The sequence below is a fragment of the Aquarana catesbeiana genome, linkage group LG02 (genome assembly GCF_042186555.1).
Source record: "Aquarana catesbeiana isolate 2022-GZ linkage group LG02, ASM4218655v1, whole genome shotgun sequence".
Lineage (NCBI taxonomy): Eukaryota > Metazoa > Chordata > Amphibia > Anura > Ranidae > Aquarana > Aquarana catesbeiana.
This window is the reverse complement of record NC_133325.1, coordinates 55,624,366-55,859,284: the sequence shown is the minus strand read 5'-3', so window position 1 is coordinate 55,859,284 and position 234,919 is coordinate 55,624,366. Positions and strand designations below refer to the sequence as shown.

Here is a 234,919-nt window from a genome sequence, read left to right as displayed (position 1 = left end):
TGTGGCTGCGGGGCACAGCAGGTGGTCCGGTGCGTCCCCCGTTCAGTTTTAGATTCAAACTTTTGGCTGAATTCGGACCTGAAATGGAACCAATATTGCTGTCATGCGACTTGAATGCGGAGAAACCCCGCATCCAATTCGCATTAGTGTGAACTATCACGAAGTGTGTTTTGCTGCAGTATGCAACCTCGTTGGAGAGGTTTCTCGTTAGAAAGCAATGAGGAACTTGTGGAATGGAAGCACAGGATAGAGTAAAAGCCTCACAGGGGTCCTATTTTCAAAACCCTCTTCTTCCCTCTTCTTCCCTCTTCTTCTTCCCTCTTCTTCTTCCCTCTTCTTCTTCCCTCTTCTTCTTCCCTCTTCTTCTTCCCTCTTCTTCTTCCCTCTTCTTTCTTGTTTTTCTTGGTTCTTCTCTCTTCTCCTCTCTTCTCCTCTCCTCTCCTCTCCTCTCCTCTCCTCTCCTCTCTTCTCCTCTCCTCTCCTCTCCTCTCCTCTCCTCTCTTCTCCTCTCTTCTCTTCTCTTCTCTTCTCTTCTCTCTCTTCTCTTCTCTTCTCTTCTCTTCTCTTCTCTTCTCTTCTCTTCTCTTCTCTTCTCTTCTCTTCTCTTCTCTTCTCTTCTCTTCTCTTCTCTTCTCTTCTCTTCTCTTCTCTCCTCTTCTCTCCTCTCTTCGACTCCATTAGAAACCTTTAGCGTATCCTGTCTTGCTGACATAGTATTTAACAGACAGGAAGTGAAGGAAGATCTCTTCCAGCTGGGGCACAAACAGAAATAAACCTGACATGGGTTGTAGCCTTTCCATGCATTATTTTATTTAATTTTGTCCTTTTTCTATCACTGATCTTTTTTGTCTAGTAAAATGTCAGGACCAGGAGTAAGGGGACATTTCTGTGATGGAGCCCCAGGTAGCAATACATACCTGACAGTGGTTCCTATTCTTATTCTTATCCACTCTAATGGGGAAGAAAAAAAAAAAATAATTTTATAAATTTTGCTCTGGCAAGTCTGATGAGCATCTCCAGGAAATGCAGCTCTCTTGATCTTATACAGTGATCTCTTGCTGAGTGATGTTTACGTCATCTCTTCCTGTTCCTTGATGTGTGTGATGGCTGCTTAGTAACCAGAGACTCATAAGATACATATGAACTTTTTGTGTAGGGCTGCAACGAACGATTATTGTCATAATCTATTAGTTGGCCGATTTTATTGTTTCGATTAATCGGTTAATAACCATAAAAAAATGTGTGGTGTATAATTTTAGTTAAAATGTAAAGATTTTAAAAAAAGGCAATTTATCCTTAAATATCTCTATGCAGTGGTAAATATAAATAACCAACTATATGGTTCAGGAGCAAAATATCTAATCCACTCTGAGAATAACAGACAGAAGAGATATTCTGTATATACTATTAGAGGAGATATACTGTATATACTATTAGAGGGTGAATCTGGTAAATATCATTAGACTCAGTGATCTATTTTTTATTTAAAAAAAAAAAACAATGTCTTCCCCGACAAATGACAAAAAATGTCATTTTAAGAACGTTCGTTCAATTTTCTAATCGTTAGTGGGGTCAAATCGAATTGTCAAAGGATCTGCGTGAAAAGGTAGTTGAACTGTATAAAACAGGAAAGGGATATAAAAAGATATCCAAGGAATTGAGATGCCAATCAGCAGTGTTCAAACTCTAATCAAGAAGTGGAAAATGAGGGGTTCTGTTGAAACCAAACCACGGTCAGGTAGACCAACTAAATTTATTTACAGTAGAGATTATTTGCTCTTTTTGTACTATAAGGGCTCATTTTAGTTTCTTTTTTAACCCCATTATGTTACTGGCCGATTAATCGATTAGTTGTCGATTAATCGATTAGTTGTTTCAGCCCTATTTTTGTGTGCCTGGCCTCCTCCTACCATCAGGTCAAACCACCGATTTAAAGAAATCGAGATCTGTGTGCACTGAGAAACGTGCACTAAAATGTATTCATCTTAAAGCCTCGCACACGGGCGCTGAGGCCTTGTTTGTGCACTGGTAGGGTGCCCACATGTCCTGATTGCCCGGGACAGTCCCCGCATTTGCATGTCAGTCCTGGGCACCTTCATTTCGGGACAATACAGTGTTCCAGAATAAAATTGACACAGCCAGCCTACCAGCTGCATTGTCCAAACTGGTTGCTAGGGCCGCCTGGCGTCTAGCAACCAGTGTCCTCACGCACACAGTCACACTCAAAGTGAGGCTGTGCCGAGTGCTGCTTAGCTCCACCTCCTCCTTCTCCAGACTGGCACCTGACGGCATGCAGAGGGAGGGAGTGACTTGCAGCAGGGACTGGCTGGTGTGGTGATTATCTTCTCATCTTCTGTGTGCTGCTGTAACACTGCTGGCTCAGATCAGCTGCCCTACTTCTCCTCCCACCCGGAGGGACCTGTCGCCTGGGAGGGTTCATCGTCCAACTCGGAGGCTCGGACATCATTGGGGTGTCGGTGTCCTATGCCCATCTCTACAGTCTTCTGTTCTGTAGATACAGTCAGCAAACTAACTGTTAAGAATAAGTCAGAGGGTCTGCCTTCAACCCCCTTCATTATCAGTCTCCAATCTTTTGGTGGGGGTGGTGGTGTTGGTGTGGGGGGGGGGGGGGGGGGTGCCAAACCAACAACATAGGTGTCCATGAACATCCCTATTGTCACTTCTTGCTGAGATTCTTCTTCTCACTCACATAATGGGTCTCTGTCCCCACACTTAGCACCTTGAGGGTGCTTGTCAGCTGGGTTTAGGTAACGTATCTAGGTTTTGTGTCTGCGGTTCATACGGTATCATCTGGGTGGGGGGGGGGCACTTGTCAGCTAGGAAGTGCTGTGTGTATGTGTGGGTAACACCTATCATCTGGGGGGGTGCTGTGAGTGGGGTAAATGATTTGGAGCACTTTCTGGGGGTTCTCATATATGTGTGTGTGTGTGTGTGTGTGGGGTGCTTGTGTTTTTTGTGTAGGTCATTTATCTGGGGTGTGAGATGTGTAAGGAGCTTTTCAGCTCTTTTGGGGTTCACCTATCATCTGGGGGTTGCTTTGTGTAGAGTGCTTGTCATCTGAAGTGTGCTGTTTGTGGGGAACACTTATTATCTGAGGGGTGCTGTTGCTTCCAAGCTGTGTGTGGGGTACTTATCATTTGGGATGCACTTTTTATTTTTTTTTTTGGGCGGGGATGTCCCTCAATGGCAGTTTGGAAAAGTGGTCAACCTAGTACTCAGTCCTGTTTGAACAGGAAAGGTCATCCCCAAACTGTTCTTACAAAGTTGGGGTCATGAAATTGTCCAAAATGTCTTGGTATGCTGGTGTCTTAAGAGTTCCCTTCACTGGAACTTGGGGGCCAAGCCCAACCCCTGAAACACAATCCCACACCATAATTCCCCCCCCCTCCACCAAATGATGTGGACCAGTGCATAAAGCAAGGTCCATAAAGACATGATTGAGCGAGTTTGGGGTGGAGGAACTTGACTGGCCTGCAGAGTCCTGACCTCAACCTGATAGAACACCTTTGGGATGAATTAAACTGGAGACTGCAAGCCAGGCCTTCTCATCCAACATCAGTGCCTGACCTCACAAATGCGCTTCTGGAAGAATGGTCAAACATTCCCATAGACACACTCCTAAACCTTGTGGACGGCCTTCCCAGAAGAGTTGAAGCTGTTATAGCTGCAAAGGGTGGGCCAACTCAATAGTGAACCCTATGGGCTAAGACTGGGATGTCACTAAAATTCATGTGCGTGTACAGGCAGGCGCCCCAATACTTTGGGTAATATTTTATGTATGTTACAAAAATGCTTAGCGCATTGCTTTTAATGAATCGATGGGAAAAGACAGTCTTATCAAGGAGTGTTTTCTGCAGCATTATGCAGAGAACTGTCGACCCCACAGGTTCAAAGCGGCTGCCTGCATTTCATGCGCATGGCCTCCATGTGCACACACGCTTTCAAAGCATCCAGTGTGAATTGCGGGCGTATTTCTGCACTTACAAAAGACAGCGGCAGTGCATAGCTGCCCTTAGTGATGAATGGTTGGGTGCAAGAAGTACGCTTGCCCATTTATGCAAGCATGGCATATATCTGCGTACAGACATGTATTACTATGGGCAGCTGTACACCGCATTGGTCTTTCCTGGACGACTGCAATTGACATTAGATGTTGTGTTTTTTGTTTTTTTTTGTTTACAAACTATTATTGGGTACAAAAAGGTGGTACAAAAAAGCATTGCCATATGCCAAAAGAAGTACAATACAAGTAGTTTACACATAAGGAAGATCAAAGTATATTATGTTGATACAATCATACACATTATATGAGACATCTTAAGGTCTCCATGAGTATGCAACTTTACTCATAAAATACAAGGAGTAAACCGAGCGGTATACATAGGCACCTAATACACATCTGTAATCTAGACTTCCACGTCATACCCCAGACTAGAGAATATTAGCCGCAGTCATGAACTGTTTTTTCATTTTGTGGTTTCTCTCAGCCTACACAAGACATACTCTGCAATTATTTTGTCATTAGGCAATATTTACCCCCATGGCTATGTACAGCTCTGTGCCGATTACTGAATGCGTATCAGTGTTTGACAATATTGTTGTGCATACACCATTGTCTCTCACGGATTTGTACACAGGAATTTGGGGAAATTTTATTGCCAGGTTTTGAATGCTATTAAAATAAATATGTTTGTTTTTATTTTACCTATCTTGGCTCCCCCCTTTTTTACATTTTTCTGAGGGGGGGAAAAAAAAAAGTGGTTTTGCGTGGCCCTTTTCGTCATTCACAAGTTCTGTCTACCACTAATGGCAAAGGGACTTTTAGGTCACAAGTGTGGTTGCACTTGGAGTCTATTGCAACCTAAGGTTCTGTATTCCCGTGCAAGTTTACCTGTAAAGAAGAAAGTAAATATCTTTTGATTGCTCATGCCACCGAATGTTGGTCCATTGCAGAGATGTCCCTAAACCCCCCCCCCCCTTCCTTTCATAGGTTCTTCAGAAACTCCAATTTCATGGCATGTCGACTTCCTCCTTTAGTCTCCTCTGCACTCAGTGGTTCCTCCTGCTAGTCTTCACGTCACTGCAGGACATGATGGTAATGTAGAAGTTGGTGAAAGGAACCACTAAGCGCTGTGGGGCACCAAGGAAGTTGACACTTTCAGATGTCCGTTTTCAGAAGAGCTTCATTGGGCAACTTGAGTTTTGGAGTATCAGCATGTTGTCCACTCCAGTTGTATTAAAGTACATTTTTCGCTGCATGAGTTTTGGCGGTGGGGGGGATTGGAGTGCTTTGGCAAAACATGATCATATTTTCTCTGCATTGGCACAAGTTCATGCTTTTTATTCCTACTTGACATTACATGTTTGTTTACATTGCTGAGACTCTTCCGCAGCACTTTAGAGAGTATTGAGATGTTCACATTAGGCCCCACTTTCACTTCAAGAATAGTAAAATCCAATGTGATGCAACAGTTAATTACACAGAGGGGCCAGTTTAGATGAAAGCAGAGCTGAATTTACCATTTGGCACAGTAGGCCTTTCCTTGTAGGCGGCAGAGTCAAAACAATATATAATTCATAGGACCACAGTCATCTTGAACGTTATTTATAGATTGTTACAAAATTGTAATCCAGGTTGGGACCAGAAAGGCAAGAAAATGTTGGTTGTAATAGTGGTCTGACTCCAGTAATGGAAATCTTGCCCTGAATGGACAACCTTTTAAAGCCCCACTCCAGGAAAAATGATGTCCCTGCTACCCCTTCTTTCACTGTTTTCTAACCCATCCTGCCAAGCTTGGTGGTAAGGTTATCTTGCCAGCTATACTTTCCTAGGTCCTCCATCCTGGGCCCCACACCAAGACCTATAACTGCTACTGAACTGCAGCCTTGAGCTTGGTATCCCCCCACACCCCACCCCGCCACCTCCTTATTTCCTTCTTCCCCCTTTTTTTTTTTTTTTTTTTTTTTCCCCCTCCCACTGTCCACAACACAGTAGCGTTTTAAGTCCTCCCCACTGTTGGTGCAACTATGTCACAACCACCATTTTCCATACCGCTATTATTGAACACTCACCTCTGTCCCAACCCATTGTTCCACCCAAGAAAAAAAGGTCCAGAACTGCTGGTCTAGATGGCCACTATACCCATTCTAAGGGCTAAAACGTGTATCAAACCTGCAGTAAATCTGATTACCCTTAAAAATGGCTGCTCATGTGTTTTGGGACCTTTCATTATTTGGTCAATAGGAGAATTGTATAAAAAGGTAGTGCTTAGTGTGGGGCCCTGTATAACGACATGGCTCAGTGCAGGTCATATATGTTACTCGCAGGACAGGGTGGGGTACATTTCTGAGAGGTTAAAGTTTGCCCGAGGCTGAGAACAGCCCTCCTGCTGTAAACTGTTTGTTTATGGAATGTGTAGAACAATGTTTGAATTGTTGACCACATTCCTAAGCAATATATTTTCATGCTAGTTTTCATATATTCATAACTATCCTTTCGATGACTGCTCATGCTTGTTGTCGGGAGTTTATATAAAAGGACTCAGATGCAAAATCTGAAGTGAGGTCTCTGCGACGGCCATTTTTTACCTTCTTGTGTTACTGATATGTGTTTGGTTCAAAGTGCTGGCCATACACACGGTACTTAAATGGTCATTACAACATAAAGGCTCAATTTGTTGACTCTTAATTTTTCTACTTAGGTGAACATGAGTTCATTGATTGCACTAGCCATTTGGCTCTCCTGTGTGTCTGATTCCCCCACTCCCTGCCTTCTGGATCTAAGAAACCCTAAGAAAGGGTTAGAACCACCGTTGGGAATTTTTTTTTTTTTTTGCTATCCCAAATAGGGAGATTTCCCTTCTATTTCCTGTCCCATAGTCACGACAGGGAGTAAGAGGGAATCCCTCCATTGGAAGGTTTCCTCTATTCTTGTTCTGGCGAGAGCCCAAAATTAGTTTTTTTTTTTTTTTTTTTTTTTTTTGTTTTTTTTTTTGTTTTTTCCTTTTGGGAAGAGTCACCCTCTCAAATCTCAAACTGCTAATTTTTTACCATTAGTTACACTTTAAAAAAATTGACACTTTAACTAAAATTTAAAGTTTTTAATGGAACCTGTTGAGATAAAAATGTGACATTGTTTATATGATGTGAATGAGTGACTCGCACCTATTGGCAATAGTAAATACTATGGAAACACAGAAGAATGGCAGCACATCTGGAAGTAAAATCAAAAGAATTTATTGAAAGTCCACCAAATCGAGCAAACTTGACCAACATCAATCCAAAAAAGGTGCGCAGTGGACGCGTTTCACACAGACGTGCTTACTCCGCTGCTCTCCCGTCCCACTGGGAGGCCCAAGCAACCAGCTGGCACATCCGCTGGCTGCCCGAAGACCTAAACAAAGCCGATGCTTTGTTCGTGTCTCGAAGCTAGTAACCCAGAAGCGATGTCAGGACATCACTTCCTGTATTACTGGCATCCTTAAGGCGCCAGTTTAAAAAAAAAAAGGAAAAAAAAAAGCCGATCATGACGATTTGAATACTTTCAAGTGCAGGGGAGGGGTTTGGGGACCCCGATCCCTCCATAAAGAGTACCTGTCGCTGCCTATTACTGTCACTGTGCCTTACATAGATTCCGCTCTGCACTATGACTGTAAACTGATAGAAGCCAGGAAGCACCAGCCTTCACCAAATTTTAATGAAAGGCCACTTGCCTGTCCAGGAAACCAGTGCTGTCCTCACCTGAGCCAGATCTTTGCTGGTTATTTAATGCCAGCCCCCCCCCCCCCAGCACCACCATCTTAAATGGGAGAAGTTGGCATCCCATTGCACTTGTGAGAGTTGCCCTGCACTTTGTGAATGGACCTGCAGGCTCATGTGACATGCTCCAGTAGATTGGGGGCAGGAGGGGGGGATCCCCTGAATATTTGCTCCAAACACCTGTGTAATTGGAATGGGTACCTGCCACCAGGAATGGGTACCTCCTTTGCCACCCTCCCTCCAAAAAAGCCTAATATTAGAGGGGAGGATTAAAGGAGAAAAAAAAAAAAGCGGAACTTCCCTTTTTTGGGGTGAAGTTTCACTTTAAGGTGTGTGTGGGGTTTTTTTTTTTTTTTTGTTTTTTTTTGTTTTTTGATAGAGCAAGGAAGCACTAGAAAGCCTGTTGGGTTTTAACTGGCAATGTGAACCTAGCCTTGGAGAGATTTTTCCTCGCTTTCTATTCTGCTGACAATGGTTTCCCCAAAAAAGCAAGGGAAAATCTGCACCAGGGACACGGAAAGAAATAAAAATATGACGAGGGCTCTAGCCTTCAGCAGGCACCATGTAGCTTGAAATCTAAGAGGAAGTGCAAGCCTCAGTTACAGTAGCTCCCCAGGCCCTCAGCACACCAGTACCCTCCAGTTTCCTTACTAAAAATGCAGTCTTGTCTACCGTGAATTTTTTTTTTTTCTGTGCTAGCTAGGGCATCAGGTGGCTTTCATTGGAACTGGCCATTGGCCTGTTAGGGCTTTGCGCTGCATTTAGCAAGGAAAACAATTAGGGGTGACGAGTAAGGGCACCAATATGGGGCTGGAGGTATGGACGTTTGTATAAGCAAAAAAATAAAAATAAAAAATTGTGAGAGGCTGGACGGGTTTGTAATGCACCTGCATTGTTCTGTTTAATGTAATATGTATCATGTGAGGGACTCTCTGTTCCCTGTGGGACTTGGTCCAAAAGCAACAGTGCTAACCACTGCACCACCCACCCGCAAAACTGATCTGCCCACTGATAACAGCAGATCTGTTTGGCAAATAAGTTGATGCAGGGGAACCTTCTAGTTCTGCGCTTGTCATCTTTAAGCTGTTTAACAGGTTTGTAAAGACAATCAGTCAGTCAGTAACCCTACCATTGTCGTGTTTTATGGAGCGCAGGGTGTTTTTTTTTTTTTTTTTTTTTTATTGGTGCTTGGCAGGCGTGTCCTCCTATTGCAGTCGCAGGCAACCTGCAGCCATCCAACTGCTGAACAACAAATGTCAGCAGGTGGGACATGGAGGGACTTGCAGCTTTTGGCATTGGCTATGTACTAGAGATTACCTTGATTTTGTTTTAATTACTTTTTTTAATTTTCTTGCCTTGTGCCCATATTTTAGACCAGCCACTACTGCTCCTTCTCCTTGTGAACTGGTCTTGTCTCCGCCCCCTCCTGTAGTCTCTGTGGGCAGCCTGTAGTTGGTGGGGCCTGCTATGTTTTCTACACTGGCTGTGCAGAACGGTGACGTTGCCACTCTTCATTCCTGGAAACAAAACATTTATTTTTTGTAATATTAATAAAGTGTATGTACCGTATATTATCAGTAAGCAGATTCCTGCTGGGGTTTTGTGTTGTGGTTTTTTTTTTTTTTTTTTCTTTATTCTGAAATGAGAAATTTTAGGCATGTGACCAACCAACGCTGTGGAGTCAGGAATTATGGCAGGGGGATTTTGGTTCTGGGGTATTTCAGACCCATAAGTAACCAGAATATGACTTTGTCCACCATATTCTCCGTACAGATAAAATGTCAGGTTGGATTTTAACGCCCCCCGGGTGTATATTCTTGTGTGAATGAGGCCTAATGTGGCTTTGCAGTGTTTGACATCTCTCCGGAAGTATGAGTCACAGATGATTACATAGGGTGTTAACACTTGGGTAAATAAAACCACCCGCTGTGTCCATTGAACGCAAGTGTTCTAGGAGCAGAAATATGAATTTGTCACATGGCTTAGGAGCGATAAGGAGATTCTTGGTACTCCTTATCACGGCTTTTGTGCATCTTTGCTTCGTATAAGACTCTTGCATGCGTTGCAGTACTAGAAAGGCATATTAAATGCCTATTTTACAGCTGATTATGTATATACATGGCTGCTAGACATACATTTTTAAGTTTTTTTTTTTTTTGTTTTTTGTTTTTTGTTTTGTTTTTTTCTCCCTTTTTGATGTTGAATTGATGTCCACTTTGTGGAGAGGTGTGGGTTTTTTTTTTTTTTGTTTTTTGTTCTCATTCCACTCCCAAAAGGAGCTCTGTGTCAGAGTATGTAAACCTAACATTGCATATTCCTGCTGTATACCATGTACTGGTATGAGAGTATCCTGTTGTCTTCTCTCTGTATTGCTTCCTATGTGTGACATCCTTGATGTTCCTGACAGTCCCTCTGCTTTACTAATAAAAACTGGACCAAACTTGGCATTAGAGCACAACATGGTCAGTCCTCTAGCTGTTCTGGGAACTCGGCCTGCTCTACTCCAATGATCAGACTTGTCCTGACATGCACAACCTTCCACTGGGAAGCTCAGTGTGCTGTTGCTTCTCCTCCCCCCCAGCCCTTATGCAGCTGAGAACAGATAATGTGATCACAAAAAAAAGGGGGGGGGGGAGCGAAGTGCGTGTGTGGCATTTTTTTTTTTTTTTAATCTATACAGTACACAAATGTTTTGCCTTTCATTTCAGGGGACTGTGCGTTGAAGGAAAAATTGCTTGAATCCCCTATCAAAACATTCAGTGTTGATGGGGGGGAAATGCCTCCCGCTGCGCTTCTGTATTTTGAATAGTGGGTCAGTAGAATACAATGATCACTGCTGGCAGCAGTGACCAAACAAAAAGACAGGCTGGTTTTAACTGGATTAGATAGATGGAATTTAGTACAATCAGCCTGCCCATAGATGCTTCATAATTTAGCGGGTTTCTGTTGAATTTTGATCAGTCTATGGCCAGCTTAAGCCAAGGGAAAATTCCCTTTGAAATGTGAGATGCACTCATGCAAAGTCAACAGTCCGCCTGGGTTCACACATATGAGAACACAGATATCGCATGTAAATAGCACCCGCATTGCTGTGCCAATCGCATGCGATGTCTGTGCTATGCGAGATCACCCATACAGTATTGTGTTAGAGTATGTAACCCCTGCACTGGATCCGATTTCCCCTGCACTGGAAACGGATCACATGTGATCCGATTCTTCTCCGAATCCACAGTTTGCACTGCGATCTGTGAACCGATCTGGGGGTGTCATTAACTTTGTGTTGACACCCGCAGCGATTTGCAGAGGGCAGTGTGAACTGACTGTGTGGGGAAATGTGATGTGGGAACCCGCACTAGTTCCCGCATCACAAGAGTGAGAACCCAGGCTCCTATGTTCCTTCTGTGTGAACAGGGGGGTGGGTGGGTGGAGAAACCGGGACACTGGCTATAACACCAGGTTTAATTTTTAAATGATATAATTGAGAATACCACGCTAACTGTCAGCACAGGTATAGCTGCCAGATCAACAATCGAGTCTTCACTTGGAAATGCGATAGTTCTAACTACCAAGACCTGAGGTGTGCCTTGGCCTAGCTGGTCAGTATGCCTAAAAGAGGGCAAAAAGAGACACAAAGTAGGTGTGATATAGCTAAAGCCAAGATAAAGCTTCAATGAAGGGTCAGCAACAGCCATCCGTCCAAAAAATAGCGAAAACCTGGATGACTACAAAGGGGGTTTACGTATGTAGCTGCTAAAACGGAGGATCTTCAGCACCCCATGTACCTGATGATGAAGGAACCCATTGTTCAGGACCTATGAAAGTTACCTCCGATCCAGAAAAGGGGGTTTGGATTAGAGCCTGGTTTGGCAACTAACCTGGACATGAGAACTGTTGTAGTGAGAGGATGCATGGGGAGAGGGAGAAAGAGAGAGCAGAGGAGGACAAATACTTGATCAGACACCGTAACTGTGGTACCGTAATGAACCATGAACCTCTGGCTTATCCATCTAGACTAATGATAGGGAAGTTGTAAGCGTAGTAAGAGAACTGCCTGTAGCACTAACTGGGAACTGAGCCGAGGGTAGGCGACAGGAAGTCTGAAACACCACGAACCTGGTCGGTAACTGGTGGCCGTGCCAAAGAGAACATCCCTGACTTCCCTGAATACCCTTGACGGCTTAGAGAGGGTGAGCTGCAAAAAATGGACAGACTGACAGGAGTTGTATTGGCCTGAAATGCTGGTCACCTGATGGATACTAGATAGCGATTGGCAGATGAGGCCAAATTGCTGAGGCAATATGCAGTGAAAGCCGGAGACATGAACCTGTGAAACCTTCCCACCCTTGGTAGAAGCCCTTGTAATACTCTGGATAAAGAACCATTGGCCAGATCGAACACCTGTGACCAAGCTTGCCCCCAGTTCTACATGCCACTGTAAAGAAATTCCAACATCACCTGCAGGCGTACTGAGAAGAGCAGGAGCCACAGCTGACACCTCTGCGCAAGCCGAGCGGGCTATGATCCCCTCCAACCTGTCTAACAATTGTAGCATGGACGTAAGATCGCATTAAGTACCGCATGAACTGGGTTGAAGAATCGTGCATAGCAACATGTGCTGTGCTGGTGGATGGAAGAGGTTGGGACGGAGTTCGGAATAACCACTTAAAATACTGGGAAAGGGGTACCCCAGCGATAAAACTCAGCTGTGAGTTTGGTATGGTCCCACCCCTTATGCTGGGGTGCTACCATGCACTGAAACCCCCATGCGGTGGTGGAGGGATGCATGTGAATTGGCTGCTTCCGAAATGCACGACATACCCTGATCTACTAGATACAAACTAGAGAAATGAGAACAGACAACCAACTCACGAAAAAAACCCCCACCCCTATGTACCTAACAAGTATGGGGATGTAGGTGCAGAAATGACAAGACCAACAGTGCGTGAATGTGAACCTAATGAGGACATGCTCCTAGTGTATGTAGTGAGCGAGCCCGAGCAATCTGCAGCGCCAATACAGGTAATTTAAAAGACGAATACTCAGGGCTGATGTACCCACAGACCGTGGTGGGTAGTAGTAATGGTGAACGTGCACGTATGACGTATGTTATACAGGCTAGAAGATTGCGGGACGACAATCAATTAAAAACGAAACCTCAGCCCGTATGGGTCCGTAGACGTGACAGACCCTGGATGTGAGCCCTAGCTAACAGAAATGCTACCAATGAAATGCTACGACACAACAACAGAGACAGGTAAAACAAGCCTTCAGGGCTAGTGTACCCGCAAACCGTGGTGCGTAGGCGTACAAGTGTAATAAAATGAGCGCGCATTGTATGACGTATGTTATATGGGCGAGAAGATTGTGGGACGACAATCAATTAAGAATTAAGAGACCCATATGGATCCGTAGACGTGACAGATCCTAGATGTGAGCACTAGCTAACAGTAATGCTACGACAGGGAAAAGCTAAGAATGAAATGCTACGAGTGGAAATTGCTACGAACGAAAAGCTATGACGACAGAAGTGCTACGACAGGAAAAAGCTTACGACAGGAAAATGCTACGAATGAAATTGCTGACGACAAAACATGCTGACGACAAAACACGCTGATGACGACAATTTTTTTTTTTTTTTTTTTTTTTTTTTTTTGTAACTTAGAGGTGGGACTTTAGATTTTATCATCACAAAAATTCCAGGAGTGGCCAAATCATCATACCAGATAAAACGGAACTCCTATCAATCATGAAAACTATTTGTAGCCGGCCACGGCAGTGGAGCTAACCCACCAACCAGCCCCCATCCTGGAACTGCCCTCAGTGACCCCCCCCCCCCCCCCCTCCTCTGCAGCTTGAAAGAGGGGCCGACAGAAGAACGACTGTATTTCTTGGGGAGAGCATGAGGAGCTGTGGTGCAGAGGACTGGAGGGGCGGAGACTAGGAGGAGCTGGAATGCAGCCGGCTGGAGGGGCGGAGCTCCACCCCCAGGGGACACCGCCTCCCCTGTGAAACCGAGCCCAGCAAACCCTGGGAGAAATGGGTGGATGGGCGGACGCCCCCCCCCCCAACACCCCCCTGACGCTGGCGTGACTAGGGAGAAGTGGGTGGACAAATGCCCCCCACATCCCCCTGGTGTGAGCACCGGGGAAAGCAGGCGGCGCCTCCCTGCAGATGCCGGATACAGCATGTACATGTGGGCAGGCGGTCCCCCATGGTACCCGGCGTGAGCACCGGGAGAGCGGCCCCCTCGATGGTGCTGGATTGCGCACTGGATGCGTGGGTGGACGGTCCCCCGATGGTACCCGGCATGAGCCCGGGAGAGGAACCGCCACCACTGCTGCCGCCGAACACTGCACTGAACCAGAAGTGGTGTGCATCGGCCGGAAGCGATCCGACGAAGGATCTGATGGAGGAGGGATATATAGCCCACAGGCTAGCCTGTGGCCAGCCTTCAACATTATAGATCTATATCCCTCTGCCTCTCTCTCCATAATAAAATCAAATATGAGTCAGCAAAGTGCCCAAACAATATGAATGTGTTGATAAATAAGTAAAAAAATTGTAAATTCCATAAAGTCCAAGTAATGGGTAAGAGCGCAGCTGAGAAGATCCCACATCACCGCCTCATGATGGTATAGCATTGCCACTCATGGAATGCTATAACAGCCAAGCATGAAAACTTCAGGCAACGGGTTTGGAAGGATCCCACATCACCGCCTAATGATGGTACCCGATTGCCACTTATTCGGATGTATTGAAGTTCCAATGGGTCAAAAGCTAAACCGAGTCTCCACATAGTGTAAAACTAAATTGGGTATGTTTATTAAAAAAAAAAAAAAAAAAAAGCAGAACATTTACATCAAATCCATAGAAAATTAAGCTCCTCATAAAAGCCAACACGAGCAGCATGTAGAACGCAATGGCCTGGAATAGTGTGGATCCAATGCGTTTCGTCTACTAAGACGTCATCTAGGGCAGTGTTTCTCAACTCCAGTCCTCAGGGCACACCAACAGGTCATGTTTTCAGGATTTCCACTATTTTGCACAGGTGATTTGATCAGTATTACTGCCTTAGTAATTGCCACAGCTGTTTCATCTGAGGGAAATCCTGAAAACATGACCTGTTGGTGCGCCTTGAGGACTGGAGTTGAGAAACACTGATCTAGGGTATCTAAGTATTTTTTGTTAGTAATCGATTGGTGATATCACTCACCAGCATTACATACCATTAAAACATTCCTAGTAATATGGCGCCGTGGCTTGCGTCCCACTCCTTTTTCCCACCAATACATAGCCGCCTCACATCTCGCCCCCGGTCAGAGGTGCAGCACATGCGTGTTTTTGCGCATGTACCAGTACAAATACGGCGCTGTACGTCTCCGGAATACACATGAATGGGAGGAGGAAGAGCACGCCTGACTCTCGGTATGGTCAGTTAGTGCGTGTCGAAGCCTCCTAGCAACACCCCCGTGAGCACCACATGACTGGTCCGTCCACTCCGACATTCCGCTTCATAAATTTTAAATTCAATTTTTACCCTGCTCAACGGATGTTATTCCCCGTGTCTTTTAACCCTGAAGCTTTCCACCGGGTAGTGAATGCCTATCGGTGTAGATGGCCATCAAACTGGTTTGGAAGCATTCTAAAGGGTGTGAAATGCAATCAAACATCTCTATCAGCAGAGATAATCTCCAGGAAATATTTGCTTGTTTCAAAACCACTTTCTTTATGGGTGAGAGAGGTGTAGCTGCATTGTGTCATTGCTCATTTCAGACTGTCACAACACAGGCCTTCTCCAATGGTCTGAAGGAACCTCTTCATTTGTTGTACATGGCGGCTAGGTTATTCACCCTGTGCTGTATAGGAGACTGATGGACAGAATCCAGTTTGGTTGCTTTTAGGATGTTCTTATAAAATAAGACCACGAAAAGTTGGCATTAAAGCGGTATTAAACCCAAAACCAAAAATGTAATCTATTGCAGCTTACCAATATTTTTTAGATGTGGTGGCTGCGTTTGTTTTTTTTAGGCTTTTCCACCTGGTGATCCAGCTAGTACCACACCACCTGTATTACTCTAAGTTCACTTTCAGACATTCACACATTTCAGATGGGTGTCCTTAAGCATGAATGGCAGCACTACCCGTCTCTAAAGAGCAGCGTGTTTTTGGTTGTGGGAACGGCTTTGATACCCACAACCACCCCGCATAATGTGAACCCAGAGTGCCAACCCCCCCACCCTGGATGTGAATGAGCACAGGGGGTACCTTTTTGGACTGCAGCATTGTCAGTCTGGGGGGAGGGTAGCATTAGATGTGCTAGCAGATTTAAATATACTAACAATTTGAAGTCAAACTCCAGCGAACACTGGAGTTTGAACAAAAAAAATAAATATAAGCTAGTTATTTTAACCTCCCTGGCGGTATGATTATTTCGGATTTTAGGTGCTGAAAGCGGTACAATTATTTTGCATGGAAATTTGGCGTTTTATATTGTAGGTCTGTAAATCTTAACAATAACGCACTTAAATCTGTCCAAACCAGAGTCTAGTAGATATCCCGGGTATGATAAAGTTTGAAACACTAAAACATAAATTATAATATAATAAATAATTTAAAAAAAAATAAAAATAAATAGTAATAAAATAGATTTCCCCACGATTCACTATCGCTCAATTCTGCAAGTGTTCTAATTTACTATCGCTGTTTTCTAGCTGGTCTAAAGCCACTTTTGACGTAAAGGGACACTTTTTGGTTGCTATGGACAATCTCCAGTTTCCAGGCAGAAAGAACAGTGTATATCATGTAAAACTGCATGCAGGGCATGGGCCAGAGCACTGGGTCAAAAGGGATGTGAAATCATTTCATACAGTACTGTAATCTGTAAGATTACAGTACTGTATGTGTTATGATTTTTACTTTTTTTTTTTTTTAATTTGCCGCCAGGCTCCGCCCCCGTGCGTCGCGACGCTCGCAGGGAACGGAGCCTGGCAAGGAGAGTCTTCGGAGGAGGACGGAGCCCACGGACACTGCGGGGGACATCGCAGGATCCCGGGGACAAGGTAAGTAAGGAGGCACCAGGATCCTGCGACGTAATCCCGAGTGTGGCTCGGGGTTACCGCTGATGGTCCTGAATTTTAACCCCGAGCCACACTCGGGAAAACCGCCAGGGAGGCTACGAAACCCTGTCAGTGGTAAGTGGTTTATCTCAACACTTTTTGATTGCTACATTTGCAGGAGAGCTTGTTCTGCTGAAAAACATACTTACTGGTAGGATCACCAGGTCTAAAGAAGACACTGCAGCTTACCAATTCTTATGCCGCGTACACACGGGCAGACTTTACGGCAGACTTTGCCCGGTGGACTTTTCGACGTACTTTACGACGGACTTTCTGAATGAACGGACTTGCCTACACACAATCCACCAAAGTCTGTCGAATTCGTACGTGATGACGTACGACCGGACTAAAACAAGGAAGTTCATAGCCTGTAGCCAATAGCTGCCCTAGCATGGCTTTTTGTCCGTCGAACTAGCCTACAGACGAGCGGACTTTTCGACCGGACTCGAGTTCGACGGATAGATTTAAAACATGTTTCAAATCTAAGTCCGTCCAACTTTTAAGCAAACAAAGTCCGCTGGAGCCCACACACGATCAAATTGTCCGACGAAATCCCGTCCGCCGGGCAAAGGCTGTCGTAAAGTCCGCTCGTGTGTACACGGCATTAGATGTGGTGGCTTTGTTTGCTTTAATACTGCTGTAAATTTATATGTAAACCCAAACCATCAAACGGTATAAAGTTTTCACATGCTGATCTTATTTCAAAGGTTATTTTGAATATTGTTGAGTATTGTAGCTCTTTTTTGTAATAGCTGGTGGTCCTGCCATGAATGTCCTTTTTCTGCAGGCACTTCCTGTGGTGGGGTGTTCCGTTCCTTGTCTTCCAATATTGTTGTATTGTCGCCCTGTGACACGGGGTTCCCGATGGAGACTACAAGTGGCTGCTTTTAATACACATTATACAGAACTGGCATAGTGTCACTTTTTTGGTAAACGGCCTTCCCATTTTGTGCGTTGTACAGCTAAATCTCCTGTAGCACCCTCTAGTGTGTGCTAGAAGTAGAGTAGGAAAATTTTGATTTCGCTCAGGGCTAAGCCTGAGCTATGGAATCTGGGTCAGGGTTTACTAAGATTCATGGCTGGGTGACTCATCCTGGCTGCGCTTTGCCTCCCCCTGTTCTAGAAGGTTGGAGAATTTTCTAGAATTGGTGGGTGGAGTTTGGGAGGAGCTGCCTTTTGAATAGCCAATGCTCAGTGGTAGGCTGGGATGTGGCTGAGACCACTCCATAAATAGACATGGGCCTTGCCAGCAGGGCAGTCAGGTGGAAGATGGAGATACAGTGTTGAGGAGGCTGTCGTGGCCCTCAGGGGTATCCCCTAGTATGCAGGGGGGGGGGGGACCTGCCTAGGGCCAGGGCTTGGGTGCTGGAAGAATACTACTAAAACATAAGAGGGATATCTTCCAGGAGGCACGGGAACAAGAGGACAGAGTGGGTAGTGCAACATTGTTGGGGACTGCCACATGTAGCCAATCTATCTGAAGACCGTGTTGTGCTTAAGTCTTCCTTTCCTGAGAGTCAGCAGGTCAGTCTGGAGGACTGGTGTGGAGGGCTAGTGAAAGGGGCAGCTGCAGCCAGGTGGGTTGGCAGTGCCTGAAGAGGTGTTACTGGAATCAGTGGCCACAGAGGAAGAGTTACAAGCTGTTTCACTACGCTGTGCTACACAAAATAGGGCTACGAGTTCCTGCCTGTAAAGGGCCATTGCTAATCTGACTGGGAGCCTGTCTGATAAATCAAAGTGATTCAGCTGGAGAGAGTGCTGTGAAGGAGACTGTATATAGGAAGAGTTGTCCCTAAAGGTTTTTTGCTAAACTCAGGTGGGCATCCCATAACCTCCCATCCCTATCCAAGTTATTAACCCTCAAAAACCAAAAAAGTCACGGACTGTTCTGACTCTGGGTGCTTGTGAAAATTCGGTGTGCCTGGCTGTGAAGGAGTGGGGGATCCAAGTTCGTCAGCAGTCCCTATGGGGGGGGGGGGGGTGCTACACTCCTAAGAGAGGCAGCAGCATGTAAGTCTTAGCCCAGGTTCATTGCTGCGGGTTAGAAATCGTACGAGTTAAACCCGACAATGCGGTCCGACTTCGGGGGGCGTAATTGACAGAAATCTGTGTGGGTTTATGCCCTGACGTCTATACAAATCGCCCCACGCGAAGTCACCAAAAGTAGTACAGGAACTACTTTTGGGAATCGGTGCAGCGCTGCAAAGTAGTCCGCGTCGCTTCGGACTGTGCCGTTGCTGACAATAGCCGCCGATTTTGGCATGCGATTTGACATGTCAAAGTGAACCAACGTCAACCAAGGCTAAGGGCTTGTTCACGCCATGTCCCATCTGCGTTTAATAAATGCAAGCTCAACACAGGGACACGCGAAGGCTGACGTAGAGGTTAAACATTTTGATTAACAATAGATTTGGCTTGAAGTTACCCTAAAGTCCTTTTTCCTTTAGAACACAAATTTGTCATTAATGACGCATTTCCTCTTTTAATTTGTGATTTCTAAGTGGGACAGGACTAAACACACTCCCGTTTTGCAAGCCTGTAATTGTTGTGATAATTTTTTTTTTTTTTTTTTTGGCTCTTTCTAGCAGTTTGAGGTGTTGCTCGTACAAATGAACAGCGCAGGTTGCAGCATGCTTGCTGGGCAGATTTTGTACCATCTGTTGGCTCTCATTTTGCTGACTTGGAATGACTCAGTACGGATGGGGTATACAGCAGGGGTTTATTAGTAATGTGTTAATGATGATTAACGCTGATCTTCAGATGTCCTCATTTTGGAGCAGTAGAATTGTGGATTATACAACCCTATCAAACAATCCTATTGTTACACTATATGGCGACGTTGTAATGCTACAGCATGCAAACACATTGAGGGCTCATTTATGTGGACGCTATGGCCTTTACAACATAACACACAGCCGCTCTCCTCCCCTTCTTGGTACTGACACCAATACGACGTGTATGACATCACTTCCAGGTCGCCGTTGACAGTTTCCGGGCCAGCATACCCAGGAAACAATGTGATCTGCATTTCATTACATTCAGTAGTGCATACAGGGAGACGTTCAGGATATTTTAAGCCTCGTTACACACGATCAGATTTTCGGACAACCGAACGTGTGTGGTTTTTTTTTTTTTTTTTTTTTTTTTTGTGGCATGCTAGTCTCATGTCGCAAGTGAAGAGGTTACTCACAGCACGCAAATTTTCGTACGATAGAATACGTCAGAAGTAATGTAATGCAGTCTTGCTCGTACGAAAACCGTACTAATGAAATGCAAATCCGACGTTGAGTTCACATCTGACAAATTTTTATAGTCTGCACATCCAGCTTTTGTCTGTCGAAAGCACCGTACGAACTATCTGAAAATCGGCAGACCGCTGGTCCTTCCATTTTTCCATTTGATTTTCGTATCGTGTGTACGGGCCTTTTAGACTGAAAAAAAAAAAAAAAAAAAAAGTATCTGTGTAGCCAGGTCCTAGATAAATTGCCTGCATCATTGAGGTGACTCTCTGCAACATCAGTCATAGTGAGGCTGTTCCCTCTAGTGCTTAGTTTGGACACTGTATTGCCACATCCTAAATGCAGAGTGAGTGATATCTGAGAGAAGAGCAAAGGATCTTTGAACATGTAGTCCGAAGAGCCAAGTTTACACTGGGGATGGACCGTTGTGGACTACAAGTTCCAGCCAGCTGGAGGGAGAGAACAGAATGCTGGGAGAGGTAATTGTATAGTCTGTGCAGGGGAGGAGTCGCTCTCATGGGAGCAGGGACCTGCACGCTCAGAGGGTTGCGGCCTAGTTTGTGTGGAGAGCCGTTAGCCAGCTTCCTTTCGGCCAAGTGACTGTTGGGTTAACCTCGTCATTCATCCTGCTGAACTCAAGCGTTGCAAGGAGTGCAGACAGGCGCCCGTCTCTGGTGACTGATTTCTGTAGGGGCCTATCCTGGGACTTCCTGTTCCCTCGAGCTTTGGTATTGTCAGGATTGGTGAGCGAGCAACAGCCCACCCTCTGTACACCCTTAGACACTGCATGCAGACACCTTTTTATTCCACTTCTTTGCACTAAAAGCCTTAACAAGGAGACCCTTTGCACATGCTATTTGCAGTATTGGATACCATTACCCAGATTCTCTCTGGGCCTTTGTTAAAGTGGTTCTAAAGGCAGGAGGTTTGTCTTTTTTTTTTTTTTTTTCTCAATTCATTAAGATAAAAAAACTAAAATCCCCCCTAATACTTACTTGAGCCCCATCTCAAACCATCCATGTTGCACGAGAGACTCGGCTGTTCGGGATTCTCCCTCCTTGTTGGCTGAGACAGCATTGAAACACTATAGGCTCCTGCTGCTGTTAATAAAAGTCAGTGAGCCAATGTGCTCAATCCCATCTGAAATTGCCAAAACTCTTCGTCTTGTTGCTCTCATAGACCAGTGTTGTCTGCGTTTCCCAGGCAGAGAGCGAAACGCAGACAAAGAGTTTTGGCAATTTTAGATGGGATTGAGCATATTGGAGACCTCCGATGGGAATTAGCACTTTGTCTTCTCGCTGCTTGGACTGTTTGCTATTTCTGCATTTGGAAAGGAACAAAGTCTACTGGAAAGGATGTATGCAGGAGCTGTTCGACTTCCACCTGTGATCATCACTTCCTTTTGATGACCGTGGCCTGTGGGATACCATCCACTGGATATCACAGGAGATCATCCTTTATTTGACGCACTGCTATACGGTATGTGCGTCCTACGGATCCGGTAAGGGTATCCATTTATACTCATTGGCGATCTATGTGCTGTGGTATCTGCTGTCGCCTTCCCATTTGAGTGCACACATGCCTCCCAGCGTCTACTGTTACCCTCCGTTTGAAGAGGACACATTTCTTTACCTCACATGTTATGGACTTTCACCATTTACTGTCCTGGTTTTTATTTGGACACTCCAATTAAAGCAGGGCTTTTGCCTGGCTTTTCACATTTGATGGTGTCATATGTATATGTTCAATAATTATTTTATTTGTTTTTCACATATGTGTCTAGTATATGCTGGATACTCCTAGCGCTGCACTTTGGTTTTTTTGTATCTGCAAAATGAGGACTTTGCCACCTCTCCACCCACTTAAAGGGTTTTAATTATAATACCTGCCCATATGATAGGGGACCTCTTCTTAGACTAAAGTTATACTTTGGGGTAATCTGTTGGAATACTTTTGTGTTACAGATTGTTTTGGGCTTGTGGCATCAGGCTAAAGGGCGTAGTCTGACATGAAGGTCATTCACCTTACCTGTGGTCATAGATCTTACCCAAGTTGCCGGTTGCTACGATTCATTCTACTGAAAATTCTGTATGCATTGTCCTCCTTCCCTCCTTCTTCCCTTCTTTTCTTTTTTTTTTTTTTTTTTTTTTTTTTTTGGTATGTGTGCTAAGAGTTTAATACTAAAAGCACATTTGCCTAAGCTCTGTCCCTTTTTTGTAGAACTTTAAGTAAAATACTCGAGCCTGGTGTCTGTGTACAGGGAGTCCCAGAGTTACGAACATCCGACTTGCGAACGACTCATACTTACGAATGGGACGGTGGGCACATTCGACTGACCCTTTTTCGATGGAACATTGGAAAACGACATATCTGCCGTTCTGCCCATGCTGTTCCGACTTACGAACATATTCGACTTAAAAACAAACCTACAGTCCCTAGCCCGTCCGTAACTGGGGGAATGCCTGTAATTGGATTGCCATTTGAAACCTGTCTGAACCCAAGGTGTCAGGAGGCTTACAAGGTCCGGGCAACCTTTTGGGGTTCAGTCCTCTTCAAGTGGCCTTTACGGGGGTTGGCACTACATCGTCATACGGTAATGCCGCGTACACATCGGAATTTTGATCGGAAAAAGATATATGATGGCTTTTCTGACGGGATTTCGCTCAAGCTTGCCTTGCATACACACGGTCACAAGTTCGCTGAACTTTCGACCGTTAAGAGCGCGGTGACGTACAACACTACGACGAGCCAAGATAATGAAGTTCAATGCTTCCGGGCATGCGTCAAATTGTTTCCGACCATGCGTAGGAATTTTGCGCGTCAGAATTGCTACAGATAATCGCATTTTTGAATAGGAATTTTTTCCGACCGAAAAATTGAGAACATGCTCTCAATTTTTTGCTGGTGGGAATTTGGCCAGCAAAAGTCCGATAGAGCATACAGTCTCATTTTCCGACCAAAAGCTCTCATTGGTCTTTTTGCTGGCCAAATTTCCGATCGTATGTACGGGGCATTAGTCTTTAGCTATGCCGTTCTCTATGAACACTATAATTTTTCTATGCATAAAGATTGGGTATGGCTTGTCTGCAGGGCATGTCTTCATATTCATCTGGACAGTAGTGCAAGATTCTTGGCATGTGACAGTCCAATAAATCTCTCTCTGGTATCATATAACCGTCAATGTGGGAAATACAGAAGCTGTAGTAAAAGTCTGAACTTTGAAACCATTTCACAGAATCAACAACTGCCTGTGACTAAGCCTATGAAGATGTTGCTATCTGGGTGAATCCTCATTAAAGTGTTTCACCTTTTTAAAAAAAAAAAAAAAAAAACCTGCCTATGCATGGTAAATAAAAACAAAGCTCTTTTTTTTTTTTTTTTTTTTTTTTTTTTTTCTTAATAGGTGTAGACTATTGATGTACTTTCCACAGTCTGGCAGAAAAACTCCCAGAGATGGTGTCCTCCTGTCCTGCCTTAGGCTCCATTCACACTAGCGCGTTTTTTGATGCATTTTGCAGAAATGCATGGGAATTTTTTAACATGGGTTCCTATGGAACATGTTCACATCAATGCTTTTTTGTATCTCTGCGTTTTTGGAAAGGGTCGGGGACTGTTTTGCATGTAATGGATTTCAATGGACCAGCATCAAAAACGCAAGTGCACCGTTTTTGCACCGTTTTTGCACCGTTTTTGCAGTGGTTTTTTTTTTTTTTTTTTTTTTTTGTAATTTTTTTTAAGACTGTAAAAAAAAAATGAAAAAGAAAAAAAAAACAAAAAACGCAAAACGCGGCAAAAACGCTACAAAAACGCTGCTCAAAAACGTGCCAAGCATGAAAAAAAAACCTCCAAAAACGCTCAAAAGCAACATGCATAGGTGTGAATCGAGCCTAATTGCTAGGATGTTGCAAAGACACTCCCAGCCAATTTGTACGCCTGCTCATGCACTTTTTTTTTTTTTTCTTCCCAGTTGCCTTAGCTCTGAGCTCAGCGATGCTGCGACAGGTGGACCACACATGTGTAGCGTTTTTGTATTTTTTTTTTTTTTTTTTTTTTTATTTTTATTTTTTTTTTGAGCTTGCTCTTGTGATAGTGGGGATGAGCAGTAACAGCTGAAAGTGTCTGTCTTAGCAACGTCCTAGCAACAGCACAGGCAAGGAGGATGCCATCTCTGGGAGTATTTGGGCTTTGGGGGAGGGGGGGTACATAAATGACCTACACCTGAAGCAAGGGTATTACCCAGCTTTAAACCCCTTTCACACTGCCAGCGTTTTTCAGGTGCTAAAAATAGCACCTGAAAAAAGCGGCTCCTTTCACTCCAGTGTGAAAGTTTCTTTTTTCCTTTTTTTTTTTTTTTCCTTTTTTCTTTTTATGATTTATGCTTTTTGAAATAAGAGGAGTCCTCCATTGCTTTCAAATGAATTTTGCAGAGCGTCTCCATTTCATCCTGCAAGGGAAGAAAGATTCTCCATCAATGCCATATTTGGAAACAAAATGCTTTGGTTTCCATTGACTGTCTGGCATTCTTCTATTTTGAGAAGTGTCTTATTTATCTAGAACTCCAAATCTCCAAGCTTTTGCGGTATTAAACCATTTGGTAGTGTTTGATAATTGCAGGCTTCCTGCTTGGCTAATGTTACATTCTTACCGTGTGTTTTTTTTTTTTTTTTCTTTCTATCTCGGACACCCGCCTACATTGTGGTGAAAACGCAGCCCAGAATTCATTGCTGGGGGACCGATCCTGAAAACTGCTTTCAGATTTTCCCAGAGTCTGTCATTTTCCCACAGATTCATTGTCTGTAACGACATCAACTTGTGTTATTTACTTACAAAAACAGCAGTTTGGTGGGATCTACAGGATAAACATTTGTAAGGCCGCGATTTATTCCAAAGGGTCGAGATTGTGTAGAAAGGTTAGGGAATGGTTAAAGCGAATCTTCACTGCATCTGAGCACCAAAAAAACACTGTTTAATTCATTTTTGATATTCAAAGCAAACTAACTCCATCCATCCATGTCTCCATGCTTTAGTTCGCTGAGAAATCACTTTGAAAATCTAACAACAACCTCCTAGCATTTCTGGCCATGACCATCTTGAGTAAGGGAAAATTGATTCGTGTAGCATTTACTTCCTGGAATCCATCTGGCCTTAGCTCAAGCATGCATGCAGGAGGGTGTGCTTAGCTGAGAAATCCCCTCCCTTCCTGAAGAGTCCTGGGATGTATGACCTCATTTTTACCTTGGCTAGAAACCAGGAAGTAACTGAAGAAATGTAGACAATAAGTTTTAAACAAATATAGTTTCTTATCTCTTTTACTAGTGCTAGCAGCAGGAGGCTTTAAAATGATCAATGTTTGAGAGTGTGAAGTTCCACATTAACCAATTGCCCTCCGGAAGATTTACCAACCTTCTTCCTGACCAGGCCATTTTTTTGCGATACGGCACTGTTACTTTAACTGACAATTGCACGCTGTATCCAAAAAGAATTTGTCCTTTTTCCCACAAATGGCCTTTTTTTTTTTGCTAGTAATGGCGATCAACTTGTTGCAGCAGGACTGCGATATTGCGGCAGACAGTCCAGTGACCCTAATACCGTCATCAGTGCTAAAAAAATGCAATGTCACTTTACTGATGACACTGGCTTGGAAGGTGTTAAACACCAGGGGTGATTAAAGGGTTAACTGTGTGCCTAGCCAGTGTTTTTTTCTAACAGTGTGGGAGGTACTTTTACTAGGGGAAGGCATTAATCCATGTCCCCGTATTGCAGGAACACAGGATCAGTGCCTTCTCTACTGTTAGAAAGACTATCTGCCTTGTCTGTCTATCTCGCCCCGTCCCTCCCTGCTTGCGCACAGAAGCGAACGCATACGTAAACCGCGCCTGCAAATATAAACTGTATTCAAACCACACATGTGAGGTATCGCCGTGATCGGTAGAGCAATAATTAAAGCACAAGAACTCCTCTGTAACCTGTAAACTTTTCAAAGCATCGCCTATATTTCTCGCCATTCCACGAGTGTGTGCAATTTTAATGCATGACATGTTGGGTATCTATTTACTTGGCGTCTTTCACATTATACAAAAAATTGGCTAGAGGTAAGGGTTCCCCTCTAGGAAGGAATGGGGTACCATAGATGTAGAAATGGTCCCATGTTGTACATGAACTGGTAACATTTGCCTTCTGTGTGTTAGGCTAAAAGAGATAATTGGCAGCTTATACAAGTTGTGGACAAGAGGTACGAGTCTGGCGAAGGTTTCTGGTACCTTGTCCCTTGGCATGAATGGCCAATAAAAATGTATTTTATTATTATTAAAATGTATATAAATTTATTTTTATTTTTTTCTTTCTGTCCCAAAAATGTATGATCTTGCAGATTATCAGTCCTTTTGATGTGGTGACTGTATTTATTTTTCTTTTTACACCTATTTTTTTTTTTTTTATTTTAACATGGTAAATCCTGGCATTAACTCACTTCCCGGCCTATAGGAGATTTACTAAAACTGGTGCACAGTAGCCAATCGGCTTCCAAACTAGCTGAAATTCTGAAAGATGCTTTAAAAAAAATATAAAATAAAAAATCAAATGCAGCCACTGTGCCTACTGACCAACCCCCCCCCCCAACTCGCAGGGCTTGCGGCTCTGGTTTGACCCCCTCCCAACCCCCGCTGGGCTCTGACAGACCCCCGGCACTTACCGCGGCGCCAGGCAGCAGCTCCTCTCCAAGACAGTGCACCAGAGCGGTGGCGATCTCTGCTCCAGCGCGTGTCTCCTCCCCTCCTCTTCCTAAGCGCCGGGCATCCAATGGGATGACCTGGCGCTTTGGCCAAATCAGGAAACGGGTCTGACAGGGGAGGAAGGTTAGTGTGAAAATATTGAAAATTTAATTCGCTATCGTCACACAATTGGGTGGGATCAGGGCGCACTCTCTGTGCCTCGAGCCCACCCTATTTTGAAGCCTCCGGCTCTAATCGGCTCTAATCAGGTGCTTCAAAATGTACCACCCCCACCATAGGAATCCATGCGTCCGGCATCCTGAAAGGGGCCGCACACATGGATGGTGGGGGGGCGGCGCCCACAGTGCATGGGCCGCCACTGGTCTCTCCCCGTCCCCCCCCCCCCCCCCCCCTCTTTTTTTGTTTAACTTTTAAAAAAAATATAAATGTATATTTTAATTTATATGTTGTGTCTAAAGAATGCTGACCTAGCAGTTAAGCAGTGCTCTACAGAGTACATTTGAACTGCTCACTGAGCCCTTGCCCCTAAAGAAGGTTCTAGTCTAATGTCCCTACAAAACTCCAAGAATTCTGGTGTCAGTTTGAGCCAAATAATTGTTCTGGCCTTGCATTGTAGTATTAAGTAACTTCCCCCTAATTGTGGAAAAATAGAGCAGTTTATGGGGGGCCCCCTCCCCCATACCCCATACAGAGATAGAACATGCACACTTCATACTGATGGTGTCGGGTTTTAACCCGAATGCTGTAGGACAAGGGGGGGCTACCAACTTTGGAACCATATTGGCCCATTAAACTGGGAATATCCTATTCCAAACGCCAGATCCAGTTTCTAGCAGTGTGTAGAGTAACGCATTTGAGTGACTGCTTTTCTCCCTGAAGTGATATTTAAATGGAATGCCTGTGTGCTTTCTGCTTACATTCCTGTCCAGTAAAGCAAGACATTTAACACTGAGCCACTGCTGTCCAAATAAGGATTCCGCTGGTCCTGCTGGTCTGCATTCTTTACGCTGCTGTTTTCATTTGTGCTTTTTAACCAGTTCAAACTACAGAGTTTTATTTTATATTTAGATTAAGAAAAATACTTCTGGTCATGGAAACCACCTGAGTCAAGTGTGGGGTGTGTGGTGTTTGTTTTGTTTTTTTTGTTTTTTTTTGTGAACCCTTCACAATGATTGAATTTTTGCATGAATGATACCTGTTAATCTAAATTACAAAAACAGACTGGTAAATCTGAATAAAACGCCCTGCATATCACATTGCAATGTCCCGTTTAAAAAATTTATATATTTTAAATGTCATTCACAGAAGAACTTCTAGGAGGACATTGGGGTTGATTTACTAAGATTGGAGAGTGCAAAATCCTAGTGCAGCTCTGCATAGAAATCGGCTTCCAGGTTTTTTTTTTTTTGGTCAGCTTAATTTAAGCTGCAGTTAAAAGCTGATTGGCTACCAGACACAGCTGCATCAGCTTTTGCACACTCCCATTTTTTTTTTTTTTTTTTTAGTAAGGATAGGTTCACACCTGTCCAGTGCGAATTTCCAAAGCAGCTGTTCAGCTGCGATATTAAAGTTCTGGGCTCCCCAAAATTCAGACCCTTATCCGGGCATGTAGCCTGATGCCCTCAACATGGGGGGGCACGCATGCTTTGATGTTGATGGGGACAAGGGCCTCTTCCCCACAACCCTGGCCAGTGGTTGTCTGCGGGCAAGGGGCTTATCCGAAACTGGAAGCCCCCTTTAGCAGATCGGATCAGATTAATCACAGCAGAGGTGGCTTGTGTGCGCCCCCTAGGCGGAACTGCAGGATCACGTGTGTGTGTGTGTGTGTGTGTGTGTGTATATGTATTATATTTTCACACACACGGGATCCTGCACAGGAGAACCAAACCGTAGCAGTAAATATGCTATAGGGTGGTTAAAGTAGCACAATACCGAATAATTAAATTTTAAAAAATATAAAAAAAATCAAAAAGCTCTGGTCATGAAAGAGGTAAAGTCTTCTGGTGCCGAAGTGGTTAATGGAGTTTTTTTGGACATGCAGCATGGCCTAATCAAAAGGGAATTGAGAGGACCTACGAAGAAGAGTCATTCAAGCTCATAACACTGGAAAGGGTTATAAGGCAGGTTTCCAAAAGACTTGGCCCCTTATGCCGTGTACACACGGTCGGACTTTTCAGCTACAAAAGTCAGACAGCCCGTCCGACAGCCTTTCAACCGACCGGACTTGCCTACACACGATCGCACCAAAGTCTGACGGATTCGTACGTGATGACGTACACCGGACTAAAATAAGGAAGTTAATAGCCAGTAGCCAATAGCTGCCCTAGCTTTGGTTTTTGTCCGTCGGACTAGCATACAGATGAGTGGATTTCTGGGTCCGGCGGAGTTACGACGTAAAGATTTGAAGCAAGTTCCAAATCTAAAGTCCGTCAGATTTGCGACTGGAAAAGTCCGCTAAAGGTGAAGCCCACACACGATCGGATTGTCCGTCGGATTTGGTCCATCGGCGTCCGGAAAAGTCCGACCGTGTGTACGCGGCATTAGTCCACAGTAATGCCTCCATGCAAGTTTAGTTTTTGATCCATTGTGGTGGATTCAAAGGAAGAACGCTCGTCTTGCTGCAGTTGATGCATTTAAAACACCGCATGGACCCGGAAGGGTCTGAATATGCCCAAAAAAAAAAAAAAAAAAAGGAAAATGGTGATTTGAACCAAGCTATTAAAGACCTTGCCAAAATATACATAAACCAGACTAATTTTAACTATTGCACAGCTCAGTCCAGTAGTGTTGAGATTCAAATTTTACCCACGTTTTCAGAGCTTGAAAGTGTTTTTTTTGTATCTCAGATTGCATGCATTGACCGTGTATTTAATGGCCCATTTTGGTCTATTTTTGGAGGACTGCCAAATCCTTCTCTGCATAAAATACAAAACCTCAATTGGGTTAAAAAAAAAAAAAAATTAGTCACTTTGACCACCAATTTTTGTTTTGCAACTGACTTCCGTGCAGATTAATGTTTGACTAATTTTAGCAATCTACTGCTACGTAAAGGTTGGTTTAGCTGGCTGACTATGGAGTATCCTCCACTTCCTTTCCATGGTTATAACCTTGTTTGTTTGAATCCCTAAGGGTATTTTGTTCAGTAGAAGTATACATTTGGCTGTATTGGCTCAGTGGTAGCAGTCTGAAGTCCTTTCCTTGTTGCTGTTAATGACAGGCTCTGGTAAGACTGGTAATTTTTCTGGTAACCTTGTAATTACAGAACTGCAGGGCAGATATTGGACAGGTTTTCAATGCCAATGCTTCATTATCTTCCTTGTAGGGTCATGTGAAGGCGGCCAGTGCGGTTTTCATCTCTTTTTATATAATTGTATCTCATTTAGTGCTGCATCAGTGCCAGCTGTGATTGACCCAGCAGCTCTTTTGGCAGTTGATAAAGGAGCTGCCTAGTTATTGAGAGGATTCTGGGCAATGAAGCGATGTCCCAGATGTAATTGGGAATTAGAGACTGATGCGTAGTTGGCAACAGGTGTTGCTATTTGTGATATAAAAAATGTGAGCCCATAGTCCAGTGCACAGAACTTGATCTTTTCTCGGTGGTGGGTGCTGGTGACAAAATAATAGATGGAATTGCGTATGCAACAACAATTGGGAGCCCCTTTTATCACAACCACAATCTGTGGGAAGTTCAGAGGCCTCAAAGTCACATCATAAGTCTGTGACTAAATATCCCCAACTTCTAAAAACCTTTTGGTGACGCTTTTGGGTTCCCAGAGTGCTAAAAGTTTTTTGGTCATCTTAAGTCCTCCTTCATATAATGCTTACCAACAGTGGCGTCGTTAGGGGGTGGCTTTTGGGGCTATAGCCCTGAATCTGGGGCCCATAGCCCCAAGTCTCTGAAGGGGTCCCCAAGGAAGGGGAGGTTCTCTGGGGACCCTCGTGTAAGTGGGGGGGGCTCTCTGGGGACCCTGATGCAAGCGGGAGGCTCTCCAGGGACCCTGATGTAAGGAGGAGGCTCTCTGGGGATATATATATATATATATATATATATATATATATATATATATATATATATATATATATATATATATATATATATATATATATATATATATATATATATATATATACACACCTATTACTGTATATACATGTATATGCCCCCCCAAGCGTATGACTTTCTTTACTACGCTACTATGGGCTCTAGCCCCAGATCTTTTGTAGACCTAGCAAAGCCCCTGCTTACCAATATTATGGGACTTTCATGATACAAGTTAAATAACTGAAATGTATATGTTTACATTCTTGCGTTCTTTTTATTATCTTTCATAATGGAAACTTGGGCTCACATCACACACAATGTGGTCAAAAGTATACATGTATATCAACTGTTTAATTTAATTTAAAATGAAACCTTACATTAGTAGTCTCCAAATTGCAGCCCAGGGGAACAGATGTGGCTCTTTGCTTGACTTTATCTGGCACTTGTGGTACTATTCCTCCCACGGATACCAGACACTATTCTGCCGACTGACATCCACAATGAGAAACCATTTCTCTGACTGACACCAATAATTGGGCACTATTCCTCCTAATTATATATTAGAGATGGGGCGCTGTCCCCCCCTTATACCAGATGTGCTGATGTCTACTCCCACTGATGCCAGGAAAATTTCCATTCCTGCTTGCCAGTCTGGGTGCCCCCCCTGAAGTCTGAAGGACCATAAATTGGCCCTTTTATTTAGAAAGTTTGAAGACCCCTGCACCCTCAGCAGAATCCTTAAAACACTTGCACTTCAAGTTTCCACAGTTTGTCCCAATGCCTGAGAAATGGGTCTCCAACTCCCATAAGTCAGGGTACATGGGAAACCGCAATACAATTCTGAGTTACAAAACTATTAAATACTATTTTTTTTTTTTTTTTTTTTTTTTGTTAGACTTGGGCCTTAATTTGTTGACCCCGGTCTTTAACCACTTAGGGACCAAGCCTCTTTCTGAGATTTGTTGTGTACAAGTTAAAAACAGGTTTTTTTTTTTTCTCTAAAACCCTAGAGCATAAAATGGCGGTCGTTGCAATACTTTCTGTCGCACAGTATTTGCGCAGCGGTCTTACAAGTGCTTTTGGGAAAAAATACATTTTTTTTTTTTAATTAAATAAGACAACAGTAAGGTTGGCCCAAATTTATTTATTTTTTTTTAATATTGTGAAAGATAATGTTACGCCGAGTAAATTGATACCCATCGCTTCAAAATTGCGCCCGCTTGTGGAATGGCGACAAACTTTTACCCTTAAAAATCTCCATAGGCAAACTTTCAAAAATTTTACAGGTTGCATGTTTTGAGTTACAGAGGAGGTCTAGGGCTAGAATTATTGCTCTCGCTCTACTGATTGCGGCGATACCTCATATGTGTGGTTTGAACACTGTTTTCATATGCGGGAGCTACTCGCGTATGTGTTCGCTTCTGCACGTGAGCTCGTCCAGACGGGACGCGTTTTTTAAAACATTAATTTTTTTTTTTCTTATTTATTTTACCACCTTTCTTTTTCTTTTTACACTGTTTTTTAAAAACAAAAAATTGTGTCACTTTTATTCCTATTACAAGGAATGTAAACATCCCTTGTAATAGAAAAAAAGCATGACAGGTCCTCTTAAATATGAGATCAGATGTCAAAAAGACCTCATATTTACACTAAAATACAATAAAAAAAAAAAAATGATAAAAAAATGTCCCTTTTTTAAAGAGCTATGGGGGAAGTGACGTTGCTTCCGCCCTGCATTTTTTTTTTTTTTTTTATGGAGATGGGTGGCCATCTTCCCCCTCACTCGTCCCCATGCCCAGCAAGGGTGAAGATCCGATCGCCTCCGCCGCTGCCGATGGCTCCGGTAAGCGGCAGAGGGCACCGGAGCGTGGCGTCGGGGGGCCCTCTTCCGCCACTGATAAAAGTGATCTTGCGGCGAATCAAACGCAGAGACCACTTTTATCTGAAACCAGACCGATCACTGAAGAGGATACCGGGGTATTGGCAGCTAGCTGCTGCCATAACGTTATTCCTCTTCAAACAGCCAACGAATAACGACGGTGGGCGGTCCGGAAGTAGTTGAGCAATAAATGGTAACACCCTTTGCTCCCATCAGTGAGATTGAGGCTTGGTTCACACTAGTGCGAATTTGCAATAGCAGATTGTGACTGGCCCTCTATGGAGTCGGTTCACGTATCTCCGCGGTGGCTTTGGTGCAATTTGCACGGGAATGCTGTGTGCCTTTTGGTTCGTTTCCTGTCCGAATTCAGACAAAAATTTGGGGCTGAAATCGGACCTGAAACGGTGAACCGGACTCCAGCTGTGAGCCGATGTGTGCTCATATGTGAACCCAGCCTGACATTTTTTGACTAAAATTTTAGTGACAGCTCAAAACCACAAAAGGCATATTTTACATGCTTGCCTTTTTTTCTCTGGCATAACTGCTTAGATTCTAGTTTTTAATGAATGTTGCAGAACCGGAACAGGTTGAGTCAGTGTTCAGCAACTTGTTGACTAGAAACGTCTTGTCCCGACGGCCTCAGTCGAGGGTCGGGTTCCCATCATGGGACTGCTGCCTGCCTTGTGTAAGTCTGTTCCAGACACGCTTTTTAATCTCCAGATCGCTTTCGATCTTCCTTCTTCTAAATAATTTTTTTTTTTTTTTTTTTTTTTCCCCCCTACCCGCCTTCCTCTTGGTTTGAGTGTTTTCTAGATCTCCTCCTTTATTGCACTATAGAGGTGAGCCAAAATTATGCAAAGTCTCCAAGGGAATGTTTATTTACACAGGAGTATAGCTAGAATAATTCCCCTATCATTATGTAAAGTGTTGTGTGTTTTTTTTTTTTTTTTTTTTTTTTTTTTTTAACAGTCGATCAGTACTGTAGCCCATAGAGAATGTTGTGCTCCTGGATATATTTTCCAGTGTCCTCCTGACTCCTTGCTGAAAAAGTCAACTGTCGAATACTGTAGGGAATGTTCTGTAACCAAAGATGGATAAGGGGATGAATAAAATGCCTCTAGCTTCATAGCAAATGTTGGTACAGTAACACATTTTTAGTGTTGTGTGTTTTATTTTTTTTCCAGTTATGGGGTATGGTTTATAAGCGTGTGTGTACGTGTGCTTTTTTTGTTTTGTTTTAAGATATATCTATATCTCTCTCGTGTGTGTGTGTGTGTAATATATATGTATGTGTGTGTGTGTGTATGTGTATATGTATATATGTGTATATATATATATATATATATATATATATATATATATATATATATATATATATATATATATATATATATTCTCTCTATATTGGAAATAGGTGTTAATGAATATGTATGTGTGTATATATCTCTATCTGTGTATGTATATATAATATATTTGCATGTTCTCCTTGTGCCTGCGTGGGTTTCTTCTGGGTACTCCGGTTTCCTCCCACACTCCAAAGACATGCTGGTAGGTTAATTGGCTTCTGTCTAAATTGCCCCTAGTATATATGAATGTGAGTTAGGGACCTTAGATTGTAAGCTCATTGAGGGTAGGGACTGATGTGAATGTACAATGTATATGTAAAGCTCTGCGTAAATTTGACAGCGCTATATAAGTACCATAAATAATATACATACTTTTTTTATTTTTTTTATTTTTTCCCTGTGTTTTAATATTAAAAAAAAGTATTTTTAATTGCTAGGAACATGTGGGTTATTGTGACAAAGCATTCCATAACTTGCATGTTAAATTGTTTCCTAGTCCTTCTTCTTAACAATTAATCCTAACAAAAAAGCCTCATTGACTGCTGCTATTTGGTTAACATAGAGGAAAAAAGCTAAAGGGCGAAATGAGATTTAAAATCTTTATATAATGAAAGGGTTTACACAAGGCTGCACAGGGGAAGTTTGTTCTATGTAGTCTAGGAAAATGAGCACTGCCTGGGGGTAGGGGGGTCAGAATGTTGGGAGTGATTAGATTAGGGCTACAATAAGCTTAAAGCAAATTTACCTGCAGGTGTATTGTGGAAATCCTCAGACATAGTAAAACTAAGGGCAATTTATCAAACTGGTTGTGCAGTGCCCAGCATCAAGAAGACTTGTGTTGTCTTGTTCTTACCCACAGAACTCTTGGGATTTTTACTTTTTTCTTCTTTAGGGTGGCTACTGTATACTCAGCCTATTCTAGCACATTTGCCACCCTTGGTTGTCACCCTTACAGCTGATCTGCATCCTACTTGATGGCGCATGGCATGGGTGTGGCTAGCAGCGTCATAGCTCCCGATTTTGAAAATGTCAAGATAAATTGCTGGCTAAAGTGAAAAGGTCCAACTTGGTCTTTACTGGATTTTGATCACTCTGTGTTTGAGACCGTACTTTACATAATTTGATCAGCATACCTCCCAACTTTGAGAAAGGAACAAGGGACACCTATTAGAAAATGTATGTAGGCAGAGGATACACCCCTTGCCACTCCCCCTAAAGGAATACTATAGGTTAAAAAAAAAAAGTAGTTAACCCACAAGTGCTTTGTGTGTGTTTGTTATTTATTTATTTCAACTTCTACTATTCCTTTTTATACTGGTTTTGAAATTTACAAATGTAGCAATTAAGAAATTGGATAAAAGGTTTAGCACTGGGAAACACTTTTTGAAAGATAAAAAGTGCATTTTATATACAACTATATATAGATCAGCCCAAAATGAGGGACAAATGAGCCAGTGGGACATTGTTCCACATCAGGGACAGTCCCTTGAAATCAGGGACAGTTGGGAGCTATGGATCAGCCAAGGGATGACAATATGGTCAACTTCATCCAGTTTTTTTAGTGTTGTGTGTAATGTGGGGGGTTGTCTGGGGTCAGCCCATTCAACATGTAATTACTGCAACACGCTGATGTAAACAGACCCCCAACTCATCATACTACTAAAAGGGGGTTTTATATATATTTCAACTGGAGAGACCTCCTTGCATGCTTTTTATTTTTTTTTTTTTGGGACGTAAGGGGAAAATTTTAACTAAAAGACCTTCATTATTTTTGGTTGGCCCCACCTACCCTGAGGAGTATGGGCCCCATCGATGGAAATGAATGAAGCTTTGTGCAGTAGATGCAGGGTTCGATCAGGGCTGCACAGGGAAGACTTCAGGAATGGGGCTCAAAGGTATTGTGAGCTACACACAGGTTGTAGAGAGGCTATAATTGAAATTTTCCTTAACACCTTGTACTTGTCCACAAACGCCAGTGAACTTGCCTAAAAAAAAAAAAAAAACGTTGCCAGAGTTTTCAGAGCCAAAAGAGAAGTCCTACACAGAAAAATGTATATTCCAGTTCTGGAAACTGATCCACAGCCCCAGTAGCAGAGCTGTCTGGCAGTATTCGGGATTCAGCTGGGGACTAGATTAGGCTGGTGTTTTAGGTTCAGTGGTTGGAGACGTAAGGTTTAGGGTTGGTTCAAATGTTATAAATGATAGGTTAGGTGTTAGAGTTACATTGAGGGTTAGTTATCGGGTGTCTCCCATATGTGATGGTTGGGCCATAATTCTGTACCCAAAGTAAACTTTGGGGGTTTTCCATGAGGGCATCAATGCATATACTTGCCAGCACTCCACGTATCTTCAAATTGCATGCCTGACGAAGGGGTCCTGTGTGACTCCGAAAACGTTGCACTCTTGTTTTTGATGTGATCATGCTTTAATAAAAAAAAAAAAATTTGGACTCAACTTGAAGATCCGTGGTGTACTGGCAAATATATCTTTGTGGCTTTCATGATCCAGTCTCCAGCTGGTGGTTGCTACAGCACCCAGTAAAAATTAAAAAATAAAACAATGTGGCGCTTTTTTATTGGTTCACAATTGGTCTGATTGTTATGTGGCTGCTTTGTATATCTTAGTTGGCGCAGTATTATTTTTGACACTTTTTGATTCCTTACAGCACCCAGTACCCTAGAGCTCTCCCCAGAAACTTATGCAATGGGAATATGGTTTATTCCATGAGAGCATGACACCATATTATTTAAAAAAGATTCAACACTCATATTGGATATTTAGGGTGGGTTTGTTTTCTTTTATTTGCGCACCCCTCAACCCTACAGGCTGTGCACCCCTCAATGTAATCTTTCGCTGCCTGATCTGCAGTAAACAGATTTTGATTCCAGCTGCTTATTATTGTATGTCTCAGAGTGGGGGAGGGTGGGGGCCCAGGAAAATGTTTGCCCAGGGTCCAATCAATATTAAAGATGGCCCTGATTTGAATAACCCTATTACACATACTCACAAACTTCTTACCATACTGTAATATACTTTTGCGTGTTACGGTCATCTCTTAAGCTTTACAAATTATTGACTTGGTGATTAACCTTGTATATTGGCATCAAGCCCACAGCGAACGCGTGGAGAAGTAAAAATGTTACCAAATCATTTTGCTTTCTGCACCAGTAACTGCACAGCTAGTTTTTGGCATGGGGACAGGGTTCTGATTCTAGTGCAGGAAGACCTGATGCTGTTGGTGATAAGATATGTATGTATTTGAAGGTGGTAAGCTTAGAATTTTTAAGGGGTTAAGTTTAGGTGTTAAGGGTTTATATTGAGAGTTATGTTGAGTGTTTTTTTTTTTTTTTTTTTGAGTTAATTTAAGGGGAATGTATGTTGGTGTGTTGGATGAAAGACCAGGTTAGAGTGATTGGGTCATGAGAAAAGTATGGGTGGCTGACATGGTTGACCTCTCCTTGAATGTTCCCTGGCTGTCATACTAACACTTTGGCTTCAAAGCTTTCAGAATCTGACTTGGAACAAATATAGAGCTAAGGAATTCTTGCTCCTCCCCCTTCTTTTTTTTTTTTTTTTTTGTTAATGTTTTTTTATTTATTTTTGTGATTTTGATATTGAGCTTTACATTTTTATAGATGGGCAACTCCTATCCTCATTGATTAGTGGTTCCAAATTATTAACTACTGCAGTAGGGAACAGACAAAAAAGATACGCTCGGCATCTTTCCAAATAACTGTTCTGCTTTATTATGACGCAATTGAAGGTTTTTATACACATAATTACGTAGGTATCACATTAATATTACAATTGTACGTTTATGGTAACAAGGGGCATAACATAGGCGGATTAATTCTAATCAGGACTCGAAAGAATGCAAACATGTACTGAAAACATTATTAGTGCTGTGTGCACAGTGAGGGCAGTGTGCAATACATACAAAATAGAATACAATTTTTATATACAGAACTTACAAATTTCCATTACAATATGTAGCATGCATATTCTGGGTTTGTGTATCAAAGGTATTGAAACCAGGCAGAGCTTCCCAGTATTGGCAACCTTCATACTTCCTCATGACAGGGTTACTACTAACTTTGGATGTTCAAGAGCATTTTTTCACACTGAAGTGTCAGCTAAAGGTGTTTTTTTTGGAGAAAAAAAAAAAAGTTGCATCACTTTACAGTATGCGTACACCATTAAAAAAAAAAAAAAAAAATCACCTTCTCGACACAATCGTTTGCTGGAAACCTTATCTAAACACTAATTTACAACTGTAATTCCCAGTAGTTGGTATGTACAGGTTTTATATTCTTTTTGCAATAAAATAGCTCCCCCACACTATATATATATATATATATATATATATATATATATATATATATATATATATATATATATATATATATATATATATATATATATATATATATATATATATATATATATATATATATATATAGTACTGCAGGGTAGCTAGAAGGAATCCAAAACAAATTCCCAGCTCACTTACCAGCTAGCCTGCAACAAAACAAAATTGACTCTTACTGACGGTAACCTTTAAAAACAAGGGGTTTAGCTGCAAGCCTCAAGGCACCCCCAATGTACTGCGGCCCTAACTCTATAATTTTGAGTCTCCCAAATTGAAGTGTATAGATATATCGGTGAATAGAGTAAGGTTTGCCTGCAGAGAGCCCACCCTCCTTTTAAAGGTACAGGGACTCGCAGGACACCGAGAAAGGGCACAATGGCAGCTGAAGGTATCCAGTGTGTCCCCATGCACATTTGTGCAACTAAAGCCCTCGTTGCTGTTAGACACTGTCAATTTTGGTTTTGTTGCAGGCTAGCTGGTAAGTGCGCTGGGACTTTTTTTTTTTTTTTTTTTTTTTTTTGTGTGTGTGAGTGACCCTTCCATGTGCTCCTTGCTGTTAAGGCTAGTTATAGGTTGAGGTGGTTGCCATTTGTATAGCTAGAATAAGTTTGTAATATTTTTTTGCTAGATCAAGTGGTGGTCAACTGTCAACTTGGACATGACTACACTATGATTTGCATACGCAGATTACCAGGGAATGGTTGGACCTGTTGGCTATCTGGATTTGGCGCAACTTAAAGTGGTTGTAAACCTAGTTACACCACTTGTACCTACAGGTAAGACTATAATGAGGCTTACCTGTAGGTACTGTAAATATCTCCAAACCTGCATGGTTTAGGAGATATTTACCATATACCAGTGATGGCAAACCTTGGCAACCCGGAAGTTTTGGAACTACATTTCCCATGATGCTCATGCACTCTGCAGTGTAGTGAGCATCATGGGAAATGTAGTTCCAAAACATCTGGAGTGCCAAGGTTCACCATCACTGCCATATACGCTTGCGCTGACGGCACATGCGCAGTGAAGAAACGGGCCATTCATGCTGTTTCTTCAGCAGCCGTGACCAGTGGCTCCCGCGCGTGCACAGGAGTGACGTCATTGCGGCTCTGCCCAATCAGTGCTGGTGCCCGCGAACCCAGAAATCACTCTGGGAGACATGTCGCTGATCACAGTGGTGTGCGGGGACCGCTGCAACAGCTTCGATCTAAGGTAAGTATTTCATAATGAGCTAATATGCGATGCATAGCTCATTATGCCTTTTTTTTGTCTTGCAGGGTTGATGGTTTTTGTTTTGTATTTCCGGGTTTACAACCACTTTAAAAGTGTTTTTGTTACCCCAAAATTTCATATTCCTGATGTGTGTCTGCTGTACCATGAACTTGTATGGAAAAAGTATCCCGTTCTTTGTAGTGCTTTCTTTGTGTATCATGAAATCCCTGGTGTTCTTGCTTCCCTCTCCTCTCTCCCTCTCCTTCTCCCTCTCCTTCTCCCTCTCCTTCTCCCTCTCCTTCTCCCTCTCCTTCTCCCTCTCCTTCTCCCTCTCCTTCTCCCTCTCCCTATTAAAAACTGACCACACTAAGCAGAGCACATCTTGGTCAGTTCTCTAGCTATGCTGGGAATGCAGCCTGCTCTCCTCCAATGATCAGACTTGTCCTGACATTATTTTTCCCCTTTTTTATTTATTTCTTTATTTTTAATGCAAGCACCCAATTTTGGCTCTTGCAGTTCCTGCTTATCAAAGTTTAGAGAATAGGCAGGGTGCCAATCGGGCATGCTGCAGTGTAAAGAGTGTGCTGATTGGGGACTCTGTCACATTGCCCCTTTCACACCTGAGAATTTTGTAGCTGGAAGCACAAAACATTCGGGGATAACAATATTCATTATTTTCTATGGTGGTGATTGATAACTCCAAAATGCCTAAGGCGTACAATACAGCTCCTAAACTTGAGTTTAGGAGCTTCTGGCGTGTTTTTTTTTTTTTTTTTTTTTGTCAAAATTGATTTACTAAAGGGAAAAAGACTGCATTTTGCAGTTGCTTCAGAGCTTGGTAAATGAGCAGAAGCTCTGCTGACTTCCATCATCCAATCATGTGCAAGCAAAAATGATTTTTTTTTTTTTTTCTTGCACGTGATTGGGTACTCTTTTCAAAATGAATCCTTACCTTATTTGCTAATCTCTAGAGCAACTGCACTTTGCAAAGTACACAATCTATTTGCCATTAGTAAATCGACTCCTATGTGTCCATGTGCACATTAGACTTTTACCAGAGTTTAGGAGCTGCTGCAGTTAGGGGAGCTTCAACCTCCCTCTCCTGAACAAGGAAAAATCTCATTCAGGATAGGAATGTTTTGACCGCCGGCCGCAAAACGCAGCAAAATCTAGGCTATGTGTACATTTAAGTCCTAAATCTCAACGTTTTGGAGCTACTTTTATAGCTTGATTCGGGCAGATTGGTGCATTTTTGAAGCAACTGAAAGCAGAAACGCATAGCAACAAATTATGTAACACATTATTAATAAATGTTGTTACTATTTTTTTTTTTTTTTATATTGGCTAATACAAAAATGCCAAGGCTCCAAAGCGCATGCAAAGCACTGTGCAGAAATGCCCCAAAAATCACGCAAAAACACTCAGGAGTGAATGCAGCCACAAATGCAGAAATGAGCTTGGTTTGCTGCTTCTCCAGGTGGAGGTAGGGAGAGGACCTGTAAGTTAAAGTGAAACTGCATCAGAGAAAGATTGCCCATTCTGAGTTCCAAATTCCCTTTTTTCTAACATGCATGTCTGTAGTGAATTGACACTTCTGTGTCTGTCTATAAAGTAATCTAGCAACTCATAGTCTACAATGTGTGTGTGGTTTTTTTTTTTTTTTAGTTTTTTACATTTCTATTTATTTATTTTTTCCTAGGTGATGTGTCATATGTTGGCCTCTGCTTGGAAAAGTCTACCCTAAGTGACACCTGAAATGTACAGATGTGGAGCATGTGACTTTGCAAACGATAACGTGGCTGCTTCCCAAAATTCTGCTGCCTGAGAGTAATGCTCAGTGGTTCTTCAGAGACCAAGGAGTGGACTGGGCTAGATTCTTGCACTTCAACCGGCCTCCTTTGAGACTGTCTGCAAGAGGATCGTTCTCATATTCTACGTACACTGCTATTGATTTCTGGAACGCAAAATGATTGATCTCAGCTTTTTAACGGAAGCCGAGCAGGAGGCGATCCTGAAAGTCCTCAACAGAGATGCTGAGCTGAAGAAGGCGGAGGATGAGCGTGTAAAGTAAGACATTTTCTTATTTGAGTTAAATTTAGACCTTAAGTTTTTAGACCTTCCCTTTTTTTTTTTTTTTTTTTTTTTTTCCAGAGCTCTGTGTTTATCTAGATGGGTTCATTGATGGCATTTATTAAATGTCATGTGAATACTCTTATCCAGAGCATAGTAGTATGTGGTGTATATATCGAGAGTCATTTGGGGGAATTTATTGCAGAGTGAAATTCAGGGACATTTGGGAAAGAGATAACGAGTGATGACCAGCCTCTTTACACATAACTGGCACTTTTATTGGTTCAACCATTTTTCACTTTGACCCTTCTGAGAAAAAAAGTGGGGGGGGGGGGAGAAATAGGTGTTAGTGTGTGTGTATGTATGTATATATATATATACCCCCCCTTCATCTAGGCTTGTCTACTCCACTGATCCAAAATAAACTTTTTTTTTTTTTTTTTTTTTTTTTTTTTTTAAAACTTTTTTTTTTTTTTCGCCTGCCTGTTGTCTATTATGCCACTGTAATCTCTTAATGCTGATTGTGGAGTAATTTTCCTTTTTGGACTTCACGATTTATTCTGTATTCCAGTCCAGTCTTTCCTTATCTCACCGAATAGATTTTCGTCTCTATTTTCTAGTTGCATTAATACCTGATTCTTTTTCTGTCCTTTTCCTACTTGACTTCAAACTTTTTTAGATTTTTTTTTTTTTTTTTTTTTTTTTCTCATTTTTATCTTTTTATCTATCAGTTCTATTTCTGTTTATTTTTTATTCTGCATGTTTTTGGGGAAAAAAACAACAAAAAAAACAAAACAAAAAGAAAGCAAGTGGACTAGCACACACATGGGCAGACCACCTGAACAGAATAAATACACAGTAACTGCAGTACAAAAAAAATAGCAAAATATTCCCTGATTCACACCAGTGAGACTTGTCATGTGACTTGACAGTTCAAAGTCACATGCAAGTTGCACCCTATTTGTGGCATGGGAACCATTTAAATTGCTGAAAATCAGAAAAAGGTTCCTTCACCATTGCAATGTCGTGCATTGACATCTATTAAATAAAGTCATACAGATATGAATTCTGCTGCTAGACTAATACACCTCACTAACCGATCCGTGACTGCTGCCCCTCTCTGCCAATCCCTTCGCTGGCTTGCCCTACCCCACCGTGTAAAATTCAAAATGCTAACCATAACATACAAGGCCATTCACAACATCGCCCCCAGCTACATCGCCAACCTCATCTGCAGATATCGCCCAAATCGCCCCCTCCGCTCCTCCCAGGACTTCCCTCTCTCTAGCTCCCTTGTTGCCTCCTCTCATGCTCGTCTTCAGGACTTCTCCAGAGCCTCTCCCATCCTCTGGAACTCCCTGCCCAGGTATGTCGATCAGCCCCTAACCTGTCCACCTTTTAGGAGATCCCTGAAAACTCATTTATTCAGGGAAGCCTATCCCACACCCACCTAATAATAACTGTCCCTGAGCCACCCCCATCAAATCATTCTCTGCAGCTATTGCCTTTTGTACCACAACCCCCTCCCTTTAGAATGTAAGCTCTATGATCCGGGCCCTCCTGTCCCTTCTGTATTGAACTGTACTGTAATTGTGTTGTCCCCCCTATACACTGTAAAGCTCTGCGTAAACTGTTGGCGCTATATAAATCTTGAATATTAATAATACAGATATCGGCAAGCTGCACATTAAATCGGACAGCTTTTTAAGTTGTGCACTTCAAAACAGCATTGGTGTGAACCAGGGCCCACACTTGCATGTATGTGTGGCTCGTGCTAGAGTTACATAGATACAAGCAAATGCAAACCCAATACAGCCCCCCCCCCCCCCCCCCCAACAAAAAAAAAACAGGATAAAGGGGGATAAAATCACTAAGCAAAACCTGCCCCCGAGCCTAAAATAAAATGAGTCTACTCTGTAGTGGTGTTTTTCAGCATCTGGCATCTTCTTTCTGTTTATCATTTCTATATATGGCTGCCTTTCCTTTTATTCTACTGTCTATTTTTCTCTGCTTTCTTTTCCTTATTGCACTTACCAGCATCAAATTATTGACTGTAGTGCTTGTGCTCCCACATCCAACACGTTTTCACCACCTACATGGCTTTATCAGGGGAAAGTATATAACCAGGTGCTTAAACTGTATGTAATGCCAAAATGTGTGTGGTTTTTTTTTTTTTTTTTTATATATATTTTTTCACACTTGTAGTTTTTCACATTTTGATTTTCATGTGGTGTTTTTTTTTTTTTTTTTTTTGTTTTTTTTTTGTCTCAATTTTTCCTGCTGGTGAGGTTACTACTTTTGTCCTCTGAAGAGAGAGCTGCTCCAGGTGACCACATTAACCATCCACAGCATAGCCAGGGTTTAGGTGAAGGTGCTAGCACCGCTCGTCTGCAGACATATAATCAAAAAAAATCCAGAATTTGCTGCAACACTTCACCTTTTTATTGATCCTTCATGCAAAAGACATCCCAGACCCTGTGGGGTAGAGTAAAAGTTGATGCGCTGTGGCTAGCGCTTACTCATAACCTTATGAATACAGTGCGAAACGCGTCAACTTTTACTGTACTCTGCACTCTGTGATGTCTTTTGCATGATCGATCAATAAAGGTGATGTCTTTTGCATGATCGATCAATAAAGGTGAAGTGTTGCAGTGAATTTTCTTTTTATTGTTACTATTTTGTCCTGATGGCCATTTTTTCTCAGTACAGACAGTGATGGAACATCAAACCTTTTTGGGTAATTACAGTAATAGGAAGTGAGAGGAAATATTCCAATGGGGACACCTGTTCTGGTGACATCTGTCTTGGAGGGGACATCCATTTTGCTTCAAAGATCTCCTCGTAAATACTTCTGTGTCTCTGGGCAGAAAGTAAAAGGGGAAATCTCTGATTTGGGACCCCTGATGGGGAGATCAACAGTTCCTGACTTTATTCAAAGAAAAAAGAAATGTATGGTCTATGTAAATCCAAAACAAGTGATTACTTGTGCAAAATTGCTAAGAAATATGGCTTGTAGACATGCCAGTTAGGTGTTTCTAAATACTGTGGTCTGTACACATATTTGGTAAGAAAAATGTATTCCAGTGTAAAAGGTGTTGCATGCTTCATATGTTTTGTGATTCTTGCTGTTCAGATTTTATCTCTCCAATGCATTTAGTTGCCCACTTCCTGAGAAGTTACTTTTGTTTTGTGGTTTTTTTTTTTTTCTCCATTTAGTTTTAGGCTCGGTTCACACTGGGGCAACACGACTTCAACGCGGCTTCAGCGCGACTTCAGCGCGACTTCAGCAAATTACAAGGCGACTTGAAGTCGCCTCCATGACAGGCGACTTCGCCTGTGGCCAATCAGCTCTCTGGGAGGGAGGGGGGGAGGGAGGGGTTTTCCCTGCAAAGTCGCTTGACTTTACAGAGAGATCCGACTTGGAGGCGACTTCCATTCTATTTCTATGGTACAGGTCGCCTACCAAGTCGGATCAAAGTAGTACAGGGAGTACGCTCTGAAGTCGGAGCGACTTCAGTAGCGTCTATTAAGACGCTAGCGTTCACTCCCATTGAAACTATTTTTGGGGCGACTTGAGGGCGTACAAGTCGGATCCCAAGTCGCCCCAGTGTGAACCGAGCCTTAAGGTGTAAGGTATTGCACAGAGTAAAGGATATATATACTTTAGACCTAATTGCCTGAAGAAACCAATCATAATCTCACTGAAAACTGATAATTGGCTAATGAGAGGGTGCTGGTGTCCACAATCCAAGCTTTGCCCTTTTAAAGCAGGGGTTTCAAACTGGAAGCCCTCCAGCTATTGCAGAACTACAAGTCCCATCATGCCTCTGCCTGTGGGAGTCATGCTTGTAACTGTCAGCCTTGCAAGGCCTCATGGGAATTGTAGTTCTGCAACAGCTGGGGGGCCACCAGTTTGAGACCCCTGCTTTTTTTTAAAGTGTTACTAAACCCCGGCGTCTGCATTCACTATATCTGGTCTCTCACAGTACACATACACACAGAACATAGAAATGCAATTATTTTAGTAAATATAAACTGCTAAATACCTTTTTCTCATCAGCATTATATAGCAGTTTTGTGACTTCTACCAGTGTCTAGTTAAAGCTTGTAGGAGGAGTTTTCATTCTCCCCTAATTGTCCTATGAGGCTGCAGGACCCCTGACCCTCTGTCCGGACAGTGCTGATTTGGCCCTGTGTGGATCACATGCACGCTCCCAAAAAAAAAAAAAACAGCAATACACACCAAACTGAGCATGTGAAGAGTGTCCCCAAGGCTTTGTTTTGGACTGTGGAAGAAGGGGAGGATCAGAAGACAGGATCAAACAGCCTTTTTACACAATTCGGGGGTTTAACCCTTATGCTTTACTGCATATAAGACTGATTTTACTGTTGTGGGTTTAGTAACACTTTAAACGTTTCACTAATTCACAGCCAGGGCCCAGTGAATTCTTCCTAAACCTTCCATTCATTAAAATAAATAAATTATCCTTCAATACAGCGAAGGAGAGATTAGCCCTCAAATCAGTGGAATTATGACACCCCCCCCCCCCCTTCCCCAGAAGAAAATAACCCCCAAACCATAGGAGTCAGTAGAATGGTGGCTACCGAGGAAGATTAGTTCTCCAAATCAATGGTGTCAGTGGGACAGTGAATTCTGGACCATTGGTATGATTAGTGAACCTCAACAAAGAAGCAGTCCTTTGAATCACTGGTGTCAGTTGAATAGTAGCCCCCAGACAAGAATAGCCCCTTATATCATTGTTGTCAGTGGTGGTACTTAAAGCGATGTTTCGGTCTCCCCTTCCAAAAATGAAAAGCTAAGTGTCCTAATATTAAAAGCCAGCTGTTACTGTATGCGTAGCTGCTGGCAGTGAATTTTGTATTTTAACACCAACTTTTTTTTTATTTCTTTTTTATTTTTTTTTTTTTTTTTATCTGAACAAAACTTAGGCTTTACATTAGTGTTTGTCACATTCACTGCTTTCCGGCCCCCCTCCCCGCTGGGAGAAGATCATGGCCCAGCAGGAGGGATTCCTTCATCAACACGGTCTGTCTGTGTTGATGGGGAGAATCGAGCGAATTTCTTTCCTGTAACCCGTGGTTGCAGGAACGAAATTTGCTCTGTATATGACCGGCCTTAGATGCGGTACTGCTTTTTTTTTTTTTTTTTTTTTTCACGCCCTCACCGGCAGTTCCTCCTCGGCTTCTTTTAGGGTCAACTTCTATCGCTGCTCAAGGTAAGCCAGCAAATGCCATCAACTTTCCAAACACAGGAGGGGTGCTCGCCCAGTGCTACACATCCACAATGAAAAATCCAGATAACTGCACCCCTTTGTTCACAGCTTTTGAATTTTATTCATCCATAAAAGCAGCTCAATGGTACAAAAGTACACATTGGGGGGAGAGTGTGTGAAGAACAAGAGTGTAGCCATCTAGACGTTTTATTTGTGGTGGCTGGTGCTCAGTATTTTTGGGCGGGGCAGCAAACAAAACTCCCCCCTCCCCCCCCCAGCACCGTAGACGGATGGGAAGGTGGCCTTGCCTTAGGAGATGATGAAGGGCAGGGCTGCTGCTCCTCACTCCAGCAGGGGGGAGGAGCGGGGCTTCTCCTCCCCGGTCAAGCAGGAAGTTGACTCTCAGGACCTGATTCCTGATTGGCCGGGAGGAGAATCAGGAAGACAATAGCGAATATTCATTTGCTATTGTCGCACAACTGGGTGGGCTCAGGGCACAGTGCTCTGCGCCCCAGGTCCACCCTTTTTGGTAGCCAATTAGAGCCTTAGGCTCTAATCGTGTGCTTCCAAAAAGAAAAACCCCCATTGAAATCCATGCGTCTGGTGCCCTGCATGTAGATTAGGGGGGAGGCGCCCCTTATGGACAGGCTGCCACTGGTGTCTTTCTTTGGCCGTCTTGATTGGCCAGTGCAGGATGACTTATCACACATGTGCAGGAGTTTAGTCATTCTGGCACACAGGCATCGTGCTGGAATGTAAACCAATCTGTCGAGAGTAAGTGTTGAGACAAACCACTTACCACTAACAGTGGTGCTTACTATGGTCACCTTTTAATTCCTTTAACCTCTCTTCCAAAAGGGGGAAAAAAACTGTTGCTAAAGTGGAGTCATGCTTTAATTTGCTAGTTAAGCCCATCTAATGCCTAGTACACACAATGAGAAACTACGGATGTGAAATAGCCCTTTTGGAGCGATCATCTGATCGTTCGTTCGTACGCGGCTTTCGAGAGCCAATCCCGACCGTTAATTTTCCGTAGGGACAAACGCGAAAAAAAAATTCTCGTACCATGCCAGCATGAATGATTTTCATTCAATCAGTACAGTATTGGTGCGACAAAAAAAAACACAAGACCAAAATCACGCATTCTCGAAATTAAAGAATACATTACCGTACAATACATTACATCACTTATGAATGTTTTATTCTGTTGTATGAGAACTTTCTTACATTTAAAGCGGAGTTCCGCTTAAAAAAAAAAAAAAAAAAAGAGATTAAAAGCCAGCAGCTGGCAAGATTTGATTGGTGAATTATGATGGCAAATATATAACCATATATTGCTCAAAATCAGCTTCCCCCAGTGTGGCAGATACATTATATTGTCAAAAGTATTGAGACACCTGCCTTTACACGCACATGAACTTTAATGGCGTCCGTAGGGTTCAATATTGAGTTGGCCCACCCTTTGCAGCTATAACAGCTTCAACTCTATACAGCTTCAACTCTTCTGGGAAGGCTGTCCACAAGGTTTAGGAGTGTGTCTGTGGGAATGTTTGACCATTCTTCCAGAAGCGCATTTGTGAGGTCAGGCACTGATGTTGGACAAGAAGGCCTGGCTCGCAGTATTCACTCTAATTAATCCCCAAGATGTACTCTGGACAGGACTCTGTGCAGGCCAGTAAGGTTCCTCCACCCCAAACTCGCTCATCCATGTCTTTATGGACCTTGCTTTGTGCACTGGTCCAAATCATTTGGTGGAGGGGGGTTTATGGTGTGGGGTTGTTTTTCAGGGGTTGGCCCCTTATTTCCAGTGAAGGGAACTTTTAAGGTGTCAGCATATCAAGACATTTTGGACAATTTCATGCTCCTAACTTTGTGGGAACAGTTTGGGGATGGCCCCTTCCTGTTCCAACATGACTGCGCACCAGTGCACAAAGCAAGTTCCATAAAGACATGGATGAGCGAGTTTGGGGTGGCAGAACTTTACTGGCCTGCACGGAGTCCTGACCTCAACCCAATAGAACATCTTGGGGACTAATTAGATCGGAGACTGCGAGCCAGGCCTTCTTGTCCAACATTAGTACCTGACCTCACAAATGCACTTCTGGAAGAATGGTCAAACCTTCCCATAGACACCCTCCTAAACCTTGTGGACGGCCTTCCCAGAAGAGTTGAAGCTGTTATAGCTGCAAAGGGTGGGCCAACTCAATATTGAACTCTACGGACTAAGACTGGGATGACATTTAAAGTTCATGCATGTGTAAAGGCAGGCGTCCCAAAACTTTTGACAATATAATGTAGCTCAAATGGGTTGTCGGCTAAAGATCAATTTGGATCAGTGGAGATCAATCGGAAAATAAATCTGCCATTTATCGAAACCTGTATGGGCACTGTAAAACAGAAAGTGTTACTTGCCAGGACATCAGTTGAAAAAAGAGAAATTGGCCTAAAAAAGAAAACAAATGCAGCCACCACATAGTGCTGGCAAGCTGAAGTATTTAAGTGTGTGGGTTTTTATTTTTTATTTTTATTTTTTTCATTTTGGGTTTAATACTGCTTTAAGGAATGGAGAGATACTTTAAAAAGATGCTGAGTGTCATTTCTAAGCATGATGCAGAATGAGTTAATGGATGAAGGTAGTTTTTGTTGTAGGGCAATATTTGCTGAGCTCATAATACTACCCAATTATAGAGACATAATAATAACTCGTTCTGTTTCCTGAAAGCCCCTAATGACATCGATAATGTCCTTCCTAACATTTCCCCATTAATGTTCAGTCTGTCCTTTATCTGCTCAAGGTCTCCTTGATTCCTGCTGCATAGACTGATCCTGACTGTACAGAATGTTTATTGATCGTATAATGAACAATCTTAGCCCTTTTTAATAGTCATTTTGTATAGTACTGCTGGTCCAGATGACTGGATGGATGATTGAGGGTAGTCCAGTGTTAAAGTAGTCTATAGAATAGCATTCTGTCCCGACATTTCATATTCCTGATATGTGGCTACTGTACTTGTATGAGAATGTACAGTCAGGTCCATAAATATTGGGACATCAACACAATTCTAATCTTTTTGGCTCTATACACCACCTCAATGGATTTGAAATGAAACAAACAAGATGTGCTTTAACTGCAGTCTTTCAGCTTTAATTTGAGGGTATTTACATCCAAATCAGGTGAACGGTGTAGGAATTACAACAGTTTGTATATGTGCCTCCCACTTTTTAAGGGACCAAAAGTAATGGGACAATTGGCTGCTCCGCTGTTCCATGGCCAGGTGTGTGTTATTCCCTCATTATCCCATTTACAAGGAGCAGATAAAATGTCCAGAGTTCACTTCAAGTGTGCTATTTGCATTTGGAATCTGTTGCTGTCAACTCTCAATATGAGATCCAAAGAGCTGTCACTATCAGTGAAGCAAGCCATCATTAGGCTGAAAAAACAAAAACCCATCAGAGAGATAGCAAAAACATTAGGTGTGGCCAAATCGACTGTTTGGAACATCCTTAAAAAGGAACACACCGGTGAGCTCAACAACACCAGAAGACAATGGAAAACAACTGTGGTGGATGACCGAAGAATTCTTTCCCTGGTTAAGAAAACACCCTTCACAACAGTTGGCCAGATCAAGAACACTCTCCAGGAGGTAGGTGTATGTGTGTTAAAATCAACACTAAAGAGAAGACTTCGCCAGAGTGAATACAGAGGGTTCTTACAAGATGTAAACCATTGATGAGCCTCAAACAGGAAGGCTAGATTAGAGTTTGCCAAACATCTAAAAAAAAAAAAAAAAAAAAAAGCCTTCACAGTTCTGGAACAACATCCTATGGATAGATGAGACCAAGATCAACTTGTACCAGAGTGATGGGAAGAGAAGAGTATGGAGAAGGAAAGGAACTGCTCATGATCCAAAGCATGCCACCTCATCAGTGAAGCATGGTGGTGGTAGTGTCATGGCGTGGGCATGTATGGCTGCCAATGGAACCTGGTTCTCTTGTATTTATTGATGATGTGACTGCTGACAAAAGCAGCAGGATGAATTCTGAAGTGTTTCGGGCAATATTATCTGTTCATATTCAGCAAAATGCTTCAGAACTAATTGGACGGCGCTTCACAGCGCAGACGGACAATGACCCGAAGCATACTGCGAAAGCAACCAAAGAGTTTTTTAAGGGAAAGAAGTGGAATGTTATGCAATGGCCAAGTCAATCACCTGACCTGAATCCGATTGAGCATGCATTTCACTTGCTGAAGACAAAACTGAAGGGAAAATGCCCCAAGAACAAGCAGGAACTGAAGACAGTTGCAGTAGAGGCCTGGCAGAGCATCACCAGGGATGAAACCCAGCGTCTGGTGATGTCTATGCGTTCCAGACTTCAGGCTGTAATTGACTGCAAAGGATTTGCAACCAAGTATTTAACAAGTGAAAGTTTGATGGATGATTGTTAATCTGTTCCATTTACTTTTGGTCCCTTAATAAGTGGGAGGCACGTATACAAACTGTTATAATTCCTACAACGTTCACCTGATTTGGATGTAAATACCCTCAAATTAAAGCTGAAAGTCTGCAGTTAAAGCACATCTTGTTTGTTTCATTTCAAATCCATTGAGGTGGAGCATAGAGCCAAAAAAATTAGAATTGTGTCGATGTCCCAATATTTATGGACCTGACTGTATCCTGTTCTTTGTATTGCTTTAAGTGAAATCCCTGGTGATCCTATTGGTCCCCCTGCTTTCTTTTAGCAAACTGAGCACGATAGGCACCACAGAGCATCAAGGTGAGGCATTTGAACACAGTCTGGTCAGTAACAATGCTACTCATGCACCATATGGATGTTTGTATATGAAACACATTATTATTCTTATATTGTAGATTATCCTTGTACCTGCTATATGAGCATCCCTGAGGAAGTCGTTAAAACCCTATTTTTGAAACACGTCAATGTCTCACTTAATTCACTGACTTTTGGTCAAGGTTTTGGCAACTATCGGTATTGAGACACCGACGTGTTTTTACAACTTCTTCAGGGATGCTCCATATAGCAGTGTAATGCTCACAAGCAGGTACAAGGATATTCCACAATATAATAGCAATGAGTTTCATATACAAACATCCATATGGTGCATGAGTAGCATGTAGCATTACTGACCAGGCTGTGTTCAAATGCCTCACACAAAAGACAGCAGAAAGCAAACATCTGTATGTTTGTACAGTATCTCACAAAAGTGAGTACACCCCTCATATTTTTTGTAAATATTTTATTATATCTTTTCATGTGACAACACTGTAGAAATGACACTTTGCTACAATGTAAAGTAGTGAGTGTACAGCTTGTATAACAGTGTAAATTTGCTGTCCCCTCAAAATAACTCAACACACAGCCCTCACATTACAAAAATGTGAGGGGTGTACTCACTTTTGTGTGATACTGTATATGAAACTCATTGCTATTAATGTAGAATAGAATATCTTTGTACCTGCTATATGAGCATCCCTAAAGAAGTCGTCACACGTCGGTATCTCAGTACTGATAGTTGCCAATAGAGTATCCTTGTACCTGCTATATGAGCATCCCTGAAGAAGTCATCACACGTCGGTGTCTCAATATTGATAGTTGCCAAAACCTTGACCAAAAGTCAGTGAATTAAGTGAGACAATGACGTATTTCAAAAATTGGGTTTTGACGACTTCTTCAGGGATGCTCATATAGCAGGTACAAGGATACTCTATTGGCAACTATCAGTACTGAGATACCGACGTGTGACGACTTCTTTAGGGATGCTCATATAGCAGGTACAAAGATATTCTATTCTACAATATAAGAATAGCAATGAGTTTCATTTACAAACATCCATATGGTGCATGCGTACCATTGTTACTGACCAGGCTGTGTTCAAATGCCTCATACAAAAAGAAAACCTATGAATGTTTGTATATTACAAACTTGTATTTGTATGTCTCTTTATAATTTTTTAAGTCCATTGTAAATTTTGCACTTTGTGTAGCATCTGGCAGCACTTCCCAAAGTCTGTGTTTCAAAGTTGCTGTGTTCCTACTATGTTATGAGGATGGCTACATTAGTTCTACTTGGTCTCACGAAGTGGGAATGTAGCCACCCTCCCCTGCTCCATCTGGAGAAGTAGTAGTACATGCCGACGCAGTCAGCGCCGCCATGTAATGGCACAAGAAAACCCCCCCCCTTTAGTGGGAGGAAAAATGGGATATGTGTGAAGTACAGTAGGAAGCCATATTGCTTCCTGGGATTTGTAGTTTTACAGAGTGGTGCAAGTGATCAAATGCACATGTACTGCTTGTACCAGGAGAGAAAGTGAGGAGGAGAAATCCACAACCAGGAGCGTGCAGTGAAAAAAAAAAAAAAAAAAAAAAAAACTTACTTGCACTTTACCCTCTAGTGTGCTACTAGTGTTAGAGTGGGCAAAACATAGTCTGGCTGAGGGCCAAGTCTAAGTCATGAAATTTGGGTCAGGGTTTACTTGAGTTCAGGGCTGGATGACTCCTGGCAGGTCTCTGGTGCCTCTTCCTGGTTCTAGAAAGTTGGAGAACGTTCTGAAAACTGTAGTGTTGACCTGCATAATCGGGGGAGCTTGGCTAATCACCAGACAGTGGGCCTGGCAGGGGGTTAAGCCAGCCCTTAAAGGGGGTCATAAACTGTCATTTTTTTTTTTTCACCTTTATGCATCCCCCCCCCCATTTTACTTACCTGAGCCCGTCAATCCCTCGGAGATGCGCTCTTCCTCTCTGCCAGGGGTTCTCGGCTCCTCATTGGATAATTGATAGCAGCTCAGCCATTGGCTCCTGCTACTGTCAATCAAATCCAATGATGCCGGGACTGGCCTGTGTTTTATGGATGCAAATGCTGGACTTGGGAGCACGCCGGCAAGGTAACCCACCAGGAGAGAGCGTCTCTTAGGGCGTTCACCGATGTGAGGAGGAGTGCGAGTGCCGCCGGTTGACCCTAGAAGAGGAGGTTCGGGGCCACGCTGTGTAAAACTAACTGCATAGTGGAGGCAAGTATGAAATGTTTAAAAAAAACAAAAAAAACAAAGGTGGTTTAGTGTCACTTTAAGTATGGATGAGTTATGCTGGCAAGGGGAGTCGGGAAGAAGATGGAGTGCTGAGTTGACTGTCAGTGGCGCTTGAGACAAACCCCCTAGTCTGGGGGAGGGGCTCTGCCTCAGTTTGGAGCTTGGGCTGGTCTGGGGGGGTTCCTGACAACAGAAGCAGTTTGGGAATCTTCCCTGAGAGGCAGAGGGAGCAATGAGGACAGTCTGAGTACTACAGCACAGTCAGGGACTTGCAAGCAAGGTGAGGGACTGCCCCATGTAGTGGCTCTTAAATTGTTTGTTACCCTAAAACTTCATATTCCTGATATGTGCCTGCTGTACCATGTACTTGTATGAGAAAGTATCCTGTTCTCTTTGTATTGCTCCCTTTATGTGAAATCCCTGGTGTTCCTGCCAGTCCCCTTGCTTCCATATACAGTGTGGTCAGTTCTCTAGCTGTGCTGGGAACTTGGTATGTGCTCCTCCAATGATCAGACTTGTCCTGACATGCCCCTGCTGCACAGCCATTCACTGGGAAGCTCAGTGTTCTGCTGCTTCTCCTCCCTCCAGCTCTTATGCAGCTGTAAACAGAGGGAATGTGATCACTTATAAAAAAAGGGGGAAAAAAAGGTATTTATAATTGTTGTATTTTTTTTAATACCTATACAAAAATGTTTTTGCATTTCCATTTCTATTAAACTGAATGGGTTGTTTTACAAGGTGATCATTTACAATCACTTTAACCTTGTCCTGGGAGATCTCAAGAGTCAGCCAGGTAGACTGGCATTTTTCCTTCAGTTGGTAGAGCTGGGACCAGTGTCTACAAGGATGTTGGAGGTACTACCAGGATGCAGCTTACAACATTTTATGCTACATTCTAAAGCAGTTGTTCTCAACCTGGGGGTCGAATGATGATTTGCCAGGGGTCACCGACTCCTGGGCTCTCCCTGAAGCCCGCACCACTCTCCCCAGCCTTTTTACGGCCGCCCAGCTGGGCTGTCCCTGGAGCCTGTAGCTGTCAGGCTAGACTATTCTTGGAGTCCGCGGCCACCCATTCACCCTCTTTGCGGCCGCCTAGTCAGTTGACGGCATGGCTGGGGGGGCAGAGACTAGAGGTCAGCTGATTGGTGAGGAATGTGAAGTGGGTGGGGCTGGAGGAGACCCCATCTCTTGATTTCAGCATAGTTGTCACTGCTGCAAGACCTCACAAAGTCGGAGACACAGTGAGTAACACTACCTGGGATTATAGTTGCCATTAAAAGTCCTCACTACAGTTCTCAGATCAGCAGATGACCTTGATCAAGAGCACCTTGGCTGATCAGAACTTCCACTCATCCCATTCCTCCCCACCAAGGAGTAAGAGAAGGAATAAAAATAGAGAATACATGAAAGGGAGAGAAAAAGAGGGGAGGAACAAAGAAAAAGGGAGAGAAAGAATAGGAGAAAGAACAAGAAAGACGGCTAGAGAGAGGGATGGGGGGGAAAAAAAACCAAGAAATTAGGATAGAGGGAAAGAAAGGAGAACGGAGTAGTACATACTAAAATGTACCATAAGGGGTTTTAATACTATGCGAGTGGAAGGGACTCGGGGAGCGCTAAATGGGTTAGGAACGCAAATTACTTGTCTTGCCTTGGGTGCTGAAAACCCACGCTACGAAAATTGTTTTACTATTAGGGGTCCCCACAACTTGGGAAATTTTATGAAGGGGTCACGGCACTAGAAAGGTTGAGAACCACTGATCTGAAGGGACTGAAAGTTCCTAGTCCTTAAGAGGCTGTTGCGTCTTTTCACTTGGAGACTGGCAGTGTCCGGGAGTGAAGAACCAAATCTGAAGTCGTAAATAAAAGTTGTCCCTGGTTTTTGTTGCTATCAAGTTGGGCACCCCATAATTCTATTCCCCATCAAAATTATTACCCCCTAATAAAACAAAACCTAAAAAAGCTGACTGTTCTTGTCTGGATACAAGCTGATTAATGCTACTTGCTTGGCTATGTAGGAGTGGGGAACCCAGCCATCTGCAACCCCTACTGGGGTAGTGCTACATTAAAGATGTGTAGGGCTCTATGCAGGCTTAGAAGAACATTGCACACTTTATGCACACTGGGTAAAGTAACTGGTTAATGCTACCATATGGCGTATACTGTACATGCTCAAGTATGAGCCAGTTTTCTAGAACAGGTATGCTTCCAGGGAAGTGCTGGGACATCTGGTTTGAACATATTTGTTCGGCGTCAATAACTCACCATGTAGTGAAACTTCCTTTTCAGGATTATAACCTAAAGGTCCTGGGTGTGCAAGTCTGCAGAAAAAAACTCTGTATGTTGTCAGTCACAATATACACTAATCAGCCATAACTTTGGCCACTGACAAAGTGAATAACATTGACTATCTTGTTACAATGGCATTTGAAAGTCGGTGGAATATATTAGGCAGCAAGTAAACATGTTGTCCCTGAAGTTGATGTGTTGAAAGAAAGCAGACAAAAAAAACCCAAAAACCTAACATCAGTCTGTTGTGTGTGGGGCTGCTTATCCACAGATCAGTCATGGTGCCCATGCTGAACCATGTCCCACTGACAAAAGCTCCTACAATAGGCATGCAAGCATCAGAACTGGACCACGGAGCAATGGAAGAATCACCGCCTGGGGAAAGCAATTTAAAATGCAAGTGGATAACCGCACACCGATAGGGTGGGAAAACCTCGTGGCAAATTTTCTCTTTAACTTTACAAGACTGAATAAAGTATCTGGCTTTCCACTACATTGGTTTGCAGTTATCCACTTGCATTTGAATTGATATAATAATTGGGGGTGTTTATTAGTAAACCCACAACAGTACTCGCTGTGGAACCTAAGGGGTTTAATCGTGTACATTGTGTAAAAGGGCTATTTCATCCTGTCTTCTCTGATCCTCCCCTTCTTCCACAACCATCTCCTGATAAAACAGAGCCTTGGAACCAGGCTGCACATGCTCAGTTTGGTGTGTATGGCTAGAATGATGGTGGTTGGGGGGGGGGTTGTTGGTTGTTGGGTGGGGGTCTTAATAGCATCATGGGCCCCTGGGCAAAGTAATGCTCTGGGGCCCCTACAATGGAGGCAGCACAGGTAAACAGACATCAAGTAGGTGGGAGGCAGACAAGAGGAGCTTCCCCATTTTGGGTGGAGCTCCGCATTAACAACGTGAACAATCATTCTGTACAGCAAAGAATCCGTGGGAACATACTACATACATAAAGTAACAAAGCTTTCCTGTGCATATAATATAATCTGCTAGATTGATGCCTCTCCAGCACTCTGACCCCTCTACACCCCAGATATCCCCCCCAGCACTCTGACCCCTCTACACCCCAGATATCCCCCCCAGCACTCTGACCCCCTCTACACCCCAGATATCCCCCCAGCACTCTGACCACTCTACACCTCAGATATCCCCCCAGCACTCTGACCCCTCTACACCCCAGATATCCCCCCAGCACTCTGACCCCCTCTACACCCCAGATATCCCCCCAGCACTCTGACCACTCTACACCTCAGATATCCCCCCAGCACTCTGACCCCTCTACACCCCAGATATCCCCCCAGCACTCTGACCACTCTACACCTCAGATATCCCCCCAGCACTCTGACCACTCTACACCTCAGATATCCCCCCAGCACTCTGACCACTCTACACCCCAGATATCCCTCCAGCACTCTGACCACTCTACACCCCAGATATCCCTCCAGGACTCTGACCCCTCTACACCCCAGCTATCCCCCCAGCACTCTGACCCCCTCTACACCCTAGATATCCCCCCAGCACTTGGACCCCTCTACACCCTAGATATCCCCCCAGAAACCTGACCCCTCTACACCCTAGATATTCCCCCCCAGCACTGTTACCATATACCAGTGATGGCAAACCTTGACACCCCAGATGTTTTGAAACTACATTTCCCATGATGCTCAACTACACTGCAGAGTGCATGAGCATCATGGGAAATGTAGTTCCAAAACATCTGGGGTGCCCAGGTTCACCATCACTGCCATATACTATAAGATACCCCTTGTATTGTGACCCCACTACATCCCTGATACCCCCTACACTGTGGCCTCTCTACATCCATGATACCTCCTAGCACTATAGCCACCCAAGCATTGCTACCCCTATACACCCCGGATTGTTTTCCCCCCATACACCCTTGATATCCCCCAGCACCATTATTCCATCCATGTAGTACCCCCATTTTCCAGTGGAGATACAGTGCATGTAAACTTTTGGCTATGTGCCCACCTCCAGCACTGGACACGCCTATACCAATCAAGCAGGCAGAAGGAGGGGTGGAGGGAGCATCCAAGCCCTTCAGTGCAAACAGTGCTGGACAGCTGGGCTCACCATGACACCATCCACAATGCTACTTCCCCAGGGGGGCTCTCAGTGCTGCCGACTCAGCAGCTCCCACTCCAGCTCCTACCCCGCGGCCTCCGAGTCCAGAGCATTCAAGCTGCATGGGGCGTGGTCAGAGCATCACTGGTGCTCCGGCCCCGCCCTGCTGGCTGTGAAATGGGAATCAATCTGCACGGTGCACCGCTGCCAGCCTGCCTCCCCTGTGTATTAATCAGTGCCATCATGGGGCCCCCAATTTTGGGGCAGCGTGGGCTCAAGGACCAGCTGCTTCGGGGAAAGTGCAGGGGCCCCCATGCAGCTGGGGGCCCCTGCACACATGATCACACTGACCAATGAGAAGCACATCTTTCTCTTGCAACACATTACCAGAAGAAGCAGCCGAAGATGTGCTTTTTCATTGGTCAGCAGGTGTGCTGACCAATAAGCGCTTGCTATTGCAAGCATTATGATAGTCATTCTGCTGTTGTGTATTGCGGCGTACAGATCACTACACTAACCACACCAGGTATCACCATTGTTTTGTGCAGAAGGGTCCGGCGGGATGGCCAGGATATTTGGAGTTAAAGCTTCAACTTTTTGAATTTTTTTGTGAAAAGTGAACACTTTATTTTTTGTCTTTTGGGAAAAAAAAGTATTTAAAGCAATTGCTGTTGACTGCTTGGTAAGCATTAAAGAGGAGGTTCAGCCCCCCCTACGAAAAAAATTTAGTCAGCAGCTACAAATACTGTAGCTGCTGACTTTTCATATTAGGACTCTTGCCTGTCCCGGAATCCAGCGATGTCGGTACCCCAGCCGATGTTTCCGTCAGCTCTTGAGTGCTGTTGCCGTGATTGCCTGTAAGGGAAGGCGGCAGTGAAGCCTTGCGGCTTCACAGCTGGTTCCCTACTGCGCATGCGTGAAGCATGCTACGCTTTCTGAATGGCTGGGAGGGGGAAAGAGGAGGAGGAGGAGGAGGAGGAGGAGGGCTGAAAGTCCGGGGGACCCCCCCCGAAAGGTGCCGAGGGGGGAGTTAGCAGATAAGCGGAGCGTCCCCTTTTGGGTGGAGCTCTGCTGTAACTAGAGTTTGGCTTTGTCTATGTCAAATTTCTGTCTGTCTGTCTGTCTGTCTGTCTTTCCCAAAGAGTAACAATGCTACTGTGTGATTTCACTTTAGAACAAACAGCGTTGACGCCCTGTAAAGGCAGTAGTCATACCAGTCTACTGGCAGGAATGGATGAACAATTTAATAAACTGTTAAAACTCATTCACCCCAGGACAATCCATTGAGTTGTATTTAAATGCACATGTTATATCGCGTGTTAACTTGCATTAGAGCAGCCAATTGATTTGTATAGGCTGATTAATGCACCACAATGAACCCCAAAATTTTTTTCTGCAGTTGCCATGTGTTATGAAGGGTCTGTTAATGTCATTTTTGACTTTACTTGCACCTGAACTTCAAATCTGTGTGGGCTCTTATAGTTGTCCGTGGTGCGCTATGCTTGCTTTGATTGAGGTGTGGCAACATCTGTGTGCGCAGTAAAGGAACAGGCAGCCGACGACGACACCTCCAGGCTGTGATTACTGTCATTTGATGGTGATTGCCTGACAAAGTGGTGCTACAGAAACACCAAATGTACTATAAACATCCGTCGTCTTCATACCCCTTAGGCTACCCTTAATGAAGGATACCCCCTATAGGAACCTGAGGAAGCGGGTGATTTTTTTTTTTTTTTTTTTTTTATCGAAATAATAAAAAAAAATGAGAAATTTTGATTTAAATCCATTTTTTTTTTTTCTTTTTTTTTAATCAAATTTATTTTAATAAAATGCTTTTTGGAGTAAAATCTATCTAAAGGTAGTTTTCTATTATTATTATTATTATTATTATTATTATTATTATTATTATTTTTATTATACAGGATTTATATAGTGCCAACAGTTTACGCAGCGCTTTACAACATTAGGGCAGACAGTACAATTACAATACAATTTAATACAGGAGGAATCATATGGCCCTGCTCGTTTAGAGCTTACAATCTAGGAGCTTAATTATGTAGCATAAGGCTGTATATTCTGCAATATTTACTTTTTACAAAAAAAAAAAAAACTTGTTCAATGAATCCAAGCAGGGATAACATGCACTGCATTGATGCATTCACACAGTTTCACAGTAACCATGAGATAAACCAAAGTTCAGGCATATTCATTTGTCCCATTGTTTTGCAAATCTATGTACACTACAAACTGTATGTTTGAAGAGCAAAGCATCTGTACCAGGCTCCAAGCGTGAAAGTCTATAAGCCAGTGGTCCCCAACCTTTTTGGCACCAAGGACCCACTGCGTGAAAGAAAATTATGCCAAGGCCCGCGGGGGGGTAGGGTGGGTGGTGGTGGTGTAAGTGACTTTTCGGGGGGGTGATTTTGAGGCAATGGCTGGTGTTTGCGCTTCAGTCATCACGGCACCATGGTTGATATGGTGTCAGGATGATTGAAGCGCATCATTTACATTACATTGTAATAAAAAAAAAAAAAATAGCTCCACTCCCCATAATGCACAATCTGTGGGAAACCCTGAGTGTTTCACTTGCCACCGTCACCTGCTACCAAATTCAGCTTGTCATCGTCGCCTGCTGACAGGTGCAGTTGTCACCTGTCAAGTGAGGGTGGAACAGCGGTGATTCGGGGCGAGCAGTGATAAACTCAGTGTAGTGTTCGAGGCCGGCTGAGGACTGGACAGTGATGGGGCGGGCGGTGAGAGATGACGTCCTCTTTGCTTGCCCACCGCCGCCAGACTTCTAAAAGTGTGGCCCGGCAGTTGACCACGGCCCGGGGGTTGAGGACCCCTGTTCTAAGCAGCTCATAAACCTTGTGATCTTTCTGCACATAGCTTAAAGTGCTTTATTTCTCCCTTGAGGAGCAAAATGGCAGCAGCCTGTAAAAGAGACCCAGTTTGGGAATATTTACAGTACTAACCTGACAACTTATTATTCTAATTGGGAAACCTTCACGTGTTACTAAACCCAGCAATATAAAAATAGTTCAACCCCCCCCCCCCCTCTTTTTACATTAAAATACTCCCACTATATACCTTTTTGGATGATCTATATACCACGGTTACATGATAAACGGCACAGTTTCTCCAGTGCTGAGAGTTCAGGAAGGAGGAGATTTCCACTGCAGCCTGTATACACGCCCACATGTGTGATGTCAATATCATGTGACCTGGCTAGCTCTGAGAACAAGAAACTGTTCTCTCCAGCATAAGACACAACTGAGCATGTGCAGGTCGGCTACCTTGCCTGTGTTAGCTGACTTTTCCCAGATATACAGTGCAGGAGGGGGAGGATCTGTGCATACAGGATCAAACAGCCTTTTTACACAATGCAGAGGATTAAAGAGGAGTTCCCATTTTTAAAAAAAAATTAAAAGTCAGCAGCTAAAAATACTGCAGCTGCTGACTTTTAATAATCGGACACTTACCTGTCCCACAGTCCAGCGATGCCTGGGATAGAAGCCCCGTTCATCTCCCCCTCCGTTCGGTGGCACCGGCATTGCAACCGTGGGCGCCGGGCTGTGGCCTCACAGCCTGGCATCCACTGCGCGAGCGGCGCGGCGATTTGCCGCTCAGTCATCTGGGACCCGTAATGTGTCCCAGATGATTGACAAGGGGGAGGGAGCAGAGCTGAGCACTTCCTGCGCCAAGGGGAAGTGATGTCACCAGCCCAGGCACTGAAAGAGGCAGACTACGAGGAACCCCCTAGCAACAGGCATTTAGAGGTAAGTTAAAAAAAAAAAAATTTCCAAATGTGTTGGTTATATTTTTTTTTTTTTTTTTTGGTTGGAACACCACTTTAACCCCTAAAGTTCCACAGTGAGTATAACAAGCATGCTATGCTGCATATACAGACTGATTTTACTGTTGTGGGTAAAGTAACACTTTCATTTTGTTTGCAAATATTAAAGATTCTAACTAATGGGAAGGAGTCCTTACATTTAAAGAGCACCTGTTATTACAGATCCATCATGGCAGCGCCTGTTAAGAGCATCCACTCACCTGCTGCCGCCACGTCCCTCACCTTGTAGTGTCACTACCGCATCACCAGCCGTCCCATTAAAGTGAATGGGACTGTCGGTGAGTCAACAGCAGGTCAGAGGAGGAGACGCTGCGGGACAGAAGTTGCTTTTTAAAAATTATGATTTAAATCGATCCTTTTTTATTAGCGATTTTAGTCGACTTGTTTTTAATCAAATCCACCCTGTAAAGGAACAGCGATTATTCACTTAGAAAAGTAGAATTTTCACTTTTTGCAATGCAAGCTTGGCAAATGAGGTGACCCTGTTTACGTCAACCAATCGTGCTCCTAAAAATCGCATGTAATTGGCTATTCAAAGAGATGACACGTTTTGCTTTACTTTATTTACGGACATTTTTTTTTGCAAAAATGAACATAGTCTTTAGCAAATCGATCTTATTGTCTTGTTTTCTGTAGATGGCCATAGGCTAACCAAATTTTGGGAAAAATTCAATTACGCCATATAACTTTGGGAAAAATTCAAGTACAATTCAAAGATTTCTAATTGCTAGAATTTATTTTTATTTATTTATTTTTTATTAAAAAGACCTAGTCCTACACCTATTTTAAAAATGTATGAAGAAAAAAATTACTCTGACCAGTCTAGTGATGTCGCACGTCTTTTTCTATTGTCCTGCATTGGTAGCATCCTTTCTGCTGCAGCGAATGGTGCGCAGGTAATGACATGTGCGTGCCGTTCAGTGTAGCATTTACTGGGAGCCCAGAGTAATGAAGGAAGCGCCATCTAGCAGAGATGTAGACTTCAGTGAGGTAAGGTGAGTATTGCAAATGCAAAATGTGTGTTTTTTTTTTTTTTTTTTATAGCAGTGTTGCTAAACCCACAGCAGTAAAATCTGTCTGTATATGCAGTAAAGCATGCTTGTTATACTCACTGTGGAACCTAAGGGGTTAATCCTCTGCATTGTGTAAAAAGGCTGTTTGACCCTGTCTTCTCTGATCCTCCCCTTCCACTGCCCCCAATCCATCTCCCTGATAGTACAGAGCCTTGGAGTCACTTTGCACATGCTCAGTTTTGTGTGTATTGCTAGATGGTTTTTTTTTTTCTTTTTTTCTTGGGAATGTGGCCCTGTGCTGATCACATGCAATCAGCGCTGTCCAGGCAGAGGGACAGGGGTCCTGCAGCCTCGTAGGACAGTCAGAATAGAATGAAAAGTCCTCTTGCAAGCTTTAACCAGATAGTGATAGAAGTCATGACTGCTATATACTCCTGATGAGAAAAGGTATTTAGCAGTTTATATTTCTTTAAAGCGGAGTCCCACCCAAAAATGGAACTTCCGCTTTTCGGAAACCTTCCCCCCCCTCCGGTGTCACATTTTGGCATCTTTCAGGGGGGAGGGGAGAGCATATACCTGTATAATCCAGGTATTTGCTCCCACTTCCGGGCATAGATAGCCGCAGTACTCGCTGATATCTATGCCATATCCAGCGCCTCCTCCGTCCCCCCTGCTGTCTTCTGGGAGACGCACAGGTCCCAGAAGACAGCAGGGACCAGTGGGATCGTGCAGCGTGACTCGCGCAGTAGGGAACCAGGCTGTGAAGATGGCGGCACCTCCACCTGAGAGCCGAGGGAGAGATCGGCTTTGGGTGCCGACATCGCGGGCGCCCTGACAGGTAAGTGTCCATATTTTACAAGTCAGCAGCTGCAGTATTTGTAGCTGCTGACTTTAAAAAATAAAAAATTTGGCGGAACTCCGCTTCAAAGCAATTGTAAAGTCTCCATGGTTTTTCACTTTAATGCATTAAGGTGAAAAACCTGATGTGCTGCAACTGCTCCCCAGAGCCCCCCCCCCCCCCCTTTTGTTTTTTGTTTATTTTTTCTTACCTGCACCCGATCGTTCAATCAATGAACATGCACTTCAGCTCCAGCCGCTGTCTCGGGTCCTCATTGGACAGATTGCCAACAGCAGGAGCCATTGGCTCCTGCTGCTGTCAATCAAATTCAGTGACACTGGGGACAGGACCGAGTCCTTCTGTCTGTGTCAATGGACGCAGCAGCAGGACTTGGGAGCGTGCCCGCACGAGTGCCCCCATGGAAAGCAGCTCTCCGTGGGGGCACTCTAAGAGGAGGAGCCAGGAGCGCTGCCGGGGGACCCCAGAAAAGTAGGATCAGGGCAGCTCTGTGCAAAACCCTTGCACAGAGCAGGTAAGTAAGACATGTTTGTTTATTTAAAGCAGATTTCCACCCAAAAGTGGAACTTCCGCTTATCTGATTCCTCCCCCTTCCGGTGCCACATTTGGCACCTTTTTGGAGGGGAGGGAGGAGCGGGTACCTGTTGTGTTTTTGGTTTTTTTTTTTTTTTTTTTTTTTTTTTGTGTTTACAGGTACCCTGTGCCCGCTTCCGGGAGACTGGGCTGTGGCGAATTACATCAGCAGCTCGACCCCCTCCTCCCCTCTCCCCTTCTGCCGGGCCAGTGAGAGCGCAGCGCGCTTCGCGCATGCACAGTAGGAACCTGGCCGTGAAGCCGAGTGGCTACACTGCCATGTTCCCTTACCCACAATGGGTAAGGGAACCTGGTGCGATCTGGAAGCCGATCCAAGGCAACCATGGTCAGCTGGGGCTGGTGCAGCAGCATATAGACAGGAGGTGGCTGGAGGGGATCAGCAGCACGAAGGTACAAAAAAGTGACCACCTTTTTGGGTTTTTACAGAAAAAAAAGCATCAAATACATTAAACATTAAGAATAAAAGCACCCTGGCATAACCAAACCCTGGTCATGTGTGTACATGCCTGCATCCTTGGGTTAATAACTCTGCAAGTATCGTCCAGGTAGCCCGATATTAGATTGTGAGCTTCCCAACGGGGGTCTCGTCTAATGGAAAGGCACGTTATTCTCTCCTATAATCACTTAATTCTCACTACTGATTAAACCTGCCAGCACATTCCTGTGTGTTTAATACATCATGTGAGCTAAGAAGTCACTTGACATGCAGATTGACTTGGCTGATCCGCTACAATCTCTTTATATCCGGTATTTGCCTTTGTGCTTATACACTTCAGTGTGCTCCATGTTACAGGTTCAGCTTTGTCATTCCCCATGATCTAACATGATTCTACTCATTAGGAAAGCTCACTGACCCATGCTTTTCACCAGACCTTTTAGGAGGAAAACTACTTCTGCTGAGTGGTATGTATAAATTGTGTGTTTAGTTGTCTGGGCTATGGAGTGGCTTCCTATTTAAAGGGCCAGTTGACTCAAAAAGCTGAAATCTCCGTTTTTTTTGCTAGATGCTGAGATCTGAAATGACCCAATGGGTTCCTGGGGACTCTGCTTTTGAGATATGTGCGCTTGCAGGTTTACACACCTTTTGTGGCTATAATGAGTTGCTCTTACCATTCCAAGTAGGGCAACTCAACTAATGAGGGGTACGGAGGACCACCGCTATGAAGATAGATTAAATTATTCCACCTTGAAGAGGCAATAAAAGGGAGATATGATCACCATTTATAAATACTTGCATGTACCATATAAACCTAAAAACTTTGATAAGTCGTACACTTTAGGGTCATTGAAAAAACAAAGGAAGCACTCTGGAGTGTCTATAAGAGGTTTAACTTCTTTACTGTAAAAATGAGTCAATAGAGTGCATTCTTTATATTTATATTATATTTTATATTCTAGTCTATTATATTTATCTGACCTAATAGAAGGTGTTGTGGGTGTGTTTTTTTTTTTTTTCTAAAAGAATGTTTACATTCACTTAGCATTGACTAACTCCATACCTCTGTTAGTCCGTTCCAGGCATTAATTAATCTTTTTGGTAAAATGGAATATTTTGTAAAGTTCACGTTGAACATTCCACCTGCTAATTTGAGGTCATGTCCCCGTGTTCTTGATCTTGGCTTCATATTGAAGATACTGCCCCCCTGAACCTTAATCGCCCTGTAGACAAAGGTTTTAGTCGTGTCCTTATTGGGTTTCTGCAGTCTCTCCTGATATGCTTTATCCCTCAGACCCATCACCAATTTTATCGCCCATCTCTGGACTTGTTTAACTTCTATATTTGTGTGTGTGTGTGTGTGTGTGTGTGTGTGTGTGTGTGTGTGTGTGTATGTGGGTTTTTATTTATTTATTTATTTTCCCCCTATTTTTGACCTGTTTTCTGACCGCAGATAGACTTCAAGCCGGCTGTAGCCTGCGGCACTGATTGAGTGAGGGGAAAACCTGACAGGGTGATTGGTTGTACATGGAATTAAATTTGGCCGGTCCCTGTTGAACTGGCTGAATTTTGATCCATGCATGGCTGGCTTAAGTGGGGTCTCTAGAAGTGACACCATATTCCAAAAGAGGTCTAACCAAAGTTCTACATGGAGGAATCGGGACGTCTTTCCTCCTGCTGGTGTAACCTCTAGTGATACCTAATAGATCTATAGTGATACCCATAGCTCTATACAGTGGCTTGCGAAAGTATTCGGCCCCCTTGAACTTTTCAACCTTTTGCCACATTTCAGGCTTCAAACATAAAGATATAAAATGTTTATTTTTTGTGAAGAATCACCAACAAGTGGGACACAATTGTGAAGTGGAACGAAATCTATTGGATATTTTAAACTTTATTAGCAATTAAAAAACTGAAAAATGGTGCGTGCAAAATTATTCGGCCCCTTTACTTTCAGTGCAGCAAACTCACTCCAGAAGTTCAGCGAGGATCTCTGAATGATCCAATGTTGTCCTAAATGACTGATGGTGATAAATAGAATCCACCTGTGTGTAATCAAGTCTCTGTATAAATGCACCTGCTCTGTGATAGTCTCAGGGTTTTGTTGAAAGCGCAGAGAGCATCATGAAGACCAAGGAACACACCAGGCAGGTCCGTAATACTGTTGTGGAGAAGTTTTAAGCCGGATTTGGATACAAAAAGATTTCCCAAGCTTTAAACATCCCAAGGAGCACTGTGCAAGTGATCATTTTGAAATGGAAGGAGTATCAGACCACTGCAAATCTACCAAGACCTGGCTGTCCTTCTAAACTTTCAGCTCAGACAAGGAGAAGACTGATCAGAGATGCAGCCAAGAGGCCCATGATCACTCTGGATGAACTGCAGAGAACTACAGCTGAGGTGGGAGAGTCTGTCCATAGGACAACAATCAGTCGTACACTGCACAAACCTGGCCTTTATGGAAGAGTGGCAAGAAAGCCATTTCTCAAAGATATCCATAAAAAGTCTTGTCTAAAGTTTGCCACAAGCCACCTGGGAGACACACCAAACATGTGGAAGAAGGTGCTCTGGTCCGATGAAACCAAAATCGAACTTTTTGGCCACAATGCAAAACGATATGTTTGGCGTAAAAGCAACACAGCTCATCACACTCAACACACCATCCCCACTGTCAAACATGGTGGTGGCAGCATCATGGTTTGGGCCTGCTTATCTTCAGCAGGGACAGGGAAGATGGTTAAAATTGAGGGGAAGATGGATGCAGCCAAATACAGGACCATTCTGGATGAAAACCTGTTGGAGTCTGCAAAAGACCTGAAACTGGGATGGAGATTTATCTTCCAACAAGACAATGATCCCAAACATACAGCAAAATCTACAAAGGAATGGTTCACAAATAAACGTATCCAGGTGTTAGAATGGCCAAGTCAAAGTCCAGACCTGAATCCAATCGAGAATCTGTGGAAAGCGCTGAAAACTGCTGTTCACAAACACTCTCCATCCAACCTCACTGAGCTCGAGCTGTTTTGCAAGGAAGAATGGGCAAGAATTTCAGTCTCTTGATGTGCAAAACTGATAGACATACCCTAAGCGACTTGCAGCTGTAATCGCAGCAAAAGGTGGCTCTACAAAGTATTAACGAATAATTTTGCACGCCCCACTTTTCATTTTTTTTATTAGTTAAAAAAGTTTCAAAAATCAAAAAGATTTCGTTCCACTTCACAATTGTGTCCCACTTGTTGGTGATTCTTCACAAAAAATAAAAATGTTATATCTTTATGTTTGAAGCCTGAAATGTGGCAAAAGGTTGAAAAGTTCAAGGGGGGCGAATACTTTCGCAAGCCACTGTATAGAGGAATCTGGACCTCCTTCCTTTTGCTAGTGATAAGTGAAGATCTGTATAGGGCAATGATGGCGAACTACACTCTTCAGTGTAGTTGAGCATCATGGGATTTGTAGTTCCAAAACATCTGGGGTGCCAAGGTTAACCACTACTGATATAGGGGAATCGCGACCTCCCTCCTTTCTCCTGCTGGTGATCCCTCTAGTGATAATTAAAGATCTACATAGGTGAATCAGAACCTCCTTCCTTCTGCTGGTAATACTTCTAGTGATGCACTGCAGAATTCTATTAACTTTTCTCACTGCTGTGTCACACAGTTTGCTCATTTTGCAGTCCTCTTAAATAAGCACCCCAAATCGGTTTTCTCTGTAGTCCAACACTATACCCCCAATATTGTACTATATATCCTGTTTCAGTGATCACCAAGGCAAGTGGAGAGGATTAACCACCCCAGTGGAGAAGCGAACAGCAAAAGTAAAAACTGGAGAGCCAAGATCTGGAGATTCATTAGTGCCATGCAAAATGAATGGCACGGCAATGCATTGCACTTTGCTTGGTTCGCTACCAAGTGATACAACAGAGCAGTGGTGCGAATGAGCTCTGTGAGGCGCATGGACTGTGGCCCACCAAGATAAAATCTAAAACGGGCAAAGCAAGCCAAGCAGTTGCTTGAGTTGTTGCTCTGCATTACTGTTATCCAAGGATCATATTTCCCTAAAGGAAGGTTTATGCAAATACACGTGAGGTGTTTTGCAACCTTTCGAAGCAGTATTGCTTTGGGTTTGTCTAGGAAATAAAATTGCAGAACATGTCTCTCCATTCAGAGTGAACTTGTTCTGGCATGCTGGGATTGAAGCTTGAATCATGTGCAAACACATTTTTTGCAAGCTAGATTTTCCCTTTTTATTTATTTTTTTTCTTAAATAGAAAAAAACTCCTGTGCTTAGCCCTGTGCACTGAAGTTCAGAAAAATCCAAGTTTGAAAGAAAGATTGTGATGGCAAAAGCAAAAATAAGAATGGCAAATCGCACTAGACACTTATAAGGCCTCAAGGAACTGGTGTCACCCTCCTGATGAGTGCACCCTGTTTTGTGTATTTTTTTTTTTGTATTTTATGGCTACCTTTTTTCCTTTTTGATTGCCTTTAATTTGTTTCCGGTGAAAGCTGCGGTTAAAGTTTACTAAACCCAGGACCCTGCATTCACTATATCTGGTCTCCCACAGTACACAGAACTTGGAAATGCAATAGTTTTAGTAAATATAAACTGCTAAATACCTTTTCTCATCAGCAGCGTATAGCAGTCTTGTGACTTCTATCAGTGTCTGGTGAAAGCTTGTAGGAGGACTTTTCATTCTCCTCGGTCAATCCCATGAGGCTGCAGGACCCCTGACCCTCTGTCTGAACAGTGCTGATTGGCCCTGTGCTAATCACATGCACTCTCTAGCAATACACAGCAAACTGAGCATGCGCAGAGTGACTCCAAAGGTTTGGTATTAGGAGATGGATTGGGGACAGTGGGAGAAGGAGGATCAGAGAAGACAGGATCATGCAGCCTTTTTACGCAATGCAGAGGATTAACCTGTTAGATTCAACAGTGAGTATAACAAGCATGCTTTACTGCATATACAGACTGATTTTACTGTTGTGGGTTTAGTAACATTTTTAATGCTGCAGCATACAAAGACATTTTTAGACAATTGTGCACTTCCAACCTTGTAAGTTTGGACAAGGCCCTTTTCTATTCCAGCATGACTGTGCCCCTGTACTCTGTTCACCTCATGCATTAAAGTCCAAATTCAGTTTTAAAGTGAGCATAGTTCACACTATTGGTAAACCAAACCTGCCCCATTCTATCCAAATCCATAAAGGGGGGGGGGCGGGAGCTTTACTGAAAATCCTGATAATTTTTTTTCCTCCAAACTGTAAAAAAAATTAAAAATAATGTACACATGTAGATTGCCTTGCTTGCTAGTGGTGCATAGCGCCTTTATTGGTCTGTTCTTTGTAGTCTGTTTACACAAATCATAAAAAAAAAAAATACCCTGACATATCCTTTTTCATCTCGGTAGTTCTGTATTCTGGTTATAGTGATTTATAGAGCGATCCACAGATTGTCTGTCTAAAGTTTTACACTGTGGTATGCGAAATATGGAACCTCCAAGAATACAAAACTGTTTTTCGAAGCTCAGCCATTAAGTGTTACTAAACCCACAACAGTAAAATCGGTCTGTATATGCAGTAAAGTGAAAAAAAAGTGTCACCTGGCGCAAAAATTATAATTAAAATTTAAAGTAAAATCTGCTGCAGTTAGAAATTCTCTACCATTGGTTAGAGAAAAATTTGATATTGTATAAAAAATGTAACTGCGCTGATCTTAAAGTGCTTATACAATATTACCACTAAAAATAGTATCGTGAAATGTGCACCAACATCAAAACTGTATAACTTTATAGTGCAAAGTTATAGTGCAAATTATTCAATTATTAAGTGCAAAGTTATCAAAACTGTAGGACACAGGTTTTTAACAATGTGACAGACTCAACCAATATTTCCCAAAGTCCGCTTCACAATTCTATCATTTAAATCACATGTGCATAGTGTGCTCAAAATCACATCCGTGCAATTTTAGAAGCCTTTTCACCACTTCGTGCGTCACCACCACCTTCTGAATCTACCAGAGCCTAGACAAAAACTTTGCCTTTGAGTCATATTGGGATAACCACTCCACTTTCCTGGCGTTTCTCCAGCTAGATTGCCACTAGTTGCTCCTCAAATCCTTGACATCTCATAAGTAATTGGCCATCATTGCGCAATATGCTTTTGTAAAATTTATTTAAACCAACAAGGTAAACATCCCCAATTCTAAAAATGTGCAATCACAATTCAGGTGCCTTTAGACCGGCACTGAATCACTCCAGCAGGGTGTTTTTTGGGTTAGTTCTGCTGCTTCGTCTCCCTGGATCGGTGTGTGTTCCAAGTCTCAATTTGGTACGGGTTGGGACAGGAACTGACGTCAGCGACTACCGAGAAGCCTCCAGCCGCTGCCGTCACTTCCTGTCCTAACCCGTCCATAACCGTTTGGCTGAAAAAAGAAGTTGAAATCCGTGAGATGGAGGACCCGGTAGCCGTGGAGAAGGGCCGCCAGGAAAAAATCCTTAAGGTGGTTCTACTGGCATGAGTTTGTCTATTCTGAGGAATACAAAGCTCTGTTCAATTAAACCCCATCACTTGGCGTGTGCTCTGGTGGGGGCTCCTAGTTCTACCAGTTTGGTGGTACGATTGGCTCCTTTTCCTACCCCAACGTCCTCCCTTTTTGGTTTTGTTTAGGTTTTGTTGTCGCTTCGGGTCTTTTTCTTATTGATTTTTTTTTCTTAAGTAATAACTGTGTTAACCGTGTAAAATGCCGCACAGGGTACAGAGACTTCCTATAGTACCTGGGATTTTGGGTCTCTATAGTGTCTCGCTCATTGATCTGGATCCAAATGTACTGGTTTGTTTTGTTATGCTGACCTTTTAAATGTACATATACCATTGTCGTTCTATCTCTTTTGAGATATCTGTACTATCCGTGTGTTCCTTTTTTAAAAAACAAAACGCATCCGCATAAGGATCAGTGCTCCTAAATCACAAAGATTGCATGGAAACTATTGGTGGAACACCTGTGCATAAGGTCTGACAAGAGATGACATAGTCCTTGTGGTACAGGCAGACAACCTTGTAGTTGTGGTATCTTCACCCTGTCCTCGAGTACCCCCAACAGGCCATGTTTTTGGAATTTCTCTTAGAATAAAATAACTGTCCAAAACACCAAGCCATTGACTCTGATTTAAAGCACCTGTGCAAAATAAAGGGAAACCTGCAAACATGGCCTGTACTTGAGGACAAGGGTTCAGAACCACTGTTGTAGTTCATTAAAAAGCTAACCTACAGCTGTAACTGTTATACGGTCTAAATGTGTACTTTACGTTATTTGTCGCTTTACAGGAACCTGCAAGATGTAGTGCACGATGAAAATGAGTTTAAATACAAAAGTGGACAATGGTTTTACGACGCAAAATCAAAACGTCATAGAGAGAAAATTCATGGTGTCGACCTGGTCAGAGCATCAATTAGGAAAAGGAAAAAACCAGCCACAATAGGTGCGTAACTCCTTGTCTTGAATTTGACGTGTGCTTTCTGACGCTTGCTTTTAATATTGGCTTCCCTCATTATTTTTTTTTTGCTTCACATAGAGGTGATGGGGCAAGCTTGTGCACAAGATGATACTTCTACTCGTTTCTCCTAGACCGCCCTGACCAAAAAGGACAAAATATAAAAGCACATGCAAACAAAATGATTCCTCTCTTTACAGGCTTGATGTGGAGTTCCTTTGTTGACCCTTTGGATAGATTCAGTCATTTAAAGCTGAATGCAAACCTAGTTTTTGAAATATTTACACCTGTGAACCTTTGTTGTTCCCAATGAACTTGTGTTCATTGTGAAGAATTCCTCCTTTTATAGATAGGTTCCCTCTGACACCATTGATCTTTTTAGCTATCTGAGAGGCGGAAATTTCCAAATTCTCAAGGAACCCCCAGCAACCTCTGGAGGAACCCTAAGGTTCCATGCAACCCTGGTTGAGAAACCCTGGAGTAGAGAATGGCTATAATCTTGGGTATTGCTGCTAAACCTGCCTCTTTCGTAGTTGCATCAGGTGTTTGGTGCATGGATGTTGGTTACAAATCACCACCAGAGAATATATATCCACTCCCTTCTTCATAGCACACTATGTCCGCTCACTACCTCTCATTGAAACACCCTTTTGTCAGCCTCTTGCACCTATATTTCCCTTACTGATGTCTAGTTCTGTAGAGATGTGCAGAACGGAAAAATTTAGTTTAGTTTCCGATAGATTCGTTATCTTACTGATAATGTTTCATTGATTAATTTCGGAATTTTGTTTTAGTTTTTTCTTTTTTAATTTTCGTTTTATTCATTTTTCTAACAAATTCCAAATTTTCTGAATGATTTGAATTGGTCAAAAAATGATCGACTCAAATTCTGTGTGAATAGCTGGTTAAGGAGTGGGCAGGGAAGACAGTCGCCGCATCCTTAACAATCGATCGCGGTATTCCCTACGCACACATTCATGGAAATGGCTGTAATGACAACAGGCTGGAAAACCTCTGACAATCTGAATGGGAAAATGTTGTCAGCGCACCAAGGATTCCTCAGAAGGGTCCAAAGCTTTATTACATGGTCACATGGTACACATACGGCAACGTTTCGGAGTCACGCGCGATCCCTTCATTGGGTACGTCACTTGCCTGATGAAGGGCCGTGCGTGGCTCTGAAACGTTGCCGTATGTGTACCGTGTGACCATGTAATAAAGCTTTGGGCCGTCTGAGGAATCCTTAACAACCGATGACTCGGCTGTCAGCGGAGTTCCCCACTTAGAATTGAAATGTAAACAAAATTTAAAATTTCAGAAAACCACGTGCCCCCTCCCCAATCCACACCAGGCCCTTCAGTTCTGGTATGGATTTTAGGGAAAACTCAAGCCAAAAAAAAGAAACTCGCATAGAGTCCCTACCAGACCCTTATTGGAGCATGCAAGCTAGGAAGGGGGGGGTGTTAACAAGAGTGTCACCCCCCCCCCCCCTTCTGCTGAACCATACAAGGCCACATTATCTCAGCATAGGGGGGGGTGCTTTGGGGGCAGGGGAGCTCTGCCTCCCCCAACCCCAAATCTCCTTGACCCCATGTTGATGGGTGGGCTTCCTGGCCTGCTCCCTAACAACCAGCTATTTTTCACAAAGAATTCGAATCTGTCAATCATTTTTCGACTGATTCAAATTAGAATCTGTCTAAAGATTTGGAGACCGTTAGAAAACGTATAAATGGAATTTAAAACTGATTTCAACTAAATTCGTTACGCTTTTGTTAGCATTGGATGGAACGTGCGCATGCACTACAGTTTGGAATGGCATTCAGTGCCCGCAGCCCAAACGCACGCACACCCACCCGCCTCAGTCTGTAGCCATACAGATTGACCCTGATTTACTGAAATTAGTAGTTTGTTCATTTTCAAAGTGAATTTGCATTCATCATAGTAAATGAGTTGAAATGCGGAAAATTTGTAGTTTTTAAATGTGCATTTTATTGGCTAACTCAAGGGGATCTTCACCCTGGAAACAAAAGGGTAAAAGTCAGCACCTACTAATGTACACTTCCTTGACCAAGGATCTAGTGCTGCCCTTACCCGGGCCGGTTCTTCGCCAGTCTTTGAGGCACCGGCATGTTAACTGTGGGCTGTGATTGCGCATGTTAAAGCCGCTCTGTGCCTTGTGAATGGTCCCGCAGCCTTCTGGGACCTGTGATGTGTCCAAATAAGGCTGCAGGCTATGAGGATGGGGGGTACGAACTTCTGCTCCAATCGCCTAGGTGGTTGGAGCAGAAGTGGCAGCAGGTACCGCTTAAAACTAGGTACACTTTATAAACCCCCCCCCCCCCTGAATAAGCTGCATAAACAAGGTGCTCATTCAGAATGAATTGCAGCTGGTGGTGTGCGTTTTTGATGACAGCAGTGCCTTTTTTTTTTTTTTAAGGTACTTTATTGAAATTTTACAGTGACATTATGGTGTACTGCGTCCAGCTGTGCTGGGAAAAAAAGTAGCGCATGCAGTGCCTTTTCTTTCAGCGCACATCACCACGATGTTGTGGTGCGAACTGCCCAGGTAGGATTTTCTTGGCTTCCCGTAGTCCAGGGTTCATTACAAGGTATGGTAGGACTGTGTTGGGCAACTATTCCACAACAAGAAGAGACCAAATGCTGTGGGGTTGATTTACTAAAACCTGGAGAGTGCAAGATCTTGATCAGCTCTGCATAGAAACTAATCGGCTTCCAGTTTTTTGGGGTTTTTTCTTTTTTTTGGACAAATTGTGCAAGCTGGAGTTTGAAGCTGATTGGCTTCTATGCACAGCTGCACCAGATTTTGCACTCTCCAGGTTTAGTAAATCAACCTCATTTTCCCTTGACTTGCTGTGGAATAGTGGTCCAACACAGTCCTACCAAACCTGACAATGAACCCTGGTCTTCTAAGCTTCCTCTAGCAGTAACACAGCAGTATGTATAGTGAAATACGGACATCACAAGGGGAGGTCTTGGAAGCTCAATCTTTACGCTTGGCGCTAGAGGGCAAATTCTGCACACAAGTAGCCTGATCAACACCACCCTCAACCCTATACATGGCATGTATTGAAGCTGGTGCATGGCATGAGAAACCCCGCCAGTAATTGAATTCCTTTTTTTTTTTTTTTTCCTTTTGTCCTCCCTCCCCTTCAATGTTTTACTTGGGGGAAAATGTTAACGGTAACTTTTTGTGTTTTAGCTGAGCAAAGTGAGCTCAATAAGGAGAGTTCAAAGAGACGCTGGGTAAACAGTGTCAACCAAGACCTTTTTATTCCTCCAGAGTTGTTTGGGGTCATGGAAGCACCAGATGAAGCCGAGGAAGATATAATGGTTAAAAAACAGGAGGGGAATCAAAGGTGAGCTTTTGTTTAATTCCGTGGAATGTTGTTTGTCAAATGTTTCTTAAACTAGACTGCGTCATCTCCCATGACTGCCTAGCTTAGACATGAGACTTAAAGTGATACTAAAGTCTTTTTACACAAACATGTTACACTTGCCTGCACTGTGTAGTGGTTTTGCACAGAGCAGCCCAGATCCTCCTTCTTCTCGGGTGACTCGATGGCGCTCCTGGCCCCTCCCTCCTGCCAAGTGCCCCCATAGCATGCAGCTTGCTATGGGGGCAGCAGAGCTGCTGCTCTGTGTCCATTCAGACATGGAGCTGTGGCTCAGGCCCTGCCCCTTCTCACTCCTCATTGGCTAAGCAAAGGGAGCTAATGGTGCCCACTACTGTGTCTCAGCCAAAAGGGAGAGTCTCGGACCGCCGAGTCTCTTGTGCAACATAGCTGGATCGAGATGGGGCTCAGGTAAGTATGAGGGCAGCTGATGCACACAGAAGATTTTTTTTTAGAATGCATCAAAATAAAAAAAAAAACACCTGCCTTTTTAGAGCCACTTTAAAGTGGAACAAATGCCTAACTAGAACTATTCTTTCCAACCCCCCCCCCCGCTCCTGAATAACCTGTATTGTATAAATCTAGTTATTTTTAATCTGCTCTGGTCCAGTTATGTGATCCTGCACACTACAATGGCTGTAAATTCCAGAAGCTGTGACGTCACCCATAGACTCCCATGGCCCAGCCAGGGTTCCCCCCTCTCCACTGCAGCAGCCACTCACTGGCACAGATGATCAGGAGCTCACATAATCGGACTGGAGTGGATTTTTAAGAATGGTTATAGTTTGCCTTTTCTTCCACTCTAAAAAGCTTATGCTGATTGAAGAACTTTAGCTTTGGCTTACCAGGAGACAGCCTCTTTTTTTTTTTTTTTTTTTTTTTAAGCAGAACTAACCTTTCTATTCAGATTCTACAGTTACCTTTTGTGCTGCACATGTGATTGGCCACTTGAAAGTTTGGTTAAGAGCAGGCATGAGCACACTGGCAACAGTCATCAGTGGCATGCCTTGACTGTAACATACACTGCACAAACTTTACTAGGTAGAATGTAAAGAAAAACACTTCAGCAAGAAATGTTGGCATGATCGTTTACTGATTTTAAAGTGGTGTTCTGGCCGACATACTTTTTAAATAAAAATACCCCTATAATACACAAGCTTTTATTCTAGTAAAGTTAGTCTGTAAACTAAGATCTGTTTTTTGTTAGTTTATAGCAGTAGTTTATTTTATAAACTTACAGCAGGCCGTGGCCATCTTAAGTGTGGGCATCTGAAGCCAGTGTAATAGGTTTCAGGTCAGGTTTCCATAGCAACGACAGTGTCAGAGGAAGTTGCCGCCCCTTCCTAGAAGGCATTGCAAACAGGAAATGATGCGATGGGCCACGGCCAGGGAGGAGGAGGTGAAAAATGAATACAGCAGATATACAGTAGGTGCTGAGAGAAAATAAACAAAAAAATATCCAATTCGTTTACAGTGCACAGTTTAGTGAGGCATGCTGAAGAGTTGTAAAAGTGGGTGGAACTCCACTTTAAGTATATTGACCATTTTTTAATTTAGAGTTTTCTTTTGGGAAACTTAAATTGGTGGGTTTAGTTCTACTTTTAACAAGTTGTGTTCGTACTCTGGTGGACATTGGGTATCCAAAATGTGCAGAGCTATATTCCGGTGCACAATGATGTCCTAATGTATATTTAAGTAACAACTCCTTCTTTTTTTTGATTTTACTTTTTTTTTTTTTTTTTTGTTTTTGTTTTTTTACACATTCTGACATTTTATATTTTTCTTTAGTTCCAAAAAAGTTGGCTTCACATCCGCAGAAAAAGAAAAAGATAACTTGAGGAATGGAACTTTTTCCCCTCCAAAGGTGAGAACACAAAATTAAACAGGTTTGAAGCAGGCATTTCTTGGTGTTCATTTCCGTTTGTGATTCGGAGGTTGGGGAAGAACACCTAGGATATGGTTTCATTGGGATTTCAAGTCTCTGTGGAACATTAGAACCACGTCTATAGGGTTTTGTTTCAAAAAGAAGAAACCTGGAGGGATCCCCTCTCCTACACCTCATTTATTACAATTAATCTGAAGTTTGAGTTTGGTTTTTGTTGATGTTGTGTGTAACCACCTTCTTCTCTAGTGTGTTTATTGCTGAGACTGCTCTCCTCGTTCTGGTCACCATAATGACTGGGGCCTAGGGGAAAAAATAAAACATTTTGGATTACTCACCAGAAAAGAAATGGAGAGAGAATCTTCCCATGCTTCTGGTGACAACTTTAAGGCCCCTTTCACACTGGGGCGGTGGGTGCGTCGGCGGTAAAGCGCCAATATTTTTAGCAGCGCTTTACCATCAATTTCATGGCGGTATTTGACCGCTAGCGGGGCGCTTTTTCCCCCTCGCTAGCAGCCGAGAAAGGGTTAAAACCACCCGCTAAGTGCTGCTGCAGCTGCACTTTGCCGGCGGTATAGCCATGCTGCCCATTGATTTCAATGGGCAGGAGGGGTGTATACACCGCTCCTTCACCGCTCCAAAGATGCTGCTAGCAGGACTTTTTTTTTTTTTCGCGTCCTGCCAGGGCACTGCTCCAGTGTGAAAGCCTTTGAAGAAGAGACCGGAGCGGCTAAAGGATTTCCCTTGCGTCTAAAGGATTTCCCTTGCGTCTAAAGGATTTCCCTTGCGTCTAAAAGATTTCCCTTGCGTCTAAAGGATTTCCCTTGCGTCTAAAGGATTTCCCTTGCGATTTCCCTTGCGATTTCCCTTGCGATTTCCCTTGCGATTTCCCTTGCGATTTCCCTTGCGATTTCCCTTGCGATTTCCCTTACGTCTAAAGGATTTCCCTTGCGATTTCCCTTACGTCTAAAGGATTTCCCTTGCGATTTCCCTTACGTCTAAAGGATTTCCCTTGCGATTTCCCTTACGTCTAAAGGATTTCCCTTGCGATTTCCCTTACGTCTAAAGGATTTCCCTTGCGATTTCCCTTACGTCTAAAGGATTTCCCTTGCGATTTCCCTTACGTCTAAAGGATTTCCCTTGCGATTTCCCTTACGTCTAAAGGATTTCCCTTGCGATTTCCCTTACGTCTAAAGGATTTCCCTTGCGATTTCCCTTACGTCTAAAGGATTACCCTTGCGATTTCCCTTACGTCTAAAGGATTTCCCTTGCGATTTCCCTTACGTCTAAAGGATTTCCCTTACTTTTGAGGTTTCCGCTTACTTTGTTAGGAATCTAGTGAAGGAGGATGTCTTAAATGGGGCACGTATAGCAAAAAAAAAACTCCAGAGGGTGTGTTACCTACTCCCTAATCTATCTAGAATGGGGAAAAAATGTTTTTGATATTATTGAATATACATGGAAAAAAAAAGTCCAGTTTATGTCCGCAGGAAAAAATTTGTACAGGTCTGTCCTCCTCCTTCTTTTTTTTTTTTTTTTGATCTAAACTGATGTGAACTGACGATGCATATGCAAACTGATATAACATGAACTGAAGACATGCATACAAAAGTTATGTAACCTGAATAGGTATTCACCAGTTTTTTATCTTGGCAAAAATGTGATTGAACTTTATGATGGCCATGAAAGGAGAATTGCAGGACAAGGACAAGAATGTGTCTCGGATATATTACAATTAAAAACAGAACAAGATATGATCAGAAGCAAACTCAAAAAGGATCACAACTCCCTAACTACCCAGTGGGATTTTTTTATTTTTTTTCTCTTTACCCATCAACAAATTCCTATTATGCAATGTGTATGTACACTATATTACCAAAAGTATTGGGACGCCTGCCTTTACACGCATGAACATTAATGGCATCCCTGTCTTAGTCCGTAGGATTTAATATTGCGTTGGCCTGCCCTTTACAGCTATAACAGCTTCAACTCTTCTGGGAAGGCTGTACACAAGGTTTAGCAGTGTGTCTATGGGAATGTTTGACCATTCTTCCAGAAGAGCATTTGTGTGGTCAGGCACTGATGTTGGATGCAGTTTCCACTCTAATTCATTCCAAAGGTGTTCTATGGGGTTGAGGTCAGGACTCTGTGCAGGCCAGTCCTCAACCCCAAACGCTCATGTCTTTATGGACCTTGCTTTGTGCACTGGTGCGCAGTCATGTTGGAACAGGAAGGGGGCCATCCTCTTGTTCCCACAAAGTTGGGAGCATGAGATTTTGTCCAAAATGTCTTGCTATGCTGAAGCCTTAAGAGTTCCCTTCACTGGAACTAAGGGGCCAAGCCCACCGCTGGAAAAAAACAATCCCACACCCTAATCCAAATCCCCCTTCACCAAATGATTTGGACCAGTGCACAAAGCAAGGGCCTTAAAGACAGTTTGGGGTGGAGGAACTTGACTGTCCTGACCTCAACCCGATAGAACACCTTTGGAATGAATTAGAGTGGAGCCTGACCTCACCAATGGTCTTCTGGAAGAATGGTCAAACATTCCCATAGACACACTCCTAAACCTTGTGGACAGCCTTCCCAGAAGAGTTGAAGCTGTTATAGCTGCAAAGGGTGGGCCAACTCAATATTGAACCCTATGGACTAAGACTGGGATGCCATTAAAGTTCATGTGCGATAAAAGGCTGGCGTCCCAATGCTTTTGGTAATATAGTGTATGCGTGCATGTATATCGTTTTTTATGAATTCCTGAAGCATCAGGTAAAATTGTACATCAAGCTTCATTGGATTAAAGAGGTGCAGTTAAATTGTATCAAAGACAAAAGTATCAGGCATACATACATAATTCAAGATCAAAATCAAGTCCCTATTTTTGTGCAAAGACCAGGCATTTTCATTTTATTCAAGGTATGGTTTAGCAGGGTTTAACAGTGTTGGATTTTAGGTTAGCATAAGGGTCAGGTTTTAATTTTGGGTCCTAAAATTAACCATTTTTTCTAACCATTAATAGTCTGCTTACTGGACAGGAAGCGAGGGGTAATTTTTTGAATGGAGATAACAAAAAACGAAAAAAAACAAAAAACCTTAAGGAATATAAACCATTTCCTACTTTATACAAAATGTGAATAGTTCTGGCTTTGGACATACCAAGTATGGGGATACAGTTAAGGTTTTCCTAAAGGTTACAGATAAAATTTAGGGGTTGTTTGGAGTCAGGTGCTGAAGGGGTTAGAGTATGTAAAGACCCTTTTTTTTTTTTTTTTTTTTTTTCTTCAGTTTTTAATAGTTTTGAACTGTTAAAACCCCTGCCAGACTATTATATTGTCTCTTCCCTGTTTGGGGGAGCTTTCACTTCACTTTTTCTCCCTGTGATTTAATAAGTGAAATTAAGTCTTTACAAAGTGAGGGGAATTTCCCTTCTAGACAACTTTTGTTACCGGAAAAGGTTCCCCCAGTGGATGATTTCCCCTGAACTCTCTGAAGGAAATTGCTTTCACTTTATAGAGATTTCTTTTCCCCTCCTGTTCCTCCTTTGGGGCAGGAAGTTCAAGTGAAATTTCCCCCAACTGGACACACTTGGCAAAAAAAAAATGCATAAAATGTATGTGCTTTAACCCTTCTCTTTTTTTTCCAAAACTTAAAAACACATGCCTATACATAACTTTTTAAAGGTATGTTTAGAGAGAGGGTTTGTCAAGTGCTAAATGTATCCTTTTTTTCTTTTTAGGCAAGACAAAATCCATTCAATTCTGAAGGCTTAGATGAGACAGACTACAAAAATGAAGCTCCAAGCCTGAATCCTGAAAATGTTCAAATGAACGGGACTGAAAAGCCTAAATCTGGTAGGAAATCTCTTTTCAGCTTAAACTAAATTTCTTCCACAGTCATTGCTTAGTTTGTCACTTGGAATATATATTTTTTTTCACAGCCCTTAAATGTCGATTGATTACAAAATAGTTGGCTGGTCAGGTATTAGTCTAGCTAGAGGCATAAAATCTTGGCTTTTTGACTTCAGTACACTTTTTGTTGCTACTTTATTCTGTCTAAAATGAAAAGTGTGCCCATTTACCATAGCCACCAATCTGATAATTATGATTTGTGAGATGGCAACAAGATGAAATATTGAATCTAGGTGCCAAACACTGAATGACCAAACTTTTGGTGACTTGAATGCTACATTTTAAAGCATACTTGTAACCTTAAGACCTCCTTCACATGGGTGCTTGGTGCCACACAACGTAATGAGGCCTACAAAGGTTTAACCACATCTCGCCCGGCCAATAGCAAAATGATGGCCAGGCTGTGGCTTTCCCGTTCTGACTGGAAGTCATACGATGTTCTTCAGAACAGGCCGCTCATGCGCACCCTGGGGAAACCGGTGGTGCGGTGTGTCGCTCGGACATGGTGCATCTCCGATCATGGTAAAGAGCCTATGGTGTAGACTCTTTACCATGTGATAAGCTGTGTCCAATCGCAGCTGATCAAAGTGTAACTAGAAAGTGCCAGTTATCGGCATTCCTCTATTCGCACTGATGGCGCATGAGTTATAGGAGAGCCGATAAGCGCCTCTCCTGACAGGGGGGATCTGCACTGATAATCAGTGCAGTGATTAACAGTGCAGCCCCATCAGTGTTGCCCACAAGTGATGCCAGTCAGTGCTGATAAAGCATGGAAAAGAAGAAAGGTAACAGTGCTCTCTGCAGGGACAACTCAATCCATACACCAGGTCCACTCACAGGTGCCGAGGTTCGATGTGTCCCAACACACTCCAATGCAACAGTAGTAAGAAGAGCCGGCAAAACTGTAATCCTTGAAGTGTCCTTTTATTGGTACATCAGAGTGACAATAAAACAAAGCTGACGCATTTCGGCAATAGCCTTAGTCGTAGCTAGTTTGAAACAGATATGGCAAAATCCCTCCTTTTTTTTTTTTTTTGATCCTCTCTTAAATTGCATCCCCCTTTTTCATTTGATCCTGCCATTAATTGCATCCCTCCTTTTTTGACCCTCCCATTAATTTAATCCCTCCCCTTTTGATCCTGCCATAAATCCCCCTTTTTTTTTAAATCCTGCCATGAATTGAATCCATCCCCCCTCTTCTTTTCTTTTTTTTTTTTTTTTTTTTTTTTGATCCTGCCATTTATCTTGACTTTACATTGTGTTGCTACAACAAAGTATGTTACTTGAACATGAGTCTGCATTTTCTCCTTCTAAGGAATACATTTCTCCATTGGAGTAATAAGGTCCTAATATCTCATGTAGCATTTTTTTCTACACACTACTTTTTGGCTCAACAAAATAACTTTTTATATTGCCTTTTTTTTTTTCCTCTCCCTCTTCTCATGCTGGCTAAAAACAGGTGTAGTCACTAACCACTTGAATAATTGGTGGTATCAATTAAATATGTTAATTTTCTGTGACACTAGCCTGATAGGCCAATTTTTGTAGAGATGGAGTTTGCATATGTGTATGTGAGTGTATAGATTTATATTTTTTGCCATGTCTGTTTTAAACTAGCTACAACCAAGGCTATTGCTGAAACGCGTCAGCTTTGTTATATTTTCACTCTGATGTACCAATAAACGACACTTCAAGGATTAGAGTTTTGCCGGCTCTTCTTACTACTAGTACCAATTAAAGGCTACGGATCGGTGCCCATCAGTGAAGGAGAAAACTTGATTATTTACAATGTTTTCAAACCAAAATTAAAACTTTTTTTTTTTTTTTTTTTCATAAGTTTAGCAAAAAATAAACCCAGTGGTGATTAAATACCACCAAAAGAACGCTCTATTTGTGTAACTAAAAACTTAGTTTGGGTAAAGTGTAGCATGAACTTTGCACAATACAAAGTTGAATAATACTCTTGCTATAGCTGTAGACCATTTACATACCACCTTAAGCCAGTTTGAAATACTGCAGAAGATTGTGTCCCTCATCCTGTCTTGTTGATAGGATGCTGCTAAGACACTCCAGCTGTTAATTTTCACCTCCACCATCAAAGGGGTGAGCTTTTTTTCTGGTTAAAACCTACTCACAGACCAAATCCTGGTGCTTATGGTATAATTGTACATTAAAAAATAAATAAATACAAATTTCCCCCAGATTTTGTTTTTTTCAATTACTGCATGGAAATATTCCACATCTTGGCAATATTGCAGAACCCCATAACAGTTGGTTATACATCTTACAGATGTAGTTGTATGCTGAGTGACCATAGAGAAAGTTCTTTTCAGGCACTTTTTGGTAAATGGGACCCCTACCGCTGCTTAATGGGAGTGTTCAATCATATTGAGCTCTACTGCCCCCTAGCTGAAAAGCAAGGCGGTAAAAGTAACAATCTCTCCTTTCTTTTTTATTAACCTCCTTCCAGACCTAGAGAAGAAAGTGTAGGTGTATTCCTGCTGTAAATATTGTAATACCTGATGTTTAGAACATGATTGTCCTCGTAATGAGGTGAGCATGTCATCTGTGATTTCTATATGGAGAACTTCATTGGGCTGCACGGTCTACTGATCAGCAATTTGCAGCTGATGGATGTTCTAACTCACTGTGTTGCTGTGCATCTTGTGCTCTGTAATGAACACAAGCTGATGCAAATTGTTGTAAAAATGTTGTGTGATGATGGTGTCCGTATATAAAGTGAGAGTTTCTGATCGAAGCCTATATTTAGATCTGTTAATGCATTTCTCTGTTTTTATAAATACATGTGGTGTGCCGAAAAGTTTTTTGGGGGGAAATTGCATTGTGAAATAGAATTTTATAAACTGTTGTAATTTTAGACACCGTTTTTAGACAAGCATACATACTGGGAAAATGGGAAAGGGAAATTTTTTTTTTTTTTTTTCACTTTTTAGAAAACAAATGCACATTTTTGCAGGTAAGTAAAAATGTGCATAAAAAATGAAAAAATATATACATATGCCTGGCACCCGCAGGTTGGCAAAAGCAGGCCCCCACAGCACGCGTGCCCCCTGTATATACGCAATTCTGCACAGGAGGGCCACCCAGTAGAAGTATATCTACAATGGGGCGCTCTTTAAGTGGTTAAACACTGCATGGGATTTCTGTGCATTTATTTTATTTATTTATTTTTCTGCTTGAAGGGGTGTAGCAGTACCCCAAACATTTTTTAATGGTAAAGAGAGGAAGCTAATCTCATGAAAAAATATTTCTCTCCGCTTGGCTTTAGCCTTGTAAGAGATGTTGCACAATGTCTTCACAAAGGGTGCAGTGGAGGCCATTTTTCCAAATCCATGCAGAACCTTTATTTTTATTTTTTTTTTAAGCTGTAACCTATAGTGAATGCAACCCCCATGCTGTGGGGTAGGTAGAGATATGTGGGCACTGCTGTATTTAGAAAAGGGTGCCACGTTGGAGTGCTGCTAAGCGGCTTGCCTTCTCCAGTGTTGGCAGACTGGAGAGGCCCAGTCTTGTCCGTTTCATGGACACACAAGACTGGGAATGAATAGGAACAAAGTCAATCCTAGTTGGCTTTTTTGAATCAGGGGGGAGAGAGAATACAGTTGTAACTGTCAGCTGTCAGTCACAAAGTATAGTGTTGTAGCTGCCATGATGTTGTGGGCTTGTGTTTTTTGTCAGTGACAGTGATGCTTTCCAGCATGACCATTCACCCCACAAGGCAACAATTACAACTGTACTTTCTTCTCCAATCCTAAATAACAGGCAGGTGGAAGGGTCTGTGCTTCAGTCACTTGCGTTTTTGTGATAATTGCAGGGGAGGCACAGGGCTTCAGTTAGATGACAGCGCTTCAGAATGAAGAGGGATGGCTTCAGTGCTGGCTGTAATTCACCTATAGGAACAGTCATAAATTGGGCTTCAGCATGGGATGGAGCTACTGGCTGTAATTCACCTATAGGAACGGTCATAAATTGGGCTTCAGCATGGGATGGAGCTATAACCAACGTTGACGGAAATAAAAATAAAAATTTTAATAAAAACCACTGCACACATTAACGATACCAAATGCTGTGGAATGCGCCGTCAGTTTTCCCTCCCCCATCCATCCCCGGAAAATTCAACAGAAGTTTAAAAATTCTGCCAATACGTCGTCTTTATACTGCCAATCAAAGGGAAGTCCTGCTTATGACTTCAGCCATGGGACTGTTTTGATGTGCTAAAGGACAATATCGAAGGTCTCTGGCCGTCGGAAGAGCACATTGCGTGAGGAGAACTCTTGACCTATTGGAAAATCTCCCTTCTAGCATAGCCAAATCTTCATTCTTCTATGGAAAATGTGGTGACTATACATTTGCCAGGAATAGATTAGGATTGTGGGAATAGCCGTTCCAACTGTGAGAACGGGAAGATTTCCCCTTACTCTGTCTTTGGGAGTCGTATTCTCTGTATCTTTACAGCAGAAGTAGCTAGCAATCTGCAATATTTATTATCTATTTTTTAAAATATATTTTTAATGCTGAACTCCAGTCAACTGCAAACGAAATGCAAAAAAAAGGATAGAAGGTTTACCTACCAAAGTATTTGTATTTCTGTCTGACCAGTCTTGACATTTACAGAAGTGCCCTATAGCACAGTCCTGTCTGGCAGGGAAGACCTGATTTTCTATGCTGCAGCTCAGTAAGATCTTGTTGGCAGCTAGCTAAATGCTCCATTTTAGTTTATGGTTGGCAGTATTTTGCATGCAGTGCGTTGACGCGTGATTCGCATTTCATTTTATCACACTGTTTTTTACTTTTATTTATTTTTTTTTTTTTACTTTATTTGACGAGACACAACATTCATGTGCCTGCACAGCAGTATTGTGCACTACAATGTCATGCTTTTTCATTTTTCTGCCATTAAAATGATGCCTATCTGCATTTTACGGTTACTGCACTGTATCTCCTATCTGCATTTCAGTGTAAAAACCAGAACAATTGTATTCTGCGTGCCTTTAGTGCCAATCCATTGCAGAAAAACACAGGTCACCGTGAGCTCCAACGCTTATAGGTCTTGTCCCTCCCCCAGCCTGTGACTGGGTTGTGAAAGGAGTAGCAGCAGAATGGTGAGATTATCACTCTGCTCCCTGCTCCTATTGGCACAACTGATTGGCTCTCTGTGCTGCTTCTTCATGTCTCTGTGATCTGCTGTACATGGACTGCAAAAGGTTGGTACCAAGTTCATTCAAATTTGAGTGCAAACATGGTTTACAGCAGTAAAAGAACAAAAAATAAAATAAAAAAAACTTTAAACATGTTAATGCTTACAGAGATGCATTAATTTAATGTTGTGTTTTGTTTTTTGTTTTTTATCTGCCCGGAGATCAGCTTAAAGTTTTATTTTTTTATTTTTTTTTGTTTTTTAACATTTTATTTTCTGAACAGCAGTAGAAAACTTACACTGGCAGGTGGCAATGTGCATTACATTATAGCTTGTGGTCTTTGCTTCACGCCCATTCTAAGTGGCCTGAACTGTTCACGCAGATAATGTATGGAATCCATGTAATGTAACCAGTAGTTGGCATGAACAGCTGTGCTCTATGCTCTAATGTCTTGGTATATCTGTTATATGTGCTTTGTGCATCCATCTGTCAGCATTTCTTTTTTTCTTTTTTTTCGACTTGTGATCATTATTGTATAATCCTAAAAAAACAAAATACAAAAATAAAAGCAAATTGCAAACATCAGTCTGTCTTTGATTATTTTATAATTAGACTTTCCTTTTTTTTTTTTTTTTTTTTTCTTTCCTTTTTTTTTTTTTTTTTTATTAATGCATTGCTGTTTAGTTATGCATGCTGCCTTTTTTCATTCTTGCCCTTATTTGCATGTCTTTTTCAGACATCATGTCATCGTTAGCTAAATACGGTGTGAAATTACCTTACCCAGAGCTATCCAAAAGCAGGCTGAACACACCAAAGGCTCAGGATGGCAATAATTCACAAAAGGAAGACATGCCAATTCCAGTGCCGAAGCCAAGAACTTTCAAAGTGAATGGTCAGCCGCAGGATCGCTCGAACTCAACGCTTAAGCGGGATGACTCTTTAAATGGTACGGGCAAACCTCGAGGAATTTTAAAACGCAGGTCAAGTTCAAGCTCTACAGATTCTGAAAGTATAAGGATAGCTCAGAGCGTTGAGCCCAACAAAATAGTTTTGCCCGGTTCCCCCATACTTGAAGCTGGGCAGAATAACTTCTTTGATGAAGAAGACGCAACCTCTGATAACACTCCAGACAGACTCAAACAAGTAAGATTCTCTGAAAAAATTCAGCAGAGGCCACCTTCTCCAATCCCAGAACCATACAGTCTCAGAGAAGTCGGTGAATATGGAATTTTGGATCCAGGTTTATCAGTCAATGGTTTAGATAATGGACTCGAGGACCACAGTGATTCGGAAGACTCCACACTAGACCGAGATTCTTCTGCTACTGAAATGTTAATTAAGATTCTTGAGCAAAATGCTATGCTAGAAAACCAAGCTTCCGCTATCGAGCAACCACCTTCTTTGGAGAATGAAAGGAATCAGGTGGCACCAAAGGAAGACTTGAGTAAAAATGATACGTTAAGGCTTGAAGCCAGTACTGACATAAGCATAGATCCCCCATCAAATAATTTTTCTGGTAAGGGATTCAGAGAATGTTTTGCATCACAGACCATTCGATCCTTGGGCGTGCATACATTCTCCAGAGTCATTTTAGAGATGGCCCATCAATGGTACATCTAAACTCAATAAATCAAACCCGCATACATGCAGCTGTTGGTAAATAATTGACATCACCAAGTATCTTTGAATTAATTTCTTGTTTACAAAACAGAAAATGTAATTTTTATATTGTAGAAAGCTATGCTACATGTGTGGGTTTTTTAATTTTTTTTTTTTTTTTTTTTTTTTTTTATCCCCCCGTCGCGTTTTTGTTTAGAAAAATTATTTTCAAAAAGGGTTTTGGTTTTTAGTTTTACCTCGACTTCTGCTCGCACGACATTTTCACGCCATGTAACATAGCCCTACAAAAATTAAAAAAAAAAAAATATCCATCCACCTCTCAATCATGAACTTAAGTCCTGTGTAAATTAACGTTGGTATAATTCTGTTTATAATCAAGCAGGAAGTACCGGTTAATCTGTTTTCTGATGAAAAATGTAGTAATTTATATTATCACTTGTGATTCATCATAATCAATACTTTTAATGTTTTTTTGTTTGTTTTTTCTCCTCCAAATCCAATGTGACGTGTGTGTGTGTGTGTGTGTGTGTGTGTGTGTGTGTGTCTCTATACTTGTATGAGTTTCAAGTTTATCAAATGATTTATTTCATTTGACAATTTTGACCTAAGAAATAAATCCTCCCAGAATAAGTTATCAGTTTTGAGTGGACTCTGGCAGGCCCAGTCACATTGTTCAACTTCTCAGTACCCAAAGGAGAAGTCCAACAAGCCCCTTTTCCGCAAAGATCTATGCCAAACCAATCTATTACCGGCATCTTCCCGAATCCTAGACATAGAATATGGTACAGGCTGGTTATGGCTACTTATGCAGCTCTGTGAACTAGATTTGGTATGCTATGTAGAGAGGAGAATTACCACCAGAAACCAAAAAAGTTATACCAAGTCAGTCCTTGATCAAGTCCTCACAAAACTGGTAAATCCTCCTTTTTTCTTTTTTTTTTTTTTTTTTTTTTTTGTGAACGTAACATTTTAAATGGTATTAAAAAAAATCCAGCATTTGTTCCCTCTCCCTAAACTGGCTAGTAAATAATTATTTTGTTTTATTTTGTAGGCAAGGAGCCTCTCTATGCAGTTGTGAATAAGCCTTCAGCAGCCGCCTCTCCAAGTCAAGCACAAGGTAAGGTGTTGTCTTTAAGTCTATTTGTGGACGTAGGGTACCACTAATTTGGCATGCGTGAATGGATATAATTTAACAAAATACTGAATCATGTGATGAGTTAGAAATTGCTTAAATTATGCATGCAAATTGACAATCCAAATGATGTTGATGCCTTCATAAGACGGTGGAGAGTGTAAAAAGACTAAAGATATTGCCAAATTTTTACCTGGCTAGCCTTCAAACTTTCAGACAGGTCCCCCTTGTTCTTAATAGAGCAGAAATAAGTTGCTGTGTTTAATTTGTGAGTCCAAAATGCTCTGAATAGCCTTTTTGGGAGGCAGAATGATCTTTAGATGGTGTGACTTTAAAGTGCACGTATGCCCAGACTATGAACCTTCAATTTACACATTCTCAACTAGAAATAAAAATTAAATAAAGCCATTCCTTGACTTGTACTATGAAGTAATTTGTTTTTAATGACCGCAACACTGACTCTAACGTCATAATTTTTTTTTTTTTTTTTTAGGGCTGGTTCAGGCCCTGTGCAGTGCGATTTGAGCTGGTTTTATTTTGAACGGGCTGAATCGCACTGTGCAGCACCAAATGTTGTGCATGCAGTACTTTAACCCCTTCCTGCCCAGGCCAATTTTTCAGCTTTCAGCACTGTCGCACTTTGAATGACAATTGAGCGGTAATGCATTGCTGTACCCAAACAATTTTTATAAATTTTTTTTTTTTTTTTTTTTTTTTTTTTGAGAGCGATAAAGCTTTCTTTTGGTGGTATTTAATCACCACTGTGTTGTTGTTGTTGTTGTTGTTGTTGTTGTTGTTGTTGTTGTTGTTGTTGTTGTGTTTTTGTTTGTTTGTTTGTTTGTTTGTTTTTAGGTTTTTTTTTTTTGCTAAACAAAAAAAAAAAAAAAACCTGGAAATTTTGAGAAAGTTGTTTGTTGTATAAAATTTTGTAAAAAGGTAACTTATCTCCTTCACTGACGGAGCGGTGCTGACGAGGAGGCACAGACCCCCTCCTTAGAAACACCAGATGATGTGTGTTCACATCGTATGGCTGGCAGGCTGCCAAGATTCTGTTGCAATAGAAAATCTATAGAACAAGAACTAAGATTTGTGCCTCTGACCATTAATTTTTACACAATGCCTATAGCTATAGGGGTGAGTGAGGGCTTGTTTTAACTGTTTTTAGGAGCAGCCGCCGCAGTTATACTGCGGCAGGTTGGCTCCCCTGCGTGAGACTCCTCCAGCGGTGCGCGCTCGCCCCTGACGCGTGTCCCCGGTGCGAGTGCCCGGCGGGCACCCGCGATTGCTCCTTACAGAACAAGAATGGGGGTGTGTGTGTAAATGCTCAAATCCCGGTTCTCTTAAGGGAGAAGAGACAGATCGTGTGTCATCCGTCTCTCTCTCGTGTCAGTCCCATCCCCCCTACAGTTAGAACACACCTAGGGAACACCGTTAACCCCTTCCCTGCCAGTGACATTTATACAGTAATCGGTGCATTTTTATCGCACTGGTCCCAAAAATTTGTCAAGTGTCCGCTTTGTCTGCCACAATATCGCAGTCCCGGTAAAAATTGCTGATCGCCGCCATTACTAGAAAAACAAAAAAATCAACATGCCATAAATCTATCCCCTATATTGTAGACGCTATAACTTTTGCGCAAACCAATCAATATACGCTTAATTCCTTATTTTAAAAAAAAAAAAAATGTAGCATACATATCGGCCTAAACTGAGGAAAAAATTTGTGGGTTTTTTTTTTTTTCTGTTTTATTTTTTAAATTTTGGGATATTATAGCAAAAAGTAAGATATTGTGTTTTTTCAAAATTGTCGCTCTTTTGTTTATAGCGCAAAAAATAAAAACCACAGAGATAATCAAATACCACCAAAAGAAAGGGGGGGGGGGGGGGGAAGGACCTTCATTTTGTTTGGGTACCAGGTCGCACGACTGCTCAAGTGTCAGTTAAAGCGACGTGGTGCTATATCGCAAAAAATGGCCTGGTCATTGAGCAGCCAAATCTTCCTGGTTAAAGTGCTTCTACTGCTTACTCAGCATATGTATTACTTTTTAGTATGCATAGCCAGGCCACAATTTCAGTTTCATGTGAAGTCTGCGGCCAGCCTATGGACATTCAAATATTCAAATATTTACATCTTAAAACCAGCCCTGACTGACCTGTGCGTTGGGCACCGCAGAGCAATTTATTGTCACACTTTTTTTTTTTTTTTTTTTTTTTTAATGAAGACCCTCTGGTTTAGTTGTTGGATTCTAGTAACATTATCTCACCCTATTCTGTTTCCCAGCAGTGACTTGACAGCCTTTTAACCTATTACAATGTAATAAAGTGAGTGTACTGTTTAACATGGGAGGCTACCAAGTCCTTGCTTGAAAGAGACCTCTATATAATGGTTATAAACTGTAGTTTCATTTCACCTCAAACTATATAATTTTTTCTATATTAAAATTTAGAAGACCTCTGGCTAAAAACCCTTGCTTGGATTGGGTAGATAAGATTTTCTCCTAAATCCGCTTTTATTTGTGAAACTTGAGCAATTTATTTTTGAGAATTTATTTAGTGTTGCATATATTTTTTTTTCTTTAACTCCGAACTAAAAAAAAATTGTGTTGAAAATGAAAAAATGAAAAATACATTGTAGCATATAAATTTATCATATAGCAGTTGAGCTGCAGGCTCATTTCCACACATTTACTTGTATGTTCATATCTGCTTTGGTAAAGAAAAGCTTGTTTACATAGCTCAAGCTTAAATTTACAAAATTACAACTCCTTCCACCTTCACTGTTCATAGGGGCATTTTAATAAGAGTCTAAAGGCAAACATCTGCTGTTGTGCTCTTTAGAAAACTTCTGTTCTGTAAATGCTATGTAATGGATGCACCCTATATTAAATGTTTGACAAAATAAATGTTTTGGTATGCGATAAAAAAATAAAATAAAAAGTCAAACTTTACATTTAAATAAAACTCACCCAAAACCAAAGTTTTTTTTTTTTTTTCCATTTAAGATTCAAGAAAGTTGGGGGTCTATTTTACCCAAAACCATTAACCACTTACGGACCGCCCACCGTCGTTTTACGTCGCTACTTTGAAGAGGAATACTGTTATGGCAGCACCTAGCTGCCATAACTCTGGTATCCTCTTCTTCAGCGGGCGGTCCGCTTCAAGATAAAAGTGGTCCCTTCGGTGGATTCGCTGCAAGATCACTTTTATCGGCGGCGGGAGAGGGCCCTGTCGCTCTCCGGTGGCCTCCGCCGCTTACCGGAGCCGGCGGCAGAGGCGATCATGTCCTGTCCCTGGCTTGGCATGGAGACGAGTGAGGGGAGGATGGCCCCCACCCATCTCCATACCACTGCAGGGCGGAAGCGACGTCAAAACGTCACTTCCGCCCATAGCTCTTAAATGGATTTTTTTTTTTATTGCATTTTAGTGTAAACATGAGGTCTTTTTGACCCCAGATCTCATATATGTAAGAGGTCCTGTCATGCCTTTTTTATATTACAAGGGATGTTTACATTCCATGTAATAGGAATAAGTGACAGATGTTTTATATTTATTTTTTTAAAGAACCGTGTAAAAAAAAAAAAAAATAAATAAATAAAAGGTAAAATAAATAATGTAAGTAAGTCTAAACGTGCAACCTGTAGAATTTTTTTAAATGTCGCCTATGGAGATTTTTAAGGGTAAAAGTTTGTCGCCATTCCATGAGCGGGCACAATTTTGAAGCGTGACATGTTTGCTATTGATTTACTCGGTATAACATTATCTTTCACAATATAAGAAAAAAATGGGTGTTAGAACCCCCAAACATATTATATTATACAAGTATACATTTTTAGTATGTAAATGTTTGTGGGTTCTAACACCCTAGAGAATCTTCTAAGTAATTTTTCTAGCAAAAAAACAGTTTTTACCTTGTAAACACCAAATCTCAGAAAGGGGCTCGGTCCTTAAGTGGTAGTTCCTTCAAGATTCAATAAAGTTGGGCGCCCTTTTTTTTTTTTTTTTTAAGCTGTTCTTCAGTTAGGTTTAAAAAAAAAAGTCAGCAGCGATTTAACCACTTCAATACCAGGCACTTTAGCCCCTTCCTGCCCAGGACAATTTTCAGCTTTTAGTGCTGTCGCACTTTTAATGACAATTGCGTGGTCACGCTACACTGTACCCAAACAAAAATTTTATAATTTTCTTCCCACAAATAGAGCTTTCTTTTGCTGGTATTTGATCACCACTGGGGTTTTTATTTTTTGCTAAACAAACTAAAAAAGACCCACATTTTTGGGAAAAAAAAAGTTTTTCTTTGTCTTGGTTATAAAATGTTGTTTTCGCCTTCACTGATGGGCTCCGACAGGCGGCACGGGCACCTTTTTGGCAGCTGTGGTGGCACATCTGATGGGGCTGTGCTGATAATCAGCACAGACACCCCCCCCCCCCCGACAGGGAGAGCTGCCGATCGGCTCTCCCTGTCAGCACAAACCGAGGCATGCCGTTTACCGGCTCTTCCTGGTTCACACGATGATCAGCTTTGATTGATCACAGCTGACTACGTGGTAAGAAGCCTCTGTCAGAGGCTTCTTACCACGATCAGAGATGCGATGTGTCTCCCTGCGGGAGAGCGCCGACGTGTTATCCTGCTGGACGTCATATGACGCCCAGTCAGGATAACAGAACCACTTCCTGACCATCAATCTGCTATAGGCCAGGCAGGAAGTGGTTAAAGGACACTTAGCTGTTAAGGGATCCAAGGCTGTCCTCACTCGAGCCGTTTCTTCGCCGGTCTTCCGGTTCCCAATGCCAACATGTTTGGCGTGGGAAGCTGGCTTTGAAGCCGCAGGGAGTCACAGCCAGCTCTGTGTGAATGGTCCCGTAGCCTCCTGGGACCCGTGATGTGTCCCAGAAGGTTGCAGGGGAGGACTTCTAGAGGAATTGCTTAGGCAATTACAGCAAAAGTGGGAGCAGGTACCTAAGAGAACTAGGTTCTCGCTCCCCACCCCCCAAAAAAAGTTCTAAATGAAGAGAAAAGGAGGTGGGGGGCGGCAGGGGAGGGTGACGCAAAGTAAAACTTCCCCTTCAGGGTAAAGTGTATCCTAATCCAACTTTTTAAAAAATTTTTTATTTATTTTTTTTTTATAATGCAGTGTGAAAAGATTAGAAGTCATGTTGGGTTTGTATTGCTGTCTGTATCCCCAATGGGGATATTTTACCCCAAACCCTTCAGTTGGGGTCCCTATCAAAGACATCGCTTAAAGTAGAAGTTTACCATAACACTAAAATCTGTAAATCTACAAGCATCCATGATCTAAGACTAACCTATCTAGCCCTGTAAAGAAGAAATTGCTATACATAACTTTATTGAAGCCGGTCCAGTCCGGTCCCACGCTGAGCTGTTAGCGTCAGCTTCGCTGTGAAGGAGGGTACGGAGGAGGCCGCCGACAACGGAAGCCCCATAGTAATGCTGTGGGTGTTGTCACTTCCCTTGTCGGCTTGTTGTCACTTCCCTTGTCGGCTGTCCCCTCTGTAGAGCTTATGCTGCTGGAGACTGCACCGGAGCCGCTTCAAAAAAGGTATGTATAGCGATTTCTTCTTTACAGGGCTAGATAGGTTGGTATTAGATCGTGGATGCCTGTAGAATTAGAGATTAGTGTTGGGATGAACTTCTACTTCAACATCAACAAGTTGTAGTTGGGGAAGCCTTTTTTAATGAGTAAATGTTCAAAGGCATCCTACAAATATTCTAGAAGGTAATCGGATGCAATAGTTATCAACACAAAATTTAGACCACCACCTCTAGATCTGCATTCCTAATGTCCCATTTTTAAGTGGATTGTTGTTTTTTTTTTTTTTTTTTTTTTTTTTTTTAATTATCCATTTACTGTCTTCAATTAATTAGTCTATGTAAAAGCTGCTATAAGTTTCAAACACGTGGCAAGGAAAATTCTTGATAAAACCTAGGTCAGGGCAACAGCCAATCGGCTAGCATTTCGGGAAGCAGTATCCACAGTGGAAGCCCCTGTATCTTGGACATGACAGCTATCCTTTTAAAGATAGGGCAGTTGATGCATAGGTATTCCAACTGATACAATCTGCCAAAGGGTTTGTATTTCTGTTCAGCCACTTGTGTGATTTAGGCAGAGAGCACAGTCAGGTTGCTGATCTATTTTTTTTTTTTCTGGCATTAACCAGTATCCCTAACTTGCTACTGGACTGTGACGGGGAGGCAGCACACTGATTATTTCTTCACTCTGCACTCTCCCTTGCAAGCATATTCTAACTGTTTGGACACCATGAGCTAATGTGAAGGCAGAACATCAATGTCTGTGTGATTCTCAATGTTTAATTGGTATAGATGCACAGAGGTGTAACTAGGATACAGCAGCAAGTATAGCTGCTCTCGGCACAGAGACGGAATAAGATGCAGTTTTACTTGAGGGACTCAAAAAATACTTTAAAATGCCTCTGAGGTGTTATAAATGAAAAATTGAATCCACCTACAATTGCTGTATTTTACCCAAAATTGCATTTTTGGGAAATCTAGCATGTTAAGATGATTGGCATGCCGAAAATGGGTTAAAAAAAATTTAGTCATGGTCTGGGTTTTTATTTTGTGGGATGGAAGGGGATTAGGGTAAACTCTGTGGCCGAGATGTATAAATCTCTAGTTGCACCTCTGTAATGGAATGCTCAGTATGCTTATTTTAGCTGTGTTGCAACTGTAGCATCTAGAAATACAGTTAATCTTGGTTTTCCCACAGACTTTGATATGGACGATGCCCTCATGGAGCCAAGGTTTCATGGCCAAAGAGGGAAGACTCAAAATATTTACCTAAATGAGAAGCCGCTGGAGTTTGGAAAAAGCTTTAGTGGAGGAGGAAAAGTAACATTTGAGTCCAACTATCCTAGTAAGAAGCACAAAGAAAGCTGCAGCCTTTCCAGTGAAGAAGATCTGACTCCAGAAAGGGACAGAATTTCCAAAACCTCACCCAGTAGCATAGTAAATAAGCCAGTGGCTATTACCCAAGACGGCGATGATCCTGTTGAATCTGTTGCACTCTGGAGACAACCTTTTAAGTTGAAGAACCAAGAACCAAGACTGCCTTCTCCTGAATTGACCGAAGAGCAGAAAAGCGACGTTAAGGCTAAAGACTCATTTGGTAAAACCTACTCAGAAAATCCACCTACTTCTAAAACTGCCTTTAAAGAAAATAGCAAGGAGACAGAATATAAGTCTATAGTTCTCCAAAATAGGTATGGTGCTGAACGTAAGCCACTTGGATTAACTGCTAACTTAGTCCAAAATGTGTCAGAACCTTCTAAAACTAGTGGTCAGCTAGATTCTTTGCTGCATAAAAATAAAGGCAGACAAGACTTGCCCAGATCATTACCTTTTAACGTGATGTCTTTGAAAGAGAGAATAAATGAAATGCCAAGGGAACAGATGTCAAACCCTTCCCAGTTTCAGAGCTTAAAGCATTTCTGGAATGTAGAGGAGAAAAATCTGCCCAGAGAAACAACAGTTACATCACCAGATAAAATCCTCATGCATGTCTCAAGCAAAAATAAGCCCACTAGATCTGATATTAGACGAAGAAGCTCAGAGATACCAGCAGATCAAGTCATACTCCCGAACACACCGGACAACCTTTCAGAAGAGGAGCAGACTTCTCAGAAAGTAGCTTCGTGGTTAGCACAAACACCGACTGTTTATGTTGATGGTCAGATGGATCAAAATGAAGATCAGTTATCTTCTGGGAAGGACATTGTAGAGCATGTCCAAAAGTCAGCAATACCTAAAAAATCTGATTTTACAAACACTCTTCAAAAAGGCAGAGAAGAGGCTTTGGAAGGACCTAAGATAACAGAAACTGAAAAATCCAAGACAGATGAAATTCAAATGGTGTCGCAGGGGGATCCTGACTTGGGGTACCGCAAGCAAACCACCATAACATTTTCTCCTATTTCACAAAATTACATGGAAAGGAGAGCTCCTACTACAGATCTTAAAATGACAGACAGAGGTTTTTATAGCCGGGTTGTACAGATGAGTAACAAACCTTCCCCTGCAAAAGAAACGCTCAGTGTGGAACCAAAGAATAAACCTTATGATGAAATTATGGGTAAAACAGTGGCTCCAGAAAGGTCACCCAGGGATTCTAGAATTGGTTTTGAGACGCTCAATAATGGTATTTCAGATAAAGAATTAAGCCTGCCCAAAGAGGAAAGTGAGACAGAGGAAATAATAGAGAAGTCAGCAGTACCCAAGAGTCTAGATCAACAGGATTTTATCTTTGCTCTGAAAAAACTAGAAATTGAAGCCTCTAAACAACCTCCTCTTCCAGATTTTGAAGTGAAAGGTCAAGGTGAGATACCTAAAGAAGAAATAACACAAAATACAGTTACTCCTGTGAAATCATCATTTAAAATGGGCTTTGAACATGTTAGCTCAGCCAATGCTACTAATGAGCTTGAGAAATCTACAGATCAGGTAGAGGAAATAATAGAGAAGTCAGCAGTACCCAAGAGTCGAGATCAACAGGATTTTATCTTTGCTCTGAAAAAACTAGAAATTGAAGCCTCTAAACAACCTCCTCTTCCAGATTTTGAAATGAAAGGTCAAGGTGAGATACCTAAAGAAGAAATAACACAAAATACAGTTACTCCTGTGAAATCATCATTTAAAATGGGCTTTGAACATGTTAGCTCAGCCAATGCTACTAATGAGCTTGAGAAATCTACAGATCAGGTAGAGGAAATAATAGAGAAGTCAGCAGTACCCAAGAGTCGAGATCAACAGGATTTTATCTTTGCTCTGAAAAAACTAGAAATTGAAGCCTCTAAACAACCTCCTCTTCCAGATTTTGAAATGAAAGATCAAGGTGAAATACCTAAAGAAGAAATAACACAAAATACAGTTACTCCTGTGAAATCATCCTTTAAAATTGGCTTTGAACATTCCAGCTCTACCAATGATGATGCGTTTGAGACACCTACAGATCACTCTGTAAAATTCCAACCTCAGCGTAGCTATGCATCTAGTAAAGAATCTAGTACTGAAGTTCCCAGTTACATGGAAGAAACTATAGAAAAGAGCACAGTACCAAGTAAAAAAGATAATGAAGATCTCAGTATTGCTTTGAGAAAGCTGGAGCTTGAGGCCATTGAACACCAGTCTGATGAATATGTTGCTGGCGTCAATCAAGGGGTTGAGTTTGAGAAGCCGGAAAGTAAACTGGCTTTGCAGACCAACTCGGGGAATCATTCTGATATAAATTATCCATACTTAAGTAATGATGGGAAAAGCGTGGATGACCTGGAGCAACCACCAAAGGTGTCCTCGTATGGGTTAAAATGGATGTCTCCAACTCGGCTAGACACATTTGATGGACAAGGAAAGCTTTCAGTTTCCGAGGAACAACCAATAGAAAAAAACCTAGTTGAATCTCAAAGCAGTGTAGACTTTCACAGCCGCTTAATGCGATTGGAGGAACAAGCCAAGATTCCTGAAGACCCTGAAGATCTCTTGGATGACACGGTTAAAGTTTCCCAGTTTCCAAACCGAGAAGTAGTAATTTCCAAAAGGGTGTACTCAAGCATCGAATCGATGCCATCAATTGAAAACTTCAGTGGGAGTGGGAAGGCTAAGGAAGTTTATTCTTCATGGAATACACCTCAAGGCATTCATGATCCTAAATCACATGACTATTCTCACTATGAAGAGCTGGCAAATTATCCCCACTCTCCTGAACTCTCTGGCTCATACACGGGAAATGGAAATCTGCCATGTGAGAATTTTTTTTTTAATTTTAATTGTTTCACATAATTTTATGCAGAACGGTAATAAATTATTATGGTTGTTTGAGATAGGCCTAAATGCATTCATTCATTAAACTATTAGACGTTTCAAGTTATCCCCTTGACAAGTTATCACTTATCTATCAGGGCTCTTTTTTTTTTTTTTTTTTTTCTTATATTCTGTGATTTGATGCATTAGTTAGCCACCTGTTGAGATGAATAGTTGCAAAACAGACTAGTTAATTACAATGGTCAGTTAAGGAATTGCTAAAGACAGTTTAGCTGAGGTTGCAAAAGACTAAAGAAATCTGAGTGTGTGTGCTAGGATGTGTGGGTGTTTTTTTAATTATTTTTTTATGCCAAAAACAAATGCTAGTTTAATTTCCCTGTAATTCAACACTTTGTAACTTTAGTTCCATGTGTTGAAAGCAAGAGAGATATAAAAGCCCAATATTCTAGGCTAATGCCACCCATCTGACCATATTTAGGGTGTAAAAGCAAGTTCAGAGTTTCTCCACCTCAAATTTTCTTTTTTTTTTTTCTTTTTTTTTCAGAAGCCTAGGGTTGTTCTCCCTCGCCAGCTCCTGTAAAATTTGAAATTGGCATGGCATAGGTGGCTGCAATTGCAGCACTGTGGCTCCTGTCTGCCACCAATGCAGAGGGACTTATTTTTTTTTTAATAGAAATCAAGTGTGGAAAAATCTCTGCCCTCATTCATTTTCTGCAGCCCTGTAACAGAAGCGTCATACCTTGGTACAGACAAATGGTTGCAGAAAGCGTCAGCAGTAGCCTTTGCATTGCATTCTGTCTATATTGATCACAGGTGCAATGCTTTAAAGCAGTTCATGTTGCACTCCTGTGACCCGTTTTCAGCAGCAAACATGTAATGCTTTAAAATTGCACACTCATGGAATGGCAACAAACTACGGTACTTAAAAATCTCCATAGACTACGCTTTAAACAGTTTTACAGGTTACCAGTTTAGAGTTAGAGGAAGTCTAGCGTTAGAATTATTGCTCTTGTTAGAACCTTTGCAGCGATGCCTCGTGTAGTGCAAACGCCGTTTACATATGCAGGCGCAACCTACGCATGCATTCGCTTCTGCGTGCAAACAGGAGGGGACAGGGCGCTTTAGAAATTTTTACTGTCCCTGTTTGTTTTTAAAATCCATTTTATTCCTATTACAAGAAATGTGATCATCCTTTGTAGTAGGAATAAGGTATGCAGGTCCTCTTTATGGAGACATCTAGGGTCAATAAGACCCCAGATATCTCCTCTACCCTGGAAAGCATGAGATCCACAAAAAATAAATAAATAAAAATTGATCTCTGCTTTCTAGAGGAAAGTGTTTACATCAGCCAGAGCCAAATGTAACGTTATGAATGATGCTACTTCCGGCCTCCTGAGATCATACAGCTGGCCGGGGGCCATACGGTCCCCGGCCAGCTCTATGGTAACCCAGGCCACTGACTGATTGGATCACCGGCTCCCGATCGCACAGGGAATGCACCGTTCGGTGGTGGGAGGGGGTGGCATCCAGCGGCTGATGAGCTGCTAGGATGGCTTGTACAAGACAGGGAATTGCTGGCTGAAGACAAAGATATCTTTAGATGATGCCTGTAGCGGCATCATCCAGATATCTCCACTTCAAGTCCAGAACTTCATATGATGTCCTACAGGCGGTAAGGGGTTAATGTAGCTTTGTATTCAATGATGCATCAATTATATTTTTATGTAAGCAGTTTATGTACCTGAATTTGACCTCATAATATAAATATATAGATAGAGATATATATATATATATATATATATATATATATATATATATATATATATATATATATATATATATATATATATATATATATATATATAAATATCTCCACTGAGGAGTACAAAAATATCACTAAAACATTATTCCAAAGCATGCTAGGGTAACATTTAAGCCCCTCCACCTTTTGTAGGAATAGTGTTTATGTGGTTTTAGGCTGTAGCTCACTGTATGTTTATCCATTTGCACCTTGGAATTGTGGGGTATTCTTAGTTTAGCCGTATTTAACTAACGCATTTTGGAGAAGTGTTGGTTTCCTTTAAAACTGTGACCCAAATTAATGAAGTCTTCTTTGCAATTCAGCATCATATGCATTTCCTCTACATCCATTTTCTATCTAGATTATCCTCGCGACCCAGGTGCACAGCTGGATTGATGGTATGAAGAAAGAGGGGAAAGATAGCAGCTCACATAGCAGGCAATCCAGAGTGTATGGTCAGGGATACAAACAGGACAGGGACAGAAATAAACGAATTTGGAACCTAACCCTTTGCTACTCAATTCAAAACTAAAAAGTTTCAGTATACGTAAACTTTAAAATGTAGAAATGGAAAATCATAAACTTTAGCATTGCGTCACTCTGTCCCTCACAAGATAAAACATTAGATTAAAAGCTTGCATTTTATCTAAAGTGGTTCTAAAGGCAGAAGGTTTTTTTTTTTATCTTAATGCATTCGATGCATTAAGATGAGCCTTCAGTGTGCAGCAGCCCCGATAATACTTAACTGAGCCTTGTCACTAGCCAGCGATGTTTAACGAGAGATTTGGCTGTCCAGGACGGTCCCTTCTCATTGGCTGAGACAGCAGCGAAGCCATTGGCTCCCTCTGCTGTCAATCAGTCAGTGAGCCAATGAGAGGGGGGCAGGGCTGAGCCTTGGCTCAGTGTTTGAATGGTCTCGGGTGCCTCCATAACAAGCTGCTTGCTGTGGGGGGCACTCGGCAGGAGGGAAGAGCCAGGAGCGCCGAAGAGGGAGCCGAAAAGAGGAGGATCTGGGCTGCTCTGTGCAAAGCCATTACACAGAGCAGGTAAGTATAACGTAACTTTTATTTATGATTTAACATTAAAAAAAAAAAAAAAAAAAAAAGCCTTTAATATCACTTTAAGTACTTAAAGTCCACTCTACAGTTCGTGCCTTTCTGTTCTTTTCTGGCGGCATTAACTACAGAAGCAAATCTGTGTTGGCCTGGTCAAGCTGCATCCTTGCTCCTTACCTTGGTATCTACAGAATGCCTTGCCCAGACATGATGTACCTGTAGCCAGCCTGAGACATAATGTGTAATTTAAAGTGTACCGCTAAGCAAAAATTGTAGGGATGTAGGGAAGGATTAGAACTTTTTTTTTTTTCAAGTATTTATTGCTGTTACCCCCTCAATTATGTACTGGTGATTGTCAAGATGTGAACAGGTGAGGTGAGGACATCTGATCTGGAGACAAATGTTTAAAGCAGTAGTAAACTGCAGGTGGTTAAAAAAATAAAAATAAAAAAAATAAATTCCTTACAAGGCAATATCTGCTAGTATGCATCGCATACTAGTAGATTAAGAGAAACTTAACTTGGAACGAAGTTGACCAGTGCCGCGATGTCACCGCTGAGAGGGCTGACCTCTTCCCCCGGTCTTCCTTCTGGGTTCGCGGCTTCCAGCTACATGAATGGCCGAGGGCTTGATGACGTCACTCTGTAAGCCGGATCTTCGGCGCGCATGCGCTGGTGATGTCATTGGCTGCATGCACTCTGAATATCTCCCAAACTGTGCAAGTTTAGGAGATATTCACAGTACCTACAGATAAGCCTTATTATAGGCTTACCTGTAGGTACAAGTGGTGTAATAACGTTAATTCTCCTCGCTGTGTGTAATTTCCTCTAACTTCTGTTAGGTCTCCGGGGCAGGAGGGGGAATTTTGCAGAGGTTTCAGAGGGCAAAAAAACTTGCATAGGTTTCAGCTTTTCTCTACTTTATCCAAAACTTTTAAAACAAAATTAACTATTCATGCACTTAAATGTGCACCAATGTTATAAAATGAACTTGGGTCACACTTTTGAATTTAGTGTTAATCCAGAGATCCCGTATTTGATCATTTTTGTTGAGGTTCCATTCAAAACAAGATTTTTTTTTTTAATGAAACAAAACTGTTTTGCTTGAGTGATGCAAGGTCTGCAGACTCCCTAGGTGGCGTCATCTTCAAGGCTTAGCATCTTCAGCCACCTTCTTTGGTCGGCGCAAGATGATCTATTGGTGTACAATAGAAGTGCTTTTCTGTAGAGATAAAAGTCCTTACCCCCCCCCCAAGTTAAAGTGAAACTCTAGGCAAAAACTTTTTTTTTTTCGTTTTGGCTAGAGCAAGGGAGGCTTTTAACACCCATCAGATTTTTTTTTTCCACCACCTGTGTCCCATTTCAGAGATTATTCCTTTCTTCCTGTCCCATAGCCGAATAGGAAGTGGGAGGAAATCCCTGCAAATTTACGGGAATCCCTTGGAGCCCCCCAGGTCACCAGGACTAGTGGCCCCATTGGAAGATTTCCCCTTTATTACTTTCTGGGGACAACCCAAAATTTGGAATTTTCTTTTGCTTTTCAATGATGACGATAAACAGGACAAACCAAGGGGGTGAATCTCCCTAACAGGGGCACAGGCAGCAATAAAAACTGACAGGTGTTCTAATCCCTTTCCAAAACCTAAAGAAAAAAGTTTTGCCTTTTTAGTTATACTTTAAGATGCACTTTTTAACATGTCGCCATATTAAGTTGTAGCTAATTTAGAGGGATAAAATGCATAGGGTTGAGATGGCTTTTTCCTGAATTAATGTCTTCCTATTGGTTGTTTATACTCTAACTGTTGTAATTCCTTTTATGAACAGGCAAACTCCCAAGAGCAAAACTGCTTTCATTTTTCTAGGAACTTTGTGGGGTTTTTGTGTTTGTGGGTTTTTTTTTTTTTTTGGGGGGGGGGGGGGGAGTTTAACTTTTGGGTCATACTGCCACGTTCTAGGGGATTGAACACTGGCAAACAAACTGTGGGCCAGCATGCCTTATTTTCTTAATAGCTTCACGTCTTTTTATCAGCTTTGCTGTGTAAAAGACCTTACCTGTTCTATTTATACTTGCACCATTTCTTTCTTTTAGGACTTTTATTTTTTTAATCAATCCTTTTTTTTTTTTTTTTTCTTTATGTATTACTGCTAGAGCTGGTCCCCTTTGAAGCAGTTATCTGGCACATCTATTCTCAACCTAGCTTTTGCAGTGGCACATCTGAACCCTACTGGACTGGATATTGCGGCACTGGTCTGGAAATAACCTGTGAACAACCTAATTTACTTTGGTTCTGGGCCCCTTTAAAATTCTGGTTTTCCACTGTGGAAGGTGTTAATGCTGTAGGACTGAGTGCTGGTATCTTCCACTGGGTTGTGTCGCATGCTCTGTGCTCTTTCCTGCCATTCAAAGTCAGAGACCCAGAAGTTTAGATCTTCAGTCCATTTCTGCTGCCTGCTGACAATGAATGTGGTGACCTCTGGCCATACAACCCTTATTGGCTACCATCTGTTTGGGTTTTGCTTGTACCCTGAGCCTTACATTGCCTAACCGCCCTGTGGTCACAACATGCCTTCAGGATACAGAAGGAAAAGTCCTGCTGTAGCGTGTGCCCCAAGCTTACACAAACTGCTCTGGTGCCCACTGATGCAGCCGACCCATCTTTGGAGCCTTTCTTCACTCTTTCAGGTGTGGCTGGTTCCTTCAATTTGGTTAATGTACTGTGGAACTTGCCTAAAAAGCGTCTGCTTTGCTTGCTCTTTGTGGGGGCAAATCTCTTCGGCTCTACTCTCAGGTACTATTCTCAAGGATGCTACTGGTGGCAAGAGCACCCATCCTTTCAGTGGATGAAGCCATAAAGATAGACTGAAAAGGCTGCACTCCTGCTGTCAGTCAGTGTCAAGAAAAGTCCTATTTGTTTTTTACACTCCTGCAGCATCCATGTCCAGACCGACCCCCCCCCCAGCAGTTCCTGGTCCATGCACAGGGTCTGGGTCTGGGGCTCAAAGTGCACCAAATTCTCACAAGCCTTACTCTGCATAGGCGTTCAAAGTGGAGGTGCGTTTTCCAACTTTTTGGACAGCTCTCATTTCAGACTTTAGTGCAGGAGGGGGTTTCCAATGGCTGTTTTTTGCCCTGTGTTTTAATTAAAACTTTCCTGTGTCACTACACTTTAGCAGATCTCCACAGAGCTTTCTTGGGACTTCTGGATCAGGTTGCTGTTGCCCAAGTTCCTATGGTGGAATGTTTTCAGGGGAGATACTCTACACTGTTCAGTTCCCAAATCCTAAGGGGCATTCATGGACATGGCAAAGGACAGAGTGTTTTACCCACAGCAGGAACTTCAGACTCTTTAAATTTCAGGTTCGAGCTCCCCAGTCCAAGAGTCCATCTGACTCACTTTTCACAAAACAGGCCTGGGTCTGATGATGGGTAAGTGAAATGTGCAGTACTAATATGCTGTCCTTAAAGTGAACTAAGACAGTATTTAGACAAGGTGCACAATCTAGATGAACACCTTGAATAAGAGAAAATGAACTTTTTAAGCGTATACAAAAGTGAATGTACACTATAAAAAAGATATAAAAAAAGGCTCATATAAATTATTGAGAGAACATGAGAAGACCTAACATTCAATGTATGTATTAAATTAACATATCTCTAACATATACAAAACAATCATGTGAAAAATAGAAAACAAATGATGCAAAAGTCCAGAAAGTGAAATGGTTCAAAGTCCATAAATGAATGAACATGGTGACATAGTGACTTGAAATATAAAATGTTTGTAGACAAGATTTGCCACCAATAGGTATGAGGCTTACCAGAAGGATTGAACCCAAACAGGCATACACCTAATGAGTCAATTGAGCTTGTGGTGTAATACACCAAGGGGAACCAGCATCAACATACACGACCTGGTTGGGGATATAAGCTCCTGTGGTCCCTCACAACAATACTTCTAACGAATGACCCTATGAAGGGGTAATGACCGGGGACTGGATGAGTGATCTCTCTCGTATGGTTTATAGAAAGAAGAGTAGAGAGACCACATAGTGTAATTCCATTTCAGCAAAAAGATATTATGTAAAAAGGAATACTCACATTTGTGAAGATAAATCGCTTGATATAAAATATGGATTGTGACGCAGTGGCAGCAGAGCCCGCGGTGGCAGCAGAGCCCGCACTGACGCATTTCATCTAATAAGACATCTTATACATTCACTTTTGTATACGCTTTAAATGTTTTCTCTTATTCAAGGTGTTCATCTACATTGTGCACCTTGTCTAAATACTCTGTGTTGGTTCACTTTAAAGACAGCATGTTGGCACTGCACATTTCACTTACCTATTTTTCACTGTGCAAACTGATCTTTTGCTGTGGCGGCTGATACCTTACAACCCAAAGAGACAGCACGGTATATCCATTTTAATTTTACACCTGGGTCTGATGATAACTTCCTTTGGAGTAGCCCTGTTTGCCCAGTTTTTACTCCAGATCTGTACAACACAACATTCTGTCAATGTTGGGCAAGTCAGTCCAGTCCCTGGACAGACCTATTCAGTTGGCACTGTAGACAAATTTGTCACTGCCTTGGTGGTCCAGGAATCAAGCTCTGGATTTGGCAAGGCCCTTCATTCTTGTCTTTTTCAAAGAGCCTCACAATGGATGCCAGCTTGTTGGGCTGAGGAGGAATACTGGGTCTGTCAGTGTAGGGGACTTTGTTGTTGAAGTCTTACCTTCTGATCAGCATCCTGGGGCAGTTTGGCTGTCTGTGCATCTCTGAACCATCTGCTGGGTGGTCATCTGATCAGGACAGAGTCAGACAGCACCATGACAGTGGCGTACATCGACAATCGGGGGGAAAAAAAGTCTTGCTGCAACAAGAGAGGGTAGATATGATCCGGTCAATGGCAGTTCTCGTCCCAGACTTGTCTGCCTTTAACATCTCAGATGTAGACAATTGGCAGACGGACTTCCTCAGCTGGCAACATCTGGACCCAGAGGTGTGGGCCCTTCACCTGGAGGTATTCCAGGACCTGTGTGGGAGGCATTGGGCTTGATGCTGTGGTGGCTCCATGGGATCAATACACTTCTGAACCTTTTTTTCCTTTTCTGCTTTGCAAGATGGAGGGCATTCCAGTGATCCTTATTATTCTGGATTGGCCCAGACAGATGTGGTACTCCAACCTGGTAAGACTGTTAGTGGATGCTCTGTAGGCTCTACCAGATTTTCTAAGTGTTCTGTCTCAATGACCTTTTACCATCTTGCTTCATGGTCACTGGCTTTAGTGGCATCACTGTTTTTTAAGTCCAGGCTCTGGGAGACGGCGGCGTCTCTGAATTGTCCATTTTTATGATGCTAAAAACTTGTCTACTTCCGGCAATGTCTACCTTGGGACTTGGAAGATATATTTTACGTGATGTGAGTTTCAGCGTTTCCACCCTAGGATCTACTCTGGGATGAATCTTCTCCTTCCTGCAGCTGGGGCTGGACTAGTGTTTTGAATTTCAGCATGTTCACGGTCAGGTTTCTGTTCTTTCTGCCTAGTTTCATAAACTATTGGTCCCATGTTCCTTTATTAAAACCCTTAAACGGGTATTCTCCTATGTAGCTCCCCCTGTTCATTTCCCTGGGAATCCATGTGTTTTGAATCCTGAAACAGCCATTTTAACACATTAGTGACATTTCTTTCTCTACAAAATGTGATATTCCTTGTCCTTACCTCTGTGGGGAAAGTTTCTGGACTGGTAGCTTATCCTGCAAAAGGATGAGGGGGGGGGGGGGGGTGTCTTTGCTCTGGAAAGACCTTACTCCTAAAGTGGTTTCCCCCTTTTGCCTCAATCAAGACATCTGTCTTTTGCCCCTCTGTCTGGCTGTAGGTCACCTAAAGAAAGCAGAGTCAGTAATGCTTCCAGAGAAGATCTTTTAAAAGGAGAGGTCTGTACTGAAAACATCTTTGTTTTTCTTATGACAAGTCTAACTAATTTTGATTTATAGCTGTCAGATTAAAGATTTTTATTCAGGCATAATGAAAGATGCTGCTGTAGGATATACTCAATTCAGAATGCCTTATTTAATTGTATCCTACTTTTGCTTAGCTAACCACTATTGCACATCACTGGCTAGTGCACATCTTTACTGTACAATCAAAGCTTTTAGTGGTCAATGCACAACATGCTTTCAATGCATGATCTATTATATAGTAGAACATCATTTATAGAAGGAATCATTTTTGTTCCAAAAATAGACATTATCAATACATTGCAAGTTTGCTTCTGATCATTGTTGCTGTCCTGTGAGAAATGCTTAGAAACATGTCCTTGGTTTACCATATGCTTCCTGTTCTGCAGACCCAATAGGACATGCTAGCGTTAGAAATGCTTTAATCACCAAGTTAGACCCCAAGTCAACACTTTAAATGTAATGTTTCCCCCATGCACAGTTATAGAAAGGAGTTTCTTTTGTTACAGATAAGAAGCCAGAGGTTGGATCTCCTGAAGTTTCAAACTCAAAGCCAGGTAAGCCAGCACTATCAGAGAGCCCAAGTGATACGTCGTCATCTAAAAATGATAAATATGAGTTTATGGTCATGAAGGCACAAGATGAATCCATAAGTAAAGTTCTAGATTGGTTTAGCAGAAGTTCTGAGATAGGGGACAACTCCCTGTCTCCTGTAGGTATGCTACAGCCATCAAAAGGGACTTCTTCAAAAATACTTATTCAGACAGGTGGGAATAAAAAGGAATCTGGACCCAATGAAAATGACTTCAAAACTTTATCTGAACCGACATCTTATCTGGAGAGTCCTAATACTGCTGGGAAACAAAAGTCAAACTTGTCCATTTTAGGTACACAAAGTGAACTCCCTGCAACAGTCAGTCTTGTAGAAGATAATGGTGTTCCATCTGGGCTAATAAAGTTCAGTTCTGAAAATGGAAGTCCTTTACAATATGGTAACAGGGGGGGTGGATCTGGCAAAATATCGAATCAAGAAGCAAATACTATGCAAGATAATGGACAATGTCAAGAAGCAAAATACCTGGATATTTCTGAAGTGGGCAAGGAGGGTCCAGGTACTGAGGTATCCAAAGTTACATTAAAGCAGAACCGAATACCTGTAGCTACTGAGTTCATGTCTAATCATCGGATACCTGAAATGGTTGAGAAACCTCATTCAAGATCATCTTTAAGCAGCACGGATACCAATAATGACCAATCCGATATAAAGAATGATGAACTCTTGACACAAGCCAACGGCATAGAAAATGCCTCCCCACCAAGAGTGAATAATTCAAATTTAGAAGCTGGAAATTGCTTGGAATTTGGTAAGAGTGGCAGTGGATCTGGCAAGACGTGCTCACCCAGTCAGGAAGTTTCTGAAATTAAGGAGCCAAGGCTGTTAAGCAGCACAGATACCAATGATGACCAGTTAGCTATAAAGGATGGTGAACCCTTGACACAAGCCAACAGCATAGAAAATGCCTTCCCACCAAGAGTGATGAATTCAAATTTAGAAGCTGATAATTGTCTGGAATTTGGTACTAGTGGAGGTGGATCTGGCAAAACCTCTTCACCCAGTCAGATTTCTAAAGTTAAGAAGCCAAGGCTATCATTAAGCAGCACAGATACTGATGATGACCAGTCTGGTATAAAGAATGATGAACTCTTGACACAAACCAGCAAGAAAAATATCTCTCCACCAAGGCTGATTAATTTAAATCTAGAAGCTGATAATTGTCTGGAATATGGTACAAGTGGAGGTGGATCTGGCAAAACCTCTTTACCCAGTCAGGAAATTTCTAAAGTTAAGAAGCCAAGGCTATCATTAAGCAGCACAGATACTGATGATGACCAGTCTGGTATAAAGAATGATGAACTCTTGACAAAAACCAGCAAGGAAAATATCTCTCCACCAAGGCTGATTAATTTAAATCCAGAATCTGATAATTGTCTGGCATATGATACGAGTGGAGGTGGATCTGGCAAACCAGTCTCCCCCAATCAAGAAATTCCTGAGGTTAGAAAGCCGAGGTTGTTGTTAAGCAGTACAGACAGCACTGATCATGATCTGTCAGAAACTGAAAATGTTGATTTGCTTACACCAGTCCATGTAATGGAAGAAGAATCTGTTCCTCCTGCAAAAATTAATCCTGTTGAAAATCCCTTGGACTTGGGGAAAAGTAAAGGTGGAGCTGACAAAATGTCTAACCAAGCAGCAGACTATATGCAAACTGATCCACAGCTTAAGGAAGTAAGAAAAGAGGTGTTTGATAAGGGTGAGGAAGAGTTAAAGGGTGAAAAGGAATCTGACTTATTGAAGGAGGAACCTCCGATTCAAAGAGTGGTTGAGGCAGAAACTCTCAATATGGATACTGAGAATAGACCACTAGATGGTTCACGGCCTGAGAACATAGAATATATAAAAATATTAGAAGTTCCTCCAAGTCATGACACTGTAAAGTTTAATGTTCATCGAAAAGTTAGTGATATAAAACAGCTTTGGGAAGGTGACAAGTCAGCCCTGCCTGGAGCTAAGACTTTTCTGAGCAGCAGCAAACAAATGCTAGGTCCAAGTGAGATATCCATTACTCCACAGAGCAGTTCAATTGAGAGTGATGATCGGAGCAGCCCAAGCCTTGTGACTTTTAAAAGGGTAACGGTGGAAGAGGAGGAAGAGAATGCATTGTTGCCTGTTGATCAACTAAAGTCATTTTGGGAAAATGAGAAAAATAAAGAAGTGCTAAATGCTAAGCAGCCAGATTGTTCTTTGGTAAAAAATGGCAGTTTGGATGCAGATGAAGTGTCGGCTCTAGCAGAATCTAGATCAAAATTCAAAAAGAGACATACGTTCCATTCTTTTTTTGAAAATGAACAGAACACCAGTACTGGTAAAAATCCTCCAGGTAGAAGTGTGTCCCTAAGTGAAAGTAGTAATGACAATCTAAAAGACAGAAAAAAATCAACCACATTTCAGAACTTAAGAAGCTTCTGGAATGTAGACCATAAGGCTAACCCAAATGATAGGGCACTCTCGGATACTAAAAACAGGCAGTTTAGGTCTAATCCTGATTTAAGCAAGGAATCATTTGTAGCCAAGATAAAATCTAAGCTAGAATCCCAAAGTTTAGAGGATATTCGAGAAGACACACCAGACACTCATCAGGTTCAGCCAGTTAAAGATGTATATAATCATAAAAATAAGACTCCTCTTTTGAGTACATTTACTAGGCAAAAAAGTAGTGATAATAGTTTAAGGAATTCTGTAGAAGTGCAGGAAAATGTTTCTGTCTTTCAAGACTGCAACCCAATAGAATTTACTTCAGTATCTGAGACTCAGACCAAGTCAAAATCCCCATTTGAAGTCTCTGACCATAAAAAAGAAGTTTCTGAAGTTGTAGTTAAATCTGCCCAAAGACCAGAAAAGGTGAATGAATTTAGTCTGAGGTTGCAAAAGTTGAGGGATGAGTTTTCTGATAAATCATTGGAAGGGACCACCTCAGGTAATTTTGAGTATAATCCGAAGAATGATGAAATGGCAAATAGGGATGTAGAAAATCAAAACCTGACAGTTAATACAAATGGGGAAGGAATGCCTCATAAAGAGAGTGAGCGAAGGCAGCCTCTTGTGAAACAAATCGGGTTAGATGATGATTCTTCTGTAGGTGCTGAGGCTTTTCATTTTCTAAAAAACTGTAATGGGAGGGATAATTTAAAAAATGACAAGGCACAAGTTGATAATGGTGAACAAGTTAATGAGACAGTTGAAAGAACTCTAATTCCACCACCAAAGCATTCTGCTGACTTTGATAGGGGACTGCAAAAACTATATAATGAATTGTTGGAGGTGTCACCTGTTTCAGAAGTTAAACTAAGCCAGAATGAATTTATGAACACACAAAGTCCTGAAGAGAACTTTAGCAAAGTTTTGACAGTTTCTTCAAACAAGATTAAAAGCAATGATCAAAGAAGTTCATCATTCCAACAGCCTATTGTAATAAATCTCTCATCAACCAAGGTGAATGTTGGTAATGAAGCCACAGGTAAACACAGTGTTAATCTTGATGAAGAAACTGGGACTTCCATCACAAGAGAGTGTGACCTTACTCCAGCAGAAAAACAAGAGTGTAAAAAAGAAATCGAAGAGAGGATTGACATGCCAAAAGTTGTGCCCAGAGCGCCATTTAATTACTTTGATGAAGGACTAAAAAAATTGTATGAGGAGTCTAGAGATTTACCTGCAACCAAACCAGTTTCAGGCTCTCTTCAGGCATTGCCAGCTAAACAAGATTTAGTGATGCGTGAAAGTGTAACCTCTGTTTCTCATGCTCTGGATATTTTAGAACAGGAAATTGGAGAAACAATTGGGAAGGCTTCGGCGCCGACAAAAATATACCATGCTAAAAGCTCAGAAAAAGATCAAAAAGAGGATGTGAATGATGAGGAAGAGCCATTCATGAAAAATGTGCCTTCTAATCATGTGACTTCAGAAGAATCGCAGCCCAGATTTAGTGAACACATTGTGGCAGAAGGCACAGTTTCTGAAATGTCCCCTAAAGGAAAAGAAACTTCAGTGGAAGAAAATGTACAATCTCTCCAATATGAAACAATCCAAGAATCTCCTTCCAAGACAGATTCACCTTTCACAGATATGCGGCAGAGTTCATCCATGAAAGAAAGGAGCAACTCTTTGCATAAAAGTACACTGGAGCTATATCTTGAAGTTCCATATCGAAGAGAAATGTCCAAAAGTATGGATTTTGAGCTTGGCGGATATGTTGCTTCTGATTTCGACAAAGATGGATGTAGGTTCTTGTCTTAATTCTTACAGCCTAGCTCTACAGTATTTATTGCATCATTAATGCTATTTTTGGAAATTTAAACTTCTTATTTATTTATTTATTTTAACAAAATGTAGTTTGCAGTTCTTTTCTGCCTTCAGACAAGTTGTTTGTTTTTGTGGGTTTTTTTGTCATTTGTGGTGGTGTGTTTTTTTTTTTTTTTAACAGGTAATTTTAAATTCTAAGGACCCTTAGTAATTCACATTGCATTAATTGTTTCCTGTATAATGTATAGCTAATGTATCTATTAGCTTTACAATTAGCCTCCACCTCCCAAAAGACTAGCGATGCAACAGGGTATATGGGTAATGCCACAAACTAGCAAATTAAAGTTGTCTGAAGGTGGAGACCTCTTTAAGTGTCTTTAATTGGTTTTGCTTCTAGCTATGGTGAGGTTTCATTTATGAAGAGTTTTTTTTCACGAAATAGTGGTGTTGTTCATTGCATGAAAGTAAATGTCTCATTTGTTTCCTACAGTTTTGAAAATTTAAAAATGTGAAAACTGCCTTCCTGCTGGGGCAAGACCACTTATTTTTTTTTTCAGTACTCTTTATAACTGGTCCTCATTGCAGATACCATGAGCATCCTGAGTGTGTTTTACCTGTTTACGTTTTTGTACGGTGCTCACCTGCTTTGTTTTATGACAGGTATGGACGAATCTAACCCCATATTGCGTGCACTGAAAAGGAGCGAAGCTAAAATGCTCAATTTCAAAGCTGTACAGGAGGTGTCCCCCACAAGTACAAGTGAGGATGTAGCATGTCTGCTACCTCTTAAGGCCATACTAAACTAGCTAACATGCTTTAAGCACCCTCTGCTCCATAACACTAACCCTCCGTAGAAGACCAGGAGTCCCCTGGATGACCTGGCACTACGTATTTTGATGGTACCAGAGGCATTTGCTCTAAGCATTTATCGTAAATCCTCAGTCACTCATCACTTTTTGGGCTGTAGATGACAAAGGCTCTGGTCCCATCCCTTATGACTAAAATAAAACATTATGCATGTTAAAATGTATTATATGAGCATAAGACATTTTCTCAGTTGTACTACAGTACATTCAATGCAAATGGCCATGTTTAAGCTTTGTCATGTGTAACTTGTGTCTGTAGTTTCTGTGGTTCCACCAAGTACTTTTTAATTGCCTTAAAAGGTTTGTTACTGGTGTGTTTAAAATGCTGACTAAAATGGAAATCTATCCAAACTGGATTCACATAAAAGAGGCGGATGTTGGTATAGCTTTGATCCCCTCTTGGGTCAAAAACCCTATTGGGAAGCAAGATCAATCTTTGCCTTTGGTCCCCAAGTGCCACCATACCCAAGATCTGGGGTTCTTAACTTTAAGTTTTACTGATCGCCAAAGGATTGTCCAGTATGTCCTTTATTTCCCCGTCAAAATCCTCATCTCTAGTCCTATTGGGTGTGAATTCAAAAGATGGCAATTGCTTGGTTTTAATTTACAAATTATTAGATCAGAAATAATCCAAAAGAAAATCCCATATCATAAATATATTTTATATAAAAACTGCACACCACAAATGGGTGAGATGGCTACAACCTGTTTTGCTGCTGTTTACTGTGCACTCAAAACAAGGAATCCAGGTCCAGTTGCTGACCCGTAGTACTCGCATGTCATTGGACTCAGCAAGTTAATGTCTCCACTCTAGTTTTAGGCTCAGCAATTTGGGAACCCATTCCCTCATCATTGAGCCCCCCCATATCGCTGCTAACAACCCCTGTCCTAGAGAATGATGTATACAACTGACTGCCACTGTAGGACTTGTAAAAGGGAGACTCTGGTTTGCACAGATGGGAAGGTTGAGTCTTAGACTGAAGGTTTTATTATGTAGAGGTCATATACACAGTCGCTGAGAAAATGTCTGTATTGCCAATTTTTGAAATGCATGGCTGTCCTAAACAACTTTTTGTCTTCTCTTGTTTCTTGTTGTGAGGTATGCGGTGTTAATGTGAAGAATTGTTTATTTACATAAGCATGCATTGCAGCTTAACTCTTCATAATGTTGTGTTACATTTCTGGATGAGTATGAGCCATAGCTGCCACTACAAACTGGGTTCAGTTAAACCACACATTGAATGTATCTTCACTATACATGAGAATTTTTCGGTTGAGTCAATCCATTTGTATTTATATTGCTTTTTGTTAAGCATTCTAAAGTATCACATATGGTTCAGTTGAACTCCGTTTGTGGTGCCAAATTCGGGCTGCAGCTGTATAACTTGACAGGGGCAGCAACTTGGCCTCGTGTCCCACTGGTCCAGCTCTAACCTGGATTACAGATATGCTTGACCTGCAATTACTTGGAAAAAGCTCAGATTTGTTATATTGCTTTAGGCATCGGTGTGTATGGCTGATTTTGTTCCTAACCAAATGTCTTTGAGATGTATCAGGTCCTGGATGTGGATAGCTGAACCCCATGTGCCAGCTCCACTGCTTCCCTTTCAACAAGGCTGATCTATGAAAAATTTAGCAAACTGAACCAAATGCAAGGCAGTTGTAGTCTTTCGGGTTTCATTCTTCAAAAGAACTAAAGGATTGTGATTGTCATTGGTAACCACTCCAGTGTTTACCCAGTTCAGAAATCCATGCCACTGATGTTGAAAGCATTTTGGTATATGAACACACATGGCTGGGAGCAATGGTTTTCGGTGCTTTGCTCTAAACACTAGCAGCCAAACAAAAATGAATCTCCTAAAATATTATAACGCCTGATTGACTGTGTCATTTATAGATTAATTAGCTGCCTAGTGTGTGCTTGGAATGGTTTTAAGTAAACAAACCTGTTGAGAGATAGATATATATAATGAAAATGTGAGATCCGTTTTCCCACAGACTGAAAATATGTGAGATCAGTTTTTCTCTGTTGGGGATGTATGTATCCTTCTATTCCTTATGGTGAAGAAGTGCAGTAAGTATATCAATTAGCATTTTGGTGCATACAATTAGGAAGGTATTTTGACCTTTGGTGGAAACTCTGGCTCTTCTAAAGCAACCCTTGTAAAGTGTACCTTGCTCATATTCTTCTACCAAGAGAAACTCCCAAAGTACAACAATTCTGTAGCTGCTAAAAATTGTTTACCTTGTAATATAACCCTTTATATCCCCGGCTTATTATTGTAGCAGTTGGCCAGGTAAGTTTGTACATCCTAATAGTTTGGATTGCACATTTGAAGAAAGCCATCTAAAGAGAAAATATGTAAGTTGTTTTTCCAGTCGCCAAGGAAAATCTATTATTGTGTCATCACGTCGTCACTTAAACATTAAGCCATTTTAATGATCACAAATATGTATGAATACATCGCCTCATGGTCAAGGGTAGACAGCATAGCCTTCCTTAAGGTCCACCAACCAGTAGCAGAGAGCAGGACACAGCCCTGACTTATAGGGTTCCTTGTAAACTTTACTCTCTCCCTGTCCTGCCAAGACGGGGATGCTAAAGGATCAGTGGTTGGTGTGTTTTTGTTTTAAATTTTGGTTATTTTTTTGTTTTATTTTCAGGCAGTTATTAACTGCATTTTTTTTTTTAATTGAAAATATACTTTTAATGTAATGCGTATACTACCTGCTTTTTAACCTGGGCCTGTGCCCTCACTGTCCAATTATAAGATGAGGGCAGGGAGGTGACCTGAAGGTATTGCTTAACTGCAGTAAAGAAAAATCAAGTCTCCAACCTGGCTTTTTCGTGCGGTAGAACCATGTACATAATCTGCCCCTATATGCGTATTTCACCTGTGCATTTATTTAGCAGTTTGCCCGGGGTTGCGTTTGGTTATAATCTTCCCTTCCCGCACAGAACTTTTAAAATTTATTTTCATGCATATTTGTGACATTTTAATGTTTCTCACCAAAGTTCACTTTTTTTTTTTTTTCTTTTTTTTCTTTTTTGTAACTCCTAATTGTATAATGTGGTAGTTGTGTCTGGTGTTAGGCTGTGGATATGTGCTAACGTGTCTATGTCCATTCCTTCTAAATTAATCCAACATTTTCTTTACATGCAGTTTTGGGTTGAAATGGAATTCTACGGAAACGGCTAAATACAGTTGAAATACACATACATTCACTCTCTTGCCTGCCAAAGGATTCTTTACAACTAGCTTTGACATTATACACCTCCTGGTACTGTGTACAGCCAGTAAGGTTACTTTACTACTTAGCGGATCTCCCTTGTGCTCATTGGACAGAAAAGATTATGCTTATTCTTTATCCTATGAGCAGCCTGAAGGGGAAGAGGTGACACGGGCAGCTGAATTTCAGACTCAGTGTTGTCACCTACCTGGCTGTGTATCATGTGAGGGTAAATCACAAGTTTGGGAGCGCAAATCCATTGGCAGAGAAAACTACATACCTGTATTTCAGTTGTATATTCAACTGTTTGCCTGGAGTTCTTCTATGATTGTGTTGTGGTTTTTGTCTTACTCCTATGCTCTTTCCTGGACAGATCAATTAAATTCAAGCAGTCCAACAGAAGATATTCCAGGTACCTAATCACTTGCATGTGTGTTTTCTGCTGTTCTTCAATGAAATATAAATTAGAGCCCTTGCACACTGGGGCGGTTTGCAGGCGCTATTGCGCTAATAATAGCGCCTGCAAACCGCCCCGAAAGTGCCGCTGCTTGTATTCCAGTGTGCAAGCCCCGAGGGCTTGCACACTGGAGCGATGCGCTGGCAGGACGGTAAAAAAAGTCCTGCCAGCAGCATCTTCGGAGCGGTGAAGGAGCGGTGTGTATACCGCTCCTTTACCGCTCCTGCCCATTGAAATCAATGGGATGGCGCGGCTATACCGCCGGCAAAGCGCCTCTGCAGAGGTGCTTTGCGGTGGTATTTAACCCTTTCTCGGCCGCTAGCGGGGGGTAAAACCGCCCCGCTAGCGGCCGCATACCGACGGTAAAACGCCGCTAATAATAGCGGCGTTTTACCGCCGACGCCGCCCCCCGCCCCAGTGTGCAAGGGCTCTTAAAATGCAATCCCAGCCAAACCTCCATCCAGGTCAGCAGGGACCGGCCAAACTTCAATCCATCTGTCTCCCGCTCTTCTATCAAATGGGCTTTTTGGAAAATTTTCATACAATCTATGGCTGCAGTGCTAATCAGTGCATTTTGACAATGGAGGACTCCCACTGTCGGAATACAATAACAAAGTGGGAGTCCTCCACTTTTTTTTTTTTCTCGATCCGCCTGCTGGCTGATCCAAAAAAAAAAAGCCCTATCTATGCACAGCCTTAGAGAAATCGCCTTGCTTTCCTAGTCTAGTGAGACACGCACTATTTTTTTTCAGTTCAAGAGAGACAGTCTAAGGCTCCATGCACACTGGAGCTCATAAAATGCCGTTTTTTTGGAGTTTGGGCGTTTATTTATTTATTTTTTTAACAGTCCATAAACTACACTCTGTTATCCTATGTGTCCATACACACATGGATGTTTTTTAGCTTTTATCAGCAGTGGAGTTCATGGACTGTTCTCTGAATGCCATAAAATCGCGTTCAAAGTGCTGTTTATCTGACCACAAAAACACGCGTTAATTAGCGTTCGGTGTTCTATTTTTTTTCAATGCATTGTGGGTGTTTGGGAATGCATTGTGGGATTTTTGGAGTGTCCTCTGTGTACTTTTATTAAAAACGCCCATAAACGCTAAAAAAAGCCCATAAACTCTAGTACGAAACGCTGCTAAAAGACCAGCGTTTTCTGCCAGCAATCTGGCATCCAGAAAAGGCTTTTTTGAGCTCCAGTGTGCATGGAGCCTAAAGGTTAAAAGCTTCTGGTGAGGAAACTCATTATGCTCTGACGCCAGTGTTTAAATGTTTGTGAAAAAAAAACAAAGTTTTATAAAAGGTTTAAAAACCTTTAAAGGAGACATGTTTCCAAAGCTCTTTTGGCCATACCTCTCCTGTGGGTCACAGGAGTGCACTCAGTTCTGCACACCTGTTATCTAGATTCAGCCAACAGCAGGCCAAAGCTCGCTGCTGGCTGACGTCAGAGCCGATCCAGACTCTACAGGGATCCCGACAATGTCGGAATTCACCCAGATACCTGACTGCAAGCTGGTTCTGCCTCAACGTGCTGCTGAGAGCCTGAGCCAGCTGCTTATAAGCCTTCTCCGTAGCCCAGTGAGCACTGGAGGGACAGTGCTCTGAGCAGACCAGAGAACTGAGCAATCGGCAGTCTTTCATTGCTCAGTTCTCATTGTAGAGTCGGCAGAGACAGCTGCAGCATTGGACCAATGCTGCATCCACCTTGGTGAGTATGAAAAAGTTGCCTTTTCCCCCCTTTTTTTTTTTCCTCCAAGAAATTGATTCCTGCCCACACATTCCAGCAGTCTATGCTAGCAGAGCTGAGTAATAGCCACACCCCCTAGCACAAGTGGTCTCTCAGAGACTTGTATTGCAGAAAATGTGAAGGGAGGAGTGTTGGACAAATTCTGTTACTGACTGCTGATTACTGAGTCTAAACTCTGGCGCCTTTTGGACTGCACAGTCGTATTTATACACCCTGGACAACTGGTGTAACCGGAAAGTAAAGAAAACACTGTTAACATGGAGATCATTAGTACAAAGTGGGTCCGACTGCATACCTGTTTCTACTACTTGATCTGGGCTTTAACAGCAAGAATGAAAAGTGCTTTTGTTCTTCTCCTGATACAAAGGGGTTGATTTACTAAAGGCAAAAAGGCATATACAGTGACGTTTCCCAGTTTTCTTTTTTTTTTTTTTTTTTGCACGTGATTGGATGGATGTCAATAGAGCTTCAAATCCATCACCAGGCTTTGGGGCAAATTCCTTTGCAAAGTGAACAGCCAACTTTGCCTTTTAGTAAAGCAACTTCAGCATGAGAGAAGACGCTGGTTGTTGTAGCCAGCAAGAACCATTCTCTTTTAGACACAGATAAATGAGGTCCAGTAAGAGAAGTCCATATGTACATTGATCACATAACATATGCAAGATCTTTTCCATGTAAAATTTCGGTCTCGTCAAGAATAACGTTCTGCATTTGGCTCCTACAGTGAACTCCTTTCCACAAAATCCTGAAAAACTAAAACGACTGAGCCAATCTGTGCCGGCTTTCATTAATGATGACGTAAGTGTGCATTGTTTTTACTTTTTTTTTTTTTTTTTTTTTCTCTTGCGCTTCCAAAATATAATTAATGCCTGTTTAAATGTGCATTACGTGCTCATTCGTGTTAAAAGCCCTTAATAATTTTCTAGTATTCAAAAGTTGTGATCCAAAACTACATTGGTGCCTGACCCCATACAACTTGAACAGTATATAATAGCACCACTAATGGTTTATCGTGTAACGGGGGCCCGAATGTCAGGCGGCATTGGCCAGTTCAATAGAGACCAGGCAACATTCGGCCTGTGTGTACTGCAGTCTGTCAAACAGAAGCTGGCTTCTGTTGATGGAGCATAACCAAAAAAGGTCTGCTGACTGGCTCTCGATCAGCGCTTTCAGCCAATGACTGAGAGCACTGACTGGAGTGTTCTGGTGGGGGAGCTGTCCCGCTGTCAGAACACAATAGTACAGCGATCTCTCCTGCTGTGCTAACATCACATGCTTATTACAGCAGCTCCTTCAGAGCTGTCCGTTTTTTGTTCGCTCAGCCCTGCTGGGTTGAACGACACTACTAGTTGGTACTAGGCTTTAGTCCAAGCATACCGATCTCTGCTTTGGCCAAGCTGCTGTTCTCCACCATTTCCACTGTGATGGATCGGACCTCTTTGCATGCATCACTATGCTTTTTAACTATTTGATCCCAGGCCTGTTAACCATGCTATTATGGACTATGTTATGTCCATTATGAAACCTGTTTGGGCTGGCATATATCTACTGTAATATCTATGACTTCCTCTTTAGGAGGACTAAAATACTTTCAGTATTGGGTACAATCCATGTGATTTTGGCTCAAGTTTGGCTGAGCACCTTCATATATTATGGCCCGGATTGAGTAGTTTGGCCTTGTAGCCATTAACCAGTCACCAGATTAAATCTTTTGTGATTTTCTATTTACGGTTTTAATTATTTTCATGGAATAAACATTTAAAGGTTTGCTGCATCTAATCAGGAAAAATATTTGACCTAAGTAGATCCTATTGCAGTGGCAGACAGTCACCAATTGGCCCCCATGCAAGATCCCCCCCCCCCGCCCTTTTTTTATTTATTAAGATGCTAGTTGTCTGGCTAGAACACTGAACTTGGCTCAGTAATGTTTAAGATGCATTTTTTATTCCAAGTCAGTAAATTTATAAAGTCAAAGTACAGTCAATTACATGCTTCTTTCAAGTAAGGGACAAAGTATGCCCAGTATCCCCATGTGAAAAGTGTGTGTATTTTTTTTTTTTTTTGTTTTGTTTTACATTACATCTATTAAAAAAACTGGATAAAAATTAATAAAGTAGAAAAAAGTGTTGCGGTACCCATAACAACAAATTTGATGATCTAACAGTTCTAGCTAATCTGTTGGGTCACTGTGAGCATGTTTATTTTTTATTTTTTCCCTTCAAGTTTTGATTTTCAAAGCAGATAGTAGTAATATCTTTGTACATGCAGATCAGTTTCACCGGAAATGGCTTGAGAGGGACTTTTTTTTTTTTTTTTTTTTTACAATTATTTTTATTGTTTGAAATACAGCAGTTCAAAAACTAAACAGATATACTTTTGCATATGTTACCTTTTGCAAACAAAAATTTAGACTTTTATGATCATTGTGGAATGAAGATGCTTATGAACTGTTATAATTTGTTTTTATAGGAGTCTGTCAAATTCATCTGTTGCCATTGTTTTTGTATCCATTTCCCTTGACAGATCTGCCATTGCACTCCTGTTCTCATTGTATGTAAATCTGTTGATGTAAGAGAATGAAGGGCTTGCTAACCACTGTTTGTAAAAACCTTCATTGTTGTATGCGCTTTACACGTCTGCATGTATTGCATGTTGCCTTGGAGTAAAACAACAATGTTTAAAACCTTAACATCCTTAACTACTGAGAAACACACTGCATTCTAATTACCAATAGATCTTATAGGATGTTTAAAGGGTCAATTCACTCAGGGCTGATATTTCAGTTTGGCAGAAATGTGATCGTAATTACCACTGGACATTTTTAGTCTGTACAGAAATAAAGCATGGGCACCTTCTGGTAAAGCTGTACATTTTGTATATTGCATACACTGCTAGTTTTCTGAAGCAATCTAACGCTACTAGGATAGGACTTTTGCTGTTGAGAATTTCACTTCAGTGCCCGTTCGATCAGTCATAACAATGTGACCACCCACCATAACCCATCGAGGCATGGACTCCACTAGACCTTTTAAGATATGCTGTGATATCTGGCACCAAGCCATCATGAGCAGATCCTTTTAAGTTCTGTAAGCTGCAAGGTGGGGCCTCCATGGATCAGACTTGTTTTTTCAGCACATCTCACAGATGCTCAATTGGTTTGAGATCTGGAGAATTTAGAGGTCAAGTCAACACCTCAAGCTGGTTGTTGTGTTCCTCAAACTATTCTTGAATTCATTAGACCAGGGCACCGCCTTCCATTGCTCCGGGGTCCAGTTCTCATGCCTGTTGTAGGTGCTTTTGGCTGTGGACACGTCAACGTGGACACCCTGATCAGTGTGTGGCTATGCAGCGACATACGCAACAAGCTGATTTTATTGTTTGTTCTGACACCGTTCCTTTGGAACCAGCGTTAACTTTTTCACCAGTTTGAGCTACAGTAGCTCTTCTATTGGATCAGACTACACTGGCCAGCCTGCTGCCCACATGCATCAGTGAGCCTTGGCTGGCCATGACCCTGTTGCCAGTTTTCCTTCTTTAGACCACTGCAGACTGGGAACATCCCATAAGAGCTGTAGTTTTGGAGTTGCTCAGACTCGGTCATCTAGCCACTACAATTTGGCCCTCATCAGTCACTCAAAGGCTTACACTTGCCCATTTTTTAGATGCCATAGTAGCGCGATAATTGATGTTTACTTTACCTGTCAGTGGTCTTGTTGTTATGACTAATCTGTATATATTAATCTGCCTTTAAAGCTGAACTTCGGGTTTTGTGTTGCTTTTAAATAGTTTGTTTTTGCCAAACAAACTATATCCATTAGCTACATACAGTATACAGCATTGTGTTTCAGCAGCAGTATGAGGACAGAACTGAGAACTACTCAGCCATTCACAGAAAGCCTTGTATTTTTATGAAAAACACAAGGCTTCCGCTGATTGATGGATGACAGCATGAGCTCTACCTCAGCCAACCTCTTCACCTCAGCCAGTTGAAGGAAGTCTTGACTATTTTGTTTTGGGAAAGGAAGTCCCCCGTACTGCTGCCGCAACATAGCGCTGTTTACTGTATTAGGCTAATGTTATAATTTATACAGGGCTGACAGCAGCTGCATTTATTCATGATAATTTTGGACCAGGTTGACACACAAATAAGGGACATTTCAAATGGGCTTTGCCACTCTGTTCAGCAGGGGATCCATGAGCAGATCCCGTGCTGAATAGAATGGATGTCTTTTTTTTTCTTACATCTGTAACCCGTTCAGTTTGTGTACTCCATTTGCACAGTGGACATGGGTGGACACATTATGGTTATATGGGATGCCAGATGTAAACCGACTTGTCTGTTTACATTAGACTTCCTCCAATCCATCACGTTTTAGGTCCAGAGGTTCTGGAGGGGAGGGTTTCCTCAGTGACTTTTTGGATTCTAGTTTTGCTAAAGGGTAAATGGAGGGATAGGAATTGGAAAATGTTGGTACCGAGCCAGGAGCCATAGAGATTGACCAAATGATTCAGAATGTCAGCGCTTCAGAAACTGAAATATCAGTGAGAGATGAAGTGATCCTTTAAAAGAAACTACTAGTTGAAAAATGCAACGTACGTAGTATAGTAATGACAGACAACAGCATTTTGGATAAAAAGTAGTCACAGTCAGTCTTTTAAAAGGGTTTTCCATTCAAAAAAAAGTAGGAAAGCCCTTTGCTTCTTGCATTGCTTATTGTACCCCCTCCAGCCTTAGCTCATCTTACCCCTTATGCCAATATAAAGTGGTCTGTAAAAATGCTCCCACATGATTCCCAAACATACCCAGCCACATCCCTGGTAATTGTACCATAATGAAGGTAAAATTTTGGTGCCAAGGATGCTGTGAGGACCATTTGGGACAAGTAACATGGCGACCATCTTATTAGGTGTTACCCATAGAGGTCATTCCTATAGACAAGATTATCGCCTTCATCATGGCCGGTCTTTCTTTATATGCCTTGATTAGTCAATTGAGTATCTGAAGCTTTTAGTTCAAGATTATTCTATCTCTTACGAAGGAGGGTGGAGCGCCACGCTTGCCTTTTTGCTTTTTATGGAGGTTTTTGTGTATTTTCCCTCCTGTCTCACTCAGCCTTGTTGCACCTCGCTATCCTAATGCAAGTTTATTAGGATGACGACTCCAATACAGAACTTGTGGGAGTTCAGTAGTGGTCTGCAATGCTAAATTAAATCTCTCTTGTGTTTTGAACTCTTCCCCAACCTAACCTGCTACTTCTGCCATGTGTTTTAAATGTTATGGATTGGTAGGATCTCCCCAAGAAGAGAATACATGGACATATGTTAGATTTTGGAAGTATGTAGTCAAAAACAAAAAACTAGTTCATCTGACAGATTTTCTGTAAACATGACACCCCCAAAATACTTCAAAGATTGGAAGAGCCAAGCACAGTGTCCACCTTACCTACCCTCCTTCACAGAATTATGTTTATATGGTACTTTATAAGTGACAGGTGCACCTCGAAAAGTAGGCAGTACACACTGTAATGCTGACATTTGTCTTGTGTTGTGATTGACTAGTGACTCTCTTTGTGTAATGTCTTCTAGACTGATGGCAGGGATACAGACTCGGCATCAGAAAGCAGTTTTCAGATTGGCAGACACAAGAAGAGCCCCAGCTCTCTAACCAATCTTAGCGGCTCCTCTGGCATGGCGTCAATGTCCTCTGTATGTAAAGTGTAATTCTCTGCTTCCACTAATCGCACCTTTTCTTTGCCTCTATGGTATTAATCACTACCATGTTGTGTCTAATAACCATTCACTTTAATACAGCTGTAATGGTAAGTTTAACAGGCTGCGTAGTCAGCACGCCTTTCAGAATAAACGTCAAAGGTAATCGGATGAAAACAAAAGGGCCTGCAAAAATCTTGGTTTGTTCTCATTTTTTGAAAGCAGCCACAGAATGAGTAGAAAAGCCTGTCCCTTGCCTGCTGCAGAGAAGGGACCCTTGCTCTCTGTAATAGCAGTAGTTTCTCTGCAGAGGGAAAAACAAAAACCCCTACTGACTTGTAGCTCTGCAGCCAGCAAAGCCCATGCTCCCTGCTGGTTAGAGACTTGTAGCTCTGACTTAGCAGGGGGTGTTTTAAACCTCTGCAGTGACTCATACGGCAAAGGTGCTTCTCTGCAGTATGCTGGAATGATACAGGATTCTCTACCTAGGATGTGGCAGGCCAAGGCACGCAGTGGCACAAGGAATGCAGGCTGACATTTCTTTCCACCCTCCGTATTCCATGTGTCTGTGCTTGCCTAAGGCAAGTGCTGGGAGCCAGAGACAGGTACTCGCAAAGCCAGTGGCGTCGCTATGGGGGAGCGGCCCGCACTCGGGTGACAACTGCCAGAGGGGTGACACCAGGCCTGCATGTCCTAACAAGAGGGAGCGTACTGACTGGTACCGCTCAGGGCATGTGCCAGCTTTTGTCAGCAAAAGCTGGCCACACTCTCCTGCCCCATAGAATGCCGATCAGTCCAGTGTCCTCCCCAGCCACAGTTCTGGGACCAACCCCCCCCGAGTCCTCCATTCTCTGTCTGACACTGGAGGGCTCTGTGCACGAACAAACTTCTAGCACACTTTTGCAGCCCTATGAGCAGGCTTCCCGGAGGGCACCCCAGTCTCCCCGCCCCTTCGTGCAGAAATCTCCTTCTGAGAGTCCATGGAGTTGAGATGCGACCTCCCATGCTGATCGTTGGCGGAGCTGAAGCGGCCATGGAAAAGTGCTTGGAGGGTAGCCAGCCATAGCAAGCACAGCCAGACCATGCCGGCCGGGATCTAATACCAGCACTACATCAACCTAACCATGCACCATGGTCACAGTGAGTGAGACAACCCCATCTCCCCCATACACATCCCATACCCTATTCTCCCTTGGGACAGGGACCGCCATCTCCCCTGATATCTGACCAGGATGGTGTCACCCCCCCCCCCCCCCCCTAATCCGTGACAGCACACGGATTTGGGATGCACACCGTGACCATGCGCTGCCGGCCCAAAACTAGCCTGCCCTACAGGGCACTGTGGCAGACTAGACAGAGAGCCCAATGCCCTAGGCTGCCCAGTGTCTACTGCTCTGTCCTGCTTTTACTCTGCAGTGGCAGGTCAGAACACTGTGGCAGGCTAAGGGGGGGGGGGGGGGGAGAACCCTAGCGACACCACTGTGCAAAGCACCTGTTTTCTTGCTATCTGCAGTGTCAGGTGGCCTCGCACCAAGGGAGGACTTCCTGCCCGACATTGAAACCAGCATTACAAGGCACCTAGGAAAACGGGACAAATTATTACATGTACTTCTGCCCATCAGGATCTGAATACTGTAAAAACAAAAAACTCATGGGTGGAAAAAGTACATTTTACTCGTACCTATTGGCTTTCATATGGTAAGATCCCAAACAAGGCTGAGGAGCCAAGTCTTGTCAAAAGAAGTCGTACTAGGCTACAGTAACCTGTTTCTTGTGGGCATGAATAACCCAGTTTGTTTTGTCTGTGATTTACTAATGACCTATTTTCCCTCCAAATAATGAAAGAAAAAATAATGAAAGTGCTTGTAAACCTCAGACATGCAATGTGACTATATCCCTCTATAGTGTGTACTTGTCTCAGTTAAGAGCACGAAGTGTCATTTCTGTCTGCTGCTTTGTTCCTCTATCAGCATGAATCACTTCTGACATGTTTTCCTGACACCAAGTGAAAAAAGGTCACGGGAGGATCTGTAGCTGATTTACAGCCTCTGTTCTGTTTCTGTGTAGAGATGGTGTGTCTCTTCCCTCTAATCAACTGAGCTCCTCGCTAAGCTCTAAAGTTTTTAATTTTGGCTCTGTGCCCCCTTCTTCTTTTTTTTTTTTTTTTTTTTTTTAAATATCAGACAAACTTTATAATTCAGCACTTTGGCTGTAGAGAAGACTGCAGATAAACAGGTACAAGGTATGTAGGAGGATGTTTCATTTCTGTGTATCACCTGAGGCCAGTCACTTCACTGGTTATATGTCCGGGTTTACAACCACTTTAAAGGAAATGATATGGGGTGGCATATTGATTACAACATCCAGTTCATGTTCAACTACAATGTAATAAGTTGTACTGTCCTTTATTTTATGACTTCCATACTTTGATACATGATTAAGGTAATGTGTACATTTTTTCTTTGAATCTTAATAAGTGTTTCCTGTAACGAATATTAAAAAAAAAAAATTCTTGATAGTATTGTTGAACTGTTAAAGCTGAAGTAAGCACATAGACTTAAAGTGGGGTTCCACCCAAAAAAACAAAAATACCTCAAAAATTCTAAAAAAAACCCCAAACATTTGGATATTATTTTTTTTTTTTTTTCACTTACCTCTAAATGCCTGTTGCTAGGTGGTCCCTCGTAGTCTGCCCCTTCCTTTGCCTGGGCTGGTGACATCACTTCCCCCTCGGCACAGGAAGGGCTCCGCTCTGCTCCCTCCCTCCTGTCAATCATCTGAGGCCCATTACAGGTCTCAGGTCGCGCATGCGCAGTGGGTGCCAGGCTGTGAAGCCACAGCCCGGCGCCCACAGTTGAAATGCCGACGAGCGGAGGAGGGGGACGAGCGGGGCTTCGATCCCCGGCATCGCTGGACCCTGGGACAGGTAAGTGTCCAATTAAAAGTCAGCAGCTGCAGTATTTGTAGCTGCTGACTTTTAATTTTTTTTTTTTTTTTTTTGACGGCCCCCCTTGTGGAACTCCTCTTTAAGTTTCAAAAAAGTTACGTTTCCGGCACATGCCAGGAATGCAACTGTCACCATGGATGTGCTCTCAACCAAACTGTCAAACATCCAATGGCTGGTGTCATAATTGATCACATGTGCAGCATCAGGGCAGGTGAAGATTAAACAGAGGCCGAGATGGCATCTTCCTTGGCTGAATACGATAGGAGGGTTTACTTCCATTTTAATCACGATTTCTATAGTGTTCTCTATTGATCGTTTGCTGCAATTCACTGAAATGTCAAGCCAAAAACTTTTTAGTTTTGTGTAAAGTTGGGCAGGATTACAATCCCATCAGGTTTCGATGGTTTTCACGGGGTCTGTTGGGGACATTTACCCTCACTTCCTATCCTACTGACAAACGTTTCACCAGACAGGAAAATTTGAAACTGACCCAGTCAGAAAAGAAATGGACAGGGGTTCCTTCCCCGACTCTACTAAAAAAATAAAAAATATATATTATTCCAGTTAGTGTTGCTGTTGGATGATTCCCCTCATTTCTGTCTGGTAAAACATTGTCAGAAGGGCAGGAAGTGACGTACATCTCCCTAAAGGAACACAAGATAGCTGTGAAAACCTAGCTTGGGTTCTAATCCTTCCCCACTTTGTACCTACACTTGAACCACTTCCAGCCCTTAAGACATACCTGTACGTCTGGTGGAAGTAGTTATACCAGGATCAAGGCTGCACCTGGCATGATTCTGGTATTAAAATTTGCAGCTGGCGATTGGCTTTCCTGTAAGGCTTCATTTACACGAGGCGGATCCGTTTAGCAGAGTCCGCCAGCTCAGCAGGGGATCGCTCTGCTGTCTACCCTTACTGAGCGAGGAGGGGCCTGTCGGAGCGCCGCTGATTCCTATCGAGAGATCGGACGAAAATGGACAGCATGTCTGTTTTCATCAGATCTCATCCGATCCGCCAAGGCGGATAGCAAATGTATGGCCATACGTCTGTTTTTAGCGGATCGCATGGCAGACGGGTGTCAGCGGACACGTTTCCGCTGACATCCGTCTCCCCATAGGAGTCAATGGATGGCCGCTCGGATCCTCCTGAAAAACGGGCAGGTGGAAACCCTAACTTGTTCAAGGGGAAAACCCTAACCATAACCCCCTAACCCTAACAGGAAACCATAACCCTTACCATAACCCTAAACTTGTTCTTCAAGGGAAAAACCCTAACCATAACCCTGTAACCGAAAACCCTAACATGTTCTTAAAGGGGAAAACCCTAACGCTAATGGGAAACCCTAACCCTTACCGGAAACCCTAACTTGTTCAAGGGGAAAACCCTAACGCTAATGGGAAACCCTAACCAGAAACCCTTACCGGAAACCCTAACCATAACCCCCTAACCCTAATGGGAAACCCTAACCGCAAACCCTAACCCTTACCATAACCCTAAACTTGTTCTTCAAGGGGATAACCATAACCCACTAACCCTAAATTTCATGCAACTATGTTTGAACAAGTCGGGGGTGAAGCTCGAAGGTTGGGGTCATCTGGTTGAAATCCAACATATAGGTTAAATTCCAATTATACTTTGGCTAACAGCAATGCTAGTGGTGTATTGGATTGGATCATGCTCATTAGGGGTATACAAAAAGTCTATGAAGCATAGCAAGCAATTACAAGTTTTTAAAAAACAATTTAGTGTTTTTTTTTCATCATTTGCTATCATTTTTAAGTTTTGTAATGTTAAAAAATAGGGCACCTGTAAAAACGCTTACAAACAAATCATGGCAAAATGCCAGTACTGTGTTTTGCGTCTGAAACGTCGGAAACTTAGGCGTCTGAACTAATTTTTTTGCCTTCAAAGAAAATTCTTTAAACACAACTGCCTAAAAACGACATTAAACGAACCTGTACACATAAGATAACATTGGATGAGTTCAGGGGCAGCTGAAAAAATCAGCCAACTGCCTCTGAACATCCTTTTACCAGCAGCAGTGTACATGAGGCCTAAAGAGTACCTATCAATGCACATGCGATCACATAAGATGTAGTTTATCCCTTGTAATAGCAATAAAGTTGATTAAAAAAAGACAGTGTAAAAAATAAAAGTAAATTAAATACATTTAAAAGAGCACCCCACCCCCATGCTCATGTGCAAATGCACACATGCATGTAGGTCCTGCACGCATATGTAAACGGTGGTTGCACCACACGTGCGGTATCCTCGAGGACATCAGAGTAAGCTATAATTCTAGTGCCAGAACTCCCAGTTTTAACCTGTAAAGGGTTTTAAAGCATCACCTATGGATAGTTTACTGTACAGTAGTTGCAGTTCCCCACGTGTACGCAGTTTTAAATCATAACATTTTGACATGGGCATAGATATACTCGGCATGATGTGTTTTTTTTTTTTTTTTTTTTTTTTTTTATATATTTGACCACAAATTGGGTATTCTCTTGTATGGACTAAAATTTAAAAAAAATAATTTTTTAAATTTTTCCTAAAATTGTGCGTTTTGATAAACTGCTGCGCAAATATCATGTGACATAAAAAAATTGCAACAACCACCATTTTGTTCTCCAGGACATTGGATTTCCGAAAATTTTTAACGTTTTAGTGGTTTCATGCAATTTTCTAGCAAAAAAAAAATTTACTGATTTTTACATGTAGGAGAGAAATGTAAGAATTGGCCCAGTAAGCAAGTTATTAAACTCAATCACTTATCCATGTTGATGCTTTGAAGCTTCAAAGCCTGGAGTAAGATTGGTCACCACAAGAGGTCTGCTGTTATCATTAATGGCCAGAGAAACTTCTTTGGTGCCCTTCTGATTTAGTTTCATTGTCAGGAGGACCAAGTTACACCAAATGCCATCCCTGGCCACTGAGGCAGTCTTTTCGGACAGTGAAAGGCCAGTTGGTACAGAAATGTACTGATTTTAACAGGAATTGGGGGAAAGGGCTGGTTCCGTCTGTGCATTCCCTTCTGTGATAATTTGTGACTTTTATTGCTAAAACAAAAATAAATAATTGGTTTTATTCTTGCAGGTAAGTGGAAGTGTCATGAGCATCTACAGCGGGGATTTCGGCAACGTTGACATTAAAGGTGGCATTGAGTTTTCAATCGACTATGTGGAGCAACTGAAGGAGTTCCTGATTTACATTTACCAGTGCAGGGAACTGGCGGTAGCCGAAGCGAAGAAACAGCGATCTGACCCGTAAGACTAATAGCTGGTCTTTACCATCACTTGAGGCATAGAAACTGTGCTAATAAGCTAAATCCTAAACCTGTTTAAGCAGCAGCTCTCCTTTGAGATATAAATGCAGTCCCATACAATATAATCCTATGCAGAGTTGCACTAATACTATGGTTCAGCTCAATAAACCAAACAAAATGCAATTTATTAAAAGTCCGAAGGTCCTGAAATGTTCTTGTCAATGTCAACACCATCCACCACCTTGAAGTGTGTGATCCTTGAAATACTGCCACTACCATAAACAAAGTGCTCGCTTACCAGCTCGCACAGGCCTCCTATTATGTAAGGTCAGTGACACTTGTGGCTATGTACCCAGCCAGGGCCTTTAAGTACCGTTCGAGGATCCTCTTACGACATGCAAACCAATCGTCCAGGAGGCATTGTCAAATGTAATCCCCAAAATATAAAAGGCCCACCATAGCATAAAATCTTTAAAACTTTATTACAAATGCTCAAATGATTGCACTTGCATCAAGGAAAGTAAATCATTGCCTTTAAAAACAATAGCGCTGGCCGGCAAAAGAGCAGCAGCCCATCCTTCCAAGGACCGCAGTGATGCCAGCACATCACTCCGCCCTTTGCGTTTCGTCATAGTGACGTCGTCCGGGGAACCATTAGCCTTGAAACATCTGAATTCAGGTGGAAACTGAAAACTTTACAGAGCTTGATGGAAAAAATCAATATATGACCTAGAATAAATTGCATATCTGAAAGGATTTGTATCTTTGTCCATCCAGTCCTGAGATCTACACAGCTGACCCCATGAGGCAGCAGAGCCAAGTTGGGGACAATATTTTCTCTGTCATTTAGGAGTATGCATTGGTCACCTTCCTGCCCCGCAACCTGTGATTGGACAGTAAAGTTAATAAAACTTTATAACTTAAATTGGAACAATGGGTAACTAAAACTTTTGTTTCTGCCAGTAGTCAAGTACGTTTATTGGACCAGCCAAAGTGGCAGTTACAGGATTGAGACAAACCATTTAACACAGACGAAAGTGCTTACAATGTTCAGCTTATTTTTTAATCCATAAAAGAAGAATGCAAAACTTCCTGTAACTGCTCAATGTAAAGGAAATAAGGGAGTAATGGTCTTAAAGAAAACAAATGTAGCCACCACATGCAAGGGTTAGTTTAGGGTCAGTTTTGGGTCTGGGGTTTAGATATGCTTTCATTATATATACTTATATCATTTATAGCCCAAGCACCCCCCCCCCTCCCCAAAAGAAGGGTCTTTGCTGTAAAATATAAAGTGAATATTGTACACCCTTCACCCTTCCCAAACCCCGCTGTGCTGACCTCCATGGGCGATAAGCTGTTGGTGCCCACACAGCCGGTGTAGTAGTCTGAGATTTGAAATCACTACTGTTCTCTTTTTTTTTTTTTTTCCCCTGCATTGCCTTGTGATGGAGCAGAGTAATATGTCCCAGCGCTGACCAGTCAGAATCACTCTGATCTGTCCCAAAAATGCTGCACAAAAAAGGGGGAGAAGAGCGGAGATTTCAAATCCTGGGACCGTTGCAGATCATCCCCCACGGGGGCAAGTACAGTGCGGATCGGTGGGGAGGAGAGTGTACAATATTCACTTTTTTTTTTTTTTTTTTCTTTTTTTCAGAATGGGTGAACTTACACCTTTTAAAGGGGAGCTCCACTCGTTTCTATGTTTATTAAAAAACAGCAGTTCAAAAAGTTGTAGCTGCTGACTTTTAAAAAAACCGCACACTTTCCTGTCCCATGGTCCAGTGATTTGCTCACCCCAGCTGTTTTGATAGTGCGAATGTCCCCTTTTGGGTGGAGCTCCACTTTAAGTACCCAGGACAAATTTATATATTTAAAAAGATCAGGCACATTTTATTAGTAAAAAGGAATGTTGGGTTTCAAAGGAATAATATTCCTGGCCTTGTTCTGTAACCTTTTTGACTTTCCACTTCCAAAGTACTTATTCCAGCATGTACATTTATCTTTTCCTATAGATATGTGAAGGCCTATTTGCTCCCAGAAAAGGCGAAGATGGGTAAAAGAAAAACCGCTGTGAAGAAGAAGACGCTGGACCCGGTTTACAATGAAATACTGAGGGCAAGTATTTATAGGTTACCAAATGTTGGAGGCTTATAGAAGATTAAACCGGAACTCCAGCCAAAGATCTTTCATTAGGCTTTAGTTAGTGTCACGTTTTTCCAGGCTTTTCCTCCAGTCTGTAACCCCACTAGAGATTTTCCATCACTTCTATCTTTGCCATAATCATACAAGAAATGGGGGAACTGTAAGAGAAAGTCATGGAAAGGACGTTGGGGGGGGGGGGGGGGGGCTCGGTGTTGGGAGAGAATCAAAGTGAAGCACATCGGCTCAGCTACAACGAAACTTGCTGTATTCTATGACTCGTATTATCAAAACATCTAGTTGGCTAAATTTTTTTTTATTTTTTGTTTTCTTTAGATTGAGGTGCTCAAAAACAAATGCCTTATTTTTTTTCCCACTAGATCGGTGGTCTTCAAACTGTGGCACAGGGGTCAGATGCAGCCCTTTGCTTGTCTTTATCCTGCCCTTAGGGGTGCCATTTTATTGGCACCAATGATGGGGCACAATTCCTCCCAATGATGGGGCACAATTCCTCCCAATGATGGGGCACAATTCCTTCCACTGACACCAGTGATGGGGGATTTTTTACTCCTGCCCCCTTAAAGTCTGAAGGACAGTAAACCGGCCCTTTGTTTAGAATGTTTGGAGACCCCTGCACTAGATGCTTCAATCATATGAAATGGTTATACAACCTAGAATGTGTGTGTCCTATGCCTACATACTTTTGCTAATAGGTGTCCCTCATTCCCATCTCATAAAGTTGGGAGGTATGCATATAGACCCCAAAGAGTCATTTAAAAATACAATAGAAGATTCTAACCAGTGCCAGAGCAAGGTGAGATTTGCACATACAGTGGCTTCAACCCTTTCTTGCTTCATCCAAAATGAAAAGATAGTTTTCTTTTATTCTTTAAAGAACGCAGAAGACATTTTGAAGTTCTGATTATTGGGGCTATAGTGCCACCTGCAGGAAAAAAATACTAGGTGCAAATCCCCCTTCTGCTAGAGGCAGTTGAGTTGGGGGGGGGGGGGGGGGGTTTAGTTTTTATTTTTTTATTTTTTTTAATCTAGCTTTCAGGTGAAACGCCTGTGACTCTAACCCACAGCCTTCCCCCACTTTATCCAAAATGAAAAAATTGACACTAGGGTTGGTGTTGCATTTCTATGTGGTGGTTTGTGTGGGTTTTTTTTATTTTTTTTATTTTACATATACATACTGAAGCCGTTCTACACTCAACTTAAACGTAGATGATATAGTGGGGATACAAAATATATTTTTCCTCAATAAAAAAACTTTATTAAACAAAAAAAAAAGTATATTCCACAGCATATACAGCATAAAAGTACATTGCAGGTTGTAACTGAGCGTATTTTCAAGGGTTGATGCAGGCAAGTCATCGGGAGTTCTTCTCCCCTCCCCATCGTGATAGGTAAACCGCAATGACATTAAAACCTATGGGTACACTCCACCATCCCCAATGATATAGGCTAGGTAAATAACCGTGTATACTGTATCTAATCAGTAGACCATTCACTACAAGGTGAGCCGGGGCTAGTAGACCTGGGGTATCCAGCCATAAGGATCATAGTTTGCAGGTGCGGCTGGAGGTATGTATGACGGCGGCAGCTTCCCCTGTGTCTCCTCCTCGACATCACAGTGGCCGTGCATCTCCTCCCTCCTAGGCCAAAAGGATCGCTTCTCCTTTCGGCCTATCAGGAAATGGGTCTTGGGACCCGCTTCCTGATTGTCCGGGAGGAGATTCAGTGTGAACATAGCGAATATTCCTTCGCTATGGTCACACAACTGGGTAGGCTCACTGCGCCCCAAGCCCACCCTTTTTTTGCAGCCTGTTCTTGCCTCTGGGTTTAATCAAAGTAAGGACGTATATTGGCGTGCGGCGAAACGGGTTAATGGCCCGTACACACGATCTAAAAATCGGGCGAAAAATACTGCTTTCGAAGCGATGGTACGATAATCGGATCTTTAGTACAGAGCTTTCGAGAGCCAATCACGACAGATAGTCCGATTTTATTATCTGATCAGACAAACTTAAAACATTTTCTCGTACGATACCAGATCATACGATTTTTATTTTTAATCAGTACAGTTGTCGTATGAAAATACAATAGAGATGCACTACAACTCCTGGTCCTCTAATAGGATCAGACCATTTTGGTCAGCAGTTGCTGCATTTATTTCGGATACCTTTTTGAGCTCCCCAACATCTGCAGCCCCAGGTGGTGTCTTCTTGGGGTGTTTGGGGACGTTGAGCTTCCTACTAAGACCAAGTTATTAAGAAAACTGTGTTTATTATGTGATTTATTATATGATAGTCTTGTATTGGACTCGGGCTGAACCCCCTACATATTGGTCTGTGGAAACGAGGTATAAACCAACATCTCCCGATGTACAAATTGACTTCTGAGGCTAGGGGCTGCCCTACCAAACTCGCCAAAATTTGGGGCCCATGGCTAGACTCACAAGACACAAGTGATACTTTGCTAAGCTTAATATCTAGCCCCCCCTCTTTAATGATGGAATGTTTGTGATGGTGACCTTGCTCAAGAGACTTCTCTTGATATGTAATTCTAATAGATAACCGTGTTGCTTGCACTCACTTTCCCTGTGCGGGAAGCAAGGGTCTCAAACTGGCGGCCCTCCAGCTGTTGCAAAACTACAAGTTCCATCATGGCTCTGCCTGTGGGAGTCATGTTTGTAACTGTCAGCCTTGCAATGCCTCATAGGACGTGTAGTTTCACAACAGCTGGAGGGCCATCAGTTTGAGACCCCTGCTAGATTTATGTTTTACTCTGGTTTTGTTTACTGTTCCTTAATAATGTGACAAACACATGGCTCCCAACTGTCCCTGATTTCGAGGAACTGTCCCTCATTTGGAACAATGTTCCTCTGTCCCTCTTTCCTCCTCATTTGTCCCTCATTGGTCTGATCTATATCAAAGAATGGGAGATAAAAAAAACTATGTTCAGTATCCCTCCCTCAGCGCACACAGAGAAAATATTGATAAAGCAATAGTCAGCAGCTGCTATACTAAAACGAGATGCATCAAATATATGTCAAAGAAAAATTTCTAAAACGTTAGCAGTGCTAGTGCAAAAATAGCAAATATTTAAAGATATCAATGAAATTGCTTAAGAGTCCACTTAAACAAAGTATCAAATGGTGATCCACTCAGTGAAAGTCCATTAAGAAAAGGCAGGTGAGTGTAAATATTAGCAGCGATCCCAAGTCTCCATCACCACACCACTTGTGCCACAGCCCTGTAGGTACCAGATCATGCTGATTAACACTTTTATCAATCAAAAGGATAATTGCTGTTCACTGGACACTTCATCTGTATTTTGCTCATTGCAAGCAATAGATTAAAAAAATTCCACATAGCGTAGTCCAGTACAACATTTATTTATTTAAAATTATCTCTCAAAAAAACACTCACAATGTTTGCATAATATAAGGGCATGTAACATCAATACTATATCAATCGTGCATTCCCCTCTAACCTCTCACTGCTCCCGCAGTGTTCCTCTGTAGATAGCTGCGTAACAACGCTCTGACGCGTTTCTGTCATCACTTTCGTTAGAGGGCATCCAGGACTACACTACACACGTGACATCCCTTCCGATTATTTTTTTTTTTTTTTTTTTTTTTCCTGTCGTACGAGAATTTCCGTCACTTAAATAACCTCCATTTTCAATATGCAACTAGCATACAAAAAAACGGACGATCTGTTGTCCAATTTTCAGATTGTGTGTACGAGTCGTTAGGCAGGCCATAGGCGGTTCAGGAAAGAAATTTGCATGATTCCCCCATCAACACAGGCATTGTTGACAAATGTGTTTCCTCGTTTGTGTGACCTTGTGTTCTCCTGCGAAGCTGCCCCCCTGGTTGAAGATTGTGATTATTGCTAGCAGTTTTAGCAGCCGCTCCCGATTGCAAGTAAAATCGGATAGGCTGGTTGTACCCACTTTGATCGATCAACTTCAGTCTTGCTCATACATTGTTCCAAAGTCAGCCAGGGCAGCAGGAGACCTAAACAGTCTATGGCCTAAAAACAATATCTTTTAGGGTTCAGTTCATTGTATAAAAAATATATTGTAGCTTACCAGGCTATAGATGTGCTGCCTGGAATTTTTTCCTAAAAATTGAAGTGTTATTCTTCTTTCATTAATATGTTCTGTTCCTCAGGGGACACAGTACATGTAGTACTTGACCGAGACATAGGATTGTATGATTTTATTTTATTTCTCCCCCCCCCCCCCCCCCCCCCTTTTTATTCCTTTTTATTGGTTGAACTAGATGGACTTCTGTTTTTCTTCTTCTTTTTTTTTTTTTTTTTCAACCAGACTCACTATATAACTTTGGGGTTGATTTACTAAAGGCAAATCCACTCTTCACTAGAAGTGCACTTGGAAGTGCAGTCGCTGTAGATCTGAGGGGAAGATCTGAAATGAGGGAAATATCTGCTGATTTAATCCAATCATGTGCAAGCTAAAATGCTGTTTTTTATTTTCCTTGCATGTCCCCCTCAGATCTGCAGCGACTGCACTTCCAAGTGCACTTGGAAGTGCACAGTGGATTTGCCTTTAGTAAATAACCCCCCATGTCTCACAAGGGGACGGGATGCAGGAGGGTGGGGCTTATCAGCTAAAATGTTCCAGTCAAGGGCTTGGAGATGAAAAATGCTGTCTCCTTGCTAGCTGCATTGTCAGTTTGTGGAGGGAGGAGCATTGTCAGGTCTGACCTCACAGCAATCCTTGGACAGCGCATAGAAAGATGGGTCAGAGCACTACAGAACACATTAATAAAAATGAAGGGTAGATTTCCCTTGAAACACACTTCCTGTCTTGGGCAACAACGCTCACTTGCTGTAATGCATCTGTGGAGGGCATTGTTACTCTAGGAAGGAAGTTTGATGTTACTACAGAATTAGTTTTTGGGGGTCCCCTTAGTCAATGTTACCCAGAACGGGGAGTGATTGGATACAGTGCGAGGTTCATAATTGGCTGAGGAAACCAATGGGAACATCTCCTCATTTGCTAGGCCCAAATCGATCCTAAAAGACCACCATGGGTTGCAGAATAACAAAAGTATTGTTTAACTGTAGGTTGCAGCATTTTCCAGGCATCCTTCAAGCCCATCTCCGCTATAAGCCTAGAAAATGCTGAAGGGCCTCTGGGCATAGGTCCCGACAGGGTAGTGACAGAAAATGTATCCAAAGTGACATCTGAAATATTAATCACACACTACAAGGTCGAGGATGTTGGGGAGATGAGCTAAAATTGAGGCCACTAACTTTAAGATAGCGTATATAAATAACCGTGCTTAGGATAAAGAAATAGGTCTGCTGCCTCCCCTAATAGGGCTTCCCTAGGGGAACTCTAAATGAAAAACCAACAGAATGGTGGGGTGCTACCTACTGGTAATCGGTGAAAAAAGGTAAGTGGGGGGGGGGGAGGCAGAAGACTGCACCAAAGATATGTTAACCCCAACAATGCTCAATGCATGTAATCCCAACCTCAGATAGTGTCAGTGCTTCAAGTATAAGTGGGTAATACACTAAACATAAGCACCCTATAGAATGTGTACCTGAACTACTGTGCAGGAAATCCCCTATGATAGCCCCAGAACACGACCTATGAATGTGTACAAAAACGTGAAAAAATTACATGTACGTCCCAATAGCTAAAAGGCCAAAAAAGTATGGGACATAATTACACAAATACAACATATAGTGAGTTCCTGGTGGTAATTGCTCCAACTACCACAATGTTACAGTGAATGAAAAATAATAAACCAGTGAAGATCAACCACAATCAAGAATATCCCATGTGTAATATCCTGGTATAGAAATATGCCAGAGTGCCAGAAGTAAAACCACACTTCAAGGGCATAAATAAATCCGTATAAGATGGGAATAAAGTCACATATAAATGAGTGAATGACCGTTCATATAGTGTGTGTCTGATGTTCCTCAGGTATATAACAGAGACCAAATGGTGACTTGAGTGCTCGCAGTATCCTCAGATGACTATTGTGCTTCCCCTGAAGGGTCCCCACTCACCAAATCCAATCACCCCAGCGGGGCAATGCACGTGTAGATGTAGTTACTGCGACCAGTCCACCACCGTAACTGTTATTGTTCCAGAAGTATACCTCTGACTTCAGGTAGATTAAGCGTGATCCTTAATGAGTCCCTCATGGGAGAAAAAGATATAGACTCCCATGGTGTAGTAAAATTGCGTTCATTTATTAAAAGCAGTAAAAAAACAAAAAAAAAGAGGTATACTTCTGGAACAACATTAACAGTTACGGTGGTGGACTGGTCGCAGTAACTACATCTACACGTGCATTGCCCCGCTGGGGTGATTGGATTTGGTGAGTGGGGACCCTTCAGGGGAAGCACAATAGTCACCTGAGGATACTGCGAGCACTCAAGTCACCATTTGGTCTCTGTTATATACCTGAGGAACATCAGACACACACTATATGAACTGTCATTCGCTCATTTATATGTGACTTTATTCCCATCTTATACGGATTTATTTATGCCCTTGAAGTGTGGTTTTACTTCTGGCACTCTGGCATATTTCTATACCAGGATATTACACATGGGATATTCTTGATTGTGGTTGATCTTCACTGGTTTATTATTTATTATATTAAATTCACTGTAACATTGTGGTAGTTGGAGCAATTACCACCAGGAACTCACTATATGTTGTATTGGGTAATTATGTCCCATACTTTTTTGGCCTTTTAGCTATTGGGATGTACATGTAATTTTTTCACGTTTTTGTCCATACACTCATAGGTCGTGTTCTGGGGCTATCTTGGGGGATTTCCTGCACGGTAGCTCAGGTACACGTTCTATAGGGTGCTTATGTTTAGTGTATTACCCACTTATACTTTACAGACACATTAATACTTGAAGCACTGACACTATCTGAGGTTGGGATTACATGCATTAAGCATTGTTGGGGTTCACATATCTTTGGTGCAGTCTTCCGCTTCCCCCCCCCACCTCCACTTACCTTTTTTCACCGATTACCAGTAGGTAGCGCCACTTACCCCATCTTTCTGTTTGGTTTTTCACTAACTTTAAGATGTCCACGGAGAAGGGCAGAGGAATATATAGGTTTATGAAAACACATTGTTGACCTTCCAAAATGCAGCGTGGGAATATGTATCTACCCTTGGTATCCATAATTTGTTGTATACATGTACACCGTATACAGTCTCTGGGAGAACGGAGGAGCACTCCCCAGGAAATAAATGCGTATCCTAGAGGCAGAGCACCGCAGACCCACAGCGCTGGACAGCCAATCACTTCACCGTGTTGTTACTACAAAACTCCTGCCCCTCTCCTCATCACCATAGCATAAGGAAGAGGCGTGTTCTGTAGCCCACAAAGAGAACTCGGGAAGGGGTGACAACACTGCTTGGGATTTCAATGAAGTGTTAAAAGTGGTTTACAGGAAATTAGGAGTTGAGATTGTTGTTCTGCAGTACTTGTACCATTTTAAATAGGTAAGGCATGGGGAACTGTGTGTATATGAGCTTTTAAAGTAAATGTATGAGAAAAAAAAAAGGAAAATAAATCTCTCTGCAATACACACAAACACGCTCTACCAACCTTTTCACTGCCTCACAAATGCAACCTATTGTATAAATTTTGCAGCACCACAATCGCAGCATTGTACTAGGATGGCCATGTTAGTTTGTGGTCAGGGACCGTAAAACGTGGCACCCACCGATTTTTTTTTTTTTTTTTTTTTTTTTTTCCACCCTTTCCCCAGTCACCCGTGTAAAAGAGGCCTTAAAGCCCACTGCAAAAAAGTTTTACTTTAGTTTTAATAGCGATTCGTGTCCCTATTGGAAAATCTGTAAATCTCAAATTGTTTGGTGCATCGATTAAGTGCTGTGTACATAAATGACCGTTTATTAAATGTGTGTTTGTTTTTTTTTTTTTTGTTTTTTTTTTTTCCCCCTCTTCAGTATAAGATTTCCAAGCAGTCTCTTCTGGCACAAACTCTGAACCTGTCGGTGTGGCATCATGATGCACTGGGCCGGAACAGCTTTTTGGGTGAAGTTAATGTAAATTTAGGGACGTGGGACTGGAGTGACACACAGAGGAAATGGTATCAGCTGGAACCACGAGTAAGTTGGGGAGCCACTACCGCACAATGCTTCTCTGATGTGTACAGGAGCAGCAACAGCCACGCTGCTTGGAGGGGGGAATCACAAAACCTAAAATGTTAAGTGCCTCTAGCGTGGACTGACGTCACCAGAATGGTTAAATGCAACTTTACTGGCCGCTGCTTTACAGTCATGTTACTGGCCTCACTTATTTTTTGGGATCCTGTATAACCTATATTCTACACAGGGCTTTTTTTCTCAGAGAAAAGGTGCAGGATCTCGACCATGCCCACCACACACACATACCTGCCAAATGGCATAAAATAGTAGCTCTTCCCTCTGCATACAACCCCCTCCCTCCACTTCCCTCATCTTTTCCCCCCTCCTGAAAAGCTCCACCATCTGTCATGTGTCTTACCTTTGTTGCAATATTAAACTGAAACACCTATCCGGCTGTAGTACCTCCTAGGCATACTATACTATACTTCAGTCACTTGCAAGGGAGAACATGCAGTAGGAGCATCAACTGGTCGCCAGGGAAAAAATTAAGACCACAGAGGGTGCAGCCTACCACGCACCCTCTCCTGCCCATGACTGCACTGAACCCTGGGCACCTGTTCTGTATCTCCCTTGTCCCTGTCCGGCACTCAGTGGGATCTGTGCAGGAGATCTAACTTGTGGGAGCTACTGGGAGATAAGCTATCACTTGTAAACACAAAAGCTGGACTTCAGTGTTACCAAGTGATAGTGGTGAGCAGGGAGCAGAAGACCTGAGCCAGAGGTGGTGGAACGAAGTTCCTGCTGAAAAAAAGCCCTGATTCTACAGCAATTTAATGTAATACGGTGGACAAAAATCAGAATTCAAGGAAGCCTGCATGTGTATTCCTAGAGGTGCATCCTCCCCAAAAACATACTCATCCATTCTATGGGTATTCTGGGGAAAGTGGCTTCTGAAGTTTGGCTTCCTCTGTCCTCTCTCCACCCCCAGCCTGTGATTGGGCAATGAAAAAGTAGGACAATGGTATGGACTTTTCCATGCTCTTTGCTCCTGTAAGCATGTATACATTGTTAGACTGACATCACGATGCAACATAATGGAGTCTGCATTGGCTTTGATGGCTGGCCACTCTCCTGGCACTTTTAAGTCACAGAATGCTAACCAAAGTTTTGGTTGCTACATTACTTTTACCTGCATTGCCACTAGTTGTATCATATGGTTACTTATTGAACGATGACCTGTGACTCAAACCCACCTTTTGAGAAAGAAAATGATGAATGCACCCATATTACAAAAAGAAGAAAATGTACAATAATCATTTTGTTTGCATTGGAGCCTGGAAAGCATTGCAACCGCAATCAGTTAATCGCTGGCTACTGCAGACTATTCCTTCAGGAGTCCCAGTGGCGGCCTGTGCATTAAGGGCGCACGGGCGTCGCCCCCTCTCTCTTGCCACCCCCTCTATCACCAATAGATAGATTCATGCATTGCATGAATCCAATCTATGGCCGCCGCTGCCACCCCCTGAATTACAGCGGCGGGGGGTGTTTTTGAAGCACCTGATTAGAGCCATAGGCTCTAAAAGGCGTAAAAAAAGTGACCTGCGAGCGCCATGCTGGGCGCTCGCAGGTCACTCAGCTGTGTTAGAAAAGCGAATATTCGCTTTCCTAATACTAAACCGCCTCACCGACAATCAGGTGCTCAGGTCTGTTACCCGTCACCTGATTGGCTGAAACGACAGGCGCCACTGTTGGATCCCTATCAGGGGGAGAGGACGGGAGATGAGGACTGCAGGAGACGTACAAAGGTCCCCGCTCGTCGCTGTCACCCACTGCCCCACCAAGACAGGGTAAGTGACAGGCAGACAGCTAGCAGGCAGGGGTCACAATGACAGCATTTGATGGGCACACTGGCTGCGATTGATTTTTTTTTTTTTTTTTTTTTTTTCTTCAAAAATTATTTGCCCCCCCCCAAAAAAAAATTTGAGCACCAGCCACCACTGCTCCAGGTCCATTAGTTGGTTGCATTGTGGCCTTGGCTGCAGTGCTGCCCAACGAACGCAGTGGAGAGGGGGGTAGGGGGGTGTTCATTTTTGCTGCTGGTGTGAAGCAAAGCATCACAGCCGCAGCATGTGTGCACCCCCCTCCACTGCCTTTGCAGCATGGGGTGGGGTAAAAACCAGGCTCAGCTGTGTAATTTTTACCAATTTCCCAACCAAAAGTTTAAACAAGCTTGGTGTCCCTCCTCCACGATGGCAGATGGGGATTTTTATCCTTTTCACAGATCCGTGTGAAATGGATGGTGGGACTGTGCAAGCCCTTTTAATCCTTCAATGTATTTGGAGGGAGAAAACGGACGCACTCCCAAGGAAGATGGACTCCCCGCAGTACTGTCTCTATTAACCACTTCAATACCACGGACGTCATATGACGTCCTGTGCTTTGAGCAGGTATATCTGAATGATGCCTGTAGTTACAAACATCAGATATTGCCGGTTTCAGCCGGCGAATCTCTACACCATAGGAACGATCATAGCGGCCGTTCCGCCGCATGATCGTTCCTATGGGAGGCGAGAGGGGACGTCCCCCCAACCCCCCCTCCCGCCGCCCTCCGGTGCTTGCTCCGACTCACGTTACGATCGGTGAGGCGGAGAGTGGATCCGCCGGCGCCGGATGTAGATCATAGAGATTTCCAGCGGACCAGATGGTCCCCGGAGTCTCTATGATTGTCGGAGGCCGGGCGCGATGTTATGACGTCACGCCCGGCCTCTCCATTTAAGAAAACAGCGCCGCTTCGGCTGGGAAGCGGCGATCGTGTTTTTTTTATTTTTTATTTCAGGCTTCCCAGCCTAGTGGTGAGATATGGGGTCTTATTGACCCCATATCTCACTATTAAGAGCACCTGACATGTCATATTGTTATTACAAGGGATGTTTACATTCCTTGTAATAGGAATAAAAGTGATCAATTTTTAATTTTTTTCAAAAAAGTGTCAAAATAAAAAAAATAAAATATAATTAACAATAAAAAAAAAAAAAAAATTTTTAAAGCGCCGCTATCCCCGTGTGCTCGCACGCAGAAGCGAACGCATACGTAAGTCCCGCCCACATACGAAAACGGTGTTCAAACCATACATGTGAGGTATCGCCGCGAACGATGGAGAGAGAGCAATAATTTTGGCCCTAGACCTCCTCTGTAACTCAAAACATGTAACCAGTAAAAAAATTTCAAGCGTCGCCTATGGGGATTTTTAAGTACCGAACATTGGCACCATTCCACGAGCGTGTGCAATTTTGAAGCGTGACATGTTTAGGTATCTATTTACTCGGTGTAACTTCATCTTTCACAAAATGCAAAAACATTGGGCTAACTTTACTGGTTTTTTTTTTTTTTTAACACAAAACAGTTTTTTTCCCAAAAAAAAGCGTTCGAAAAATTCCTGCGCAAATACTGTGTGAGATAAAAAGTTGCAACAACCGCCATTGTATTCTCTAGGGTCTTTGCTTAAAAAACATATATAATGTTTGGGGGTTCTATGTAATTTTCTAGCAAAAAAATGATGATTTTTACATGTAGGAGCGAAGTGTCAGAATTGGCCCGGTATTGAAGCGGTTAAGGGAGCTTTTTTTTTTTTTTTTGTTTTTTTTGTCCCCCCCCAAACAATGTAATCGGAGCACATGGCTTTATCTTTCAGACCCCGGCTGCTGGTATTGGGTTGGAGAACAGAGGAGAGATGAAGCTCGCTTTGAAATATGTTCCGATGTCATCCTCCGGTAAGTACAGTAAATGAAAAGATGATGGTGCCTGGCCTTGCAAAAGCTGTATTGTTCAGTCTATGCACATGCAGTAATGTTTTAATAGATTTTGCTGCTTGCATTTTGACCTGACCTCACCTGAGTTAACCACCTGCTTACCAGGCACTTTCACCTGCTTCCTGCCCAATTTTCAGCTTTCAGTGCTGTTGCAATTTGAATGACCATTGCACGGTCGTGCAACACTGTAGCCAAATGACATTTTTAGCAATTTTTCACACAAATAGACCTTTCTTTTGGTGGTATTTAAACATCACAGGAGTTTTTATTTTTTTGCTAAAAAAAAAGACCAAAAACTTTGAAGAAAAGCTTCATAGCGTGTTATAAAATTTTACAAACCAGGTACTTGAGGTGATTGTAGCCGTATTAGTGCAATTGTGACAGAGAAAATTGAGTGCTGTCCGTGATACTTTTTTATTTGCACTAACATATAGTGCAATCAGCAGTACTGATTGACACATTTTTAGCAGAATGTAAAAAAAAAAAATACAAATCAATGGTAATAAAGATAGCAGCAGAGTTAGTGAGATAAGTTATCTCACTAACTCTGTTGCTATCTTTGTTGCAATTGATTTGTATGTGTTTGTTTTTCTTTTTTCTTTTTTTTTTTTTTTTTAACATTCTGCTAAAAATTTGTGAATCAGTACTGCTTGTTAGTGCAAATAAAAAAAGTATCTCGCAAACCAGGTAATTATTCTCCATGACTGGTGGGCACTGATTGGCGGGAAATGTGGGGACCGATGTCCCTGTAACAGAAGCCGTTTACCAGCTTTATTCTTTGATAACCGGCTTCTGTTTACCACGTGATCAGCTGTCAGCCAATCACAGCTGATCACAGAAGTAAAGGGCTGCAGTGACCGGCCCTTTACCTGGTTCTGTAATGGACTTGACGATCAGAGCGTGCCGCCCGCATGCCAGCCATGTTATCACGGGAGGAAATCTATGGACGCCCTCCTGGCACTGGAAGCCTGCGCTGTAGGCGTCTACCGGCTTTAGCACGTGCAGAAAGCGGTTAAACTGTTTAGGTAACCAGAATTCTCCCCAACCCTCCCTCTCCCCATCCAGACAATGTCCCAGTGTTATTTTTTTTTCTTTTACCTTGTTTGTGTAGTGTGAAACATTGCAAAATCGCCTGCGGCTGTGAAGGGATCAGCAGGCTTCCTGATGTCAGTTCTGACTCATGTAGGCACATCCCCAATAACTACTTCCCAGGATAAACGTACGCATGGGGGGGAAAAGAAAAGGCTGAGGGGGCGATAAGTGGAGTTCTGTAGCCCAGCAGGGGAGAACTCAAGCAGGGCTGACAACACTGCTTGGGTTTTCTGTGCATTAGAAGCACTCTGTTGTCAGTTCGCTATGGGAAGTTAGGAGCCCACTGGATTTTTTATAAGGATCACAAGGTCATTTTAGTATTTTATAAAAACTAAAAAATGGGCAAATGTGCATGTGTTGCAGAAATGTACTGCGTATTCTTCTTGCCCATGTATGCATCTTAATGCATGTTTTCCTGGTGCTTTTTTGAAAGCTGCAATAAAATAAGCTGAGAGATTGAAAAAAAAAAAATCTGCTTTCACAATGCAATAGATGCACACAAATGTGTGTTAGTGTTATCATGCACTGTCTGCATACATAACCAATAGCTGTCACCAGAACAAGAGTTGAAGGTAAATAATTTTCAGTGAGGACAATGAGGATGGATGACAACGCTCACAATGGGAGTTCCCTTAAAGCGGAATTCCAGGGATGATATATTTTTCATCAAACGTACCAAGTTGGCCAAAGTGATACCTGATCTTTCCTCTGTGGAGGCTGTAAAGCACTGCAGTAACCTAAGCTACTACAGTGATGGCTACGGTCTTCCAGGTCTATGCATTTTTCTTAGTGATCGCACAGCGTCCTCTTATTCAACAAGGTGGGGATCGTGATGTCACAGCCCCTCCTCCCCACCTTATCCAATCAGAATGCTTTTCATTCATTTTGAAAAATGCTAGGCATTCTCTGAATGGTGCCATGTTGAGTGAGGTACACGCTGAGGTTGCTGTCCAGAATGGCAGATGTTTGGCACACCACAGAACGATCTGGTGTAAGAATTTGAGCTGCTACCTCCTGTGTAATCGATGAAAAGAGGGAAAAAACAGGAAGAGCCACCTAAGTGCAGTATTAAGATCACTATTTAATGGCAAGGTACTTAAAATCGCTCACATGAGAGGAGCAAAAAACAGGCTCATCTGTTCCCAGTAGTCCAGGTGGCTCCCAGTGTCTGGAATTGGCTCAATGCGTGGCTGTGTGTGTGTGTATAGAATCCTCAGCACGTCCTGTGGCCACCAGGAAGGCATCCGGAACTAGCGTGGAGCGCACGTAAATTACATCACGGACAGCGGGGATACATCCGGAGGAACAGTATAATAAAATGGACAGACAGGCTACGCACTCGGAGCATTGGCTCCTTCTACAGGCCTCGCTGTCTTAGTTGCGTTAGCTTTGCGTTTTTTATTATTATTTTATTGTTAGTTGTTGATACCTTTTACTTCCTGTGTAATGCCTGGTGAGCCTCGAGAACAAAGCACTCAGCCTGGGAAGTCTCTGTAAACCTCCATGTACAATCCGTGCAGAAAATGGAGAAAGGCTGGTGTCCTCCTCCGCCTCCTCCTCCACCTCACGATCATGAAGAAAGTGCAATATTAAAAGATTTATTGTTGCGCACCAGGGGATTAAAAACCCTTACAAGATTGTAGTAGGAACCTCAGATGATATGCAGGAGCAAGGAGACAGTGAAGGCGGCCTGGGTTTTCAAATTCTCGCTGGAATGCACACGGTCTATGTGGCGTCAGGTGACGGCGGGGGCTGGTAACGCACTTTGGAGCAGGCGTGGCTCCTTCGTCAGACCTACGCCCATATTTTCCAGGTGCGCTTAGAAGAGGTGAAGAGGAGTAGTATGGACCCGGTAATTGGATGATTGTGGAGTCGGGATTGTGTTGCCGGAGACACGCTAGGAATGCAGCCTATTGCAGCTATACACACATATACAAACACATGGATCATGTCGTTATGGTAAATAGCAATGATGCAGATCTGGGTGCCTTGAAGATGATAGTTTATTTTCATCCAGAAAAGCCCCCAACATCAAAGGGAAAATGGCACCCAGCAAATTGTGCAGTTCTGACCCAAGCCGATTGCAGCCATTTATTTATTGGCACTTTTCTCCTGCAGCCTTTTTTTTACTGGCACTTTTCTCCTGCTACGGGCATTTGCGGGCAAACCTTTTTTTATCTTGGAGCTTTGGGGTATTTTTATTCAGTATGGGATTGTATTTTGTTTTTATCATCCTTATTTATAAATAAGATATAAACTGTTTTTCTTTCCCAGGTTATGTTTTTAAGGATATAGATTAGATAGATCAATATCTCTATATCTATGTATGTACATATTTTTGTTTGTTACACTTTTGGGGTGATATTATTGTTGAAACACACATGTACTTACTGTGTGTAGAGATAGAGGATATATATATAACAGTGTAAATTTGCTGTCCCCTCAAAATAACTCCACACACAGCCAATAATGTCTAAACCGCTGGCAACAAAAGTGAGTACACCCCTAAGTGAAAATGTCCAAATTGGGCCCAAAGTGTCAATGTTTTGTGTGGCCACCATTATTTTCCAGCACTGCATTAACCCACTTGGGCATGGAGTTCACCAGAGCTTCACAGGTTGCCACTGGAGTCCTCTTCCACTCCTCCATGATGACATCACAGAGCTGGTGGATGTTGGAGACCTTGCGCTTCCATTTGAGGATGTCCCACAGATGCTCAATAGGGTTTAGGTCTGGAGACATGCTTGGCCAGTCCATCACCTTTACTCTCATCTTCTTTAGCAAGGCAGTGGTCGTCTTGGAGATGTTTGGGGTTATGTTGGAATACTGCCTTGCGGCCCAGTCTCCGAAGTAGGGGGGATCATGCTCTGCTTCAATATGTCACAGTACATGTTGGCATTCATGGTTCCCTCAATGAACTGTAGCTCCCCAGTACCGGCAGCACTCATGCAGCTGTCAGACCATGACACTCTCACCACCATGCTTGACTGTAGGTAAGACAAACTTGTCTTTGTACTCCTCACCTTGTTGCCACCACACACGCTTGACACCATCTGAACCAAATAAGTTTATCTTGGTTTCATCAGACCACAGGACATGGTTCCAGTAATCCATGTCCTTAGTCTGCTTGTCTTCAGCAAGCTGTTTGCGGGCTTTCTTGTGCATCATCTTCAGAAGAGGCTTCCTTCTGGGATGACAGCCATGCAGACAAATTTGGTGCAGTGTGCGGCGTATGGTCTGAGCACTGACAGGCTAAACCCTTCAACCTCTGCAGCAATGCTGGCAGCACTCGTACATCTATTTCCCAAAGACAATCTCTGTATATGATGCTGAGCATGTGCACTTAACTTCTTTGGTCGACCATGGCGAGGCCTGTTCTGAGAGGAACCTGTCCTGTTAAACCGCTGTATGGTTTTGGCCACGTGCTGCAGCTCAGTTTCAGTGTCTTCTTATAGCCTAGGCCATCTTTGTTTAGAGCAACAATTCTTGTTTTCAGATCTTCAGAGTTCTTTGCCATGAGGTGCCATGTTGAACTTCCAGTGACCAGTATGAGAGAGTGAGAGCGATAACAATGAAAATTCACACCACCTCCCCACCACCTGAGACCTTGTAACACTGAGTCACATGACACTGGGGAGGGAAAATGGCCAATTTGGTCATTTTCACTTAGGGGTGTACTCACTTTTGTTGCCAGCGGTTTAGACATTAATGGCTATGTGAGTTATTTTGAGGGAACAGCAAATTTACACTGTTATACAAGCTGTACACTCACTACTTTACATTGTAGCAAAGTGACATTTCTTCAGTGTTGTCACATGAAAAGGTATTCTAAAATCTTTACAAAAATGTGAGGGTGTACTCTTGTGAGATACTGTGTATATAGAGGTTGTTCTTTGTTATATATACAGATGGGTGTTTGGAGGTCTTTTTCGTTCCAACATTTTGTTTTGAAATGCGTTTATATGGATTCAAGACTCGTGTGTGTGATATAAATATCTATTTGCTGTTGCTCCTAGTGCTGTGTTCATGCATGTCTTGTCCAGGATTTTAATCTTCAATAAAACTTGGAAACTTTATGCTGGAAGTGCCCCCACTTTTTTTTGTCAGGTTGGCAACACTGCCACAGCGTCCCCTGGCATTTTGCGGAATACCACCAGAAATCTACCAATGGCCTAAAAGTATGGGTCATCAAATCCATCCCTGCTAGTTACCCCGAGGCAGAGAGATTCCAGCGTCTCTGCCAAAGGGAAACTTACTGGATATATGCCCTAGACGTGCTCTCAAAAGGGGGTATTAATGAAGAATTAGAAATAAACACTGCACTATAGAACTGGTACACCATACTATGACATCATGCATAAACGGAACTTTTTACTAACGTTTTCTTGACCGCTGCCTCCCACAGGAAACATTGCTTCATTTGTCATTCACAACCAAATAATCGACCCACAACATAGACAAGGTATCTGCGCCTGACCCCCTCACCTCTTATAAGCCCACCAGGCGAATATGGGCGTAGGTCTGACAGAGCCGCGCATGCTCAAACACATTACCGCCCTCACCTGATGCAACATTGGCCGCGTGCGTTTCAGCGTGTATTCTATTGTATTTGACCCCTTCGCAAAACATTGTTAGTACTTAGTACTTGGTGGAGAAACCCATGTTGGCAATCAGAGGTCAGACGTTTCTTGTATCTGGCCATCAGGTTTGCACACATCTCAGGAGGGATTTTGTCCCACTCCTCTTTGCAGATACTCTCCAAGTCATTGGGGTTTCGAGGCTGACATTTGGTAAATTGAACCTTCAGCTCCCACCAAATATTCTATGGGATTAAGGTCTGGAGACTGGCTAGGCTACTCCAAGACCTTAATGTGCTTCTTCTCGAGCCACTCCTTCTTCTTTTTTTTTTTCTTTTTTTTTTTTTTGTGTTGGCCGCGTGTTTCGGGTCATTGTCATGCTGGAAGACCCATCCACGACTCATTTTCAATGCCCTGGCTAAGGGAAGGAGGTTCTCACCCAAGATGTGACGGTACATGGCCCCGTCCATTGTCCCTTTTGATGCAGTGAAGGTGTCCTGTCCCCTTAGCAGAAAAAGACCCCCAAAGCATAATGTTTCCACCTCAATGTTTGATGGTAGGGATGGTGTTCTTGGGGTCATAGGCAGCATTCCTCCTCCTCCTCCAAACATGGTGAGTTGAGTTGATGCCAAATATCTTGATTTTGGTCTCCTCTGACCACAACACTTGCACCCAGTTCTCCTCTGAATCTTTCAGATGCTCATTAGCAAACTTCAGACAGGCCTGTACATGTGCTTTCTTGAGCAGGGGGACCTTGGGGGCGCTGCAGAATTGGGGTCCTTCATGGTGTATTCTGTTACCAATTGTTTTCTCGTGACTATGGTCCCAGCTGCCTTGAGATCATTGACAAGGTTCTCCCTTTTAGTTCTGGGCTGATTCCTCACCGTTCTCATGATCATTGAAACTCCACGAGGTGAGATCTTGCATGGAGCTCCAGACCGAGGGAGATTGACGATTTTTGTGTTTTTTCCATTTGCGAATAATTGCACTAACTGTTGTCACCCTCTCACCAAGCTGCTTTGTGATGGTCTTGTAGCCCATTCCAGCCTTGTGTAGCTCTACAATCTTGTCCCTGACATCCTTGGGCAGCTCTTTGGTCTTGGCCATGGTAGAGAGATTGGAATCTGATTGCTTCTGTGGACAGGTGTCTTTTTTTTTTTTCTTTTTTTTATACAGGTAACAAGCTGAGATTAGGAGCACTCCCTTTAAGAGTGCTCCTAATCTCAGCTCATTACCTGTATAGAAGACACCTGGGAGCCAGAAATTTTGCTGATTGATGGGGGATCAAATACTACTTTCACTCTTCAAAATGCAAATCAATTTAACTTTTTTGAAATGCATTTTTCTGGATATTTTTTGTTCTATCTCACTGTTAAAATCTACCATTAAAATTATAAACTGATCCCCCTTTTTTTTTTTCTTTTGTCAGTGGGCAAACATACAAAATCAGCAGGGATCAAATATATATATATTTTTTTCCCTCGCTGTATGCCTGATTCCCACTACAATCTTGTAAGTAGGGTTGCACCGATACCAGTTTTTTAAAACCGATTGCTGGTACTTTTCATCAAGAACTCGCTGATGCCAATTACCGATACCTATTTTTACATATTTTCTTTTTTTTTATTTACATTTTTATAACTTTAACTTTTTGTTGGTGGGGAGGGGGTTATTTGGGGTGGAGAGGTTGGGAGGGTGTTATTTAGGGTGGGAAAGGAGTTATTTGTATATGAAGGGAGGGGAAGGAGGGTATTTTGGGAAACCCACACACTGCCAATCACTGCACTACAACACCAAGCAGACCTGCCCTCCCCCTCCAAGAAGTTCTGCAGCAGCTGAGACACTTAGGAAAAGTCATCAGAGGTGGGGGGAAGCAAAGCCTGGCTCAGTGCCAGGCAGATCTGTCACCCGGCACCTGCCCGCAGAGAAGCCTGAGGAGGAGAAGCACATCGCTCGGAGGACACAAAAAACGGAGCTGGAGGGGGTGGGTCCACTGCGGTGAAGGGAAATCCCACTGACAGCTGAAACATCATCGGTTGTTAAGGACGCGGCGACCCCGCTCTTTAACCACTTCAATATAGGGCACTTAGACACCTTCCTGCCCAGACCAATTTTCAGCTTTCAGCGATGTCGCAGTTTGAATGACAATTGCGCGGTCATGCTACACTGTACCCAAACTAAATTTTTATCATTTTGTTCCCACAAACAGAGCTTTCTTTTGGTGGTATTTGATCACCTTTGCGGTTTTTATTTTTTGCTAAACAAATAAAAAAAAACCGAAAATTTTGAAAAAAATAAGTTTTGCTTTTGTTTCTGTTAAAAAAAAAAAAAATTAGTAAATAAGTAAGTTTTCTCTTTCACTGATGGGCACTGATAAGGCGACACTGACAGGCACTGATACTGCGGCACTGATGAGGTGGCACCAATGAGCGGGCACTGACGATGGGCACTGGTAGGCGGCATTGATGGGTGCACTGATATGCAGAACTGATGGGCATTGATGGGCGACACTGATGGGTACTTATGGGTGTCAGTGGGTGGCACTGATAGGCGACACTGATGGGCACTGAAAGGCGGCACTGCTGGGCACTGATAGGGTGGCACTGATAGGGTGGCACTGATAGGCGGCACTGATACGCGGCACTGATATGAGGCACTGATGGGCATCCCTGTTGGCAGTGGTAGGCATTGGAGTGGGCACTGATTGGCAGCTGCCTGGGCACAGATTGGCATTTCCCTGGGGGTCTAGGGGCATACCTGGTGGTCCAGTGTGGATGGCTTCCCTGGTGGTCCAGTGTGGATGGCTTCCCTGGTGGTCCTGGGTGGGATCGGAGGGGGGGGGGGGCTGTGCTGATAAACAATCAGCACAGACCCCCCTGTCAGGAGAGCAGCTGATCGGCTCTCCTCTACTCGCGTCTGTCAGACACGAGTGAGGAAAAGCCAATCACCGGCTCTTTCTATTTACATCGTGATCAGCCGTGATTGGACACGGCTGATCACGTGGTAAAGAGACTCCGTCAGAGACTCTTTACCTAGATCAGTGTTGCAGGGTGTCAGACTGATACCCCGCAACAACGATCGCCGCGATGCGCGCCCCCGGGGGCGCGCAGCGGCTCGATATTCCTGATCACGTCCTATGACCTCCGGTCAGGAATATCAAACCACTTTGCCGCCCTCATTTGGTAATAGGGCGGGCGGCAAGTGGTTAAACTATGATTGCCTGCATTCTTTTGTATACATTTCATCTGTCAGCGGGGGGAATCCCGCTGACAGATGAAAGAGCCGAACCTGAAGATATCGGTTTCAGGTATCGGCGCATTTGCACAAGTACCGATTACTCGTGCAAATGCTTAGTGTCAGCACCGATGCCAGTATCTTTGGAAAGCTTTGTACCTTTTTAGTAGAAGGACTGAAGGCTGCAGGTAACCATAGACTGGCCTCAGATTTGTATTATTGCCTAGCTGCTTCATACTTACAGACTGGTAGCCTTACTATTTTTGTATCATTTGAAAATGACATGGCATAATCTGGCACACCTCATTAATATATTTTTTTTTTCTTCTCTCCTGTATCTAGGACCAGGGACAAAGCCAAACCTAACTGGGGAGGTCCACATCTCGATCAAAGATTGTCTGCAGCTGCCTATGCTGCGGGGTAACAAAATTAACTCCTTTGTTAAATGGTAAGCCATAGTTTCCTCTGATTTTTGCTGTATCTTCATGCTCTATTTTAAGCTGAACTTTGGGTAGACATTAAGTATAATTATTGCAGCTAGGTGTCCAGTATTAAAATCAATAAATGTGTGTTTTTTATTATTTTTTAATCCGATTTTTATTTTGCGGCCTCGTTCAGATGGGAGCTGGCACCTGCACTGCATGCAGGAGGCCTTTACTTTTGCCATCTGTATCTATCCCCTAGCTGTGTACTCGCAGCCTTTGGATGCAGACCCAAGACGGGAAGATATTGTCCCACTTCCAAGACACAGGAACTGTATACTGTATGTAGCTGAGGCTACGATCAGTTTACACCGTGCACACAGCCACTGCATCTGCTAATGACGTAAATAGTTTTTGTCCAAACTATTTCAACTAAATCTTAAGCTCTACTTTAAGTAATGGTGGTAATCACCAAACCCTTAGCAGAATTCTAAAAATTGCTCTGCCCTATAAGAGATACAAGTCCTAGAGCTGAAGTGATGAGCTACATTTCCATCTAAGAACCTATTCTAAAAGACTGGAAAGAATGTATCTACAGCTTTGTTGATGCTGGCGTAATACTGCAACGTACACTCACCGACCACTTTATTAGTTACAACTTGCTAGTACCGGGTTGGACCCCGTTCTGCCTTCAGAACTGCCTTCCTTCTTCATGGCATAGATTCAACAAGGTGCTGTAAACCTTCCTCAGAGATTTTGGTCCATATTGACATAACATCATGCAGTTGCTGCACATTTGTCGGCACACCAAAGGTGCTCTATTGGATTGAGATCTGGTGACTGTGGAGGCCATTGGAGTACAGTGATCTCATTGTCCTGTTCAAGAAACCAGTGGTTAGATGATTTGATCTTTGTGACGTGGTGCATTATCCTGCTGGATGGAGCCATCAGAAGATGGGGACACTGTAGTCATAAAGGGATGGACATGCTCAACAACAATACTCAGGTTGACCATGGCGTTTAAATGATGCTCATTTGGTACTAAGGGGCCCAAAGTGTGCCAAGAAAATATCCCCCACACCATAACTTCACCAGCCTAAACTGTTGATACAAGACAGGATGGATCCATGCTTTCATGTTTAGGCCAAATTCTGACCCTACCATCTGAATGTTGCAGCTGAAATTGAGACTCATCAGACCAGGCAACGTTTTTCCAATCTTCTATTGTCCAATTTTGGTGAGCCTATGTGAATCTTGGCCTCAGTTTTCTGTTCTTAGCTGACAAGAGTGGCACCTGGTGTGGTGTTCTGCTGCTGAAGCCCATCTGCTTCAAGGTTCGGTATGTTGTGCGTTCAGAGATGATATTCTGCATACCTTGGATGTAACGAGGGGTTATTTCAGTTACTGTTGCCTTTCTATCATCTCAAACCAGTCTGCCCATTCTCCTCTGACATAAACAAGGCATTTTCCTCCACACAACTGCCACTCACTGGATATTTTCTTTTTTGGACCATTTTCTGTAAACCCAAAACATGGTTGTGCATGAAAATCCCAGTATATCAACAGTTTTTGAAATACTCAGACCAGCCCATCTGGCACCAACAAACATGCCACGTTCAAAGTCACTTAAATCCCCTTTCTTCCCCATTCTGATGCTCGTTTTGAACTTCAGCAAGTCATCGTCACCATGTCTAGATGCCTAAGTGCATTGAGTTGCTTCCATGTGATTGGCTGTTGTGTCACCAAGCAATTGAACAAGTGTACCTAATAAAGTGGCCAGTGAGTGTATATGCAATTTATTTCATCCCATAGTTACACTTGAAGTAGAAATCTAGGCTTGTTCTAACTATGCTTAAAAAAGGTTCCCCCCCCCCCCCCCCCAAACCCCTGTACTAATCTGTGTAAAAAAGATGTATATACTTGCCAATTTTCAGGTCGCTCTGTGATCAGTCACTTGGCTTCCCTGAGTCCAGCAGAAACGGCTGCAGGGGAGAGGAGGGATGGGCCATAGTAAGCCTACTAGTGACATCACCGCTTGTCATTACCAGCTGTTGTCTACCGCTTTCCCCTGCAACCTGCACTTGTAGACACAGGGAGATTCTAATTTTGCTGAATGCTGCAAAGCGCTAGGTGCGTGTAGCGCTTCAGTGTTTATTAATTTCAATGGCCAGAATAAAATAACATTTTGGATAATTGGATAAATGTCTAAACACCAAGCGCTGCTAATCTCGCCTTAACTGGTTTGAAAAAAATCAGCTTAAGTGAATTTTTAATGCCGATTTTTCCCATGTCAAGAGAAACGGCATTTACAATAAACCAGTGTGCATGAGGCCTTAGGCTGCAAAACGCAAGTAAAAGTGATCTGGAAAGCAAAAATGTTTAGATTTCTCAGATCACTTGTTCTGTATTTAACACGGGTAGTCCATATGCATGGGGCCTAAAATTCAAACTTTTTAGCTTAAACTTTTACAAGTAGCTTATAGGAACAAAGTTCCTGCTCAAAAGTAAATCTAAGGCCCCATTCACACCTCAGCGTTTTGTGGAGGAGAGAAAAAAAAAAAATCAATGATTCTCTATGGAAATGGTTCACATCTCTACTCCCAAGTCTCCTGAAGCCATACGCTAGAAGCTCAAAGTTCTGGAGTGATTTTTTTATTTATTTTTTTTTTTTTTGTCTTGTAGCTTGAATCGGGCAGATTTGAGCATTTTTGGCACATTTTTATTCTCATAGAAATTAATGGAAACGTGCGATTTTCTGCCCAGATGAAAATTTTTTTTTTATAGTAGTAATACAAATAACAAATGTAAAATACACATAACGAAAAATCATCATAAATTTAAAATGTGCAATACCTAAAAAATAAAAAAAACCCTAACCTTAAAAAAAAATTAAATACATTTATTAATGCACTCAAATCCGAACAAAAAAAAATGTATAATATATTTTGTGTTGGGGTGTATAGGTAGATAGATTGATTAGTTTTATATATATATATATATATATATATATATATATATAGTTTAGGGGGTTAATTATTTATTTAGCTTTACTATTTATGATTTTTTGTGTATTTATTTTACATCTATTTATTGTAAAAGATGTATATTGCTCCAGGTACAAATACCAAGACCTCACCTCCCCTGCACAGCCTGGGTGCTGGCTCTGTGTATAGAGCACATGCAATAGAGGAAATCCGGAAAGCCGCACTCCAGTGAAAAATGTCTTTACTGAAAAAAATCAGTCCATACAGCAATCAAGGACAGTGGATGAATCAGCTAATCTATTAATTGTAGTAGTAGTAGTACCCTAACAAAAGAATAACCTTAACTCTAAAGCCCCTTACACACGATCGGACTTTCCGACGGGAAATGTTGGCTGCCAGGCTGTTGGTGGAAAATCCAACCGTATGTTAGCCAACAAATGTTGGCTAGCATGTTTTCAAATTTTCCGCCAACAGATGTGTGTGGTCGGATTTTCCAATCGTGTGTACACAAGTCCGTTGGACAAAAGTCCAAAGTACAAATACGCATGCTCGGAAGCGGTCAGTCTTGTAAACTAGCGTTCGTAATGGAGAAGTAACATTCGTGACGCTGCAAATTATGAAATCTCCAAATGCAGAGCACAATTCTCTTCTTCTTTAATGGGATAATAATGAAGCTGCTTTGCTGGTGATGCTGATGTAGTTAATACAAACACATTTTCAAAGGCTTCCTTTTTTTTTTTTTTTTTTTTTTTTCTTTTTCTAGTGATATCAAGAATAATATTTATTAAGGTGTTTTGTTTTTCTTTTTTTTTTTCCTTTGTGCAAGTTACCACAACACAATTATCCTGTAGTTTATAAGATCAAGTTGGTGTCCCTTGTCAATTTTACATTGTATTTTTTAAAATGTAACTGCCTACTCCCAAACTGTCATTTGAAGTAAAACACATAGACAAGTATTCTACACAATTTTTTTTATTGTGCATTTAACTGCTTGCTGCCCGCCCACTGTCAAATGACGGCGGAGCGGTGCAGCTCTCGTTCTGGGACGCCGTCATATGACAGCGTCCCAGAACGGCCGCTCTCAAGGGGGCACGTAGCGAGGCTGCGCCGTGTTGCTAGGAGTCTGTGTGGCTTTTTAACCATGTGATCAGCTGTGTCCAATCACAGCCGGTCACATGTAAACAAGGTGATGCCGGTAATCGGTTCTCCTCGCTTCACACTGACAGAGTGTGAGGAGAGGAGAGCCGATCAATGGCATAGCCTCACAGGGGGACATCTAGGGATGTGATCAGGGCACTGATCATCAGTGCCCTGATTACAATATAGCCATACAGTGTCACAAAACATTTCCCACCAATGCCAGCATATAGTGCCCTCCAGTGGCAGCAATCAGTTGCCACCACTGCCCACAAGTGCCACCAATCTGCCCATTAGCGATGCCAGTCAGTGCTGACTATCAGTGCTGCCTATCAATGCCCATCACTGCTGTCGATCAGTGCCGCCTATCAGTGCCCACCAGTGCCGCCTATTAAATGGCTTGGGCAGGAAGGGGGTGTAAGTGCCTGGTAGGCAAGTGGTTAAAAAAAAGACATGCTATCTGCCAATAGAACTTAACCAAAAAGTGCATTCTATGCATCCAAAAATATAGAAAATATACCAAATCAAATCATTATTCAACCAAAAAAATTTCAGAAATAACCCCAAGGCCAATAATAAATAACATGTTATCTCCTCTAATTCCGCAACATGTCTGATTGACGAACGGCCGTTCAGAAACTAAATGAAAAGCATGAAATGAAAAGCGCAAACCGAAAAGCGCGAAATGAAAAACGCGAAAAGAAAAGCGCCAATCAACACTCGCCAAACTTCTACTAACACGAAATTAGCAGAAGGAGCCCAAAGGGTGGCGCTAAAGAGCTGAAAAACCACGTAGTACGTCACTACGTTTGTAATTGTTGGCCAACATTTGTGTGACCGTGTGTATGCAAGACAAGTTTAAGCCAACGCCCTTTGGACAAAATTCCATGATTTTGTTGGCCAACAATCCGATCGTGTGTACGAGGCATAACCCCTTACCCTAACGAAAAAGAATAATAAAAGATAAATAAAATGTGAAATGCCTAGCAACAAATGATGCAGCAGAAGGGTTATATAGTCTTCATTGGCTAATAAAAAACAGCAAAGCATAAAAACATGCAAGTTGTGTATAAAAATGCAGATGCTACACTTAGGTGTGAAAGCAGTCTAAAGGTTGTAAATCAAGCTGTGGTGCATATAAGGGATTACATTGATTAGTGTGTGGTTTTTTTAATTTTTTTTTTTCTTTTCCAGCACGGTACTTCCTGACACAAGCAGGAAAAGTCGGCAGAGAACGCGCACAGTGGATAAAACACCTAATCCATATTTCAATCACACAATGGTTTATGATGGCTTCAAGGAAGAAGATCTGAGGGAGGCTTGTGTGGAGCTCACAGTGTGGGACCATAACAGGCTATCAAATCACTTTTTGGGAGGACTAAGAATTGGCCTGGGAACAGGTAAAGGAACCCACACAAATGTATGTGGCCAAATGTTTGGGACACCTGACCATCACGCCTGTATAAACTAGTTGGCTCTCCCAAACTAAGCCAATGGGCACTGGTATAAAGATGACACCCTCCCTTTGCATTTTTACCTGACTTACCCCCCCCCCCACTTCTGGGAGATTTCCACAAGATTTTGGAGTGTTTTTGTAGGAAGTTTTGCCAGTTCAATCAAGCGCCAAAGAGAGCTTGGTACCTTATTTTACAAAAAGGGCCTACAAGGTTGGGAATGCATACTGTATACCGTAGGATTAATAGTACCCTTCACTGTAATCGCCCACTAGCAGTGGCAGCTGATGCTCAATATTTTGGGGGGCAGCGTCAAACATACCTGTCCCCTCAGTCACACTAACGCATACCCCCCCCCACCACCATCACTGGAGACGGACAGCAAGGCGGTGATACCCTTTATAAAGCACCCTGAATACTTGCATCTAGTTAATAAATTGGCCAGTATAAGGGGATCGCTGAACTCCAAACTTTCTGCACTGCAAGGTTTAATGAAAGAAAAGTTGCCGCAAATGAAAGATTTTACAGTGAGCTGTCGATGGCAAATATTTCTAGTTCTAGTATAAAGGGGGTACTAATACTGTATCCCATGGAAAGGGATGGAGAGGATTACTGCCGATTTAGCGGCTGCTGATTAGGCTCTGTCTCTGCTGCTCAGATCCCGGCCCTGGAGGGGCTGCCAGGTGGCTGGGAAGTACAAGATCGCCCCATGAACCGAAGCTCAAAAAGGGGCCACAAATCCAATCCTACCCCCCCCCCCCCCAAGGGGGACAAGTGGGAAAGCGGCGACGAGGATCTGGGGGAGGGCTGCTGCTCCTCGAGCTGGGGCCGTTGTTTCTCCTCCCGGCCGAACAGAAAGTGGGTCCTGAGACTCCCTGGCCAATTGGGTCTCGGGACCCCGCTTCCTGATTGGCAGGGAGGAGAAATTGGGAAGACAATAGCGAGTATTAATTCGCTGTTGTCTCATCTGGGTGGGCTCAGGGTGCAGTGCTCTGCGCCCCGAGCCCACCCTTTTTTGATGCCAATTGGAGCCTCAGGCTCTAATCATGTGTTTAAAAAAAATTTGAAATCAATGTGCCCTGCATGTAGATTAGGGGGTTGGTGCCCCTTATGGACGGGCCACCACTGCCCAATAGGCATCTACATAATTTGTGCCATCTAGTGTGGTAATCTGCATTTCTGGGTTGTTCCTTATCCTTTTTAGCTGTCTGTGGGGACTGATTAGAATGTGTCCATCTTTGCTGGGGAATGGGGTTTGGGGGGTTGTCTGCTATTCAGGGCTAGTGGTAAATAATAAACATTTCCCATTTACTGCTATATTCTTGAATTTTGGGGGGGGAAAAACCCAAAAAACCGAGAAAACACTAAGCTGTCCATGTTGCTGGTGACTGGCAAGTGTGCATACTTCTCAGCCACCTTTTTTTATGAATGGGAATCTTTATCAGATGGAAGTGAGAAGTAGCAGATGATGGCTGTGACCTCCAAGGCGGTGAAGCTAAAACTTTTTTAAATTTTAGTATAAAGTTGGTGTTAAAACTGAATTTACCCATTACATTGGGCTTTTTATCCTTTTAGGAAAAAGTTACGGGACACCTGTAGACTGGATGGACTCCACCCATGAAGAAGTGACAATGTGGGAGAAGATGATGGCCTCACCCGATACCTGGATCGAGGGCATGCTGCCACTGCGAATGTTCAAGATGGCCAAGCTTGCAAAATAAATCCTATAATGCCATCTACTCATCCATAATTTTCTAGCACTGCAAACACTTTCATACCTGGAAACCTCACCCGGCTTCTTGTGAACGTCGGCACACGTTGTGTCCTAAGCCACAAAATGTTTCAAGTTACAGTCACGATCTGTAGATGTCCCAAAGACTGTGGAACTTCACTGTGTTCTGGTTACAAGGTCTACTGCTATTGGTACAAGGCCCCAGGACTTTCTCTACAGAGATCCTAAACTTTCCTCTAAGAATATCTGTCTGTAAGCAGTTGAAAATGTACATTGTACCCCTGATACATATGCTGCTACCTATAGAAAATGTCTTGGTATGGTTTTGTTTTCTTTTGTGGAGGCCAATTTAATTGACAGCCCTCCTGTCTTGGGGGAAACACACAACATGGAAACCGTCTTGCGCTTTTCAGGGTTTTTTTTCTTACAGAAAATGTGGCAAAAGGTGTAAAATATGGTAAATATAGATCTCTATAAATATATTTAATTTCTATTGACAACATGATTTTTGTTTTCATATGTGGGTTAATGGGTAAGGAGCACGTTTCCTATATTATCGAATATTCATGTGTTTTTTGTTTCTGTTCTTTCAATGTTTTGGGCTATGTATATGTACCTATGGGTTTTGTACAAAAAATAAAATGTCAATACTGAAGAAGAAATGACTTTTAAAAAATAAAGATGTATATATGTAATTATCTTAATAAAATGATTGAATTTATACACCAATTAGATGTATACTTTGGTATATTTTAAAAGCAACTGATTCTCTTTATATTTAAAATATATAATTGATCACACTGAAGGAATTTCTGACATTTTCTCATAAGATTTCCAAAAATGAAGTAAGCTAGTCTGCAGTACCTGGTCATCTCTCTACCCATGGTGACTGTTTATGGCATGCCTTTTCAACCACATTAAGGTAAAGGGATGTCATTCAGGAATGGGGAGGTGCACATTTTGGACAGAGAATAACTAGTTCAAAAGTGGTAGTTTTGTATCAAACTGGAAAAACCATCCTTAGCCACTTCAGCCCCAGAAGGCTTCACCCCTTCCTGACCAGGCCATTTTTTGCGATACGGCACTGCGTTGCTTTAACTGACAATTGCGCAGTCATGTGACACTGTACACAAATGAAATGTCCTTTTTTTTTTTTTTTTTTACCACAAATAGAACTTTCTTTTGGTGGTATTTGATCACCTCTGCATTATTATTTTTTTTTTTTTTTTTGCGCTATAAACAAAAAAGACAGAGATTTAAAGACTTTTTTTTTTTTTTTTTAACTTTCTGCTATAAAACCTATTTTAGGCCAATATGTATCCTGCTACATATTTTTGGTAAAACAAAATCCCAATAAGCGTATATTGATTGGTTTGCCCAAAAGTTATCACGTCTCCAAACTATGGGATAGATTTATGGACTTATTTATTTATTTTTTATATATATATTTTTTACTAGTAATGGCGACAATCTGCAATTTTTAGCAGGACTGTGACATTGTGGTGGCCAAACCTGACACTAAGTGACATTTTTTGAGGACCGGTGATACCAATACAGTGATCAGTGCTAAAAAAAAAATGCACTATCACTGTCTAAATGACACCGGCAGGCAAGGGGTTAACATCAGGGGCGATCAAATGATTAAATGTGTGCTTAGGGGGTGCTTCCTAACTGGGGGGGGGGGTTCACTGGGGGGGGAAAGAGATTGATGTTCCTGCCTAGCAGAGGCCGGGTTGTGGGCTCCTACATGCAGCGGGCGGGGCTGCCTGCTCCTATGGGCTGCAGGCAGCGGGTCCTGTGTCCTCCATGCATCATTGCAGCTTCTGCTGTGCAGCTCCTCCCTCCTCCTCCAAGGCCTCCAATAAGATCACCTGTCCTTGCAGCCAATTGTGTGGCGGGTCTCAAAACCCGCTTCCTGATTGGCCCGGGAGGAGGATCAGTGTGGTGATAGCAAATATGCATTCGCTATTGTCACACAACTGGGTGGGATCGGAGCGCAGTGCTCTGTGCCCCGAGCCCACCCTCTTTTGAAGCCTATTGGAGCCTGTGGCTCTGATCACGTCCTTAAAAAAAAAAAAAAAAAAAAAAACACTCCCGCCATTGGAATCCAAAGTCCGGCGCCCTTTATGTAGATCAGGGGGCAGGATGCATGGATGGGGGGGTGGCGCCCCTAGTGGACGGGCAGCCGCTGTCCAAATTGTTGTTTTACCAGGAAAGTCCTGGCTTCTTTGTTGAAACTGCATCAGGATCATCAACACATAGTTGCATAGTAGGCAAAGTAAAAAAAGACACAAGTCCAAGTCCAATCTATGTGCGTGACTCCATGTCAGCACCACATTGTATATCCCTGTATGTTGTGGTCGTTCAGGTGCTTATCTAATAGTCTTTTTAATTCTCGATGCTACCCACAGAAAAACCACCACCTGTGGAAGAGAATTCCACATCCTTACCGCTCTTACAGTAAAGAACCCTCTACGCAGTTTAACGTTAAACTGCTTTTCTTCTAATTTAAGTGAATGGCTGCGTGTCTTATTAAATTCTCTTTTGCTTTCATTCTATGCATTAAGGTGAAAAACCTGTGCTGCAGCTACCCCCCAGAGCCCCCCTTTTTTTCTTACCTGAGCCCGATCGTTCCAGCACCGAGCACGAGCCCAGCAGCTTCAGTGGTTATCTTGGGTCCTCGGGCAGAAAGGGAGGATCGGGGCTGCTCTGTGCAAAACCCTTGCACAGAGCAGGTAAGTGTAACATGATGACAGCGGCTGCCGGGTAAGTGGGAGATCCCTGCTCTGTGTAATCCGACGGCGCTCGCCCCCCCCCTTCCACCATGCACTGGTGAGGCTGCAAAGATGGGCACTGTGTGTGTGTGTGTATATATATATATATATATATATATATATATATATATATATATATATATATATATATATGTGTGTGTGTGTGTGTATATATATATATATATATATATATATATATATATATATATATAATTATAATTTGTTTTTTATGGTTGACCCCCCTACTTTTGTCCTTGTGCCCCCCCCTAAATATGAATGCTAGAGACGCCACTGCTCCCTTGTGGTACTGTAGTTAAAGTATTGTTGCAGATACAAAGTGAGTGGGCTCAGGTTTTTTTTTTTCCTTTTTAACCGTACCCTTATAAGCTCACTTCCCCGTGCAATTTGGCTACATCCACCATTTTCAGTGTTGCACTTCGCTTGTGCCTTGTTTCTTTCCTCAGGGTGCCCAAATGTGCCCCAGGTCTTTCACAATCTTATTAAATTATTAAGAAAAGTGGGTGGGTGGAGCCATGCAAATCAATCCTTTACACCTCAGTGGCCAACTCTACATTCAGAACCACCTGTGTAGTACAGATGCCGCCTAATATTATCCAGTTGCCGACCGTGCTATAGCCAATTGACGGCTACAGCGTGGTCGTTCAAGTTCTGGGAGGCCGCCCTTTGACAGCATCCTGTGCTGGGCACAGGCGGCGTGCTCTGTGTTTGCAGTGGCCTCTGGACACTGCCGTACACAGATTGAGGTAAAGAGCCAATCAGTGGCTCTTTACCATGTGATCAAGCTGTGTCCAATCACAGCTGATCACAATGTCAACCGAAACCGGTTACCGGCTCTCTCCACCGATCCTTTTTACGCTGTCGGTGCATTGACCACTGCTGCCAATCATTGCCAACCAGTGTCTCCTCATGTCACCTATCAGTGAAGGAGAAACATTACCAGTTTGCAAAATTATATAAACAAACTATAAAAGTTTGTGTTTTTTTTTTTTTTAATTAAAATTTCAGTATTTGTTCAGCAAAAAATTTAAAAAAACAGCAGTGATTAAACACTTCAGCCCCAGAAGGATTTGCCCCCTTATGACCAGGCCATTTATTGAGCTACAGCACTGCGTCGCTTTAACTGACAATTGCGTGGTCCTGCAATGCTGTACCCAAACAAAATTGACGTCCTTTTTTTCCCACAAATAGAGCTTTCTTTTGGTGGTATCTGCGGTTTTTATTTTTTGCGCTATAAAAGTGCCAATTTTAAAGATTTTTTTTTTTTTTTTCTTGCTGTAATACATATCCCCCAAAAAGATAAAAAAACAAATTTATTCATTAGTTTAGGCCGATTATATATTCTACATATTTTTGGTAAAAAAAAAATCGCAATAGGCGTAAATTGATTGGTTTGCGCAAACGTTATCGCTTCTACAAACTATAGGATAGATTTAGGGGCTTTTATTTTTATTGTTTTTACTAGTAATGGTGGCGATCTGTGATTTTTAGCCGGACTGCAACATTGCAGGGGACAAATCTGACCCCAAATTACACTTTATGGGGACCAGTGACATTATTACATTGATCAGTGCTATAAAAATGCACAGATCAATTTAAAAATGACACTGGCAGGGAAGGGGTTAAGTGTGTTCCCTCAGCGTGTTCTAACTGTTAGGGGGATTGAGCTGGCAGGGACATGACAGAGATCGCTGTTCCCGATGACTGGGAACAGTAGAGCTCTGTCATGTCATCTGTCACCATAATCCCCATGCACTTTGCCAAACCTTCTAGAATCATCGACCCTCTGGGCCCCCACCCACCTATCATCCTCAATTGTCCCCTGAACACCACCCTTACCCCTTACAAACTAAGCCCAAAAGACATAGGAAACCAAAAAGGGCCCATCGGACAAACCACACTACCTCTAAAACACAATTCCATTGCCCCTATCCCCCCACACCCACCACAATACCTACCAACATTCCCATCTCCGCAAACACACAACAGTCTATTGAACCCTTGCCATCCCAACTATCCCAGTCCTCCAATATCCTCATTCTTTGCACAGTGGGTATACAATCCTCTATGAGCCCTCATCTCGGCAACTTGAATTTCCAAACCCCTTTGGTCCCATATCTCAGGATGAGCCATCCACCCCTCAACTCCACCCACTGATAGAGCCTCATACCATACCAAACCACCCACCCACTATCATCTCTGATTCGTCATTTTTAGTCCTAACCCCCCAACCTGTCCTCAAAAGAAAACTAGAAGAGCCAGACGAGGGGGGAGAAGAATCGAAAACAAAACCCAAAGAGAAAATGGCCAAACTATAAAAATCTTCAATCTCTCTTCCCACCTTCTAACTTCAGAAGAAATCGCTTTACTAAACAAAGGTCTAAATTTTGCACCCACCACGCAACCCAATCCTTTTACTCTTTTTGTGGAACTAAACACATTTGTACGAAATTTGACAGTGAAACGTTTCTTCAATATGAAAACCAACAAAAACAACCCCACTATTAGTTCAGAGCTGGTTGATAATACAAAAGAACCCACACTTGACAATAGTTCAGATGCTTCTTGCTTAGCGATTTTAGAAGAGCTCTACAATGACGATGAGGAAGCCTCATACACCTCCTACCTTACACAACATCTTCCCAATTCGCCCCCCCATACAACATACTCTTTTTCGACCTAAGTCCGTATTCAATCCCAGTCATGGTAAAGGTCCCTTTATACATAGTTTTTTTTATCAGGTTGTATATTCAGACATTAAACGCATGTGTAAATCTGCCCCTCCTTACCGTTTTAAGAATAATCTCACTTGACAAGAAGTGTCCTCCCTTAACCTAACTAAACACCTCCATCATCATAAAATCAGCCAGTAAAGGAGGCAGTATTATACAAAACCGGGATGCATCTGATACAAACACATATACATGCCTTCAAGGTGACCCTTTCCCCCAGTTCTCTATATAGGCAAAACTACTAGTCAAATGAGCGCTTAATGATAACATCATCACTAAAGCTGGAGCTTTCTTCCTATCCAGAGAATACTACACTCCCTATTTCTACCACCTCCCAAAAATCCACAAAGATCCAGTTAACCTCCTGGGATGCCCCATTGTAGCCACAATGGAGAGTGTCACTAGCTTTTTCTCCATTAATTTCAACCACTTTTTACAACCACTAGCAAAAAACCTACCTACCTATATGTGATGGAACTCACCTCCTAGATATTCTCAAAACCTACACCTGGGAACCCACATATCAGTGGGTGTCCCTAGATGTAAACTCCTTATATACATCTATCCCTCACAATGTTGGTCTAAGAGCTGTTCAACATTTCCTACTACAAGATCCACTCATGAATTCTAAACAGGCAGATTTCATTCTAGACACAACCAATTTTTGTTTGACACACAATTATTTCTCCTTTGATAAATTCTATTTGCAAACCCAAGGCACGGCTATGGGCGCCAATTTTGTGCCCACTTACGCCAATTTAGCCATGGGACTATGGGAACATCTGTCCATCTGGAATGACAATCCTTTCTCCAAGTACATTATTTTCATTGGACGTTACATAGATGATATCATTGTCATCTGGGATAGGACCAGACCACCTGTAGAACAATTTGTCTCCCATTGTAACTCCAATGACTTAGGGCTTTCCTTCACGTCTGTCTATGGCCCTGACAGTTTGGCATTTCTGGATGTGCAGCTGTGTCATACTGACAATGCTATTTATGCCAAAAACTACATAAAACCCACAGCAGGAAATTCATATTTTGATTTTAGATCAAAGCTGCCACCACCCTAGATGGAAATCCAACATCCCAAAAAGCCAGTTAAACCGTTTGAAACAAAATTGTACTCACAACTCAGACCATATCACACAAGGCAACCTTCACAAAACCAAATTTGAAGACAAAGGGTACCCCTCAGCCTTGGCGGAGGAAGCGTTTGCCAAATTTTTAGATGGCAAAGCCTCCACCGCTCATTCCAAATCTCCCTCACAAACTGAACCAACACTTCCCACTCAACTTCACACCACCAGGTTCATAACTCAATTCCATTCCCAGAACAAAAAGATGGAAGGAATCTTTTCGAAAACATTAGGGATACTGTTAGAGGACCCCCGAGTACACCCAGGATAACATATCGGAAGGCCAGAAACATAAAAAGCTGCATTGCACCAAGCAAACTAAAATCCACATATAAAAAAAAAAACACACCATCCCTGACCTTCCTTCCAATCAAAGGCATGTATCAATGCAAACAATTACAATGCCTGACTTGCAAATTTGTTATCCACCGTCAGAAATCATTCACTACCAAAAGGGAAAACGTACCTCCTAAACAAATTTTGTAATTGTTCTTCCAATTTTGTAATATATTGTGTCCCTGTGGTCTGCTTTACATCAGTCGTACTATCTGGACATTACAAAAAAGGTTCAGTGAACACCATAGGTCAGTAGAAGAAGACTGTAACCTAAGTATCCCTAGAAATTTCAAAGAAGTCCATCAGGGCTCCACTGACGAACTTCGGGTCTGGGTAATAGAACAGATACCCAGGACTCTCCCTCTTGCAGAGCGTTTTAAACGTCTCTGCAAGAGGGAAACTTTCTGGATTTATACCCTGGATGTCCTTGCACCTGGAGGCCCAAACAAAACCATAGAGATTAATTCTGTCATATAAATTATGTTACCAAATCTCTCCGTCATCATTGTACTTAATATTCCCTTCCTTGCCCCCCCCCCCCCCCATAAGGTCATCCCCAATTGTTCTTATTTTAAATTTTAATTTAATTACAAGCATGAATATTGCTTACTAATCAATTCCCTTCATATTGTTTTACAGGATCCTTATAGTCTTAAGACACTATTAAATCCCATACATAGTAACAGCCCAAGTAAGTACATTTACTATATAGTATAGTTTACCTTTTATGACATTGTATGTTCATATATGTGTGTGTGTGTGTATATGCATGCACACATATATAGTTTTTAGTTTTTTTTTTCTCATGTTTTTAACCGTTCCCCCCCCCCCCCCTTTTTTCCTCTTATTATTTTTTTATATATTCTTTTTATATTTTATATATATATATATATATATATATATATATATATATATATATATATATAACAATTTTATCATTTTTTTTAATATATACATATGTGTTTTTATATATATTCATGTATTTTTCTATTCTATTTTTCCTTTTTTTATTATTTTTTTTCTATTTTTCATTTTTTATATTGTTTTTATATTTACATAGTTACATAGTAGGTGAGGTTGAAAAAAGACACAAGTCCATCAAGTCCAACCTATGTGTGTGATTATGTGTCAGTATTACATTACATATCCCTGTATATTGCGGTCATTCAGGTGATTATCTAATAGTTTCTTGAAGCTATCAATGCTCCCCGCTGAGACCACCGCCTGTGGAAGGGAATTCCACATCCTTGCCGCTCTTACAGTAAAGAACCCTCTACGTAGTTTAAGGTTAAACCTCTTTTCTTCTAATTGTAATGAGTGGCTACGAGTCTTATTAAACTCTCTTCTGCGAAAAAGTTTTATCCCTATTGTGGGGTCACCAGTACAGTATTTGTAAATTGAAATCATATCCCCTCTCAAGCGTCTCTTCTCCAGAGAGAATAAGTTCAGTGCTCGCAACCTTTCCTCATAACTAAGATCCTCCAGACCCTTTATTAGCTTTGTTGCCCTTCTTTGTACTCGCTCCATTTCCAGTACGTCCCTCCTGAGGACTGGTGCCCAGAACTGGACAGCATACTCCAGGTGCTGCCGGACCAGAGTCTTGTAGAGCGGGAGAATTATTGTTTTATCTCTGCAGTTGATCCCCCTTTTAATGCATGCCAATATTCTGTTTGCTTTATTAGCAGCAGCTTGGCATTGCATGCCATTGCTGAGCCTATCATCCACTAGGACCCCCAGGTCCTTTTCCATCCTAGATTCCCCCAGAGGTTCTCCCCCCAGTGTATAGATTGCATTCATATTTTTGCCACCCAAATGCATTATTTTACATTTTTCTACATTGAACCTCATTTGCCATGTAGTCGCCCACCCCATTAATTTGTTCAGGTCTTTTTGCAAGATTTCCACATCCTGCGGAGAAGTTATTGCCCTGCTTAGCTTAGTATCGTCTGCAAATACAGAGATGGAACTGTTTATCCCATCCTCCAGGTCGTTTATGAACAAATTAAATAGGATTGGTCCCAGCACAGAACCCTGGGGGACCCCACTACCCACCCCTGACCCATTTATCACCACCCTCTGAACACGCCCTTGTAGCCAGTTTTCAATCCATGTACTCACCCTATGGTCCATGCCAACGCACCTTATTTTGTACAGTAAACATTTATGGGGAACTGTGTCAAATGCTTTTGCAAAATCCAGATACACCACGTCTACGGGCCTTCCTTTATCTAGATGGCAACTCACCTCCTCATAGAAGGTTAATAGATTGGTTTGGCAAGAACGATTCTTCATGAATCCATGCTGATTACTGCTAATGATATCATTCTTATTACTAAAATCTTGTATATAGTCCCTTATCATCCCCTCCAAGAGTTTACATACTATTGATGTTAGGCTAACTGGTCTGTAATTCCCAGGGATGTTTTTTGGGCCCTTTTTAAATATTGGTGCTACATTGGCTTTTCTCCAATCAGCTGGTACCATTCCAGTCAATAGACTGTCTGTAAAAATTAGGAACAACGGTCTGGCAATCACCTGACTGAGTTCCCTAAGTACCCTCGGATGCAAGCCATCTGGTCCCGGTGATTTATTAATGTTAAGTTTCTCAAGTCTAATTTTAATTCCGTCCTCTGTTAACCATGTAGGTGCTTCCTGTGTTGTGTCATGAGGATAAACACTGCAGTTTTGGTTACTGAAGCCCCCCGATTCACTCGTGAAGACTGAGGAGAAGAATAAATTCAATACCTCTGCCATCTCCCCATCCTTTGTAACCAGATGTCCTTCCTCATTCTTTATGGGGCCAATATGGTCTGTCCTCCCTTTTTTACTGTTAACATACTTAAAGAATTTCTTGGGATTTTTTTTGCTCTCCTCCGCTATGTGTCTTTCATGTTCTATCTTAGCCATCCTAATTGCACCCTTACATTTCTTATTGCATTCTTTATAAATTCTGAATGCTGTGGATGATCCCTCAACCTTGTATTTTTTGAAGGCCTTCTCCTTTGCTTTTATATGCATTTTTACATTGGAGTTAAGCCATCCAGGATGTTTGTTCGCTCTTTTAAATTTATTACCCAATGGGATACATTGGCTAATGCCCTTATTTAATATGCTCTTAAAGCAAACCCATCTCTCCTCTGTATTCTTTGTTCCTAATATTTTATCCCAATTTATGCCTTTTAGCAAGGTTTGTAGTTTAGGGAAGTTGGCTCTTTTGAAATTCAGTGTCTTTGTGTTCCCTTCATGTCTCCTATTTGTGTGATTTATACTGAAACTAATTGACCTGTGATCGCTGTTACCTAAATTGCCCCGTATTTCCACATCTGTTATCAGGTCTGTATTGTTGGTAATCAGTAGATCCAGTAATGTTTTATTTCTAGTTGGTGCGTCTACCATCTGACCCATAAAATTGTCCTGCAAGACATTAAGGAACTGGCGAGCCTTAAATGAATGCGCGGTTCCCTCCGCCCAGTCTATGTCTGGATAATTAAAATCCCCCATTATGATAACACTTCCCATCCTTGCTGCTAATCCAATTTGTGATAGGAGATCCGTCTCCACTTCCTCCCTCAGGTTAGGGGGCCTATAGCATACTCCCAGTATTATTTTCCCCTTAGCTTCATCCCTTTGGAGCTCTACCCATAAAGATTCCACCTCCTCCCTAGCCCCCTCAGTGATGTAATCTCTCACATTCACTTGTACATTATTCTTGATATATAGGCATACCCCTCCCCCTTTTTTTACCCTCTCTATCCTTGCGGTATAGGGTATACCCTTGAATGTTTGCCAGCCAATCATGAGAGCTGTTGAACCAGGTCTCTGAAATTCCCACAAAATCCAAATCCTCCTTGTACAACAGTATCTCTAGTTCACCCATCTTGTCCGCCAGGCTCCTGGCATTGGTGAACATGCCACATAGTTTAGACCGGTCGCATATTGTCCTCGTATTGGGTGTTTCAAGATTGCAACTTGGACTTGCTACTATTCTCACCTTGTGTTTTTGTGCTTTGGTTAACCTACCACTAATGCCCCCAATACTACCCTCTGGAATATCTTCCGCGCTGGCTATCACTGTCTCTGGACCCTCCCCCCCATCGCCTAGTTTAAAAACCCCTCTAACTTTTTGGCCATCTTCATTCCCAGCAGATCTGCACCCTCCTCATTTAGGTGCAGTCCGTCCCTTCTATAGTACCGGTTACCGACTGAGAAGTCGGCCCAGTCCTCCAGGAACCCAAACCCCTCCTTACTACACCAGCTCTTCAGCCACTTGTTTACTTCCCTAATCTCCCTCTGCCTCTCTGGTGTGGCTCGATGTACCGGTAGTATTCCTGAGAACACTACCTTGGAGGTCCTTTTCCTCAATTTAGCTCCTAAGTCCCTAAAATCGTTCTTTAGGACACTCCATCTGCCTCTGACTTTGTCATTGGTGCCAACGTGCACCATGACAGCCGGGTCTTCCCCAGCCCCTCCCAGTAATCTGTCCACAAGATCCGTGATGTGCCGAACCCGAGCGCCCGGTAGACAACATACTGTTCGGCGCTTCAGGTCTTGGTTACAGATTGCCCTTTCTGTCCTTCTAAGAATTGAGTCCCCTACCACCAGAATCTGTCTTTCCTTTCCCTTTGCTGCCCCCCCACTCTTACTGGAGGAGTTCTTCCCCTGGCAGCTAGGAGAGTCCCTCATCTCCAGCAGTGCTGGTCCCTGACTGGTTACACCAATGTCACTCAATGGAGCGTACTTATTGGGATGCTCCAGTCCTGGATCGGCCTCCCTGGCACTTCCCCCTCTACCCCTCCTAACTGTCACCCATCTACTCTTTGCTAGTGCCTGCACCTCTTTGTCTCCACCCGCCTCTGTGCTGGCCCCTGCCGGCACCTGCCGTGTACATTCCTGGCTCACCTTTAGTATGGAGGGACTTCTCAGTGCTGACAGTTGCTTCCCCAGATTCAGAACCTGGGCTTCCAGGGAAACAATGTGCTTACATTTTGCACAGCAGTATTCGCCCTCGATCGGATGATCAAGGAACGCATACATGCGGCAAGATGTACAAAGAGTCGCCTCTCCACACCCGCCGGGCATCGTACCTATTAAATTTAGTTTTATTTATTTCTATTATTACTTTTATTTGTATTTCTATCATTTTTATTTTTAACCACTTTAAGACCGCTGCACGACGATGTACGTCCAAACTTTGAACAGGGATATCGTTGTTATGGCAGCAGCTAGCTGCCATAACCCCGGTATCCCCGTTTTCGTGCGGCGGCCGGCTTTCAGATAAAAGTGGTCCCTGCGGCGGATTCGCCGTGAGATCACTTTTATCGGTGGCGGGAAAGGGCCCCCCCCCTCCCGCCGCGATTCGGTGCCCTACGCCGCTTACCGGAGCCGTCGGTAGCGGCGGAGGCGATCGCGTCCTGCTCTCTGGTGTGTCTGGAGACGAGTGAGGCTGAGATGGTGCTCACTCGTCTCCATGACACTGCTGGGCGGAAGCGACGTCAAAACGTCACTTCCGTCCACGCCTCTTAAAGGCATATTTTTTCAAATGTCATTTTTCTAAATGACTTTTTTTTTTTTTTTAATTACATTTTAGTGTAAATATGAGATCTGAAGTCATTTTGACCCCAGATCTCATATTTAAGAGGTCCTGCCATGCTTTTTTCTATTACAAGGGATGTTTACATTCCTTGTAATAGGAATAAAAGTGACACAATTTTTTTTTTTTTTTTTTAAACAGTGTAAAAATAAATAAAATATTGTAAAATAAATAATAAAAATAAAAAATGTTTTTTTTAAAACCCCCCTGTCCCGACGAGCTCGCGCGCAGAAGCGAACATATACGCGAATAGCGCCCGCATATGAAAACGGTGGTTAAACCACATGTGTGGTATTGCAGCGACCGGTAGAGCGAGAGCAATAATTTTAGCCCTAGACCTCCTCTGTAGCGCAAAATATGCAACCTGTAGAATTTTTTAAACGTCGCCTATGGAGATTTTTGAGGGTAAAAGTTTGACGCCATTCCACGAGCGGGCGCAATTTTCAAGCGTGACATGTTGGGTATCAATTTACTTGGCGTAACATTATATTTCACAATATAAAAAAAAATTGGGCTAACTTTACTGTTGTCTTATTTTTCTCAAGTCATCTTCCAGGACGGCACACCTGAGAGATGAGAGGCTCCTCCCCACAGGAAACACAATCAATCAACAGCTGTTTTAAGTCCACACCCTTCCCCCTGATCCTCAGTTTTTGATTGTGTTTCTCCCTACACGGCGAAACTGTTTGTTTTTTTCCAAATGACCGAAGCCTGGGGCTGGTGGTCTCCCCCTGGGAGCCGGACCAAATGCCTGGGAAGCCTCTGGGTCTGGCGGGATATATTTATCCTTCCCGGGGGGTTCCCCTATCCTTTCCTCAGGGGGGGGGCAGCAGAAACTGGGAAAGCCCCCCTGAGAGCTGAAGGCCCCTGGGTACAGTGGTGTCCCCAGAACTTCAGGGGCCTTTATCCTGTCTCCCCCCCCCTTACCTGTCCGGAAGTCCTTTCAGACGGGGGTGCTGGCCGTTGGTTCTTTCCAGGGGGATCGTATCCCCTGACTCCTGGGTCCCTGGTAGCTCACATGGGCTGCTGGGGAGGGCACTGCCTGAACGACCCGCGTTCTTACCCAGAAGGGAAGGCTGAGAGTCAGCAGGAGCAGGCGCCCACATCCTCCTTTCGAGGAGGCACCAGTTTACTATGGTGAATGTCTGCCTAAACCACCTCATGGGAATGAGGAACGTACGGCATTGCCCCCCCCCCCATGTGTATATACTGACTGGACAGAGCAGGACACAGCCTAACCTTGCAGCTCCCTAAAGGGACAGCAGTTGTGGGGGGGGCACTTTGGCGGCTATCCTCCTTGCGTGTGGACCATAAGGATGGAAAAGCAAGCCCGGTGGCTGTGGAAAAAGGGGAAGACGACAACGGTGAGTCAAAAATCCCCAATCCCAGCCAGATGGTTTCTGGGCATTTGAGATAATCTCCCCTGGGGTCTGGATTCAAATAGCCCAGAAGCTTTTGCTAAAGACACCAGCCACAGCTCCCTCCTACATCAGAGATGCAGTATGGTGGACAAGTGGTGCAGAGGAGCGAGTGTGCCTAAACCACCTCAGATGGGAAAGAGGTAGGTAAGGCATTTTTTCCCCTTCCATCTGTATTTACTGAGTTGTGCAGTGCAGGACCTGGTGTCTCCATAACATAATAGCCCAGAAGCTACTGCTAAAAACCACCAGCCACAGCTTCCTCTTATAGCAGAGACACTGTGGTTATCACAACAGTAGGTTGCCAGCCTCTCCCTACATACCCGGTTGTGGTACATTAGTAGGGGTGAATACAGCAAAGAGGGTGACCTGGTAGAACAAAGAGTTCCTTACTGGCCAGGTATACCACTGAACAAGTTATTAATGGTGCAATGGTTGAAGGATTCAGGAGTAAGCTCCCTTGCTCAGCAGGTGCACTAGGTTATCTGGCCCTATTAGCCCAGCTGCTAGGAATCTGCTTAAAGTTGCTCCAAGATGCTTAAAAGCTGACCTAACTTTCAACAATGTGGCAGGGACCAAGCTTCTGTGTGGCACAGTAGGGGTTCCCTTGTGACAGATCCTCCTTTTGGGGGTTGCTTGCTATGGGTAACTTTTCATAAGCTCCAACCTCCCACTCCACTCTTACATTGTGGTTATATTTTAATGCAGGGGGTAAGAAAAACCTTTTTGTTGGTTTGGGCTACAGTCCACTCAGTGACAGATCTAAAAGCGATTTACCATAAATCGTTTTTCCTATATCCTTTGATTAAGGATTTTCTGTGCAAACATATGCAAGAGCTAGATGGCTATATGATTGCTTCTTTAAGGGCTGCAGGTGGCTATTTACCTCCAGGCTAAATTGGTAACCACCCTTTTTAGAGGTCTTATATTGGTCTCTAGGGCTGGGCTCATTGAGACTTTAGTTACTGATCAGCCCCACCCGTGTATGAGCTGGCTAGCGTTTGCTCAATCTACAGAGGTAAGGTAGGACAACAGCTACTATAGTAAGGTGTCCAACCATTTTAGGATTGGTTCCTTCACTGGTGGTGAAGGATTAGTATCTACAGCCCAGGCTATGCCTATGAAATAATTTGCTCCTGTTTGGTTATTTCATAAAGGGATACACCATGACTCCTTCTTGGCTGCTCACCAGTAGACCTCAGTAGTGAAGTTTTGTCCTTGCTGGGGTGTTTGGCACAACTAAAGTACACATTGAGATTTGTGACCTCTGTGCTGAAGCTTGTTGGGTGTCCTTTATATCCTAAAGGTACTGCTTTGTTTGGCTACAGATCAGAAAATACAACAGGGAAGGTGGTCTGTACTTTCTGGTTTTGTGCCGCACGCCAGAAACGCACATCATTGAGTCTGGTGATGACATTTCTGCTCATAATTGTTATATTGCTGCACATCAGACCTACACAAGATTGGGGTCTGTCTGTGGGGTTTTTGTGTCCTGTATTACTGCCTTATTGGTTGCTTATCAGAAAGGCAGCAGGAAAGATTGATGGCAGGGGTAGTACATATACTGCCTTTGGTAATCGGTACAGCACCACAAGGTGGCGTCGTGCTGATTCAGACAGTGCTATTAACGGCAATAGCTGCCGATTATAGGCATGCGATTTGACATGCGAGTCGCATGCCAAATCGCTTCAATATGGATGTGCTATCTCTATTCAGAATTGTTAGATTGTTGCACATTAGAGATATACACGATTGAAGTTTGTCTGTGGGTCCTGTATTACTGCCTTATTGGTTGCTTATCAGAAAGGTAGCAGTGAAGATGGATGGTCCTGATTTTGTTGGAAAATACAAATTGAACCTGTGCCATGGGTAGTACACATACTGCCATTGGTAATCGGTGCAGCACCACAAAGTGACGTGCTGATTCAGACAGCGCTATTAACAGCAATGGCTGCCGATTTTAGGCATGCGACTTTGACATGTTGAGTTGCATGCCAAATCACTTCAATATGGATGTGCTATCTCTATTCAGAACTGTTATATTATTGCACATCAGAGATATACAAGATTGAGGTCTGTCTGTGGGTCCTGTATTACTGCCTTATTGGTTGCTTATCAGAAAGGCAGCAGTGATGACGGATGGTCCTGATTTTGTTGGAAAATACAAAATTGAACCTGTGCCTGGGGTAGTACACATACTGCCATTGGTAATCAGTGCAGCACCACAAAGTGGCCCGGGCTGATTCAGACAGTGCTATTAACGGCAATGGCTGCCAATTTTAGGCATGCGATTTGACATGTTGAGTCACATGCCAAATCACTTGAATATGGATGTGCTATCTCTATTCAAGATTGTTGTTGCACATCAGACACATACAAGATTGAAGGTTTACTGCCTTATTGGCTGCATATCAGAAAGGACACAACAGTGAAGGTTGTTTGTCTTTTTCTGATTTGTTTTTGCTGCTCAGCAGGGAGACACATTGAGGGTAATGACATCTCTGCTCAGTATTGGTATATGCTACACATCAGACATACACAAAGATTGAGCATTGTTTGTGTCCTGTATGTCCTATATTTACTGACTTATCGTCCGTATATCAGAAAGGCACAGCAGTAAGTGGTGTTTCTCATTGATTTTCCTTGCTGTTTCTTAGGTATACACAGTAGGGGGTTGTTGGCTGCACTCCTCCAGGGAGCCACAGCATGGGGACCCCTTGTTTGTTCGACCCGAAAACTGCTTTTCCTGCGACCTGTGTAATCTTGAGGTCTGTGGTTCCGTAAGCAGGGACTGCTGGATACGCTGCGACCTGGAGTCGCACAGTCACGAATGATACCCTTTGGAAGCCATAGTATGACTTCTCATGCGTCTTGCAGTCCCAAGTGGCAGGTTGGGTCGCACGGGTGTGGGAACCCTAAGCTTATCTGTCCCTTCTGGTTCAGGTTTTGCAATGCTGCAGGAATACTCATTGTGGAGTTATTGCCTTATTTTGCAGTAGACCAGAAAGATCGCAGCTGTAAAGGCTGTCTGTTGTTTGTTTGTTTTTATGTTGCTGCACAGCAGAAGTACTCAACATTGAAGCTTGTTGGTGCTTTCTGTTTCATATTGCCTTACCTTATGGCACTTCAGAAAAACACAATGCTGTAGGTTGCTTGTGTTCTTTCTCTGTTGGTTCTATGTAACTGCACTACAGAACTGCATAACAGGAAGGATTGTCTTATAACTGTACTTGGTGGTTCGTCATAAATACGCAACATAGAAGTTTGGGTCTTTCTGTCTTCTCTTTATAGCCTTGTTTTGCTGTACATCAGTAAAACACCACTGTAAAAGGGGGTTCCCGTCCTTTCTGTATTTACCAGTTATGACCTAGCTAGCTGCACTTCAGAAATGCGCAGCATTTAAGGTGTGTTTGTGTCTTAATGCTGACATATTGGCCGCACATCAGAAAACCAGACTGTGAGGTTCAGATTTGGGTCTCTTCCCATATTTGATATTTTGGTTTAGCTAGTCACACTCAGATACACAACATTGATGTCTATGCTTGTGTCCTTTCTGTCTAAATCTATTGTGCTATGTCCACAATCTATGATTTTTTTTATTTGTGATATTAATAATACATGTATCACCTTTTTTGTATTTCAGCCTTCTCTTCCGTGAAAGGGCCAGGAGTTCTGGCTGCGGATGTCACATGTCAGAAAGCCTCGACCCCTTACATTCAGGGATGCCAGAGCCATTTCCTAGGGTTGAAGCCCAGTAGAGTTATGGGTCACTGGAGGAAGGCGATAATGAATCGCCCTGTTTAATAAGAACTTAGGAAGTTCGGTTCAGAGGAGTTTTATGGCCTGAAGATGAAGTATAAACATGTATACCCGACCAAATAGGTTACAGCTCGGTGCATGGCCTTCATTTTGCCCTTCTAGCAAAACTAGATGTAGCAATATGAGTGTTCTTCTCCTGCTATAGATGTTAATCTCCTGAGTAGGCTCTCAGGCGTAAGTAAAACTATAGATTGGGCATGCCTTAAACCCAGGGATTAAGTTTTTGTTAATCTATTTCCCTTAAGTAGGTTTCCCTTCAGTCTTTGCTGACGTAAAGCTAAAAATGAACAAAAAGGGGTTGTCTGTCAGGGGCCCCCCTTTTTTGGCAGTTTTATTTCCCTGGACAGGGTTGTGTTAAGACAGGCCCCCTTATGGATCAATGTAGTGTCCTTGTCTTACAACACAGGTCTCCGATTAATCTTTTTAGTGGTTCTAAACAGCACCTATAGGCAGAATAGGCCATTGTTGGTAGATGTGTGACAGGCAACACTGATAACCTACAAGTTTAACATGTTTTCTGAATCTATCTTTAAGAGCCCACTCCACCTAGATCCTGCATCCGAAACAGAGAAGGCAGGGACACCGGTGGAGTAGACCGGCAGATCAGCCGCATGATCCAGCTAAGATACCTTCATCAAGCATATGGAGTAAAGGTAAAGCTTACTGCAGAACCGAGGTTCGCCAAGAGTCTTGCAGTGGTCCCACCCTAAGGTAGGCCTGAGGTACTTGATTATCCTCTCAGGTGTGCCGTCCTGGAAGATGACTTGAGAAAAGTACTAGTTACTTACCGGTAACTGTCTTTCTGGGAAATCTTCCAGGACGGCAGGCCTACTTCCCACCCGTTGGAGGAGGGAAAATTTTAGAACACTAGAAGGTGAGTGCCTATGAGGAATGATTTCCCTTGTGAACCAGGTTCAGGAGTTACTTCTCTACAAACTGAGGATCAGGGGGAAGGGTGTGGACTTAAAACAGCTGTTGATTGATTGTGTTTCCTGTGAGGAGGAGCCTCTCATCTCTCAGGTGTGCCGTCCTGGAAGATTTCCCAGAAAGACAGTTACCGGTAAGTAACTAATACTTTTTTATTCAAAAAAGTGAATTTTTTCCAAAAAAAAGTGCGCTTTTAAGACCGCTGCGCAAATACGGTGCAAAAAAAAGTATTGCAATGACCGCAATTTTATTCTCTAGGGTGTTAGAAGAAAAACCATATATAATGTTTGGGGGTTCTAAGTAATTTTCTAGCAGAAAAACCTGTTTTAAACATGTAAACACCTAAAATCCAAAACGAGGCTGGTCCTTAAGTGGTTAATCTAATTCATCCTCCAATCAGACCATCAACCCAATCTTGATACATTTTTGTGATTTTTGGTGTTTCATGTCTTTTATTATTCTTTTTTTGCCCTGTCTTCTTTACACCGTGTGTATATGTGTTCTCCCTTCCTATATATAAAGTCCCAAATGTTCTGCATTATTCACGCCCAATCCCCGCCCCTCGGCTTCCCTGGTGTGTATGATTACTGAAAGGGGGACGCCCTGTGATCTGATTGATCTGCCCTGCCAGCTCTATATGCCACACCTAAGATGGCCAATGACTATGCCTAATGAAGGAGCACGCATGCTCCGAACGCATGCATGTCATAGCTTCCCCCCACTGAGACCAGGGACTTCCTGAGCTTCCTCCTGCGCCCTGTACGTTCAAGCCCGGGACACCGGAAACCACTGGCGCCACCGAGCAAGACACCACAGCGTTGCCTGGATGATCGTTCTGGAACCCTGCTGTCCATCTGATATTTACCATGATGTGCCTGCTTTTATCCGTTTTCGAGTGAGTGCATTGCTACTTAATTAAATGTTACAATATTGCTGCACTTTAGATTGGCGCTGCTTGTCTGTTTTTCTTGTATTCCCCCCAGAGGGGGGGCAAGTGTTTGAACACCACTAAAATAAATCTCTATTTGTGTGAAAAGTATAAAAATTTCATATGGGTACAGCGTTGCATGACCACGCAAAGTGCGACAGCGCTGACAGATGAAAATTGACCTGGGCAGGAAGGGGGTAAAATTGTCCAGTGAGCTAGTGGTTTTAGAACCAGTTTTTTCCAAACCACATACACAGTGGCAGCTGGTGAAGTTTTAGGATGGGGGGGTGCCAGGCCCCGTCCTTCCTTTTTGACCCCTCCCGCTTCTCATAAGCCCCACCCCTTATATAATCCACCCACTCCATCCCCTGTATTCCACTTGCTTCCACCCATAGTGTCAGGACTCGTATACAGCCCCAGAATCACAGGACAGAGTATAGAGCTCAGCATCACAGACAGGTTATGTAGATCAGCACCACAGATAGTAAATATCACCCCCCCTGGCGCAGGTGGCTCGCGGCACACTCACAGCAAACCCTCCACCCCCCCGCGGGTGGCTCACGGCTGCCAGCTGATGGGAGGTCATATGTGGTAATGATCTGTAATGCGCCACACTCACAGCAAACCCTCCACCCCTCCACCCCCCCAGCACGGCTCGCGACTGACAGGAGGTCCGGTTGGCTTACCATCATAATGGAATTTTCTTCTGTAAATAGGCTCCGCTCAGGCTGTGCGATCCATCCACTAAGCGGCGACGTCACTTTAGGCTTCTCACTGGCACAGAGCAACCAGAAGTGATTACGTGGGAAAGCACTGCCCATGTCCTACGGCGGTGACAATCAAAACATAGACAGTGAAGAATGAGATAGGGGTGAACGAATGGGAGTGCTGCGGCGCATAGCAATGCGCCACAATGGAGCACAAAACCCTGCAAATGAAGCGTCTTGTCATCATACGATTGCATTGACGTCACACTTCCCACTGTGCACTGTGTCTGGCACCTGAACACAGTGCACTTAAAGGACCTTTTATTTATTTATTTATTTTTTTACATTTTTAAAGGGCCTTTTTTATTTTTTTTTGTCACGGAGGGGGGGGGGGCGCCCCCTATGGACGGGCCACCACTGCGCTTGCATCAGTTTCAGGCTTGTTGGTCATCATCATTGCAGTGTATAGAAACAGCTGTATGCAGTTTTGAATAAATGGCACTATAATACAAGGCTATCTATGTCTGTTATATAAAGCAGCAGTTTTGGATGTGCAGTTAACTATTGGGGTGTAAATAAATGCTTTTCATGGCTGCCCACTCTGAGTGTCCTAATCCTCTTATTTTTGGGATTTGAGATAGAATGAGACATGTGAAAACCTTGTGTGCCTAGTAATAGAATGAGAAAAGATAAAAGGGGAAATTTCTCAGCCTTCCTCGTAATGTTAGTCTGGGGTATCTGACTGCAGGTTGTGTAACATTGGCAGCAATCTCTCCGATCACTCGCATCGCTGAGTCACTTTTGGAATTAAGCTTACACACTGTCTAGACTGCAGACTGGCATCAAATTTGTACACAGAGTAGCCCCTCCCCCTGGCACTCAGCCACACCTTTTTATTGTAAACTGTTCGCTGATAAACAGAGCGACATCAGTGAGCCCAACAACATCCCTCCGACATGCCCCCCCTCCGCATGCTGGTCCTGATGCTGCTGCTGATGCTGGCCGTCACTCTGGTACTTGGTATGTAGAACATTCCATCACTTATATTTACAACTGTGTACTGCTATTTACATTGAATAGAACTGAACTGCAATCAAAAATCTCATGCCAAATGATCAGTTTTTATCTATCCTAAAATAAAGTCTGTAGCACAATCTAATTTTTTTTATGCAAATATCTTTGTATTATGCAAAATATATTTTATTTATACAAAAGTTAAAGAAAAGAATCTATAGTAGAGAAAAGTAATACATTATACTGGTAATAACAAGGACACATGAATGCATAAAAACAATTCTATTTAGGAGCAAAGAAAAGGTGGCATAAAACCTGCAAAACTATTTTTTTTTATTGTTTTTGGTATAAAAAAAAGAACTTGTGACAACAGCATATTAACAGCGAGAAGAAAAGCAATGTACAAAAAAAGCACAAAAAGTGCTTCATATTAATTTAGAAAAAGAGATTTTTGAATTTCAATTTTCATCAAAGTGGGAACTCAGTTTCAACTTAGGTGAAATTTGTAGGAACAATAAGGGTTTACAGTACCCTATTTTTTCTTTATCTAGAGGGTGTATATTTTTAGGGTCTGTTTAGTAACTTTAACTCATGAAAGTGTTTTTTATCCTTGTGTTTTGATTTTTGTTTTTCGGTGAACGTTTTTGTGGTTTTTTCTTTTTTTTTCTTTTTTTTTCTTTCTGTGAAAAATATTTAACCACTTACCAACCAGGCCAATTCTGACATTTCTCTCCTACATGTAAAAATCATCATTTTTTTTCTAGAAAATTACATAGAACCCCCAAACATTATATATGTTTTTTTTAGCAGAGACCCTAGAGAATACAATGGCGGTCATTACAACTTTTATCTCGCACGGTATTTGCGCAGCAATTTTTCAAACTCGTTTTTTTTTTTTTGGAAAAAAAAAAGTTTTGTGCTTTAACCACTTCAATACAGGCCATTTTCACCCCCTTCCTGCCCAGACCAATTTTCAGCTTTCAGCGCTGTTACACTTTAAATGACAATTGCGCGTTCATGCAACACTGTACCCATATGAAATATGCGTGCGAGCTTCTGCGTGCGAGCACACGGGAACAGGGGCACTTAAAAAAAAAAAAAAAAAAAATTTATTGCTAATTTTACTTTACATTTTTTAGTTTGACACTTTAAAAAAAAAAAAGATCACTTTTATTTCTATTACAAGGAATGTAAACATCCCTTGTAATAGGAATATGACATGATCGGTCCTCTTTACAGTGAGGTGTGGGGTCAATAAGACCCCATATCTCACCTCTAGGCTGGGAAGCCTGAAATAAAAAAAAAATGATCTCGGCTTCCCAGCCGAAGCGGCGCCATTCGTTTGAATGTAGAGGCCGGGCCCAGCCTCCGACGATCATAGAGACTCGGCAACCATCTGGTCCACCGGAAATCTCTATAGTAAACATCCGGGGCCAGCGGATCTGTTCTCCGACTCACCGATCGCAGCAGTGAGTCGGTAGAAGCACCGGAGAGCGACGGAAGGGGGGGGGGGGGACGCTGACCAGCCGCTATGATCGTTCCTATGGTGTAGGGAATCGCCGTCTGAAAAAGCCGATATCTGAATGATGCCTGTAGCTGCAGGCATCATTCAGATATACCCCCACAAAGCCCAGGACGTCATATGACGGGTAGCCGTCGGCAAGTGGTTAAAATGATGCTTATGAGGAGTGATTTTTTTTGGCACAAGAACAAGTCCAACATAGTGGAAAGGTGCTTCTTTAACCCTCCAGAGCCATCTAAGGCACATTGCACCCTAAGGGCTCGTTTATACTTGCTTTGGCGTTAACATGCATTAAAGCACCTACCGCTTCAACATGCTTTTTTGATGCTTTTTTGGAGCTTTAATGTAGGTTGGCAAATGCCCTGCGTGTGTGTTGGCTTTCTATTTTTTTCAAAAGGAGAAGTGATAATTTAAAAGCAAAGCTAACACTGAATTAACGCTCTTGTACCCCTGTAGGTGTGGTTACGGAGCACTCTGATAGACTTGTATGGGTGCTTTGGAGAAGCCCTGAGGCAAGATCAAAGTGACAGAGGGTATAATTTTTGAAGGACAGCAAATAAAATGCATCGGTGTAAACAGGACTTTAAGGCTCCATTCACACCTGGGCGTTCTGAATCGCAGCAAAACGCACAACACGTTTGCAATGCCATTATTTCTCAATAGCACCCCAAACACGGTGCAGTTTTGCCGCGATTGTTGCATGACAAATCGCGGCAAAGTCACGCAAACAAAATTGCGTGATTCGTGTCGTCCAAAAGAAGTTTGTTTGAGAAATAATGGCATCGCAAATGCACTGCGCGTTTTGCCGTGACTCTGAATAGTGGGCAGAATGGTGGCGATTCCGCCCATGATTCAGAACGCCCAGGTGTGAATGGAGTGAACTATTTTATTTAGCGACCAGTGCATTGATAGGCATTCAGAGTGCTTCAAAAAAGCATGTCAAACGCCAAGTTTTGATGCAAATGTAAACGGGCCTTAAGACTCCTCTCGCACAGCTGTTCATCCAGTTTTCATGTGGATCTGAATTTTTTTTTTTATTATTTATTACAGGTAGTTGTATAGTGCTGACAATTTATGCGAAGCTTTACATGTATATCATACATTCACATAAGTCCCTGCCCTCGAGGAGTTTACAGTCTAAGGGCCCTAACTCACATTCATACATACACATACTAGGGCCAATTTAGACAGGATCCAATTAACCTACCAGCATGTCTTTGGAGTGTGGGAGGAAACCGGAGTACACGGAGGAAACCCACACAGGCACAGGGAGGACATGCAAACTCCAGGCAGGTAGTGCCATGGTTGATGATCCCAGTGCTGCTCAATGTAAGTTTATAGGCAGGTGAATGTAAACTGACATGTCTGTTTACATGTGATTACTTCTAAGTCCATCTAAATGGATACGTGTCTGTCTACCTTCCCATCGACCTAACATGGGTCCATTAAGATCAAGTTTCAGGCTGGAGGAAAAACCTGCACTCACACAGATGCCACAAAAGTGACACCACTGGGTTTTCCATTTTTTGCTACACAAATGAAAAAAAGACAAAAAAATTTGAAAAAAACACACCCTTTTTCTTTGTTTCTGTTGTAAAATTTTGCAAACAAATAATTTTTCTTCTTCACTGATGGGCACTGATAAGGCGGCATTGATGGGCACTGATAAGTGGCACTGGTGGGCACTGATATGCTGCACTGATAATCAGTGCCCTGATTATAAGTGTAAATGTCCCCTGTAACTGGAAAGCTGGTTATCGGCTTTCCTTTCCTCAGACACTGACTGACACTGAGCAAAGGAAATGCCAATAATCTGCATTAGTTTACATGTGATCAACTGTGATTGGACACAGCTGGTCACATGGTAAAGAGCCTACGTCATCGACTCTTTACCACGATTGGTAACACGCCATGTCCGAGGGACACAGCGCACCAACGATCAACTTACTGCACGCCCTCGCGGCAGAATTATGAGGTCCTCCCACAACAAGAGTGCCCCCCCGACCGTCATTTTACAATACTGCTGGTGGGACGCAGTTAAAGTGGAAGTAAACCCAATCACTTAAGTCTCATATAAGTTTAGCATGTTAACATAATTCCAAAAGTTACTTCCAATATATGGACAAATAGAAAAAATAGGGACTTTAAAGGTGCAAATAAACAGATAATAATTAAAAAAATCTTTATTATAAATCATTAGAATTTATTAAAAAAAAAAGAATAATTTCCAGATACATATATCTCATTGAATAAAAGTGATGCTTCCATTCGACATGTTTCGCTGATTATTTACACAGCTTTTTCAGGAGTACATGCATCAATCTAGATTAAACAAATAATTCATAAAAGAAAACGTATATAATAACCATAAACAACTTTTTCAAGGAAAAATTATAATCATAACTGAAGCAGGTAATACAGCCACCCAGGTGTACCTCAGGTAATGCAAGATAACTTTCAGTGACCCCTGGAGAGAGACCAATGAGACACAGGGAAACAGATTTGAGTGTATTCATAGGATCTCTGGACTTTATTCAGTACCACAGTGGCTTATATGCAAAAGAAAGAAGGGAGGGGCTGTGTTTTAATGCATATGTTTCTAAAAGTTATACAAACTCAGTACTTTTCTTATCATGATTAAAACGGCTGAATTTAGTTAAACAAGAACTAGCTGAATGTTTTGCTCACACAACAGGCTCCTCCGTGAATCAGCTTAACCAAAATGACTTGCAGGGTGTGTTTCTATGCAAACTGTTAGTTAAGCTAATTATGTCAAAACACATATTCAAAAGTTCATTTCTACTTAAATAAAATGGATTCAGTTATTTATACATTCTATTACAATCCCCTCTTTTGTCACAAACGTGACAATCACAAACCCTGAAGCCCCCAACATTCACCTGGACTACTTTCCCATAAATGTATCATTATCCTAAGCATGTAAAAATAGAGAACAATAAACACATAATCTCAGCTGCATAGCAATTGTCCATGAAATACAAAGAGGGAAGGGGCATGACAGTCCATAAAAGCAAGTGGGAGGGGCATGACAGCCTTTAGGCCAAAAAAAATAGTCCCAAAGAAAAGCACAAAAAAAGTCTCTTGTATGGCTTCTGAATGTCCATTACATTCATAAAAGGGAAGGAAAAGGAAACGTCCACATTATAATTCTCATTCTGCTAAACTTTTCTCAAAACTTTTGGTTCGATTCTGTGTTCATCCATATTTTACAGAGATCCTCTACCCCAAAACCCTGCCTCTTTGTAAGGATAGAACTCGATATCTACAAACAGACTGGAACTGATGCATTGGGCTAGACTTGGGTCTTTGGGCTGGCGTATCTGGATCTCTCCCTTGTGATGATCACTGGAATTTCATAGACCTTGGGCGTGCATCATTTGGCTAGTCTTCTAGGTGTCATTCCCAGGAACATTTTCCAGCAGGAGTCTGCCTTTATCTCAGCACCTCCCATGGCATTTGAACAACAAAGATAAAAAACAAAGATTTCCATGTGAAAGCTGTAGTCATCTCTTCTTCCGAATAGGGAAGAGTATGAATGGGGTTTAGGGTAGGAATAGGGTGGGCATTTCTTCATGTGCAGGGGGCTAGGGGTGAATGCTGGCTGGCTGGGGCGGATATTCCTCATCCAACATGAATAATCACAGAATCTACCTGATCAATTCAGGCCTTAACCACTGGAGGTATTAAAAATAATATTCCTCATTAACTCAAACATAGGTAAAGCATGCAGAAATATAAAATGTTTCTCAGCAACAGTCTTCATTATATAGATTCAATATATTTAACTATATTGTCCCTGCACAAAATGACATTTCTAAAGGAAAAAAAGTCATTTAAAACTACTCGCGGCTATAATGAATTGTTGGTCCCAGCAATACAGATAAAAGAAGTCATGAAAAAAACAGCATGGGATCCCCCCACTCCATTACCAGTCCCTTTGGGTCTGGTATGAATATTAAGGGGAACCCCGAACTAAAATAAAAAGAAATTGCGTGGGGGTCCCCCCAAATTCCATACCAGGCCCTTTAGGTCTGGTATGGATATTAAGGGGAAGCCTGCTCCACAATTTAAAAAAATGGCGTGGGGATCCCCCAAAAAATCCATACCAGAACCCTTATGACACTTTTTTTATGAAATGGTAGGGGTACATTTGTACCCCGTTACCATTTCACACGGGGGGCCGGGATCTGGGGATTCCCTTGTTAAAGAGGGCTTCCAGATTCCGATAAGCCCCCCGCCCACAGACCCCCACAACCACCGGGAAAGGGTTGTGGGGATGAGGCCCTTGTTCCCATCAACATGGGGACAAGGTGCTTTGGGGGGCTACCCCAAAGCACCCTCCCCTTGTTGAGGGCATGTGGCCTGGTACGGTTCAGGAGGGGGGGGTCTCTCATGCCCCTTCTTTTCCTGCGGCCTGCCAGGTTGCGTGCTCGGATAAGGGTCTGGTATGGATTTTGAGGGGGGCCCCCACGCCATTTTTGTTTTTTACATTTCGGCGCGGGGTTCCCCTTAATATTCCTACCAGACCCAAAGGGACTGGTAATGGACTAGGGGGGATCCCATGCCGTTTTTTTCAATGACTTCTTTTATCTGTATTGCCAGGATCGACAATTCATTATAGCCACGAGTAGTTTTAAGTCACTTTTTTTCCTTTAGCAATGTCATTTTGTGCAGGGACTGTTCTAAACATGGGAAACATGCGCCACTTTACAGGCATACTATAGACACCCCCCAGGTACGAAATTTAAAGGAATTTTACACTTTTATTGTTTCACTTTAAGCATTATTAAATAACTGCTCCCGAAAAAAACTGCCGTTTTTAAAACTTTTTTTTGCATTGATACACGTCCCCTGGGGCAGGACCCAGGTCCCCAAACACTTTTTATGACAATAACTTGCATATAAGCCTTTAAAATGAGCACTTTTGATTATTCATGTTTGTGTCACATAGACTTTAATTCTGTTCGTGTGTTCGAACAAATTTCTTGCCCGAACCCGGGGGGGGGGGGGGGGGGGGTGTTCGGCTCATCCCTACTAGTGACCCACACTGTGAAGTTGGGTGTCAGCTTTCCCTGAATCTGGAAGTCACCATTAGGCCTCTAGGTGGTCGGGCCATGGCTATCAAGCAAACAGCAAATAAGGCAGAAATAGAGAGGGTACAAGGTCCAAACTACATAAAGGATATATTATCAATTACAGTCCACCAGAAATGTGTATACTTATGCTACATTGGGAATAAAGCAATTACATAAATATATTGACTTACATATATACACAGTGGGGCAAAAAAAGTATTTAGTCAGCCACCAATTGTGCAAGTTCTCCCACTTAAAAAGATGAGAGAGGCCTGTAATTGTCATCATAGGTATACCTTAACTATGAGAGACAAAATGTGGAAACAAATCCAGACAATCACATTGTCTGATTTTTGAAAGAATTTATTTGCAAATTATGGTGGAAAATAAGTATTTTGTCACCTACAAACAAGCAAGATTTCTGGCTCTCACAGACCTGTATCTTCTTCTTCAAGAGGCTCCTCTGTCCTCCACTCATTACCTGTATTAATGGTACCTGTTTGAACTTGTTATCAGTATAAAAGACCAGGGCTGGACTGGGACAAAAATTTGGCCCTGGACTTCATCATGACCGGGCCACTTTAATTTTGAGTGTCCCCAACAGCGTCCCCCTTACATCAGAGAGTCCCAATCAGCAGCTCCCTTCACATCAGAGAGTCCCAATCAGCAGCGCCCTTCACATCAGAGAGTCCCAATTAGCAGCCCCCTTCACATCAGAGAGTCCCAATCAGCAGCCCCCTTCACATCAGAGTGTCCACATCAGAGAGGCCCAATCAGCAGCGCCCTTCACATCAGAGAGTTCCAATCAGCAGCCCCCTTCACATCAGAGTCCCCATCAGCAGCCCCCTTCACATCAGAGAGTCCCCATCAGCAGTCCCCTTCACATCAGTGTGTCCCCATCAGAGAGTCCCCATCAGTAGCCCCCTTCACATCAGAGAGTGCCCATCAGTAGTCCCCTTCACATCAGAGAATCCCCATCAGCAGTCCCCTTCACATCAGAGAGTCCCCATCAGCAGTCCCCTCACATCAGAGAGTCCCCATCAGCAGTCCCCTTCACATTAGTGTGTCCCCATCAGAGAGTCCCCATCAGTAGCCCCCTTCACATCAGAGAGTGCCCATCAGCAGTCCCCTTCACATCAGAGAGTCCCCATCAGCAGTCCCCTTCGCATCAGAGAGTTCCCATCAGCTGCCCCCTTCACATCAGAGTCCCCACCAGCAGCCACTATCACATCAGAGTCCCCATCAGCAGCCCCCTTCACATCAGAGAGTCCCCATCAGCAGCCCTCTTCACATCAGAGAGTCCCCATCAGAGAGTCCCCACCAGCAGCCCCCTTCACATCAGAGTCCCCATCAGCAGCCCTTTAACATCAGAGTCCCCATCAGCAGCCCCTTCACATCATAGTCCCCACCAGCAGCCCCCTTCACATCAGAGTCCCCATCAGCAGCCCCCTTCACATCAGAGTTCCCATCAGCAGCCCCCTTCACATCAGAGTCCCCATCAGCAGCCCCCCTCACATCAGAGTCCCCACCAGCTGCCCCCTTCACATCAGAGTCCCCACCAGCAGCCACTATCACATCAGAGTCCCCATCAGCAGCCCCTTCACATCAGAGTCCCCATCAGCAGCCCTCTTCACATCAGAGAGTCCCCATCAGAGAGTCCCCACCAGCAGCCCCCTTCACATCAGAGTCCCCATCAGCAGCCCTTTAACATCAGAGTCCCCATCAGCAGCCCCTTCACATCATAGTCCCCACCAGCAGCCCCCTTCACATCAGAGTCCCCATCAGCAGCCCCCTTCACATCAGAGTCAACACCAGCAGCCCTTTCACATCAGAGTCCCAATCAGCAGCCCCCTTCACATCAGAGTCCCCACCAGCAGCCCCCTTCACATCAGAGAGTTCTCCCTCTCCTTCCCCTCCCACATGTACTCAGTTTTCAAGGCAGCTTCTCGTTCCTCTCTCCAGTCATGTGATAACAAGTGATAGGGGAGAGAGGAAGGAAAGTCGGCCGGCTGTCTATCTCCCCCTGCAGGCTGGAGGAAGCATAATGCCTAATGCTCTCTCCAGCAAGTGACAGAAGCAGCTCCTCCTGACAGGAGTGAAATCACGATCACTCACTGTCATAGAGGAGCAGTTCCAGGACTGCACCTGACTGGCCCACTGAGCCATTCAGCCCACCAGGAAACTCCTGGTAGTCCTGATGGCCAGTCCATGCCTGCTCCAAACTCCACTAAGGTGAAGACCAAAGAGCTGTCGAAGGACACCAGAAACAAAATTGTAGACCTGCACTAGGCTGGCAAAACTGAATCTGCAATAGGCAAGCAGCTTGGTGTGAAGAAATCAACTGTGGGAGCAATAATTAGAAAATGGAAGACATACAAGACCACTGATAATCTCCCTCGATCTGGGGCTCCATGCAAGATCTCATCCCGTGGGGTCAAAATGATCACAAGAACGGTGAGCAAAAATCCCAGAACCACACGGGGGACCTAGTGAATGACCTGCAGAGAGCTGGGACCAACGTAACAAAGGCTACCATCACACACATAACACACTACGCCGCCAGGGACTCGGATCCTGCAGTGCCAGACGTGTCCCTCTGCTTAAGCCAGTACATGTCCGGGCCCGTCTGAGGTTTGCTAGAGAGCATTTGGATGAGCCAAAAGAGGATTGGGAGAATGTCATATGGTCAGATGAAACCAAAGTAGTAGGTTACGTTTGGTAGAAACACAACTTCTCGTGTTTGGAGGAGAGAGAATGCTGAGTTGCAACCAAAGAACACCATACCTACTGTGAAGCATGGGGGTGGCAACATCATGCTTTGGGGCTGTTTCTCTGCAAAGGGAACAGGACGACTGATCCGTGTACATGAAAGAATGAATGGGGCCATGTATCGTGAGATTTTGAGTGCAAACCTCCTCCCATCAGCAAGGGCATTGAAGATGAAATGTGGCTGGGTATTTCAGCATGACAATGATCCCAAACACACCGCTCCAAAACATCACTGCTCTAGCAACAGTGTGTGACAACCTTGTGAAGACTTACAGAAAACGTTTGACCTCTGTCATTGCCAACAAAGGATATATAACAAAGTATTGAGATGAACTTTTGATATTGACCAAATACTTATTTTCCACCATAATTTGCAAATAAATTCTTTCAAAAATCAGACAATGTGATTGTCTGGATTTGTTTCCACATTTTGTCTCTCATAGTTGAGGTATACCTATGATGACAATTACAGGCCTCTCTCATCTTTTTAAGTGGGAGAACTTGCACAATTGGTGGCTGACTAAATACTTTTTTGCCCCGCTGTATATATATATATATATATATATTTATTTATACACACACACATTATATATACTTTTTATTATAGATCTGTGATAGATGATGGGCAGTCACAGATCTATAATGAAATCGATAATATTTATATTTAGACTAGTTTACATCTACTTCAGTGTATAGCGGCACTGGGAATGCACATGTATTAATGTTAAAGAGGAACTTCAGTCTGCTCACATAATTTGTAAGAAAAACATCTTTGCCATTCTGAAGCTTCCCTCCAACCACTTTGCATATTATTTTATATATACTGTGACTCCGTACTTGCCAAATATGTTGCAGAAATCTCCCTCTACTCAGTCTGGCTGCAACCATTTTAACTGTGGGCAGCTGAAACTGCTGCCTGTTTACTTCCTGGATTGACACAGACACACATCTCCAGCTCTGCAGCTCTCATTTGCCCTCTTATGACTCATCCCCCTCCCTTCCTGCAAACTCTCACAAGAGTGAGAGAGAGAGAGCTGTGCACAATGTCATAAGCCTAGGGCTCTTTACCAGACAAGAAACAGGAAGCAGGCTATATACAGTTGTGCTCATAAGTTTACATACACTGGCAGAATTTATGATTTCTTGGCCATTTTTGAGAGAATATGAATGATAACACAAAAACTTTTCTTTCACTCATGGTTAGTGTTTGGCTGAAGCCATTTATTATCAATAAACTGTGTTTACTCTTTTTAAATCATAATGACAGATGGTAAAGCTGCCCATTCCTCTTGGCTAAAAGCCTCCAGTTCCTGTAAATTCTTGGGCTGTCTTGCATGAACTGCACGTTTGAGATCTCCCCAAAGTGGCTCAATGATATTGAGGTCAGGAGCCTGAGATGGCACCTCCAGAACATTCAATTTATTCTGCTATAGCCAATGACAGGTCGACTTGGCCTTGTGTTTTGGATCATTGTCATGTTGGAATGTCCAAGTACATCCCATGCACAGCATCCTGGCTGATGAATGCAAATGTTCCTCCAGTATTTTTTGATAACATACTACATTCATCTTGCCATAAATTTTGACTAAATTTCCTGTGCCTTTGTAAATCACACATCCCCAAAACATCAGCGATCCACCTCCGTGTTTCACAGTAGGAATGGTGTACCTTTCATCATAGGCCTTGTTGATTCCTCTTCAAATGTAGCGTTTATGGTTGTGGCCAAAAAGCTCAATTTTGGTCTCTTCATTCCAAATGACTTTGTGCCAGAAGATTTGAGGCTTGTCTCTGTGCTGTTTGGCGTATTGTAAGCGGGATACTTTGTGGAATTTGCGTAGTATGCTTCGAGGTAGAAAATCTTCATTTTCAGTTTGTAGCTCTGCCTTTCGGTCTAGCTACTGCACCTCAAGTGTTTACAAAGGTCCTGGCTCCTCCTTTAGCCAGGTTAAGGGCTCAAGGTATAACAATACTAGCCTACTTAGACGATCTACTGATAGATCAGTCGGTAACCCGCTTAAACCAAAGTTTGGTCACGCAGTCAGCTACCTAGAATACCTAGGTTGGATTCTCAACCTAGAGAAATCCTGCTTAAAACCATCAAAGAGATTGCAGTACTTGGGGCTGATCATAATACAGTTCAGAAGAAGGTGTTTTTGCCCCAGGAAAGGATCGGTTCCATAAAGGAACTGATTCAGTTGGTCAAAACAAAGAAGAGTCCTTCTATTCGACTTTGCATGAAGTTATTGGGAAAGATGGTGGCTTCTTTTGAGGCCGTTCCTTATGCGCAGTTTCATTCAAGACTGCTGCAAAACAGTATTCTGTCAACTTGGAACAAGAAGGTCCAAGCTCTAAGCTCTGGACTCCCCAATGCGATTATCCCCGAAGTGCGTCAGAGCCTCAATTGGTGGTTGATATCCAGGAATCTTCAAAAAGGAAAATCCTTTCTACCAGTCACCTGGAAGGTGGTAACAACAGATGCCACCCTTCTTGGCTGGGGAGCAGTCCTGGAAGAAGCGTCTGTCCAAGGGAAATGGTCCAAATCAGAAAGGACCTTGCCCATCAATATTCTAAAGATTTGGGCAGTACGCCTGACCCTAGAGGCCTGGATGCTCAGACTATGGAATTGTCCTTTCAGGATCCAATCCGACAATGCCACAGCAGTGGCCTATATCAATCACCAAGGGGGCACGAGAAGTCGTGCAGCCCAGAGAGAGGTGAATCATATTCTATCTTGGGCAGAAAACAACATTCCTTGCCTATCAGCAGAGTCGCCAACAATTGTTTCCGGGAGAATGGTCTCTTCACCCCGACATCTTTCTGTCAATATGTCAAAGATGGGGAGTTCCGGATCTGTTTGTGTCCAGGTTCAACAACAAGATCAAGAACTTTGTGTCAAGGATAAGGGATCCGTTGGCATATGGAACACATGCCTTGGTTTTTCCATGGGATCAGTTTTCACCAATCTATGCGCTCCCTCCTGCGCTCCCTCTACTTCTGCGCCTTCTTTGCAGGATCAAGCAAGAAGGGAAGGAAGTGATTCTTGTGGCCCCAGTGTGGCACAGGAGATCTTGGTTTGCCGACATCATAAAGATGGCGGTAGGGGACCCTTGGACCCTACCACTGTGGCCAGACCTTCTCTCACAAGGTCCGGTATTCCATCCTACCTTACAAACGCTAAATTTAACGGTTTTGCTATTGAGACCCACATTCTGAAAGACCATGGGCTGTCAGCTTCAGTAGTTTCTACTTTGTTTTAATCATCAATTTTTATTGGTTTATACAGTATACACGTAATATATGAAACGTTGTGTACATCACAATCCGTATACAATTTACGTATCAAATATCAAACTTACAGATATAGGAACATCGTGCTCATGTGAGCTACTTACATTTCGACAAAATAAACATGACCTCAACAGGAGGCAAAGTCTGTTACCCCTTCTGGGTACACACTGTGAGCAGGCTCTGCAAAGGTACAATTATAAAGTAGCCCTCCTCGGACCTTGTTGAGGGCCTCCGGAGATTGAGCGTACAGTAAGTTCGATACGTGTAGTTTTGTTAACCATTAAACAAACATTGATAAACTTTCAGTGCTTCGTTATACACATATACAGAAACAGGAGTGGGTACATATGTACAGTAATTGTAAATGTAAGGCAACTCCTACTGTGACTACTCCTATTGATTGGTCCCACCACCGGATGACTGGATTCATGTAAGGAGTATCAGAATTCAATGTTCACAAATGTGGAGACTGAGGCATATCATGAAGTTCTCCAAAGTCATATACTATAGAGTCTGGAAGGCATATGTCTCCTTGTGTGAATCCAGGGGTTAGAACCCTAGGAAATATGTCATAGGCGGGATGCTTGAATTCCTACAGATGGGATTAGAAATTAAGCTGGCTCTGAGTACTATCAAAGGCCAGGTGTCTGCCTTATCAGTGTTTTTTCAACGACCACTTGCTTCTTACTGTCTGGTTCGTAACTTTATTCAGGGGGTAACATTGATTAATCCTCCAGTTAGGCCACCCCTGAACCCTTGGGACTTAAATTTAGTCCTGTCGGCATTACAAAAACAGCATTTTGAGCCAATATGAGATATTCCCCCTTAGTCCTCTTGACGAGGAGAATAATTTTCTTGGTTGCCATATCTTCTGCAAGAAGAGTATCAGAGTTGGCTGCTCTTTCTTGTAAAGATATAAAAATAATAAACTGCGCTAAATACTCATTACGTTATTTAAAACGTTATTTAGATTAAAAATTTAATGTCAAATATTAAAGTCCAAGTGTCTCCTATGACGAAAAACTCCGGATCACCCCAATGCTTTAACATACACGAAATTGATTCACAGTCCAAACATCATAAGAGTAAGTTGCCCTTACCAGAACACCAAACAAATTGGACGGATGGCTTAAACCCAGCCAGGGCCTTTGAGATGGAAACCGATCCGCTCTGTCCAGGTTCAGGTTGTAATTCCCTCAGTTTAATATCGGAGGAAAAAGATAACAAAAAGGCTGGCCACAGTGTAGTATGGTTATATACGTATGTGGACATACAAACGTACCAACACCCTGGTGTGCACACAAAAACAAAGGGTGATATCCCACCACCGTGGCTATAAAGTGTGCTTACCGACTCACAATGGTCACTAGGCTCTATATCACACAGATATCAGCATCTGGCGCGAGAAAGATGAAAGAAGAGGGGTGAAGAAGAGAGAGAGCCCAGAGGCAATAAAGGACATGGATTTCCTGGCTACAGAGGGCGAACTATTCATTTCCTGTCACCTATCAATTGACTCCTAGAGTGATATAGAGCCTAGTGACCATTGTAAATCGGTAAGCACACTTTATAGCCATGGTGGTGGGATATCACCCTTTGTTTTTGTGTGCACACCAGGGTGTTGGTACGTTTGTATGTCCACATACGTATATAACCATACTACACTATGGCCAGCCTTTTTGTTATCTTTTTCCTCCGATATTAAACTGAGGGAATTACAACCTGAACCTGAACAGAGCGGATCGGTTTCCATCTCAAAGGCCCTGGCTGGGTTTAAGCCATCCGTCCAATTTGTTTAGTGTTCTGGTAAGGGCAACTTACTCTTATGATGTTTGGACTGTGAATCAATTTTGTGTATGTTGAAGCATTGGGGTGATCCGGAGTTTTTCGTCATAGGAGACACTTGGACTTTAATATTTGACATTCAATTTTTCATCTAAATAACGTTTTAAATAACGTAATGAGTATTTAGCGCAGTTTATTATTTTTATATTGTTATTTTGTGTTGTCGCACTGTTTACTGCTGCTTTATTGTTGTTTTTCCAGCGCTGGATTTTTTTACTATATTTCTTGTAAAGAGCCATATTTGATTATTCATAAGGATAAGGTTGTATTGCGGCCTCATCCTAAATTCCTACCGAAGGTAGTGTCAGGTTTTCATTTAAACCAGGATATTGTTCTGCCTTCATTTTTTCCAGAACCTCGTTCTGTGGAAGAGAGGTCACTACATTCTCTTGATGTGGTGAGAGCGGTCAAGGTCTATTTAAAAGTGACCGATCAGATTCGTAAAACAGATGTTTTGTTTGTGATGCCAGAAGGTTCTAAAAGAGGACAGGCAGCGTCAAAATCTACTATTTCTAAATGGATTCGTCAAGTGATTGTTCAAGCGTATGGTTTAAAGAGGAAAATTCCTCCTTTTCATATTAAAGCGCACTCCACCAGGGCTGTTAGTGCTTCTTGGGCAGTGCATCGCCAAGCCTCCATGGTTCAGATCTGCAAGGCCGTAACTTGGTCTTCAGTCCATACATAGTTACATAGTAGGTGAGGTTGAAAAAAAGCACTAGTCCATCAAGTCCAAACTATGTAATACATACATTTACATTTACCAGATTCTATCAAGTAGATGTAAAAGGTCATGAGGATGTCGCCTTTGGGCGCAGTGTACTGCAGGCTGCAGTATAAGTCCTCCTGTCTCTTGGTGCCCTACTTTTGTTGTGTCTCCCTCCCTTCGGTTGGCATTGCTATGGGACATCCCACATAGACACTACTATGGCTCTGTGCCCCATGATGTACGATAAGAAAATAGGATTTTTATAACAGCTTACCTGTAAAATCCTTTTTTTTAAGTATATCACGGGACACAGAGGTCCCTCCCTTCTTTGGTATACACGTGTATTGATTTGCTACAAAACTGAGATACTCCCAGTAGTGGGAGGGGTTATATAGGGAGGGCACTTTTTGTCTTAGGGCGTGCCAGTGTCCAGCACCTGAAGGTGGCCTATAACGCACATAGTAACTACTATGGCTCTGTTTTCCGTGATGCACTTGAAAGAAAAGGATTTTACAGGTAAGCTGTTCTCATCACTCCAAAATGACTTTGTGCCAGAAGGTTTGAGGTATGTCTCTGTGCTGTTTGGCATATTGTAAGCAGGATACTTTGTGGCATTTGCGTAGTAATGGCTTGCTTCTGGCGACTCGACAATGCAGCCCATCTTTCTTCAAGTGCCTCCTTATTGTGCATCTTGAAACAGTTACACCACATGTTTTCAGAGAGTCCTGTATTTCACCTGAAGTTATTTGTGTGTTTTTCTTTGCATCCCAAACAATTTTCCTGGCATTTGTGGCTAAAATTTTAGTTGGTCTACCTGACAGTGGTTTGGTTTCAACAGAACCCCTCATTTTCCACTTCTTGATTCAAGTTTGAACACTGCTGTTTGGCATTCTCAATTCCTTGGATATCTTTTTAGATCCCTTTTCTGTTTTATACAGTTCAACTACCTTTTTCCGCAGATCCTTTGGCAATTCTTTTGCTTTCCCCATGACTCAGAATCCAGAAACGTCAGTGCAGCACTGCATGAAAGATGCAAGGGTCTGTCAGGAGCCCAGAAACTCATTGACCTTTTATACACACACACTAATTACAAGCAAACAGATCACAGGTGAGGATGGTTACCTTTATTAGCCATTCAAACCCATTTATGTCAACTTGTGTGCATGTTATCAGGCCAAAATCACCAGGGTATGTAAACTTTTGATCAGGGTCATTTGGGTAGTTTCTGTTGTCATGATTTAAAAAGCGTAAACACAGTTGATTGATAATAAATGGCTTCAGCCAAACACTAACCACGAGTGAAAGAAAAGTTTTTGTGTTATCATTCACATTCTCTGAAAAATGGCCAAGAAATCATAAATTTTGCCAGGGTATGTAAACTTATGAGCACAACTGTAAGGTATTTACTGGCAGAAAAAAAAATGTTTTACTATCCAAAGTTAAAACAACAAGGGCAGAGGATTTAATAGTTTGAAAGATGAAAAAAATTACTGACGTTCCGCTTTAATATAGTACTGACACATTGTGTCATATTTAGGGGTATATTAGGGATATTGCAGTTATATGTGAGTGCAGCGTCTTGTATTGTTTATGTAATAAGTGGGATTTGTAAGCTAAGCATGTAAGCGGGGGTAGAGTGTAGCGTTTTCACAGAGGGAATCACACGTACTGACTTTCTAAACCAGGCAACGTTTATTACCGGAGAGACGGTAGTAGAAAGAGTATTTACAGCAGTAAGGCACGTAGTTTCACTCCAAGCGTGGAGGCACAGATACACAGCACAGTCACTTCTGATGTAAGCGGTAATTGTATTTGTCAGCACTATAGACCAGTGTTGCCAACCGCCCGTTAATTTACAGGCAGCCTGTAAATATCACCCCATTTTCGGGGCGCCCGTGAATGTCCGTTACGGGCAGCCGGTGGCCGTAAAAAAGATGGCTGCGGGCCGGCCATGCAACTGCGCATGCGCCGTTCCAAAGCCTGCAGGACTCGGGAAAGATCGTACAAGCTCGGCAGGCCGGCGCATGCGCAGTAATGTAATGACGCCGCCTGGCGCCATTTTTCAACAGAAGCCGCTGGCCGCCGCTTGTTCTTCTCCTGGCAGTTCAGCGGGGGGAGCAGGAGGAGCCATGTTACCGGGCCCGGCCACGGCAGGACATTACGGGGGGGGTGAAGCCGACCCGGTAGAGGACTGGCGGAGGACACTGTGCCTGTCACTGGAGAGATGAAAGGGTCACAGTGAGTGACAGAAGTGACAGCCTTTGACCATCCCCTGCCCACAGCCTCTGACCATCTCCTGGCCACAGCCTCTGACCATCTCCTGCCCACAGCCTCTGACCACCTCCTGCCCACAGCCTTTGACCATCCCCTGCCCAGTGCCCACAGCCTCTGACCATCTCCTGCCCACAGCCTCTGACCATCTCCTGCCCAGTGCCCGCAGCCTCTGACCATCTCCTGTCCGCAGCCTCTGACCATCTCCTGCCCACAGCCTCTGACCATCTCCTGCCCAGTGCCCGCAGCCTCTGACCATCTCCTGCCCAGTGCCCGCAGCCTCTGACCATCTCCTGTCCGCAGCCTCTGACCATCTCCTGCCCACAGCCTCTGACCATCTCCTGCCCAGTGCCCGCAGCCTCTGACCATCTCCTGCCCAGTGCCCGCAGCCTCTGACCATCTCCTGCCCACAGCCTCTGACCATCCCCTGCCCAGTGCCCACAGCCTCTGACCATCCCCTGCCCAGTGCCCACAGCCTCTGACCATCCCCTGCCCAGTGCCCACAGCCTCTGACCATCTCCTGCCCACAGCCTCTGACCATCCCCTGCCCAGTGCCCACAGCCTCTGACCATCCCCTGCCCAGTGCCCACAGCCTCTGACCATCTCCTGCCCACAGCCTCTGACCATCTCCTGCCCACAGCCTCTGACCATCCCCTGCCCAGTGCCCACAGCCTCTGACCATCTCCTGCCCACAGCCTCTGACCATCTCCTGTCCGCAGCCTCTGACCATCGCCTGCCCAGTGCCCACAGCCTCTGACCATCGCCTGCCCAGTGCCCACAGCCTCTGACCATCGCCTGCCCAGTGCCCACAGCCTCTGACCATCCCCTGCCCAGTGCCCACAGCCTCTGACTATCTCCTGTCTGCAGCCTCTGACCTATTCCTACATCATGTCTGCAGTCTCTGAGGGGGAGTCGGGAAAGGAGTCAAGAGTGGGAGCGCCGCCGGGATCATGGGGTCACGGGAGAATTCAGATGTGTGAAGACTGTGGAGAGGAGACCATAGGAAAACCAGAGCCACCAAGCTGGAGCCATCTGACTGAGCCCCGCACGATGCACCTGAGAGGAGGTCAGTGACAGCACCACCAGGCCAGTCTAGGGGGGTTGCTGATGTAAGGGGGAGTGAATACAATAATGTAAGGGGCACTGATATAAAGGTTTCCCCCTAAATTAGTAACTCCCCTTTACCTTAGTGTATTATACTCTGCGGAAGGTGGTCTCTGGTCACCAGAGTGCCCACCACATCAGAGTTCCTGGCATTCCCCTTTACATCAAAGTCTGCAGGATTGCCCCTTACAGTGCAAAGGGGAACTCAATATGCAGACCCTGATGTAATTGGGAACTCTGATGTAAAGGGAACACAGTGGACTCTGATATAAGGTGGTCTCTGGTCACCAGAGCCTCCCCTTACATCAGAGTTCCCCCTTAGATCATGATCTGCCGCGTTCCCCTTTACATAAGAGTTCCCTTTCACTGTAAGGGGGATCCCTGCAGATTCTGATGTAAGGAGGGAACCTAGTGCTAGCTGGGTTATAGTAACCTGACCTTCATGTCAATGGAGAAATATGTTTTTTGACTTTTGTTTAGCTTACACACATTGCTAATAGCACTAGCTATATGTTTATAGTTCAAATATGTATCCTTGCACTGTTTATCACTGAAAATAGTAATTTCAGGTACTTTTTTGCAGCGCCAGTAAAAAATGCGGATCTGCCAGTAATTTTCATGATTTTTGCCAGTAAAAAAAAAGTGGTGTTGTTTGTAAATTTTGACATCCTGCCAGTAAATTTCACTTCAGGGGGTTGGCATCACTGCTATAGACTGACTAACACAGTATAAACCCAAGCACACGGTGCGTATCTGTAGAGGCTGTTATTCACACACATTACCCGGTGCAACGGTATTCCTTCAGCAGATGGATATAGGCATCTGATCCGCTTGTCCCTTCCTCACAGCGTTGACACTGTATTTATTATCCGCAATGGGGAGTCTTTCATCCGACCAGGATTGCTGATACAGGACTCTGTAGGAACCCTGAGCTAACCCTCACAAGCCGGAACACTCTCCCTATCTTCTCCTAACTCTCCCTGACAAGAGATTTGCTTGTCCTATCAGGACACCAGGCTTCTCCAAAATGGTGCTGGAGACAATATAGAGGCCAAACAGCTCTGAACATATGTACACATAAACATATCAAATAGGCTGGAAAGTGAGAATATACACTTCCTAACCCACTACCTCTTGCAGCCAACTAGGCTGCCCTGCACTACAGCTGCCTACAAGCAGTTGGAACACCTATAGTAGAGGGACGGTGTGGCAGAGTCAAGGGCCCAAGATGACTACTAATCTGACCACTGGACTTTTGCAATAAGGCTCTGGAGATTATAGTACCAGGCCCAAAACACCAGTCACAACTATTCCCGAGGACCAATCCAGCATAGGTGGCTCTTCCAGTAGGAGCATTGGTGGCAGCACTCAACTCATCTTGAAAAGCTCATTATCTGTTGAAAAGACTTGTAGTCAAGAGTGACTACATGGGGCACTTGGCACAGGTTCCATGCTCTTGGTAGTTGGTTGATGGGCACCTGGTACAGACATAGATATGAGATTGTCACTTGAACCTGCTGAAATTGTCTGGATCGGGTGACTGTTAAATAATTGTTCTATTTGATATCATGTTATTTTACTTAGTCCTGACCTGGGAACTCTGTATCTTTTATCCCACAGTGGGCAGCAGCAAGGACACTGAGATGTCTCTCTGGATGTGTGGCAATCACCAGGGCTACTGCCGCCGCTACTGTTTTTCTCATGAGAACTTTGTGGGAGCCTTTGGCTGTCCTTGGAAATTCAGGTATCCTAATGTCTCCTTGGCTTCTAGAACAGCTTTCGAGAACAATAATATGTGTCTTCATTGCTTTTAAAAATGGGGTATCTGATACTATTGTGCACATTCAGGAGCTAGGAGACAATATGTGCTAGTAGCATGGGGTCCGGCCGTTGGCAGGGGAGATCTCTGGAAGAGAAGTAAACCCGCACAACTATAATTCAACACTGCATATTTTATATGTTGCAATGGCAATTGAACTCTCTTAGAAGATGTACCTTACCTGCTAAGTGGCCCCAAATTTTATTCATTATGTTCCTGTCTGCCCTGTTTGCTAAGTTCCCAGAGTTCCCATTATGTACATTTTTTGAGTGTGAGAACAGGCTGCATAGCCATCAGCAACACAAATAGAACAGCTGAAATATGCTGCATTGTATTTTTTGTATTTTTAAAAATCCGAATTAAGGCAAAAGAAGTGGATTTTCTGCTTTTAGCCAATTTTCTCAATTTACCTAGACAAATGACTGAGCGTTAGATGGACCTTATCAGCATAATTTCACCCTCTGGCCTCTTATTTTTCTTGGTGATGCTGGTCAAAGTTCAAGGTTCCCTCATCGCCACCAGACAGTCTCTTTTCTGCTCCTACATTTCTTACTATGTAAAACGAAAATATTTATCCAAAAATGGGAATAAAAGTCAGTTGTGGTCAAAGAAATTATTGGACCTTTAAGCTGTTATATCTAAGGTATAAAAGGTGGTGGATAACTGTTGACTCTTTCATTAATTTTTTTGAATTCCAGAGAATTCAGCAAAAATGTGCCAGTAAATTAGAGTTGTCCCTGAATCAGAGTCCCTGGTGCAAAGAGCGCGATGGCTTACCTAAATCTTCCTTCCACGAAACCTCCTTGAAACACTAATAATACACTAATAATACCCACAACACTAACCTTACTTCAAGTCCTCATTCTAACCTTCATACTGACCTACCTTGTGAACCTCACTCTGTACCATCCAATAACCTTCACACTAACCTTCCCTACAACCTTCATACTGACCTACCCTTTAACCCTTATGCCCGTACACACGGTCGGATTTTCCGACGGAAAATGTGTGATAGGACCTTGTTGTCGAAAATTCCGACCGTGTGTAGGCTCCATCACACATTTTCCATCGGATTTTCCGACACACAAAGTTTGAGAGCAGGCTATAAAATTTTCCAACAACAAAATCCGTTGTCGGAAATTCCGATCGTGTGTACACAAATCCGACGGACAATGTGCCACGCATGCTCAGAATAAATAAAAAGATGAAAGCTATTGGCCACTGCCCCGTTTACAGTCCCGACGTACGTGTTTTACGTCACCGCGTTTAGAACGATCGGATTTTCCGACAACTTTGTGTGACCGTGTGTATGCAAGACAAGTTTGAGCCAACATCCGTCGGAAAAAATCCTAGGATTTTGTTGTCGGAATGTCCGAACAAAGTCCGACCGTGTGTACGGGGCATTACAGTGTACCGTCTTGTAACCTTCATACTAACGCTCCTAGTGACCTTCACAGTAAACCTCCATATAAGCCTAATACCGCGTACACACGAGCGGACTTTACGGCAGACTTTGCCCGGCGGACTTTTCGATGGACTTTATGACGGACTTTCTGAATGAACGGACTTGCCTAGACACAATCCACCGAAGTCCGTCGAATTCGTACGTGATGACGTACGACCGGACTAAAACAAGGAAGTTCATAGCCAGTAGCCAATAGCTGCCCTAGCGTGGGTTTTTGTTCGTCGAACTGGCATACAGACGAGCGGACTTTTCGACCGGACTCTAGTTCGACGGAAAGATTTAAAACATGTTTCAAATCTAAGTCGGTCCAACTTTTGAACAAACAAAGTCCGCTGGAGCCCACACACGATCGAATTGTCCGACGAAATCCCATCCGTCGGGCAAAGTCTGCCGTAAAGTCCGCTCGTGTGTACGCGGCATAACACTGACCCTTCTTGTATCCCTCATATGAAACTTTTCTGTAACCTTTACACTAATCCCCTGTAGGCCTCACACTAACTCTTCCAGTAACTCTTCCTATAAACCTAATACTGATCCTTTCTGTAACCCTTATATGAACCCTCCCTGTAACCTTTACCCTAACACCCCTAAAACCCTCAAACTAACCCCCCTTGTAACATTAACATAAACCCTTTCTTTACCCCAAATCTAACCTCTCCTTTTACCTATAACACTAACTTTTTCTGTAATTCTAACACTAGCCCAACCTGTAACCCTAACATTATCCTTCCTACAACCCTAACACTGACTTGACCTGTAATCCTTACACTAACCCTCGCATTAACTCTCCTTAAAGTTATACTAAACACACACTGTTTAATTTACATTGTCCTATTTCTGTATATGGATGATGGCACTGTAATTATTTTAATTAAAAAAACCCATCGAAGTACCTTTTTCCTAATGGATATACAGTTGTCACATGACCCAGTTTTACTGCGGCAGAATGGCATGGCTGGGCGAAATGACGTTACCTTATGTCGCTTCACCTTTTGGCCACTAGGGGCGCACGCGCCCACAGCATGTACACAGAGCCGATGCGAGTGCCCAGCGGGCGCGATGACCGATGGGCACTCGCGATCGCTCGTGACAGAGTGAGAACCGGGATCTGTGTGTGTAAATGCACAGATCCCGATTCTCTCAGGGGAGAGGAGACTGATCGTGTGTTCATACAAAGTATGAACACCGATCTCTCTCTTTCCCTAGTCACTCCCAACCCCCCCTACAGTTAGAACACACATAGGGAGCACAGTTAACCCCTTGATCTCCCCCTAGTGTTAACCCTTTCCCTGCCAGTGATATACAGTAATCAGTGCATTTTTATAGCACTAATCGCTGTATAATTGGTCACAAAAATGTGTCAAAAGTGTCCGATCTGTCCATCGCAATATTGCAGTCCGGATAAAAATCACAGATCGCCGCCATTACTAGTAAAAAAATAATAATCGTAAAAATGCCATAAATCTATCCCCTATTTTGTAGACGTTATAACTTTTCGCAAACCAATCAATATAAGCTTATTGCGATTTTTTTACCAAAAATATGTAGAAGAATACATATGGGCCTAAACTGAGGAAAACATTTGTTTTTTTGAAAAAAAATGTGGTATATTTATTATCACAAAAAGTAACAGATATTGTGTTTTTTTTCAAAATTGTTGCTCTTCTTTTGTTATAGCGCAAAAAATAAAAACCGCAAAGGTGATCAAATACCACCAAAAGAAAGCTCTTTTTGTGGGGAAAAAAGGACGTAAATTTTGTTTGGGTACAGTGTCGCACGATCGCGCAATTATCAGTTAAAGCGACGCAGTGCCAAATTGTAAAAAGTGCTCTGGTCAGGAAGGGGGGTAAAACCTTCCAGGGCTGAAGTGGTTAAATTGTCGTACAAATATTTATTTAAAATCAAGTCTTGATTATTTTGTGGAAATAACATGGTGTCGGCAGGTTCCTGCCAGTCACAGGTTGTGCCACGCTCCTCCAGCCTGTGTCTTATAATAACAGGGAGATGAAGCCTCCATCAATCTACATATAATATCCTAGTCACGTGTGCTGCTTAGATGTGATAGGGAGGAAATGCTCAACATAGAAACTCACTGAAAACTGAGCATGTGCAGAGCTGCCACCACAGGTGCAAAATCCCTAGCTAAGTTGGGGAGTTTAACCTTTGGGTCATACTGCCACGTTCAAGGGGATTGATCACTGGCAAACTGTGGCCAGAATGCCTTATTTTCTTGATAATGTCACATCTTTTTATCAGCTTTGCTGTGTAAAAGACCTTACCTGTTCTATTTCTTCTTGCACTATTTCTTTCTTTTAGGACTTTTTTTTTCAGTCAACACTCTTTATTTTTTTATGTATTACTGCTAGAGCTGGTCCCGTTTGATGCAGTTATCAGGCACATCCATCCTCAACCTAGCTTTTACAGTGGCACATCTGAACCCTACTGGACTGGATATTGCGGCATTGGTCTGGAAATGACCTGTGAACAACCTAATTTACTTTGGTTGCTGGGCCCCTTTTAAAATTCTGTTTTTCCACTGTGGAAGGTGTTAATACTGTGGAACTGAGTGCTGGTATCCTCCACTGGGTTGAGTGTCACATGCGCATGCTCTGTGCTCTTTCCTGCCATTCAAAGTCAGAAACCCATAAGTTTAGATTTTCAGTCCATTTCTGCTGCCTGCCAACAATGAATGTGGTGACCTCTGGCCATCCAATCCTTATTAGCTACCAGCTGTTTGGGTTTTGCTTGTACCCTGAGCCTTACATTGCCTAACCGCCCTGTGGTCACAACATGCCTCCTAGATACAGACGGAAAAGTCCAGCTTACACAAACTGCTCTGGTGCCCACTGATGCAGCCGACCGACCTTTGGAGCCTTTCTTCACTATTTCAGGTGTGGCTGGTTCCATCAATTTGGTTAATATAATGTACTGTGGAACTTTCATCTAAAAAGAGTCTACTTTTATTGCTCTTTGGGGGGGGGGGCAAAGTCTCTTTGGCTCTACTCCCAGGTACCATACTCAAGAATGCTACTGGTTACAAGAGCACCCATCCTTTTTTTAGTGGATGAAGCCTTAGAGATAGACTGAAAAGGCTGCACCACTGCTGTCAGTCAAGAAAAGTCCTATTTGTTTTTCCACTCCTGCACCATCCACGTCCAGAGCCCCCAAGCTGTTGTTAATCCATGCACAGGGTCTGGGGCTCAAAATGCACCAAATTCTCAGACAAGCCTTCCTCTGCATAGCTGTCCAAAGTTGAGATGCGTTTGCCAACTTTTTTGGACAGCTTGCATTTCAGACTTTAGTGCAGGAGGGGGTTTCCAATGGCTACAAGTAGGATTTTCCTTCCCCTTGCCCTGTTTTTTAATTAAAACTTTCCTGTAGCAAATCTCCACAGAGCTCTCTTGGGGCTTCTGGATCAGGTTGTTGTTGCCCAAGTTCCTATGGTGGAATGTTTTCAGGGGAGTTACTCTAAACTGTTTATTTTCCAAAGCCCTGGCAAAGGACAGTGTTTTACCCACAGCAGGAATTTCAGATTCAAGCTCCCCAGTCCAAGAGTCCATCCCATGCATTAGGGTGAAAAAACTTCTGACACTGACCGGCCCTCTAGCACGCCCCCCCTTTTTACTCACCTGAGCCTGTTCGTTCCCTCGGCGGAGACACGCTTTTCCTCTCTGCCTGTTGTCTCGGCTCTTGATTGGATTGTTAGAAAAGTTTTAAATGTTTATTGTGTGACTATTAGAAAAACTATTAGAAAAACAATTACCCTGAGACTTTTCTTAAGATGACTTCTGAGCACATTGTTGTATTAACTTGCTGTATCGTTTGCTTTAACTAACTCCATAGTAAGTTGTAGGATGATTAGGCTTAACCATATATGGTAGAACAAGAATGTACAGGAAACACTAATTAGCGAAATAAAGTACCATTTTGTACCATGCACGCTATCTGTGTTTCCTCAGCCAATAGAAGCGTTATAGCTATATTATTGTAGGTATTAGAAGGGGGGATGTACATCTCTTTGTATGATTCTTACTGCATCTTTTGGCTTGCAAGCATCATCCATTTGTGTGACACATCTGAAATAAATTGTCTGCTGTTCAATACATCTGGAGTTCGACTGATCACAAGAGGAGAGTAATCCTAACATTTTTGGTCCTCCGAGCCGGAACCAACAAGTGCATTTGGGGTCAGATGGTCCCGACAAAAACTTTGGTGAGTATTGGACCTCAAAGCTCACTGAGAATTAAAAGTCCCCCCACTCAACGTTAGTGGTGAAATAGGGGCAGGAGCCTGAGACCCAGATCCACTGTTTGGTTTCGAACTTCGTGATCCAGTCCTCCTGGTGTTTGAGAGGTAAGATAATTTAACTTATTCTTAATTCTCTAAGAGTCATTTCTTCTCTTTCTGTTTGATTCTGGTTTAATGTGTTGTAATTGCCGACACTGGTATTGATTGTATAATATCTTAATAATCCAATGTGCGAAGACAGAGACACTTGGAAGCGTTGTCTAAGGTAAAAAATAGCATTACCCGCTGTCCAGGACAGATAAAAAAAAGATTTGAGGTATACTGAACGTCAGAGGGTGAATGCCTGACGTCGTCGTCGGAGGTGGATTGCCCGACGATGTAAGCGCTTACGTGATCTAGAAAGATCGCAAGACTAACTTTCTTTTGTGTTTTTAGTTTCTCCTTTCTCATGTTTAACCTTTCTGTTGATGCTGTAACCTTATTGAAAAGAAAAAAAAAACAACAGTACTGCAGAGACATGTTAATTATTTTTTGATTCTCCCTATAGTGTGGGGAGTGATGATATTTTTACACTTCTTGTATTCCTATTGTTACCGTGGGCCGAGGGTCACTATACCAGTGTTTTATAGGTAAATGAGAGACCCGTCTGGCGTTGACAATAGGGAATAGTCTCTGTAAAAGAATGTTTTGTGCCTGCTTATGAGGCTGCTGTGTTCCTAATGTGCCAAGTGGGTGATTGGAACTCCTCTTTAGGGACACAGGGCTTTATAGGGAAGTTTGTATTCAATAGTAAACTAACTGTAAAAGTGTCAGGATTTGATGGATAAATTTAAATTGTTAGGACCCAAAGATCAAAAAAGGTATGGATTGATAATAGGAGTTTAAATAACCGGCAAAAAAATCTTTCTTCACATCTCATGTTCTGTGTGTCTGTAAAATTTGTGTTGTAGCCTGCTTGCCTATCAGTGACAGATTGGGAGCTGGCAGAGAAGCAGGAAAATTTGCAAAAGCTTAAAGAGATACTTGGTTTAATTGTCTTATGGCTTCGCTCTGTAAGGCAGCCAACACCTTGCTAGCCAATGTATTAAGCAGATAAATATGTAAAATACCAGGTGACATTGCACTATATGGCCCATAGGGATTGGACCGGAGCTGGCATCTTGGATTACTGCACCGTCTCAGGTACCACTGGACAACATTGTCTGGGAGACTGTGCTACATCTGGGCCACCTGCTCGGGGACAACCCTCGGTCGGACTCATAGGAACCAAACAGTTGGAGCTGCAAATTCAGGTAAAGGTGATCCAATAGCCATATCACTGATGGGTCTAGTAAAAGAATTAGACCAGACGCAAGTGTGATCTAAATGTTTAACAAATATTTGAGAAGCAGAAAAATAGATAAGTATGACTGAGTAAAAAAATAAATAAATAAGTGCGAGAAATCATCACAGGGCGATTAAAGCCTGTAGTTTTTCCTCACCCACTCCCCTCTTGGAGGGAGTGAAGTGCTCCTCAGCTTCAAATTCCTGTGTGAGAGATTGTGTCTGTAAAAAAAGTTAACTCTTGACCAGCTATGACAATACAGAAGGGTTATATTGTAAATATTGAAACTGAGCAAAAAAAAAAAGGAAACGTACACTGATAACACCAGGGTGCTTTATTATTTTAGCATGCCAAGGAAGCACATGGCAGAAATTGTTGATGGTTTTGTGGAGGTAAATGGGAGACATGAAGGTGGATTACATTGTGGAGTGAACAGAATGTTGTGGAGTTGTCAAGTGGTTTGATGAATGTGAGACAAGGAAAGGATGAGAATGTTTTGATTACTTTAAATGTGTCCAGTCCAGAGACAGTATGTGACTGAGTGCTAATTTTACTGCCATAAGGAAATAGGCATTTGAATGGGCTTTGCTAAGAGAAGTGTGCAGTAGTATTGAAGCCCAGAGAGAGGAGAGAAGGGAATACAACAGACTTGATGCTTTTATAGCACAAAAATGATGGTCAGGAAGCTGTTTCTCGGAAACAAGGAAATGCAGATTGCCTGACAGACATAGCAGAAGAGAGAGGGAGATGATGATGGATGACTAGTAGGGCAGCATTAACCCTTTGAGCACACAGAGGTTAATTTGTGCATCTGAAAATATTAGGATTTTCGGTGGGAAAGAAAGTCCAAATAATAGTCTTGAAGTAAATATTTTTTGGATATGTTCCTTTTAGAACTCCCAGATTTTCAACTGTAAAGTGTTAATGATGCAATGCTGTTTATATTCGGGTACATTTATAAAGTTAAAAAGCTAAGTTCTGAATCAGAATATGTGTTTGGGTTAAATAAATAAAAAAAAAATGTTTTGGGACTCTTTGGATTTCACTTGGGACCAGAGAATAAGGGGAACAATACAAAAGGGGATTCATGTTTTATTTAATTCTGCTAAAATATCGGGGTCTGAGAAAAATATTTTAATATATATTGAATATATATGTCAAATAATGTAAATGTCGCTAGGAAACATTTTATGTCTGCATACTTGATGGACTTATGGACTTATATTTGAATAAATGAAAGAATATTGTTTTTAACAACTCCAAAGTGAGGAAGGTTTTCTTTGGTAGTTTGATCTGTGATCCTGCGCTCATTCATGTTAGATAAAGAGTATCTATTTTCCCCAGCCCCAATTCAAGTGCAGATATGACCCCCCCCCCCCTCCTCCTTCTACACAACTGAAGAATGAGGCGAGTTCCTTTTTATGGGGTGGCTGCCTACGGATTACATGAATGAGTACAAAATTGAACTTTTAGAGGTAATTTAGAGTTTAGAACATTAAATTAAGGTATGAAATAATGTAGACTACATATTCCTTAGAGACAAAGAAACAATATTGGAAAACAAAAGGTTGCACAAGTATAGATAACATCTACATGTCACCTGATTGAAAACCGGTATTGCCAAAATCCTTATTTAGGTATGCAGCAGTATTGACGCACGGAGTAACACGTGTCAAACAGGGGGATGACTGAGATGTTAAATATGGTATGTACAGCCTATGACTTCACTAACTACTAAAAAAACATTTTGCTCTCAATGGATTATATGTGCAAGATACAATGCTTAGGGAGGCATAAGACCACGGAAAGGGAAGTTCCCCACACCGCAATATCCATTCCAACACATTTGCATTGATTTTATTGAATTGGACAAATGTGAAAGGAAGAAATATTGTTTGCTAATCATAGACACCCTGACCAAATGGGTGGAGAATTCCTGACAGGAAGTGCAGATGCACAGACAGTGATAATAGACCCCATTTTGTAAATAAAACTATACAACATTTGACAGAAGTGATGGGAATTTAAGTGAAATACCATTGTGCCTATCATCCCCAATCAGCTGGATTGGTGGAAAGACATAATGGCATTCTAAAAAAGCAAACTGAGGAAAGCTATGGAAGAAACAGGTAAAAATTGGATGTACTGTCTACTAGTAGCTGTGACCAGTATGCATATCACACCCACAAAAGAAGTTTTCAGCCCATTTGAAATGATACATGGAAGGCCATATAAGATACCCTTACAACCAAATGAAACGCCTACTGAGGAGTCTGAGCACACATTAGCAGAATACATGTCTAGGCTGTTAAGACAAAGACGTACTAATGATTTTTGTTCTGTCCTAGAAGGTCCAATTTGAGAAGATGAAAAGGTGCATGTGGGAGATTGGTTCTTAACAAAAAGTAATAAGAAAAAGCAGTGGTACTCCCCAAGGTGGGATGGTCCTTTCAAAGTCCTCCTAACTACCACTACTGCGATAAGGATTGAGGAGAGGTCTACCTGGATTCACCAGTCCCATTGTAAAAAGGTTTTACAGGTAGAGTAGGGCCAGTTGGCTACAAGAGGTTCAGAAAGTACGGCTACAAAGGGAGGTCTCACACAAGGTGGGACTTGTCTCAAACCGGTGAAGTCTCCCTCCCCTTCCAACTCCCCTACCCTATCCACTGGAACTCTGTAGATGGTTAGGATAAAAGGGACAGTAATTAATCCTTGGGTTACTGGTGACTCTAGGAGAGGCATCCATAAGAGGGGTTATACATTATGGAAGAGCAGAGGAACCTTTGGGTTGGGAAAGAACAGGAAAAGCATTGAATCTAAACTTTATAGAGGGAATAACTAGCACTATACTGGTAGACTTCTGTCAGATTGCAGATTGTGGAGATACAACTGGGGCTAGAGGACTTCTATGGGCAGATAAATATATTTGCTGGCTCTGGAATAGGGCAGGATGTCAAGCCTGGAATCAGGGCCTGTGGACCAGTGTCAAGCCTGGAATCAGGGCCTGTGGACCAGTGTATTAAGATTGGGGGTATAATCTACCAGGGCCTAAAAAGAGTGGAATAAAGGAAAGACTCATAATTACAGAAGCGGACAACTCCCCCTACACACATAGTAAGAACTGTAAACAATTATTGATAACATTAAAGGAGTCGAGGAAGGAAGATCAATGGTTGTACTCTATGGGAGCATGGGTGTCAGGAACTGACCCCTCAGACAAATTTTTCCTCAAGGTATTACCACCTAATAAAACCTGACAACAGGAAAAGGTAGATTATGGGAGTGTAGACGTGGCGCTATTTCCCTTCAAATTAAAAAAAAATATATATATGTAAAATATTAGGGGAGGTATGCCTCAAATAAAATGAACTGTGATACATCCTCTCTCTGTTGGTCTCAAAATGTGTTTGAAAAAAAACAAATAAAAATATATATAAGTGCCAAACATCTAAACAAATGCAACTAATTTATGTATTAAACCTCTGATGCAGTAAACCACTTTTGTGTTGCACCCCCTGTGGGCAAGAATTAAAAATAACCTATACAAGTGATAGTGTTACACACCCTGTTGATGAATATCAGAGTGTGTGTGTTAAAGGTGCTGAACTTCAGATAGGGTGTCCAACTGGTGTGCTACACCCTCTGGAGTCCGCAAACTAAAATCTATGATCTACAATATCTGGAATTGTAGAAATGCAGTGATCTAATCCCTAGTTGGCAAAGTGATAAATATGGATGTCTGCTGTATCAAAAAGCTGGTATGTGAATAAAAATCCAATTATGCCAATAGATAAACTTAAAGCAGAAGTGAAAAATAAATAAAAAAATAATAAACAACAAAAATGTGAATGCACAATTCAATATACGTCTCTGTGTTACACCACAGTAAGGCCACATTCAAAACCAAAACAAATGATGAAATTATTGCAAACACTAAATTATTAGTAGATAAGTCTATACAATAAATAAAGTGACGTGCTTAAAAGAAAAAAAAAAAAAAAAAAACAGTGTCCAGTGCGTCATCAAAATTTGGTGCTGATTATCCTTTCAAGTGACAGTGGTGCCAGGTGATATTATCCATGTTGATAATGTGATTGCACTCACCAGATGACATTACCCCCCAGGGGTGTTATGCCTTCACAGTGTGAGCTACTGGGTTCTGCTGGGCAATCTGAGAAACGTTTTGCTGGCTTTTCCACCAAGATGTCACATAGGGGAAAGAGTAATGCCCATAGTGTGATATTGTTTAAAAAGGCTTTATTTTATAAAAAGTTTAGGAGATATACTCACAAGAGCCGGCGCTGTGTAAACACAATCGCCGCTCAGACCGGAAGTGACGCCATACTAAAATAGAAGTTCTGAGTAAAACTATAAGATTTACTAACCTAACAGTAGAAGATGCCATAGCTTTGGAGACAGGATACCAGGGAAAAAATGAGTGGTTAGAATGGTTGAGGTACACGGTTAAAACATTAAAAAAAGGAAAACTGTTTAGTTTGTGCCAGAGCAAGACTACATTTAGCAACTATTCCTTTTCCTCTAGATCACATTACAGATCCAGAAGGTTTACGTTGTATGTTGCGATTGTATAATAAGAGCTATAAACCTGAAACAAATTCTACCTGTTGCACGTTGAGTTTGTTGTTTCCCCCAGTACAGAGACCGCAGATACCTCCAGCGGTTACTGCTTACCCAGGCAACCTAACTTGTTTTGCACTCCCAGGGAACCGTAGCGGGGTGGATCTTGGGTCGCTACCCGATGACTACTGTGTGGAGAGGATTAACATGGGCAATAGTGACTGGGTTGAACATGACATTCAGAGAGCTGATGTCTGGTGGATGTGTGGGGATAAGAAACTGTGAGCTAGGATATCAGCCAATGCCTGAGGGGATTGCGCTATGGTCCAGCTGGCTATGCCCCTGAGGATCCTGTCAGAACACCCGTGGACTAAGAGTCGCCAGCGGTATCGGAGGAACACCTCTCCCATAGGGTCATTTGACTCTCGGATCTACATAGATGAGCGCGGGGTGCTGGATGAGTTTAGGGCCAGGAATCAGGTGACAGCTGGGTTTGAGTCTCTTCTCTGGTGGATGACTATAGATAAAAATGTTGACTGGATTAACTATATATATATATACTATAACCAACAACGATTTGTAAACTATACTAGGGATGCTGTGAAGGGCCTAACAGAACAGTTGGCCACCACATCTCTAATGGCATGGCAGAACTGAATGGCCTTAGATATGGTCCTAGTTGAAAGAGGAGGGGTATGCAAAAGGTTTGGTAGCATGTGTTGCACTTATATCTCTAACAATACAGCTCCTGGAGGGACCGTGACCGGAGCCTTGGAAGGACTGACTACTCTATCGAATGAATTAGCGGAAAACTCAGGTATTAATGATCCATTAACAAACTGGCTTAAAGGATGGTTCGGTAAGTGGACTGGACTTATCACATCATGTTTGATCTCAATTGCTGTGGCTTTGGCCGTTTTGGTCACTTGCGGATGCTGCTGCATTCCCTGTATTCGAGGACTTTCACAAAAACTGATTGAAACCGCAGTCTCAAGAACGATGTATCAAGCCCTTCCTACCTCTGAGGAGACCTATATGGACATTGAAGCTCAACTTAATGACATACAAACTGAAAGTGTATAACACTGGGACTATCATTGAAATGTGTTGAGATAAAATAGTCACACAAGAGGAGGGAATGTTAGAAAAGTTTTAAATGTTTATTGTGTGACTATTAGAAAAACTATTGGAAAAACAATAACCCTGAGACTTTTCTTAAGATGCCTACTGAGCACATTGTCGTATTAACTTGCTGTATCGTTTGCTTTAACTAACTCCATAGTAAGTTGTAGGATGATTAGGCTTAACCATATATGGTAGAACAAGAATGTACAGGAACCACTAATTAGCGAAATAAAGTACCATTTTGTACCAGGCACGCTATCTGTGTTTCCTCAGCCAATAGAAGCGTAATAGCTATATTATTGTAGGTATTAGGAGGGGGGATGTACATCTCTTTGTATGATTCTTACTGCATCTTTTGGCTTGTAAGCATCATCCATTTGTGTGACACATCTGAAATAAATTGTCTGCTTTTCAATAAATCTGGAGTTTGACTGATCACAAGAGGAGAGTAATCCTAACATGGATAGATTGATAGCAGCGCAGCCATTGTCTCCCGCTGCTGTCAATCAAATCCAATGATGCAGGGGGCGGGCCAAGTCCTGCATTCTGTATGAATGTACACAGATGCAGAACTAGGGAGTGTGCCCGCATGGGTGTCCACCTTAGGAGAGCCTTCTCCAGCATGCGGGGAGGAACTACCCGTGCCACCAGGGGACCCCAGAAGTCGAGGTTTGGGGCCACTCTGTGCAAAATGAACTGCACAGTGGAGGCAAGTATGACATGTATGTTTAAAAATATAAGAGGGTTTACGACCCCTTTAACATCTCAGATGTAGACAATTGGCAGACGGACTTCTTCAGCTGGCAATATCTGGACCCAGAGTTGTGGTCCCTTCACCTGGAGGTATGCCAGGACCTGTGTGGGGGGCACTGGGCTTGACGCTGTGGTGGCTCCATGGGATTAGTACACATTTGAACCTTTTTTTCCTTGTCTGCTTTGCAGAATCAAGATGGAGGGCATTCCAGTGATCCTTATTATTCTGGATTGGCCCAGACAGATGCGGTACTCAAACCTGGTAAGACTGCTTGTGGATGCTTTGCAGAGATTTTGTAAGTCTTCTGTCCCACTGACCTTTTACCATTATGCTTCATGGTCACTGGCTTTAGTGGCATCACTGTTTTAAGTCCAGGCTCTGGGAGACGGGGACATCTCTGAATTGCCCATTTTTATGATGCTAAGAACTAGGAAGTCTGCTTCCGGCAAGGTCTACCTTGGGACTTGGCAACTATATTTTACTTGATGGGAGTTTCACAGTTTCCACCCTAGGATCTACTCTGGGATTAATCTTCTTCTTCCTGCAGCTGGGCCTGGACTAGTGTTTTGAATTTCGGCACGTTCATGGCCAAGGGATTTTCAACAGGATTAATTTTTGCAGGAGGAACAGATTCTTCTTCCATTACATGGACCGGTGTAAGCAAATCAACATTTCCAGTTTCTGACGGATCATGATTAGTGCTGTCTGTACTGCTTAATGATAACCTTGGCTTTTTACCTTCAGGAATTTCTTGATTGGGGAGACTGGTTTGCCAGATCCACCTCTACTCATACCATATTCCAGACAATTATCAACTTCTAGATTTAAATTAATCAGCCTTGGTGGAGAGATATTTTCCTTGCTGGTTTGTGTCAAGAGTTCATCATTCTTTATACCAGACTGGTCATCATCAGTATCTGTGCTGCTTAATGATAGCCTTGGCTTCTTAACTTTAGACATTTCCTGACAGGGTAAAGAGGTTTTGCCAGATCCACCTCCACTCGTACCATATTCCAGACAATTATCAGCTTCTAGATTTAAATTAATCACTCTTGGTGGGAAAGCATTTTCTATGCTGTTGGCTTGTTTCAAAGGTTGACCACATATCTAACTGGTCATCATTGGTATCGGTGCTGCTTATTTGTGGGGTTTTGTCCTTTTTTTGTGTTGAGGCTTTTTTTTTTTTTTTTTTTTTTACAGGTCATTTAAAATTTAAAAATTTTAATTCTAAGTTAAATTAGTAATTCACATTGCATTGTTTCCTGTATAATATATAGCTAATGTACCTATAGGCTTTACAATTAAGTAGCCCCCACCTCCCAAAAGACTAGTGATGCAACAGGAATATGGGTAATGCCACAAACTAGCAAATTAAAGTTGTCTGAAGGTGGAGACCTCCTTTAAGTGTCTTCTTGGTTTTGCTTCTAGCTATGGTGGGGTTTCATTTATGAAGAGTTTTATTTCAGAAAATAGTGGTGTTGTTCGTCGCATGAAAGTAAATGTCTAATTTTTTCCTACAGTTTTGAAAATTTAAAAATTTAAAACTGCCTTTCTGCTGGGGCAAGACCACTTCATTTTTTCAGTACTCTTTATAACTAGTCCTCATTGCAGATACCATGAGCATCCTGAGTGTATTTTACCTGTTTACATTTTGTACGGTGCTCAAATGCTTTGTTTTATGACAGGTATGGACGAATCTAACCCCATATTGCGTGCACTGAAAAGGAGCGAAGCTTAAATGCTCAACGCCAAATCTGTACAGGAGGTGTCTCCCACAAGTACAAGTGAGAATGTAGCATGTCTGCTACCTCTTAAGGCCATACTAAACTAGCTAACATGCTTTAAACACCCTCTGCTCCATAACACTAACCCTGCGTAGAAGACCAGGAGTCCCCTGGATGACCTGGCACTACGTATTTTGATGGTACCAGAGGGATTTGCTCTAAGCATTTATCATAAATTCACAGTCACTCATCACTTTTTGGGCTGGTCCCATCCCTTATGACTAAAATAAAACATTATGCATGTTAAAATGTATTATATGAGCATAAGACATTTTCTCAGTTGTACTACAGTACATTCAATGTAAATAACATGGTCACGTTTAAGTTTTGTCATGTGTCGCTTGTGTCTGTATTTTCTGTGGTTCCACCAAGTACTTTTAATTACCTTTTTTAAAAGGTTTGTCACTGGTGTGTTTAAACTGCTGACTAAAATGGAAATCTATCCAAACTGGATTCACGTAAAAGAGGAGGATGTTGGTTTAGCTTCGATCCCCTCTTGGTTCCATAACTCTATTGGGAAGCAATCTCAATCTTTGCCTTTGGTCCCAAAGTGCCTCCATACCCAAGATCTGGGGTTCTTCACCTTTTAAGGTTTACTGATTGCCAAAGGATTGTCCAGTATATCCTTTATTTCCCCATCAAAATCCTCATCACTAGTCCTATTGGGTATGAAGTCAAAAGATGTCAATTGCTTGGTTTTACTTTACAAATGATTAGATCAGAAATGATAAACCAAAAGAAAATTAATCCCATATAATATACTTTATATAAAAACTGCACACCACAAATGGGTGATATGGCTACAACCTGTTTTGCTGCTGTTTCCTGTGCGCTCAAAACAAGGAATCCAGGTCCAGTTGCTGACCCATGTTACTTGCATGTCATTGGACTCAGCAAGTTAATTTCTAAACTCTAGTTTTAGGCTCAGCAATTTGGGGACCCATACCCTCATCATTGAGCCCCCAAATCGCTGTGGTGATTTTAATGTGAAGAATTGTGTTTATTTACATAGGCATGCATTGCAGCTTAGCTCTTTATAATGTTACATTTCTGGATGAGTGAGCCATAGCTGCCACTACAAGTCGGGTTCAGTTAAACCACACATTGCATTTGCACTATACATGAGAATTTTTTGGTTGAGTCAATCCATTCATATTATATTGCTTTCTGTTAAGCATTCTCATGTGTACTCAAAGTATCACATATGGTTCAGTTGAACTTAGTTTGCAGTGACAAACTCGGGCTGCTGCTGCTGCATAACTTGACAGGGGCAGAAACTTGGCCTCGTGTCCCACTGGTCCAGCTCTAATCCTGCTACAGATATATGCTTGACCTGCAATTACTGGTAAAAAGCTCCGATTTGTTATATTGTTTAGGCATTGGTGTGTATGGCTGATCTTATTCCTAACCAAATGTCTTTTGAGATGTATCAGGTCCTAGATGTGGATAGCTGAACCCCATGTGCCAGCTCCACTGCTTCTCATGTCACAGGCTGGCCTATGAAAAATTTAGCAAACTGAACCAAATGCAAGGCAGTTGTAGTCTTTCAGGTTTCATCCTTCCAATGGATTAAACGACTGCGATTGACTGTCATTTGTAACCACTCCAGTGTTTTCCCAGTTTTGTTTGCTCCACTTTTCGGAAATCCGTGCCAATGATGTTGAAAGCATCTTGGTATATGAACACACATTCTGCTTATCAAAACACGTACAGACATTTATTTTATATATATATATATATATAATAAATGTGTGCATGTATGTGTTTTGATAAGCAGAATTTCCAGTTGCCCTAAAAAATGTCTCTAGCTAAGCTCCATTTAAGAGTCGGTAAGAATCAACAGACTGAGAAAATATGTGAGATCATTTTTTCTCTATTGGTGATGTATATATCCTTCTATTCCTTATGGTGAAGAAGAGCAGTAAGTATGTCAATTAGCAATACAGTGCATACAATTAGGAAGGTATTTTGACCTTTGGTGGAAACTCTGGCTCTCTAAAGCCACCCTGTTAAAGTGTACCTTGCTCATATTCTTCTACCAAGAGAAACTCCCAAAGTACAATTCCGTAGCTGCTACAAATTGTTTACCTTGTAATATGACCCTTTATATCCCCGGCTTATTATTGTAGCAGTTGGCCAGGTAAGTTTGTACATCCTAATAAATTGGATTGCAAATTTGAAGAAAGCCATCTAAAGATAAAATATGTAAGTTGTTTTTTCAGTTGCCAAGGAAAATCTAGTACTGTTGTGTCATCATCACGTAGTCACTAAAACATTAAACCATTTTAATGATCACAAATATGTATGAATACATTGCCTCACAGTCAAAAAAGAAAAAAGCTTTGGGCTAGAGCTGGGCTGAAAGGCTGTACACATTCATGAGATGCGGAAGTATAGTGCTTGTAAAAATCTTTAAAAGGGGAAAAGGCAACTTTTATCCTTTTTATCCTTTTTACGAAGTGCGCAATTTCAAAATTCTAAACATTCATACTCACCTAGGTGGATGCAGCATTGGTCCGATGCTGCAGCTGTCCCCGCCAGCTCTAAACTGAGACCTGAGCAATGAAAGACTGCTGATCGCTCAGTTCTCTGGTCTGCTCAGAGCACTGCCCCTCCAGTGCTCACTGGGCTTTGGAGGGGGCAAGAGCAGCTGGCTTGGGCTCTCAGCAGCACGTTGAGGCCGAACCATCTGGCAGTCAGGCATCTAGGTGAATCCCGACAGTGTCGGATCCCTGTAGAGTCTGGATTGGCTCCGTGACATCAGCCAGCAGCAGCCTTTAGCCTGCTATTGGCTGAACCAGGATCACAGGAGTGGAGAACTGTGTGCACTCCTGTGACCCACAGGAGAGGTATGGCCAAAAGAGCTTTGTCCATACGTCTCCTTTAAGGGTTTTTAAACTTTTTATAATTTTCAGTTTTTTTCACAAATGAACATTTAACACTGGCGACAGAACATAATGAGTTTTCTCACAAGAAGCTGTTAAACTTTCGATTGTCTCTCGAACTGTAAAAACTAGTGTGTGTCTCACTAGACTGGGCAAGTAAGGCGATTCCTCTAAGGCTGATTATAGATGGGTCTTTTTTTGGATCAGCCAGCAGGCGGATCGAAGGAGAAGGAGGAGAAAGACTCCCGCTGTGCTATTGTATTCTGACAGTGGGAGTCCTCCATTGTCAAAATGCACTGATCAGCCTTGCAGCCATAGATCATATTAAACAACAACCAACAATCCTGTTTGACAGAAGAGCAGGAGACTGCCATAGATGGATTGAAGTTTGGCCGGTCCCTGCTGAACTGAATGGAGGTTTGGCTGGGATTGCGTTTTTATTTACATTTCATTGAACAGCAGAAAACACACATATACAAGTGATTAGGTACCTGGTATATCTTCTGTTGGACTGCTTGAATTTAATTGATCTGTCCAGGAAAGAGCATAGGAGTAAGAAAAACACAACACAAATCATAGCAGAACTCCAGGCAAACAGTTCGATATACAGCTGAAATACAGGTACTGTATGTAGTTTTCTCTGCCAAAGAATTTGCACTTCCAAACTTGTGATTTACCCTCACTTGATACATACAGCCAGGTAGGCGACAACACTGAGTCTAAAATTCAGCTGCCCGTGTCACCTCTTCCCCTTTAGGCTGCTCATAGGATAAAGAATAAGCATAATCTTATCTTTATTAATTTGTTCCATTCCATTTGTTTAGATGCGGCATTAGTTATTTCGGATAATTCGTAACTTCGGATAAATTCGTACTCGTTACGTTCACTAACAGCCTAATTTGAAAGGAGATTCCAATACCTAGAATTTAATAGTTAGTAATAGTTAAGTTGTTATTAGTTAATTATTATGTTAGATTTTCTAATTTTCGGGTTTTCTTTTTTTTTTTTTTTTTTTGTGACCCTGTGGGAGGGTTTCTTGTCCCTTTTTTCTGTCTCTTGTCAACAAATAAGGAAAGCCACAGATTCACAATGTGAATAATCTGTTTTATTTTATTTTTTTCAGTGAAAATGATTCCTGCCCACGCATTGCAGCAGTCTATGCTAGCATAGCTGAGTAATAGCCACACCCCCCTAGAACAAGTGGTCTCTCACAGACTTGTATTGCAGAAAATGTGAAGGGAGGAGTGTTGGACAAGTTCTGTTACTGACTGCTGATTACTGAGTGCACTGAGTCTAAACTCTGGCGCCTTTTGGACTGCGCAGTTGTATTTATAGATTCTGGACAACTGGTGTAACCGGGAAGTGAAAAACACACTGTGAAAATAGAGATCACTGGTACAAAGTTGGTCCGACTGCATACCTGTTTCTACTACTTGACCTGGGCTTTAACAGCAAGAATGAAAAGTATTTTTTGTTCTTCTGATACAAACAGGTTGGTTTACTGAAGGCAATTAGCAGGGATGTTTTCCAGTTTTTCTTATTTTTATGATTTTTCTTGCACATGATTGGATGGGCATCAACAGAGCTTCAAATTCTTCACCAGGCTTTGGGGCAAATTCTTTTGCAAAGGGAACGGCCTATTTGTCTTTTTATTAAAGCAACCCCAGCATGAGAGAACAGATGCTGGTTGCTGTAGCCAGCAAGATCCATTCTTTTAGACAGAGGAATGAGGTCCAGTAATAGAAATCCATGTGTACATTGATCACATAACATATACAAGATCTTTTCCATGTACCATTTCGGTCTCGTCAAGAATAACATTCTGCATTTGGCTCCTACAGAGAACTCCTTTGCACAAAATGCTGAAACACTAAAACGACTGAGCTAGTCTGTGCCGGCTTTCATTCATGACAACGTAAGTGTGCATTCTTTTTACTCTCTTATTTTTAATTTTTTTTCTCTTGCGCTTCCAAAATATAATCATAATGCCTGTTTAAATGCACATTACATGCTCATTCGTGTTAAAATCTCTTAATTTTCTAGTATACAAAAGTGGTTACAGCTTGAAATATATAAATATATAATAGCACCACAAATGGTTTATCATGTGACAGGGGCCTTAATGGGCACAAGACCAAACAAGTATTTTATATAAAAAAGCTTACAGAGCTTTATTAGAAAAAGAATGATAATATGCTCAATCCAGGCCATAATATATGAATATATTTAACAACTTGAACCAAAATCACATGGATTGTACACAATGTTACTGACAGTATTTTAGTCCTTCCCAGGGGTAGGCATACATAATTACAGTAGATAGATGCCTGTCCAACTACCCAACGTATTTCGAGACTTGCTCTTCCTCATGGGAAACATAATAGACACCATTACATAGTCAGTAATACCATAGTGAGCAGGCCTGGGATCAAATAGGTAAAAAACACAGTGATGCACACAAAGAGGTCTGATCCATCACGGGGGAAATGGTGGGGAACAGCCTCTAGGAATACTTCGCCTTAGAGCATACTCGGGTCCATCCGGCGGCACCTTCTAGTTTGTATGGTGGTGGATGGACCCCAGTATGCTCTAAAGCAATGTTTCTCAACTCCAGTCCTCAAGGCACCCACACAGGTCATGTTTTCAGGATTTCCCTCAGATGAAACAGCTGTAGTAATTACTAAGGCAGTGAAACTGATCTAATCACCTGTGCGCAATAATGGACAGCCTGAAAACATGACCTGTTGGGGCGCCTTGAGGACTGGAGTTGGGAAAGCCTAGTACACACCGGCCAAATATCGGGCGGCAACGCCCAGTTCAATAGAAACCAGCCAACATTCGGGCTGTGTGTACTGCAGCTGGTCGGACAGAAGCCGGCTACTGCCGATGGGGCATGACCGAAAAAGGTCTGCCAACCAGCTCTCAATCAGCGCTTTCAGCCAATGGCTGAGAGCACTGACTGGAGTGTTCTGGTGGGGGAGCCGTCCCTCTGTCAGAACACAAAAGCACAGCAGGAGAGATCGCTGTACTAACATTGCATTGCATACCCTTCAAGTATATATATTATGTATGTTTGGCCTTATGGCCATTAACTGGTCACCCTATAAACCTTTTTGTGGTTCTATTTACGGTTTTCAATATTTTCATAAAATAAACATGTAAAGGTTTGCTGCATCTAATCAGGAAAAAATATTTGACCGAAGTAGATCCTATTGCAGTGGCTGACATAGTCATCTATTGGCCCCCATGCAAGTTCCACTTTTTTTTTTTAAGATACTAGTTGCCTGGCTAGAACACTGAACTTAGCTCAGTAATGTTTAAGATGCATATTTATTCCAAGTCAGTAAATCTATAAAGTCAAAGTACAGTCAATTACATGCTTCTTTCAGGTAAGAGACAAAAAGTATGCCCAGCATCCCCATGTGAAAAGTGTGTGTATAAATTATATAATTTTTAAATTTTTTTTTTTTAACAGTAGGTCTATTAAATTGGATAAAAATTAATAAAGTAGAACAAAGTGTTGCAGTACCTGTAACAACAAAATGGATTATCTAACAGTTCTAGCTAATCTGTGATGGGTCACTGTGAACATTGCTGTTTTTTTCCCTTCTAGTTCTGATTTTCAAAGCAGATAGCGTATCTATGTACATGCAGATCAGTTCCACCGGAAATGCTTTGAGAGGGACTTTTTTCTTTACAATCATTTTTATTGTTTGAAATGCAGCAAACTAAACAGATATACTTTTGCATATGTTACCTTTTTGTAAACCAAAATTTAGACTTTTATGATCATTGTGGAATGAAGATCCTTACGAACTGTTATAATTGTTTATAGGAGTCTGTTAAGCCCTGTACATACGATCGAAAATTCGGCCAGCAGAAGACCGATGAGAGCTTTTGGTCGGAAAATGCGACCATGTGTATGCTCCATCGGACTTTTGCTGGCCGAATTCCAGCCAGCAAAAGATTGAGAGCATGTTCTCAATTTTTCGGTCGGAAAAAGTTCCTATCCGAAAATGTGATCGTCTGTAGCAATTCCGACGTGCAAAATTCCTATGCATGGTCGGAAACAATTTAATGCTTGCTCGGAAGCATTGAACTTCATTTTCTCGGCTCGTCGTAGTGTTGCATGTCACCGCGTTCTTGGCGGTCGAAAGTTCAGCAAACTTTTGTGTGACCGTGTGTATGCAAGCCAAGCTTGAGCAGAATTCCGTTGGAAAAACCATCCAAGATTTTTCTGACGGAAAATCCACTCGTGTGTACGCGGCATAAGTCAAATTCATCTGTCGCCATTGTTTTTGTATACATTTCCCTTGACAGATCTGCCATTGCACTCTTGTTCTCATTGTATGTAAATCTGTTGATGTAAGAGAATGAAGGGCTTGCCTAACCACTGTTTTTAAAACCTTCAATGTTGTATGCGCTTTACACGTCTGCATGTATTGCATGTTGCCTTGGAGTAAAACAACGTTTAAAACTTTAACATCCTTAACTACTGAGAAACACACTGCATTCTAAACACCAATAGATCTTACAGGATGTTAGAGGGTCAATCCACTCAGCTGATATTTCAGTTTGGCAGAAATGTGATCTGAATTACCAATGGGCATTTTACAGTCTGTGCAGAAATAAAGCATGGGCACCTCCTGGTAAAGCTGTACATTTTGTATATTGCATACACTGATAGTTTTCTGAATCAATCTAATGCTACAAGGGTAGGACTTTTGCTGTTGGGATTTCACTTCAGTGCCTGTTCTACCTTTTGATCAGTCATAACATTACGACCACCCACCATAACCCACCGAGGCATGGACTCCACTAGACCTTTTTAAGGTATGATGTGGTATCTGTCATGAGCAGACCCTGTTAAGTCCTGTAAGCTGCAAGGTGGGGCCTCCATGGATCAGACTTGTTTTTTCAGCACATCTCACAGATGCTCGACTGGTTTGAGATCTGGAGAAATTGGAGGTCAAGTCAACACCTCAAGCTGGTTGTTGAGTTCCTCAAACTATTCTTGAATTCATTAGACCAGGCCACCACCTTCCATTGCTCTGTGGTCCAGTTCTGATGTCTGTTGTAAGTGCTTTTGGCTATGGATACGGGTCAGCATGGACACCCTGACCAGTGTGCGGCTATGCAGCTCCGTACGCAGCAAACTACGATTCATTGTCTATTCTGACACCATTCCTTTGGAATCAGTGTTAAGTTTTTCATCCGTTTGAGCTATAGTAGCTCTTCTATTGGATCAGACTACACAGGCCAGCCTTTGCTACCCACATGCATCAGTGAGCCTTGGCTGGCCATGACCCTGTTGGCAGTTTTCCTTCTTTAGATCAATGCAGACTGGGAACATCCCATAAGAGCTGTAGTTTTGGAGTTGCTCATCTAACCACTACAATTTGGCCCTCATCAGTCACTCACATGCTTGCACTTGCCCACTTTTTAATTTTTTTTCAGTTTTCAATGCATCAACATCAGGGACAACTTGTTCACTTGCTATCTAATATAGCCCATCCACTTTAGATGCCATTGTAGCGAGATAATTGATGTCTCGTCAGTGGTCATGTTATGACTAATCGGTATATATTAATATGCCTTTTAAAGCCGAACTCCGGGTTTTGTGTAGCTTTTGAATAGTTTGTTTGGGCCAAACAAACTATATCCATTAGCTACATACAGTATACAGCACTATGTTTCAGCAGCAGTATGAGGACTTCCCTTCCTATTCCCAGGACAAAACTGAGCACTACTCAGCCATTCACAGAAAGCCTTGTATTTTTATGAAAAACACAAGACCTCTGCTGTTTGGCTGAGGTAAAGCTCATGACATCTACGTGCCTCTTCACCTCAGCCAGTTGAAGGAAGTCTTGTATTCATTTATGAAAATACAAGGCTTTCTATGAATATCTGAGTAGCTCTTAGCCTGGCTATTTTCTTTAGGGAACGGGACACAAAGTCCCCGTACTGCTGCCGGAACATAGATCTGTATAAAGCGAATGTTACAGTTTATACAGGGCTGACTGCAGCTGCATTTATTCATGATAATTTGGACCAGGTTGACACACAAGTAAGGGCCCTTTCAAATGGACTTTGGCCACTCTGTTCAGCAGGGGATCAAAGAGCAGATCCCCTACTGAATAGAATGGATGTCAGTTTTTTTTTTACATCTGTTCCCATTCAGTTTGTGTCCTCATTTGCAGCGGACATGGGTGGACACGTTATAGCTATATGGGATGCCAGATGTAAACCGACTTGTGTCTATTTACATTTAGGCTTCCTCCGATCCGTCACGTTTAGGTCCAGAGGTTCTAGAGGGGAGGGTCTCCTCAGTGACTTTTTGGGTTCAAGTTTTGCTAAAGGGTAAATGGAGAGATAGGGATTGGAAAATGTTGGTACCAAGCCAGGAGCCATTGAGATTGACCAAGTGATTCAGAATGTCAGTGCTTCAGAAACTGAAATATCAGTGAGAGATGGAGTGATCCTTTTAAAAGAAAATACCAGTTGAAAAATGCAACGTACGTAATATAGTAATGACAGACCACAGCATTTTAGATAAAAAAATTGTCGCAGTAGAATGTCTTTTTTAAAAGGATTTTCCATTCAAAAAAAGAGTAGGAAAGCCCTTCACTTCTTGCCTTGCTTATTGTACCCCCTCCAGCCTTAGCCCAACTTACCCCTTGCGATTGGTTGTATTAAAAATAAATTGAAATGCCTTGGAAGCCAATATAAATAAACTGGTCTGTAAAGATGTTCCCACATGATTCCCAAACATTATACCCAGCCACATCCCTGGCACCAATAATTGTAGTATCATGAAGGTAATATATTGGTGCCAAGGATGCGCCGAGGACCATTTGGGACAAGGAACATGACGAACATCTTATTAGGTGGTACCCTTAGAGGCCATTCCTATAGACAAGATTCTCACCTACACCATGGCCGGTCTTTCTTTATATGCCTTAATTAGTCAATTGAGTATCTGAAGCTTTTAGTTCGAGATTATTCTGTACTTTGTGAAGAAGGGTGGGGCGCTACGCTTGCTTTTATGGAGGTTTTTGTGTATTTTGCCTCCTATACCACCGAGCCATGTTACACTTCGCTATCCTCATACATATATATTAGAATAGTGACTCCAATACAGAACCTGTGGGAGTTCAGCAGTGGTCTGCAATGCTAAATGAAATCTCTCTTGTGTTTGAACTCCAACCTAACCTGCTAGATCTGCCACGTTTTTAAAAGTTGTGGATTGGTAGGTGTCACGAATTCACACCCCAACGGCTACTAACTAACCGCGACGTGCGTTCCGTGACCGGGGTATATGAGGAACTAAGGGAACAAGGGGGAACTTATACTGCGCATGTAAGACTGGCTGTGGTACTTTCACAGCCTACACTACCTTTGGCCACCACTAGAGGGAGACTCCACTCCAATCCAGCTAGCTGACCACACACAGGCAGATACAAATCTTACATACAATCTGGTGCACTCTAAGGGTTGGGGAGCAGTCTAGCAATTACTATACACTTCTAGGGTTCCTCCAGCTATCCTGCAAGCTTGAACCCCGGTGTTAATCACTCTTCCCACTGTCCCCACACCCACACACCAGACACACAATAAACGATAGCCTGCCACCACCCAACAGTTTGTCCGCAGACTGGTCTGCTGAGCCACCACACACACACAGATCTCTGTCTGGAAGATCTGTTAGCTTACAATCTGCATGCAATCTGCCAACACACAGTGCAATTGCATACCGATTGATACGTAACTTAAACCGAGTACTTAGGCACTAAAATACAACAACCTCTCCAGAGATATGAGTCCTAGCTTAGTACACAGAAGTCACTTATTAATTTTATCATTTAATATCCCGAAAGTGGGCAGTGCATATAAGATATACAAAGAAAAAGGAGTTACCAAAAAAGATACAAAAAATGCAGAAAGACACACCAATGGCAATTTGCTATGAAAATAAAAAGGGATAAAAACAGAAATAAACTTTACCAAGTAAATCTTTCCGTTAGTAGAAGCATACTGAAACATATGGGAACTCCCCAGTTTCGAACTGGCTTCGTGGAAGAACAATGTCCATATCTCAGGCTACCCAATTTATTGAAATATGGATGCGGGCTGGACTTTAGCCCTTGGCCAATCAACCCTGGGGGGGTGTTCCTGTCTCAGCCCACAAATGTTTTGTGTTCTGAAATGACCAGAGTCAAATTGGCCCAGAATGGCGCTGATTGCTGGGTCATGAATAGGATTTCCGATACCAGCGCATCATGCCGATCGCAACAGTACCAATCACTGCCTGCCTGCCGCAATCAGGCGCCATATAACGGTTTTGTGTGGTTCTCCAGGATTCCACACCTACTAAACATACAGAGTCACATGTAAACGTAACCCATCAGGTGTACGATCACAAGGAATTATTTTCATCTCTCTGCCGTTAATATTTTAGCTTTTATGAGAGATAAAAATGGTTCCTTAGATCTCTTGATTTTAATCAAAGCTTACAGACTGTCCGGAGCCTTGTGAATGCCCCCTGCAGATCCGTGTGGCCAAGATGACTAGCAGATTTCTTTGAGCCTCAGGAAGCTGGCAATCTATGTTTACTCTAATGGGAACTTTTATTGGCATCTAGGTGTCACATTGATCCTAGAAAAAATCTGTCCTTTTCAAATGCTAATGAAAGAACATATGTGCATGACTGACATAGAATACTATATTTCTAATAACCCAGAATTAAACTACATCTACAATTACACTACTACAGATCACACCACATCTAGTTAAGGCAAAACTATCCTACGCTTATATTTTCGTCACATCTCCCCCTTCCAGATGACGCACAGCTGAGCCTAAACGGGTCAGCTAACGCGTCTGCATGGAAGATTCCCTAAGATGGGGGGTGAAGGTTCCCCCAACTGAAGCTTGGCACCACCGACATTTCAGCCTGTCCCTTTGCAGATAGGAGAGGGCGACCGCACCCCTCTCTGACTGATCCTAACGGGTCTGGATCAGGATTGGCCAGTAGATTGCCCTGCGGATCCACTTCATCCACTGGCCACTGACTACCTACTGAAAGGGTACAGGCAAATTTGTCATTGTGTGTTGTCAGCATTCTCAGCCATTGGCCCTGGCCATCTGGTAGTACTCTATGAGCTACCACACCCAGATGTTTGAGCCTGGCATAAGGCCGTCCCTGGGTGATCTGGGCCTGGTTCCATGACCTGGGTACCAGGGCCTCCACTCTTTGGCCTGTCTCCCACACTTTTTCTCGTTCTGCCTCAACAGAAGGCCTGCCAGCACAACCCCTGAATTCCTCTACGCTGACACCAAACATATCAGCCTGTAGGAACGCAGTGCCATCAGCTGCAGCCTCTGAGAGAGCAGATTCAGATGGGGTCAGTTTTCCCCCATAATCCTGTGGTTCTTCCCCTGTTATGCACAGCAACGAATCCTCAATCATGGTACGCATAGCTGTGGGGACAGAGGATGAAGCCACAAAACACTTTATTCTGCCAGGGGTCATCCTCTGGCCCGTGTCACACTCTCCTACTCTGTCCTCCTCAGCAGAAGGCCTGCCAGCACAACACCTCGGTTCCTCCGGGCCAACATCAGACTTATCAGCCAGAAAGTACTCGGTGTCGTCAGCTGCAGCTGCTGAGATGGTAGGCCCTGATGGGGCCAGATTTTCCCTGTCACCCTGTAACATTCCCTCTGTGACACACAGCAACGAATCCGCAATAGCAGTACTCGCAACTGTGGTGACAGAGGAGAAGATCACAGAAGACTGAATTTCACCGGAGGTTGTCCTTTGACCCACATCCCATACTCCTACTCCATCCTCAGCAGAGCATCTGTTGGCACAACACCTGAGTTCTTCTGGGCTGGCAACAACTGTATCATCCCCTAAGAACTCAGTGCTGTCAGCTGCAACTGCCAAGGGAGTAGAGTCAGATTGGATCAGATTTGCCCCCTCACCCTGTGGTCTTTCCTCTGTGATGCACAGCCCAGAATCCACAATGGAAGTACTGGTAGCTGTGATGACAGAGGAGCAAACCACAGAAGACTTTGCCTCACATAAGGTTACAAGCACACCTTGCTTGTCCGTACCAGGATCTACTGAAACACAGTTTTCCTTTTCAGCAGGTACTTCAAAACATTCCTTTTCTTTACAAGTGGTTACAGAGTCACAGTCCTGTTCCCCATACACCCTCATCCCGCCATCCCCAACTGGCAGTCCATCAGCCAGACCTCTGTACTCCTCCAGGCTGATGTCAATTTTAACAGCCTCAGGGGACTCAGAGCGATCTGCCACAGACGCCAGGGAGACAACAGTGTGAGGGGACCTCAGGCCTGCTTGACCAAGTTCACAAGGGTCCGACCCAGTTGGATTGGGCCCTTTCATAGACAGTCCCTCTGTAGCAGTGGGCAATGACCAGTTCAGGGCAGCCCGGTGGGCCCCGGGAGTCACAACTGCAGCAGAGGGAATGTCTGCACAGCACAGATCATGACTTTTTACATCACACAAAACATTATCAATTTCAGAGTTCATTGTGACTTTAGTTTCCTCTCTGGGCCTTGGCTCCAGAAACCCATTAGGGCCTGGACCTGGCACACAGTCACTAGTCCCCTGACCCTCCCCAGAGTTCCCAACGTGCACTGAGTCACCCAACAGTACTTTACGTGAATCCGGGGCTTCAGGTGGAGATGCAGGTTTCAGGGGGGATGAATTTGGCTCATAGCGGGCTACCAACTGCACCCGGTCAGTACCCGATAGTACATTACTGGCATCTGCTATGCCTACTTCTCTCACTTTGCTTTTTGATCCTCTGAGCAGAGCAACACAAGCTGTTGGTAACACAGGGATGACTCCTCCAACCCCTGTGATAACTGTGGCTTTCTTTGGGACCACATCCTCATGGCTCCTCAATCCTGAAAGAGCTAGGACATCCGTGGATCCCGTATCTCGGAGTCCGACTGAAACATTATTATCTGCGGTAACCAGCTGCAGGGTATCCGCACGGCCTCCTACATTTGTGGGATCTGCTCTGCCCACTTCTTTCACTTGGCTTTCAGATTCCTGGTTCAACGAAACACAAGCCATAGCCACGGCAGGGATGGCTCCTCCACCTCCTGTGACAACCATGGCTTCCCCTGGGATCACATCCTCACAGCACCTCAATCCTGGAAGAGCTAGGACATCCTCTGATCCCATACCTCGGAGTCCGACTGTAACGCAGTTACTTACGGTAACTGGCTGCAGGTTATCCGCTCGGTCTCCTACATTTTCCCCAACAAGCAACACAGTAGGGGGAGCACTTTTCACACTTGCTGGTGGGCTAGGCCTCCTCCTCTTTGGACAAAGGCTCGAGTAATGTCCACCTTGGTTACAGACAAAACACTTCAAGGTTTCCACAGATGTAGGTCTGGCTCTTGTAGTTCTTGATGCAGATAGAGGTGATGTTGCATTTCCAGGCTGGATTTGGGGACTGTTCAGTTTGTGCTCTCTCTCTCTTTGCTTCATCTGCTGTAGTGATTTCTTCCGCTGAGAGGGTTTGAGAACAGAATCATGCTGTCTCACACAGTCATCTGGAATGGCACAGTCTCTGGGTTTAGATGCCATGGTGAACTGTTCATGGTCATCCTCTATCAACGCACATAAAAGCTGGGTCCTCGTCTTGCCGACTGTACTGATGCCTCTTAGCTCACAGAGGTCAATCGCGGTCTCTTCGGATTGCCTCTTGTACCAGCATATCATCTCGTGGGTTACCATCTCCAAGTTTTTTGCCCAAATAAAAGATAGAAAAGAAAAAACAAGAGGGGGTGGGGAGCAAATAGCCAAGTATGTCTTCTACAAAACAAAAATTATGCACTGAGTGAGCTTCTGTAGGTCAGTTGCTTCTAACAAGCTTCCAACCTTTAGTACACAAGTTAAATGAATAAACCATGTACTAATGTACTAAGCAAATTCCGCTCGCTGCCGCCAAACTGTCAGGAATTCACACCCCAACGGCTACTAACTAACCGCGACGTGCGTTCCGTGACCGGGGTATATGAGGAACTAAGGGAACAAGGGGGAACTTATACTGCGCATGTAAGACTGGCTGTGGTACTTTCACAGCCTACACTACCTTTGGCCACCACTAGAGGGAGACTCCACTCCAATCCAGCTAGCTGACCACACACAGGCAGATACAAATCTTACATACAATCTGGTGCACTCTAAGGGTTGGGGAGCAGTCTAGCAATTACTATACACTTCTAGGGTTCCTCCAGCTATCCTGCAAGCTTGAACCCCGGTGTTAATCACTCTTCCCACTGTCCCCACACCCACACACCAGACACACAATAAACGATAGCCTGCCACCACCCAACAGTTTGTCCGCAGACTGGTCTGCTGAGCCACCACACACACACAGATCTCTGTCTGGAAGATCTGTTAGCTTACAATCTGCATGCAATCTGCCAACACACAGTGCAATTGCATACCGATTGATACGTAACTTAAACCGAGTACTTAGGCACTAAAATACAACAACCTCTCCAGAGATATGAGTCCTAGCTTAGTACACAGAAGTCACTTATTAATTTTATCATTTAATATCCCGAAAGTGGGCAGTGCATATAAGATATACAAAGAAAAAGGAGTTACCAAAAAAGATACAAAAAATGCAGAAAGACACACCAATGGCAATTTGCTATGAAAATAAAAA

At 42.7% G+C, this 234,919-nt stretch overlaps 1 protein-coding gene across 15 annotated transcripts; it reads left to right on the top strand.

Moving 5' to 3' along the window:
* The first annotated feature begins 33,366 nt into the window (after positions 1-33,366).
* On the top strand, positions 33,367-162,941 carry LOC141126887 (synaptotagmin-like protein 2). Of its 15 annotated transcripts, none has more exons than XM_073612927.1 (21): positions 33,367-33,471; positions 41,413-41,780; positions 72,530-72,684; positions 75,998-76,073; positions 77,898-77,973; positions 81,725-81,839; positions 87,792-88,001; positions 89,727-89,792; positions 96,550-99,576; positions 108,922-108,969; positions 113,937-114,035; positions 117,747-117,785; positions 120,305-120,378; positions 125,167-125,286; positions 131,330-131,499; positions 133,511-133,613; positions 141,631-141,792; positions 145,463-145,541; positions 154,826-154,931; positions 160,221-160,426; positions 162,056-162,941. In XM_073612927.1, exons 2-21 carry the CDS (start codon positions 41,680-41,682, stop codon positions 162,199-162,201), a joined length of 5,178 nt encoding a protein of 1,725 aa, XP_073469028.1. In that variant the 5' UTR covers positions 33,367-33,471; positions 41,413-41,679; the 3' UTR covers positions 162,202-162,941. The 15 variants fall into 15 exon arrangements, with proteins under 15 accessions (XP_073469028.1, XP_073469026.1, XP_073469033.1 ...); XM_073612925.1 differs by having other exon boundaries at positions 75,917-76,073; XM_073612932.1 differs by lacking the exon at positions 87,792-88,001 and having other exon boundaries at positions 75,917-76,073.
* Positions 162,942-234,919: the final 71,978 nt, after the last annotated feature.

Excerpts from the sequence above, each read along its gene's own strand:
- LOC141126887 (XM_073612925.1), top strand. The coding sequence starts at position 41,680 with ATGATTGATCTCAGCTTTTTAACGGAAGCCGAGCAGGAGGCGATCCTG. Across the intron at positions 89,793-96,549 it reads CTCTCCAAGTCAAGCACAAG|ACTTTGATATGGACGATGCC; the intron begins GTAAGGTGTTGT and ends GTTTTCCCACAG. Across the intron at positions 133,614-141,630 it reads TTTACAATGAAATACTGAGG|TATAAGATTTCCAAGCAGTC; the intron begins GCAAGTATTTAT and ends CCCCCTCTTCAG.